Source organism: Ursus arctos, unplaced genomic scaffold (assembly GCF_023065955.2).
Source record: "Ursus arctos isolate Adak ecotype North America unplaced genomic scaffold, UrsArc2.0 scaffold_3, whole genome shotgun sequence".
Taxonomy (NCBI): domain Eukaryota; kingdom Metazoa; phylum Chordata; class Mammalia; order Carnivora; family Ursidae; genus Ursus; species Ursus arctos.
The window spans coordinates 75519580-75795243 of record NW_026622985.1 but is presented as its reverse complement, the minus strand read 5'-3'; the positions used below and the strand labels follow the sequence as shown (position 1 = coordinate 75795243).

Sequence of the window (275664 nt, the reverse complement as noted above, 5' to 3'; positions counted from 1 at the left end):
AAAGACAACTATCATATGATTTCTCTCATCTATGGAACATAAGAACTAGGATGATCGGTAGGGGAAGAAAGGGATAAAGAAAGGGGGGGTAATCAGAAGGGGGAATGAAACATGAGAGACTATGGACTATGAGAAACAAACTGAGGACTTCAGAGGGGAGGGGGGTGGGGGAATGGGATAGACCGGTGATGGGTAGTAAGGAGGGCACGTATTGCATGGTGCACTGGGTGTTATACACAACTAATGAATCATCGAGCCTTACATCGGAAACCGGGGATGTACTGTATGGTGACTAACATAATATAATAAAAAATCATTTAAAAAAAAAAAAAAAAAAAAAAGAATCCTTTTCTCCATGATGATGTGGAAGGACGTATATAATACCCTCTGGGAATCATGAACAGCCTGAAAGAAGGGCTCTCTAGTACTTAACATTAAAGGTGTTGACAAGGGAGTTCAGAGCGAGATTTATTTATTTATTTGTTTGTTTGTTTGTTTGTTTGTTTGTTTGTTTTAACGTGGGACTTGCACTCACAAACCTGAGATCAAGACCTGAGCTGAGATCAAGAGTCAGACGCTTAACCAACTGAGCCACCCGGGAACCCCTTATTTTGATTTTTTAAAATAAGGTAATATAACTTTTGTTTTATCCAAGTCTCATGTGGCAAATTTATATCCCTTGTAATATATATGGTGTGATAAGTACTAAAACAGAGAGTGTACCGTGTGCTCATAGGAGTAAGCAACTACAGTATTTTCTTATTTTATTTTACTTATTTATTTGACACAGAGAGAGAGCATAAACAGGGGGAGCTGCAGAGGGAGAGGGAGAAGCGGGATCTCGGCTGAGCAGAGAGCCTGACATGGGGCTCCCTCCCAGGACCCTAAGATCATGACCTGAACCAAAGGCAGACGCTTAACCAACTGAGCCACCCAGGTGCCCCAACTGCAGTATTTTCTAGATTTTAAAATTTGTTTGATCACTTTAGCATTTTTCTATTGGAACATGTCATAAACTGATGCATATCCTTAATATTCTGTTTGGGTTTTTTTTTTTTTTTTTTTTTTTTTTTTACCAAAAAAAGGCGATATCTTAGAATCAAGAAAATACAAAATTCCCCATAGAGAGCTAAGGGGGAAAGGAGGATATCATATAGGAGTTGATTTTTTTAATTGACTCAAAAGATGAGTAGTGAACAAGGTGGAGTAAAGACAGCATGTGTGTAGATGGAACTCTGTGGAAAAGCATAGTGAGCGCAAGAAAACCTGAGCGTTGTTGGCAGGTGGATGATCTGGCACCCCTTTTAACTAAAATATAAAAAGTACTTGTTGAGCATTTATTTAGAGGGTATGCAAAATTATATTAATAAAAATTTGAGGGGCACCTGGTGGCTCGGTCAGTTAAGTGTCTGCCTTTGGCTTCAGGTTATGACCTCAGGGTCCTGAGATCGGATCCAGCCCCGCCTCGGGCTCCCTGCTCAGTGGGGAGACTGCTTCTCCCTCTCCCTCTGCCTCTCCTCTCTGCTCATGCTCTGTCTCTCACTGTCTCTCAAATGAATAAAATCTTCAAAAATTTTTTGACGTGGAAACAAATTCCTTTACTGATCGACATCTACTGGTCAGAGCATAGTCAATGTTCTGAAAGAATGTGACCACTTAGTTGGATACATACCCATAGATTAAAATTTTAAATAAAAAGTTGATTATGTCCCCATTAAGCAGGATTGTGGCCTGCATTGTGGACCTTGGAATTGTGGTTGTTTGTAACTGCTTGTTAGCAAGAAGTTCAGCATAGGTAGCTAATTCTAGTGGGGGGGGGGGTTGTTTTATATTTTTATTTCTGTTCAAGGGCTTGCCTCTTTGGGCAGAAATGAAACCAAAAATGTACATTTTGCCAAGGGTGACAGGTCAAAGCCTGCATTATCTGGCAACATACTTCCAATGCAATCCAGGGCTGTGCAGCATGTTAGACGTTGGCACCGGGCTGACTCTGTCCTTGCCCACGCCTTAATCTAACTCTGAGTTCAAGGAACTCTGAGAAGTTAAAATGTGTTTATGGGAGGGAGGGGAGTTGAGGCAATATAGCAAATTATTGTTTGAATGAGCTACTTTGGCATACACGATCTCTCTCGATCCCCACTATATTTTAAGTTACCATCACCTCCATTTTAAAGATTATGAGGCTGAGAAAACAAACTGAGGGCCTCAGAGGGGAGGTGGGTGGGGGATTGGGATAGGCTGGTGGTGGGTATTAAGGAGGGCACGTATTGCATGGTGCACTGGGTGTAATACGCAACTAATGAATCATCGAACTTTACACCAAAAACCAGGGATGTACTGTATGGTGACTAACATAATAAAATAAAAAAATATTAAAAGATAAAAATAAAAAAAATAAAAGTTATCATACTGTAAAAAAAATAAATAAAGATTATGAGGCTGATACTGAGGAAATGAACTTATCGTAAACAAGAGTAATCTGGTAATAAATAAGTAGAAAATGGAGTGTAGGTCCCCTGAATCTCAACTGATGTACTGCCCACGACCCCCCACGACAGGCACGTGGCTCTCCAATCCAAGGGAGAGATTCTTTTGTTTGTCCAAAGAAATCAATATATTAAATTTTTAAATAATTGTTTATTCCACAAGTATTAAAGCAAATGAAAGAATGAAAGTAAACTATCCAGCTGGTTTAGGTTAGAAAAACACCATCTTTCCCTTTGTTACACTCAACATACGGGGCCTCTACACAATTCACAGGCTCCTAGTTGCTAATGGTGGACGCTGTGGCTCATGATCTGACTTCTTCTAAGATGTGAACCGTAACAAAAGGGGACAACCACATAGTTGGACCCTGTGACTGCCAGGGCCCCTCCCACATCCTGAAAGTCTCCCGGTTTTCAATGGAGTTGGTAGCTGTTGTGAAAACTGGCAAATTCAAATGCAAGCAGTTGTGGTTTATAAAGCTCTTTATAGAGTTAAGGTAAGCAAATTTATTTGTAGCAAAATACATGCAACGGAAGTCCTTTGGGATAAACATTCCTACACAAAGTTGCTGAAACACTGTGGATTTTTAACCACAAAGTAATTCCCTCGTAATCAGTTTTGAATGCTGACAGGCTTGTTTTCTTCCTGGTTTCTTATTTCTGACCTCTTTAATTCCCTTCTTTGGCAACAGTAAGAATATTCCAAAATAATTCTTTCCAAGGACTCTGTCAGCAGCTGTGAAACCTCTAAACGTCTGTTTTTATTTGGCTAGTCATTAAGTGAGGTCAGTGTAGGGCTTATGTCACACTTTCTAATTGAATTAAGCAGCTTCTCAACTGGTGAAAAATGTAAGATTCTCAATTACCAACATGCCAAGAGTTTCTAGAACCTACTATGATATTGCTATTATGCAGTGCACAGCAAATGTGCTAAATTTCTGGCTAATATGTTGACATCATTCATCTGGCAGCCTTTTAATTTTATTTTTTCATTGTGTGTGTGCTTTCTTTTAGTTTTTCTTTGCTGTTTTAATGAATAGACGGAAATTAAAGAATTTGAAAAAAAACCAAAGTTGGACCTACTTTAAAATACCAGGACAATTATTTATGATACAGAGATGGGAGACTTAACGTAAATAACGTTCAAACCACAGAATTAAACCCTCTTTTACAAATATACTCTGTGGCTGTTACAGGGACACACACACACATACACACAGCAGCCAGGTACCTGGAACAGAAGTTCTTGCTGAAATAACAAGATTAGCTTATGAATGTAGTATTATTTTATTGAAAGAGAGTGGTCAACTGCTGTTGTGCACAGTGGTGATTCAGTGTATTTTATCTCTTTGGTAGAACTTTAACATACCCGTGAAAGTTCCTCTTCAGGATCTTAAAGAACTGGCCCTCTAACACTGAAGTGTGCTCACCCATGTCATAAAGTCATAGTAATGAGAATCATACGTGATTTCCTCAAAATCATTAGCTAGTATTTAAAGAGCCTTCATACTTTATTCCCAAGTATATTTTCAAATTTCTATTTGCCCCCCCTCCCCCCCCCCCCCGGGCACCCTTACCTACAGCCAGCAGTGTGAATCATGGACTTTTCTGGTATTGCTTCTTTGTACAAACAATTCTCTTTGCCTGGAAATACTTCTACCTCTTGTGTCTGTCAGCATTTTAATCTTCTCGGCTCACATTAGCACCTCCTCAATAAAATCCTTTTCAGTGACATTGGGTAGAGTTGAACAGTCACTGTGTTTTAATGACACAGTCACACTGTGTTTTGTGTGAACCAGACTAACACCATCTTGGGCAAATCTGCCAGGATGACTGCTCTATGACCTGAAGCCTTCCTGAGCACAGTGACCCCCCCCCCCACCATTCTTTTCTTTTGTTTAACCACACCCTTAAGTACACACTTAAGGCATAATGTCCTTGATCTACTCTGGAGATATGACGGTGACACACACCTGTTCTCAAGCATTCCCCTCCAGGGTGGTCCCCCCAGCATGTACTCACTAACCTCTAGGGCTATAAAAGCAGGTCTTGGGGGAGGTAGGGTTGTGGAAATCTCGTCGTGTGGTCACACAAGACATGCTTGTGTTCGTTAGCCCCCTTAATAAATCCATTTCTTGTTAGGCTGGACTTCTTGGCCTTTTTATTTGGTCTTACAGCTCCTCTAGCCTTTGGAAATCATTTTGCATATCGCTCCCTTTCAAGGAACACCTGTGTTGTAGCACCTGATGTAAACATCTGTGCTCTACTCTAGATTAACCCCACTAACATTTATAGAACTTTGGAAATGCGGCAAGAACTAACGAGAAATGCAGTTTAAAAAAAAAACAATCAACCAAAAATAGAGAAAAGTCCCTGCATAGAAGAGGCAAATCAATCCATGTATTTATGCGCAATTTGAGGATAATGATCATGTCTGATTCATCTTTGGATTATCAGCATTAGGCCAGCACTTGATGTATAAAAGATATATGATAAATATTTATTGAAGTAAATCAGAATTTCAGAGCTGAAACTCGGATTTTCTGATCATGAGTAAAAGAAAAATATTTGTTTAGGCAGGTATCTCTTCATGTCACCACTATACTCTAGAAAAAGGCAAAGGGTTTCATTATATAAAAATTTTATATTTATGGGTGCCTATATGGCTCAGTCGGTTAAGCATCTGACTCTTGGTTTCGGCTCAGGTCATGATCTCAGGGTCCTGGATCGAGCCCTGCTTTGGGCTGTCGGCTCGGGGGGGAATGTGCTTATCTCCCTCTCTTTCTGCCTCTCCCGCCCCCTCTCTGGAATAAATAAATCTAATTTTTTTTGGTATTTATTTACATATGAAAAATAATTGCAGCTATTAGTCAAAGATCTGACTTTGGAAAATTCTGAATATGATTAAATTAGTTCTAAGTGTGTTCTGTGGGATGTTAATATGTTTTACAGGAAAAGGGGAACTCCACAATGAAGTAAATTTAGCAAACATTGATTTAAACAAAGTAAAACAAAATTTTTATACGACTTCTCAAATGCTAGTATGTGTTATAAATTTCTAAGAGGAGGACAGATTCATTTCCCAAACGTATTTGACCAAGGAATTTTTTCATCAGTGAAGATCTTACACAAAGAGTGACCATGTAATTTATTGCCTAAACTGGGACAATTTTGAGAGCGAAAGAGAGAGACATTAATTATGCCAGGATAATAGTTGTAAACCGGGATTATGCCGGGCAATCTAGAATGTATGGTCACCTAATCTTACAGGATTAGTTTTCTTTTGGAATATACTTTGAAAAAAAGAAAAACTAAACTGGGGTGCTTGGGTGGCTCAGTCAGTTAAGCATCTGACTCTTGGTTTCAGCTCAGGTCATGATCTCAGAGTCTTGAGTTCAAGCCCCACTTTGGGTAGAGAGATTACTAATAGATAAGTAAACTTTAAAGAAAAAAAAAGTAACTTACAGTATTGTTGTAAGGATTCAATGAATAAACTAGTGTAAGGATTTAGCACAAAACCTGTCTCATATTAAGCTCTGTAAATATTGGCTTTGTTAACATATTATTTCTATTATTGTTAATGTTATTTTGAGTATTATAAAGTAGCAGAACCAGGAATCAAACTCAGCTCTGATTTTAGGGTCTACACACTTTTAAAGAGAACAACATAATCGGCATGCAAGCAACATTTAGTTTATTGCAGCCAGTTCCAAAAATACAATACTACTTATTGAAAAATAGTTTTGGATGTGTACTCGACATGTTAGTTTTTACTTTGCAAACTTCCTTAAGATGTTCAAAATGTCATAGGAAGAGATAATGAGTATTCATGTTTAAAAAACCAGCCTAGGCTGATAGGTTTGAATGCTGCCGAAAAAAAGTATTGCATAAATCCATGAAATGATAATTCACGTGCTTTAAATCATTATGACATTTCAGGCAATTAAGCTTGATTCTCTCCCAAATCCTTACCATTAAAAAGCTTATCTAGAGATGAAACCTTTAGAAAAGACTTTTGTTTTGAAAATCTTCAAATCTACTCAAGATAGGATTTTATAATGAACGTGCACGTAGCAGTCGTACAGATTCAACAGTAACAGCACAATTTCATCTGTACCCTCCTCACCACCCCGACCACCACCACCCGCCCCCCCCCCCCACCGCGACCGCCACCAGCACGACCGTAGCCACCGTTATCGTCATCGGTATTATTTTAAAGCCAATTGCAGACATCATATTATGTGACCTCTCAATATTACATTACATACCTTTAAAAAATAAGAATTTTCTGTGGAAAACCTCAGGCCTACACCGAGGATACTGTTGTCCAAAAGATAAACTTACTCCTGGAATTTTAGTTTCAGTTCCCCGTCATTGACACTTTCCTCAGAAATTTCCAAAGTATAACACTGATACCAGCAAGTCATTTGGTCTTAGACAATGGTTCTCAAGCTTTTTGTTATCAAGGCGGCTTCACATGCTCGAATTTAGGAACTCATAGCGCTTTGGCTTCTAGGAATTGAATTTATTGATGTTTACTATGTCAGAAATTCATAGTGAGGAATTAAAAAATATATTAGTTCACTTTAAAATAACAATAAAGGCTAGTTGAAATGTGGAATCATAAACCTGTAACTCATTAACATGAATAACGTATTTGTATGGAAAAAGCTTAATTCTCCAAACCATAAATAATGAGAAGAGTGGCATTACTCTACATTTTCACAAATCTCCCTACTGTCTGCTTGAGGATTCATCTGGATTCTCATATCTTTTTCTGCATTTAATCTGTTGAGATATATTGCTGCAGGGGCACCTGGGTGGCTCAGTCAGTTAAGCGTCTGCTTCAGCTCAGGTCATGATCCCAGGGTCCTGGGATTGAGCCCCGCATTGGGCCCTCTGCTCAGTGGGGAGCCTGCTTTTCCCTCTCCTGCTCCCCCTGCTTGTGCTCTCTCTTTCTCTTTTTGTCTGTCAAATAAATAAAAGCTTTTTAAAAAGAGAGAGAGAGAGATTGCTTTGGTTAAATATGAAGTAGAGTTAGTTCAGGTAAGAATTATCAATATGGGCTAAAAATATGGGTGGATATTTGAAAAGGAATAGGATATTTAGATAGTTAAAGTATCTCCGTCCTAATTATTTATGATTACAAGTGAATTTTAAAATGTGTAATTGTTTTACGATTGCATTTGTAATTTTGCAGTGGAGAAACCTAGTAGACACCACATTTACCAAGGTAATATCGCCAAAATGGGAAACTGACCCGATCTCCTGGTGTGGTGCCTGAGATGAGAAAGTCACAGCACCACTTATGTTGTACTCCTCTCAAAAGATTCATAACCTGCTGCTAAACGCTTGGAAATTCACATCAAAGGATGCAAAGGACGCAGTACAAAACAATTGGCTCAGGCTCTTAAAACTATCATTGTCATGAAATTAAAAAAAAAAAAAAAAGGCCAGGGAATTGTTCCAGATGAAAGGCAACTAAAAAAGACATGGAAATTAAATGCAATGCATGTTCCTGAATCAGATCCTAGATGGGGAGTGGGGGAGGGGGGTGCAGGGAATAACAGAGAAAATTGATGAAATATAAATATTTATTATATAATAGATAATTGCATTGAATTATGTTAAATTTCATAAATTTGATCATTGTGCTATGATTTTTCTAGGAGAATATCCTTGTTCTTAGGAAATACTAACTGAAGCATTTTGGGGGTAAAGAAGTATAATGTCTGCAACCACCTCATATGATTCATGAAAAAATAAAAAGTATGGATAGATAGATGATAGATATAAAGTTATAAAGGAAATGTGGCAAAATATAAATGATGAATCTGATGGAAGAGTATGCCATTCTTATAAGTCTTTTGTAGGAAAATTATTTCCAAATAAATAGTTAAAAATAAAAATCATAATATGGAGTTTTAGAAATTCAGCTAACATTCCTCCCACTTATACTGTATTATCAAAGGCTTATAGAAATAAACACATTAATGAAGAAAAGTGCCCTAATTTCTTTCTTAAAATTCCTGTTTTAGAAATATAAAGCAAGAGATGGAAAAATGAGCTCATGATGGAATTAAAATAATTCTGGTATTCATTAGCACATTTTCTGAACTGAATACTTTTTATAACAATACAAAGTTCTGTTTATAATCAAAATACACTTATCTAGGACACAACCTAAAAGTAGCTCACAGATTTATGGAAATAAACAAATAGTATTTTAAAATCAATTTAAATCAATAAGTAGACAGTAAAAACTATCACATGCTATCAGTACTTTAAGTACCTGGGAAAATGAAAAATAGAAACTTAGAACCTGTCCTCCAGGGCCTTATAATTTTATCAAGCTAAAAATTTTTGCGTGAATGAATTAAAAAGTAAAATAAATGAAAAAGAAAAAAGAGAGGGAGGCAAGCCATAGACTAGTAACTATAGAGAACAAACTAAGGGCGAAGGGAAGAAAGGTAGGGAGTGGAGTAAATGGGTGATGGGCATTAAGGAAGACACTTGTTGTGTTGAGCACTGGGTGCTGTACGGAAGTGATGAATCACTAAATTCTACCCCTGAAACCAATATTACACTATATGTTAACTAACTAGAATTTAAGGAAAAACTTGATACAAACAAAAAAAGTAAAATAAATGGCATATGATTTAGTGTCCAAATGTTCATTATTAGGCAGTCTTAGCCAATGGAAATATAATGTCATTTTGCACTTATGTAATTTTTAATTTTCCTGTAGCTATATTTTAGAGAGTAAGAAGAAACATACTAAGTCTCAGAAATCAGTGTGCGTTTTACAGTTATAGCACATTTCAATTCAGATCAGCCACATATCAAGTACTCAACAGACCGTTATGGCCTGTGGCTACAATTTTGCACAGAGCATGCACAGGTGATGGGAGAATGATGGGAGAATTTCTTCCGTAAAAATAGCACTATGGCAGTGTCTGGATTAGAAACTGCATCCACATGACACTTTTGCAAATTTAATCCAAGTTTTCCCCAGTCTTATCATCCTGGGGAATACAAGGGAGTTTTTATTAATAATAATTAATCAAATTTAATGACCTTGTTATTTCCATTGCACTTCATGGGACAATGGTCTGTTGCAAAATTCTTCACCACAGTGTTTTTTCAAAGTCTCCAGGAGTGTCTTGCCTGTGTTCATACCAATCCCCTTTCCAGCCTTCCTCGAGAAGCCCGTTGAAGGAACATATCGTCACTGTCAAAAGCTGTGTCTCCCAGTGCATCCCAAATCTTCAGTTGAAGGATCAGAAATGGTACCACATTCCAGTAACAACTCATTGTGCCTGTGTGGCATGTGTCCTGCTCCAAAATGTGGAAAATGTTCTTCTTCCAAACCTTGTCTTCTCTCATGAAAATGCTCCTTCAGTTTCCACGCAAAGCACCTCTCCCCAAGAGCCTCCAATTTAATAAGAGGTCAGGAGAGACATGTTGCCCCCTATAACATTGTTTCAAGCTCCCAGGTGCCTAGGCATAAAACTCCCTCAGACTTCCTCTAGTGCGAAACAAAAATCCTCATGACAATCCACCCATAAAAATCAGGCTCTTCTTAGGCCCTGTCCTACAAGCTTTCAAAAGATGCCCCGTTATGCCTAATTTCCAGCAGTGGACCCAGTCCACTGTAAAGCTGAGATTCCTGTCACAGAAGGATTTACACTTAAGTTACGGTAATTCAAATGCAGACACATATAGAAATATACCTTACTTCATGAAGTAGGTATTTCCCTGAAACTTTTATATAAGTTGAAAATTTGTAAGTTAATTCCTACTTAAAATGTATTATAGCATAGTAAGTATTAGGTGATCGAACTCCTCTAATTTTCTAGATGAGTAAAATGGCCTGACCAGTATGCACCTGCAGGAGAGGTAAATGTGGTCCCCTCTATTTTTCTGTATTGCTGTGGGTCTTCCAGTCCTGGTTGAGTAGCTTTCTGTTGTAACAGTTGTCTAGGGAAGTTTGCTGTTTTAAAAATTTGTATGGAGCTTGATTTTATTTTATTTTATTATTTTTTTTAAAGATTTTATTTATTTGCAAGAGAGAGACAGCACTAGAGAGAGCAAGCACGAGCAGGGGGAAGGGCAGAGGGAGGTGGAGAAGCAGGCGCTATATATAAAATAGGACTTAGATTTAGACTTCTTAATTCCAACCTCTGGATTTCATTTTCATTTTTCTCCCCATTAAATGACGCACAAAAAGAATCCCCCTCCCACCTTTTTAAAATCATTCTCCAAAAGCACCTGGGTGGCTCGGTTGGTTAAGTGTCTCCCTTCGGCTCAGGTCACAATCCTGGGGTCCTGATCAAGTAACCTGTCAGGCTCTCTGCTCAGTAGGGGAGACTGCTTCTCCCTCTCCTCCCTGCTCCTGCTCTCTCTGCTATCTCTGTCTCTCTCTCTCAAATAAGTAAATAAAATCTTTTTTAAAAAATAGTATTTTTAAAACTTTTTTGAAGTAAATTTCTATACCCAACGTGGGGCTTGAACTCAAAACCGAGATCAAGAGTCACACATTCCACTGACTGAGCCAGCCAGGTGTCCCTATAAGTATTTTCTTAAAACACTTAAAGTATTTGTTGGGGTGTGCTCTTGTTCAATCATTCATTCATTCAGCAAGTACCTTTTTAGCACCTACAATGTAATAACCACTAAGCTAGTTTCCAACTATATGGAGTGACATAGACATTTCCCTGTCTCTTATAAAGACAAGCAGAGACATAAAAACAAGAAGACAGGGATATAAAGGACAAGAGGAACAGATGAGAAGCAACTTCCATACTGTCTACAGTAAAGGTACACATAGAAGAGATACCTAACTTAGAGAAAGCTACCTGAAAGTAGAGTTACCAAAGCTGAGACATTAAGTATGAGTTGGAATTAGCTAGGAAAAGGGTAGTGAAGGGGGTGGGGAGATAAAGAATGTCCAGGTGAAGAGTCAGAAGGAAAAGCTCATCAGAAGGTGAAATAGCCCATGTTCAGGCTACTGCAGAGTTTTGGGGAGAAAGTACCAAGGGATCAGGCAGGTGAGATATACATGAGCCAGATCAGGAAAAGAATGTTCAAGATTAGGATGTCATTGTAAGGGGATTGGAAGGTATTGAAGGGCTTTTGAGTAGCTTGTGATAAGATCTGACTTGCATTTCAGGAAGATGCTATGACTGCAGAGTTGAATGTGAATCAGAGGAAGAGAGTTTCAGTAATTAGCAGTTGCAGTTATCCCAATGACAAAAGATAGACATCTGATCTAGGGTGATGGTCATGGAGACTGGTCGGAGTAGCAAGGGACAGACTCGGCAGGAAAAAGCGGCAGAATTGACAGGATTTGCTCACTAATTGAAGAGCAAGCCACTGAGTGAGCAAAGTATTGAGGCAAGAATCCGGCTTGTGTGGCCATGTCTCATTCCCCTTGATTCTCCTCTGCCTAGCCAACTACCATGCATGACACAGTGTGAAACAAGTGTTGGATGATGGGATGGATGGATTTAGATTTATGGATTGACTGACTAAATGAATTCATTAATAAAAAGCAGAGAACTTGAAGGGAGAGGTTAAAACAAAGAACGAACATTGCTAAAGAAGAAGAAAGCTCAAGTTGAACAATTAAAAATTTTTATCTAGATTGAGATTTCTATGAGCTCTGAGTCACAAGCTTGAGGGATTTAAGTAAAGCAAACAGTAAAGATCTGACTCAAACGATGAGTTGGTTGATATAAAGAACACATACACACTGGTAAAATTGGGTTGTTGAAAGCTAATACCGTGAGAGAAATGCTTGCTATGTAAAACAATCTATGTGATGAAATTTACCCCAAGAGAGGTAAAGAGAATAACAACTCGGGTCGACTTCAATATAATTTCAAATATGAGTAATGGCTGTAGAAGTATGTGTGAGAACAGCAGCTGACAGATTCCCCTGATATTTAGCAACATTGTTTTCTCTCCTTTCTAGAGCAAAGTAACTATGACTCCATGAGGTAAAGACACAGAAGTACAAGCAATAAATTCAATACATTTCAGCAGTGGCTTTTCAACAAAGCTTAATCTTTGTGTAGATGTAATGAGGATGGAAATGTTGGTCATGGAGTGGTCATAATACCATCAACTGGGCATTTTACCATCAATCACAACATGGATCAAAAATAAGGAGGTTCATCTCTCACTATAAAGGTCCATTTATATTTGTAAATCTAAATCTACTTGTACATATATCCTAGTGGTTCCCCACTAGGGCTATTTTTCCTTCCAGGGGGATATATGGCGATGTCTGGGCATATTTTTGACTGTCGCAATGGAGTATGCTACTGGCGTCTAGTGGGTCGAGGACACAGATGCTGCTAAACATCGTACATAGGATATGCATAGGACAGCCCCCCCCAAAAAGGAATTATCCAGTTCAAAACACCAAGCACTGAGGTACAGCAACCCTGATAGACAGTTACTGAAATCTACGTACAGGCAGCTCTCATTTTGCATGGTGCCGTGTTGACTGAGGTTTGATCTCAGTGAGGAGTGAGGAAACAGTTCTGTTATGAACAAGATTCAGTGAACATGCAGAGCAAAGACTGCCCTTATTTAGTTGTTGGGTGAAGCTGAACAATTGACAATATAATAGCAAGCAAGAAAAAGAATTTTTAGAAATAGACTTTCTCTCCAGCCTACTCTTCCTAAGGCATGTATTTAAATTCTTGATGCCTGCAACTGATCATTTTATCTCTTTTCAAAGTCTGACTCTTGCTCACTCTCTTTTACTATTAATGGAACTACCACTATCTTTCTCTTCCTTCTCATTAAGCTTTTATGTTCAATACATGGCCAAATGTTGTCGATTCTATTCCTATTCTATTTACCACATCCATTTCCTCCTTAATATTCTCGATGCCACATTCCTACTCTGTGTCTTCCTTTTACCTTTCACAGACTACAATAATAGCTCTTTATACCGAGACTCAGAATCTCTACCATATAATCCATTTTAAGCATATTTCATGAACAAAACCTATTTACTAATAAGTTATTTTTCTTAAAACACAAACCTAATCGTGTAAATTCCTAGCTCAAAAACCTCTAATATTTCTCTATTGCTTCCTGTATAATCAAGTCCCAACATACTTTGGTTTCATTGCTCAACACTCTTCTGTATGAGTAATGTCCCTCCTGAGCAGAATTACTTCATTTCATTACACCTACTCTATTCAATCTCCATGTCTTTGCCTACATTCTTCACTTAACCTGAAACCTTTTCCCTGACTCATTCTGCTACCTAGCTTTCAAGAACTGTCCGGATTTACCGTCACCTTTCTTACAAAGTGTTCTCTGGTATCCTACGGGAACTTCCTCAGTAGGTTGTTTGGGTTTTGTTTCTGTTTTCGTTTTCTTTTTAATTGCACGTATGGTAATGATTCCTAAATGCCAGTTCACAGTCACACTATTGGTGACATATTTTTCTCCTGTCCATGGTAAAATAAATAGCAAGGCAGTACATTTTTTGAAGGTAGATTTATTTAATCATAAGTTGTCCTTTATTCTGTCTGGGCATATTTTTGACTGTCACAATGGAGTATGCTACTGGCGTCTAGTGGGTCGAGGACACAGATGCTGCTGTGTCCATCCTAACTTTTGTATCCATCCTAACTTTTAGTTTAAAATAACCTGTTTCTTTAATGACAATGTAAAAAAAATTCTTATTTGGTAAATATAAAAGCTGGTAACCTGATGTTTGACATCGCAGTTTTTAAGGGCAATTTCATTGGTCTATGAAATCCAAAAATCTGCCTATCACATTTTACCTTATATTAGTAAATGTTCACTTTTTTTCCTTCAAATCTCTTTCCCTTATGGTTTAGAAGTAGCTAAAATACTCCATGAGATTTTTTGCAAAAGGACTATACAAACTGTGAGGCAGACAGATGTTTGCATCTTGGAACCTTTTGCATGAGATGGTTAACTGTGGTGGACATTGTGACAAGCCACTCAGCTCCTCCCAGGAGGACCTGTTACCCCAGCTCCTGGAAGGGCTACTGGCAGGCAGCTTTCCGCTGTCAGCCTCTACAAGGATTGCCCCAACCATAGACAGTCACCTCACCCAAGATAATGCCCCTTTTGTGCTGTCTTTCATCCAGTGACCAATTGACATCATCATGGGAATATTCGAAAGGGCCATTTTAGCTCCAAAGGTTTTCCTGGGATGAGCCAACACAAACATTGAGTCCATACCAGCTCTTTTACCACACCCCTCTTTTACTTTAGAAACTATCTACCTTTCTACAAGCGTGTATGGTGTGGGTAGAATGGCCCATCTCCCCTAGGTGCATGATCCAAACTTAACCAGTGAGAAAACTGCACTCTGTATGCCGCCGTGCTAAGTAACTAGCACCTGACTCCAGGGGCAATGAGAGCGAGACTGAACACTTCTGCTCAGATGTGGGAAAAGAGCAGTCTAGCTTTTCTTCAAATTGCTAAGCTGGTCGGTGCCAAGTCCTGAAGCTACAGGAAGCCAGCACATGGACAGAACCTGCCCAGGAATTGTGGATATGTAGATTAAGTTGAAATGTGGAGAATGAAGGGTTGGGACCTACTGACATCAATGAGCCCTTGATCTAGCTAAGCCTTAAGAAGTCTATCTTGGTCTTTTCAGTTATGAGAACAAATAAACCCAATCTTTGTTTTTGTTTTTTCTTTTTTTTTTTTTTTTGCATGAGCTTGTTGCACTTAGAATTCTACTACCTGTAGTTGAGTCCCTTTGAGCAAGTTATCTTGAGGCAACAAAAGATATATACAATAAAGTTATTAAGTGGAAAACCAGAACCAAAATAAGTCAATCCTAAAAGTTAACACGGTTCAGTGTTTTCCAATGGATGATAATTATACCGCAGGTAGTATGTGAGATGATTTTAAGCATGATGTGTATAATAACTTTTTATTTTAATAGCTTAATATTTATTTTAATGTGAATTAAAAATATAGCTAGCACACGAAACCCAAGAATTCTTTTAAAATACATTTGTTATAGGGTGCCTGGGTGGCTCCATTGTTAAGCGTCTGCCTTCTGCTCAGGTCATGATCCCAGGATCCTGCGCGCATTGGGCTTCCTGCTTGGCGGGAAGCCTGCTTCTCCTTCTCACACTCCCCCTGCTTGTGTTCCCTCTCTCTGCTTCTGTTCCCTCTCTCTCTGCTTCTCTGTCAAATAAATAAATAAAATCTTAAAAAGAAAAAATACATTTGTTAAAACAAAAAAAAAGGAGATCTGATTCAAGTGAGAATACAAATTTTATGGGAGGGTAAGGAGATGGCAAACATCGGAAGGTATCATGCAAATGTCAGAAATTTTTAAGACACTAATAATTCACGTGATTGAGCGTCAAACTTTCCTCTGATTATCCTACTAGGCTGAGGTGGGGCAGGTAGGGCGTTTGGGGGTGGAGTAGAAATACATTATTTTACAGCTCTTATCAGAAAAGAGCAATGATGTCAACACTTCCGGAGAGCCTATTCCCTACAACTAAATTCCAAAAGAAATTTCTCAGTAAGCACTTTTATAGAGAGCCTATTAACTCATATTACTAAGAAAAATATCCCAAACAGTAATTTTATACTCAATATAAAAGTGAATTTTTTTCTTATTACAATCTTCTATTGAAGCCAAAAGTTTTTAAACTATAACTTAGTGCATTTGAAAGTTAACTTAGTACATTCTGCTCCCACAAGAGGTTTAAGTTAATGTGGTACACCTATGTAGCCTTCCAGGGATCTAATTTAGTACAAAAATAAAAGTTAGGTTACCTAGGGGTTTCAATGGGGAGCATTTCATTGAAAACTTTTCTAAATCTCACATTTCTTACTGGCTTTGAGGGTAGCTGAATAGCAAAAAATTATGGTTTATGCTGCCTGAGGTGGTTTTGGAGTACTGATGTTCTATATTTCTAATTAAGGACAGACTCATATGCTTTGAAAATGAAGAGAACAGAAGGCAACTATTGTCGATGACAAAAAGAAAAGCCTTCTTGTAATACAAAGAGTTCTGTAGCAACTGCAATTGGAACCTTTTTGTAATAAGAAAGATATGAACATAATGTCCTTCAGAACAGAATATAAGTTATTAGTAATCCAAATTTAGTAGACACCATGAATCAGGAACTATAGGAACAGAAGCTGGAGAGTGGGAAACTTAAGAACCTATTTATCGAAAAAGAGTAAGTAATGTCATGGACAACAGCAACGGGCAAATGAGAGAAATATCAGGAGTTGGCCTTGGAAAGCATATCTTCGGAAGGAAATTAAAACAGCTAAAGGAAGAGTAGAATGATAAAAAATGAGACCTGAACTAACAGGAGAGAGTGAGAACATATCCAGAGAATAAACTCCTTGGGACAGTTTTGTTACACTAAGGAAGCAGGAAGAGCATATTGTTTGCTTCACTTGTAGCCTTGGTTTAAATAAATATGAAGACTGAGATAAAGACCTGCACTATTTTGGTAGTGCGTTCGCTGAAGAAATGCTGACTACAGAAAGAGGGACTGCAAAAGCAGTTGTTCCTTCAAGTCTTAGTTTTTGATCATTTCAATATTGAAAAGTTATGTTTTCTTCTATATACATAAATATTTGTCATCTAATGGATTAATTTTGAAAAGACAAACTATTTCATTAGCAGATACTACTTCTGAGAAATTTATGAAAACTAAGAAGGGAATTAAGGGCAAAATATTAGAAAAAGAGACCATAAGTCCCTTTTTTACCATGTTTCCTATAGAATTAACAGATATCCAATAAGAGCAGGTATTTCTCCAACTAACGATTATGTTTTAAACACTTGACTTGCAAAAATGCCCAACATATTGCATCCCTGACAATTGTATACTGTCAATTTCTCTCTTTACCTATACCGACCTGGTCTCTCTTCCCTACGCCTACCCCAACTTGCTTAGAAAGCAAGAACATTTTTTTTTTTACTGTGAATCCTGCTTTTTACTTATTTTATTTTTTTTTATTATGTTCAGTTTGTCACTGTATAGTACGCCATTAGTTTTTTGACGTAGGGTTCAATGATTCATTAGTTGCATATAACACCCACTGCTCATCACAACACGTGCCCTCCTTAATAGCCATCCCCCTGTTACCCAATCCCCCCACCTCCTCCCCTCTGAAACCCTCAGTTTGTTTCCCAGGGTCCATAGTCTCTCATGGTTCGTCTCCCTCTCTGATTTTCTCCCTCTCAGTTTTCTCTCCCTTCCTCTATGGTCCTCCGTGCTGTTGCTTGTTTTCCACCTATGGGTGAAACCATATGATAATTGTCAGAAAGCAAGAACGTTGTTCTCTACAGGCAACATCACCACTTGGTTATCATCTTTGTTCACCTTCAGAGTGACAACTCATTTTCTTTATTTATCACTTGTAGCTTTGTTAATTCAAAGGAAATAACATGTAAAAATTTCCTTGAGAAATTGACAAGTTTTTTTATTAATATATATCTTTAATGATGAATAAAATGTTCAAAACGATTAGCTTCTAAGTCTTGGATGTTGCATTTTTTTGCAGTAGAAATATATTCAGACAAATTATTTAAATATAATGTATGATTTCTGGTCAATCCAGTACTATTATTGAATGTGTTTTTGTCATTAAGAGTCATTGACACTTTCAAAAGAAAGGTTTGCTTTCTTTGTTTATGAAATTGTTATGCATCAGGAGTGTCCACGGAAAGGAAGTAAGATTGGAGAAGCTGGTATGGCAAAAGATCTTCCAATAGAGAAAGGAAAATTTTGAAGGAACCTACCTGGCTGCAGAGGGTGGCGACAGTATTTACATCCAAATGGGTGAGAACAGAAGTCTTAATCATGACTCAGCTATTTAACACTGGGAGGGCCAAGATTATTTAAAAGAAAAGGAGATAGAGAAGTACAAGGAATCTGGAGTCTTTTCTTTGAACTCTGAAAAGTCCTCCTTTTGTTTATCTCTTCCTTGCTTTCTTTTCTCCCCTTCCCTTTTATGTTTCTTTAATTGTTACTCAACAAATATATTGAGAATCTGTGCCAGGCAGTAGGAGATCATGTGTAAGAAAAATCTACATATGCATGTAAAAATACAGGATCCATCTCTTTAGAATCACATGAGGAAACAAGTAAGTACAGACACGTTTAATTCATTCTAAGCTGTAGGAATTGCATGCAAGTTGCAATGTGGGCACAGAGGAGAAAGGGGCACCTCCCCTAGGAAATTCAGTAAAGACTTCACAAAAGTGGTAAATACTTGACCTGGTTGTTGAAGGAAAGCTTGCCACACAGACAAACAAGAAAACAGGAGAGAGGACATTCCAAGCAGAGGGAATACGGTGTAAGAAATGCGGCCTGTTTAGGCAACTGTAAGTACTGATGGGGCATGAAGTATGAGGGGTGAGGAAGGGGGAGCTAGCAGAGCATGAGGCTGAATCGGTGGGAAGGGAGAGATACTGAAGGGCCTTATACATCCAAGTAAGGAACTTAAATCTTACCCTGTAAGCAATGAGGAACCTCTGAAGAATTTCTAGTGGGGAGGGTAACATGATGAGCTTCTCATCTGCTTGCTGGCAATAAGGTGCGCGATGAATTGGGGGCAGGGCATCAAGAGTAAAAACAGGGAGGCTATTAAGGCAGTCAAGGATGGCCTGATTTGGGGCACAAGCAGAAGAGATGAAAGAGGTGATTGGTAGAGAGCTTGAAAGAGGTAAAATTGACCCGATCTGGTGACTGGAGTTGAGAGGACAGGGACACTGGGAGTGATGGGAGAACCCGATGGTTTTGAAGTTTCTGATTGGGAAAGAGTAGATGGCGGTGCTGTTCACTAGGGTAGGAAGCACCTGAAGAGGAATGATTTGGAACAAAGATTATGAGTGCAGATTTGTGCATGATGACCTGGAGGAGCTTATCACTTGAAGCTACAGATCTGGGGCTCAGGAGAGAAGTCTGGAGAGATATATGGGGATCACAAAGATCACAGTAAAAAGCCATGGACGTTAATAGTGTCACTGTTAAGGGTGTAGGTCATGTGTCAAAATAACCAGCTTTGAATAGATTTTTCTCTCACTGTGCAAGTCGTCTAAATTTGAAAAGAAATATTAAAAATATTTCCCGTAAGCCAAGAAAGAATTAAATGAGAATGTATCTAAAGCACTCAATGAGGTGTCTGGCTCAGTAAATGTTTGCTTATGTTATTCTGACAAACAGGATTAACAAATCAGAATTAATCTATTCACCAGATCTTGTTAGGACTCCTATGATATCAAGGCCAAAGAAAAGAAGCAAAATGATAGAACTCTGGGTGGATCAATATTTTTAAGATGCAGAGCCCGCAGAGAAAATAGAGTGAGTCATCATACTAGTGGGAGCAATAGATAATGTATTGACTGGTGGTGGAGAGCCTGCAAAGAAGAGAAAATGTCAAATTCTACCAATATGTCACATAAGTAATTAATTCTGGGGGGATTTAGTAGTTACTAAGTCATTGGTGAACTTAGTCACTGGAATTTAGGGGTAGAAACAAGCTCACATTGCTTGATGAGTGAAAGAGAAAGGAAAAAATGGGGACAGTGAATGAACATGACTCTTTTTAGAAGTTTGACTGTGAAGAGGAGAGATACAGGATCGTACATAAACAATCAGAGTAGTTTTAATTGTAATTTGAGAGATATTTGAGCATATTTACATATTGATTGGAGAAAGCCAATGAAGAAGAAAATAATTAAAATACAGGAAAGAAGGTGAATCACTGATAGAGCAAGGTTACAGAGAAATGTAGAGTATAGCAGGTGGAAGGCTTTAGGAAGGGCAAAATGCTGTTTCCCTGAGCACAGAGATGCCAGACACAATGTGTACTGAGTTACCTCTGTTGTCATTTGAAGGATAGAATTCGAAATGTCTATATTATAAAAAAGACAAAAAAGTGTAACATCCTAAGTTCAATGATTCTTATAAGAATTTACAATGAAATAGGCAGTGAGTTTCTTTGTTATGAGTAATTTTAATGGTTATCCCTATCTCATTGCAAAGTATTTAAGATACTCTAATCCATAAGTCATTAGTTCAGCAACCCTGGATAAAATTATGAACTTCACTTCTGGCTCTCTCAGTCCTGTAGTCCTATCAGTCCAAGATAGATGTTTTTTCAGGATTATCACAGAATGTCCCAAGTATCAGGCTGTGCTCTCAGGCAGGAATTTATAGACTAGAGCTTGTCATTCTCACTGGTTAATTTATTCAGTGCTATCTCACGGTTATTGAATTCTTTATACCTTTATTATTCGATGGCAAAAAAAATACTTAATTACCTATCAAAGGTTAACAAACTTTCTGTGCTTGGCCAGATAGTAAAATCTGAGGCTTTGTGGGTTATACATGTTTCTGTTGCAGCTGCTCAGTTCTGCTATTGTAGCATGAAAGCAGTCATAGACAATACTTAAAGAATGAGCATGGCTATGTTCCAATAAAGCTTTGTTTATAAAAATAGGCAGCAGGCCAGATTGAGCCCTAGCTATAGTTTGCTGACCCCTGCCCTAGAGCTTCCTGGAATCCCAATAAATTTTAGATTGTAATAACCATAGGCAATAATGTCATGCTGTTTCATTGCTAATTTCCCAACTTAGAATGTGAATGACAGTTTCACTGTCCCTTACCCCTCACAGCCAGATAACTGACCAATTCCAGATAACCCACCTTCGCTGATGATATGTTACCTGCAACCAGCTCTATGGTAGAAATTTTAGAATCACCTAGGGTTTCCAGTTCCAGCAACAGAAACTGACCCTGAATAAGTAAAGCAAAGGGGAATTTATTGGAAGGATACTGTGAGGCTCCCAGATCAGCTCACTTCTCAAGCATAGGTCAGATCTCCTGGACCATGTTCCCATTCCACTTGATATCGTGTTGGTTCACTACATATAACAATATCACACTGAACTGACCTGTAGATCAGAGGTTGCAAGTATCTAGGTGCCTTGGTCACATAAATGAATGTGATGGGGAAATGAATGCCACCAAATGCAGAAGTCTGACACTATAGGGACGTTTCAGGAGGACATGTAAAAATATCTTCTTCAAAATGGAGGGCATGTTGCCCTTCCTAACATGTCTTCCCAGTAGAAAAGGAGGCTTGGTGGACCTCTTTGGGTGGTTATGTCAGTAGATATAATTGAGTGCCTTATTTCAATTTATTTATCCAATGTTTGCAAACTGCTATTTTGGAGTGGAGCCAGGAGTAAGAGAAGGTTCTCCAGTAAGTTCAGCCTGAGGTAAAGTGCCCTGCCAATTGTCTCTTATGGCCCAGTGAATCCAGTCGTGCTTGGAGAGCCTCGGGAAGATTGGGATGTGGTGTGAACCTTCATTAGAACAGGAAACTGTGACAGGGTGACACATTCTCCTTATGTGTGTCAGAACATTATAATGTGTATGCATGTAGATACCATCATTATGTAGGAACTGAATCAACAACACACCAAGTCAGTTTTGATGCTTATTAGAGCTTTCCTCTTTCATCGGTTCGAAGTCCCAGTCTAACTGAATGTAACATAAACATACAATAGCTTCAGCGTGAAGAGTATCCAGATGAAAAAAAAGTTCCAGTATTCCACTGTGTATATCTTCCTATCTTGAAGGGGAAGAAAAGGAAATATGAGAAAGAAAATATGTAACTTAATTTTTCAATTACTTATTTAAATTAGTTAAAATGTTAGCATAGGCAAGGATCTCTTAGTTGCAGGTAAGAGAAACTCTCCCGTCCCTGGAATAAGGCAAAAAAGAGGAATTTATATAGGATAATGGAGTATGTCTCAGTATCCAAGAGCGGGAAGTCATACTGCATCTCAACTAGGAACTGGACCATTAGCAGGCATGCAGGGTACCCTTCCTTGGATCTCCCTCTCTAGGGGGATCACATGAGTGCCCATCTTTGCCTCATTCTGCTTCATTCTGACTTCTCTTTGCAAATTGCTTTCTCTTCTTTCATGCACACAGTAGAAAATGGCCACCACATACTCCTTGCATTTATACGTCCTCAGTTTATGGAATTAGCATGCACTAACATCTAGCACATATGATTTCCAGATCTCAGGAAACAAATTCAATTGGCCCAGCTGAGACTAGGTTTTCAGTCCTGGTCCACTTTTCTATGTTCAGGAGGGTCTTAGACCTTAGATTTGACTTTCTAAGGGCAAGGCCACAAAATATAAGCGTGGCTACCACTACTTGGCATTATGGATGTTAGCTGTTGCAAAAGAACACGTATCTATTATAGAAAATATTGGAAAGTAAAGATAATATGTGGAATCCGATTATCGGTAGATGATTTAAAAACTAGTAATGAGCAGAAACTCTGAGTGAGAAAAGTCCAGTCAAGAGAAAATGAATTTGGAAATATATCCTGCTATCTCTGAAGGAGACACAGGGACTGGGAACTTAGAAGTCTACATATAACCTTCTAAGGTTATTTTAGCAAATAATATCATACCTGTCCTTGAGAATTTGCTATCAAACCAATTTCTCACCCTTCCTCTGCTCTGTTCTTTATTGTAAGGGGGTGACTCCTAGTACAATTCCCAGCTTCCAAATCAGCTGATTTCCAACTGATGAGAAGCCCTTTCAGGACTGGAGGACAGAAGAAAGGGAGAAGTCAAGAAATTTCTCCCGTTTTTTTCCTGAGATGGCCTCTCTGACAGTAGAGAACGTCCACTAAATAGGCCACCTGAGGATCAAGCTACCCTAGGTATCTCTGGTTCCTCCTTCTTCCTTCGTCCTTCTAGCCTCAAAATGCTAGTGACTTTCTCTTTCTGCTAATCTCTGTTTCTACTGTCCCCTATTTGGTTTTCAGCATTCCTAGCACCTGTGAAAACAATATCCTGGGTTAAAATTCATTCTGTCTTAAATACTTCATTTATGATTCCTTAGTTGGGCCATGACTGATATAAGCATCTCTACAAGGTTTTGTTTTTTGTTTTTTTTTAATTTACTTGAGAGTGAGAGAGAGAGCATGAGCAGGGGGTGGGGAGGAGTAGAGGGAGAGGGAGAAGCAGACTCCCCGCTGAGCAGAGAGTGCAACACCGGGGGGGGGGGGGGGGGGGGGGGGGGGGGGGGGGGGCCTCAAACCCAGGACCCAAAGATCATGACCTGAGCCGAAGGCAGACGCTTAACCGACTGAGCCACCCAGGCGCGCCCCTCTGCAGGTTTTTGATTGCCAAAGTTTCTCTGAAGTCTCCTAGTAGCCTAGAGTCAGAGCCAAAGGCAAGAGTCTAAACCCGAACAAAATATAAGCCTCCAGATGCTTTAGAGACTAAGACATGATTTTCACTGATAAGGATTGAAATCAAGATTAAGTGATGACCAAACAGAGAAAAACAATTATTGGGCTTTGAGGAAAGGAAAATTCGTATCCAGCTATTATTTTTTCCTTAAACTTTTGTCAGTATTGCCTTCCTGACCCTGCTGAGCAGTAGGTGCTGAGGCCCTTCACTTGCAGCTTATGCTCCAAGGGCTGTCACTAGTCTACTCAGGGCTTTTGTAGGAATTAGCAAAAAGTGTCTCCTCTGGGTGCCAGGGCCCACGACTTGGCTATAGAGCATGAACTAGATTTCAGTGCGCAGAAATCTAGAAATTATTGTTCAGGATGCTGCGAGTGCAAAGGAAAAATCGGATTCAGAAACCTTCCAGGAAGGAACTATACTGTTGTTGTACTTCCCCTGTCTCCTTCTCCAGTCCAGGCACCCAGCTCCCAGGGTTGAAAGTGCTGCCTGCTAAGGGCTCACAGTTGCTCCCCTTCTCCAGAGACCTGATATTGCTTTTGGCTAGTGGGCATCACCACCCAAGCTGCTCCCTCCTCCCAAAGCCAATGGCTGGGCATGTAATGTGTGACACTCAAAAGGCTGAGCCTCTCGGCCTCAAGGTGACATTTCTGTGCAGTAATTTATGCTTCTGAGCCTCAGCCCCTGGATCAGCCTAAGGCCAGACCTCATCTGAGATGTCATTCTCCTAGCTATTTCTCCTCCCCCTTGCAGCTTCCTTCATTCCATTACTGACTGCTTCCTGAAGAACAGTCCCTCCAGAAATCATGTGTGCCTGAATCCCTATCTCAGGCTCTGCTTCTAGGGAACCCAGTCTAATACAAACACTAATTATTGGGATTTTTTTTAACTTCTAGAGAAGGATATATAGATTCTGGAGAAAGACAGTAATGATTTAAATAATAAGATAAGGGGCGCCTGGGTGGCTCAGTTGGTTAAGCGTCTGCCTTTGGCTCAGGTCATGATCCCAGGGTCCTGGGATTGAGTCCTACAGTGGACTCCCTGCTCAGTGGGGAGTCTGCTTCTCCCTCTACCCCTCCCCCCTGTTTATGATCTCTCTTTCTCTCTCTCTGTCTAATAAATAAAATATTTTTAAAAAAAACAATAAGATATAATTAGTAATCCAATATTAAGATTTAAGGATTCAATCTTAAAACAATGGCAAATTTGTACTTATTGATGAGATGGCAAAATATTTTTCTTGGATGTGAAACCTAAGAATTAAGAAAACAGCAGGGAAATGTTTTAAAACTTGATCTACACGCTATAGGGTTTTCGGGTTACACGTCTTTATATGTATAAAGTACATATAAATATGACTGAGTAGTTTGATTAACATTCTTGAAAATCTTTTTTTGTGGGAGGTGCTTACCCCTTAGTTCTATTTAGTAGTAATAGCTACCATTTACTGAGCAACAATTGAGGGTCAGGTTTGTAGATGTGCTGTTATATACATAATTTCAATTTTACTCCCTACAGCAATCCCACAGGATGGGTATTATCTCCATTTTACAGATGAGAAAAATGAGGTACAGTGAAGTTAATTCGACCACTGCAGAGCTGGTCTTCAATAGAGGTCTAACTGATTGTAATGTCTATCTTATTTTCATTGTATTATGCTGCCTCTCAATGGAATTTTTAGATATATTTAATCAACAGCTGTTGCTATGTAGCAAACCAAATATATCCACATATTCTCTTATACTTTTTTGCTTTTTATCATTTTTAGGCATAGATGAATGAGTAGTTTGAACTATATAATTACTAAGGTCCCTTTCACCTCTAACACAAGGATTTGAGCTGAATGATTTCCAAACGAGGAATAAGGAACTTATTCTAATATAACCATTGACTCTGGCTAAATTCTTGAGTGTTCAATGTTTTTTCTCATCTATTAAAAAAAAAAACACTAATAATATTAACTCCCAGCCATGGAAAATTGAGACACATGACTGATTTAGCAATTATCAGGTTTTGTATAATCTAGTTTTGAATATAAATGATACATATTAGAGTGACATTTCCATGAAACCATAGTCACCAATTACCCATTCCTTTCTGCTGTGGTAATTAGAAGTAGGATTTTTATGCTCAGGGGATTGAAATTCTTATCAGCCCCTCTTGCAATAGAGGTGGGCTTATCATAAAGCTTATACATTCATTTTTATACCACCAAAGGGCATTTGTAATAATGCAAAAAATAGCATTGCTTATATTCTCTTATGCACTGCCTTTTTACCCATCTTTTTAAAATGCTGGATGTCTTTTCAATTAAAAAATATGGGATTGATTATATAATTTTAAGCTGTAAGGGACCTTAGCAATCATTAATTCATTCTTTTCATTTCAGAAATCAGAAATGGAAGCATGCAGAAGTTGAGTGACTTTACATGGCTAGTTGAACCAGAACTCAGATTAGAATAGCTAATACATTTGCCCTAGCAGCTGTTTTGCCAGATGTAAACAAGGAAGATGTTGCGCCTACAAATACTATATTATCTAGGCCTTAAACTGACAAGAATAAACCCCAGTGGTTTTTATTGTTCCCTCCCCAAAAAGGAATGGGATTCAGATACAGTGTATGGAATGCTATATACCTTATATGCTGGGGGAGGGGGAGGAAGGTAGTTGTTGGTAGTAGTAAATTTAACCCCTACATGTCCTCTTGAAGGTCAGTCCATCATAATCACCAGGAGGACTTTTTAAAATATAGACTGATGAGTTCTGTCCCTATTGTTTCTGATTCAGTTTCTAATTCAAGAATGGGAATTTCTAACAAGTTCTCAGGTGATTCTATTACCCCTGATTGGGGGAACCACAATTTGAGAACTGCTCCATCTCACCCACTCCCTAGAGATGGCCGGTCTACTGACTTTTTGTCCTGTTCCTTGCTCTTACTCCAGTTTTTAATATACCTGGGTACTGGACTTGCTTTCAGAGTTGCTTTCCCAGACCAAGTCAGGCCCTGATTTACTTATTCTGGCAACTGATTCATGCTAAAAGCTATTATTCCTAGAAATACCTAACAACAGATCCGACATTTCTTCTGAATTAGGCCACTGGATACTGCTCAGGAAAAAAAAAAAAATCACTTCATGCTCTGGACTTGAATTCATTTGCTGGGCCACCTATAGTGAGAGCCATCCATGTCTATTGTTGTAAGTTACAACCCCTCTCCCCACTCCCAGTAGGTTGTGTGCAGATTTCTGTGTCTTGTATTTTCTTTCCGGGTACACTTTGAATACTACATGATTCGTATTGTGTGGAAAAGTTTGGACAAGTCAGTAAGTTTTCTTATCTTGATTTCAGAGCATGTAGAACTATCTTTGTACCTTATGAGAAATATTCATATATTGTTCCTTGAATCAGAGGTGATCATTTGATCTAGGAATATACATTTCATACTGTATAGGTTCAATATTAAGAATAAGAAAATATCAAGATGAATAAGACAGAACCTTCAGGCTAATAATGGAGGAGACAGACATTTACAAACTAATTATATTTACCAGATAGAAAATTTGTATGTCACTGGCTTTGACAGCATATTATGATATATTAAAATAACAGACAACAATTTTCTTTAATGGACTGGCAAAGCAGCTATTCATAGACAAATGTCATCAAAGTGTATAATCTTAGAGTACCAATCCATTCAGCCATTACTAACTTTCCAAGGACAAACCTAGTTGACATGGGGCGGGGCGGGGAGGGGGGGTAACACTGCTAATCCTTATTAAAAACAAAAAAATAAAATAGGAATGAAAAGGACTGCTTACTTCCTAGAGACAATTTTATAATTGTTTATGTGTGTGATATGCATGTAATATATACAAATGCTATCACCTTCATAAAACTGGCAAGCAAATACTAGTTGTATTTAGTATTTAATATTACTGTTTTGTCCTTAAAAAGATGTCTTCTCTAGACATCCAGGGTCCTAAAGTTTTGACTGTCGATTGCTGCCTTCTCCCCAACTGAATCAACTTGCTGAGTGCCTATAAAGATTCCTCCTACGTTCAGGGAATGTCTGACCTTTTGAATCTGTAGATCCCTAAAGTTGAACCTGAAATCTCAGGCTGTTTTGCCACTATGGCACAGGTGTGTGGCTTTTCTCTAAACAGACAAACCCATGTGCAACTGTGATTTCAAAGCAGAAAGAAGTGGGTGGTGCAAGAATCCACTCTGGCAAAGGTGGCAGAAGAAATATACAGCTTTAAAAAAAGAAAGAAAGAAAAGAAATATTCAGCTTTTAGAAACCTAGAAGAGATTCTAGTTTCTTGTTCCCAATATTAGCAGTGGATTTACAGTGTCTGTGTCTAGACATGATGACAGGTGAGAGTTCACTGGAGCAATTCCAGAGTGAAACTTATGTGTAGTTTTTAGTTGTGTAAAGAATACATCAGGAGGTCTAACATTTGACCAACAGGCATTCTGGAAAGAGAAGAGAAAAACTGAGTGGAGAAAATGAGGAGAAAGTAACATAACAAAAATTTTCAGTACCAAAGACCATGAGTTTTTAGATGGAAAAGGACTTTGGAATATCAGTACAAAGACTGTATATATATAAAAAATGTCACTATGATATATAATCAAATTCCATGAGCAAAGAAAAGATCCTAAGAACTTCTAGAGATAATAAAAAGTCACACAAAGGATCAGAATCAGAATAACATCACCATATTTCGAAAGCAATGTTAAAAATTAGAAATCAATGGAATAACACCTTCGAATTCTGAAGAAAACTGATTTTCAGTCTGAAGTCTATACCCTGTTAAACTATCAACCAAGGGTGAGATTAGAATAAGACTATCTGATATGCCAAGTGTCAATAATTTTACTTTCTACAATTTTTTCTAGGAAAGCCACTAATGGATATACCCTACCAAAATGAGGGAATAAACCAACGTAGATAACATAGGATCCAGAAACGGAGGGCCCAAGACATAAAAGGGTTGAAGGAAAATCCCAGATAACAGCCATGTAGTCAAGAGAGCAATAGACTAGATTAACAAAGGATGGGGGAGGGTTCCGGGAGAGAGGTCTCTGATTAAAAACAAAAACAACAACATGAGTACATCTAATAGATTCCTGATACATGTGATTACCTGGAAAATAGTATGGGGAGGGATTTTATAGTTGTTAAAGAATATGGAAAAAATGAAAAAATTAAAAGAAAATTTGAGGAAATCATTGAGGGGAAAAAACCCCCCCAAGAATGTAAATATAACCGTAGTGTAATACTTAACTTACTAGAGACTAACACACATTGTTCTGTGTGATAATGATTTAAACACAGGTTGTCCTGTAACTATGTGGGGAAAGAAAAGTGGGAGTGGTAGTTTAAGGGATAAATCCTCACCATTTATAATAGAAAGTTAATAAATAATACTTTGATCAATCAGTACATAGCAGCTTAGCATATTATTTATAAATACATATGTAAAAACCAGAAGAAACAAAGTAGATGTCTCTGAGGAGGGTAGATGGGGATAGAAAAGGAAGCATGGAGATTCTGTTTTTTGTTGTTACAAACTTCGTAGTATTGTTTTTTTTTTAATTATGTGCATGTATCACTGTTATAAAACTAAAAATTGATTTTAGAAAGTTATATGCATTTTGGAATATATTCAAATACCAAATCATTACCTTGTATACCTGAAACTAATATAATGTTACATGTCAATTATATCTCAATAAAAAAACAAGAAGCCTAGATTTCAACTCTGAAATGGGAAAAGAACTATGAATTACTAAGCCTTAAGTAGAAAAGCACAATCAAAACACAAAAACTATTGAAATAGAAAATCAAATAAACCTGATCAATGTAACAACAACACATTACATGCTAGAGAAGACTATATCCTTCACCCTGAAACTTTAGTGAGGTGATGGGGGTACATGGCATCTTCAAATCATCACAAGTATCCAAGACGCCTACCAATTCAATCAAGGTAGATTGACATTGAGCACATTATAATAAAGGAGCCAATGTTTTTCCCCTCTTAACTGAAATAATTAAAATGAGAGCCATTGAATATTCATTAACATTAAAGAGCAGCAGTGGAAAAAACCAGTAAGCAGTACCCTGGGAACTATAACATACTTAGCTGTTTAAATAATTTCTTCAATAAAGATATGTATTAGGTGTCTGGAGATTATGCCTTGTAGTGGTAGTGACTATCACTCTAACTCACTAGCGTGAATAAGAATTCAATTTTCTACTAACATCAATAATAAATTAGAACAAATTGTAAATAAGCTATCTATTTCTTAAAAAGTAAGCCCCAGAGAGGCTTATACTCAAAATGAATTTAAGAGGAAGAGAAAAGGGCGTCTGGGTGGCTCAGTCAGTTAGTGTCTGACTTTTGACTTTGGCTCAGGTCATGATCTCATCGAGCCCCGCATCCTGCTGTGTGGAGCCTGCTTAAGATTCTCCCTGCCTCTGCCCCTCCCCCTCTCTCCCTCTCTAAAATAAAAATAAAAATAAAAGGAAGAGGGAAGGGAAAATAGTTTGCTAGCTTTTTAAGATTTTAGTTGATGAAAAACAAAACATTCAACATTTAATGAGAGAAAGTACTAGGACAAACTCTCTTAAACATTGCTGTATGCAACATTTACATAAACATACACAGAGACATTTTACAATGGGAACATTTTAAACCCAAGGCACTTGGAGGTTGCATGGTAGAAGTAACATTCATCCCCCCTGCAGTATCCAGGTTGGCTGTTGTTCTGTCTCTATAACTCAGTTCTGTCAAGTAAAGCAGCTAGTCAGTACTGGTAATTATGGCTACAAAGGCTGCTGAATGCAATTGATCCTGTGTGTGGCTACCTCCACATTCCTCTACAATGATGGGTGTCACCACATTTTAAATTATTAACATTAGCAAGGAGAACAGGGTGTTTCAAAGGACTTGTAATAGTATATAAACAATGATATTTGTGAAGAAGAAAAATGGATTAACAAAGGAGAAATTTGCAAAGTATAATGATAATGGCAGGGAATCCATTGGAAATTATGTCCTCATTTCCATAAATAAGCCAGCCTAATGTTTTCTGTTAAAATGAGGACTTGACTTTAAAGGATCATAGCAAAGAAAGAAGAAAATAAAAGTAGTTAGAATACATTCTGAGTCAAGGAAAGTGAAATGGAAGAAATTAAATTTAAGAATTGCCTTATTCTTATATTTATAGACATTTTATTACAGCATATGCATTTTATACACATATGAAGATCAAATCCTTACAGTCCTCTTAACCTAGCTTATAAACTTCAAGGTACTTAGTGGAAGGGAAATAGAATCCTTCTTATTTCCTGGACCAAATCCAATCTCTCAAACTGGGTAAAAAGAATTTGAGATAAGAAAATAACTTGCCAAAGAAAACAGAGAAAGATGTCTTGTGTTCTGCCAAATAGAGGATAAGCTATCAAGAATGAAAGAAGAGACTTGCTAAAACTTTGAAACAAATCAAGCTGCTACTGCTTGGTCTCAGGATGAACATGGAAAAATAAACTCCTTGTATGCACGGAAGAAGGGAAAACCCCAAATATTGCTTGTTCACATGCTCATAAAAGTAAGGAAGTCATATTTCCAATGTAATGTTCATGGTAACATTTTCCAAATTTTAAGCATAGGGAGCTGGAAGAAGGCCAAAGAAAAGCAAAAATAACAATGAAGGGGTAGAAAATAAGAACTTAGATTGCAATTTTGTGGACACAATAACCATATTTCAAATTTTGAGTCAAAGTTAAATGATTTGGGCTTGAGGAAAAAAAAAGTCTATGGTAGTTATAATTTTCCATCATCATTTCTAAACACAAAAGAACAGGGGCAAATAGTCAGAAATTGCACCTAGAAATAGATAAGACATTTAATATTTCCTGAAAGAAAAAAAAGCAATTAAAACAATACATAGTCTAGGCTCACAAGAGATTGTGAAATCATTGGAACCCAGTAGTTAACTCATAGCTGAGGTCCCTTCAACTAGCTTTCCATGCTGCCTGGTTTTTCCCATAGCCCTCTTCCATGTTTCTCTCTCCCATCTTCAAAATAGTTGGATAGTCTATAAGCTTTTTAAACTTGGCCTTCTAGCATAAAAATTGCTGCCTTTAGTTTTTATTAACAAATAAAATATTAGAAAATATAATCTTATAAAATATGTAATATTATAAACATAATATTAGAAACAAATATGATTCTGTCTTTAGATTTATAGTTTTTTAAATGTTTGTGATTTTGGCATGGTGGGACATATACAGTCCATGTGGCATAATATATAGCCTAAGTAGAAATTCTGCTAACAAAGAAATCATGCACCAAATTCACCACTATATATTTAGAGAAATACATAGTTCTAAATGCAAAAGACAGTTTTTGAAGTATCACGCTTAGATAGCACAAGGGTAAAAATACACATTTCAACTCAGCTTTTGATCCGCTAAGGGAAGCTGACCATAGGCAAAGGGAAGACAAGGAGACCATAGGCAAGGATGGTCAATGATGAACAAGTCATATTTGAGTAACCACTATGTATCAGGTATTTCACACATGCTTTCTTGGTAAATCTTACAACTTTGAAGTAGGCTTAACTATCTGTATACTACATCTTTATTAAATAGAAATTATTTTCATTTTACAGATGAGGAAACAGAATCAGAAAGGCAACTTGTCCAAGGTCCATAAGGTTATATATATCCATGGCAGAACAAGAACTCCATGTAGGGCTATCTAAAGTGTTTATTTATTACTACCCTGGTTCACAGGTTTGACAATATTAGGACTCTGATTTCCATTATTTCTCAAGAATTTGTACTGCTTTCTCCTGTCACTGTCGTTTTAATTTAACGGAACCTCACTTTTGATGTAAGAGACAAACTGATTTAGTTTCTTTTTTGTTAGCTTCCTAATTCAGAGGCAAGTCCAGGTTTACATTTCTACTGCCTTTCTAAACCTAATTATTTTATAAAAAGTCAGCTTGCTTTTCTTGAATCATTTCCCCCCCCAACATTACTAATGAAGTTTAATTTTGACATATCCATATTTTATGACTCCCAGGACTACATGGTCTCATTTTCCTTTCTAGATTTATTCCTACTTAGCTAGTTTCATAAGGGCAGCTTTAATTTTGAATTTTTGTAGTATTTTCAAAGGTCATTGATAATGGCTTATCAATTTCTTTAGTACACAGACTTGTATTGGGAGGTATCAGAGATGTTAAAATCAAATAGTTTTACCAAATTTTATCCGGCGTAACATGGATGTCAAGTTTAATATATGGCAACTTCTGTGTTTATTGAAATTGAATAACTAGCAAACATAATGGTGAAGATTATACAATAAATGATGCTTAAAGTGGAGAAGTCAGATACTTCTTGCTGCAGGGGGTATTCTTTACACTTCGATAAGTGCAAAACTTCGTTTAACAATATTTTAGCATTTAATTTACTGAACAAAGGGCGTTATCCTAAGTAACTTTCAATATTCTGAGGCATACAAATTTAACAAAAATTCCTGAGATTTATTTCTAAGGATTAAGTCAGGCGACGCATTTTCCTGTGTAACATCCCCGAATAGGCGCATTCGTTTTGGATAAAAAGAAAACAGGGCCTTTGGGGTTTGAGAGAAAGAAAAAGATGAGAAGGGGGTAAAAGTTTATTTTCCCAATTCACAAGACGGGGAACAATGTGTTCAGGGCACGTCAGAGAAAAGAGCTTGAATTAAAATGTTCCAAATACATTTATCCCACGCAACACTCCAGGCGAGCGGTAGAATTTTTTTTTAAGTGAGTTTGGTTTTTGTTAACATCCATCAGCACGATCTCTCTTTCACAATTCTGAGAGAGGCCTGTTTGTTCCTCCACTCCCACTGTTGGAAGTTTAGACAAAGTTTGAGAAACCCCAGGCACCTGCGGCTCTGACTGAAGCCGGCGAGGAGCACAAGGGAGCGCGTCACCTCTTTCCAGTTTTCCGTCTCCAGATTCCAGTTCTTTTTGACCTGCAATGTGAACGTCCGGCTTCCGCGCCCCCAGAAATAAGAGCTATTCTGGGGAGGAGGACCTGGGTCTTCACTGACGCTTCGCAAAGGTGTGCGTCCGCGGAACAAGGGCTGGCGGCTGCCGCCGGGCCCCAACACCGCAGAAACGAGGCTCAAGGCCGGGGCCGGCACGCGTGATCACTGCCCCCACGTTCCACCTCGCAGCCCGCGCCCGACCGGAAGGGGGCGGGGCTTCGGGCCGGCGCGGGGAGGCCGGCGCGGCGTGGGGTGGGGGGGGCTCCTCCGGGGCCCAGCCCGCAGCCGCGCGTTTCCGGCGCGCTCCCCCGCGTCCTGCGTCCTGTGGTCTCGTCCGCCCCCGCTGCCATGTTGGATTGTGCGGCCGCCACCGCCGCCGAAGGAGGATTGGAGGAGGAGTTCGGAGTTTAGCGCAGTCGCCGGAGTACGAAGACAACGACCATCCGGCCAGACCCTAGCCGGGCGGGAGCCGGGAGCTTCCCTTTCTCTGCACGGCCGGTTGTTGGCTCCTCCTTCCCGTGGCCTCCTCCTCCCCGCTCCCGAGGAGCTGCGAGATGCTGTGCCTCTGATTCCCCTCCTCCCACCCCTGTCACCGAGAGGGGAAAGAGCGCTCGCCTACTCGCCGGAGACGGCCCTGGACTCGCAACCCCGCCGGCGAAACCATGAGCTCCGGCCAGCAGCAGCCGCCGCCACCGCGGAGGGTCACCAATGTGGGGTCTTTGCTGCTCACCCCGCAGGAGAATGAGTCTCTCTTCACCTTCCTCGGCAAGAAATGTGTGGTCAGTGGCCGAGACCCGCGTCGCCATCCCCGACGTTACCTCACGGGCCCGGGCTTGAGGGCCGGGAAGTGGGAGTGGGGAAGAAGGCGGGAGCGGCGCGGGGAGGGTCCGGCTGCCGGCCAGGCCTCCAGCCAGCCCGGCTCCCTGGGTGCGGGCAGTGCGGGCCGGGGCGACCGGACACCGCCTCCCGAAGCTACCCGTGAGCAGGAAAAGTGTCACCTCCGCAGGCCTGTCCTGGAACCCTGCCTGGCCGGGCCCGGGTCTGCGCTCTTGCTGCTGGTTCAAACTTTGCCCTCAGGCCACAAGGGGATTTTATTCTTGCACGAGCTGCTTGATCTTAAAAACCGGGCCTCTGTACTGGCCCTCGCTTCCCCTCCTGCTGTTTGATCTGGGGATACTTTCTTTCACAATGGCAGAGGTTTCAGGAGTGGGTAGGTCGGGGAATGAAGCCTAGATATGAATGAAGAGGACCAGAATGGGGTTTTTGATCCCCCTTTAGGAGCCCAGGAGGGAATGAAGTCGAGTGCATTGGTTCAGAATGAAGGCAGGAAATGCTACTGCTCCCCATTGCAGAGAAACAGCGTTTATTTCTCGAGCAATCTCGCCCAGGCCTGGTTTCTGCTCTCCTCCCCACTGATTTTTTTCATTGGTGGGAGGAGGTGCTGCTCTCCCCACAACCATGCGCAGGGGAACCGCAATCTCTAGTAGTTCTTGGCCTTTTGGGGCCTGAGAGTGATTCTTAGGTTGGTGCTGTGCGGCCTGTTCCAACCCCAGATGGCCGGTTGGGAGCAAGCAGTTCTGTGGGAAGGGGAATGTGTGTTGTTGACGGAAGCATTCATTACATTGGCTGCTGGCACTTCTGGGGGTGGGGAGGTTCTGCTCTGTGGTGTAGGCCTTGTCAGGCTGCATCTTACTGCGGTGGCTGGGTTGTACTGTGGTTGAGTTTGTTGAAACGCTGTTTGGGTCCCTTTCTCCCCTCTTTGCGTGTTAGCACCTGCACAGTATGTGCCACTGGAACCCAGGAAACCCCTACTGAAATGTCAGCAGAGCGGTACCATTTTACAACTTTTCTTAGTAGTGTTAAATATGTCACACTAGGCTACATCTGCTTGTTTAAGAAGTTAGGATTAGACAATTTCTGGAAAGTTACCCTATGGGTTAATTGTTAACTTATAGGAGTCAACCTTTTGTATCCTCTTGGAGATTGAATCGTTACATTTAATTCAGATGTGTTTAATATTTTACTGATTAGAAGAATGAAATAAGAGGACTGGCTTAAAATCAGTATTTTGGGAAACAACTTTAAAGAAAATGATCCCCCCCCCCCCCCCCCGCTTTTAAACAAATGAGAAAACTGAGCTAGTGAACCCTAAGTCACACAGCAATTTAGTCATGTAACCAGAACTAGAAAACCAGGACTCCTGATGCCTAGTCTGGACTTTCCACTACATCATGTTGTTTTAGAAGGGTTTTTTTCTTACTTGTTATTGATTTATTTCAAAAAGTGGTGCAAAAGGAATAATCACTTCTTTTTTTTACACCAAAACTTGATGTAATTAGAGTGTGAGATTTTAAGGCAGCACTAATTTTTGTGTATTTTCAATTTAGGAAAATCTCTAGCTCTTTAAATGTTACATTATCTGCAAATGAAAAAAAAATTAAAATTTCACTGGTTTATTTTCATTTGCTATGTAATCTCTGTCAGAAAGGAAGTAGTTGTATTACGTTTTACATACCAGACACATTAACCTTAGGCAGGAAGGAATTTACATTTAAACACGAGTACACTGACTAATTGCTCTATGCTTACCTGTAATGTTTACTGGTTTCAAAAAAATGAAAGATGTGAAAGAACACATTGAGAAAGATAGCCTTGCTTTCTGGTTAGCATAAGTGGATTGCTGAATAACCCATCAGTATTCAGTGCTCAACATCTTCATGTCATCTATTATTAATCATCTTTACCTTTTGAATTTGTCATTTAAAACCAGAGTCTTGTGCTATGAAATTATTGTGAAGATTAACTTTAATATTTGAAGTCTCCAGTGACTTGAGAATAAAGTATTTAAAAAAGAATATTTAAAATTTTTTGAACAGTCCTTTTTTTGTTATTTGCTGACTGTGCAGCTTTTTGTAGTTTAAAATAATAGCGAAATACATTATCTCATTAAAAAAAATCAGCAATAACATTTACAAGTCAGACCAAATTTGTTAGGGCAGAAGTGTATTCAGAGCCCTATCTAAGAGTTCAAGGAATGAAGCAGAAGTAGTTACAGTCCCAGTTCTGGAGGAGCTGCATTCCTTCTTTGACTCAACAAATATATATTGAGTAAGTAAATGTCGAGGTCAAAGTCAGGGTTGATGCCTACCTGCAAGGAGCTTTACTATGTCTCACAAGGGAAACAAGTAAACTGATGAGTAAGTCAGTACTTCAGAGTGATGTATAAGATACTGAATGTCACAGTGGAAAATGTCTTGGCTTTGTAGTCAGCACACCAGAGTTCAAACTCATTTGGTCACTTAGGACAAGTTTTGTTCTTGTTTTTTCTTTTTTTTAACTTCCTGTGGTAGAATTGGTTTTCTCTATTCTAAAATAGGGATACCGTCTTATGGGATGATTTTGTGGATTAGAAGGACCATATGTAAATATATAGATGATATTATTTTTTTTGCAAAAGTTTAGGAGATTAAGAGAGGATGAGTTAGGGGCGCCTGAGTGGCGCAGTTGTTAAGCGTCTGCCTTAGGCTCAAGGCGTGATCCCAGCGTTTTGGGATCGAGTCCCACATCTGGCTCCTCCGCTAGGAGCCTGCTTCTTCCTCTCCCACTCCCCCTGCTTGTGTTCCCTCTCTCGCTGGCTGTCTCTCTCTGTCAAATGAATAAATAAAATCTTAAAAAAAAAAAAAAAAGAGAGGATGAGTTAATGTTTTTTTAGGGTGGGTGATACGTGAATATTTAAGATTAGTATACTCCCAGGTTGTGAGAGGAATGAAACAGCTTGGAAAGTTGGGGGCCTACTAGTAGTTTGTTGTGGAGCAAGGAGGGTTTCTGCTTGGGTTCTCAAATTTAGGTATGTATTAGAAACATTGTGGAGATTACAAATACTACTAGCCCGCATTCCTAGATAATATTCAGTGGGTCCAAGATGGAACCTGGGTATTTCTATTTTTAGCAAGCTTAACAGGAGACTTTAACATATATGAAGTTTACTGTTTTCTGATAGGGTAATCCTGAAACACAATTTGAAATGTTTATGTGTTTCCGTTCAATCTTGGGTGTATATTTTGTTTGTTTGTTTTTTTTTTTTTTTTTTTTTGATTTTATTTATTTATTTGACAGAGATAGAGACAGCCAGCGAGAGAGGGAACACAAGCAGGGGGAATGGGAGAGGAAGAAGCAGGCTCTTAGAGGAGGAGCCTGATGTGGGGCTCGATCCCAGAACGCCGGGATCACGCCCTGAGCCGAAGGCAGACGCTTAACCGCTGTGCCACCCAGGCGCCCCTTGGGTGTATATTTTGTGAGTTAAGGTTAAATTAAAACAAAGGGGTTTTGTTTTATATAATATATATTATTCTAGGAGAATAATAATTATATATATATAATTCTGGGAGATTAGGCCTCATGCCTATGTAGTTTTCTATAATTTTTATAACATCTAGTGTACAGATCACCGAATACTTATTGATTAATTATAATTGCTAACTCTTTTATTCCTCAGGAGCTCATTTAGTATTTCTCATTTCTCAATCAGGTTGTTAAAATCTTCGGTTTCTGATGCAGGTTGTATTTGGACTTAGGTCTTCGTTTATTTGAACAAAATGGTTTAAGTCAGATGCTGAATACAGGTAGTAACAGTAGCTGTCCAACAGTTACATTGTTTCTGTTCTAAATTCTTAAATAGGTTTCCCGGGAGAGGTGCTTAGATGGATCATTGTTTTGATGAAGGCCTGAATTAAGGCAGCACTGGTGGGAAGTTAGGGCTGAGAATGTATTTCGCCTTGAGTACGGAAAGAGAAAAAAAGGTTAATATTTATGGGATTTGGAATATACAAAGCAGAGAAGGCAACCTTGTCTAGTATAGCAGAAAAAGGTGAGTATAAGAGTGTGTGTCATATAGGATAAACTAATGTATAGGAGGAGATTTAGAAGAATCTAGCAGATTGTTATTCTTAGCTTTTAGGCAGATTTCTTAGCCAATATGAGCCTTAATGTCTAGATTTGTAAAATGGGCTTACTCAAGGATTTCATAGAATAATGCTATAATGTATGCACAGCACTTGGAATACCTACCACTTCTGAAGTGTTCTGTTTGGAGAAGCATGTGGAAGAAGGTAAAGAAGATTTTTTTAAAATTTTTGTTTAAGTGTTAGATTCAACAGTTTCAGTGAACTGATTTGGTCATTTTAGAGACTGATTCAAAGTTGAGGTATAAAAGAGCAGGTAGAGGTAATTAATTGAAAGTTAATCTCCCTAGGAGTTTATAGAACCCTACATTAGTGTAGAGGTCACTTTCACTGTAAAGATTTTGGAAGCAAAACAAGTTCATACATTCTTGTCCATAGTAGTATATATCATTAACTGTAAATGTAACTCTTATTGGTATATGACTGAGCAATCTAGTACTTTTAAGTGATTATGTATTATTTAGTAATTAGAAGATGTTTAGTGTATTTAACTCTATTCATAAATATACTATAACAGAAATATATCCTGTTTTTATTTATCATATCTACCATATCAGTATTCTTTTTTTTTTTTTTAAGATTTTATTTATTTATTTGACAGAGATAGAGACAGCCAGCGAGAGAGGGAACACAAGCAGGGGGAGTGGGAGAGGAAGAAGCAGGCTCATAGTGGAGGAGCCTGACGTGGGGCTCGATCCCGTAACGCCGGGATCACGCCCTGAGCCGAAGGCAGACACTCAACTGCTGTGCCACCCAGGCGCCCCTATATCAGTATTCTTAGTAGTGGAGGATTAATGACTAGAATATCAATATAGGAGCATGAAATTAATTAGAAAACATTAGTTTCACTTTCAAGTTAATGTGTTATAGAGGAATTGTGACCCTTTTTTAAAGAGATCAAATAATTGGGTTTATTTTTATTTATTTATTTTTAAGATTTTATTTATTTATTTGACAGAGAGAGACAGCCAGTGAGAGAGGGAACACAAGCAAGGGGGTGGGAGAGGAAGAAGCAGGCTCCTAGCAGAGAAGCCTGATGTGGGGCTCTATCCCAGAATGCTGGGATCACGCCCTGAGCCGAAGGCAGACGCTGAATGACTGCGCCACCCAGGCGCCCCAATAATTGGGTTTAGAGTAATATTGAAGAGGCAAATCTAGAAAAGCCCCCTTTAGAAAATGGAATCAAATGAAACACTTACAGTAACTTCATAGTTCAATTGCTATGGCTTTCTGTTAGTTTCCTTGGTTTCTCAGTTTCCTTGGTCCCTTGGTTCCTCTGCCATAGTGATTTTTTAAACTTATTTTTAACGTGATTTGAAAATTACTATACAAATCTGTCTTCGTAAAAAGGGTGTTCATTAAACACCAGATATATTCAAACAAAATGGAAATATGAAAGATATGTAGGAGTATAAAATGCTGTTAAAAACAATGTGAGGAGATCAAAATTATCGTAAGCCAAACATACAGTAAGTAACCTTTGGACAATGAAATGTTTTTCAAGTTTCATTTTAAAGGTAAATTTTATATTAGATTTGGAGAAGCTAAAACTATCTAGTATTTTTAATTATTAAGATAGAGGTGAAGTTGTTTATTTATCATGTCTTTAGTTCCAAAATAAAAATTTTTAAGTGAAATTGTCCCTCCAGTATGATGAATACTTTTGTCGCCATAAAATATTAGAAGTACTTAAATACCTAAGAAATTTTCATTATAGTAAAGGAGCTGGTTGATTTGTATGTAATGCATAAAGCCAGTTAGAAACTCAGATGATTTCCTCTGTTTTTATTAACGAAATGTCATCATGATCAAATACTGAGGACTTACTGACAACATAACATCCTGTCAGTATCTTGGAATACATGAAAGGAGTAAGGAAGATTTAGTCCTTACACCTTAGCTGGGGAAGGCAAAAATCATGCACAGAAAGATATGTTTCACAAGCCAGCACATAATTGATTTAAATAATAAAGAGGAAAGATAGATAGATTACAGTGGAATTTGGTACATCATTGTGGGGCTTGAACATGAGGACCTTAAATGCCCTTAAATGGTCAGGAACAAGGAAGCAGCTCAGTTGAAGTAGAGGGACATGTGTAAGTAAGTTTAGAGTAGAAAATTTGCATAGAGTATTAGGAAATATTAAATAGACTGGCTTGGCTAGAAATGAGAATGGTATTTGCTTGAGAACATAACAAATGATAAGTTTGAAGGGTAAATTGAGGCCAGATTTTGGAAGACCTTGACCGCCAACTTAGAGGTTGAGGTTTAGTCCTTAAGTAGTAGGGGTCAAAAGATTTTTGATTCAAAAACTGTTAGGCTGGAAGAGTCTAAAGATGGGAAAAACTAGAAATTACATTCATAATGGAAATAATTCAGTAATGGTTTAAAGTTTAGTAAACATTTTCATATTCATTATCTCAGCTGACCTGGCCTGGCTAAGGAACCTGAATTGTAGCAGCATCTGGAACAAAAGGGTTATGAGGTATAGTAAATCCATGGTCTTTGTGCACATGGTAGACACCACCTGTCACTCCTAGCATTTTTTCCTATGTTCAGGTGCGGTCTCTGAATACTCAGCATATCCCTACAGGCAGCCACTACCAATCAGTCCAGGTTCACATAGATGAAATCTAGTTGCTATTCCAAGGCTATATAGTAGAAATGTTGTGAAGAAAAAATTAGCAATATTTAGTTGGCTGTGTGAATTCCAGATGACAACAGAAACTCCTGATAGTAATGGCAAGGTAGTAGGAATTTTAAGAGTAGAGCTTTTGGCATCCTTTGCAGAGTGTTGATTATTGAGGCCTTGGGAGTGAATTCAGTCTATGAAGGGGTTGGTGCAGGTCAGGACTACAGAGGGAGGTAGTCTAACCCATATTTGACTTGGCCAGTATTTGAGAAGGGTGGATTTCAGTGAGGAGTTGAAGGGGGAGAAAGATGTTCTCTTTAAGTTATCTGAAAAATGGTATTATACATGCTGTTCTGCAACTTAATTTTTTCACTTATATTAATATATTTTTCATATATTTCCATGTTCATTTATATCTGTTGCATACCTTTATTACTACATCCTCTATTTTGTGAGTTTCTGGTAACTTATTATAAGTATTGATAGGTGCATTAGTTTTCTGGGGCTACCGTAATGAAGTATCACAAATGGGTAGCTTAAAGGCAAATTTATTCTTGCTCACTTTGGAGGCTACCAGTCAGAAATCAAGGTGTTAGCAGGGTTGGTTCCTTCTGGAGGCCCTGAGAGAATTTGTGCCATGCCTCTCTCCTAGCTTCTGGCATTGCTGGCAATCCTTGATGATCCTTGGCTTAGATACTCATGACTGTAATCTCTACCTATGTAATCACATGGTGTTTTCTACCTCTCTGTTTTCTCTTAAAAGGACACCAGTCATTGCATTAATGTCAGCCCTAATGACCTCATTTTAACGTGGTTATGTTTGCAAAGCCACTCTTTCAAACTAAGGTCCATTTGCAGATACAGGTGTTAGAACTTCAGTATATCTTTTAAGAAGACATAATTCAGTCCTGAACAATAGGTATTTTTTACTTTCCAAATTTTTGCCTTTAGAAAAAGTGCTATAGGGACACGTGGGGGGCTCAGTCGGCTACGCGTACCTTCCGCTCAGGTCGTGATCCCAGGGTCCTGAGATCAAGTCCTACATTGGGCTCCTTGTTCAGCGGGGAGCCTGCTTCTCCCTCTGCCTCCTGCTCCCCCTGCTTGAGCACACGCACGCTCTCTCTCTCTCTTTCTCTGACAAATAAATCTTTAAAAAAAAAAGTGCTAGAGTGAACATCCAAATATTTATTTTTATATATCCTTTCTAAACTAATTCTGTAAAATGAATTCTAAGAAATGAAGTCAAAGGGCACAGACATTAAAAATATTGGGGTGCCTGTGTGTCAAGCACGTGCCTTTGGCTCAGGTCATGATCCCAGGGTCCTGGGATCGAGCTCCACATCAGGCTACCTGCTCAGTGGGGTTCTCCCTCTCTGTCTGCCTGCTGCTCCCCTTGCTTGTTGTCTCTCTGTCAGATGAATAAATAAAATCTTAAAAAAAAAATAATAATATATACAGCTGGATTGTCTTCCAAAGCAGCTGTTTCTAAACTCCATGTATTCTCATCAACACTAGGATTTCAGAATCATTTCCATTTTGACAGTTTTACTGGTCAAAAAAAATCTTGTTTGATTTGTAGTTTTTAGTAAAGTTAAATATCTTTTCATGTCTGTTTGTTATTGATATTTCTTCTCTGAATTATTTGTTCTTTAGACCTTTTTTTTCCCCTTGGTTATTTGGAGAACTCCTTAGGGATAGTTACTGTATATTACAGTATTTTTTTGGCAGTTTGTCATGTATCTTTTAACAGAAGTATATTTGGTGTTTCTGGTCATTGCATGGGATTTGAAGTTAGATATAATAGTCTTTAATTATATCAAGTTTTTATTTAATACTGCCCTAGCTTAGAATTGCAAAAATATTTACTAAATTTTCTTAGTACTTTTATGGTTATATTTTGAACATTTTATCTTTGATCTTTCTAGAAATGACTTTGGAAAATGAGTATAGTAGAAATCCAGCTTTATTTTTATAAATGGCTAGTTGTCCCAATACCATATATTGAACAATTTTTTTCTCTCATCTATTTGAAATGCAACCTTTATTATTTACTAAATTTTCAGATATACTTACTTACATGCGTTTCTTCATTCTCTTCTATTTATTTCATTTGTTTATTTCTTTGCCTGTTACAGAATTTTTAATGAATGTAGCTTTATAATGACGGTACAGTTTGGTTATCATTAAGTCCCTCATTACTCTCCTTTTCAACATCTTCTGGCTATTTTTATGTGCTGTGCTTTGTATTTTTTCAAGACTTAACTCCCACCTCTGTCCCTCACCAGAAAATACTTGCTTTGATTTGGAATAGCATTGAATTTGTAGATTAATTTAGGAAGAATTGACATATTGTGGCTTCGCATTGGAAAATAAGTCTCTTTTATTTACTATTTAGGTCTTATTTCATTCTGTAGTTTTATAGTTTTCTTATATCTGTTAACCATTTAAAGATGTTTTAGAGTGCAAAAGTAATATACACTTATTTGTTCAAAACATACACACAGTGTACTATGCAGCGTCAAAAGTTAAAATACCCTTTCACACCTCTAAGCCTCCAATACAATTAGGATTCACATAAAACTCTTCTTAATAGTTTGATGTGACTGTTTCCCTTTTTTTTCTTTACTTTTATGTGTATTCAATGCTATAAATCTCTCTCTAAGCACTGCTTCTGCTGCATGCCACAAATTTTGGTAAGTTATATTTTCATTTTCATTTAATTCCAAATTATTTTATAAATTTCTCAAGACTTGGGGTATCTGGGTGGCTCAGTTGTTTAAGCATCGCCTTTGATTTGGGTCATGGTCCCAGGGTCCTGGGATCAAACCCTGTGTCAGGCTTCCTGCTCAGCAGGGAGTCTGCTTCTCCCTCTCCCTCTGCCCTCTCTCTCTCTCTCTCAAATAAATAAATAAATAAATAAATAAATACAATTTCTCAAGACCTTTTTAACCCCTATGTTATTTAACAGTATGTTTAGCTCCAAATATTTTGAAAATTTCTTTTATTGATTTCTACATTGTTGTCTGAGAACATACTTTGCATGATTTCTGTTCTTTTATTTTTTATTTTTTTTAGAGATTTTATTTACTTATTTGAGAGAAAAAGCCTGGGGGGGGGCAGGGAGAGGAGAGGCAGAGGGAGAGGGAAAAGCAGACTCCCTGCTGAGCAGGGAGCCCTATGTGGGGCTCGATCCCAGGACCTGGGGATCATGGCCTGAGCCAAAGGCAGATGCTTAACTGATTGAGCCACCTAAGCACCCCTCTCTTCTTTTAAATTTAAGTTGTGTTTTATGGCCCAGAATAGTGTCTCTCTTGGTGATTATTCCATGTGGACCTGAGAAGAATGTGTATTTTGCTGTTGTTGAATGAAGTATTCTATCAATGTGAACTAGATCCAGCTTATCAAAGAATTATTGAATCCTCACTGATTTTCTGCCTGCTAGATCTGTCAATTATTGATTGAATAGTGTTGGAGTCTCCAGCTTAAGTAGTGGATTCATCTGTTTCTTCTTGCAGTTCTGTCTGCTTTTGCCTCATGTATTTTGATGCTCTGTTGTTAAATGCAAACATATATTAAGTATTGTTACATCTTCCTGGAGAAATGGTCTTCTTATCATTATGTAATGTCCCTCTTTATTCCCGATCATTTTCTTTGCTCTGAAGAATGCTTTGCCAAAAATTAATATAGCTACTCCCAACTTTCTTTCATTTTATGTTAGCATAGTATATTTTTTCTCTCTTTGCTTTTAATTATCTGTGTCTTTATAATTAAAATGTGTTTTTTGGTAAACAACTTATATTGGCTCTATTTTTTAATCCACTCTGACGGTCACTGTCTTTTAATTAGTACAGACCATTTACATTTAAAGTGATTATGGATATAATTGGATTAATGTCTACTATATTGTTGTTTTCTATTTGTTGCCCTTGTTTCTTTTTTTCTCTTCCAGTCTTTTTCTGCTTTGTTTGTTGTTATTTTTTTTAAGATTTTATTTATTTATTTTAGAGAGAGAGGGAGCATGTGCACATGTGAGCAATGGCGAGGGGTATAGGAAGAGGGAGAGGGAGAGAGAATCTGAAGCAGTCTCTGGGCTCAGCTCGGAGCCCAATGTGGGGCTTGATAGTAGGACTGCAAGATCATGCCCTGAGCTGAAACCAAGAGTCAGGGGCTTAACTGACTGAGCTACCGAGGCACCCCAGTCTTTGTTTGGTTTTAATTGCACATTTTATATGATTCCATTTTCTTTTCCTCTCAGCATATTAATTATATTTCTTAAAACAATTTTTTAGTGACTTCCCTACGTCCTGCAATATACATTTACAGTCAATCTATGTCCAGTTTCAGATAACACTATATTGCCTCATGGGTAGTATAAGTACCTTATAACAGAGTACTCCCAATCCCCCCATGTCTATAAGCCATAATCACTGAGTACATTGTTGCTGTTAACATGTTAGAGCAATTAAAAATAAGAAAAATAAAAGAAATTAAATAAAAGAAAAGAAAAATAAAATTCTTTCTCTAACACTTTTTTCTTTCAAGTATATTCATGTTTCTGACTTACATCATTTGTTTCACTCTAAAGAATTTTTAGTACTTCTTGCAAGTAGCCTTCTTCTCTAGTGGGAACAAGTTCAATTTCTGTTTATCTTAAAAAGTACTTATCCACTTTTGAGGATAATTTTGCTGGATATAGAATTGTAGATTGGTGTGTTTTTCTTTTAGCACTTTAAATATCTTATGCCACTCTCTTGTTTGTGTGGCTTCTGAAGAGACATTTAATGTAATTCTTACTTACCATAGGAGGAGAAAATTCCTCCAATAGGAATTCTTAGGTTTACTTAAACGTGTACTAAATGAATCTTTAATTTTTCAAGCCTGTGTTTGATGCATCTAATGATTATGATCTTTTTCTTATTTTTTGGAGAACTCAAGAGAAGTTTCTGAAGCAGAAGTTATTTTAATTCTTTATTTGATTAAACATACTCTGAATAATCTTAATCTCACATTAAAAGACCTCAAAATAGTGTTCATAGTATGTAGCTAATCAGTTAACATTTACTGAATTTAACCATCAGGAATTCACTATTAGAACATGTGGAAATCAGGGAACTGGCTGTATGCATACACCCACCTATATACTGAAAGACTGTTAGTGCTACATTTTTATTTAATTTTTGTATTGCATCTTTCTTCCATGAGCTCAGACCAACCTGTTCATTTCTAAAAACAGAATTTTCCCACAGAATGCTAGGAAACAGTTTGAATAACTCAAAAAATTATGTAATATTCAGGTGTGAGACTTTGGGAAAAGGTCTTTGATAGCAGTCACGTGACTATTTAAAAAATGACTTTTCCTTTTCATTAAAAATATAGTGCTTATTACAAAGATTAAGACCTTCACTGTCTGATAACATAAGTGGTAGCCATTAGCCAGTGTCTTTTGAGCACTTGAAGTATTATTAGTTCAAATTGAGACGTGCAGTAACTGTGAGATACACATTGGATTTCCAAGACTTAGTACAAAAAAGCATGCAAAATATTTCACTAAGATTTTAATATTGGGGTGCCTGGCTGGCTCAGTCAGAAGAGCATGTGACTCTTAATCTTGGGGTCATGAGTTCGAGCCTCACATTGGGTGTAGAGATCGCTTAAATAAATAGACTTAAAAAAAAGATTTTAATATTGATTATATGCTGAAATGATAGTTTAAGAAATATATTTGGTTAGGGGCGCCTGGGTGGCACAGCGGTTAAGCGTCTGCCTTTGGCTCAGGGCATGATCTTGGCGTTCTAGGATCGAGCCCCACATCAGGCTCTTCTGCTATGGGCCTGCTTCTTCCTCTCCCACTCCCCCTGCTTGTGTTCCCTCTCTCACTGGCTGTCTCTATCTCTGTCGAATAAATAAATAAAATCTTTAAAAAAAGAAAAAAAAAAGAAATATATTTGGTTAAATAAAATTTATTAAAACTAATTTCATCTACTTTTTATTTACATGTTGGCTACCAGAAAATTTGAAATTGCTTATGTAATTCACATTATATTTCTACTGGGCAGTGTAGACTTCAGCAGTTCACAAGGTAATAAAGATAAAAATGGAAAATCATCCATAAACCCCATCATCCAGAAATAACTCTTATTAATGTTTTTGTGTATATCCTTCTAGGTTTTGTTTTTCATGAATTATTGAATGATAAATAAAAACCTGTACTTACTCTCAGAAAACACCCCCAGACAAATATAGATATTAATTTTTTTATTGACATTGTTTCATGTCAGTAAGCATACTGTTTTCAGTAGATGCACACATTAGAGAAGATTGACCAATTTCCTAGAGATAGACAGTTAATTTTCTCTTTTTTTAAATTCTTCCTAACATTCTCCCTAACATTTGTATGTATATACATATATTCCATCTGTCTTCACAGACTTGATCTGTTATTTTACTATGATAATTTCAAAGACATAGAATTGTTTAAAGAGATAAGCACATTTAAAATTTGACTTTATATTGCCAAATTACACTGTCATCGTGCCTTTTATTATGATACTCTAGTGTATTCTTTGTAGTTCTTGAAAGTGCCCAATTGCTATGTAACCCTGCCCATGGGACCATTAATACTAAGTAACATTAAATGAATATAAATAGCAATAATTTTTTGAATTTAATTCCACAAAAATGTTCTGATTTCTTAAATGTGATTTTCCTGAGTCCTGGATATGAATTTTCTTAAGTATTAGAGATTTTTCAATTTTAAAATGAAAGTGAATAAATCAACAATAAAGTATGAAAAGAGTCCAAATGTCCATCAGCTGATGAATGGATAAAGAAGGAATGGTATATAGATATACAGTGGAATATTACTCAGCCATCAAAAGAATGAAATCTTGCCATTTGCAATGACATGGATGAAGCTAGAGTGTATTATGCTAAGCGAAATAAGTCAGAGAAAGACAAATACCATATGATTCCACTCATGTAGAATTTAAGAAACAAAACAGATGAACATAGGGAAGGAAAGGAAAAATAAAATAGGATACAAACAGAGGGAGCAAACCATAAGAGACTTTTAACTCTAGAGAACAAACAGGGTAGAGGGAAGGGGGGGGTGGGGTAAATGGGTGATGGGCATTAAGGAGGGCACTTGTAATGAGCACTGGGTGTTATATGTAGGTGGTGAATCACTCGATTCTACTCCTGAAACTAATACTACACTATATATTAACTAATTTGAATTTAAATAAAATCTTGGGGAAAAAATGAAATGAAAGCGAATGCATGAGAAGATAAATATAACAAAGTTTTATGTATCTCCCTCGTAAAGTAGGATATTGTGGGTTTTTTCTCAAATAAAGCAAGTAAGAAGTTTGTGTTAATATTTATTGTTACTAACAACTTTCCCCTTATTTTATCTAGCCACCTTGCAAACAAGTTTGTGTCAAGCATAGAAGTAATTAATTTGGTAGTTTGTTTTTAAAACTCATCACAGTAAGGTATATTTCACTTTTAAAACAATTGAGGTATAATTTACATACAATAAAACACACATATTTATAAACTTAATTTTTATATATCTAAATACTAAAATTGATGAATTTTGACATGTGATATACTTGTGTAACCAGCACCCCCCCCCAAAAAGATTAAGAATATCTCTAACACCTTATAAAGTTCCCTATGTCTCTATCCAACCAGTTACTTTCTAATTCTTACCTCTCCTTCACCTGCCACTCCATCCCTAGCAATCACTTTTTGATTTCTATCACAATGGGTTAGTTTTTGCCTGTTTGACTTCTTTCACTCAGCATGTTTTTGAGATTCATTTGTGTTATTGCATAGGTATTTGTTTTTATTGCTCAGTGGTGTTGCATTGAGGAATATATCACAGTTTATTTATGCATTCTCCTATTGATGGATGTTTAAGTTGTTTCCGTTTGGGACAGTTATAAATAAGGCTTCTGTTGAATGTTCTTGTATAAGTTTTTTATGTCACACATGTTTTTATTTCTTTGGGGTAAATATCTAGGGGAATAATTACATTGTTGTAGGAAGATGTATATTTATCTTTTATAACAAACTTTCAGATAGTTCTCTAAGTGGCTAGTGCCATTTTACACTTTGACCAACAGTGTATGGGACTTCTAGTTGTTCCATGTCTTCTCCAACATTTGGTATGGTGTCTTGATTTTGACCATTCTAGTAGGTGTGAAATAGTGTTTCAGAATGGTTTTTATTTGCATTTCCCTTACAGTTAATGATGTTGAACAACCTTTCATGTACTTATTGTCCATTTATGTATCTTTGTTTTTTATGTAGCTTTTCAACTGTTACTCACATATTTAGTGAGTTCTTTATTAATGACTTGTGGAGTGCTTTATATATTCTGGACACAAGGCCATTTATGTACCTCAAATATTTTCTCCCAGTCTGTGGTTTGCCTAATTATTTTCTAAGTGATTTCTGTTGACAGATTGGATTTTTTTAGTTTTGATGAGGTCTAATTCACCTTTGTTTCTTTTCCAGAAAATGCTTTTTGTGTTCTAAGAAGTCTTTATCTATGCCAAGGTTACAATGATAGTTAAGTGCTTTTTCTAGAAGTTTTGTGGTTCTAACTTTTTATGTTCAGGTTTCATTTCTAATTTTTTCATCTCTAATTGTATATGGAGTGCAGAAAGGGTCAAATGAGATGATCATTTGATTTTTCTTTTCTTTAGCGGTTCTTTTTTTTTTTTTTTTCCCATACAGTTACTCATTTGATAATTGTAATTCATAAAAAAGAATCATCATGACCTAGTGGGGTCATCAAATACTTTACCTCATTAACAAAATAGAAAAAAAATCGTATAGATCATATAGATTTAACACAATCCCAGTCAAAATCCCAGAAGGAAAAAGTTGAAACACTTTTTTAAAAATTTAGATGGAAATTCAGGGCACCTAGAATAGCCAAAACAATCGTGAAAAAAGAAAAGTGTTGGTCCACCATACCTATTCATACGTACTAAGATTTTGATAAAGCTAAAATAATCAAATCATTGTTATATTGGCATTATGAAAAAGGTTCCAAGTCAATTCAGTGATGAAGCGTAAGACTTGCCTCTCTCTTCTATGAATGGAGGTTGAAATGGAAGCAGGTTCCTGTGGTTTGTGGCTTTAAAATATTAGAAATGGGCATGCATTAACTTGCGGTTTTCACCATTTCGTATTGATGTTTATGACTAATTGAGATGCCAAGAAGAGAACTGTTGTCATTTTTGTAAAAATAATGTAAATACTACAGATAAGCAATTTTTACCTTTCTGAAAAAGTATTTAAAATAATTTTGGTAATGTAGCAATAATTAATATGATTTTAAGAAAGACACACCTTTCAATTGAGTTGAGCTAATGAATGAGTGCAAAATGCATATAAAATACTGTGTGGGGTCAGGTGTACATAATTGTTTTCAGAGGATGAATGGTGTATTGGTGAAGCAGACCCTGTGTAGGGACCTGTCACAAGTCATTCAATGATATGTGCTTCATTGGAGGTGTAAATGAAACACTATGGGAATATGCGGAGGGAGAAGTGTTTGAGGAAATAGGGGAAAAACTACATCAAGAGTGATATTTGAACTAGGTATATGGAATTTGAAAAGTATCAAACATAATGTTACAGCAGAGTAAACAAACATCGTAAGTTAAGATGAAAAGTATGGTATGTATGGGCATCTGCAGATTATTTGGCTGTTGTCTGATATATACTGGGTTAATAGTAGGGGATGAAGGTAAAGTTGTTAATTGCCTCAGGTTAAGAAAGTGCTTGAATCCTTGCCAAACAGTTGGACCTTATTCTTGTCAAATAGGAACATATTATGTTTTTTGAGCATGAATCTATACATTAAAAAGTAATTGATGGGATGCCTGGGTTGTTCAGTCCGTTAAGCCTCTGCCTTCGGCTCAGGTCATGATCTCAGGGTCCTGGGATCAAGCCCCTCATCCAGCTCCCTGCTCAGCGGGGAATCTCTTTCTGCCTCTGTGTGCATGCTTGCTCTCCCCCCCCCCTCTCTCTTGCAAATAAATAAAATCTTAAAAAAAAAAGAAAGAAAAGCATTAAAAAAAGAGATAATTGACTAGAATATATGGAAAATAAAATAAAGGCAGAGTGTCCTCTTAGGCTATTAAAATACTTCAGGCCAAAGGAAGGTATAAATTTCAGATCCCCATGTATACAGTTGTGCATATACATATAGTAGAAAAAGTGTCCTTTCTCGATTTCCATTAAGAACTCAGAGGTATGAGAATGTACTGAATATAAAATTTTATTTTAATAAGTTTATTGTTAGTTAAGGTTCTTTGGTACAAATAACAGAAACTAGTTCTGGCTAGCTTAAGGAAAAGGAATTTATTGACTATCAGAGGATCCCTTGGAATCGGGAACAGAATTGAACAAATTTCAGGAACATCAAGAGGCTGGTGGAACAATAGCAGGAGTTGGTGGAACTTCTCTCAATTCCAGTCATCTCCTCCCTCAACCCTTAGTCCTGTGATTCAGTTTGGAATTCTCAATTTTTGGGGGAGAATCTGTCTTGAGCTTCAGCACAGGTGCTTGTCCCTGGAGAGAGGCAGTGGGTTTCTAACATCCGAAGTATTAGGGGTGAGGGACAGGCAGTCCCTGCTTAAGGTAGTTTTACCATGTGTGTAAAAGTTAGTGAAATTTTTGTTGAGATGTAGTACACGATTATTTATTTAGTGTGTCACTGACCTAAACCTTCTTTAGGTGCCATCCTTGAACTGGGGATGCCTGGGTGGCTCAGTCGGTTGGGTGTCAGACTCTTGATTTTGGCTCAGGTCGTGATTTCAGGGTCCTGGGTTCGGACCCTGTGTTGGGCTCTGCGCTCAGGGTGGAGTCTGTTTGTCCCTCTCCCTCTGCTCCTCCCCCAGCTCTGGGCTCTCTTGCTCTCTCTCTCAAATAAATAAATAAAATCTTAAAAAAATATTTACTGTAACTGAGGTGCTTTTGTAGTTAAATTCTGATCCTAGATTTGCAGGCCATAAAGGTGTAAGGGTGTCTTTCATCTTTTTGCAAGCTTAGGGTTCTTTCTGGTTCTCCTTATTTTAACTGACCAACTTGCTGAAAACAGGAAATGTTAGTCCTCTGATTACTAGTTTCTGTAAGCTAGTAGTAGAGCTTTGAAATGATCTGATTAGAAATGTAGCAACTGATAATCTGATAATAGCAGTGTCATAATAATTAACATTCAGTAAGTACATACAATGAATGACCTCCAATTTTCTAAGTACTTTCTGTGTTATTATTTTATTTAATTTTAATCACCCTATGATGAAGAAATTGTTCTGAGCATCTCACATGTATTAACTAATTTACCTTATAACACAAAATGAAGTTAGTAATATTATCCCCATTTTGCAGATCAGGAAATGGATAGGGAAGTGAAGTGCATAATCACCTAAAATCACTTAGCAAGTAAATGGTGTGATCTATCCCAGAGTGTGTGCTTTAGTCCTCACATTATTCTTCCCTAGATGTCTCTGATTCTCTGCCCTCACCTTGTCCCCAGTGAGAATTCAGGGTTTGCTTCTCAGCCTTCCCAGAGCAGGTTTTTTCTGCTTTCATTTGGGTACATTTCATGTGGTACGTTTTTATTTGGTAGCATACTTTGTTATTTTTTAAAACATATTTCCCTAACTAGGTTATTAACTCATCAAAGACAGAGACCAGCCCTTAATTGTCTTTCTATTCTCAGCATATAATAAATATCTGTTAAATTGAATTTAATACCCTATTCAAACTTTGTCTCCAAGTTAGCCAGACATTTTCATGAATAAGATTTTATTAATTCTTTTTATTATGAATGTTCCTTGTTTAATGATACCAACTCTGTTCTACCCTTGACCTTATAAATTCCATGTCTTAGTCTAAGAAAGTATTTATATAAAACCTCTTCCCTAAGATTTTCCAGAGCAGTACTGTCCAATGAAACTTTTAATGGACATTCTGTCCATTTAATAAGTGGTTACCCTTGGCTTTTGAGCATTTGAAATGTGGCTAGTATGACCAAGGACCTGAATTTTCAACTTTAAATAGCTACTTGTGGCTATTGACCTCTTTATTAGTGTAGCTCCAAAGAGCAGAAAGGTATCTAAAACCAAATAGCATCCTTCCACCTCCTGCCTAGCCACCCAGATAAGGCACTCACCTGGAGAGGACAATAACATTGTGTAACATTTCTTTGGCTCAAAGTTAATTAGTTCCCAAATAATTTAAGCATTAAAAAAAATAAAACATTCAAGTTATTAAATATTTACATGGGATCCAGGCCACCCATTCCATTTAGAGAGAAAATCATTAGCTTGTTGTTTTGCCTTTATAGCAGCACTTAGTATAATATTAGAGAGTAGAATTTTATTATATAAAATCCTAACATTTTCCCCTGCCCCCCAAGTTTGTGGTTTATTAATAGTAAAGATGTTTAAAAAAAAAAAAAACATAACATGATCTTCCTTTTCTTTTAATATAGTCTGCTTCCTACTCCTTTGTGGTAGTTGCACTTAAACATCTAGTTAGGAATGTTCATTCAGTTTCAGTAATGGTAACTGGAGTTAGAAATATTAGTTCATGCATTTTGAGTAAAAAGTGCCTTTTGAAACTAACAATATTGAGCTTTCTGAGGAAGTATGTAAAACCTAGTTTATTAAATAAATGATTTTTCAAATTATTGACTAGATTATTATTAATGTTTTGCATTATGATTTTAAGTCTGAAATTGTTCATAAAATATAAATTTTTTTTTTTTTTTAAAGATTTTATTTATTTATGTGACAGAGAGACAGCCAGCGAGAGAGGGAACACAGCAGGCGAGTGAGAGAGGAAGAAGCAGGCTCCTAGCGGAGGAGCCCGATGTGGGACTCGATCCCGGAACGCTGGGATCACGCCCTGAGCCGAAGGCAGACACTTTTAACGACTGCGCTACCCAGGCGCCCCTATAAAATATAAATTTTTTAATTGAAGAATAATTGAAATATATTAGTTTCAGGGTACAGCATAGTGATTTAATATTTATATACATTGCAAAGGGATCACCATAAGAAGTCTAGTTACCATAAAGTATAATTCTTAAAAACAACTTTAGGAAGGTTTTTGCCTTTCCTTTTTTTTCTTTTCTAAGTCTTATACATAATGTATGAGAGAGTCTCAAATGTTGAATTTAAAGTCCTTAGGTTGTATGTTGAATTTAAACTGTCTTCGGTTTACTCTCAGATTAACCTTCTCTTTGCATGTCTTTTCCCCATCTTGATGGTACATACGAAAGTGAAGCAAATTAAATGTGTGTATGTATATAATATATAATGTGTACAAAAGAAATGTGCATATATATCTATTATGTGTACATACATGTATGTATGTATATAGAATATGTACACATATCCTTGTGACTATAAAAGCTTGGATAATTATGGGTTGCTGCATATAGAATAACAAATAGGGAAGAGAAAGCCAAATGAATTTTATTTAAACTTGCTTGTATTGATTAATCATGTTTAAGAGTTCAGAAGACTCAGAGGGAAGGTTTGTGAAAGAAATCATAGACTTTGGCCTTCATTACAGTCATAGGCTATCTCTTTATAGTAGCCAAAGTTTGCTTTTTTATTACTTTATGCCTTCAGATACTATAGTATGTTATGTTAGTATAGTATGTTATTTTCAGCAGTGTTCACTTTTAATTTTTAAGGGGAAGGCTTTTTAAAAGCTACTAGAAATTCTTCCTGAGTTACAGTTCACAAAGATCTTTTTTCCTCCAGACTTATACCATGATATGACTTGAATAGGTCTTTTTCTTTCTTCTGTGTATTTTCAAATCAATATTTAGTTTTTTGAAAAGCTAAGAGTCACCTGGTTTAAAATCAAAATGTATGAAAGTGAGAAGTTTCTTCTCCATCCTATCTTGCATTTGCCTAGTCCTTTCTTCCCTGACATAACACCTGTACATACACAAAACAGCAACTGTGTCCCTTTCCAGTTTTATGCATACTGAGGCAAAGACTGATTCTTGCTGCTGGTGTTGTGCACAAATGTTAACATACTATACCTTTCATTTTACAGTTTGCTTTTTTCTCACATAACAATGTATCTTGAGAATTTTTATCATTACTTAGGGCCTCTTCATTCTCTTTTTTTTTAAGCAGCTCTATAGTATCTCATTGTATAGTTGAATTTAATGAGTTGAGTGGTTATTTTTCTTGGTGACTTAGAAAATTCCAGTTGCCTGAATGATTTTGGATAATATTAAGGTTCTGAAGATCTGAATTAACAAATATAAGATTTGAAGTATTCCAGTGATTTTGATGGAAGGCTTTCTAAAATGTGTTACTCTTTTAGTGTGGTTTAGTAAAATAGACCAAACACATTACTAAACCTATTTTAACTTCTGTATGATAAACTAGGTCATCTATGTGAACAGTTTGGGTACCATATATTTTACTATGCTATGTTTCCTTGCTCCAAAGGAAATATATCATTATTATAAGATGCAAATTGTCATATCATGCTGCATCATGAATTTATTCATTTTGTCTGTGGTTAAGACTTAACTTTTTTTAGGGTTATTGCCAGTCAGTTATAGCTTTTCTTTCACTCTGTATGTTATATTATCTTTGTTTATGTAATATTTCGCATCCCTGCTAATTATTAGATACTTTTATCTCAGTATTTTGTAGATCTGTTACTGTTTTGCATAAGCAAGATCATTTGAGTAATGCTTCCCTATATTTTCTGAGTATGTGGGCTCTCTTGCAAAGGATTTATGGCAGATCAACTGGGCTTCCTTTCAGAGAATTAGTAGTAGTAGTACCTATGTGTACTAATGGGAAAACTCTTGTACTGTCCACATCAGAGATCATAATTTTTCCTATTCCAAGTAGTTATTTATTTATTTATGTTGAAATATAGTTGACATACAATCTTATTAGTTTTAGGTGTACAGCATACGCTCACCACCAAAAGTGTAGTTGCCATCTGTCACCATACAACATTATTACAGTATTATTGACTATGTTCCCTGTGGTTTTTTTAATGAACTTTTAAGTTTCTCACCATGTTTGCTTCTTACAGACTTTTTAATTCTATATTTCATTTTATTATAATCTTTAGCATTTCCTGTCCACTAAAAAATGTTTAACCTGACCATTGGTGTAGTTTGAGAGGACCTAATTCCTAACCAGTCCACTGACTTTTGAAGAGAATCTTCTTGGTAAGACCCAGTGAAAAGAAAAACTGCTTCCTCCTTCTGAGTTTTGATGACTGAAGCTAACTAAAGTGTCTTGTTAGGCAAGCTAATGTTGCTTATTCTCATAAATAATGGGATGTTAACAGTCGGTTAAGTTGTAACACTTTTTGAGGAAGTCAGGGAAGGGATATGATCGATGACATCTGAACTGAAGTTTGAAAGGTAAGCAGAATTAGCCGGGTAAAAGGAGGGTGAGAGAGGGTGTTTTATTTTTGAGAGCACAGACTTGAAATCGAAGATCAGGAGGTGAAAGCAGATAACGGTTTAGAGGGAGACGGTCCCATGTGTCTTCTGTATACCCTGTGATAGAGGAGAATGAAGCTGCGCATGCATTTCTTTTTGCGATGGGGAGCAAATTATTTCCTCCATCATTTTGCTAATGTTCTGCACTGTTTAGAACACATGTAAATATTATCTATTTCATTTTACCAGACTGATAAGGAATCCATAGATCAGGTCAGATGAAGAATAATCAAAACAAATTCTTGCTGAAAAAGAGATGACCTGAGAAGTTGGGTTGTTGGGGACACATCATGGAAGTGAAAATGTTATTACCATTACACAGATATAAGTATGCTGCAGTTAGTGGGGAACAGTTTACATCTCCAGTTTTGTAGCATCATAGCTACAGTAATTAGCCCTGTGCCTATCACATAACAAGTATTCAACAGTTAGTTAAATGAATGATTAAAAATTAAATACCTATGATTGGGAATTGCCAGGAAAACCGGTTTAGATTCAGTATTAATTTTCTGAGTTGCTCAACAGTAAGAGTTTTTTCCCCTCAAGTTGTGAACTCTCCATTACAGCAAGATTCAAGCACACGTTATTTAATCATCTTAATAGAATGTTATGTGAAGGATTTTTACTTTGGGTAGAAGATCGACTATAAAAGACTTGCAACCCATCCACATCCACACACACATACCCATTGGCCTTTCACACGTTTTTTGAGTGGTTTTTTGAAGTTGCTTGGCCACAGTTTTCTTATGTGGGTAAGGTCATTGTATGTTAAAAAGTTACTACATTAAATTTAGTTAGGCAAAAGGAATATATTGACTTAGATAATTCATTTTTTTTCAGATACAGAGTCCTGTTGCTGCCATTGATGCATCATTTTCTTAACCCAAGTAAGGCTGATCCAGGTTTTGTGGCCTGAAACATAGACAGTTTGGAGGGACTCTCTTCAAAAAAAGAATCCAAAATTAAATATAAAAATGAATGGTTATTTAGTATGAGAAAAGATCACAACAAAAAAAGATACCATAAGCATCACAAAATCCAGAACAATAGCTTATTGCTTATTAGAACTTATTTCTGTTATTAATAACTGACTGATACACCTTCTAGATACTTTTTTCCTATCTACTTTGGCTACATAATCATTGAACACCTCTTCACATGACAACAATCTTGTATTTTTTTCTAGAGAGAACCTTTCCTCTTACATATAGCTTGCAAACTATAGCCTGCATACTAAATCCAGCCTGCTTGTGTTTGTAAATGAAGTTTTATTGGAACATATGCATCTCTAAATTATCTATGGCTGCTTTTGCACACACACAGCGGCAGAGGTAAAAGAGACCAAATAGCCCACAAAGCCTAAATATTAACTCTTGGCACTTTACAGAAAAAGACTCCTGCTCTAGTATGTTTGATCAAAATGTTGATAGTTGTGAAGCTGAAAAAAATTTCCTGAAACCAGTTAATGGTAATAATACATCTAATTTCCTTCAGTTTTTTTAGAGGGTGCTTCTTGCCTGGGGAAAACTCCAGCACTTTGATCTTAGTTGGCTGGCCCACTCCACCATCCCCAGAAATATTCGTGAAGTTTGGGCTTAGTATACCACCCCAGCAGGCAGCTAGACAGTACTCATTCAGACCTTTTCCTTGGGGTTAAAGATTGGGTCTGGATGCATTTTGTGGTCCAAGAGGGGACAGGTTATTTGCTGGGGCTGGGCAGATGTTGAGATAGTATATTCTTGATGGAAGTACCAGGATCACCTTCAAGGATAGCTAGAGAGGAGTCCTTAGCATGAGGCTGGGGTTGCTGCTACCTCATGTGCTCCCCAAAGGAGAACAAGCCAAACCTTGTAAGGGGCTCTTCCAAGTAAAGGACCCTGACACTTAAACTGATTGACTTCATGGTAAATCTACCTATGTCCCTGGGACATATACATATGTACATAAGATATATATATATAACTTACATCTGTTTGAAGTTTTCTTTTCATAAAGATCCTTTCTTCTCATGCAATAGCAATCCTCTGTTTTCTACCACCACTAACCTCCCCCTCTACTCCCCCAAAATAAGGTAAACCAAATGGGATCAGTAGAGGAATAAAATTATATTAAGGATATATAGTTCTTTGAGAATCATTTAAATAGGATAGGGCAAAAATATAACAAATTAGGAACTGAGATGAATCAATGAGTAGTGTATGGTAAATATAAAATGAGCATCTGATTGTGAAATTTGTCCAGAGCTGACCAAGATGACCTTTGGCAAGTAAACTGACCTCTTCTGTAAAATGAGGGAATTGGATTATACTCTGGATAAATTTATGGTGAAATGGTATTGGGTTCAGGAATACTGAAATCCCATTAGTGATCAAAGTACCTACCTTTCCATCTTCTCTTCCCAAACTGTTATTTGCACACAAAAGTGGTAGCAGAATAAAATCTGTATTTTTTATAATAAATAAATGTGTATATTTTATAATAAAAATCTATAATATACTTATGTTTTATACACATAAAATATTCGTACCATTTTATAAATATGTAATATATATTATATGTTTTATGAAACAATATGCTTTATATATTTTATAATTTTATAATATATTTTATACACTCACACATATATTGTTACCAGGGCTTGGGTCTCAGCTGGTAAATGTTAACCTTTGATCAGCTAAGGTGGTAACCCTAGGGAACCTACTTCCCACCTCCATCTTCATTCCCTGAAAATTGAAACCCACACTTTAGGTTTTACCATAGGTTTTACTGACCTTGTGAGAGAGAAGCAGACAAAGGGAAGAGGAGACAGAAAAGAAAGGAAGAAAAACTCCTTTAAGCAGGTCCACTTACCCTGCAGGGATGGGTGAGGCAGAGGAGAGCAAGCCAACACCTGTTTGCTGCCCTTTTAACACAGTGTCCTCATCTATTCGCAAACATAACCCAGTCTGTAATGAGATCAGTATCACTCTCACCTTTATCTATATATGGTTATCCTTCAAGTAGAAAATTAAGAGTACAGTAAACCTTGCCATTTGTGGTTTTAGCATCTATAATTTTGATTGTAGTAATGGTAAAGGTCTTTGCCACATAATTTATAATTTTTTGATGTATGAATTTAAATCACAGGCAACATATGAGATTGATGTGTGGCTACGAGTGGTTTAGTGAGCGAGCCTAGTCTCTTGTTCAGTACATATTTTTTAGTAAGGCTTTTGGATATAAAATATATTTTAAAAATGATTCTAGAAAAGAAAATGCATTGATAGAGTGAGATCTAGAACTTTTATGGTTTGTATATAAAAAATTTTGGTGACTTTACTGGTAATTTTAAACACATATTCAATACAAATGAATGGGAGGAAGGAGCTTGCACCATCTATTATAGGTTATTATTATATTAAAAAATAATCTCCTACGTATTGCTGCAAACAAACCACCTAAAAATGTTGTGACTTAAAGCAGTATTGATTTTTTTTTTTTTTTTTTTAATGATTCTGTGGCTTGGTGGGGTGGCTACTTTGTCACCTCTACTCACTCATGCAATGGCATTCAGCTGGCAGGTCTAATGGGAACTGGGCTTAGCAAAGTCAAGTAATATGATGGGGGCCTTGCTCTCCACATACTTTTCACCCCAAGATTTTAGGGCAGCAGAGGGCAAGCCACATTGTACAAGTATTTTTCAAGCTTCACATTTGCAGAGGTTCTGTTAGTCAAAGTAAGTGATACGAACAAACCCAGGGTCAGTGGGGGAGGAGAGTGTACCAGAACTGGGATACTAAGAGGCATCAAAAGCCATTATAGAACGATAAACCACTGTACCACATCTCCAGACAAGGTTTCTAAACTACACGTGGCTGTTTCTCTCTCTAAACCACAGAGGTGAGCTATTTTTTGATGTTACTTTAATAAGAAGTCTGTAACTTCATTCCATGCCACTGTGCTCTTTCTCAGCTCCCCAAACTCCCTTAGCACTTTCCCATGGTAAGGTGTTTGTTGATATGTCTGCATAGAATGCTGTTTCCTCTCCTCTTCCCTTTACCCCTTTGCTCACCTGACTCATTCAGTTTCATCCTTCAGGTAAATTGTCACTTTTGGGGAAGGCTTCCCATGCTGGGTAGGTTTTACATTTTTCCTGCATACTGAATTTTAGCTTATAGCATTTGTAATAGTTACTAATGTCTGTGTGCCCATTAGAACACATTTCATGAGGACCATGCCTGTGTAATAAATTTTTTACTCGACCTCACTTTCATTCCCACCCACCTCTATCACAGTTCCATGTACGCAGTAGGTACTCAGTAAACACTTGGTAAATGAGTATGCCTAACATGGTTGTTTTCTTAGACAGCTGCTAAGGCCTAAAAGACTGTTTCTGCTTGATCCGTAGGACAGCAGCTGTTCTCACGTGGCTCCACTTTTTTTCATTATTGAGATTCTGTTACCACTTTAGTCTTCTTCCTCTTCTAGTCCTCCAACTTCACTTTTTAAAAAATTACTGTTTCTTGTGGAGTCTTCTGTCTTTGATGTATTTTTTAATCTCTACCTTTTTCTGTTGTTTTTTCTTCTTTTTCTGGTTCACATTGTGGGAATTACCAGGTGATAAAATCTCTCTTTTCCAGAGTAAGTTATTTGTGTTTTCTTTTCCTGGATAATTTTCACTGATACTCACCAGTCAGGACTCTTGCTTCTGTTTTTTAAATTGCTGGTTTCTGTATTGGGATTTTTAGGTGGCCATGTAACTGAGGTGTTTTTATACTTTAATTATTTCAAAAACGGCTCCTTGAGATCACTGCATAAAGTAATTATGAGAATTCAACCAGATTCCTTGTTTAAATAATTTTTAATTTTTAATTGACGTATAGCAAAATTATTTTTCTTTACTTTTGTAATTTCTTTTATGCTTTATATTAAAATTTTATATTCATGATACTAATGGGACATTTCACATGAATATATCATCAGAGTATTTAAAATAGCTTTATGTAGTAAGAAAACCTAGGATGGCTTTTCCTGGATTAGTTTTTAGGACCTTGGGTATACACACACACACACACACACACACACACACACACATAAAAGCTGGAGTGTTTTGACTATTAATCTAGGCCATTGTGACCATAGAAAAGACTTATTTATTCAATCATGTGATATTTTTCCACACTCAATTTATTTTGGATATTAATTGAATGTATGTATCTTTAAAAATTATTTCCTGTAACAACATTGTGTATTTTTTGGATTATTAAAATAATAATAGTTGTAGACAGTTATTCACTATTAAGTCCCCTTAGTACTTGTAGGCAGTTGGTTGTCAAGCAAGAATCTATAAGACCTAGTATCTTCTAGTTTTTTCCCTGTCATTAGCTGATTCTACAATAAAAGAAACATCTATTTTCCTGATCTAAAATTCTTATTCTGACCTGTTAAATAACGTGGTTGTTCTGATAATGTGAAAAGAATTTAAACTATAGAAATGGCGGATATTTGTGATTTAAATCTTCGGATGAAGTTTCTTTTAACAAAGTTGGCGTCAGTATAGAAGGAATTTGAAGAAGTGGTAGTTTTCTTAGTTTTGGGTCAGTGTGGGTGGTGCTTTATATATGGACAGGTAGCAGTGGCTCTGAGAAGAGAACCACCTTCCCAAGACTGTCATGGCTGTGGAAGGAGGCTGAGAGTCTTACACTTTATGAATCATTTGGGCTTTAAAATTTTTTAATTTCAAAATAATTTCATACTTACAGAAAAGTTACAAATATAGTACAAATAATTTTTGCATATCTTTCATGCAGATTTGTCAAGCATTTATAACAGTTTACCAGGGTTTCTTCTATTTATATACACATACATATTATTGTTTTCAGAATCACTTGAGAGTAACTTGCCAATATGATGCCCCTTTATAATACTTTGAGATGCATATCCTTTAAAAAATTTATTTATTTATGTGTGAGAGAGAAAGAGTGTATGTGAGTGAGCAGAGGGGAGGGGCAGAGGGAGGGGGAGAGAGAAACTTTAGTGGACTCCCCATTGAGCATAGCGCCTGATGCCAGGCTCTGCCATGCTCCGTCTCACAATCCTGAGATCAGGACCTAAGCTGAAACCAACTCAACTGGGCCACCCAGACGTCCCCAAGATGTGAATCCTAAAATCAAGGGCATTATCATAGTATTACCAAAATCAGAATATGTAATTTTTAATTTAGCAAATGTATGCTTACTTGGACCAAAGTGTAGGTGAAGTGAAAGTATAGTCTAGAAATTATATTTTCTATACTTATGGTACAGAAACTGTTTAGGTGCTTAAGGGAATTAGAGTCTACTTAATGGGTAATAAATCAATACAGAAAATTATTCTGTTTTAGAATTAAATCTGTGATGTAATAAGATTTACACAAGGTATTCAAAAAGGTACTCTAGAGATACAAAAAAAGCAGAGTCATTGAACATAGGGAATCAGGGAAATCATTCCTGACAGTGCAGAGTAATAAGCCTGAGAGGTAAAAATGCCCTATCGAAGGACAGTGGGAGGGAGTCACATCCCAGAATTCATCCTTTATCTTATTTTCGCCCTTGACAAAGTTCTGATGATGAATATGCTATGGCAGTAATTTAGTACTGAAATACCAGGAATGCGTAAGATAGGACAGGTGCTATTTCTACAGAAGTTGATACAGTACTTTTTCCCTTTAATTAACAAATTTTAATCCTAACATTATTGGGCTAATAGATTTCCTTTCCTAAGCACTTGTCCGTACGTTGTTTTTTAATAATACCTTCTCAGTTATGAAAGACAAGAAGTAATGGAGTTGATTAGCCGTAATTACTTTAAAGGAATGGAAAGAATGTTTTTAAAAACTTAATTAAGCCACTGTCAATCTAGAGCTTAAGGGACAGTCACTGTTTTTTTATATTTCTAGCATTTATATATTAAACTTTAAGCGTATAAGCTATTCTTGCATTCACTATAATTTTTCTGGAGTAATCAGAAAGGGCTTTATATACTTTTCAGACTTAGCAAGTTTAAGATAAAAGGAAGTGAAAGAGGCATTCACAGACTGATAATACGATTGTAGCAAAATTTTGAAAATCCAGTTACTGAAAATAGGTTATGATTAGGTGGTTTCTTCAGTATTAAAATTTTATAAATTGTTTTATAAGGTTTATAGTGCCAGCCATTTTTATGTGGAATGTTATTGAACTGTTTCACGGGTCTTTATTTCTTAAGCAGATGTTTTAAGAATTTGTTTTAAATTTATATAAATGTTTAAATGTAGATTTTAATTTTTTGGTTTTTTTTTAAGTTCACATATACATTCAGTGTTTTACGTTATATTTGGTCATTTGGCAAGAGAATTTCCATAATGGAATTTCACTCTATTTGATAATACATTGTTTTCTTCACAAGCTGTTACTTCTTGTTTTTTGGTTTAAAAAAAAAAAGTAAATGATTTTTTTTTGAAGATTTATTTATTTATTTATTTGAGAGAGAGCGTGTGCTTGCGTTCCTGCCTGAGGTGGGGAAGGGGGAGAGGGATACCAGTGGACTCCCTACAGAGTGGGGAGCAGACGGTGGGCTCTGTCTGATGATCCCTGAGATCATGACCTGAGCTGAAATCAAGAGTTGGACGCCCAACCGACTGAGCCACCCAGATGCCCCTAAAAGGACTTTTTAGAGGGTTTTTTTTCTTGGTATCTACTTTCCTAGTTGTTTTTCTTTTTAGAAATGAATGCATTTTGACAGCATCATACTAAAAGAGCTGTAATTTATATGAATTTGACTTAGAAAATAAATTTATTCATCTGATTTTGAATCCTTCAGCCTGGTCTTTGATACTTTTAGATAATATATGCAAAATCCTTTTTCTTAAAGTTTTTAGTGTTAGGAGTTTGAGGTCAGGGAACCCAAGCAGATGATGATATGTATTATAATTGCAGAAGAGCAAAGTATGTTTTGAGCAGGCCAAAGTCATACTGAACATTCTTCAGTGTCCTTTTTTAAGCCCAATATTCTAGTATATACATTTTTTATGTTTCTAAGCGATTTCATAATTTTTTTTAACGGCTCTTGTGGAAATTTTCCTGCTGCTTTGTGTCCTATTCATGACTCTGAAATTCAAAGATGAGGGGTGCCTGGGTGGCTCAGTCATTAAGCATCTGCCTTCGGCTCAGCATGATCCCAGGGTCCTGGGATCAAGCCCTGCATCAGGCTCCCTGATCTGCTGGAAGCCTGCTTCCTCTCTCCCATTCCCCCTACTTCTGTTCCTTTCTCTCTGGCTGTCTCTATGTCTGTCAAATAAATAAATAAAATCTTTAAAAAAAAAAAAGAAAAAGATGAGTCTGGTCTACAAAAGTTAAAAACATAACATGACGTAGTGTTACTTATGAAAGTCTTTATACAATTTTGGTCCCCAAAAGTACACTGATCTTACATTTTTTACTTTATTATTATAAAAGACCTGTATATATATATATTAGCTCTTTGGAATTCTCTTATAAAAGGAGGGCATTCCCCAGCCATAGTTAAGTAACCTAAAACAGCTTTATCTCTAAATCTTAATGTAGTCTGTTTTTTTTAACAATGCCCAGTATTCATTGAACTGATGTACTGTTCTTACTTAAATCATCCGTCACTTCTGGTTTTTTAAATTCCTTTTATTTAAAAAACCATAACTAATGTATTTATTTATATAGATATTTTGTTTCATATTTATATAACAAAAATAAATTTTTGTTGTATTTTAAATTATTTCCTTGATTTCCGGTTTTGGAGTGAATTACTAGATTTAGACCAGAAAACATGATTATTATTTTCAGAGGATTTGTAAGTGCTGTGTATCACTCTTTCAGAAACTAAAATCGAATAGTTACATCTGAGATTATAATATAAAAAAAAAACTTTTATTTAGAATTAAACTAACGTTTCCATTATTTCATGATGCGGTCATGAGGGAGGTGGCAACATGGTAAAACTTAATGTGCTATGTTCCTTGTGTGTAACTATTAGCTCTTCTCTTACACATCTAAAAGTGTACTAATTATTAGGCATATCCTTGGGAAAATTAGTACAATAATAACTCAAATAATTCTTCATATCTTCAGCATAGCTCTCAAGTATAGCTTTCAAGCATGGCCATGTGCAAGTCACTTAATATCTTTTTTCCCTCAGTTTTGCCATCTTTAAAAAAGGTGATATTAGAGGGGCTCAGTTGGTTAAGTGTCTGCCTTCAGCTCAGGTCATAATCCCGGGGTCCTGGGATCAAGGCCGCACTGGGCTCCCTACTGAGTGGGGTGCCTGCTTCTCCCTCTCCCTCTGCCTGCCGCTCCTCTTGCTTGCCTCTCTCTGTCAAATAAAATCTTTAAAAAATATAAAAAAGGTGATATTAGAATCTATCTTCCAGGATGATGATATGTTCAAAGTGTCCAGCACTATAATTAGTACCTTCAAATCTTGCTTTCAAGTTTGATTTAGTACCATACTAAAGTAGTTACTGGCTATAAGGACAGTCAGCCTTTACTAACACTACTACTTCATTACTTAAACATTCACTGTATTAGAAAATGGTATAGTAGTCCTCCCTTATCCATGATTTTGTTCTCCCCAGTTTCCGTTACCCATGGTCAGTCAACTGCGGTTTGGAAGCAGATGATCCTCCTTCTGACATATTGTCAGAAGGTCAGTAGTATCCTACTGCTACGTCATAATGCCTATGCCATTCACCTCACTTCATCTGCTCGCATAGGCATTTTCTCATCTCACATCGTTACAAGGATGAGTATGGTACACTAAGATATTTTGAGAGAGATCCCACATTCACATAACTTTTATTACAATAGTTATAATAGTTCTATTTTACTTTTCGTTGTTTTTAATCTCTTGCTGTGCCTAATTTATAAATTAAACTTCATCTTAGACATTTAAGAAAAAACATAGCCTATATGGAATTTGTACTATCTGCAGTTTCAGGCATCCATTGGAGGGTCTGGGCATGTATGCCCCATGGATAAAGGGGGACTACTATATATTACAAGGAGTAAGAATATAGGATCTGAAGTCACAAATTGCCTGGATTGGAACTCTGCCGCTTTGCTGTGTGATTTGGGGCAAATTATTTATCCCTTTAACCTTGATTTTTACAAGCATAAAATGAGATTATAATAGTAATAAGGTTAAATGGAGTTGTATTTAAAGTGCTTAACACGATTTTTGACGCATTCTGAGCATCAGTAAATGTTCGCTTTCCATAGTTATTTTTAGTGCGGTTATTGTGTTACTACTACATAAGAAATTCAGAAAATAATGGCTGAAAGTAACAATAGATGTTTATTATTTCCTTGTTTCTGTGGGACAAGAAATCAGGAGCTACATAGCTGGGTGGTTCTGGCTGGATGTCTCTCATGAGTTTGCAGTGAAGATGTCAGCAGGGGCTGTGGTCATCTGAATGTTATTTTGAACCAAATGGCTATAAATTTTATATTTTCCAGACTATGTCTTCAGCAGTGGTACAGTTATATGCAGCAGATCGTAACTGTATGTGGTCAAAGAAGTGCAGCGGTGTCGCTTGTCTTGTTAAGGACAATCCACAGAGATCTTATTTTTTAAGAATATTTGATATTAAGGTGAGTTTTGTTTTGCTTCCACTTTAAACTTTAGGTGAATAGGTTTTTTAACCTCAGTTGTAATTTTCATATATATATTTGTATATATTGTTATATAATTTTTGTTCAGCCTGTATGTATTGTTTAAATTATACTTAATATTAGAAGAGTGAAGCTTGGTTTTAGATAATGAATCATGGGCATTGCAACCAAACAGGAATACGTTGTAAGCCAGAACATGAATAGTTCACTATTTTATCTTTCCACAGCCACCACACATTAAAGGATTTTTTTTGTTTTTGTTTTTAATATCTTTACATCTTGGGCTTTTCCTATAGTCTCTCTTTTTCTAATGATACGCTTTTATTCCATTTTGTCCATTGCAGAGTAGCATATATAGTCCTTTCAGGGAACTATAAAATATATTTTAGTTTAGTATGTACTGTTAGTTACTTCAGTCTATGTTCAAAGCATGATACAATATCTATAATAATGTATTTGCTACCTATATTTCCTTATGTTGTTTCTCAACATAGGTATGTTCAGATTTTCACAGCTTTGTACTTCTCACATTCAAACACAAATCCATGTTGTCCTAGATTGGATGCCCATTCTCAGGTATTCACCCTCTTAGAGTTACCATGGAAGTAATTACCTTTGTGCAGAGATGAAGTCTCCATTTATCTTTTAAAACCTTTTCTGTAGGGGATGCCTGGATGGCTTAGTTGGTTAAGCATCTGCCTTCGGCTCAGGTCACGGGATCAAGTCCCATATCAGGTTCCTTGCTCAGCGGGGAGCCTGCTTCTCCCTCTGCCTGCCTCGCTCTCTCTAACAAATTAGTAAATTTTTTAAAAAACCTTTTCTGTCAGTAGGCTTTTGTAATATTTATATGTGGCAATAAGTATAATGGAATAATTACCCAAAAAACCTGACTTTGAACTCTCCTGGATGATACTTAAGGATAGATAGATTGTAGTCAAACTGTTTTACTTCTCTGGGCCTTGGCTTATTTATTTGTAAAATGGGAGAACCATCTGGGTCTATTGCAAAGTGTTTCCCTGAGATTAAATAAAACTTAAGTTACTGTACTTTGTAACTTTGTGCTTAACATCCACTTCTCCATACTGCCAGACAGCTGAGAGATGTGGCATACTCCTGTTAGCAGGGGCTTACTATGGCAATGATCCTAGAGGATAGGGTACACATGCAGAGTTTGAAAGAAACTAGTTAGGTTTGTTGGGTTTTGTTTTGTTTTGTTTTGTTTTGTTTTTTGGGTTTTTTTTTTTTTGACATATTTCTCATCACAGGTGAGAAGCACTGTTTAGAAATCAAGTGCACATATAACTCCACTGAGAAGAAAGGAATTGCATTATATGTGTATACAGTTTTTCTAAATCATGGTGTAGGTAGAACTTTGCTTTTGAAATAGGACAATAGTTACATTTCTCTAACCACTTATTTCTAATTATAGGTAACCACTGCTGAATACTTGCAGTTAGCCACCTTTTGGTATTAGGTTAATTGTATTTCTTCTACTGCAGCCATAGATGTGACAGTCCAGTCATCCATGGTTCTCTTAACCATACTTTAACCTTGGTGCACTTTAATCATCAGTCTCTTTCTGCACATGATTGACACTAACTCCTTTTTACCAGTATTTAATTAGAGGGCCACTGTGTAAAAGTTAGGAATTCGAAAATTGTTCACGAACAGTACCGAGAAGGTAAATTTGACCCTCCCAGAATCTACAGAATTGAGGAAAAGAGCGTGAAATGTTCCTGTAATATTTGATAGCACACAGTCTATTGCTGTTGGAACTATGCATTGATAATCAGTACAACAGTAGTCTAGTCCTTCTAACACTGATGATCTAGTAATTGTTCTAGTTTTGTATTTGACTGAGTAACTGTGTTTGGGAATACAAGGCTAATGAGATTGTGTCTTATCATACTGAATTAAACTCATTTGATACATAGTTTTTATGAAACAAAAATCCAGAATTTACTCTTTCGTTATTAAGAAATTACTGATTAAATTATATGTTATTTATGTTTTATACACATGTGTTTTCTGTGCATGTAAAGCTATTGTTAATATAAACAATTCCCTGAATATGAGTCATTTATTTTATTTTATTCCTAGAGACTGTCTTTTTGGTAACTCTTAATTTTAACTTTTTTCTAGGATGGGAAACTATTGTGGGAACAAGAGCTATACAATAACTTTGTATATAATAGTCCTAGAGGATATTTTCATACCTTTGCTGGAGATGTAAGTCATATTTTTTTTTATTGCCCCATTTAATGTAATTGTTTTTATATTTGTGGAAAGCATTTATGAGCTTTCCGTGTAAACACTGTATAAAGTAAAAAGAATTATTTTACTTTTAAAAGCTTCTTCATAGATAGTATAGCTAAATAGGAAGAAATGGCTAAGATTTTAAAGGGCCGAAAAAAAAAAAAGATTCCAAAGAGTACTGTAAGTAGAATTTGCTACGTAGGAAAGAAATTTGTTTTTTTCGTCATCTTTGTCTTTGGACAGATAGGTTAATCTTTCTGAGATTTAGTTTTTTTATGTATAAAAATGAAGTCTTTATTGCCCACTAATCCATGGTATCTTTTAAATATTGAATGTTATATTGCCATTCAAATTATTTTGTGAAAGAATAGTTCATGGCCTAGAAGAGTGCTAAAGTACAATAAATGCTTGTAGGGGGAAAATAGAATTCAAAAAATTTATTGCATATACTTGAGGAAGATGTTAGAAGAATTTCCATACCATATGCTTACAGGGTCACCATATGTAACCAGGTTATAGGTGATGTTAATTTTCTTTATTTTCATCTTTTTATTTCCTAAGTTTTCTATAATGAGAAAAAAAGGTCAGATTAGATGATATATCTTTTCAAAAAGTATTTTATTCTCTAGCTGTTATTTTTCATGTTTTTCTTAATAAAATATAAATATATTTACATATATAAAAATGTGTATTAATGCCACAATCCATGTTAGTGTGTTTCCACATTTTTAATAATTTATCTGAATTAAGGTTATGATTTAAATAATACCTACAATTAAGCTGTAAAATAAAAACATAACCTAGTAAAGATAGAGCTGACCTGCATTTGATAAACTTTTTCGGTGTTTGCCTTTTCTAAAATCCAAATTATTTTATAGAGTGCTCTATTGAAAGATCAAATTCAGTTTGCTGTTTTTGTTGTTGTTATTGAAGGTGGAGTATTCCCATTTAATATTTGAATGTCCACTATGAGAGGCAACCTTTCTAATAGTAGTCTTTTACTTTGCCTTCTCTATGCTTTTAGTATTCTTAAGTTATTTAGGTAAATTTAAAACTAAGCTAACTAAGCTCTTGTCTGCTAGTAAACTCAGCTTTCCTTCTTCAGAAGTGTACTTTGTTGGTTATCAACTTTTTCATTAAATAGAGCTAGATTCATATTTTTTGTTGTTTACCATTTTTAATAAAAATATTTCAGACTTGTCAAGTTGCTCTTAATTTTGCCAATGAAGAAGAAGCAAAAAAATTCCGAAAAGCAGTTACAGACTTGTTGGGCCGGCGACAAAGGAAATCTGGTAAACTTTTTTTTTTTTTTTAATTCTTTTAAACAGAAGCTGGCAGACTATGGCTTATAGGACAGATCTGGCCCACACCTGTTTTTATAAATAAAGTTTTAGTGAGATACAGCTATGCTCATCGGTTTACATTTTGTCTGTATAATACATCTGATGGCTGCTTTTTTGTCACAACAGTTGGGTAGTTACAACAAAGACTGTTTGGCACACAAAGCCTAAAATATTTATTCTCTGGACCCTTACAGAAAAAAAAAAAAAAAATATATATATATATATATGTATATACACACACACTAATCCTTACTTACAAGAAGTGTTTTTATTAAGAACTAATTTTTTCAGATTTACTGAAGAACTCTTTCTGATAACCTTTTTTGTTTGTAACATTCCGTATATACTGACTCTTAAACTTGCATTTTTATGGCATTGTTCTTAACTTACATTCTTAGAATATTTAATACTTTGTGAACAAAGACTTTTTAGGCAAGCCTAGAAGCAAATAAGCAAAGTTGCAAACAAAATCTGTAAACATTGTTTTGTCTCTATTTTGTCCCGAATGTTGTCTGTTATAAAACCATAAGGAAGTAAGTTTAATGCATGAGACTATAATACATATAAAATAATTAAAGAATGATGCAGTCTAGTATAGAATTTTAAATTTATTGATACAGAAGTATTTGACAACAGTGTACTAGGCCTTTCTGTTGTCAGGTGGGAGAAGGGTGATTAGGAAAGGTGAACCTCTCTAAAATTACCATCTTAAGGTCAGTTTTAGGAGAAAGAACATATGGGAGTTGAGATCACCAAATAGATCCCCTTAAAACTAGCCATGCCATATACTTCTTGGAAAGTTTTTCTGTACATCTGGGGGTATATGTCACCACAGTTTTGAAGATCACTGTATTCCAGGATGTGCTTTACCACTAGGAAGGACTAAGCCTTGAAAAAATAAGACATTGGATCCAGAAAACAGGAATGTAAAACCATGTATTCCATTTTGTACATCTTTATTGTTATTTTAATGGGTTTCCAAGAGGCAGGTGAGATAAAAATGAAAACGAAATGAACTAAGTTATTGCCTCACAATTGCCTTCTTATTATACCTCAATTACAATGAGTAAATAGAATTATTAGGGACCTATTTTGTGTTTCTTCTTTTTGGGACGAAGAACATGTACTACTTGATTCCATGCTAGGAAAGGATTTAAAGGTATAGAATGATTTATGGTTCAGCGCCCTACTTCAGTGACATAGTCAGGTGCTAGGCCAGGGCTCTCTGGGGCTCCTTGTAGTCAAAATATGTGATATTTCCAAATTAAAACAAGTAAAAAATGTTTCCTGAAATATAGACTAATGGACTTTGAAATAGGAAGGTCACTTAAAGGTGTTTTTCAGCTGGTACAGGAATTTTGTTTTATGTAGTTCCTAAACTTTTAAGCATGGTGTTTCAGAAATAGAAAGATCACATTAGGGATGCAGCTGAGTGATCGTTGGGTAGTGCTTCATGCTAAGTCAGACTCCAGCCTCGCCTGTCTTTAACTTAAGATGTGTAGGGTCTGATTTTTGGAGCAACAAAGAATTAGTCTATTTTCTTTTCCTCCCAGTAGCCATTTAATATTGGAAGCCATCTGTCATGTTCTCATGCCTTTACTTCTTTAGTTTAACTAGTTTCAGTTTCTTACTCCTCACATTATGTAGTTTATGGATGCATCATCCCGTATACCGTGAATATCATAGATTTTTATGTCTTCTTTAGATGGTCCAGATTTGAAGAAGTGATCCAGCTTCACATACAGTGGTCATATTTCAACACAGTACTCCACAAGTATCTTTGCTAGTTCATTCTAAAGTACCTCTTGATTTGATTAAATACTGTTCTGCAAATGTTTCTAGCAAATACCTCACACCAGTAGCTCCCATTCTTCTTTGTTCAACCAAACCCTCCCTTTTTCCATATGAATGGCTCTCAAGCCAGGTTAGTGTCTTACTTGTAAATTACTTTTTAGAACTTATGCTCTGAACTTTATATTTATCTCATTATATTTCCAATTCTGTGTTATCAATTTAAGAAGTATTTCCTCTCTGGTTGCAGAGATAACATCACCTGGGAAATGGGAGATTGACATTCACTGACATAGATAGGACTTGCTTTCGGAAAGTTACTTCATCAGACCACCAGATGAAGTAATAAATTTGTATTTCCCATTGCCAAGATTTTTTAACTTGTCCCCCAGATAAATCCTATTAATTTTAGTTTATGGCTGTTTACAAACTAATTACTTTAGCATATCATTATTTATGATTATTTCTCTTATAATTTTGGGCAGTTTTGTATTAAAAATCTGTGGAAATTACATTTGTTTAAAATTCTTCAACCACTTTTGAATTTCTTAAAACCAAAATGATATCAAACTTGGTATGTAAGAGTCTGAGTGCAAAGGATTGGTAGTTCTCCTGATTTTACTACTTCCTAATCTGTTATAGCTTTTTATTATTATTTTGGTCTGCCTTAGTGATCAGACATTTCTGAGTATTCTCATTACCCTTATGCTTTCATTGAGTTACATAGCTTTGAAAACTGTCCATATGCTGATGCCTCCCAAAGTTTTATCTACATTGTTGACCTCTCCCCCAACCTTCAGACTTGTTTATTTCAACTGGGCCTCAGAATAACCTTCAGACTTAACATGTCTGAGCAGAACAGTTGATCCATGTTCCCTAACCCCAGTTAGACCTGTTGCTACTCCTCCCCACGTCTTCCCCAATTTGGTAAAAGGCTCCACTCTGGCTCACCATGATCTCTCATAAATCCTATTAGTGAGTCTCTTGTCTCTGCCTTCAAAAACATATCCTGGATCTATTCCTCATCACCTCTGTGGCCCCCCCTAATTTAAGCCCCCATCATCTGTCACCTGGACTACTATAACTCCCTCACTAGTCTCCCTGCTGCCACTCAGTGCCCCCTATGATCTCTTTTCCACATAGTAGCCAAAGTTAACTTTTAAAAACATAGATTAGATTATTCACTGGCCCTATTGAAAACCCTACAAGAGCTTCCTATCATATATAGAATACAATCTATATTCCTTACCCTGGGCTGTGGGATCCTATATGATCCAGTCCAGGGTCTCCTTCTGACTTCTCTTTTACTCTTCTGTTGGCTCACTCTAGTCCAAGCTTCATGATGTTCCTTCATGCTGTTCCCTCCTTAGGGCCTTTAAATATGTTGTTCCCTCTCTTATTTTATTCAGATGTTAGTTCCTCAGAGAAACCTTTCTTAGCCACTTATACATTGATTTAGGAATAAGACAGTTTAGGTAAATTAATTTTTTATGTTGATTTTGTATTGCATATATCTAATAATATTATTTTAATTTATTTTCTAACAGAGAAAAGACGAGACTCCCCAAATGGTAAGCTTTTTGATACAAATTATTGATCTAGAAGATTTTAGACTATAGTTTAATCCTTTTAGAAACATGTATCATTAATAATATTTAATATCTGTGATCAAATACTGTAGTTTATTGTGTCATTTTAAGATAACAAAGATGAGTCTTAGAAATGCACTATTCTTTGGCTTTTTTATAGGATGGAGGAGGACTACATAGGGTGAAGATCGTTATTAATATCTTCATTCTATATTGACAATTAAGTTTAGAAACTGTATAATCTTGTCTTAATATCTTCCTTAAAGGTGGTAGAGTTTATGTAGCATACTTGTTCATTTCTTACTTTAAGATTTATGTTTTTTTCTTATTTCAAAATACTATTTCACACTGGTAGTATGAAACTAGCCCCTGTGGGAATGAGCACTGACTTTAATGGTGTGTTTAGAACTAATATAGCTGTATATTACCCTCCTTAATTTGATGATGAGCACTTGAAGTATTGAGAATTCATTTAAAAAAAAAAAAACAAACATGCATACCAGAAAGGTATACATTCCAAAATGAAAAGGAATTCCAAAATAAAAAGGACAAAGTCCCAGATCTTTAGGGCAGAGATTCTCATCCTGGACTCCATAAGCCCTCCCTGAAATAGTGTGCTAAATTTTTAAGTGTATATATTTTCTCTGGGGAGAGAGGATATAGAGCTTTCATCACGTTTAAATTGGGTCCCTGACTTGTGGAGGTAAGGAACCCTGGCTCCAGGAACCTTCATTATAATGGAGAATATGGCTTTTTTTTTTTTTTTAAGCATCTCACATCCTCTCAGAATTTAGATAGCTTATTCCAGGAAACAGTATATGACAACTATCGGTGATTGTTAGGGTTTGTTTCTCTTAAACAGATATATTGCTTTCTGATTTTGTCCTTAAATTTCTTTTCCTGATATAAAAACATGAACCAAATATTGCTTTATTAAATTTTGGATTATTTACCTTATTACAATTAAAAAAAACAACTACCTTCAGTAAGGCATACCTTGTGCCAAGTACTTTGACTTTGTCTTTTAAGTAGAAATTTTGATACTTATTTTATAGGACTGCTGTGGAGATTAAATGAAGTAATCAAAGTACTTAGCATAGTCCTTACTAAATACTAGTTATCATGATGAAGACAATGACAACAATAATTATAGCAGCTGCTATTTAATGATCATTTACTACCAGCCAGGCACTGTCCAGCAGTCTTATGAAGTGGCTGCTATTATCCCCATTTTATAGGAGAGCAAACGGGCACAAGTGGGTAATTTGCTCAGAGTCACAAAACTATGAAGTGGTAGAGCAGGATTCAGTCTCAAGCAGTCTTAACTCCACAGCCTGGCCCCTTAATCACTATGCTGTGTCCATAAGATTTTGAAGGAGAAACTGAGACCTAGAAAGGGTAAATAACCTGCCTTAAGTAACTCGGCTGATACGTGACGGAGGCAAAAGGAAGCAGAAGCCGCTGAGTCAGAAGTCATTCATCTGTGAACTCCTACAGCAGTGTTAGAATTTTTTCCCTTATTGCATGCTTAATGTTTTAGTCCTTTTGAATTTATTATTCTGCATTCTGTAAGCATGTATTGAGTACAGTGAGGAAGGCTTCCTAGAAGTGGCATCTTTGGGAAAAGTAACCTCAGATTTTAGAGGGTAGATGTTGTATAAATAATATAATTAAAGTTAACAGTATAAATATTTTATAGAGTTTTCAAAATTTTACTCTTTTCAATACATATAAAATGTACTTCCGAAGAGGCACCTAATCCATGAATACACAGAATTTGGATATTTTTTTTTTTTTTTTTTTTTTAGATGTTATTTATTTATTCATTTATCTGGGAGAGAGAGAGAGAGCTCCGAGCAGGAGGAGGAGCAGAGGGGAAGGGAGAGGGACAAGTAGACTCTGTGCTGAGATCCTGACCTGAGACCAAACCAAGAGTCTGACACTTAACCGACTGAGCCACCCAGGCATCCCATGAATTTGTATATTCTTTATGTGACAGTGGTGTCTTGCAACTTTATTACTCCTAGTGGGAGAGGTACTCATAATTAAATAGAGTTTCTTTCTCTGTGATTGCTCTTGGTTTTAAATCTTTAGGTCTGTAGTTTTAACCCTTTGGCAAAGTGATCCCAAACTTCTTTTCATTAAATGAGAGTTTAAAAAAATAGTATCATTAAAAGGCAAAATTATATGGCTATGTATTGCCAGCATTTATATATTTCCTTATAAAATAGACATATAATATGGTATTAACATATTACGTACACAATAAAGGATGAAATAATTATTAATAGGAGTTTTAATATTTTTTTCCTGCAGTGCAGTCATTTGTCTTGCTCTCCCCACTATGTGGAAACCACTGTTTGGAGGGCAGCATATTACGTTTCCGCATTTGGTACACGACTACCAGGCGCAGTGGACACCTTACCACCTTGCTGTGTCCATGCAGGTGCTTTGTCTTAAATCCTCATTTGGATTATCAGTTTAGTAGACTTTTTCAAATTTTAACTATTAAAAAGACACTTTATGTAGAAGTAACATATATTCCTGAAATGCAATTCAGTGTCTTCCTCACTAACTCCTAATCCATACATCTTTCTTTTTTCTTTATCGGTCAGTCTCACCTTTTAGCTTAGACGCTTTCCAATGATTTGTTCTCAGCTTCATGACTGCTTGACATCAGAGGCCTCTGGGCCACCTGTTTCTCAACTATTTTGCCTTGGTGAGAGTTCTCTGCTTTTTACGTAATTAAGGGGAAGACTTTAGTTTGTTCTTTTAGTTTTAAAATTAACTAGAAATGCTGTTCAGTGAGAATATTAAAAAGCCTTTTCTGTGACAATTTTCTTTAATCAGAAAATGGTAATTTGTCATTTGACTGTTTTTTTTTTTTTTTAAAGGAGGGAAATCGCCCCCTCCATTATATATTTACTTAGTATATGTTCTTAGGATGAGTATAATTTTGTAAATGGAATAATTAAATTAATTTTTACTTGAAGTGATTTAAGAGTATCTCCATTACCAGGTCTTCCATAAACTTTATTAAAAAAATGACTCTGCCTTACCCAGGTTGTCACTTTTGAAACAAATATTTAATTAGGCTTTAGAACACCATTTTAAACTTACTTCCAAACACCTTCAAACTCTGAAGTAAATGACTATTACCAACAGAAATAACCAAGTACCTAATCTCATGATTATGTAGGAAACCTTTTTTCTAAATTTTGAAAGTTATTAGTAAATATTTATTGAATGAAGAAATGTTGAACTATATAAATTGAGAGAACTAATTGGTAAGGAAATGATATATGATAACATTGGTAAAGTTAGCCTAATCAATCACCTTATGGTTTGACTTTAGTGTAAAAAGTACAGTAGTAGTAAATAGAAAGGGTAGTGGACTAGGAACCAAGGTAGCAGAATTCATCTTCACTTTTGTCACTAATTGTATGACTTTAGACAGGTCATCTGACTCTTTTCATCCTTAGGTTTCATCTATAAGATGAAAAGTGTAGAAAAACACTCTAATTTCCCAGCTAATACTAATTTTCTGTATATATCTATAATTTGAACTTTCTTAGATAGACTTAATTAAATAATGTTTTAACCAGTAATGAAATTCATGTGTAATGACACTAAATAGCTAATTCAAAGGCTTTATAAACTGCTTGGCAGTAACAGTGTATACATAACTCCTTTTGGGATAGAGTGAGGAGGGGAAACACAGTCTGACTACAGTATGAATTAAACGTTGTTATTCATTCCACATACCACTTACATTTTGTTCCTGTCTTCTTTATCCTTAAACTTTCTTCAGAGATGGCTGAATTATTTTCTCTAGTGAGTTATAAATCAGGCTTACAAGAATCTTAACTTTAGGGGCGCCTGGGTGGCACAGCGGTTAAGCGTCTGCCTTCAGCTCAGGGCGTGATCCCGGTGTTCCGGGATCGAGCCCCACATCAGGCTCTTCTGCTATGAGCCTGCTTCTTCCTCTCCCACTCCCCCTGCTTGTGTTCCCTCTCTCGTTGGCTGTCTCTATCTCTGTCAAATAAATAAATAAAATCTTAAAAAAAAAAAAAAGAATCTTAACTTTATTAAATTTCCCAGGAAAGAATTTATTAGCTTGGATAATTTAAACTATTCAACTTCACTTTACCCAATTCTTTTTTTTTTTTTTAAGATTATTTATTTATTTATTCGACAGAGATAGAGACAGCCAGCAAGAGAGGGAACACAGCAGGGGGAGTGAGAGAGGAAGAAGCAGGCTCATAGCGGAGGAGCCCGATGCGGGGCTTGATCCCATAACGCCGAGATCACGCCCTGAGCTGAAGGCAGACACCCAACCGCTGAGCCACCCAGGCGCCCCACACTTTACCCAATTCTATTACCATTTAAAACATCCGTGGTATAATAATAACTTTTATACAACCTAGAGCAGCATTAAAAATACTTTTGTTTTTGCTTTTTTCTAAAAACTGATAATAGTTTTTTTTTTTTTTTTAAGATTTTATTTATTTATTCGACAGAGATAGAGACAGCCAGCGAGAGAGGGAACACAGGCAGGGGGAGTGGGAGAGGAAGAAGCAGGCTCATAGCGGAGGAGCCTGTGTGGGGCTCGATCCCATAACGCCGGGATCACGCCCTGAGCCAAAGGCAGACACTTAACCGCTGTGCCACCCAGGCGCCCCAGTTTTGTTATTTTTTTAATGGTGAATCTGGTTGCTCCTTTATAGTTGCTCTTTGAACACCTATTTCAGGAGGGGTGGTAATATATAAGGAGAGTGCCTCATTCTGATACTCCTAAATCTGTCCTAAGTTAATTCTTAAATTCTAGTAAGTATAAAGATGAGACAGTAAGTAGTGATTCACGGCATCTTACCATGGATGGTGTTGCTGATACTGATTTGTAAAGCTAAATAATAAGAGGGAAGGCAGAAAAGGAGGGATGAGAAGTAAAAACAGATCAGTAGATGAGCCTTTGAGTATGACACCAATCTAACCCTCCAACAAACACTTGAATTCTGGGCATTCTTAGTCCCTTACTTTGTGAAACTACAGTAAACACTGAAATCTGATACCTGAACAAATTTGAAAATCCAAGTCTTTATCTACTGTTTCATAAACCTGTATTGTATAACTAACCTTTAATTTTTGATCCAGTTATTTGTATTATTCCTTGACACTGAATCATTTTATGTTAATGGTCTTATCCATATTATTCACTAGCTTCCATTTTTTTCCAATAACAATTTCTTTACTTCTTGCCAATATGAGCAACTTCCGTGGAATTTTATATGAAAATACAAATAGAACTTTTAGACACATGTAAGTAGACTTTGATTATGGAGGGAAAATAGCTGAATTTTGGTGATATTAAAAATACAAATCTTTCCAAATTGTTTACTTGTCCGATAAAGTGGTAGATGGGTTTCGTAAATTTATTTTAACTCTATTTCATCTTGAATAGTAGAGTTGAAAGAGAGAACATGGGTTTTATATAATTTACCCATTTATTTATTTATTTTTAAAAGATTTTTATTTATTTATTTGACAGAGATAGAGACAGCCAGCGAGAGAGGGAACACAAGCAGGGGGAGTGGGAGAGGAAGAAGCAGGCTCATAGCGGAGGAGCCTGATGTGGGGCTCGATCCCATAACGCCGGGATCACGCCCTGAGCCGAAGGCAGACGCTTAACCGCTGTGCCACCCAGGCACCCCATAATTTACTCATTTAGATAAACATTGTTCTTTCAGGTAACTTTAATAAATAGGCTACATTTGAGGTTTTTAGTGCAGTTGAAGAAATACCGTCAAATTGGCCTTTAATTTTCACCTAATATATGTTAGCCTGTAATTTCTTGGGGTTTCTGTTTTCCATTCAATGATTATATCAGGGGTCCTCAAGACCACCCCACAGTTGATTTGCTAGAAGAACTCAACATGACTAGGCATATAGTGGGGTACTCAGGGCAAAGATTTATGACAGTGAAAGGATATAAAACAAAATCAACAAAGGGAAAGACACATGGGTTTATGTCTGAGGGAAACCACATACAACTTTGCCATAGTCTTCTCCCGTTGGAGTTGCAGGGACTGCACATAATTCCTCCAGTAATAAGCTGTTACAACACATGGTAAATGTTGTCTAAAAGAGAAACTCATTAGGGACTCAGTGCCCAGGGTTTATTCGGGGCTACTCACGTAGTCCTCCCCTTTCCAGCGCATATCAAGGTATAGACTCCCAGAAGGAAAGCAGGTGTTTAGGATTAAGCACATTGTTAGCACAAATAGTTGAGGCACAGTGAGCCCATCTTATCAGGGAATGATAAAAACCCTCTTGGAATCCCAGTTTCCGGATGCCAGCTCAGAGCTAACTTTACAAGCAGCCCTTTCTAAGGATGGCAGTCTCGGGCCTGCTGTGTTAACTGTTTCTCTGCACAATAGTGGTTACATTTTATACAACATTTTGAAAGTCGTCATTAAGGTACTCATCTCAGAGGAATTTAATCTAATAAGAGGTTTTGTCAGATAATCCTATATTAAAATGGACTCTCTAAGGAACATGTGATGCTGTTTACTTAAATTTATAAGGAATTTTTTAATTGAATACATTTCATTTAGACTCTCATGCATTTAAAGCCAAGAATATTTTGTGAATTATAAAACAGGTTTTGTATATTATATTTAGTGTCACTCCTTTTTTTTTTTTTTTTAAAGATTTTATTTATTTGACAGAGAGAGAGACAGCCAGCGAGAGAGGGAACACAAGCAGGGGGGGTGGGAGAGGAAGAAGCAGGCTCATAGCAGAGGAGCCTGATGTGGGGCCTGATCCCATAACGCCAGGATCACCCCCTGACGCTTAACCGCTGTGCCACCCCGGCGCCCCTATATTTAGTGTCACTCCTAAAGGTGCTATTAATAACATCTGAAGATGCGGGAGATATTTTCACTATTGATTCTTGTGGAAGATGAGTGTTTTGAGAATTTTTCCATCTCATTTTTGAGCCCTGTACTTCCGATAGAGAAAATATTATTGGACTTACATATGGTAATTTTGGAAGAAATAGTAGTAATAATTGTATAAGTACTTTTTTCCCTCGTGGACTAATAAAGTTGAAACAAAGAAGTAAGACTAGATTTCTTTGTCAGATTTTTTAAAAAAGTAAATGCTTTTTAAATTTTTATTATCCTTGTTATGTCATATATACCACTTTACCAACAACTAATGGGATGTGTGTGATGCTGTTATAGTCGAAATTCAAGGGATTAGACCAATTAAATTTAAATTCTTATTGAAAATTTTTATTTTCCATGAGATTTAATGTTATAAAAATACAAGTTCTCTTTGCAATAACATCTATGCTAATGTGTTTAAGATTTTATTATAGGCTTTTGAAATTTTGGCAGTACTTTATCCATTATTTATAAAAAATTAACATGCAACTTTAAAATTTAAATAATTTATGTTAGCGAAGTGGTCCTCCTTCAGAGAAAGATATTTAAATTATAAATTATGAATGTAATAATTGTCATCTTAAATTATATCCCTTTCATATTATTTTGCAGGTCCTAATCTACCCATGGCAACAGTTGACATAAAAAATCCAGAAATCACTACCAATAGATTTTATGGTCCACAAGTCAACAACATTTCCCATACCAAAGAAAAGAAAAAAGGAAAAGCTAAAAAGAAGAGATTAACCAAGGCAGATATTGGAACACCAAGCAACTTCCAGTAAGAGAATTCTTTTGATTTTACTCACTTCTGCTCTTGAGTTTTACCTTTTTAGAAAATTTTGTTTTCTTTTTGGAAAGACCCTTACATTTATCATTTTCATACTTTTTTCACTATAGATTTTGTTGGAGTTGTTTTTTGTTTTTTGTGGGTTGTTTTTTTTTTTTTTTAAAGATTTTATTTATTTATTTGACAGAGACAGCCAGCGAGAGAGGGAACACAAGCAGGGGGAGTGGGAGAGGAAGAAGCAGGCTCATAGTGGAGGAGCCTGATGTGGGGCTCGATCCCAGAACGCCGGGATCACGCCCTGAGCCGAAGGCAGACGCTTAACCGCTGTGCCACCCAGGCACCCCTTTTGTGGGTTTTTTAAGGCTATTGTTCAGTAGACTTTCTGTGAGTCTTACAGTTTATTACGTTTCTACTCATCAGAAAAGAAAAATTAGATTAAGTTGTTTCTTTAAGTAATTGTTGGACATAATGATTTCTTACTTTTTCCCTAAAAATGGGATTTGGAAATTGCCTAGAGGCACTGTCTTGGTCCATTTGGGCTGCTGTAACAGAATACCATAGACTGAGTGGCTTATAAACAACAGACATTTGTTTCTACGGTTCTGGAGATTGGGAAGAGGCAGGCAGAATTTACTGCCTGGTAAATAGAAAGCTGTCTTCTAACTGTCTTCCTCACATGTTGGAAGAGGGCAGGAGAACTCTCTGGGGCCTTTGTTTTAAGGGCACTAATCCCATTCTTCAGAGATCCACCCTCAAAACCTAATCACCTCCCCAAATCCTTACCTCCAAATACCATCATATTGGGGATTAGGTCTCAACATAGGAATTTTTAAGGGACACAAACATTAGTCTATAGTAGGCATCATCAAACCTTTGGTATTTATTTGACATATTTTAAGCATTTTCATATACATCATTTCATTAGCTCATTACAAAATTCCTATCCTCTCATATATATAATGCTTGTATTCTGTTAGTTTGACAGTTGAGGAAATAGGTGCTCAGAAAGATTGTGCAAAAATGTTAAAACTCAGTTTAACTGAGAGGCCAGTCCTGGCCTCCTGACTCCTCACACAGTTTTTCCCTGAATATGGGTATGTGTATGAGAACTATTAGGTCAGGCCCAAAATTTATTGGTTGGATCGGATTTCATATATTTTATGTTTTAAATGCTCTTTATGTATTTTCTATTTTTTATTTATATATATTTTTCGTCTACTTCTTTAGGCACATTGGACATGTTGGTTGGGATCCGAATACTGGCTTTGATGTAAGTGTCTTTTCAAGCCATAAATATCATTGCTCTAAATATGTGGTAATGCTGTGGCTTGTCACAGCATTTATCAATAAATTATCACAGCATTTATTTATCAATAAATTTTTATTAATCATTTTTGTGAATTCTAGCGTTTATTTGAATGTGTTTATGTACATATACCACTGAGGTTGGAAACCTTAGTATTGTTCTGTCATTTATGGCTATGTCTATAAAGACAAAGGTTTTATACTCCTTGGATTTATATACTGTAACACAGAGGCACATAGGTGGCTCAGTCAGACTCTTGGTTTCAGCTCAGGTCATGATCTCAAGGTCGTGAGATCAAACCCTGAGGAGGTTCTGCACTCAGCATGGAGTCTGCTTGATATTCTCTCTTTCCCCCTCCCTTTGCTCCTCCCCTGCTTGCACTCTCAAACAAACAAACAAACAAATAAATAATCATATCTACTGTAATATAAAATTCTTGTGTGTTGACAGCCTGCTAACTGATCATTTTAGGGGAACGTATGGCAAATTATTGGAAGGTACTATAATCAAATTCTGAATATCCAGTTGTTATATTATCTAGATCTTTTCATTCTTTTCTTTTTGGCAGTTTTGTCATTATTTAATTTTTAGCACTATGAACAAGGTAGGTGAAACTGCTGGCAAAAATAAGTGTTTTTAACATTTTTATCTATTTTGGTTGCTTAAGTAATATGTATTTCACATTTGACAGATGATCAGTGTTTGGAAAATTTTTTTTGAAGAGAAATATTATTTGTGATTGGGGTGAGAAATCCTTCTGGGTTTTTTGTTTTTAACTACAGTGTTAACTCCACAGCAGTTAGAATGCCTCTTTGTGTTGGGCTCTGTACAGGATGCTGAGGTTATAAGGAGGTCCTTTTTGAAATTTTCAAATTGACTTACTTTTTAAATTTGTGATTATACCTAAATCTTATTTAGTAATAGATGAACATTGGAGATGTCTGAATCATGAATGGATTAGTAAAACTCTAAATGAGATGCCTTCTTTTTTAAGATAGGGAACAAAAAAAGAAAAATTTATTCTCTGTTCTTATCTTTTCTATTTTTTTTTTAAATAAGAAAGGTTAGTTGGTTTATAAATAATCTAACCATGTTAAAAGTGTATAAATTTAAAATAATTTCATAAAGGGCACAGATGAGAACTAAATTTGAATTTGATCATGCTTATTTTAAAAAATTGAGATAGATTTTATAGTTAACAGTTACTTTATCTGTTGTAGCTGAATAATTTGGATCCAGAATTGAAGAATCTTTTTGATATGTGTGGAATCTCAGAGGCACAACTTAAAGACCGAGAAACATCAAAAGTTATATATGACTTCATTGAAAAAACAGGAGGTGTAGAAGCTGTTAAAAATGAACTGCGAAGGCAAGGTAACTTTTTTTTTCTTTTCTATTCAAGCATTCTAATCTTTTTTTTCCTTGTGAATTTTTTGAGGTCATTTTCATGGAAGACAGCTACACACATTCATGTGAACTTTCCTTAAAGTTAAATTCAATTTGAATTTATAGATAAGTAGTTTGGCCTGGCTGCTTTGCATTATTTTGATATAACTAAAAAATTTGATCAGGTTTTTCTTACAAAAACTCTTCTTTGCCACCTTATTCATTTGGGCTTGGTTTTCTTCTTCCTAGTTTTTGTGTACTGGAGCAAAAGCTCCGGTAAAAGCATTCTTCTAAGGAATTTAACTGTCATTTAGATTAGGTATTTGACTTACCTGTATCTTTTTCACTACTGATGTTCATTCAGTCTTTCATTCATTCATATGTTCAGTGGCTTTTTTTTTTTTTTTTGTCAGCACTCACCTCCACTCAGGATATTTAGATGTAAATAAACCATTTCTGTCCTCAGAAATCTTACAGTCTAGAGTGGAAACAAGTATACAGTCCATAGTTGCTATTGTAGAAACGCAGTGTTAGTTTAAATGAAACTAGTGTGATGCTAATTTATCTTATTTTTTGAAGAAATTACATTTCCAGATTCTGTGGATTTTTAATGAAAACATCTTGGGCATAGCACTGTTGTTTTTAAATGCTCCCAGAGTAAGTCACGTTTACAATTAGTGTGTTCCTTGACTCTCTTTTTGTCCACTGTTAACACACACACTTTGGCATTACTCTACCAGATGTCACCCGGCATCTCTCTGAGCTCTCTGAATTTATAAGTTTATAAATCACTCTTGACATTTACTAGTTCATCCATACATCTGCCCTCACACCTGAATTCCTGTGACTAAGAGTTGACTATATTAACTTGATTGGGTTTGTTTTTCAAACTTTATTGTGATTGCTCTAGCTGCTTTCAAAGCATCAAATTAGGCAAAGTCTTTCCTCAGTTGAATTACCTAAAACAAAAAAATATACAGGCATTAAAAAAACATGCTTTGGGAACAAAGTTATATTCTTGTCATACTCAAGAATCTGACTCCCACATTGGAATCTTTTAGACACCAAAGAATGATTTTATAGAAGGTAGATCTTTTCAAAGGAAGAGTAAAAAAACTAATGATTTATTAAGGAAATGTTTTCCAGGGAGAACATGTAATGTGTTCAAAAGTATTAAAAAAATTAGAGGAGAAGTTTATGAAGTTGTCTTAAAAATATATTTTGTAAAAAAAAACATGTATAGTAAAATCTACTGAATCAAATCTCTTGAAATTTGTTTTGTAAAATTATGTAATCAGGTTTTTAAAAGTAGTAGACTTGTGATTTCCAACTTTTTTTTTTTTGTACATCTGTGCAATTGTTTGAAGGCCATTAACTCAATTATCTGTGTAGGTCCACCACAATGGAGTGGTATGTATGCGGGATGTTATTTGACCCAGTGCTCTAAATTATGCATGCTTTGATGTGTTTATTTTCAAAGAAGCTAGAGTTCATTTATCCTGTTTCCAAATCTAACATCTAGTGAGATTATTTGCCCTCTACTCAAACTAATTTATTTCTATATGAGTCCGAGCTTATATTTCATCTATACTTTAGATAATTCTAATGAAATTCTCTAGATATTTTAAAACACCTCTTACCCACAGCACCACTGTTTTTATTGTTGCTTATTATACTTATTCCTAGTGATTGCTTTTCATACTTGGCGTTATTTCAGTAACCTATACAAAATATAGTTAGATTTTTACATTAATTTGGTTCAGGGAGGGGGTACTTAATATAAATACACACACAGTTAGTTCTATAAATGCCTACTCAGGGAGTTGTCAGTATTCCCATAAATTTAAATTTGTGTCGAATAGCATTTTTCTGTTTGCTTTACTTTGATGAGAGTGCATAAGAGCAGTTCTTTAATGTTTCCTGAATTCTATAATACTATATTTCTTTTAAATATTATTTTTATATTGCTTTATAATTTCTGCCTATAATACCTGTAAATGTCAAATATCTAGAGAGCTAGTTATCTATTACTCTTAATGTTGACCTGCAATAATAATTTTTAAGTATATGAGCTTTTTTTGTAGTATAACCTCAAGACAAGTTTTCTTCCTGTGTCAGTCTTTCTTCCTTTTTAACTAAACTTCGATACTAAGAAGTTTTATTTGCTGTAATTTTTGTCTCATACTTTTGACTTTATTTCTTTTTTAGAAATCTAAGAACTATTGTCATTCTGATTCTGGTGTTTGTGGTGACTCAGAGTTTTGCAAGTCTCAAGGCCATCAGATTTTCTCTTGGTGTGTGTGGTATCTGCTTAGCAGGCGTTTTTTATGTGTGGAAACATCTAACTCCCATTGTGCCCTTTCCTCTCCTTTTTTAATTCTTTCACATTTTTATGTTGGGATATGGCATGTTTTTTGCATACTTATTTTTATGTAGAAATAATACGGACTATAAAAAAATAGAAAGTTGGTAATAGAGATTTTCCTCATAAAAACGTAGAGACGTTTCCAGTCACTTTTCAAGATCATAGAAAGGCTGAACTTGTGCTATGCCCAAACTGGATGTAGTTATTAATTTACTCACAATCAATTAAGGCTTCCCTTTTCCCTAGGCAATGATTTAATGTCTATTCCAATTAATAATAGCTAGAACCCAAGTTATACCAATAAAGGTACTTACTACAAGTTCAAAAGAACTTTTATTCTCTCTACTGAAGAAATACATGATTTTACATATAAAAGATTGTGGATTCAGAGTCCTCGATGAGACCATGAGAGATGACTTACTAATACTTTTTATAGTAGGATAGGGTGGGTATCTTGATTAACAAACAAGTAAATCATTAACTATTTGAAATATAAACCTTAGACTGATTAAAATTGCTGGTAGTATGTGATGTACTATCCCTATTCAGAGTATACATAATACATTTATGTCATATCCTCCTGGTTTTGCTCTTCTATTAGAAAATATGTTAGAAAAGGACTTTGCTTTTAGCAAGTTTAATAAGTCTCCTTCCTCACTTTGGATCCAGTCAGAAAATTGGGTAGACCTTTGCTGCAACACTCAGACCTCCAGTGTGCCTTGAATGTAAATCATAGGAACTTCCCTCTGTGATGGCTGACATCTAAGTGGGGTAACTCTCCTGTTTGCAGATATATATTATTTCCACTTTTAAAAGTTTGTATGCAAGGAGACAGTACCCTGTGAGTATTGGTCTTTCTGCATATTTTATCTAATGTTTATATTTGGTAGCATATTTCCCATGATTGTCCCAAATTAAATTGGAAGATACCATTTTATTTCCTTTGAAATGAGGGCTTTTTCCCCCCTCTCGGTATCATTGTATTATTGAACATCTAAATGTGCTTGTTGTCGTTTGTAGTTAGGGTTGGCATTTGTATTTTGTAAGCTTATAGAACTATCCATCAATAACATAGCTTATATCACTAAATACAAATAGTTTTTATGTATTCTAGGATTTCTCTCCTAAAAATAGTTAATTTTTCTCTCTAGTCCTTAAATGAATGGAGAAGTAATGAAGTTCATTATTAATATAAATTTGTGTTGTATACCGTTGGTAAACTCATGTCTCCAGAAATGTAATACATGTGTACTTTGAATTTGTTTCCTTGTTATATCTTACATTTTTACTTAAGTAGAAAAAGAATGTGAATATCATTAATACCAGAGTAGTGTTAATATTTTATTAATAACTTTGGTTTTTCAGTGTGTAGAAATTCTGTTAATTTATTAATAGTTAGTTGTGTCTTCTGACTCAGTAGTTGAATATTTCACCTGAGCAAGCTTCGCTTACTGCCGTCACTAGAATTACTTACCATCTTATAGAAATATGGAATATTATATATATTATTATATATTATAATATATTGTATTAGAGTATATTACTGTATGTTTTTACACCTAGTCTATTTTTAGAGAATAAGACATAAAATATAAATGTAAGGTGGCAAAGGTTTAAATTTTAAAAGAAAAAGTATTCAATTTGGGTTTAGCTCAGATTAACCTGAATAAACTCTGATAGGTTATGCTACATCAGCTGTTTAATTCTGAATGTAAATTAATTTTATAAAATAACTAAATAAACTCAGTTCTTTAAAGAGGGAAAGTATCCATTAATTTTTATGAAAATGTTAAATAATGCTAATTGACCAAAGTGTTTAATTTTGTTGTGATATTTTTGTTGTTATATAAGAAAGTGTTTATTCCCTTACTTCAGAAGTGATGCTGATTCCTAAAAACTACATTCTACAGTTTTAGCTAATATTTTTCAAGAAACAACAACAAGGTGATCTTCAGTTGAGTATTCCCAAATAGAATGATGAGAGATCATCTGTGCTCACATATCCTTGTAAACTACAATACAAAGATGAGGCCTGTTTTTTCTTGTGTCATTTTTTTTATGTATCTCGAAGTAAGTTTTTTTTTCAGTATGATTTTGTGTGGGGAAAAAGCATGCTTTCCTTTTTCTGTTTTTATTTCAGCACCACCTCCTCCACCACCATCTAGGGGAGGGCCGCCTCCTCCTCCCCCTCCTCCACATAGCTCAGGCCCTCCGCCCCCTCCTGCCAGGGGCAGAGGCGCTCCTCCTCCACCACCTTCAAGAGCTCCCACTGCTGCACCTCCACCGCCGCCTCCGTCCAGGCCAGGTGTAGGAGTCCCTCCACCGCCACCAAATAGGATGTACCCTCCTCCACCTCCAGCGCTTCCCTCCTCAGCACCGGCAGGGCCTCCACCACCACCTCCACCTCTGTCGTTGGCGGGGTCAGCGGCACCACCCCCGCCACCTCCACCTCCGCCTCCACCGGGGCCTCCGCCCCCCCCTGGCCTCCCTTCTGATGGTGACCATCAAGTTCCAACTCCTGCAGGAAACAAAGCAGCTCTTTTAGATCAAATTAGAGAGGGTGCTCAGCTAAAAAAAGTGGAACAGAACAGTAGACCGGTATCCTGCTCTGGAAGGGATGCACTTTTAGACCAGATACGACAGGGTATTCAGCTGAAATCTGTAAGTAATCTGTTCTTTTCAGTTTAGACTATCTGTTGTAATGGAATTTTAAAGTAATTTATAAGACAACTTGGGAAGTCTTTATTTCACTTTTTGCTTTCTTTCTCTTGGTATTCGTGTTTTTAACCCTTTGAATTTCTGATACTTTTACATACCTTAAAATACACACTGATACTTTTACATACCTTAAAATACACACATTTATACCTATACCTGTGTAACCATATATATATATATATATATATATATATGTAAAACCATTCTGTAATCGAAATATCACCCCAGAAATTCCCTCATGCCTCTTTCCAGTTAGTCCCCCTCTTAAAAAAAAAATCACTAATCTGGTTTCTGTCACTGTAGATTAGTTTTGCCTATTCTAGAACTTCATGTAAGTGGAATATTCCAACATGTTTGCTGTTCTAGACTTCACTTCTGAATACAATTTACTTTAAAGAAAAATCTTCAAACTTTGGAGAAGTAAGCCCTACTTATAACCAATTATTATCACCTTGGTAAGTTCAAACCATTACCTTTATGAAAACTAAACTGTATTCTAAAGTTCCTGTGTTCTGAAGTTTAGATTAGTAGAGAATCCAGCTCTGCAGAAAATGGAAAGAGTTTGGATAGTGGTGGTAAATAATTTTGAAATCTCTGTACTGGATGAGGCAGAAGTTGGCAAACTGGTTTTTTTTAAAGGACCACATAGTAAATATTTTAGGCTTGCAGGCTAATGTGGTCTGTGTCACAACTACTCAGCTCTGCTGTTGTGCCACAAAAGCAGCAGCATAGACCATGCATAACTGAATGGGCATGACTGTGTTCTATAAAGCTTTTTTTAGGGACACTGAAATTTGAATTTCGTATAATTCTCACATGTCGCAAATATTCTTTTGATGTTATTCCAGCCATATAAAAATGTATAATTCACTTTTTACTTTAAAAAGTTCTACAAAAATAGGATGGATTAGATTTGGCCCATGGGCAATAGTTTGCTGACCCCTTTTCTAGAACCTAAACTGCCTGCATTCACATACTTCCTTCTGAGAGTACGTGTAGTGTGCCAGCTCCAACAGGAACGTTTGCTCTGCGGGGCTTCAGACAGGTAATGGGCAGTAGATTTTTCTATGCGGTAAATAAAGATGAAAGAAGGGGATTTTAATTGAAAATTATTTTGTGACGTAGAGAATTATGGTAACTTTCTAAATCTCCAAAGCTTTGGCTAGGAAGAGAATGATGGATAGGGAACACAGCTAATTGAATGAAAACATTTAAACATGGTCATAGCACAGATTTAAAAAACTCTGATCTTTAAAACGTATCTAGAACTTTTTCTTGCCACGTGATCAACCCGTGAGCACTGGTCTCTGCTCCGTCTCCGCCTTTAGTTTAGACTAAAGGTTTCTCAGGAACAGTTGAAGAATTTTGAGCAGTTGTTAGTGGGAAGAATTAGTGTCGAAATGACCACAGTCATGGTGAATAACAGGTTTTAATGGAGTCATTTTCAAGCTTGTAGCTTAGAATCTATGCCACCTCTGTGTCACTCATTCCCACATTTTCCGCTCTTAACTTACCTTTTTGTTTCTCTTTCCTATTTCTTCTCTCTTCCACAATCAACTTTTGTTTCTGTCTCTCATTTGCTGATACTTATTAGGTGTTATTTTTAATGAATTAGTTGTGTCCTCTTTTCATAATTTAAAAAGTTGCTGAATTAAATTCACTATTTATTTTCCCCATCATCACTTCTTCCCATCCCATCCCTACTCTCTCCCTGCCCAAAAAACCCTGTAAATTGATCTCTGCATTTCTTTTAGAAAAATGTGTTCCATACTAAGTGTGGGCCATCCTTACCCTAAATAATCACTCTTTAAAAAATAACTGCAGAGTAATATCCTAGAGGGCATAAATAAGTGAATTATTAGCATGTTATATATGTGATCTGAGTACATAATTTTATTTCATTTTTAGGAAACCATTCTGTGGCTGAAATTTCTGTGTTTCTTTAAACAGTCCATATAAATCATTTATTCAGTGATGAAAATTACTAACAAGATCACAGATTAAAGAGCTGGCAGGAAGGGTATCAGTATTCACTTATATATATTTTGAATTCCATGTTCACAGTACCTCACACAGCACCATGTCCAAGTCAGTGCTTTAGAAAACGTGTTCACGGCAGTGTCGTGCTCCTGCAGTGTTCCCTGCCTAGTATTACCAGCTTGCTTAAAGGGAGTCTGTTTCCCCTTATTACTAGTACACGTCTTTGAGAGCCCCGTGCTGACATTCAAAGCTCTGAAACTGTTTCTGTTGTCTTTTTCATTTGTAGCATTTCCGTACCAGTAATAGTTAACATCTGGTCTCTAAAAACCTTAAATACTAATGAATGGTCAGTATCTTATGGGGAATTACTTCGAATATTTTTAAAAGAAAAAGATCTATAAGTCCAGAAAGACGAGTAGTATTAGGAGAAGAGTTGTAAAGACCAAACATAAGAAGTTTGCCCTAACAAAGTAATTTTGGGGGGGGGAAGTGATAGAGTTGAAATGAAACAGCTGTGTGATTTCATTTTTAATTATACTTGTATTCTACCTTTACATAGGAAATATAATTCCAGAGAGACAAAATTAACAAAATGAATATTTTGTATAAATGACTGCTCATTTTAGTCAAAGTACACTTAGAGCAGTACTTCCTAAAATTTTTTTTCCCCCTGAATCTCTACAGATTTTCTGTATTTTCTCTTTTTTTAATGAGAGTTTAAATCAGGGAGTATTTTGTATAGAAATTAGATTTTAATGAGACCCCTTGAGGTTGATTTTTTTTCCCCCTTGAATGTAGTTGGTTGCCTTGTGAAGTAGGTAGATTTTGAAAGCTACCTAACTGATCTCCTTGAAGAGATGTTATATGCTATGAGAAAGTAAGTTCATTTTGAGTTAAAATTATGTATATATAAACATAGTATATAACGTTATAGAGCTTGTTAGTAAAGCTGAGTTTTTATAGGCAAGCAGAAGTCTCTTCAGTTGCTTTTAGATATCTTAAGTGTCCTTCTCACCTAAACAACTCCAAGAATCTGGATATTACCTTAGTTTTGTTAAAATGTTCCTTGATAATAGTTTCAAGGTTTCATCAGCTAAGGCTTTGTGTACTAGAAAGAAAATGAACAGAAGTAATCCATATGAAGGGCACGTATTATTTAGGGAAAGGTTTGTTATTTTAAAATTTGGAAATGTGTTGATGGCTTTATACATTAAGGAGTATATGAATAATTATTTTAAGGCAGCAGTTTATTTCTTCTTAACTTAGTTAATCCTGTCCTGGGCTTGTGTGCTCTTCCCCCCCCCCCTCCTTTTTTTAAATAGGAAGTGATTCTAAAAAAGTTAGACTTTCTGGAGACAAAAATTTTTTGCTAAGAATTTATTTCTAAATCTTGCTAACTGTCTTTTCCAAGGTATCTGATGGCCAAGAGTCTACACCACCAACACCTGCACCCACTTCAGGAATTGTGGGTGCATTAATGGAAGTGATGCAGAAAAGGAGCAAAGCCATTCATTCTTCAGGTATATTTACATGTACATAAGTATATATAATTTTAGTATTTGAGTTTTATTTTCTTTTGATTTTATGATAGTCTTTGTTAGCTTTTCCTCTGCTGTTGAGGCCGTTATTAAGCACATGTATACCACCATGTAAGTGGATATTACTTTCAAAAGGGAAAGCAGTGGGTCTTGCTGATACGATGCTTGAGGTTTACTAAAGAGCTTCCCCAGCATGATGTACCAGAATTAGATCTTTGTTCTTATAGAATCTATTATTTACTCCCTATGGACCTCAATTTTCTTATTTGTTGTTGGAGAGAATTCATGAATCATGATTGATATGAAGAATAAATAAAATAATACTTAACCAGATTACCTAGCATATATAGTAAGCGCTCAATAAATGTCATTTTTCTTCTCTTCGTTTCTTTATAAGGATGTGGATATCTAGGATCTATTACCAATATTTATCTTCCTTAAATAGACATATTTATTCTCATACTGTGTGATAGAGAGAGAATAGGCTATTTCATTCTGTAGATATTTATTGTGGGATAATAAAAAAACAACAAAAATCCCTGCCTTCATGGAGCATGAATTCCAGTGAGAGGCAAACAGTAAACAAACTAAGTTAGAAAAATATATAATATGTTAAATGGTGATATGTATACTAAGGACAAAAATTAAGCAGAAAGGGAGATATAGGGACTTACAGGATGTGGGAGGGAAGTTCATTTTGAAATAGGATGAGGCCTAACTGAGGTGACATTTGAAAAAAAGACCAGAAGGAGTTCAGGGAGTAAACCATATAGAAAACTGGGGAAAATGTGTTCATTCAGGTGGAAAGAACAGCCAGTGCAAAGTCCCTGAGGTTGAGGAACATCAGTGAGGCCAGTGTGACTGAGTAGGGAAGGAAGGGAAAGAATAGTAAGGTAATGAAGTATGAGAGATAGTAGGAGGCCAGTAGTAAGGCTTTGGAGGCCATGAATATGATGGGAAGCCACTGGAAGGTCCTTAGCAGAGGAATGGCAATGATCCAAGCAAGAGACAGCAAAGATTTGAATCAGATTGGTAGCACCAGTGAGCTGGGGTTGAATACTAGGTATATTTTGACTGTGGAGTTTGCTGATGAATTGGAAGTGAGGTTTGGAAAAAAGAAAGGACTGAAAGATGACTCCCAAGATTTTTGACTTGAGCATGAAAGGGGTGAAATTTTCATTAATGGAGTGGGATAAGATTTAGGAGGGGCAGGTTTGAGAGGAAAGATCAGGAGTTTGGGTTTTGTAAATATTAAATTTGAGATACTTACTAAAAATTCAAACATAGATGTGGTGTAGGCATTTGGTTGTGAGCCTGGAGTTGAGGGGCAAGGTCTGGACTGTTATAATAAATTTGCATGTCATTAAAATAGCCGTGGTATTTAAAGTTACAGAATGGGATGGGATCATTAAAGAAGTGGATATAAATAGAGAAGAGAAGGTGTAATAAAGTCTGAAGGCTGGAGAGTGCAGTGTCTTAGAAGACACATGAAGTGTTTGAAGGAGGATAGAGTGACAATCTGGGTCAAATGTGCGTGATCGGTCAAGAAAGCGAGAGCAGGAAATTGACCTTTAGCTTTAGCAACAGTAAGTCATTGGTGACCGGGAGAGAGCAATGTCACTAGGTTCAGGAGAAAATAGGAGGGTAGGAAGGGAGGCTGGGTATTTGGATGGCCTGCTCTGTCTCCTTAGTGGCTCAGTGTCGTCAGTGTCAATGAGTTTCCTGCCTATCACTGGAATTATAACTGGAATTGGTAGCTGAACAATCTGTCAGGTGTATTTTTTACAACTTTTCTTTAAAAATACTCATTAAAGGGGCCTCTCTTAGATTTGAAATGTGTGAAAATTCAGAGGCCAACCCAAATGTGGGTTTACATATAAAGAAACACTGGTTGAAATTCACTACACGGATATTAAGGAACTAGAACCCAAGTCTTCTGACTCCTGTTCTGATCTTCAACTGACCATCATACTCTTTAGATGTATTTTATTTGATTCCCATTTTAAATTGTCCTAGTAACCAGATTCCTCCAGAATTGGATGGTTTTGTTTCAAAAGTTAAATAATTGGAGAAATCATTCAAGAATCATGTATTTATTTATTTATACATGTTTTGATTGTTTGCCTTGATTTTCTTCTAGATGAAGATGAGGATGAAGATGATGAAGAAGATTTTGAGGATGATGATGAATGGGAAGACTGATCTATATATTATATATATATATTTTTAAGGTGAAATACTAAACACTACTTTCTGTCTATGGATTCTGTAAAATTATCATGTAAATGTTCTACCAATTTGCTGTATATTTTTGTTGCCTTTTTTGCTTTTTTTTTATTAATCTGTGCAATACCTCATTTAATCTGTAAAGGTTTGTCAAAATCCTCTACAAAGCTACTCCCTGTTATTGTGTGCAAGTTTACACCAGGATGCTCACTTAATTTGTGAATATTTTTTTCATTCCATCAACAAGGGAGTTTAAATATTATATGTGAGACTGACAAAAACCTTAATGTAATTTAGTTATAATGCCAGAAGGAAAACACTATTTTCATACCCTACTTTTTCTGTACCTAAATTTTCTTATTAAAATCTAGTATAGCACTACATTCTTTTTTAAGTGATACAGACCTTAGTTTATTTAGCCTCTTCATTTTGAACACCATGCTACATGAATGTTGAAGCTGACACATTGCACAGTTCTCTAGACATCACTACACTGATGCAGTTTCTCAAGTTGTAGCAATATGCTCTGCATAATGTCACTACGGAGACACTAGTTGGGAAAATCAGTAACACACCTCTTACAACAATATTGCCTGTTCTTGTACAGAAGTGGTATTTGGAGGCTGGAATCATGAGGCGACCTTGCATACCTGTACTTGACTGAGATTATTTTTATGCTATAGCAAATGTGGCAGGCTCTTTTTAGCAAAAATTTAAAAATATTTTTGGTATTACTCTTAAACAGTTGTTTAAGTTTTTGCAGTTTGGGGAATTTTAGGGGTAATATTCTACATGAGCTGAAGGAGGCTCTACTTCAGTATCTGGTTAAATACACTATAAAAATCAGAACATTATAAAAATGATGTGGAATTATTTTTATTGTGTAGTCTGTATGGATTGAGGTATTCAGAAATACCAGCCATACAAATCGAATCTAGCTGGCAAAGGTTAACACTGTAATGCTGAACCTATTACGCTATTTAAAATTTTTTTTTATAATTGCTCAAGGTTTTTGTCAAATGTCAGGTGAAGGGTTACATTTTTCTTAAAAGATTGGTGGTCCCAGTGTCATATTTCTTGAAACATAACTGAGAATGATAGATTCTTTTTTTTTTAAATAAAACTTTACAACCTGCACATTTGTTAGGTATACTAAATGATGCGTTAAAATTAGGGTTTCCTTGCCTCTCTACAATACACTAATCTGCCTAAAGGTGGTTGTTTTCATATTTATAGTGCTAATTATCATACCTACCTACTTTAAATTTTAGGTAGAAAAACGATCTGATTTAAATACAGACACGTATTTTTCTCACATTGAGTCATATGCAGAATGTAGTTCCAAATGTATTTCAGTACTATAATCGCAATATCCAACTAAAAATTAAGCTCTCTAGAATTGTACCGACCAAAATCTAGTATTGGCATGATCTTGACAGGCTGGACCTGCAAGATATGGCTTGAATTTTAACCAGTTATCACATAATCTCTAGTGATCATGCATCTAGTTATCATAAGAAATAATTTAAAAGGTTTTGTTGCTGAAAGCAGTAAGTGGTGCAGTAAGATAGTTAAGTTATTCAAAGAATGTTACCTTTCTTGGAAGAGTAATTTAAACACAGGGGAAAGATTCTAGACTTTTTGTTTCTTGTAAAAACAGTGCCCTCTGCTGCTAGAAACCTTTTTCTGCTTACTCTCATTTTTACCGTGGCTTGAGCTCAGTGACGCTGAGTCTGGTGTGGATGAGGCCGGACAACCACTAACCAATAGAGTTAGGAATTTGTGCAAATGGTAAATAGAACATTATAATTATTTTAAGTATTATTAAGCATCCTCCTTTTTTTAAATTTTGACATTATAAAAAACATTTTAAAGATCCTAGAAATGTCTTTAAGGTAATGCCAATTTAAGATCTCTCTGAAATTTTGGCCGAGGAATTCAGGGTTCTCCAGCTAACTTCGGTGTGATAAATATTTATCAGGAGCTGCTCTGAGTAAAAGGATATCAATTCTTTGAGTTGGAAACGATTTTAAACATGTAAGATGGGTATAAAATTTGCCAAAGGTAATTGAGTTTATTCTTTTTGAAGGAAAAAAAAGGCTTTCTGTTGTTGCACAAAGTCTAAATTTCTATTGGTTGAAACACAGCAGCTGTGGAGTTCAGTCCAGCCATGAAGACTAAATCCGCTGTAGATGTGAAGGTTGCATGTTTCGGTCCTCCACCACCTTGCACTGTGGGCAGCACTATACCTGTGCGTTGTCTGAAAGCCTCCCATGTATACTGCAGCTAAATGATTGTCTGATAGCCTTCGCATTTAACAAACTAGCATGAGGCTTTTTATATGCTACGTGATAGACAATTTCAGCTAGCCACATATTGTATGTGTGAGATTCATAAAAACTTTTCAATCATTCATTTCCATTTATCAACCGAAATTTTGTTTAGTATGTGAATTTTTTTGAAATGTATAGTGATAGGATGTTGCACTGGTGGCAATTCATCATGGAGCATAATAAAATTAATTTGACCCAAATAGGCTAAAATGCTGTGTTTTTCTTTATTGTTAAGAGATCAAAACAATTTTTTTAACTGCAGATTATAGTAAAGGGTACACAGCAGTGAATGATGATGGTTGAAGTTTTCAGCAGACTGCATGCCCTGAGAGAGTGTGCCATTAAATAAACACGGTGAGCAAAAAGAATGTTACACCCTGTTCTGCTGAGAAACGTGCCAGCTGCTCAGCAGCTCCCTGGAAGCCACTGCTGGGGTATACGGAGCATTCACATTGCAAGGTCAAACTGGAGCTCTTTGGCGTACCAAAAATGTTGACGTTCCCTAAAATCAGAATGATACTGCAGTTTACTGGTCATTTCAGTAAAAGCCAAATATAGCAGTTCATGTGGGACCTAAGTAGTTCTTAATAAATGGTATCAAAGGTGGTACTTTAAACAGGAACCTCAGTTTTGATAAATAGAATTTTCTGTGCTGCTGACTTTGGCACAAGTGGGTGTCTGAGATTAAACTGAGTTATGGAATCTAGTGTGTAGGATGCTACAAAATGCCTTCTAAGAGCTTTAGCCACATTTAAACATTTCAATAATACATCCTATTAAAAATTCCTTTCTGTACAAATGTGAACACTTAAGAATGTATTAACCAAACTTTAAAAAAAATTTTTTTTTTGAGAGACAAATGCCTCAGAATTGCCCTTGTCACATTACATTTATCTAATCAAAGGAGAAATTCCTGAAATAACTTACTCTCCTTTAGAAATGGAGTTCTTAAAGGACAAGTATAGAGATACGTCTATTTATATACAATAGAAAATTATGGAAAAGAAAAGAGAAATTTTACTTCGCACGCTTATTTTATTGACATTGTTACATCTTGCCTCCAAAATGCAGCATTCTCTTATAATCTCTTGGTCTTTCATTGATGGATTTGTTTTTTTAACCTTTGCTTTTTAGTGAAGCCACTGGAAAAAGGTATGATAAATTGGCTGTTATGAATATGATGGGGAACATTGCAGCTAATGCTAAGACTGCCTTTACTTCTACATGTGATACATGTGTCCTCCGTTGCATGAAGGAGTCCATTGAAAATTTTGGCTTTATAACAAAACATGTCTACATAAATCAGCCATAGCTTTTTTTTTTTTTTTTTATCTACATCAGTGGTCATCCTAACTCTTGATGCAGTATTTAATTTCACACAAGTCCAGTGTAAATCTAAACTGGTCTGTACACCGTCAGGATTGATGAATCAAGATACAAAGAGCACACAATTATTTTGAGTAAAATTTAACAGAGAGTAGCTTATAGGTGGTTTTTAGGTTAGTCAGGTATTTGTCTATTGGGGAATTTCTAATAAATCTGAAGTCCCTTAATTTTTTTAACAACCACAAACATTTTTTATACTTACTTTAGTAAGGATTTTCTTTAAATTTTCTATTCAAGAGGAAGTTCCATTTTAACAGTATCAAATTACGTTATGGAACTGGAAGTTCCAGGTGTCATATTGACATCACTTTCTGTCTTGGACTGATTGGCATGTCTTGACCTAAATTCAGTTTTGTCTTGGTTATGTCTAGATGTGTGAGGATTTTGATCCAAGTCTAGGAATTTTTAAGCATCAATATCACCATATTTAAACAATTCTTTATTAGGACTAAATAGGTGATGAACATTAAAATATAATTGCGGTAAGGTAGATCCCCTCCCTCCTTACCTCTAAAATACTTATTTCACAGCTGAAAGACAGCTGCGGACCATCGAGTTCCCTCAAGCCAACTCTCCTCAGAGTGTTACAGGGGCTCGTCTGAGTTCTGTTAGAAGGAGCTAATCCTAGAATTCAGACCTGACTACTAGTTCAGTTGTTTTTTTCTATACACCATAATACTGTTTTATCCTTGTTTTCTGTATTTTTCTTAAATTACAAATAAATTGCAGATTTACTTTGCTTCTGAAAGATTCATGGCTATAAATTTCACTCTTTCTCACTTGTCATCTGGGTGTTGATAGAAGCCACCGGCATCCTGTTCTCGTCTCTGCCCAGGAAAGCTGGCTTGCTTTGAGGAACCGGCCTCTGACTCTGAAGCATGTGATCGCATTTTGGCTCAGGGATGGCGGACACCTTACATTGTCCAAGCGTTCGGTCATCACAGGACACTCTTGTCGTTTAGTGCTGGGTTAAAATAAAATTGAGCTTTATATTCTACACCCAAATTATTTTTGTTAGTTTCCTGTGGATGTAAAGAGCATTGCCTTTATTTAGACGTAAGTATTTTGTAAACCCTAACGCTCAACTTGCCTGACAGAAAATCAGTTTGAGAATGTATTAATCTTTCTGTATAATTTTCAGTCAACAGCTGCACTGTCAATTTAAAGCCCGGGAGTTCTTCCAAGAGGACAAGGACAAACCGAACACTTTAAATCCAGCTTCCTGGTTTTCTTATCAGTGAGAGAGGGGCGTTCCTAATTTAGTGGCATGTCTTTCACCCTTACTAGAAAAGATGCAGGAAAATAAAGCTGTATTCCAGTGTTTGTGGTGTTGAAACAAATGAAGCGAAAGGAAAAGGTATCATGAGTTTCAGTTAACTATAGGGAAATAGAAAGCTGTTCAGAATGTCTCAATTCTGTAGTGATCTGTTCAGAGAGCTCTAGCTCCTTAAGTCAGTTTCTGAGCCCTAAGAGACAACTTTTATTTATTTGTTTATTTATTTATTTATTAAGTTAGGGTGGGAGTCTAAGGAGGCAGAGAACAGAAAGGAGAAATTGGGCTTGCAAGCAGATTTTTGTCTTAAGATTGGGATTGGGAAAACATTCAGCAAGTAAAATTAAGTGTGTTAAAAATCTCCATTTTGAAGGGTGATAACTAGTTAAGAAGAAGCTAATGAAATCTGGTATTTGGTTTTTGTTTGTTTATTAAGCAAGGATATAGGGTACCTGGGTGGCTCAGTTAAGCATGGACTCTTGATTTTCGCTCAGGTCATGATCTCGGTCATGGGATCGAGTCCTGCCTCAGGCTCTCAGCACCAAGTCTGCTTGAGATTCTCTCTCTCCCTTTGCCCCTCCCACTCACATGTCCTCCCTCCCTGCCCCCTTCCCAAAATAAATAAAATCTTTTAAAAATTTTTAAAAATTCTAAAAAAAAAAAAGTAAGGCTATGAATGTAGAGAGGCCACCTTTTCCTTAATCGTATATTAGGCTAAAACTCAACACCATTCCTTTCAAATGGAAAGTTCAACTGTTTTTCCTTTTTTAAAAGATTTTTCTGAACTTTGCTGAAACTTTGACAACGGTTGTGATGTAGTTAACATGAACAGTTAAGTAATTATGAGAGAGTCTGATTTAATAAGCATAGTCCTGTAATTGCAACCATTTTTTCCCAAGCCACTGGTAAATGGAGCATTGTTATGGTTCTATTTAAGTGACCTTGCTTTCTCCCTGGTTGAATGCTTGGATGCTATAGAACATGTTTGTAAGGACCTACTGCCTAAAAATGTTTAAAAAGTTTGCATTGATTCTGAGCCAGATGATTGCTTTAGGTCTGCACCACTGGAGCCCAGATGTTTACAGCCAGCACGTCCGGTCAGTCCGATGTGGTTTATGCCATGAGACTGCATGTGGAGAGCTCCGTGCCACCGAGCCCTCACAACATCCTCGTGTTACTTTCCACTTGCGTTACTTGGTTTCCAGAACAACAGAAAACGTGGTTTGATGGGAAGTTACTGTATTTTTCACAGATGTTTCTTCCTTTCCCAACTCTCTAATATTAAGCCAGGCATCATGCCACTGAGGAGAAGGGCAGGGAGAAACAAGTGCATTGTGCTTGACTCTGAAGCTGAACTCAGGTGGGGTTTGGCGGGGTCATTGGAAAAGATGGGATAACTTGTAGGGGGGAAATGTGGGGATATTCTTGCCACAGCATGGCTGGTTAGCACTTAGATGTAGCATTTTCTTCTTACCTGGGTCTTGGTGTGTGATGCATAGTAGGTTAGAATTGCAGTGATGACTCCTCACGCAAACTGCTTGATATAAAGCAAGTAACTTCCAACACTTGGAAACCATTGCTGTGTCTTCACGTTAACGAGATAGGCCACAAAATTGAGGATAGGGATGGGCAGTGTAAAAACTATGAAGGAAGTTTTTGAGAGTTTTTCCCAAAAAAGCTTTCAAATACACAAGTTTTTTTTTAAATATTAATAGGAACTGGTGGCTAAAGCAAGAAGGAGCAGGAACATAAGGAAATGTTCTCCTCTATCAAGTTCCCGAGTCTTCAAAAATTCCAACATCTTATTCTCGGAGCTACTTGGTGAGTGCACTTAAATGCAAGTGTTATTATCCGAATGTCCTATACTTAGCCAAACTACTTAAAATGAATTATTGTTACTGTTGAGTTGGAAGTAGGCCCCAGAACAAAACAAATTTGTTGTTCTGTACAAATATATCTCTAGATCAGGAAAACAGAAGTTCTTGTGGCCACATAATGCTCAGACCCACTGAGAAATCAGGCTCCCCCCTCCCCCGCCAGCTTTGTAACAGGTAGTTTGTTAAATCACCTCCACACGGTTTAAGAATAGAAGGTGTGTTCATGACCGATCATGAAAGAATGGCCGAAAGGCATTCATTGGCGAAACAGGAAAGGAAGGAAAGGAGGCTGGAAAACCCTTGACACTGAATGCTGGAGATACTCTTGTGTGGCTGCCAGTGCATGTGAGCCGCTTCCAAACCTGTCACAAAATACACGGTCTGCCCTAGCAGGTCACTGGAGGTGCAGCCTTAGAGCCACTTGATGTTATTTAAGAAGCTTATTGTGTTAGCGGGCATGAGCAGGAACGTTGATGTATATTGATGTGTACAAAACGTATTCGTGGAACCACCCTGACCTGCGGAAATTAGAAACAACTTGCCCAGGTACGAGGAGGAGGAATTAGCCCCCAAGTACTTGACTGTCTCCATTTAGATTGAGAAATAGCATTTGAGCCGTGGGTCATGATTCTTAGACAGTTTACCTGAGTGCCCTCAGCATCTAATGAGAAAATCTAGGGGGAAACAAAAAGATAAGGCAAAGATTTATATTTGTAATTATTACCCACAAGACTGGCCGAGAGTCAAATGGTGAAAACTTAGGCTAGTTTCAAGATTTGCCAACTACTGGCTGCTGAAAACAGGATTGTTAATACCAGTCTACTGTATAATTTATAAATATGGCAAGAGTTTAAATAAGTCACTGATGTAACAATATGGGAAGTATACGTGTATCCTTTAAGAGTTGTCAGTGCTAAGTCAGGATTTCTCCATAGGTGTGGCATTTTGGGCAAGCAGGCTCTCGATACCCAACATACTGTTCAGCGAAATGTAGGTGCTGGCAACATGTAGACTGTAATCTATTTCTTCTAAAATAACTGGCCTGAATTAATGTGACCTTGACAATGGTATTAATTGACTTACCAGAGCTGTTCTGGCAAGTCTTTTGGAGGAACAAAAATGATGCTGTGTGAAGTTCAAAATACAGAAAAATTGTTCCCAAGTTGTTTGGTTTCCAGACTTAAATTCCCATTGGCAATTTTTCACAGCATCTCCCCCAAAGATAGAAACTACTGCACCCTGTTGAATAGGAAACCAGAAGAAACAACAGGTTTCAGAAAATCACGGGGATTGCTTTCCTGTCTGAGTTACTATTTCTCTTGAAAGCATTGTCCCCTTAAATCACTCTCCAGCATTACTATTTCTCTTAATATGGTAGCAATAACCTCCCTTGTGCTTACCCCTCCTAGAAATTAACTAATACAATTTTTTGTTGTATGGTTCCTGTCATTCCCTTCTACTTCCTTCCCCTGTCACAGAAATGAACAGTAATTGTCGGGTAATTAAGAGGGCTGGGAATATAGAATGCACAGAAGAGGATCGGGTTTGCGTGTGTGTGTTCTTGAAACTTGTGAGTTGATATGGGAAGTAGCACAGTGAAGATCCCACGGACTTCATGTAAGTAATAGGAAGAAATATTGGCAATACATTTACCAACCCGTACAAGTGTTTTTCAGGGTTTTTTGCTTTCCCTTTTTTAAAAATTAAGTTGTAATTTTAATTCCAGTATAGCTACAAGTGTTTTTCTAATAAACACTTTTCCCAGAGGGCACAGTCAACACCTGCCCACTTAGTTTGCAATTCCCAGTGTCCACTGCTCTCTGACTTCCTCGGGGAGACACCCCCAACCCTGTCTCCCTTCTGCAGGGGGAGCTGTAATGTGGACACTCGCCAAGTTTCAGACAGGGCTACTTTTTGATGACAATGATGAAGCCATCTAAGGGGTCTTCCAAAGCCCCAGGGCTGTGCTTACTCCATGCCCATTTATTTTTCCTTCGAGATGTTTTTCCTTTGAGGAAAGTCATATTTAAAAGTATCCATTTTAATACTAACCAGTATTTATTAAAGCACTTATTAAAGTGCAGTTGGACACTGCATGAAATATTTTACATGAGGAACTTGTCACAGTTTTTCAGCCAAGGCAAATAGAAGAGTTTAAACAATTTGCACGAAGTTAAATAGCTGGTACCTGGCAGAGCTGAGCCTCAGATTTAAGTCTGTCTTAATACAGAGGATGTGCCTTTAACCACCACAGTTCCTTGCCTCCCAGGTGCATTAAGTCATCAGTGATAGTCTGGGAAAAAAAAAAAATATATTACTCTAACAGCTTTACTTCAAATGTAGACGGCTAGGGATTGTTCTGCTTCTGCACGTGCAAAGGCCCAAAGGGAAATGCTGTCATTCTCTGTTTTCCAGAAAAAAAAAAAAATTTTAACAGGAAAATATGTTATAATCATGCAGCTAAACCCGCAGCCACTGAAGCAAGCCAAGGCCCAAGGCAAGTTGTGAGATTAGTACAGGCTCATATATTGGGAGTATTCAGTGAATAGAATAGAGTATTTTTATAATTTGTCTTTGGTTTGCTCATCCCCAGCCCTTGTTCCCCTTTCCATCAGCATTGAAATATTTTTTTTTTCCATTTGAAATATTAGTTAGGTAACTAACATGTTTGAGTAATCCCAAATGCTTAATAAATGATGACACAAGAATTTATTTGGAATTACCTCAGAGTCCTCTCTCTGAACTCAAAGTAATCTCTGCCAATGTGTCTCCTTTCCTTAAGCGTTTTCCATTTATTTCATATTTTTATCACTCCAGTGGTGACTTTTAATTTATGAATATCATGTGTGGAGACAAAATTGGATTTGTTTTGCCTCTTTTTTTTTTTTGGTTATTTAAAAAAATTCACATTTCTTTAAAAACAGCATTCACCACTAATAGCTTCTGAGGTAAAAGCAAAATTATCCATCCTAACAAATCAAGATTCCTGTTAAACTTCCTATGAGTGTCTCTGAAAAGAGTCACAAAAAATCCTTGGCAGCATTTAGTGAAAAATAAATGAGGGTGTTGGTATTACCTTGCTCCTCCTGACTGATATTTTCAGCTTTCTTTTTTTTTTTTTTAAAGATTTTATTTATTTATTTGACAGAGATAGAGACAGCCAGCGAGAGAGGGAACACAAGCAGGGGGAGTGGGAGAGGAAGAAGCAGGCTCATAGCGGAGGAGCCTGATGTGGGGCTCGATCCCATAACGCCGGGATTACGCCCTGAGCCGAAGGCAGACGCTTAACCGCTGTGCCACCCAGGCGCCCCTATTTTCAGCTTTCTGCTGGTCTCCTGGGTAGGCCCCACAACTTCCAACTGGTACCATGTGGATAAAAAATAAAGCTGCAGAAGACTAAAGTATAACTTCTAAAAAGACAATCATAAATATATATAAATACATGTGTTTTTCCCTCTGCCTCTTCCTTCCAGTGTCCAAAAACTGTCCTTTAATTTCCCTACTTTTGCTGAAGAGTTTGTGAAGAGTTCCTCTGAGCAGCCATTTGTTGGGTTATGTTCACATGGATGTACTGGTTTTTAATCTGGGGTGCTACCACCACTCGGCCACTGGCTTGAAAAGGAATTAAATTCAGGGATAAATTCAGGATAAATTGAGGGAGGGCAACTTGCAAATTGTAACCTGAGACTGACTTTTGATCATCTGTTTTTGCGTTTATGTGACAGTGATCGCTCAGATGGATTATCTGAGGTTTCATTCAGGAAGAGAGAAAATGGAGCAGTTTGTGCTAGTGTCAACACTATTTTGACCACAGATTAGTATGCTTTTCAATTATGTGTCTAATTTTTAAAAATTCAAAATATGTAACTCCACAAAAGTTGTGTTACTAAGAAACCGTTTAGCTTATAATAAAGGTTATATAGCTAATTGCACAACGTTTCAATCTGGAACAAGTGATTAGTTGTCTGAAAATTAGTGAAGCATAGCCAATATAACAAATAGATCATATCCAAGTAAAAACTTCCACTTTAGAGTGCAAATTTGTCATTAGAGTTTTAAAGATCAGACTAATTTTACCTCAAGACCATTCATCTAGAGAATAGGACTTTCATTTTGCAGTTGTCAGTCCCTGGCTTGCTCAGATGCTCTCCTGGCGGTAGCTTGCATAGCCACTCCTGATGATAGCCCGACCACTGCTCCCCGATAACACATAGAAAAGGGGTGGAGGCTTTGAGGGAGGTGGGGCAGTGAGAGTGGATGGTAATATTCTTAGAACTCTGGCCCTACAATGTGCACAAAGGAAATGGTACCATTGGGTGCTCATTGGAGCCCCTTAGCCTCCAGTCTTGCCCCTAGAACTGCATTTCTCAACCATGTTCCTTTTTGATCCCAGACCACTGTTGGCCATTCCAGTAGGAATGATGAGAAGATACTGTCATGTTATCTCTTCATTGTCGTTGAGTAGCTAATATATCCGTCTATTCAAATGCATGTATTGAGCGCTTGGTATTTATTAGGCATAAAGATAAGATACAGTCCCTGATCTCCAGGATATATAGTCCAGTAAAGATAGTGGGGAGACTAAGACATGTATACAAGTAGTATATAATGCAAGGCAAAATGTATTGTGAGACTGTGGAAAATTGATTATAACAGGAACAGCTCCTTGAAGGAGGAAGATGAGTTCAGTTTTCAATACATCGTGTCTGAATATGAATGTGTGTGTTCACAATCACGAGGCATTTATTTGTGCTGGATTTGGGGTCATGTGGATGAGATCATCTGAAAGAATGTGGAGAAGAGCACAGGCTGTTTTGAAGGTTGTCCTTGTCCACATCAGCTTGGGTCAATAAGCTACTTGTCTTTCAAGGCCTCTTTGGAAGGAGGAATTAGGGGCTAACCCAGATTTAAAGAGTGGGAGGGGAACTCCAGCAGGTAAGCCGGTGTGTGAAAGGTGCTGTGCCAAGAGGGGGCACCTCTTGTCCGGTGAGCTGCAGGTCACTCAGTCTGGCTTAGGCAGAGGGTACATGAGCACAAGTGGTGGAAACTGAGGCAGAAAGATAATCAGGGCCATGTTTGCCGTGCTGAGGGATTTGAGCTCTACTCTGGAGAATATAGGCACCCCTGAAGAATTTCGAGCAGGTGACTGCTATGATCAGAATTGCATTTTGGAAAAAATATCCCGCTAGCATGTTAGAGACAAGTTGAGGGGAGTGAGAATGGAAGCAAGGAAGCCAGTTTAGAAGAAACCAGCTCAGAAGCAACAGTCCAGATAACAGATTGTAAGTGACTTTGTGAGGGTTTTTTTGGTGTTCAAGGAGAGCACATACCATCTTCCACAGGGGAGAAATTCTATTCAGAGCTGCAGGTCTAGGGGTGGCTCCTGTTAGATAAAAGGCTTCTGGCATCTGCACCACACTAATGAGTTTGGAGGTGCAAAAGTGGACAGGAACCACACCTTGGGAGGGGACCCGAGACAGCTGAATTTGCCGTGCCTGACAGTGGAACAGATCCGGAATTCCCAAGGGTAACATAGGAGGACAGTGTGATGCAGAAGCATGCGGGGAGCGGAAGGAAATGATACACTAGCAAGAAGACAGATGAGTAAGTGGGATGAAGCAGCCAGTGGAGAAAAAAACCTCTGACCGTCAGTGAGGCAGAGGACTTCTCACAACAGTAATATCTCGCCTTTGATTTGATGTCATTTGTGTTGCTGTAATGTCAGCCCTTCCTTCGTTTCCCAATTTTCATGCAGTGTTGAGGCTGTGGAAATGGAGAAGGAGGGCTAAGTGGCACAGGTCAATATAATTTGGAACAGGCCCATTAAATCGTAGGTTTGCAAGGTGCGGGCTCGGAGCAGGGACCCAGAGACAGCTGTGAGCACGGATTCTCCTCCATCCCAGGAATTCTCAGAAATCTTGCAGACGACCTTGGTCTGTCACAGAGATGGAATGAGAGTTCCAGTTGACTTTATCTAGAACAAATACACAGCTTTCCCCCACTGTCCTAAAGTAGTGTTCCTATAAAAACTTCCATATGCAGAAATGGCCTAAAGCAGAGAAGCAATAACTTAATTTATATGGAAAACTTTCGAGTATTCCCAGACCCCAAAGATAACCTCTGTTAGGCTTTTCTGATACACATCTTCCTAAGAGATGCACAAAATAGAGAGAAAGCACGGATGCTCACAGACAGGGTCCAAAGCCACGGAGGCTTGATGCTGAGATGCCAAGGGCAGGTCCTGGGGAGGGGACTTGGGGGGCCCGCTCGCTGCTTGAGGTGCGCACTACCTCCATAACGGCTCGCTGCCAAACACACACTGAATGTTATTCTCGCTTTTTTGTAAAGGTGAAAATCTTCTTTGGATTCCTTTTGGTCAGTGAAAACAAGTACTAATATATGTCTTCCATAAAAGCAAAGTGGCATTATGCAAACTTTCAAAAATCAGGAGATACAGATATGCACACACACGTCATTTTTCCTTGACATAAAAATATATATAAAATTATATATAAGTATATAAATAATATAATTTTTTCTCATGTCAAGGAAAAATGACTGTGTGTGTATAAAATGTAACTCTCATTTCTCATGTCAAGTAAATGACATACCAGGAGGCTGTGCCTTCTTTATTCTGAGAGTTGGGGACGCTCTGGTCTCCCACCAGCAGCATACCTTCTCATGAAGCATTGCACCACACTCTTCATCTCAGTGAGTGCCCCACCCTAGCCCTACAATTGTATTTCCATCGCTACTGCTCCCCTAGACTGGCTCTCCCCAGACCACCAGTTCAAGTGAACGCCATCAAGCTCCAGAACTTGCTGAGACATTTTATGGCTCTGATGGCTTCTTCCTCAGTGCAACTCTCTGCTTTGCCATACGGTTCTCCTTTTCTTCTCTCTGTTATACTCAGCCTCTGCGTTCTCCACACTCCCTGAGTGACCTTACCCAGACCCGCATCATTAAATGCCACTCATGCCACGTGACCCGCAAACCCCTATTTGCAGCAGGAATCCCACCCCCATCATTCTAGACCAGCCGCGTGTTCGAATGGACTGGCACCTCAGACAATGTATTTAAAACTGAAGTCATCTTCTTCCTCCAACACCTGCTGCTGTCCCACTTTTGGCACCACTGTCCACCCAAATGGCCCAGCCAGGAGCACAGGTGTCAGCATAGACTCCTCTTTCATTGCCTCCTGCCTTCTACACCTAGCCAGTTACTAAATTCTGTGGAGTAGGTGCTTTCTTAGTCTCTGCTCGATCTATTTATACTTAGGCAGCGTCTGCTGTTCAAATTTGTATCACTTCATTCTTAAATGATTGTAATGCTCTCCCGACTGGTCTTCCTGCCACCAGCCTGAACCTCAAGGAATCCATCCTTCTCTTGGTTACACAGGTCGTATTTTTAAAACCTATATAAACATCATGTCACTCCTCCTCTTGAAATTCTTTGATGCTCCCAGGACTTTCATAATTAAGTCCACATTCCTTAACTTGCACTGAGTTGTTCAGGTTGGGCTTCTGTAACTCAATTCATCCCAGCCTTTTTTATTCAGAAGCAGAAAGCTGTATGAACTTGTTGAAAGCATCTTACTAATGCATGCCTCTGCGGTTCAGATAGGCATATAATTTGGCTGTGAGAAAGTTGGTAAACATGACAATTTGGTTGAAACCTAATTTCCAGTTTTGGTGTACCACAATGATGGCTCACAGCTCTTGTCTATCTGGGAAATGGCTTTTTAGCTGTCAATCATTCATCAATCAGTTCTTCTAAGGGCTTTCTGGAAGAGATTCAAGTCAGAATAACTCAAAGGGATGGGTTGACACAAACTATATATCCAACATCAGAGGACTAATCAAAATAACCTAAAGAGCCAACAGTTGTTGAACTTTCTTACATAAAATATGGTGGGTTGTACAATGGTATGTATACTATCTTCCCCTTTTTGTAGAAAACATAGTAATATGTATATTTAAATATACATCAAGGAGAATCTAAAAGGATACACACTGAAGGCTCATCAGTGGTTGCTCTGTGTGGGTGGGAATATGGGGATTCATTAGGTACTTTTGCTTCTTGTATATTCTGATTTTTTTTAATGATCACATACTATTTTTGTAAAAAAGAAGTCCGTAGAGAATATAAACAATAATTCTCATTTTAATTTACCAAAATTATCAATACTAGAAAAAAAGACTGAAATATTAACTCTTTACCAAATCCTTGTTTTTACAGAATTATTAAACCCTATGATTTTCAACTATTTTCTATATTGCCCTGTTTTCTCAAACTTAAATATCCTTCCTTATTCTCTAGCCCCATCATTTGACTCTTTTTTTAGCCTAGCTAAAAAATCATGTGTTACTGACCCTGAAAAGCCTTTCTTTTCTTACTTTTGTTTTTCAAGAGAGGGGGAGAGAGAGAGAAAAAAAGAGGGAGGGAGAGAGAGAGGTGGGGGAGGGTCAGAAAGAGAATCCCAAGCAGGCTCCACATCCAGCATGGAGCCCGACGTGGGGCTCAATCTCACAACCCTGAGATCATGACAAGCCAAAATCAAGTCAGATGCTCAACCCACTGAGCCACCCAGGTACCCCCCTGGGAAGCTTTTCTTAATCCCTTATCTGCTTTTGGTCAAGGGTCTATGGCAAACTGTGGCTCACAAGTCAAATACATCCAACAGTCTGTGAACTAATAAGAGAATTTACAGTTTTAAGTGGTTGAAAAAGTCAAAAGAGGAAAGTTAACAACTCAGGAATATTATATAAAATTTAAATTTGAATGTCTATAAATAAAGTTTATTAGAACACACGCATGCTTCTCGCATTTACGTATTGCCTATGCCTGTTTTTGCCCCATAGGGGCGAAGTTGAATAGTTTTGGCAGAGACCAAATGGCCCACAAAGTCTCAAACATTTACTCCTTAATTCTTTCCAGAAAAAGTTGGCTAACACTAAGTTTAGATGATCAGCCTTCCTCAGTGCCCACATAGGGCCCTAAACCTGTCTCTAAGTCAGTTCTTACCACATATTCGGGAGGGGATGGTTTTCTCAGGATTCCCTGCTTTGAGGAGTGGGAGTGAGGAGGACGTTTTCTAATTTAACTTGGTTTCCCCAGCACTGAGCAGAGGGTCTTATACCCAGGAGGCACCTGGTAAGTAAATGTATGATGCTTGAAGGAACAGTGGAATTCTCTCGATGAGACTGTCAGTCACACAAGGACAGGGATTTTATCTCTTTCGTTTACTGCGTATCCTCAGCATCCAGAAAAGTGCCCGGGTCATGGTAGACATTTAGGAGATCTTTGTGTATGTTGTCAAGGGCATTAACGTTGTACCGTATTTCTGAGTTCTGTAATTCTTAGGTCAATTCTTAGTCTTGTAGGCCATGCTATTTGATGATTAATGAATATAAGACTCCACCTTTCAAGCCTCAGAGCAATAAAGAAAAGATAATGTTAACTCTGTCATGAAAGGAAGTAGTTAGGAGGTCTTTTCCAGAACCTATGATGTGCCCTACTCCTCAGTGCACGTCAGTATAGGCCTTACAGCCTGTTAGTACCTCTTCTTTTCCCTCACTTGGAGCAACTACGTCAGGGCAGGTATTAAATCAACATCCTGCTGACACTGAGTTATAAATGCCTGGGGGAGCCGGGCTCCTGACCCGCAGTGAGACTCAGCATCCTGGGCCCGTTTCAAACCCGGATGATGTGTACTTCAAGAGATTAATGTGCAAGTATAAATCACAGCCTAAACACTTCATCTGCTCTTGGACACTCTTCTCCCAGTGAGCTGAAAGCTCTTTATGGAGGATGAACTAATTAGTTTCCCTACAAACTCTATGAGTTTGCAGACAGGATGAGCTCATCCCTGTCCTGTGCTGAATAGAGTCATAGCACCTCAAATGTTTACAGCACATATTCTTAACCTTCTAGCGGTGTCTTTCCTGAATGATAAATGTACCCGCTTGGTATCTGATCACATCATACCTGTCTTATGATGGGCTTTATAATGTTTTGTTTTGCCCCTTTTGAAGTTTTTTTTTGGGGGGGGGGAAGGATCCCTGAGACAATTCAGGTAGTTCAGAAAGTGTCAGTCACTCCCCCATGGAGCCAGGGCATTGACTTAGCTCAAGGGCCTCTGGCCGCCTCCTTCAGAGATTGTAGAGGTGGTGCTTACTGAGTAAGAGAACAATAGAAACAGACTAAAAGAAACAGACCCAAGAACTATTGGACAAATTTCCTAGTGAAACATAATCCTCTTGATTGGAGATAATCCAAAGCTTTGTACATAGAGCAAACAATCATCGAATGGGTGGCCCGGAGAGCTTGCCAGGACCACTGTTAGACTCTGCAGGATACAGAGGAAACATTGCTAATCATAGTTAATACAAAGGACTTTAGAAGAGATTTTATAGCTTTCATAAATTGGAGTGGAGCACTGGAGTGGGATGAGGGTAATCTCTGACATGTCTTTCTCTTATTTGAATTCAGACCTTCCTTGAGTGAGAGGGAGGTGGGATCGAATGATGTTTGGGGGTTAGAAATACATGTGCCTTTGTCCTGGGATGTGTGTCGAGGACGTCCATGTCACCATTTGTGTAGGACACAAAAAGGCTGAGACCCACCAGACTAAGGCTCATCTAAGGAGAATTCAAAGGGAGAGTTGAGTCCTGAATCTTTAGTGTCAGCCACAAGATAGCTCTGAATTCAGGGCTTATTTTCTAGGAATTGCTCCAACACTATTTCCTCTACCAAGACGCTTTCCTTCATTTTTTTTTCTTCCAGAAATAGTTGTAAATATTGAGTTGACTCCTCGGTACCTATCAGCCTTCTGGAAATGTAGGAGTGTCAGATGACATCCTGGGTCTAAGGTCAATGCACACACTATGATAACGGCCACTTTGGGGTCTTCTCTAGAGCTTTTATCTCACTACCAAGAAGACTTTTAAGAAAATGTTTGATTTCAGGGCACCTGGTGGCTCAGTTGGTTGAGCGGCTGCCTTTGGCTCAGGTCATGATCCCAGGGTCCTGGGATGGAGTCCCGCATTGGACTCCTTGCTCAGCAGAGGGTCTGCTTCTCCTTCTGCCTCTGCCCCTCCCCACTGCTCTACTCTCTCTCTCTCAAATAAATAAAATCTTTTTTAAAATTTAGAAAAAAATTTTTTTGATTTCAGACTTTTTAGAAAGAGCTCTGATCAAATTTTCTTGGACATGAGAAAACAGAGAAAGGAAAGTGCTAAAGACCCAAACCCTTTTTGGGTGAGAATGTCATATTTTTAATATTTGGCAATGTTACATACATACCTGACAGATATATCAACTCACACACACACACAAATTGGTTTTTATTAAAAAAAAAACCAAAAAACTTCAATCCAAATTTATTGAGATTACAAAAATAACAGCACATTTCATTAACTCATTACAGCTCAGAGTTATCAACACATTCATATAAGAGCATCTTTAAATAACCTGCTTCTTGCCCATACAAAGCTCATAACATAAAAAAAAAAAGTAGTTTATTTTCATATTTACAGAAGAAACATGCCGATTGTTTCTTAAAATTTTTTTTTGGAATTAATGGGTGAGGCTATTTTTAAAGTCAGGAAACATTTCGAATTGAAGAAGTTACTGTAGAAACATCTCACAATGCGCCTTACTTAATACCACTGAGTGGTTCTGCATCCGCTTCTAAAGATCATGTTTCTATCGAAGGGCTTCTGGAACTTCCACCTACAAAAATAGGGAATTTTCTTTCAATAAAACAACACAAATGATAAAGTGAAAAATATCTGTAGGGTACGTCTCTAGCCGTAGTCTCTGAGACAAACTCAGATATAGATTGATCATTGCTGTGTGCTATTCAGTATTCAAATTTTGTGGATAAATGAGGTGGTAAACCACTAGCAATTCTGTGACAAAAATGTTGACAAGTGATGAATCTTTTTTGGAATGTAAATTATATTCCCCGGTTTTCTTATTATTAAGGGAATCAGAATTTTTAAATGTTGGAGTGTCTTAAAATAGTCCTGGTCCTTCCAGAACTGAGATGCTAAGAAGGTGGTCCAGGCACACTTCTCAAATGGAAATGTGCTCCCTGGTGACCTGCTCCTGGTGTTCCAAATTTGGAGGCTTGCTCTTGCATACTAAAATATCTTAAACATTAATAAACATTTTTAGAGGTGACTTCGGCACCATCGTGCAATGGAGGCTCAGTCACTCGCTACATCCATGCCCCAAATCTGCTCTTGGGTTACTTACCCGCCTTAGCTGTTTTATGCTGCTTCCGCGAATAGCTTCCATGAGATTATCATGAGCTGATCTCAGTGGGGTAGAAGGCCGGGAACTGTCTTCCATTTTCTTTTCTTGCACTGACCTCAGGGAATTTTTAATTTCCTTTAGGATATTGTTTGGTTGTTTCTTAACCTTTTTCCCTTTTTTCTTTTTCTGTCCATTTTGTAATGCCCGCTGGGCACTCTCCTGTTGTTTGATGACTTCTGCGATGTTTCGGGTGATTAGTTTTTTCTCTGGGAGGGGAGGAGGCGGTGGCGGAGGAGGAGGTGGCAGCCTTTGCGGGGGAAGCGGCGGGGGTGGTGGTGGAGGAGGAGGAGGGGGTGGAGCCACAGGAGATGGAGGGCGGCTCCTCACAGTTTGGACTTTCTTGGGGAGTTTGGGGGATGACCAGGGAGAGTGCCTGGGAGATGCGTAAGGTGAGGAGCCAGGTGTTCCTCTTTGCCAGACTTTGGTCCTAAGATTGGCTCCTCCGTCATAGCCCTCTTGTTGTTTTTGCTCCTGCATCCGCTTCTGCCTCTGTTTATCCATATTTCTTGTCAAGAGGCTTGTCATGCTCATTCTTGGTCCTGGGAGCTCAAAATGGTAGCCCAACCTCAGCAGCGTGGTGTTCTCGCGGAGCAGCTTAACGATCTCCATCTCCACCTGGCTGCCCATGATGTGCCTCTGGTTGTGGAAGCGCAGCTCGGTGAGCACCGTGTTGTGCTGCAGAGCTCTCATGATGGCCAGGATGCCCTTGCCCGTGATAAAGTTGGACTCCACGTTGATGCTGGTGATGTGCTCGTTGACTTTGAGCATTTCCGCAATGGCCATGGCCGCACTGTCGTCCGCGCGCGTGTTGGCCAGACTGAAGGTCTTCACCACCGTGTTGCCCTTGAGGGCCTCAGCGAAGCGGGCGAGGGTCTGCGACGTGATGTTCTCGATGTTGTTCAAGTTGACCTCTGTGGTGTCGGGGTCGTTGTTCCTAATCTTTTCCAAGGCATCCTCGATCACCGTAGGGTTTCCGCAAGGGTGAATGGCAGCCGGTGACTCCGTGTTCCTTCCACTGTGGCCATTGGTCAAATTTATGTTTTCTATTTGACTTTTAAATGTCTTTGGCTTTGAGTTATCAGAATCGATGCTATTATAATTTACAGTTCCATTAATACCTTTCTCCTTTTCAGTTGTTCCTTCCTCTTCCTCCTCTTCCTCCTCCTCCTCTTCGTCGTCGTCGTCCTCCTCCTCTTCTGTATACACCTCCTCAGAAACCTCACTGTTAGTTTCAGTGAAGATAAGCTCTTCCTCACTCTCTTCTTTGTCTTCTTCAGCGACCTGAAGAGCACGAGATGATCATTAAGTTGGTATTTTTTTTTTTAAAGATTTTATTTATTTATTAGACAGAGATAGAGAGCCAGTGAGAGAGGGAACACAAGCAGGGGGAGTGGGAGAGGAAGAAGCAGGCTCATAGCGGAGGAGCCTGATGTGGGGCTCGATCCCATAACGCCGGGATCACGCCCTGAGCCGAAGGCAGACGCTTAACCGCTGTGCCACCCAGGCGCCCCTAAGTTGGTATTTTTAAGCACATTTTGTTTTTAATTTACAAAAGTCACACATGGTTTTTGCAATGTATGAAATCATTATGTTGTATATCTAAAACCAAAACAATGTTATGTGTCAATTATATCTCAGTAAATAAAAAAGGGAAGTAACACATGGCAAACAATACAAAAGCATGTAAGGAAAAAGTTCATCTCTTGCTTTTGACCTCTCTAGTTGGGATAACCAGGGTTAACATTTCATTGCATCACTTTCAACAGTTTTTTTTAAACAAACATTTATTTATTTATTTATTTATTTATTTATTTATTTGACAGAGATAGAGACAGCCAGCGAGAGAGGGAACACAAGCAGGGGGAGTGGGAGAGGAAGAAGCAGGCTCATAGCGGAGGAGCCCGATGTGGGGCTCGATCCCAGAACGCCGGGATCACGCCCTGAGCCGAAGGCAGACGCTTAACCGCTGTGCCACCCAGGCGCCCCTAAACAAACATTTCTTTTGTTTTCTGCAGAATAAATATCCAGAATTCTATTTATTAAATTTACTATCATTTTGCCAATTTGAACAAATAAGTTGGAACTTCAGCTTTGGAAAACCCCTGGTACATTTTTCATTCTCTTAACTACTTGTTCTGAACTACTTGACTCCTTGTCTACTTAGAATCTAGCAAATTGAATTCTCCCTTCTGGAGTCACTCCGCTCGCTATCCTTTCTTATTTTGCCATCTCAAATTTAAAAATGACAACAAAAACATACAATGTGTTAATGGATTCCCATTTTTAACGTTCAGAATTCTTCCTCAAATTGGCCTCCGCTAGCAGCTGCGACAGCTGCCAGGTGCTCTGTGCCCCTGCTCGTGTACGTGTAGGCAGAGGCAGGGTGGCCTTCGAGTCTCCAGCATTCATCTACTCTGGCGTAGAGCCCGGCAGAGGGTCTCCGAGACCCCACACCACCTGAGACCGGCTGACGACCCTGCCTGCTGTGAGGAAGAGAAGCCGAAGCGGCAGAGCTGCTCTCAGGGCAGCAGCAGGTCAAAACCTAGCTCCGCAGAAAAACATTCAGGTCACCCTTTGCTGCACATCAACTTGAAATCTCACGCTAGTGCGGGGTTAAATGAGACGGACTGCAGAAGACACGGGGTGAGAAAGCTAATCGCCCCTGGCACTAACTAGATTCTAGCCATAATGTGAAACAGCAGACGACAGTAGAAAATCTTGAAGCAAGCCATTGCCCCCGCCTGATGGTCTTAAGTTATTTACCATGTATCAGTTATGAAAGACTTTCAGGCAAACACAACCTCAAGTCTATCTTTGTCTTTCCTGTTTACGAGACTTCATACTAAGAAGCTGAGTGACCCCATCTTTCTTTCTTCTTACAATCTTTTCTAATAAAAAATAAATTCTGGGAATTGCTGACAGAGTCCAGGTTCCCCGAGTGCAATCTTTTTAGTCCTTTCTTTTGTCTCCTGTAAAGCCCCAATCCCTCCCTCATCCCCAAAGCCTTGGTTATCCCCTCTACGTTGGCAACCTTTTTTTTTTTTTACCCCCCAGGGCTCCTGCTGCCTGAGGCATGTGGAATGAGCTTTGGAAAGCACTGCCTGTCTCCAGGTTTGTTTGCCCAGTTGCTACCACAAAATAGCCTCCAGTTATCCACTTGTTTGGAGTGGCAGGCACCAAGTGATGGCCTGGGGAACGGGTCAGCCACTCCTGGGATGGTTGTCTGGTCTTTATTTACTCCCTTCTTTAGGCGCGGGAGGAAGGGGGATGCTGAGTGTGCGTTGGCGGTGCGTGTACGTGCATGCGTGTTTGTGTGAAGTTTTAGCTGTTTCAGTAGTTGGAGGAAAGGGATCTGTCTTAAAATCTAAGGTATATTGCCTTTCATGCCACCATTATATTTTATCCCCTTTGGTTTTTAAAAGACTTTTAGGCTCTATCTTCAAGAGATGTTTTCCCCTCAAAACGTGTCTGAGGACAATACTTGAAACTGTTATTCAGCAATGAGTCGTCCTGTGACATCTACGTGACACTTCTTCCAGGAAGCCCTCTTTAACACCTCCTCATATTATTCCCTCATATTATCCTTGCCATATATGGCAGCATAGTGCCCCCAGTAAAGTACCTATTTTAATTACTTGTTTGTCATTTTTCCCAAAACACTGTCAGCTGGGTGAGGACAGGGATCACATCTGGTTTGTTCACCTAGCACAGTGCTTAACATGTAGTAGGGGCTCAATAAAGATTTGTTGCCTGAATGGATCTAAACCCACTGGCTACCAGCCACTGAGGATCAGGACCGGGCCCGGCCTAGGTGGGTGACTCTCCCAGCTCACCTGGGGCTGAGGGGTTTCCCAGGACGCAGGATTTCCAGTTCTTAAGCCTAGATAGTCCCAGACGATCTGAGAGGGTTAGCTGCCCTAGGTGGGGGACATCTAGGAGAAGGACACCAGAAGGGAGAAAAGGGTCTGGAGAGCGAGGTAAGAGGATGCGACAAAACAATGGTTGCCTCCTTCCTGTATTCTCTGGCATTTGGACTGACTCTGCAGTTCCAGGTCTGCTCTCTGCCACCACTCTGGAGTTAACCTTGATCCTTGTGCAAATGGGGGTGGGAAGGTGGGGATGGGGTGAGGCCTGAGGGGTGAGTCTAGAGAAGGCAAATGTTGGCACTCTTGGGGAATAAATAAGGCAACAAGAAGGACCAACCATGTCTCCCGATCACCTCCCTGGCATCATTACACAAACAAGGAGGCAAGACACTTGGTTTTTGGTTCTGGTTTTGGGTCTACCCCTAAAAAGCTAGATGACTTTAGTCAAGTCAGTAAAGCTCTGAGACGTCTCAGAGAAACTACGGCGTTCAACTGTAGTGTGTGTCATGATCACCTGGGGGCTTGTGAGCCCGCAGAATGCTGGGCCCCACTCTCAGGAGGTCTGGGGGAGCCCTAGAATGAGCTTCTGAGAAATTCCCAGGTGATGCTGAGGGGTTGGGCACCCACATTTTGAGAATGGTGGTCTTGGCACCAACAGACCTTGGTTTGAATGTCTGGCTCTCCTTATAAGCTATTCACTTCAACTGAATTTCTTAACCTCTCCTGGTCTCGGTTCTCATGTGCAGAAGGTGAGAAGTCCATGACATAATGTGAGTGAACTTACTGGCACCTAGCCTGACACCCAGCAGATACTTAAGTTAGGGGAGCTGTAGACCCTCTGGTCTCCAAGGCTCCTTGGAGCTTAAGGCAGCAGAATATGTGTGGACCCAAGTGGGCAGAGGCTGTCATTCAACAGGCACTGAACATGAGTTTCATAAGCCTTTAGAGAGCCGATAGCTGATAAGCCAGCCCCCCAATTCCTCCTCCTGGTCCATTCTGTACCGCCCTTCCCTTACACGGCCACTCCCACCTCCACCCACCCGCCCACCGCCTAGAGCTTTGTCCTGGGCTGGGAATGGGTTTACACCCTCTACCCTTAGGCTTCTGCTCAGCACTCCTTGTGACTACAGAGACAGCCCGCCAGCTGGGGGAAGTGTAGTGGGAGAAAAGCTGACTACCGGGAAAGGAATCAAAGTTCACCAACACGCAGCCTCTCTAACTGAGCTGATAAGCCACTGGCAGGGATCAGCAAAACCTTTGGCAGGCTCAGGATGGGTTCCATCGTAGCTGACAACAGGCTTTGCCCTTGGTTTCCTACTGATCTCAGGACACTGACATGAAAATGCCTTTGTTGGGTTACTGCTCTGATGGCTGTCTGTCCTGGATATTCTGTGGCAATTTTCATCTTTTTATCAAGGAAATTCTTTAAGGGCAATAATAAAAATGTTATATTTTATATATTTTATCAGATTTTTGACACACATTCTCACATCAGAGGAAAAAAAAAGAAAAAAAGCCCCCTAAAAATCATGGTTTCATGGTTGTGGAGGAATTGACCAGCCCAACTCTGGCCTCACCTCCTCCTTCCGCCCCTCCTTGCAGGCAGCCACCGTGGCCTTGGCAGACCCTGGCCTGATCCCAGTGGCCCTTCCCGCGATGATTGACATGAGCAAGGCTCACACGTATCTTGCTATAAATGTGGCCCACACACCCTCTCATCAAGATCATCTAACAGCGCCTAGATTAGTACTGTGGAAGTCTTGCCATTGGCTTCAGGCCATTTTGATTTTAGATGATACTAGTGGAGCCCAGAGGTTTTAAACTGTTGCTCCTGACCTGTGTTCTCCCACAAATTCAGGACTTTATTATACTGCATTAACATTGTTATTGCCATTACTATTTTCCCAGGGCATGGTCTTTTGAACTTTCTTCTGTTAATGACTTACTATGCAAATTCAAAGTAACTTAAAGTAACTTAAAATTCAAAGTAACTGGTTACTGGGCAGAAAACAAAAGCTTAACAACACATGAGCTCTAATAGAAGAACATTTCCAGGTCTCAGGATCACCATTATAAAGTAGGAAGGAATCTTAGGGGTCATCTACACAGGCATGCTTAACCTGGGTCCTCAGGTGGGTTTCAGGATGTGTGATATTATTTTGAAATTCCACGTAAAGTTTGCGTATGTATGCACCAGCACACGTGCGTTAGCTTAAGGAGAAGGTCTGTAACTTAACAAAATCTCAAAGTGGTTCCTGATTTACAGAAGAAACCCTGGATTCAACTTCCTCAATAGCCAGATGGAAAAGAGAGCCCTGCCGAGATGACTATCTGTTCAAGGTCTAAAACTTAGGGACAGCACAGGAACTCGAAATATGGCCCCCTGGCTCTCAGTCCCACGGACTTTCCACCTCTGCTCACTTCTTGGTGTTGGAAAAAAAGAATTACTTTTACTGTAGCCACCATCACAGTCAAAGCAACCAGAGTACCCACTTCTGTCCTTACAGAAGGAAATACATTGACTTAACTGCTATATATATGTGTATATACATATAGTCACATATTATGCCACATTAGCAACTCACAGCTCAAATTAGACTTACGTTTTGCAATATATCTAAACCCATGCCTTGCTTCTGGATTATTTTCCTCTAGAAAATCCCATCTTGATTGACTGAAGTCAATCAAGGGATCCCAGCTAAGAATTTTACATCTTATGCTCAACTGGGTGGCCTGAGGAATTGTTCAGTAGCAGGTGCAAATGGGTTATGAGAAAAGACAAGTGAAGCGGACTGAAAAGTTAGGGAAAACAGGTTTCCCGTGTTGGGGGTGGGGGGCCGAGGGTGGGAGTAGCTAAGGAAAAACCCGAGAGCCTACCTTTCCACTCTCCCCCAGCCTCTCCTTCTCCAAGAGTTTTTGGGACTCCTTTTCCCAATAGGCCATCAGTGCCTCTCTGCTGAATGTCCCCGTGGGGGTTTTCTCGGTCAGACTCTTTTGCCTGAGCCCCACGGGAAGGCTGTGATCAGGTTCAATGTCTTCCAACTCCCTCTCTAGCTCCTTCAGCTCCTCAGCTGACAGGGAAGCGAGAAGTTCATCCTCATCGATGGATTCATATTTGCTAAGTCCTCTCCTGTAGCCAAAGGTAGACATGGTCCCTGCTTTGTCAGACCCACAAGGAGCTTGAAGAACCGGGCATTCAAGGCGGCCAGAAGCAGGCAGGGAGGCAAGTGGGCAGGCTGGTCAGCAGCTGGAGCTAGGAGGGGCCTTTTAAGAGTGTGAGGCAGCGCCGTGACAATGCAGAGAGGGGGTGAAAGCATGGGCTGTTTTAAGCAGCAGACGTCAGCTAGACATTTGAACACAAAGAATGTCACATCGGTGGTGGATGGAGGTCTCAGAACCAGTGGGGATTATTAACATGCTGGCCAGGGACATATTTAGCTGAGCCTGATAGCTCACGAGGGCAGGCGGGGAGTGTTTCAGATAGGGAGTAGCACAGTTCTCACTTCGGATTCAAGCAACAGGACGTAACATTGATGTGGAGAACGACTCGCTACACCACCACGGCCGTGAAAAGGTGCTTTGATTATAATCTCAGAGGTTGAGAAATGAGTACACATCACTCTCTGAGTGGTTATTCAGGTTCTTCTAAAAACACACCGTGGGCGGCATTGAGGGCAACAGAAGGCTATCCCAATACAGCACCTTGAACCTTTATTGTCGTTTGCAGTTTACAAGGCTCTAATCCTAACAAGTCCTGAGAGATGATTATCCTCCTCTCCAGATTTTGGCAACGGAGGCTCTGAGAGTTTACGTGAAAACTTTGAAGTCAGACAGCTAGAAGGACAGAAGTGGCTTTCTCCACCGCACGACATGGCTTCCTTCTCCTCAACCCAGAGGACGAGGAAACAACTAGACTTGCAAATAAAGCTCCAAAAAGACGAATAATAATACTGGGTATGGCTTCTTAGTGCCAAGCCGTTTATATATTTTATCTCATTTAATCCCACAGTCCTGTCAGGTATATATTATCCTCCAGATCTTACAGCCACAGAGAGGTTAAGTAACTAGCCCACGGCCACAGAGCTAAAAAGGGAACTAGAATTTGAACCCAGATTTGTGTCTGGGCTGAAAACTGAAGAGATGCTAACATGAAATTATATATATATATATGTCCATATTCTTATGAGTGTGAAAAATACATAGTTTACAGGACTTCATCGATAGGTCATTTTAGCATACAGATAGATAAAGAGCTGTTAAAATGCGTATGCATAGAAATACACACTTCTTAATACATATATAATAGACCATATTTCGTTTATTACATTCAGCAGTTGGTGACTATTTGGGTTGTTTCCAGATTTGGGTTGTTATAGATAATACTGTGAACATTTACACGCAAGTCTTTGTGTAGCCATATGTTTTCATTTCTCTTGGGTAGATACATAACAGGAATTGCTGGGTTATATGGTACATTTACATTTAACTTTTCAAGAAATTGCCAAACTATTTTCCAAAATGGCTGCACCCACTTACGTTCCCATCAGCAACGATGTGAGTTCCAGTCTCTCCACATCCTAATTTGTTCCTGCTTGTCTTTCTGGTTATAGCCATTTTAGTGGGTGTGAAATAGATCTCCCTGCAGTTTTAATTTTCATTCCTCTCATAACCAGTGATGTTGACCATCATTTCATGTGTTTATTTCTACTCATAAAATGTTTTTTGGAAGGAATCTTACATTCATTTTAAATGGAGTCATCTTCTTATTATTGGCCTGTAAGAGTTCTAGAATATATTCTGGACTTTAGCAAGTATGTGATTTGCAGGTATTTTCTTCCATTCTGTGAATTGCCTATTGGTGTCTTTTGAAGAGTGAATGCTTTTAATTTTGATGAAGTCCAATTTCTCAATTTTTTTTTTCATTTACTGCTTGAGCTCTTGTGTTACGGCTAAGAAATCTTTTCCTTACCCAAGAGCAGAGATTATCATTCCTATGTTTTCCTTCTGAGAGTTCTACAGTTTTAGGTGTTCATATTTAAGCTACCCATTTCAACTTATATTTGTGTATGTGTAACGTAAGAGTCTAAATTCATCTTTTTGCATACAGATATCCGATTGGCTTAGCATCTCTTTGGGAAAAGACTATACTTTCCCCTATTGAATTGTGTTGGTGTCTTTGTGAAAAGTTAATTGGCCATAAATGTAAGGGCTTGGTTCAGGAGAGTCACTTCTGTTCTATAGATTTAGATGTCTATTTTTTATGCCAGTACTGCATTGTCTTAATTGCTATAACCCTGTAGTGCATGTTGAAATCAGGAGGTTTAAGTCCTCCAACTCTTTTTTTTTTTTTTTTTTTTGCAAGAATGTTTTGGCTATTATGATCTTAACTCATGATGATATTCTGCTCCAAAAATAACTATGACTCTTTTCAATGATACTGATGAGAGAGATGATTATGAAATTAGAAATGATGAGTTTGTTGGTTTTCGCTGGGCTGTGGCATATGCCTTTTGTGTAACTACTGGTCACACATCTTTTTTTATGTGAAAATCGGTTTGATTTTTGGAAATGACACCAAATCACTACAACCAATTTGGTGAATGAGATGAGATTTATTCAACTGTATAAAACATTTAGGTAAAAAGATGAATGAGGATTACAACTATATAAAAACCTCTTTGAAAGCAGAGCGATAAGAAGAAAATACTAGAAGTATATAATTAAGTATCAAAAAGTAGTGGAATTGTGTTTTTTTCTCCCTTCCTTCCTCTTCCTCTCTCTCTCATGTTTGTAATTTTTCTGTAACATTTTAATACTATTTTTATTGGATAATCGATTAAACACACACTTTATGCCAGATTCCAACTTAGGTGCTGGGGTTAGAGCAGGGAAGATAGCCAACAGAATCCCTTCCTTCGTGGGGCTTACATTCTTTTCTCTTTCTTCTTTTTTTTTTTTTTTTAATATTTTATTTATTTGTTAGAGAGAGAGAGAGAGCACAAGCAGGGGGAGCAACAGGCAGAGGGAGAAGCAGGCTCCCCGTGGAGCAGGGAGCCTGATGTGGGACTCGATCCCAGGACCCTGGGATCCTGACCTGAGCTGAAGGCAGATGCTTAACCCACTGACCTACCCAGGCATCCCTACATTGTTTGGTCGGGGGAAACAATATATAAATAAACAAATAAAAACAAAACATATCGGACAGAAGCTCTATGGAGAGAAATAGAGCAGGGTAAGAGGGAAGAAAGAAGCCTGTGGGGGTAGTACTTCACGTAGGTAAGATCCCTGTAATACGGTGACATTCGAGCACACAGCTGGCCAGAGTGTAATATATATTTAGTGTGACTATAAAGTAATTACTCAGATATTCCTGGAATCACAGATTCTCAGCATTCAGAGGGACTTGGAAATACATTAATCTTCTATCACCTCTATAAGTGGTCATCTAGGGTTTCCTTGAACACTTCTAGTGAAAATTCTATGTTAGCAAAATTCCATTTCATTATTTGGATGGCTCAAATAATTTAAAAAAAAAAATTTTTTTTCTATAGTGTTGAAACTGATCTCTTGAAAAATCACCCCATATAGTTTAGTTTTCTCATTGGAACAACCCAGAATAAATGTAGTCTAATGTGGCTTTCTTTTCTCAAATCTTGGATGGCTGACGAATGACTTTGGAAATGAATCTGGAAGAGTTTTGCTCTGTGACAGCATCACTGGAAAAAAAATGTATGGCCTCTCAAGGACAGTACCTTCAGAGCGATGGCCTTAGATATCCTAGTATATATGTTACGAATCACTCTGATTACCATAATAATTATAATTTGTGGCTGAGCTTAGTTCACTGGACCCCCCTGTAAGCAGTCTCCACAAAATTTAAATCCATTGGTTGAAATTCTGCTGAGCAATTAAACATGACTACCTGAGCCTGGCCAGACTTAAGTATGGTGAATAATTTAGATTTCTTTGCAACTTTGCCTACTTTGAGGAAAAAACCCCTTTTTCCTTGAGGAAAAAAATCCAATCAAATGTCTTCCAGGCATCAGCATTTTCTATTTCAGGTTTTTTTTGTTTTTGTTTTTGTTTTACTTGATTACATTGTGTTTTGGGGTTGAATTGCTTTTAGAGTCAATAATATAGAAGGCTTTTGACAATTAGCATCTTTTGTTCAAAACATACCTATCTTGGGGAGAATTGTTTTCATGGTTCTTGATTCACAATCAGATACACATGATTTCACATTATATCAGCGATTTCCTTTTTAGTGAAAATAGAGTTTGCTCTTTCACTCATTTTTCTCTTTCGGTATCCTCTTGAAAATGCTGTCCTCTGTTTGTTTATTCGACAACCATTTACCAAGCACTGGCTGTGTGGACAGGTACTGTGCTGGAAGCTAGGATTACGAACAGAAAAATAGAAATTGATCTGGTCCCTGCCCTCAGGAGCTCACACTCCTGGGAGAGAGGCAGACAGCTGACGGTAACACAGTGCAGTGACAGCTCGGCCCAGGTGCCGGCAGAAGGAGAGACGGGGAGTACAGATGGAAAGCAATGCAGCCCACGTGGGGGGGAGCTGGAGAAGCGCAGAAGCTGATAAAGAGCTTTCCAGGCAGAGACAGCAGCCTCTGAGCAAACGCATAGGAGTATGAAAGCAAAAATGAAAACAAACCCCCAAACCCCGGGGCGTTCTTCCGCATAGGGGTGGGGAGGAGGTGGAGATGGGCAGAAACTGACCCTGGCTCATGGACTATTTCCAACAGAATGCCTTGGTATCTTGCCCCCAACCTTACTTCTTCTTTTTTCTTGTTTAGAGCGATTTTATTTATTTATTTATTTGTCAGAGACAGAGAGAGCGCACAAGGAGGGGGAGCAGCAGGCAGAGGGAAAAGCAAGCTCCTTGCTGAGCAAGGAGCACCCCCACGCCCCAATGTGGGACTCTATCCCAGAACCCTGGGATCATGACCTGAGCCAAAGGCAGACGCTTAACCAAATGAGCCTCCCAGGCGCCCTTTCTTTTTATTATTTTTTTTAACAGCCATCAGCGTCATGGTAGATGCATATAGATGTTGAATGTTTTTTACTTGAAAGGCCATGTCAAGGAGTTTGGGACTTCATTATCATTTACTGTTACATGGAAGTCTTCGACCATATCCCCTAGCCCACAGGCCACTGTTAATCCCAGCAAGTGTCTTAATATTAAAGGAAACTCAAAAGGAGCAAAACTCACCAACACCTTTAAAACTCAGCCACACGCGCCCCGCCAGCAGATCTGGTATTTGTGTAGATAGGGTTTGTAGGCGGCCGTCGGGAGACCTGCCTCCTCTTGGAAGTCATGACGAGTCAGCCTAACACTCTGCCTGGCGGAGACGCGCTGCCTGAAGATGGATCACTTCGCTTGTGGGTGATGTACTTACAGCTCTCCGTGTCTGGAAGTGTTGTGAGGCCCTACTGATTGTCTCTGTGTTTTCTTTAGTAACCTCCAGATTTCAGGAAGAATTTGGTCATTTCAGGAATTGTTTGTATTTCAAAATATGTAGGCATTTCTATTTATAACCACGTAACAGAATGAAATGAATGCATTATATGAATCTCGTTAATAGAAATCGCATTTCCCCGGGTCCCCTGTTTTATTCTGCAATCGGACCAGATTTCATGACTCGTTTCAGTGATGTGAAAGGACGCCAAAGGTCCAGATTTACAATGACGTGTTGTTTTACTGAGCTAAGATTTATCTGCATCTGGGTGTCTCCCCGGCACCTAAAACTCAACCTGCCCAAACCAGTACCTTGATTTCCCTCTTTCTGCTTCCCCTACTCCCCACACAGACTTCCACACTTCTTAAAGTGGCATCTCCCCCCCTTTGCCCCCATAGTTGCTGGAGCCGTGTGTTACCTTTGGCCCCCTCTCTCGCCAACCCGGGCTTAGTCAATCACAAGGTCTGGACTCCTGGAGTTTAAACCACCCTTAAATTCCTGCTTCATTTCTGACCATTCCCCTTGGTCTGAACTTGAGTCTAAGCTGCTGTCCTCATTTTCTTGGAAGACTGACATTTCCCCCTTTCCACAGTATAGACAGAGTAACTTTTTAATTGCAGTATAGTTCACATACAGTGTTATGTTAGTTTCAGTCACTTTATTAGTACAAGATAGTGATTCAGTAATTCTGTACCTTACTCAGTGCTCATCAAGGTAAGTGTACTCTTAACAGAGTAACTTTTTAAAAACACAAATCCCCTTGGGTCATTCTCTGCTTAAAATCCTTGAATGGCTCCCACTGTGCTCGGGACAGAGTCTTTACCTCACCCTCTGGCCCCTCCAGGACCAGGCCTTGCTGACGTCGCAATCCTCAGCTGGGGTCACTTCCCGCAGCTCTCACACTGGGTTTCTGAACTCACCACATCTACTCCATCATCCCCGGGCCATTGTCCGAGCTCCACCCTGCGCCCGGACCGCCTTCGCCTCTTCTGCCAGGCTCGACGTCTCCCAAGGAGAGGCTTCTCCTGATGCCAGAGGCCAGTTTAGTTTTCCCGGCTCCCACAGACTGCATCCCACGCAGCATCCCACTTAGGATGGCTTGTTTCAAGTCGGTCTTTGCCCTAAAGGCATTTTCTCCAAGGAAGGCGCCACGCCTGCCCCTTTCACTGTCCCCAAGGCCTAGCATAGTTATTAGGTGTTCAAGAAGTAGTTTAGAAACAACAAACCGGATGAATGACTGTATAGGCAGGAGTGGATCCAAGTCTTACAGAGCCTGAAGATCACCCAGTGGTAAGGCCCTCCTTAAGAATAATAATACACAATTATAAATACAAAATTAGTTATGAAAGTCAAGCTGTATTTAAAACAATAATAGAATCACGACAAACTACTAGGTACCTCTTAGGTGATTTGAGCTGCTTTCTTCTGAGGTCTCTTGAAGCAGTTCACCAAAAAGGCTTCTAGAGAAGGGCTGCCTAATTGTAACCCGGCTTCTTGGCTCCCTGCCTCCCACAATGCCCTACTCCTCCTGTGAACCCCAATACTCACAGGGGCGCAGAAGCTCCTGCTTTAGGGTCAGTCTGCCTCTGAGTGTGGCCTCCAACTAGTGAAGGAGCCCAGCTGGCCACAGAAGTGTTCATATCTCGTGATGGCACTCCTGCTCATTTCATGGAGACCTTTCTTACTTGAATTGTCAATTTGCCGGTGAGGAAACATGGAAATCATATTTGACAGTGTCATTTGCAAAATTGGGAAACTGGAAATTCTCTTATTCTCAACAAATGTCAAGTGTCTACCTACTTACGGCTAACGAGTTGTTCCTCACTTTTACCCTCCTCTATCCCTGCCCCCTCCACACACCCTCTTTTTAAGGCTTATCTAATCCCTTTCAATGTACAGGGGCAAGATTGCTTTCTGAACTCGATCTAACGTATTTTACACTTACACAGAAGGGTTTGGGTTTTCAGCATTTCCTACGGAGGGTGCGTCCCAAGGCTGCTGGGCTAGTGAAATGACCCCTAAGGAAGTAGAGCTTCCGACTTCCTTGTCTGTCTGCCGGGAGCGGCTCGGAGAGCTCCCCGGGGGGATGTCAGGCAAAGGTCAGGCCCAGCTCACACAACAACCAAACAGGCCACGGGGTTCAGATGACAACTGGCAATACCCTCCTGAAGTCTCGGCTCTCAGGCCTGGCGGCCAAGCAAATCTCCAAGCGATGCCAGCTTACGGTAGTGAGCATGAGTCAAATTTAAAATTGTTAGAGCTATTTATAACATAACATCTTGCCATTGTATCACATCGGCAGTTCACAACATGCTTTGACATACAAGGTGCCAGGCGGTCGTGCGCACTAATGCGATCTCCGTGGGATCCCTGTGGGTCGCTGCCGCTTGCCGCGTGGAAGGCAGCCCTTGGGGAGACAGATACCATTACTTCTACTTTACAAAGGGCGGAAATGGGTTCTGAGGCTCTGCGAGGTTCCAAAAACCTCTTTGAGTGTACCTGGCTAGTAAGAGAGTATTGTGGTTGTGCGTCAGAAGTCCAAGCTCCTTCTCATATTGAGATTTACTCGTGTGTCATTTCAAAATGTTCTGAAATGAAAGACAGGTGGGATGAAAGAAATTTTTAATAGAGCATCGGATGCCTTGCCTTATGTAGCGTAGGCCCAATTTTCGTTTGTTGAACTAATTCGAACCTGGAAAAATGAGTCCCATGCAAGCAGATGGACAGATACGCTGATAATGGGAAAACCGTCGAAGGCAAAAAACCGATTTCCAGAAAAAAAATCCAAAGTGAGGAATGAGTAGCTAACCTTCATCAGTCAGGTCTTTCAGTTTAAGCTGCAGATCATGAGTATGGAATTGCACTTGCAAAGCAAGAGCACATCAGATATATATTATATGAAGTTCTAATAAAGGAAATTTTCCTTGGGGCGTCCCGGAAGGTCTGAAGCAACCGCTCATTTCAGCAGCTAGTTATCTGTTACCTCTGTAATATCTGTTGATATTACACTGTGGTGTCAGGAAGAAGGATGTGGATGGCAGGCCAGCTCCCAAGACATGGATCTTTCCCTTGGGATGGCTCCCCTCGCGGGTTCATGACCAGTCCTGCAGGGAAGTGGTATCTTAAAGGGCAGAAAAGGTGACATCCTGCTATGAAGGTTGGCTCGAAAGGTAAATTCAGAGAGAAAGGACAGGAATATGGGGACTTGGCGTACCCAACAATGGGACAGTTCTATGCTTGAGAGCCGCTCTCTGGCTCCTGAGCTTTTTCATTTGCAATTTTATCAAGAAAATCAAAGGCACTGTCTTTTCACAGACTCACAGTTCCTCACTGACTTTTACCTCCACAGTTCTCCTGTGTTCTTGAGATTCATGGCCTTTTGAATGATTGCCTTGTCTCATTTTCCCCTGGCCCTCATTTCCAAATGCCACACCCCCTTCTCCTTGTTCCCCTTTCTTCGATGCCCCCAGGGAATCAGAGATAGTTTTCAGGGGTGTTACAAAAGCCCAACCCACTGGTAACACGATTCCTTGCCACTTCATGCCCTCAATAGAACAGGAAACCTTCATTCTTAGCTCTCCAGTTTGTATGTTTCTCTGTGTTTTGTGATAGCCATAACAACAGCAACCATAATAATAAAAGATGGGAAAGTCGTATTACAATCAGCATGACATGTCAGAGGTTGGCAGAAAGGCTGCCTTGCCTGGGTTGAGGGCCAGTAAGGCCGGTGAAGGTGGCAAGCATGGCGCTGCCCATGAATGCTGTGTCATCTGCTTGTATGGTCTTATCAGCAGAGCAAAACGAATAAATCATGTGCTGCTAGCACAAGAACCAAGTGCTCCCGTCTGAGCCAGATGATTCCATTGTTTAGCTGGGCTACCTCAGTGAGATTGTAAACTTGGCATCCCCTGCCAGTGAGAGACAAGTGCCTCCTGTTTTTTAAAAGCCATTTATTCAGATTAATTTATATTCCATAAAATTCACTCAAAGTCTAAAGTTTAATGATTATTTTCAGTAACTTTATCAAGTTGTAAATTCAGAACATTTCCAGAACCCCACAAAGATCCCCTCTGCAGTCAACTTTTGTTCTCACCCCCAACCCCAGGCAACCACCAGTCTGTTTACTGTCTCAATATATTTGTTTTGTCTGGACATTTTATATACATGGAATCATACAATAGTGTTCTTTTGTGTCTGACTTCTTTCACCTAACCTAATGTTTTTCAGATTCATCCAAGTTGGTAGCATGTTGCGAGATAGTGTTCCATTGTATAGACAGACCATGTTGTATTTATTCACTCATCAGTTTGTGGACATTAAGATTGTTTGCACTTTTTGGCTATTCTGAACAATGCTCTCCTAATCTGAACTAAAAATGATGGGGTGGTAAGAGCTTGGGGTTTGGAGTCAGGAGTTTCAGGTTGAGTTCTAGCTCTGGTACTTACTACCTTAGTTAACTGTAAGATTGTTTCCTCAGTGCAGATTAATTCACGCCTTCCCTGCCCTGCTCCTCCGATTGTAAGAATCAAGTAAGAGTAGGTCTGTGGGATGCTGTGTGAGCTGTAAAACACCGGACAAACGACTTGTTGAAGTCGTCTTTCTAGAATGCATTAAAATAAATTAGCTGTTTCTCAAGATTCTTTCCACATTCATAGAACAAATGATTAAGCTTTCGATCTATAGGAAATATTTACCTGTTTCCTTCTATAGACTTGGGGTTCTCACTATCTTTTTCTCACTAAAGCCTGTTACTTAGAAAGGTTTTTACTATCATTCCACTTCTCTTAAATTTACTTTCCTTCTAAATGTTACCTTTGATTGTCTAACAAAAGGTTGTGTTTCCTATTGAAGAGAGGGTTTTCGGATATCCTAGAATCCCTGTAGGAAATCGGACTCAGTAAAGCAGAAGGTGAGATTTGATCAGGGAATGCTCCAATGCACAATTCAATATAGTCTCTTGGGTATTTCCGGTGACTGTGCAGAGCAGAGCCCTGATGAAAGATCTGGGGGCAGAGCTGAGACAGGTTCAGGGCCTTCCCATGAGTCAAACCTAAGCAAATGTTACCATCCTCCAGTCGAAGGGGATTAAAATTGTCATTTCGGTGAAACAATATTAAACCAATTGGGGTAACTAGATCTTCAGGGGTATTCAGACATTCGGGAACGTGCATTGTTGACCACTGAATGTCCTGTCTAGTTACTTGACTTCTACAAAGCATAAAAAAAGAAAAAAGAAAAAAAAAAATGTTCCTTGAGAAGCCAGTGCCGACTTCACTTCAAACAGAAAGAACCGGCTACTGGTTTCTCACACCCACTCAATCCCAAGGTAAGTACCACATTTAGCGCCCTCCACACCTTCTACCTTATTCAACACTACGGGCTGCTTCCAAGGAGTTTTATCTTAAATCTCATTGGGAGATCTGGGATGGAAGCCTTCCAAGGCCAGAGAAACGGCTGTCCCCAGTTTACTGGAATCTCAAGCACAGAATGTGAGGACCCGTCAAGTGCCTCTGGTGGCATCACGAGCCAATCTGATATTAGAACTCAGGCGCTCCAGTGCCCAGATTCAAATTACTGGACTGTCCCTTTCCAAAAACAGCAAATCCCCAGACATCTCTAGCACTCCCTGAGGTTGCAAAACACTGGCCACTGAGGTCACATAAGTATTCCTTCTACACATCTTCTCCCCAGAGAAGCCTTCCTTTCTTTTTCAACGATGGATGATCAGGGATTTCCTAGCAAAAGCAGAGGTGGGTATCATGTGCTTGGGACAACTCTCTGCAGTTTTCATTCTGTGAATTTTCTCAAAATATTTACAGATGAGAGTGAGATGCTATATACATCTCTAACATTATTTTTCATATTTTCACACGTAAGCATGACAATCTGCAGACATATCCTAAGACCAAGTTTCTTGGCTTTTACAAGTCTGGCCCTGGCCCCGCCGCTCTGTAGTAATAATGGTGAGAACTCGAGTTTCACGCACACTCTAGGTTAGATCTGGTGTTTCTATACTTACCTCATGTCTTGTTCAAAATCAAGCAGCTCACAATTGGTGGAGCCTGGTTCAAACTCAGGTCTGTTTGACTACCAGGTACATATTTTCACCTCCTGCATTATACGGCACTAGAATACCGCCCTACAATGCACTTATGTATGTAGAATGTATGTGTATATGTCACATAGTTAGACTGGGTGTGTATGAAAGTATGGACATAGGCATAGTGTTTCATTGTTGACCCATAAAAAACTTGAAGCAGCTGAGAGTTCTTGTATGTCCTACATAACTTCTGACTCGGAAGATGACTGTATACATGAGAATAATGTGACTTGAAACCAAAATTTGGATAGGAATGCGTGGCCGAAGGTCAATGACAAGGCTTAAGTGTGTTCTCTGGGTCATAAAAGACACCATCTTTTTTGTGGTTTCCATGCTGTCTGACCCGTATGTACGGATTTTTCAAAAGCCTGTATCAAAGGGAGTGTGACCTATGAATGTTTGCTGTACGACGTTGCTTAACCCACTCCTTCTCCCATCTTTTGCACTGTCATCCTATTGCCTAGAAGCATATCCTGTGACCAGCTGAAATGACCGAACCACATTTTTCAAGAGGCACTTGGTTTCAGCGTGCTTATAAAATTAAGTCAGAAATGGGAATGCTCTTTTGAGATCGCCTCCTGAAAAACTGAACAAAACATACTCAAATGAGAGGTCAGAGCTGCTGCTTTGCATTCGGGCTGTCTGTCTGATACAAAACAATTCACAGTGACCAAAGCAACCACGCACATCTCGGCAGCGGGGGGCGGCGTCATCAACACTCCAGCACGTCGATCCCACAGTGGTTCAACGGGCACCACACTGTACCGCGTTCGGCTTCTCTATGGCTTGGTGAGGAGAAGCAGCTGTTGCCTCTCCCGGATAAAGTGCCATATTCCAGGAGAAACAGTCCTAATGAGATAGAAATGAGCTCCCCTCACCACCCAGCCCACTCACAAAGCACGGTTAGGAAACAGGAAAATATAAGAAAAAAGATCAAATCCATTGCAGACGCAGCGATTGTGTCAGGTTCATAGAACACATGTGTCTCCTGCTTCACAAGTCTCAGAAGACCCACCTGCAAAATCGATAGCATGTGCCATGAGCTTGTAGTTTTACATTCAAATGTTTCATGAATATATTTACATAAAATGCATTAAAGAAAATGTCACAGCTTTAGTGTACTAGACTTAATTTAATATCTGAAGCAGCTTGAATGTACTTACACAAAAATACATTAAAGAAAGTGCCAGTGCTTTGGCTTATTTAATATCTGAAATATCCGATAGCAGACTTACATCCCCAGTATTAGTTTTTATTTACTTAGAGCAATACTTACAGGTAACAATGCCTTTTAGCCACAACGAGGAAACAATAGAGGAATCATGCAGTATTATACACAAAGCATTATAGTTTGAATTAAATACATTACAGCTCAATTTATATAAAAATATATCCTCTAGGGAATACAGGAGGTTAACACTAGCTCTAATTGCACAGTTTTTTTTTAATGCTTATTTATCTTTTAAAGATAACTGAAGCTAAATACGATTTGAAAACTTCACAAACCAATCAGGTATCACCATTGGAAAAATACAGTAACTCTAAAGATAAAAATAAATATAAGAAAAATACATTATTAAAATCAGGAAAAACAAATCTAGATAATTACATGATTAAGATTACATAGCCAATTCACAGATTCAACACTATCAATTTACCATGATAATGATGAGGTCACTGATTATTTTTGTCTGGGTCTTATACAGAATGTACTCATTCAATATATTCAACAAATAATTATTGAACTTTGTGCTCTAGGGAATGTGTTTGGCTTGAAGAAAACACTGGAAAACAAAACAGACATAAAGCCTGCCCTCCTAGAGCTTCTAGTCTAGTGGGGCAAACAGATGAGAGCCCGGGTGCCTATAATAAGCCTGAGAAGTGCTGTGCTGGGTCCTCCCCTCCCACGGGAGGGATCCTCTAAACTGAGACCTGGAGGAGAAGGAGTGAGAGGGGAAGAAGGAGATGGAAAGAGGATTCCGGGCACAGAGAGAAAACAATGCAAAAGACCCCGGGGTATAAGAGAGCATGGTCTATTTCTTTTTTTTTTTTTTTTAATATTTTATTTATTTATTCGACAGAGATAGAGACAGCCAGCGAGAGAGGGAACACAAGCAGGGGGAGTGGGAGAGGAAGAAGCAGGCTCATATCAGAGGAGCCTGATGTGGGGCTCGATCCCATAACGCCGGGATCACGCCCCGAGCCGAAGGCAGACGCCCAACCGCTGTGCCACCCAGGCGCCCCGCATGGTCTATTTCTACAACAGTGGTTCCCAAACAAAGGACCTCAGATATTTGTTGGGCCAGAATGAAATTTTCACCCATCAATGAGGAAATGAAGACAGTGTGGTAAGTCTTTTCAAAGCTCAAGTCATTCAATTTCAGTAACTGGGTTTAAGACTGACCGGCTTTCTGGCATTAAGATGGCCCCTGTTTCATAAAACGACCGTGATAGTAGGTGATCGATTTTTAAAAAATAGATGACCCTGTTTTTGAAATTAGCAAAACAAAAACTACAGGTGTATAAAATCTGAAAACCTGGGAATCACTGTTCAAAGAATAGACTTCTAACAGGTGTTTAATATGGTTAAAGGAGGGAGGTAAGGGAGAAGTCAAGAGATAAAGCTGAGGAGGAAGGCAGGGATTTAGATTGGGTGAGGGCCAGGAAGAACTTTGAACTTTATCCTAAGAGCAGTGGGATTGATTCTGAGCAGGGGAGCGAAATTCTGCTTAGATTTGTAACAGATCACTCTGGATGTGGGTAGAATGCGAGCTGGATGGAACAAGACAGCAGGAAGGAAGGCCAGCGGGCAGCACTACAGTACCCCGGGAAGAAGAGAATAGCTAGAATTAGGGCCAAATCAGTAGGACTGAGTAGGAAAAGATGTCTGCAAGGGACAAACTTAACCAGGATTTGGTGATCTGCTATATTGGGTAAGAAAAACAGAATGGTCGGAACTGGCGTCCAGGTTTTTCCTTAGGAAGCTGAATTGACGATAATTGGGCTTAACGAGAGAGCTAATGTAGGAAAGGAGCCTCTTTTTGTGCAGGAAGGTAGTGAGTTCATTTGGGGACATGTTGAGTTTGAGGTGCCTTTGTGTTTAAAAGTCCATTAGAGGGGCGCCTGGGTGGCTCAGTCAGTTAAGCGTCTCTCTTCAGCTCAGGTCGTGACCTTTGGGTCCTGGGATCAAGCCCTATGTCGGGCTCCCTGCTCAGTGGGGAGTCTGCTTCACCCTCTCCCTCTGACTCTCTGTCCTGCTTGTGCTTGCTTGCTCTGTTTCAAGTAAATAAATAAAATCTTTAGGAAAAAAACAAAAGTCCATTAGAACCCCTGTTTACATAGGATGAGAGGAAGAGTTGAACTTCAGATATAAACTGTCTAGCCAACAGCTTACAGTTAGTTATTGAAACCATAGACGTGAATGACATTTCTCCCGGAGAACATAGCATTGAAGAAAACAGGGCTTAGGACATATACTAACGATCTGGCAGGAGATGAGTAACAGAAAGAAGCCAGAGACAAGAGCAGGCGGTCAGGGAAGCGAGAGGAGAGCGAAGAGAGCAAGGTGTCCTGGAAACAAAGGGAAAACCATTTCAAGGAGGGAGCAGACAGCAGTGCCAGATGCTGCAGGAATCAGCTGGAAGGATTAAGAATGCTCATCGAAATTAGCAACAAGGCAGTTATTAAAGACCTTGAGAAAGGCAGTGGAGGGAGGGAGGGAGGGAGCCCAGCGAGAGGACAGTGGGTGCATCTGCAGGCTGGAGGGAGCTCTTGTACACGGTGTGGGTATAAAAGAAAGGAAAGAGCTAGCAACCGGCTGGAGACCGGAGGGGGGGTGAGGGTGGGGAGGGGTGAGAAACCGGTTCTTGTTTTATAAACGCAAGAGAATGGATACTGTAGGAGACACTTGATAGGGAGAATATGAAGACTTGTTGGAAGTGAAGATAATTAATAGAAATTCGCATAAAAATATTGACCAGCTTAAAAAAAATCACAACGTAAAGGTCTTTAAAGATGTGAAATATGGTGTCCCCATAAGAACACACGATCATTATAAAATTGTTAATGGATTTAAATACACTTAAGGATGTAAAATGATTCCAAGAAATTCTGAATGAACCGCATTTTAAAATACCTTTAAAATCACATTTAAAATATCTTTTAAATCACGGCAATTTTAGCTCTTGCCCATAGAGATCATACTCTTTAAATAATATATATCTTTGGATGGCTGGTGGCAGAGAGAGCTTCTCCATGGAGGCTTGCTGGCACAGGTGCTGTAGTCCCATCAGCCTTCGAATTTTTAACCGACACAAGTGCTTTAATGAGCAAGGATTCTCTAAAATGTTGGGGAAAAATAAGCAAAAAATAAAAACAATATTAGTAGATTGACCTGTAAGATACAGCCTGTTTTAGAATAACGTTAATGGTGTCATTCTGAAAAACAGGCACGTACCCATTAGCAGCCGGCGATTTGAAAAGAAATTCTAAGTGTAATGGAGCATCGCAGAGCCCTCCCCCAGAACGCGGTCTCCATGAAGACACGCATTTAGCTTCTTCCAGTGTCAGGAAGAGCCTGGCGCATAGTGCGGTTTGGCCAGGACATGTTAAATGAATGAATGGAATTGACTTGAGAAGCAAATGCTCGCATCTCCTATTTATGTTTTAGAATTGAGTACTATAGAGTTTTATTTATTTGCTTCCTCTCTCGTCTCCTGATCTTTCTAATGCATAATTATCCAGGAAACGTGATAGAAATGATTCAGTCTTAGCTTTGTTTCAGTGTCTGACACCTAAACATTTTATATTTTTTAAAAAAAATCTAACGTTGGGGCGCCTGGGTGGCACAGTGGTTAAGCATCTGCCTTCGGCTCAGGGCGTGATCCCGGCGTTCTGGGATTGAGCCCCACATCAGGCTCCTCTGCTAGGAGCCTGCTTCTTCCTCTCCCACTCCCCCTGCTTGTGTTCCCTCTCTCACTGGCTATCTCTGTCGAATAAATAAATAAAATCTTTAAAAAAAAAATCTAACGTTACTTAAATATTTGATATTAGTCTCTATTCTCAACTCCTCCTTTATCTATGTTACAACACTGATATATTCTCCCAGCAGCATGAGGGCCGCGGAGCACATGGTCTTAGCTGTGGGCTTTGGACTGTTGGCATGGGTTGAAATCCTGACTCTGCCACTTGGGATCTGTGTGACCTTGAACTTAACCTCTGTGATGTCAGTACTCTCACCTGTGAAATGTGGCTAACAATGGGACCTACCTTGTAGAGTTCTTTGAATATCAAAAAAATTAATTTACGTGAAGTATTAGAAAACTGCTTGGCACTTTGTAACCACTCAATAATGTGAACTATCACTCAATTCAGTAATAAAAGACATCACATTTCCATTGCCTTTGTGATTATAAACAAATTCTCTTCTTAAAAAATTAAAGCAATGTTTTTCAAAAACTATGGAGGCAAAATTATTGTACTCAAGCAGGCAAAATAAGCCCATCTTTTAAAAAAAATTACATTTTATTTTCTTCTTTAACAAATAGATCGCCTTACATATGTCTGGAGGAATCCTGACATCCAGTGGTTAACCCCACTCACAGCACTCAACCGCCTTGCACGCCAGTTGCATTAATGGATGACTGAAACAATATTACACCTCCCTGGTCTTCTTCTTCCTTAGATGGCCTTTCTACAGTCATCAGAACTGGTTATTCTTTTGTAATAAAAACACATGGACAATTAATTACCAGTTAGAAGCAAACTCTGTTCTGCCTCTGACAGGAAGCACAGGGCTGTTGGAGAGAGTGGTTTGAAGTAAGACAGGCAAGGCTTCAAATCTTTACTTTGTTGTTTTCTAGGTCTGTAACTTTGGGTAATTCACATATTTAAGACTTTGGGGTTTTTTTTTTCCCTCTTACAATCTCCAAAATGTTTTAACCTTTTTATTGCAAAATAAAATATAAAGTAACTACACACACGTATAGCTTCATGAGTTATTAGTGATTATGAGATGAACATCTTATCACCTCCCAAGCCATGTATAGAAGAATTTCCCCAGTCGTCCCAGAATTCCCTTCATAATCCATTGCAATCTTCATTCCTTCCTCCCCTATAAGTTACCACGATTCCGACTTTGATGCTCATCTCTTTATTTTTTTATTTTTTAAGATTTTGGTTTTTTAAAGTAATCTCTACACCCAGCATGGGTGGGGCTCGAATTTGCAACCCCAGATTGCGGGTCGCACGCTCTACCGACTGAGCCAGGCCAACGTCCCGGGTAATCAATTCCATTAGAGCTTCGTCATCTAAGCGTGCTATCCCTACACGGTTGTATTGACAATATTTTTAAAAAATTTGTTAGGACCTTTAAGTCTCTTAATCCACAGGTTCTTTTCTCCATCCCCTTCTCTTTCTTTCAATTCATTTTTGAAGAACCAAAAAGCCCTGCAGTTTCCCACAGCCTAAATTTTGCTGATTGCCTCTTCATGGTGTGTAGCTCCATGTTTCGCCACCATTTCTATTTCTCGCAATTGGTAGCTGGATCCAGAGACTTGATCAGACTCAGATTTGATCTTTTGGCAAAACTGTAGCTGGTGCTGTGTTCTTTCATCAAGGGCCACATAATGAGATATTAGGAGCAGTTGATGCTCGATGATTACGTCCATTAGCTGACTGGGGGCTGCAAAGTGGTGACATCTAGTTACATCATCTCTTTTTCATTTGTTATTTGGAATACTTTTATGAAGAGACGCCTTTGCTCATCTACTCTCTGGTTACTAGTGGCATAAATCATATAGGTAAGGCAGAATAAATGCTCAAATTTTTTCCTTTATCAATTTTCAAGATAACAAATTGGTTTTCTTATTCTCTGGAGTTGACTGATTTTTAAAATATCATGTTTAAGCATATTTAATTGGTTTCAATTCACTGAAATAATTACCCTTTGGAAGCTGAATTGTCGCATCTTTGGCCAGTAGGAAGCTCTTCAAGTTGGCTCCTAAATTCTTTTGGCATGCTCTGGTAGTCTTTGAGAGTTTCTTTGCAACGTAGAATGACAGCTACTCCAGGCTTATCTTGCACATTCCTTCCTGAGACCTGAAATCATCCTTTCTTTTTTCCTGGGAAATGGTAATTCAAGACCACAAGTCTAGGGATGTTCATCGCTACACAGTTTGCCATTATTTCTAAGCCTTTGCTGTAGGCAGACAGACAGACACACATACTCCAGGTAAAATAGCTTGAGTTCATATTGATAATTCCAATTCAAGTTCAGGACTACAAGAGTTTTCTTTAACTTATTACATTTCTATTTCCTTTCTTCCACACTGACAATCCTCTGTATTCTCAAGGATACAAAGAATAACAGAGTTAGAATATCCCACAATCACCCACTTACTGAATGCATCTGTCATTCTCGTATAGCAATGTTAATATGACACCACCACCATATAATTTGGTATCTTTAAAAAATGTTATTATTGTGTGTGTTCTCCCCATTTAAAATAGTTGTGTCATATCCACATCATCTGAACATGCAATCCTACATTTTGTATCTCCTCCCTTTTATCTCACACTTGGTCTTGGTATTCTGTCTAATCTCAGTACTAGTCCTCATGTCATTACTTCTCCAGTTATTTTGGTTTGTCTGAAGCTCATTTCCTAGTGGATTCTTCGAAAGGCGATCAGAGGAACAATATTGCCTGAGAGCACCAGATTTTTTCCCCTCAGAAGTCAGTTGTTCTTTTTGCCTACGTGACCAAAGGACATAGTAATTTGTAATTTGTACTTTTGTCTTTTCTTTTTTTACAGATTTTTTTTTGTAATGTAAGTTTTTGTATTTGTTCTGTTCCCTCAATTTGGTTTTCCTTTTCAAGGAATACTGTTGTCCATTTCTTCACTCTTTATTGCCTGTCTTCAATATCTGTCACTCTTTCGAATCCTTTAATCTGTTCCTTCATTTCTATTTTATTTAAACTTTTTTTTCCATTTCAGCTTCTGTTTCTCTGAGGGTATTACCTATCGCATTATTAACCTGCTTTCATTCTAGTTCAGTCTTTATATTTGAAGTTAATTTTTTCTTTTTATTTCTAATTCTTCCCTCAGTTCTCTTACCTCATTTCTGAATTTTTGTAATTCTGAACTTGTGTTTTTTCATATCTTGTATCATCTTCCGTATGCCATTTAGCTTGTTCTGAAATGAAGTTTTTAGTTTTCTCCTGTCCTGAGGGTGTGCCTTTCTGGTGTGCTTTCTGGTCAGTAGGGATATCATTCTATTCCTCTTTCTATATTTTCTTATAATAAATTTATATGAGACTTGGCCGTGATGACTTTCTGTTGCTCATTTTGGTGCGATGTGAGCTGTCCTAAAGTTTTAGAGGGATGCTTGGTCCAAGACAGCTCTTCGGACTTTACAGAACTCCCTATTCCGTTGTCTTCTTGTAATGATCCAAAGTCGTGGCTTGCCGCCTGAGATTTCCTTGTTCTGTTTGCTACCCCTCCTTTTATGTGGACTTTCTCATGCTCATGTCCTATGGTTTCGGTTTTATTTCCATTACGGGCCGTCATTCAGAATGAGAGCCTTGACAGGTCAGTTTCAAGATTTTATAGGGTCCGGGGCACCTGGCTGGCTCAGTCAGTAGAGCATGTGACTCTTGACCTTGGGATCGTAAGTTCAAGCACCACGTTGGACATAGAGCTTACTTAATAAAAAAAAAAAAAAATAGGGGCGCCTGGGTGGCACAGCGGTTGAGCGTCTGCATTCGGCTCAGGGCGTGATCCTGGCGTTACGGGATCGAGCCCCACATCAGGCTCCTCCGCTATGAGCCTGCTTCTTCCTCTCCCACTTCCCCTGCTTGTGTTCCCTCTCTCGCTGGCTGTCTCTATCTCTGTTAAATAAATAAACAAAATCTTAAAAAAAAAAAAAGATTGGTTCCCAAACATTAGTGAGCTTCAGAATCACTTAACTTCTTAAAAAAAAAAAGGAGAGAGAATTTATAGGACCCAGACTGTTTTGTAATTGCCCTTAGCCTTAGTTTTGTATTTATGATTCGCTTGTATGATTATAACTAAACTTTAAACTAGAGAATACAAAATGGCCTAACCATAAGACAAACTTGTGATAGGAATTTGTCAATAAACACCTGAGAGAGAGCATATCAAAAAGGATAACTCTAATTCATTCCATTCACTCATTTACTCAGTATTTATTATTTACTACTCACTAGGTATCATGCAAAGCCTTGAGAATACAAAAATAAACAAAATAGATGCCTGTTCACATGGAGATTATAGTCTCCATATCTTACGGTATTATAGGAGTTACCTTTTCAAAAATGAATTCCAGTCGAAATGTTAATATAGTTATAGTAGTACTCGTTATACAATTAAGGAGTTGGAAAGTACCAAGAAAAGCAAAAAATCAGCATCTTATATCAGGGGAAGTGTTAAGGATGATTTAAAAACCCAGATAATTCTGAAAATGACGTAGCACCGGAAAAGCATCACTGATGACATTAAGAGACTTCACTTACATACATTCTTCAGGAAAAAAAATTCATAGGCAAAACATTTTTTTTTTTTTTACCTAGTATTTGACGGATTTCTGGCCATTCTCTCTGTACTTCTAGTGCAGACTTCAGCTTAGTGCACAGAGGAATATAATCCATGTAATCGATTAACACACGAATAACGCTGCCTACCAAGTGTTTCATCCAAGGAACTGTAATAAACTCACAGAACTGAGAGAATTGATAGAATTTAATTTAGTAATACATTTAATATACTATATACATAAACACTCAGTTTTGTTATGAAAAATTACTGTCTCTGTCTTTTTACAGAAAATAAAGTACCCTCCTTGTAATGAACAAAAAAGAAAAATAAATTACTTATATCTGTGAAACTATGAGCCCTGAAGCTATGTGCAGGACCCTGCTGTGATTGCAGTCAACAAACATGGGCGAATCATGTTTCTTCCCATGATTCTTCTTTCCATGTTTCCATCCCCAATATTCCACCAAATAAGCATCAATTATTAATTGCGTACATTTTCACATGCTTCCACATTCAGTTTGCAATGCACGAAAAAGAAATAATCTTGTTTGCCTCGTTTTATGCTTATATTCCCATATTACTGCCAACCAAAATTCAAGAATAAGAAAAACGTAAGAGTTGATTTTTCTTTTCTTGTCACATCCCTAAAGGAGCAAACATTAGGATGCTGACCCAACAGGAAGAAGAAAAGGATGTAACTCACCGGGTTATCTTTTATTACACAAGATGTCCACCCCGGTAGTACCTCTTCTTCTATCTCTGACCACACAAACGAATTTCCAAAGATGTTCCCATGCATGCACTCAAAGCACATCTCCACTTGATAGCCGTTATTCAGCAACAGGCGCAGCATCACCTCGTCATTCAGGGCGTACTGAATGGCACTGGGGAAACGCGTGTCATTCACGCGCATAAAGTAACAATTGACGTTAGCTCCATGGGCGAGAAGCAGCCGGACAATTTCATGGTTATTGGCCCTCACTGCCACAAGTAGACAGTTGAGGGGATCTAGGTTTGGGTCCGCACCTGCAGCCAGAAGGACTTCTGTGCACAGGATGTCGTTGTTAGAAACGGCAAAATACAGCGCCGTCTTCCGCTCGTCGTCATAGCTCCCGGAAATGTGGTCCGCGAGCAGGGTATTGACGTCAAAGCCATTTTCAATAAGCAGCTCCAGGCACTGCGCATTTTGTCCATCTGCTGCTGAGTGAATTGGTGTTAGCCCACTTTTCTGGATTGCATTTTTGGATGTTACTGGGATAAGATACTTCAGCGCACTAAAAAAAAGAAAAAAAAAGTCAAACATCCACATGGCATGAAGAAAATGAATTTAAATCAGCTTCCTCACTAGACAAGTGAATGCAGTTTGTTTTCTTTCTTTTATTTTCTCTAGACAACCTCATGCAAAAACATGTAACATTTGACCTTTGTCCATTGGCTGTCTACTTCATTTAGTCTAATTTAGTTTTGTTTTTAGTTTCCCATTCTAAATATTCCTGGGGAACATGCTGGAGGTTCTGTGTTTGGTCCTAGAATTGTGGTTCCTCAGGAGCCCTCCCCGTCTTCCAATTCTTTTCGGAACAACATAATACTTAGAAACAACCAAAGCTATTTAATGGAAAAAAATATAAAAGAAGATTGGCGCATTTGCTGCCACAGAAGAATGCTTCATGATCTTGACCATGAGAATCATGAAGTCATAGGGAGTGACGTTGGAACAGAAGAGCAACAGGAAGTCTGCGGAGGTGAAATGACTTGTCCAAGGTCACACAGTTGGATGTGGAGCAAGGACGAGAGTTTAGGCCTTTCGAGTTCTCATTCCTTACTTCTCTTTCACTGCTTCCTGAGTGGTCCGTGCTTAGTAGTGGCCGTGCACGCCCTGCCTGCTCCCATATAGCTTGCCATCGAATTATCAGTCACAAAAGAGAGTCCGTATTATTCCATCAATCTATATCAGTCCAATGGGGATAACTAACCACAGCTTATGTTTCTAAGAACCTGTGATAAATAGTCGTGAATTTCACACTTGACTGAACCACTAGACATGCATGAGAGCCACAGGCAAGGAGAACTTGATCTCTTGTGCCTAATTCAGAGCTACCATGTGTGAATTTATGAACGCTGGGAGTAAATCCAGGTAAACTTTAACAACATGTCACTTAGCGTCGATTATGTGTCATTGGCTACTTAACTTAGCCAATGTGGCCACTGAAAGCGATAAAGCCTGATGATTTCAAAGTTTTTGAACTTACAAAATATATTTAATTGCCTAAAACCGTCCTCTTACGGTGGGTAGTTTAATACAGTGATTATAGACTTCCACTGATGTGTTGATTGTGGCACCTGTTGTGATTTAAAAATTTATCCAAACATTTTTTTGAATAAAGAAATCGCAACTTATAATGAAACTTTTCTATTCAAGGATAAATTTGACATTGTATCATAATATCTGTAGGTATTAGTAAAAATTAGAGTAATACTGGTAAAATTTCACAAAATCCTTTGCAAAAGGCAGAAGTTTTAGGAACCCTGTAGCCTTTTGTTAAACACATTGAAAACAAAACAGAACAAAACAGAAAGGCATATTTGGGTGGCTTGTGCAGAATGTTCAGTTATAACTTGCTTCCTTCTAAAAGAAATTTTTTTTATTATAAAAGTAGTGTAAGTTCAGTGTGGAAATTTCATGAAGTACGTGAAAATAAAAAGAAAGGGAAAAAGCCAAATATTTATATTTGTCTTTTTCTTTTCAGATTTTGGGAAGTATCATATGGATAGACTTGAGACTCCACTGTATATACAATTTTGTAGTTTTCAACTGAAAATGATCATCTTACGACGTAATACTCACAGATAGTGTCCCTCGTAGGCAGCTCGGTGTATTGGGAGATGGCCTGCTCTGTTGGGTACATTTCCACTTCCTCCGTATTCCAGCACGAGGGAAATGCAGTCGGGATTGCCCCCTCCTGCTGCCTCAAACAACACTGATGCCCCATCATCCGCCAAAGCAAACACATCACCGCCTGGCAATATAAAACATATGGCATAGTGGTAACTGGAGTTATCATGAAATTGTCAAGATAGTCTCCTTAAAAACAACCTGTTGTTTGCCTTTCTGGCTAGGACTTAAACATATAGGATTAAGAACATCTGTGTTGGGACACCTGGGTGGCTCTGTCAGTTAAGCTTCTGCCTTTTGGTGCAGGTCATGATCCTGGGGTCCTGGGATCGAGTCCCATGTTGGGCTCCCTGCTCAGCGGGGAGTCTTCTTCTCCCTCTGTCCCTCCCCTCTGCTCGTGATCTCTCTCTCTCCCATGCTCTCTCTCTCAAATAAATAAAATCTTAAAAAAAAAAAAAAAAGAGCATCTGTGTTCTCGGTATTTTCAATAAACAACTGTGTGTGCATGTTTTGTTTTCTTAGAGAATCTTTGCATCACAACAATGTCTGAAAAATCAACAAGTCAAGTTTATGCATTGTAGACAAAGGCTCCCAGGGAAAGGGAGAGTTAGCTTTCCAAATTATAAAACGATGTTAACTCTCTATCTCATTTCAACAACTGCCCTCTAGGTGCTGTGTGTGACCCAGCAGAAGATCCTAAAATAAATCTGACTACCCGAAGCGGCTCAGAGGGGAAATACAACAAAATATCATCCAACAACACAAGCGTGTGGCATTCAAGTGACCTCAGGGCAGTCCTGATGTAGAAGGAGGTCTGTGTTTGAATTCTGGCTCCGCTGCCGCCTGGGAGAGTCTGGGCAGGCTACTTCTATGAATCGCCATCTCCTCGTCTGTAAACTAGAGGAATGCGGCGTATTTGGTAGGGCTCAGAGGATAATTAAATGAGATTGACTGGTGGGGGGCTGTGAAAGTGTTCGTTTTTTTCTCCATAGAGGATCCTTGTGGAAGCATGTGATCCTAGCCTTTATTTACACATGGGAAAACCGAGCACCAGAAGTTTTAGCAAGGCTAGTGTCGGACCGCAAGGAGGTGGTGGAAGCCAATTTAAAAATTTGGTCTCTTAAATCTCGGTTCGGCCCTTGGAGGCTCAAAGGAGGGCAACGTCACGACCTTTTGGGAGAATCAAGAAAGGCTTTAGGGGGGAGGTGTCTCGAGAGTGAGTTATGTTGGAGAATATTCCAGATGAGAGGAAGGGCCGGGCGCGAGCCCAGACAGAGGGAATGCGGGTACATTCCGGAATCCTGCTGGTCTTGTACAGCCGGGGTACAGGACATGCTGAGAGCAGTGAGGGACAGACCTGGAAAGACAATTGTGGCTGATGCAGTGGGGCCGCGTGCGTGACTCAGAGGCTGCGGGGAGCTGCTGGGAGTTTTCTGAATACACCGCTGTAGCTGTCCTTCGGGGAGAACAGCGGAGTTGCAGCACGTCGTATGGATTCTCTGACAGGGAGCCCGGAAAAGGGCGGCATGGTTAGGAAACAACTGCTCTGGTCCAGGGAAGATGTGAGGATCCTGCCTGGTATGCAAACCAACGGGGCTGGCACGGTGCGAACAGGTGGGAGAGACACCGCGCGACTCGGCAATGGGCTGGATTTGGAAAGGAAGGTGATGGAGGGCGTGGAAGTAAATCCAGGCGTTCCGTCTTGGTTGAGAACGATTATTAGGTCAAAAGTGTGAAGGAGGAATTCCGTTTTGGAGAAGCTAATGGTGAGGCCCTGGTGAGCCGTCTCTGTGAGGCTGGGCCGCCCCTAGAGAGAGCAGCCAGGCCTGACCGTGCGGATTTGCAGGTCGCGATGTAGCGGGTGTGACTGAGCGCGCAAGAGCGGGTTTCCAGCGGCTCCGGAGGGGCTGGGTGCAGAAGCCCGAGGCCCGCTACACGCAGGACAGGAAGGCGAGCCAAGGAGGGATGGAGAAAAGGAAATCAGAGACTGGAGAATCATCAAGAATGTGCAAATGGGTTAGGTTCGTGATGGGTGGTAAGGAGGGCACGTATTGCATGGTGCACTGGGTGTGATACGCAACTAATGAATCATCGAACTTTACATAAAAAACCAGGGATGTACTGTATGGTGACTAACATAAACAAAAAAAAAAAAAAAAAAAAAAAAGAATGTGCCATTCCGTTTCAAGTACCTCTGTGGATGAGGTGTTCCAGCACGTCGCAGTGACCATACTCAGCAGCGACACCTAACGGTGTGACGCCAAACCCGTCTCTCAGGTGGACGTTGCCTCCGTGGTTCAGCAGCAGAGCCACGATATCCTTGCGGCCTTGTTTGGCTGCTTCGTGCATTGCCGACCATCGCTTGGCACAGGGCTGGTCAAGGCTGGTGTTGTGTTTAAGCAGAGTGAACACCATGTCATAGGAGCCCTTTTTCACAGCTGGAGGGTGATTTTTAAAAAGAATATCAACAGTAGGCATATGAACACGCATCCTTCAGATGGTGTGACACGAATTATGAAATTTAATATGAAAATAGATATTCACTATTCCCTTTCCTTCTACGAGAGGATATTGTAGTTTTCATTCCCTTCTATTTCTCACACCCAGGATGACGTTGCCTTCTCTTTAAGAGCCTGGCCTGAGGGGGGGTAAGAGTTTCATGGAATATAGTGCACTTCCCTAAAATAGGATGTTGTATATACTCTTTCTAAACTTTAGAAAATGAAAATGAATGAAATAAAAATAGCCTCCACTATAGGGTTGAATAAATTAAATAATGTATGGAAATGCTTAGTGTACACTAAGAGCTCAATAAATTATAACTGTTATTATTAATCTAATTTCATCACTTCTAGGATCCTGGGCCACATGTGTAAATTATGTTTATTAAGCCCCCTCCCCAACCCCCAGAAAGATTGTTTTCCTCCACCAAACAAAGCATCGAGTATTAAATGAACTTCCCTCTCCCGTGATCTTAATGGGAGGTTAGCAATGAGAATGTTTTTAGGTTTTTTGGAGAGAGAGAGCGAGAGTGCACATAAGCAGGGGGAGACTCCTAAGCAGGCCCCATGCCCAGCATGGAACCCCACTTGGGGCTTAATCTCATGACCCCGAGATCATGACCTGAGCCGAAATCAAGAATCTGGTGGCTTAACCGACTGAGCTCCCTCGGCGCCCCAGCAATGAGAATGTTAAGAATCCCAGTAGGTCTGGTGTTGTAAACAGGTGAAGTATATGACTGCTAATGCACTCCAATGTAAGCGATCCGCTAGAGAGATGTCTCTCCCCCCTGCTGCTTCTAATAGATAAAATCACAGTTAAAACCACCCGCCTCCGCTCACTTGGAGTTAAGAGATTGTCCCAGTTTAGATATAAATAATTCTGGAAGATGTAATATCTTTTTCTCTTATCAGTAAGTAAAATCTTTTTTTTTTTAAGATTTATTTGTTTATTTGAAAGTAAGAGCACAAGCGCATGCACGTGCTCGAGTGAGGGGTGAGGGGAGGGTCAGAGGGAGAGAATCTTCAAGCAGACTCCCAGCTGATGCAGGGCTCCATCTCAAGAGCCTAAGATAAGGCATGACTGGAGCCGAAACCAAGAGTCAGAAGCTCAACCGACTGAGCCACGCAGGCGTCCCAGTAAGAAACAGAGAGGGATGAGTGCTACTCCCTGCTAACGGAGGTAAGTACAGTTTCATTCATTCATTCATTCATTCACTCATTCAGTTCACACACTCTGGCTGTATGAAAGGCACCGTGTCTTACACTGTGGACAACAGAAAAAAGATGGACTTGGTTCTCACTCGTGGAATTTATAGTCTAGGGAAGAAGCCTATGATGTCTTCTATTTGAAGAGAGACTCAGAGTCCAGGCCTTGCTGGGAAAGGCAGGAGGAGATGAGGGGCCACATAGAACGTCCTGGGGAGCGGGGGCAGAATACAGAAAGCATCAAAGGCCAAGGCGAGGGAAAGGGCTCCTACCAGAGGACGAGGACAAACTGCCTACTTCATTTGGAGGCAGGCAGGCCATCACTGTGGTGAGATTTCAGCTTTTCTCCCGCTCACTAAGTAGAGTGTTGACAAATGCCTTTCTCTGAATTGCCCACCTGCCACTGGCAGCTCTAATTATAGTGAATGACCTCATCCTAGCTGGTGTCATTGCAGAGAAAAACATCAATACGTGAAATGAGCTCGGAGATATGTGTCCTCATTTATTTTCTTGCGCCTATTGCATTTTTTCTAGAAAAAATGTGTTAAAATAATGAATCTCTTCTATCATGATCTATTTTCCTTTTGTCTGACTCAGAAAACATGTTGATTAGAGATATTAGTCTTCATGAAAATAATATCACATATAGGCCACAACTTAAAACAATTTTAAGAATAAAACCTCACATGCAATTTAACTGTTTTGGAACTAAGAATATATTTACTTCCCATAGAAGTAATAATGCAAATTATGGGGAATCCCTTCCAAGCTAACCTGTGAAGACATTCTTAATCAATAAATGGCTGAAATAATGAAAACTAATAGGCACAGACATGGTATTTGTGTAACATAACTAAGTAAAATAAAACTTAAGTAATATATATATATGTATATATACATGTATATACATATATACATATATATGTATATACACATACATGTATATATATATATACATGTATATATATATATATATATATCTTCAACAATAATGCTTAAAGAAACCAAAGAGTTAGGGAATTAGAGACTTTTGCATAGGTTATAGGTACTTTTGAACACTTCATAGTTTGCTGGCACTTTTCCTTTTTATTTTAAATTTCTGTCATTTTCTTTCTTTTTCTGGACATATGTGTTTTGCTCATGTAATTGTCTTATTATTAGCACTGATTTATCTTGTGACTCATAAGACAAATAGAGAAGAGACATTTTTCTGAGGTCTCTTGACAAGGATTGGCAGATCGAAAGAGGAGACAGAGGGCAGAGGATGTATACTGATTTGTGAGAAAGAAAATGTCTGACTCAAAATCCCCTGCGCTGTAAATGGCGTAAGGTTGTGGGACAATGGAGGGCAGTGGAACTGAGATGTGCTCCCTGGTTCCCAGGGTTTCCTCCATCCCCCAGGCCCCAGTGGCCAGGATAATCCTGAACTGGAGAAAGGTGACACCAACTTTGGAGGGTGGGCAGAGAGGGAGTCTGAGTGCAAAATACCCTTAATAAGTGTCAGATGATGACAAATTAGATAGTTAGCACTCAACAAGTAACTGTGTGATAACTGATACATCAAAGTACCACAAAGAAGGGCGAGACGGCTGATGGGGAAGAAGACCCCCGAGGGACCCAACGCGATATTTATTTGGCCATCTAAGGATATTCCATAATGAAGACAAAGATGATGGCATTGGGCTAAGAAAAATAAAAATGACTTCACGCAGAAAAATCCAAAGAATGGTAAATTTTCCTCTTATCTCTCCTTTTATAAGTTAATGGACTGTAAATAGCAAATTTCAAAGTAGACTAGAGAGTCCAGGAGAAAACTGGGAAAGTGCCATGGAAGATCCATTTTCCTATAGAATTTAAAAATACTTGGCAAGGGCTCCACAAAGAAGGTCCTGGAGAAGGTGACCCAAGAAAAACCCCATTCTCCAGATACGTGGGTGATGGAGACATAAGCGAACACCTTCAGAAAATTTCCTTCGTGAGACTTTTGTCTTCTCCTGATATTATCATTTAGCTTTTAGAAAATATTATTTCCAGATGTTAACTCTATTTTGGCTCTGATAACTCAGTGACCAACTTCCTTTCCCACACTTCAGATATTGCTAGCGTAGAGAAACTAACATATGCAACTTTGAAGTGCATATAAATGCTTAACACTCTGTTGTAAGCATTAAAGAAAAACAGAAGCAAATAAAGCAAAAAGAAATCAAATGAGTGGTAATCGTGACTTAGTTGTCCCTTAAATAAGTGAATTGAGAATAGCAACTAGAGAATAATTCTACATTCGCAAAGCGAGACAGTATACAACCTGGGAAAGTGTGTGTGTGTGTGTGTGTGTGTGTGTGTGTGTGTGTTTGCTTTTGGCAGAAATCAAATATCTATAGATATCTAAAGAACTATCTATAGAAACAACAGCACATATGTGGATGTCACTGCAAATACCTCCTGGTATGTGCCTTTAAAAATAATGCAGATCACATTAATAGTGGCGATGCAACCACAGGGGAATATTCCATTTTGTGTGTATAAAACCTGCTCAGGGTAAGAGTTCTGGTTTACTTATAAGAAGCACAAGGTTATTGTGACAAATTCCACTACTCTACATCCCTATGTGACAGGAAATGTTATCTCTGGTCATTTGTAGTTAATCTCATCTCATTTTGCAAGCAGACTTGCCAATTTTTATTGGTCAACAAAAATAGCAGGATACACAGACTGAGAAGAAAATGACAAATGATACCTTTAGGTTTATCATCATTCCTTGTGTCATAGTTGTGAACCCCTTTGTAGGTGCCCAGGGCTGCATTGATGTGATGAGAATCTGCTGGCGCCTCATTGCTCTGATGTGAACTTGGTGTCTCTCTTTCGAGCCCCCTTTCTGCCTCTTTCTTCTGGCTGCATATTACACATGAAACCCTATTCACAACTGGACGCTACCTAGAGAATACTCCTTTAGAACCTAGGCACTTCTGGCCTCACAAAGTTCTGAAGTTGGATCCCTCCTACTTAGTTGGTGCTGAAGGATCTTTCACATTTGACCTCTTTGTGGGATTAAAACACCAAAATCATAGAGCAGATGAGATGGGTGTTAGGGGAGGAGCTCAGGGACTAGAAAGAGATGAGGTCACATAACTTCAATACATAGTGGTTTCCAATACATACTTATTAAATATTTCTTTGTCTCAAACTATAAAAGTTCTAGGAAAAAAGGTCATTTACCAATCAGAAGGGGTGTCTCTCCTTTGTCATTTTTGGTGTTTGGCCACACTCCCTTTTCTAGTAAAGTTCTTACATTTTCCACCAGACCAGCTTTGACTGCCAAAGTCAAGGGTGTTTCTCCATCAGAGGTCTTGAACTCCCAGAGTGTCTGGTAGGATGCTGAGATGTGAAAATATTGTATAAAGTTAAAAATCTTTACTCAAAAGATATCACAGAGATCAGAATAATCCAACATTATGCACTTTAGATTGGACAAAGTCAACTGATGAAAAGGAAAGATTTAAAGACATGATTAAAGTTTATCAAATGATGGTGAGTATAAGTAAATGAGCATGGACTTGACAGCTAGAAAACCAAAATCTATGTTTCGAGGGTTTTTTATTTTAATGGATTGCAAATTCTCATTTTTTGATAAATTATAACATAACTCCTCAATCCTTCGTATTGTTATTTAAATTGCACCTGAAATTGGTTTTTGTCAAATGAAATCTGTGAATGTGGGAATAAGAATGTATTTGAATACTGTCAGAATATGTTAGAAAATACCGTGCTTAACATCACCTTCTATATCTAGTTGTCTGATTATCTGCTTAGCTATTTTTTTCTGGCTGGCTGGCTGGATAGTTAATTATCAAGTAGCTATGATTGTCTCCTAGTGCATAGAATGAGGGAGCAACATTGAAGGTTATTGAAAGGGCACTCGCAAGACGTTTTTAAAAGTTGCCAAGATGTGACAAATATTGTGCTAGAACATCAGAATTATCAAAATTATTATTAATACTTAATTTTACTTAATACTTAATATCGATTTACCATGATATTTACTAATGTTTACATTATGAAAAAAGTAATGTAATATAAGCACAAAATATTGTAAATATACTTGTTGTACAGTAACGATCTTTTGGAAACTGTTAACTCAAGAGACAGTCAGGATGCAAAATTAAAAAGCTGACTCCCTAAAGCAAAAAGCTTTATATTCAAATCAATTAATTCATGATATATATAAACTTGTATTACTTTTAGGTTATAGCCACATCTTCAAGGCAACTTCTGTCACATTCTTAGATAGATGCAAAGGGTGAACCCTGGACCTCACAAAATGTGCTAATTCTCTTTTTTTAGAGAGAGTGTGGGTGCGGGAGTGGGGGAGGGACAGAAGGAGAGGGAGAGAGGGAATCTTAAGCAGGCTCCATGCCCAGTGCAGAGCCCGACATGGGGCTCAATCTCACAACCCCGAGATCATGACTTGAGCCAAAATCAGGAGTCCAATGCTTCACTGACCTAGCCACCCAAGCACCCCATAAAATGTGCTAATTTTTATACTCTGAGTATAAAACATGGATATTCTCTTTTCCCTATTCCAAATTATCTTTTATTCTGCTTTTTCTTTTTGCTTGTGTTTGTTGGGAACACTCAAAACTTCTACATTTTGCTTTGGTTTGGTCAAAGGGATTTTATGTTCTCTTACCATCCAGAACAACTTCAAGTATTTGTTGAATGGGTTGAACAACAGCTTCGTGCAATGGAAACCATCCTTTTTCATCAGCTTCATCCAATGCATATTTGTATTTCACACATTCCTGGAGCTCCAGAATGTGACCTAAATTAAACACAAGTGCTGGTAACACATCTCTGTCTCAGCAAAGTGAAATCTCCAACCTGTCCCATTGTAGGCAATACACCCATTTACCTTGTTTTATGGCTTCCACAAGTTTTCTGTTTTGATCACTTAGTGGTGCAAATCTACCAGAGAAAGAAAAATAAGCCATATTTATCCTAGTGGTGTACTTCTAAAAACCCAAACACTTAACTTGTATTGAGTTTTTGTACAATCAAGGTCTACAGGAAATGCACACAACGAATTTTATTTACTTTAAAAATGTTAATGTCTAAGAATCAGACCCAGTATATTTGTGGTACACTAGACCTAAGCACATTAGTACAGAGGACAGGATTCAAGATTATAACACTATCTCTAAAATTAGTGCTAAGCAATGAAAATGGAGTAAACAATTGTAGTCAGAGTCGGAAGAGCTGATTTCAGTTTTCATGATTTTATGATCCTGGGGAGGCCAGTTAGCCTCTCTGGGTAGTGGTTTCTTCATCTCTAAAATGGTGGGACTAAATAGAAAGATGTCTAAGGCTTCTTCCAATTTTAAAAACTCTATGCTCAATAAAGTTTATTGTTTTGAACTTAATAATTGCTGAATTGGGGGCTTATGATCCACACTGCATGTTAGAATCTTTAATCAACTGATCTACAAGTGAAAACAGGCGAGCGTTTACTAAACAAACTCCTAGTCATTGGCCCAACAGGTCGTGATTTCAACCCTCCTGGCAATTCTCTCGTGTGTGTGTTTATTCAAAGGAAACAAGGTATTTCATAACAAATTGATTCAACTCTTATTAAGCAAAAACATCTCCTGGCATTCTAGAGTTGTGAAAGCCTTCTTAGGAACTCTGTTGGAGATAAGGGAAAAATTAAAGAGACCCAGTTTAAAGGTACTGTGTCCATTTTTAAGAAACTCAAAAGCAATAATTTTATAGCATGGAATCTATTCAAAAGCACTACTAAATTCCAAAATACAGGATTCTAAGATATGACAATAGAATGCAAACTAACGTTTATTTTTGTTAGAAGTATAATGTGTGTTGTTCAAGACAGAAATCTACTTTATCAGTTTTAGACTGTATAACTTCTGCTAACATAAAGCATCAATTTTGTGTCTAATTTGTTAACTTCTGTCATTTGGATAGCAGATAATTAAATAGGCTGTGGTTTACGTAGTACTTATTTTTATTAAAAGCCCTCAACTCTTTCCCATTCTTTGGGGCTAGACTTAGGGGCTAGTCCACACCATTTTTCATAGTTTGAAGATCCAAAATGAAATACATCACTTATAAAGGTTGTCTGAGTCAGTAGCAAAAGGGGTTTTAAATATTTAGAACAGACCCCTGTACACCTATCTATATTTTCGTTGTATAAACCATACTCACACATTTGTTCAAATTACTTATTGTCCTTTTTGATTCTATGTTAATTTAAAAAAATAGGCAATCCTAGCGGCGCCTGGGTGGCTCAGTCGTTAAGCGTCTGCCTTCAACCCAGGGCGTGATCCCAGATCCCTGGGATCGAGCCCTGCATGGGGCTCCCTGCTCCCCTGGGAGCCTGCTTCTTCCTCTCCCACTCCCCCTGCTTGTGTTCCCTCTCTCGCTGGCTGTCTCTCGCTATGTCAAATAAATAAATAAAATCTTAAAAAAAAAATAGGCAATCCTATACAATCAAATCCAACTAAGAATTTCCCATTTAAGGTTATTTCCATCTCCCACAGGAGGTGGGGGTTTGTGGAAGATCATATGGCTGAAACCTATGCACAGTGGCCCTGGTAAAGCCATTGGATTCCCTGCCAGAAAAGAAGAGTAAGCATTTTCCTAGCAGAAGGGCCAGGAAGTGTCTTTCATTTTATCTGACAACAAAATGAATGCCATAAAGAAATTTTGTTGACGGTCAACTTAAACGTTACCTTTCAGAATAAAATACAGACTTGCTGGCTTCAATGGATTCTTGAATACTGAGCTGAATATCATAATTTGTAAGATGGTCTTCATCGGGGTCATCATTAGTATCCATGACTGGATAGAATTTTGGAAGAGGCAGTTTCTTATCAGCAGACAACACAGAAAAGTACATACAGTTAATGTGAAAGATGCAGGATGAAAAACTAAAATGCATTCATCTTTCCCCATTGAGCAAACATCAATGTAGTTCACATTTTAATCCATATTATATATGAAGTCCATCCTAACTTTTGAAACCTTTAACTACCTGCCCTTTAGGTGTCTGCATTTTCTAATTTTGGCCTTTTTTTTTCATTAATGACTGTAGTTAGGCTTATAAGAACTCATTTTCCCATGCTTCTGACTTACACGAATTTCAGCCTACCAGTTTTCTGAAGACACTGCTCTACACAGCACATTAGAAGTTTAAAACTCAAAGCAAGAAGTAAGGCAGAGACAGGAATAGAGAACAGCGAGCCTTTTACATTCTTAACTTTTAATTCTGTGTCTGCTGTGTTTGCTCATTTGCTAATTTATTCCTTTCCTCACGTCAGTAATGTTTGAGTTGGCTGCTTTGAACGTGGTAATTCTGTATTTGTGTTCACCTTCTAAGACTCTATGCTCTTTGAGGGAAGGGCTCTCCCTCACTCATCTTTGCACCCCTTATGACTCTGGAAGGTGCTTGGCCCAGAGAAGCTTCCCAATGACATTTGTTGAAAGAAAATAAAACAGAAAGTCACAAATGTAGGGGCCTAGCCTTGTCCTCAAGAAATTTAACAGAACAAACAGAGAAAACATGAAGGAAACTTTAAACAGAAGGAACTGAGAACTGGGGTGCTTGGGTGGCTCAGTCAGTTAAGTGTCTAAGTGTTCTATGACTAGGTTTAATGATCCATATGAAATTATTTTTGATTAGTGGTCTTTATGAGCCAAAATGTATGATCTATTTGAAATTTTACATAGTGATGTGTCTTTCCAAGGAGAAAACAACGGAAACAGTTTTCTTTTTTTCTTTCTTTTTTTTTTTTTAAAGATTTTATTTATTTATTCGACAGAGATAGAGACAGCCAGCGAGAGAGGGAACACAAGCAGGGGGAGTGGGAGAGGAAGAAGCAGGCTCATAGCAGAGGAGCCTGATGTGGGGCTCGATCCTATAATGCCAGGATCACGCCCTGAGCCGAAGGCAGACGCTTAACCGCTGTGCCACCCAGGCGCCCCTGCCGGAAACAGTTTTCTGTGGGCACTTTTCAAAACACAGTTGATACTTGCTTTACCACCTCTCATTGCTCATGTTTAGCTGATCGTGACTGTGCCTGACCTGTGGACACCCTGCACATGAACTCGATGGCATTGTTTTGATTGTACTTGCATTGTCTGCACCAGTGCCCTTCTACCATCTTGGAACATAAAAGAGAGAATCGTAGTAATGCTGGGAGACTGCCCATGAGAGAGTAACAGCATCCACCGAGTGCATTTCCTCACACCGTGATATCTCAGTCTACTCAAAAAGCCAACATACGCCCTAAGGGTCTTATTCACCAATTAGATTCAAGTAGTAGTTTATTTTTTATTAGTTGTTCATTGGTTCATTTTCTATCACCCCATTCCCCCATAGAATGTAAGCCAATAAGAGGAGGGAATTAGTCTGTATCTTCAGTACCTAAAGAAGCACCATCTCAAAGTCTGTGGTCTCTAAAAGTGTGTTGAATGAATGAACGTGTGAATGAATGAATGAGTTAATTAAAAACCCACTAACATAAGCTTGGCTCTGCTTTATTCTTACAACTGACCGTGGTACTCAGGTATGGAGTCTTTCTTCCAACGAAAAAAGTGTGATGGCGCACTCTGTGCTTGGCTTCCTTTTTCTCACTTCTGTGCTCTCACATCTTATTCCCCTTCAATCATAAGCCCCTCCAGCTCTTCCACACTCAGGGCCCACACTGCCTCAGGCCTGGCTCAAGATGGTCCTCCCTCGGAAGCCTTGCTGAAATGTTCCAGTTTCCCTCTGGCCTTCCTTATCTGTGAACATCTCCTCTTCTATGATATTTTCCCAATATCCGGATTTACACTCCTTTTGTATTTGCCCGGCAAGTTCTCCACATATTTGTGTTTTGTGTTCTCACGTGGATTATTAGTTTCCTGAGGGAAGTATGTTACTTTCTTTTTCTTTTCTATCTTTTCTACTTCCACTCCTAGTCAACCGGGAGCAAATGGTTGTTCCCAGTAGAAAGAAGTTGTTGACTCCCTACTAGCAGACAAGCCCCGAGTCCTCCAGACAGCACAATTAGATCATGCCCTTCAGCCTGTGGCATTGCCGGCTGCCTTTCTCACTGGTATCACTGTGGTGATAGGGGGATGGCATGGCTCTGGGATCAGTATGGGATCCACAGCCTTTTTACCTATTTGAATCGTCAGCTCAGCTCTAACTCTGCTTGAAATTTGGACTTCCAGTACATAGACTCCTTAGAGAGCTGAGTTGATCTGTGGAAAGTTTTGTTTTTTGGTTTTTTAGAAGCCAGTTTAACTACTATCCAGAAGAAAGTTATCTAAGACTCTTAACTATTTTGTATCCCTAACAACAGCTGGATAGAAATAGTGAGGAAACTCTTAGCACGTGGAACAACCCCCTACCTAACACAAGCTTTCTTCAACCTTTTACTGAAAGCTTGGGGTGAAATGAAGAGAAACCGATAGGGCAGGTGCACTAAAGCGTCAGACAGACAATCAAAGAGCATCACTGGAATGAACCCAGAGACATTGAGATGCAATGAGAAGAGCAAGAGGAGAGTTGTTTATCGGCATCTCAAATTTAAAATGGCAAGGACTCAATCCCAACTGAAGGCTGGCAGCAATCTATTGTCAGTCTTTATGTAAAATTGTTTAAATAAAGCACCAACCAGGAATATTTTGAGCTCCTTTAAGACCTATTCACAGGGGCTCCGCTTCTCAGTCTAGAGAAGTTAACTGACTCTTTCTAAATAATGGTTTGCCAATCTTATTCTGGAGAAACCCACTAGTGAGATTTATTTATTTATTACCAATAATTAGCTGCTGACAAAATAACTAGAACAATTATATTGGACAATAAAGCTTTTCATTTCTAGCATGGGTTAGCCTTTGATAGATGAATGGGTAAAGAAGAATAGATAGATGAAGAGATATGTGTCATGGAATATTACACAGCCATCAAAAGGATGAGATCTTGCCATTTGCCACAACATAGCTGGAACTAGAGGGTATTATGCTAAGTGAAATCAGACTGAGAAAGACAAATACCATGATTTCATTCATATGTGGAATCTAAAAAAAAAACAAATGAATAAGCACATAAAAAGCCGGCTCAGGCCTATAAAAACAAACTGATGGTGGCCAGAGGGGGATGAGAAAAGGGGGGAAGTGGAGGGGGAGATACAGGCTTCCAGTTATGAATGAATAAGTCATGGGAATAAAAGGCACAGCATAGGGAATACAGTCAATGATACTGTAATGGTGTTGTGTGGTGACAGATGGGAGCTACACTCGCGGGGAGCACAGCGCAACATATGGAGTCGTTGAATCACTGTGCCGTGCACCTGGAACCGATGTGACACCATGTGCCAGCTATACTCAAATAAACAAAATTCAAACAAAATAAAATAAAGTGCTGGTTAACCTTCCTTAAGGTCAAGAACACATTTGATGAAAGCAGTGGATTCTCTCTCCAGAGGGATGCATACCCACTCAAAATTCTGCATAAAATTTTGGGGAATTCATGGCTCCTTGGAAGCCCTGTCACATACTCTGGTAAAAACCCACCAAATTAAGGATTTCCAAATGCTAAATGTATTATTCAGATAGCAGTAATTATTAGTTTACTTTACAGGTGGGTTGAGTAAAATCCTAGGTTTAGATATGGGAAAAGGGTAAGTTTGGTGGTCATGTAAGTTTTAGAATATCTTTGGTAATTAAAAAAAACTGGCGATTATGATCTCACTTTGCATACACTCCCTTGCTTTAAACCCCCCAACTCTACTTTGTCGGTATTATAGATTCATTGTGCATAAGGGGAAACTGAGGTGTCAGGAGGTCAGGAGACCCACCCAATGTCACAGAGCTACTAAGCAGAGTCTGGAGAGAGCACAGGTAGCTTCATGTTTAAGGTCTTTCCCAAGTGGCAGGAAAACCACCCACAGTCTGTTGCCCTTTAAAGAAAACACTTTTGATCTTGCTCTTAACAGCCAGCTCGAAATGACAATAACTTCCAAAAATAAAAAACAGCTTCCAGGACCACATAAATCTTTCTCTTTGGCGCCCTGCAACAAGGCTTTGTGTTGCTTAGGGTGGTCCACGGTATCCTAAACTTGCCTTCAGTCTGTACTTTTTGCCTTGGAGTCCAAACAGTACTGTCTTTAAAAAAAGGATCAGCATACCAGTGGTGCCTGACTGGAGCAGTCAGGAGGTTGGGGTGATGTTGCAAGGGATGAGGCAGGGGTGAGTGTGGGTACATGACACCTCTCTGCAACGGATTCTCTGACTACCTCCCGTCCATGTTGCATGCCAACACTGCACTGCTGATGCGTGTGTGGGTCCTAAACGGGGCTGGTCGTAACAGTTTCCAGAGTGCCCAACCACTTCCATGCAAGGAAGGCCTTTGTGTCCCGAAATATCTCACTGCCCCCGGCACCTGTCACCCCAGTGTCATTCAGTTGCTTCAGTGAGAGATTCTGTTCTTTACGGCTTATTGTTCCATCTTCCAGTGTCCCTTTGAAAATGCCAGCAGCACTATACACGGTCCCAGTGCAGAACTAGGATCTCTGGGAATAGCTACTGAAGATGGCATGGGGTGAAGATGTCGGAGGGTCTAAGACTGAGTCGAGTGGGAGGTGATAAGGCAGAATAAGAAAAGGGACATACGGTAAAATTTAGATTTCTTCACCGTTTTATACACAGCCCAAATCCAAACCCGGAGGTTCTGCTGTGTGGAATGGGGGCCCTCATACCCTGAGGCAATTGTCTCTTACCTTGAAACTGCTACGGTTTCAGGGTGATGTGGTCATCTACTGGAGGTCCCACAGAGAATCATCAGGATTTCTCCTATCAGAGGGATAGCAATGGTGAAAGAGGATTTTTATGTTTTGGTTTTGCTAAGAAAATACAGTTATTATATTCAAAGCAATGTTCCTTCTCTCCTGCATTTTGACCATTTATATGTGCAATTTTAAAGATATATTGAAATCAATATGAATAAAACTTTGTTATAACTTTGGTATTTACTTGGTGGTGACACACTTCTGCTCTTTCAGAATCCTGTGGCACAAAGTGGCAAATCAGATCAATGGCTTCATTGGACTGATTTCAGTGAATCAACTAGTCAACCAAGAGATTTCAGAGAGAGCTAAAATTCTGTCAGAATCGGGGTCCAGCCCGCAGACACAGGTAACTTTTATTTATAAGTAATGTTACAGCAACTCCCTCCACATGGTGTAATCCTATAATGACAGGGAGAACTAGACCATTCTCCTTCCTCAGTAGCACAACTTGTTCTGCTGATAAATTGAACACAGACGCACGCGTGCGTGAACACGCACATACACATTCAAAAAAAAATGAATGCTACTTTTATGTTGCCTCAAAGAGATACAATTCGACATTTTAGAAAAGATACGAAGAGGCAAAATACACTATTGGCTGAATAAATGAGTGATTGGATAGTCAAATATATACTACTCTTCAAACTAGCAAATTAATAGATTCACCTTGTATTTTTTATGTCCTATGTTTTTGCAAGTTCACTTCCGGTTTTGGAGCTGCATTAACTGAGGCTTAGTTTCTAGGTAAATACACTAGTGATAAGACCTGTCATATTAGATTTGCTTATCTCTAGTTTCATATTACAACATTAGATATTTTTACTCTCTACTGTCGATTCCTATGTCAAATTTGATTACAAGAGAGATATAGGAAGATGTGTGCTAGTTTGTGAAAATGATACACAGAACAGGAAGGAAATCTAGATTCACAAATAGGTGGATTTCTAGAGGAATATAGAATAGAAAAGAACAGAGCAAGCATGGCCCATGAAAAGGCAACTTAATAATAGATGTGCCCTTATCACAAGCTTGAATGGTAATATGATTTTTTAAAAACCCAACACTTTGTTTTTAATTCTAAATCTAGGAATCTATCTTATAGAAATAATCAGAGATTTGGACCAAAAAACTGTATGTGAAGAGGTTCATCTCAGCTATATTTAACTGCCAAGACATAGAAACAATCAAATGTCCAACAAGAGGAAATTTGTATAAGACATTATAGTATACCTAAGTTGCTCACAGGCTGAACCTTACAGTGAAATAGGTCACTTCCTGACAGGTCACGGACCTTGGTGACTTTGATAAGAGAGAAATTTGCACAAATTTATAGTAAAGCAGGTGAGATCTGGTGGAGAGAGTTTCTTGGCTTGGGGAAGAACAGAAATCTGAAAGACTGATCCATTTACCTGAACCGTCCAAGTAGAGGCTTTGTTACCTAAGTCATTCTCTCTGCAAGAGACCAACAGTTCATTTTCCACTAATTAGTGAGTGGCAGCTTCTGAAGAAGGTGAGGCCAGTTACAGACAAAAAAAAAAAAAAATAGCTACATTTGGTTTAGACAACCCAGTTGAGGGTAAGTACAAATGTTTTGACTACATTAATTAGCTACCATAACAATAAAAATGAAATGCCTCTAGACCTTAACGAAAGCATTGTTTATGTACTATGTAGGTATACGAACACACATTTACTATACTAAATGTCTATGCTATATATACGGTCTATGGATATACTACTATATGCATGTGTTCATTTGACATGACAGAAGTTCCTGCCTGGGCCTCAAGTCAAATCTTTACCCATTCGAAATTCAAACAATAATGAGCCATTGGATTTCTTCATATTTTATTTTGAAACCACGCACAGGCCATTGATTTCTTTCTGGGGGAGATACCTGGGTGTAGCAGTTGAAACTTGGTTCGAATCCTGCCATCTGGATTAGCTGCCTCATTAACTGTGTTGGATGTGAGTGTCAGCAAACATTTCCTGTTATTTTTCTGTAGTTGAGCTCCTCTGGAATGAGGAACTAGAATTCTAGAGGTTGTTTGGCAGTTTCAGCTCTATTCCTCACCCTTGAACAAGTACTCTGACATACTCATTATTTCCGTCTCCTTCCTTTTCTCCAGAATCACCAGACTTCAGAGTTGACCACTAGGTAGCCCCACCTGTAAATTCCATTTACAACATGCCCAACGAGTAATTGTCCATCCTCAGCCCTCACCACCAAAGTGACAGGAAGCTTATATCCCCACAGAGCCCTTCGTTTTTGGCCAGCTTTAGCAATTAGGAAAAACAGTGAAGTTGCATCCATCTCCTCAAATCATTATTCTGTGATCCTAGTTCTATTCCTCAGAGTCACACTGATAAAATGTTGTTCCTCTGCTACATGAGAGCCCTTTAATCATTCCCCAGGAAGGCTGTTCAGTCTCCAGTGAGCCTTCTCCTCCCAAGGCAACACAACTTTTCTTCCTGTGCCGTGGGTTCACCTCCCTTCACCATCTTGATTGCTTTCCTGTAAACACACTCGTTTTTCCATTTTTTTCTAAAAGTGGCTCTGGACACAACAGCTGTAGTCAGACCTACACAACATTAAGCAGGCGTGACCCCTCCCTTTTCCTAGATACTATAGATCTGTTAATTTAGCCTAAGCTCAGATGAATTCGGGGGCTATCATGTTACACACTTGATTTGGACCCCTACTGGCCCAAATTCTACATATCATATTTTTTCTCACATTATTGCTATGCATTTCTGTGCAGGACTCTTTATTTAACCCTATTACATTTTTCCTCTTCCTCTTCTTCTTCCTTCTTCCTTCTTTCTTCTTCTTCTTTCTTTCTTCTTTTTTTAAGATTTGACCTTTATTCCAGTCTGCTAAAATCTAATGCATTTCCTATCCCTTCAAGTATTGTTCTATTTGCAGATCTATTTGCATGTCTTCTATATGTCCATCTGTTCGATTAATAATGATAAATGTTGAACAGAGATTGGCACAGGACAGAGATGCTTTCAGGTTGACATTGATCTATTATTTAGCACCCTTCAAGAAAAGCTGTTTATCCAGTTACAAATCCTCCCAAACACATCACCATCTAGTATTATCTCCTTTTTGATAACAAGACCATCATCAAGAAATGCTGTCAACTACTTTGTTGAAATACAGATGCATAGTGTCTACTACATTTCTCTTCTCTACTAAATCAAAAAGATAAAGGAGGAATATTGACCCCCCCAGTTCTTGGTAATTATTATTTTTTTCCTTAGGGATTTTCAAACCATCGTATTCATTCATTCAAAAACATGTGTTCAGTGTCTGCTCTGTTCCAGGCAGTGCTAGACGCAAGACAATAGGATACATGCCCTCAGGGAGTTTGCTGCCTTTAAAAACGCATTCTAGACTTTTCCCCAGAATCAGCACCCATTACTGCCCTCCTTCCCAAGGTTTGGCAGAAAGTCAAGTACATAGCACGTCCTCAATAAATATTTGTTTTATTGAATTTAATAACTATTATAAGTAACATTTACTGAGTACTTACTGTGACGTGCATTACGCTAAGTACCTTAGTCAATGATGACATTTAATTTCTATAACATACTTTCCCCTATTTTACAGATAAGGAAACCGAGGCACAGAGTTGTGAGGTAATTTGCCCAAGCTTGCCCATCTAGTGAGTGGTGGAGATGTGGATAGAAACGCAGTTGTTTGGCATTAGAGGCCACACAGGCTTAACCACTATCCTGTAACTGATGATCCGTCTATTACTGTAATGGAATTAATGAAAAGGTGGTCCCATTTTGTAACACAAACATTCATAAGTTTTCTAAAAGAGTTTAAGCAAACAATCAGCAAACCCATTGAACAACTCTAGGGGAAATATACATATTTTAGATAAATTTTCATCTGAAAACAAGCTATTCCCACAGATACAACAGAAGTGTAAAATTATGATACTTTATGATGATAATATAATGTTCTCAGCACAAAGCAGAGTTAGGAGTTCCTCGTCCACATCACTGCTATTTCACAGAAATCATTTCATTTTAGTTGTAGAAGGTTCTTTAGATGTCATGTGTTCATTTATGAACCAGATGGGTGATGGGCTCTGGTAAATTCTAAGGTCTTTCCAACCTCAAGATTCTATGAATTATTTTGCAGAAACAAATTTCCAATTTTACTGAGTTCCTCTTTTTCACCTGATTTAAAAGAACTGAAAGAAATTTTTGATCCAAACATAAAACATCCATCTTTTGCTATAAGTGATTAAAAAAACCTTGATAGAAATTTATTTTCATTAGTCACAAAAATCATTTATTTTTTTTCTCAGAAACGAGGACCAGCAAAGACCCTTCTGAGATCCCATAGTGTGTATATTGACACTTCCTCTAAGCATATTCATTCTTGATCTGTTTTTCTCATGATACTATTATGCTTCATAACTATGCCATGGAGTTAATATTCTTTGAACAAACAAAAATAATCCTGCCTTTATTCTGTGATTAAAAAGGCCCCAGAAAAGCAAACCCACGGGTGATCAATTAGAAAGAAAGTAATGAGAAGCTACCACAATATGTATTTCCATTTGTTTAAAATATTCCCAATACTAAACTACCTAATAAGCGAGTTGGTGAGGTACAGATCAAATATTTCATAATCTCACCTTTTGGAATGATCGTCTTGTCATTCTTATCCAGGGCCTTGCCTTCCTAAACCAGAGGAAGTGCCTTGGAGCCAATGTGTTCCTCTGTGTATCTAAAATTAAGTACCCAGTTGGTGGTTAAATTAAGATCTGACCTTGTACAACTGAAACCTAAGCAGTTCCTGGCACACAATAAAGTATTACCCATGACTTCTCTAGACTCTCATCAAAAGAAACATAAGCCCACAGAGGTATAATAAGATTATCTGTGTCCTGATTGGTTCAAAGAGCGCTCATGAAAACAAATGATCTGCCAACCCAGCTGCAGTGAGGGTTCCTGCTGGGGAACCAAGCAAAACCACGTCAATAGAATTTTTACATATTTTAAAATTAGTTGTTCAAGAGACAAAACTGTGAGTCTGTGTGTCTGCAGATCCAAATCCACTTGTAATCAATTTTAACACCCACTATTTCTCGTTCTTCATCTTTTAGACTCACCTCAAATCCCATTAAATACAATCTTCTTGGTATATGAATTTATTGCCTTTCATTTTATTTTCGTTGAGTACCTGCCAGTCTGATACACTGATGGGGATACAACATTCAGTGACATCTAATCTAATCAAGAATTTTTAGGTCAAGTTATAAAACATATACAGTCTAAAAAAAGTGAGCAGCCGATGTAAAGCAAGCAGAAAAATCAGAATTTTAATTGGGGAGGGTTGTTTGTTTCCTATTAAAAAAAAACAATAAAGTTGAGTGTCTTACTGATTTTCTAATGAAAATAATCTGCCTTAAGTTTGTTTTGACATGGCTCTCCTTGGATTAGCTCAGGCCACTGTCAGCATTCACAAAGCCATCTGGCTTCTGTCCCCAGCACTCCACTAAAACAACTCTTCTGAAGGGCGTCAATGCCCTCCTAGTGTCTGAAGACACTGTGTGTTTTTACTTTTCAGACCCTCTGTTAGATTTCTACCATTGGTCCCTCCCTTTCTCCTGAATGATCTACTCCCAGGCTTCGGGGAGCACTATATGCTTTTGTTTTTCTTCTATCTCTCTGACCCATTTTTTGAACGTGGTGTCAATGAATAAGCACATGGACTGTAGTGAAAACTGTAGTTTTACTTCCAAACTTGGAATGCCATAAACATGAAATCAGAGGTCCTAGTTCTTCTTTGTGATAGAAGAGGCTGTACTTCAGTCATTCTCGGAGCAGACTCTGAGAAATATTATGTATTTATACCACTATTAACTGTATCTTGAAATGGTCAAGTTTGAGAGTTAGAACATGGGGCATGTTTTATAACTATTAATTTTTCAGTAAAAATTCTTACAAAAAACAAACAGCATTGTGAGACCCTTTAATTTTTATACAATACTTTTTTAAACTAACAATATTAAAAATTCATATGAAGGCTTAGAGTACAATGCAATTTATGGATAAAATCTATACCCAATATTTAAAAATGTGGTTTGGTACATTTCAGAGACATTTCTGCTCTTATACCAATCAATTTATGGCTGTTTTATCCATTTATATAATAGTTATTATAGATCTCCTTAGATCACACAATATTTAAAATAATGCTTAAAATAACAGAAAGGACAAAAAAGAGAGACTGGGTGCCAAATAAATGAAAATATGTTCCTTATGTGGTAGGCCCATGAACAAGTCTTGCTTTACCACTTATTCTCTGTCACCTTAGGTTTGCTATTTAAATTTTTTGAGACTCAATTTATTCATCTGAAATGAGGATTTAGATAATAATAATACCATAATAATGAAAATAATAATATAATCACCATGACACCCACCATTTTTAAGAGGTCTATTCCTCAAACAGTTAATCTTCTCTACACACACAATAAAGCATGTTTTGAGTAATTCAAATATTTAAAAGAATGATCTGTTCATATGCTTATAATCATTTCCATATTTGCCTGTTTTGGAAGTTGGCTTTTCCTGTTGATCTTCTCAAAATGGAAACAAAGTGAATCAGATTTTTGAACAGTGGACTTCGGGTTTGCCTGGAAAGGGTGTTTCAGGCAAAGGGTGTGATAAAGCAGTAAACTGTTGACTACAACTGCTGTTGTGAGGAAGGCACATATAATGATACCGACATCGAAATACACGTCCTTGTATCTTTATATGGCAAGAAATCCATGTCCTGTTCCACAATGATAATTATAGCAACTAAAATGAGGAGTCTTAGGTTGAAATGGTTGAAGCACAGTGTTAGAAGGACTGTCCCTGGAAGCACCTGTCTTATTTGGGGAACAAAAGATTTGGGCTGCCTTGTACATTAACTTCCAGAAAGCATGTAACATCCTGGTCTTCATGTTCCAGGCACCTGCTGCTACTACACTCCTTACTTGCTCACAGGTACTCCGTGTTCCTGAAAACATGGGGCTTGCAGGCCTTCGACGGTGAGTTAAAAATACGGATCTTGCTAAGATTAGCCAAACAATCACATCTACCCCCACCTGACAAAGCCATTAATCAGATTCCTTTCTGATCGGGCCCATTCTTTATTAAAGCCTTATCAGACTACAGTTTTATCTTTGCCTTCTGAGCCAAATGGCACGTCTGAATCCCTTGGAGAATCTTGCTTTGTTTTGTCCCATTATTTTGCAGGTTAGTAAGCAACGTCTATGTACATGTCACTTGGTTTCATTTTTACTTTGAAATACAGTATTTCCAATTTTCTCCTCCTTCTTCCATTCTTGCACGTGTTCATTATTTTGGTCATGGGGGGTTGTGATTAAAAAATGCACATTTTATTTCATTTGTATGTAAAACAGAGCAGAAAAATGTGAGAAAGGAAAGAAATCCTGTATTGCTGGTGTTCATCCAAGGACTTTGATAATTGGTTGTTTGCTTTTGCTGTGCTTTCTACTGTTTTGTTTTGTTTCTCAGACTTAAACATCGAAACTGTGAGTCAAATGGATCAGCACCACACTCCACTGGGGTGCTGATGTTCCAGGCCTCTGAGGAAGCCGCACCCTTGGCATCGCTCCTGCCATCTTGTTTCCATACAGCAGCACAAAGGCAAGTGACAAGAAAGCAGTTTTGAGTAAGGCACCACTGTAGATGGCACGCTAAGCCAGTGGTGGGCAAAAAAGGGGGAAGAGTTCTGTCCTGGTGCTTAGTTATATGCACTTTATCCCCGGTGTCGGCTAAAGTGCCCGCCATGTTGGAAGCACACACGAAATATATGCTAAATGCGTTTTGAACACTGTGACTTGTTCATCTGGATTAGCAGTTATTTCTTTTCTTTTCCTTTTTAAAAAGATTTTATTTATTTATTTATTTATTTGAGAGAAAGAGAGAGCACGAGAGAGCGGGGAGGAGGGACAGAAGCAGAGGGAGAGAGAGTCTCAAGCAGACTCCGTACTGAGTGTAGAGCCTGACACAGGGCTTGATCTCATGACCCTGAGATCGAAATCTGAGCCAAAACCAAGAGTCAGAAGCTCAACTGACTGTGGCATCCAGGCGCCCCAGCAATTATTTCTTATTTAGTTTAACTAAAGGTTAATTCAATTAAAACTGAATCATAGTAAATTTCAAGAAAACAGGTTGATGTGATTCATTTTCACTACTATGAAAGATATTTCAGGAACATCAAAGAGAAAGAACCCTGGATTAAAAGAAAGCAGGGAATTTGGATTTTAGTTTCAGATGTGTCCATGTTTTTGTGAATTAAGGCAAATCACTTAAATGTCTATGCCCTGGTTTCCACCTATATAATTCTTTCCTGTTATTTCACATCATTGATACGAGAGTAAAATGAGAGCATAATTGTGGCAGTTCTTTGAAAAAGTAGTAATCACTTCACAGATGGAGCACTTACTATCATATTGTTCAGTTGACCCTTGAAGGTTTGAACTGCATGGATCACTTAAACATGGATGTTTTTAATACAGTACCATAAATGTATTTTCTCTTATAATTTTCTAAATAATATTTTCTTTTCTCCAGCTTACTTTATTGTAAGAATACAATAGAAAACACATATACATAATGTGTGTTCACTGTTTCTGCTGTCGGTAAGGCTTCTGGTCAACAGTAGGCTGTTAGTAGTTAAGTTTTGAGGGAGTCAAAAGTCATACAAGGATTTTTGGCTGCATGGGGGCTGGTGTCCCTAATCCCCGAGTTGTTCAAGTATCAGCTGTGTTATATTTCGAAGACCTAAAACGGACATTAAAGAAACTATCCCATTTGGCTGCGTATTCTACACATGGACACACACATGTTAATATATGCAGAACGGTGCCGTGGTGCCAGGCCACTTCAGGACATGCACGGTGAGAGAGGTGAGACATGCGGTTTTTGTCTTTAAGAAGTTTTCCATTGTGGGGTGGCTCAGTCAGTTAAGCTTCGACTCTTGATTTCAACTCAGGTCATGGTCTCAGGGTCATGAGATCAAGCCCCACGTCAAGCTCTGCAGGGAGCATGGAGTCTGCTTGAGATTCTCTCTCTCCCTCTCTCAGCCCCTCCTCCCCCACACACTCACCCTCTCGCTCTCAAAAAATTAAAAAATAAAAATAAAAGTTTACCATTGTATAGAGAACAAATAAGTAGAAAAGAAGCCAGATTTGGGTAAGAGAGAGAAGGCATAAGCAGCCCTGGAGGAGAAGGTCAGAGAACAAAGATATACACATGTTTGAGTTTTAAAAAAGAGAAAATGGCTTTACATTAGTAGACCATCAAAGTACTTTGAGAGTGTTTCTTTTTCTCCTTGTCTTTTATAATATTGATCTCTTACCTATCCCAAATTGATAGTGTGCTAAGGCAAGGAAACTTTCACTATTCTTAGTATCTTATTTAACATAAACTAAACATAATCATCATCAAGACTATATAATGGAACTTTATATTGGTAATCAAAGTAAAATTGGAATTACTAAAAATTCAGTATTGTATATTGTTCTTTCTGAAAAGATTGATGTTTTTCATGTGCACCTGTTATGTTTCAATGTTTTCGAAGCTACTAATGCATGAAATCCCATCAACTAACATTTGGTTATGAACAAGAACATTTTAATATTAATTGTTATATAAAAGTCATATGAAGTTGGTAAAGAAAACTTACCATGTTAAAACTCAACAATCTCACTGTAAATCTATCCTTTCTATAATTAAAAGACCCTCCTCTTGTAGCTCTTGCATTCAGATCTTTATTTTTTGTATTTCAACTTTGACCCACTGTTTTGTGTATGTTCAAATGATTTTAGTATAAAAGGTAAGCTTAGTGATTCTTTGAGGAAAGTAAAAAAATGAGATTATTTCTGCTAGGCTTAGATTTATCTCTAGTAAAACAGTGTAAGTAATGAGACAGAATACCCTGGATTTTCCAAAATGGTATTTCTACTAAATATTTGGCTCAGTCTCAACTTGATTTGAGGATCTACTACGCAATTATCATACAAATAAGGCAATTCGCATTTTCTTCACGGGACCTATAATATCAAAAATATTAAAACAAAGTTGAGTTTTGAGGTTTTTTTTTTTAAAAGATGTATTTATTTATTTGAGAGAGAGAGCAGAGTGAGTGAGAGGGAACACAAGTGGGGAAGGAGGGGCAGAAGGAGAGGGAGAAGCAGCCTCCCCACTGAGCAGAGAGCCCAAGATGGGGCTCTATCCCAAGACCCTGGGATCATGACCTGAGCTGAAGGCAGACGCTTAACTGACTGAGCCATCCCAGGCACCCCAAGTTTTGAGGTTTGTTAAGGTGTTTTTATGCAGCTTGGAATGTTTAGATAATTTCCCAGTCTTCAAGATCTGAACCATTCAGTCTCAGTGTAAGCAAATACTTTCAAGGGGACCTTGGGTGGGATAGAACAGTGAACTGATTCATGGGCTATGGAGCATCTTACAAAGTCAAGAAAGGTAGGACCCAGAGAAGTAGATGAATGCGGGATTCTCACCTGTGCTATAGTTGGCAAATATTTGTTGAGCGTGTACTATGCCGTACTGCCCTATGCCATCAATGACCTCCCAGGTCCCTATTCTTGAAGAATTTACTTTTATGTTGGTGAAGTAAATATTAAACAAGAAAATAAATCGTAGTAAACTTTATGAAGAAAATAAGCATGACAATCGTTGGTAACAAATAGGTCACGTAGGAATCCCCACAAGTAATGGATCAGTTTGGGGACTTAATTCTAGTGCTTTCTAAATTGGGATTTAGGGAATAAGGAGGCGTTTCCTGTTTCAAAAAAATTGTTTGTTTCTTTACCCACTTAACAAGGTTAAACAGTTATTTTTCAGAAAATTTAACCAGAAAAAATGAATCTCTAAGTGGGGGAATTGGCACCCAATTCAAGTACAAGATTATTTGAATTCTTCATTGAGATAATTATATCCCACAACTGAAAAACACAAGGAAATGCTAGCACATTCCTATAGCCATCTGTTCCTTCATAGGACCACACTATTTAGATTATTACAGCTATATAGAATGGTGTGATATTTGAGAGGGCAAGGCATCCCTCATTATTTTTCTTTTAAAAATACTTATGTTATTTCACACATTAGTATCTGTTAGGTGACTTTTAAAATCATCTAGTCAAGATGGAATTGTGACTGGGCATACACTAAAATTAGATTCCTCTGGGAAAAGTTGACGTGTCTAAAATATTTAATCTCTCCATGCAGGAAAACAGTTGTTTCAATTGATTCAAAACTTTTCTTTTAAACTTATATAAGGTGCAATCGTTTTTTTCCCCCTTAAGTCTTGATTGTTTCTTAAGTATTCCTTAGTATCTTGTAATTTTTCTTTCTTTGTGAAAAGAATTGTTTTTCCTCAGTATATTTGAATGGGTTATTTCTGGCACACAGAAAGCTAACCCTCTTTGTGTTTTTATTTTGGTTTAGCTGCCTTTCAGAACTCTTATTCTAATAATTTTAGGTTAATTTTCTTGCATTTTCTTCTTTTTGTACACAGTGCCAGCATGCTGAGTGATTAGAAACCTCATGAAAAATAATAGACTAGCTTGTAAGGGGAGAAAAAGAGGGATTCCAGTATGAAATATTTAGAAAAAGTAATTAGTATGTAAACCCTAACTTTACGTATGATGCCTGTGGAGCAATGGTTCTCAGGCTTGGCTCCCATCGGAACCACCTGAAGAGCTCTAGAAAACACTGCTGGCTGGATCCCTCCCCCAGAGTCTCTGCTGTAATTCCTGAGCACCAGGATAGAAAAACTCTGCAGGTGATTCTAACATATTGCCAAGCTCAGGAACTCTATTTATAGGTGACCTAAAATAACAGATTCTTTGTCATAGAAAAATCTATTTCTTTCCTTCCCGATTGTTAACTTTGTGCTTTGACATATCTAACTCTTGATTTTAAAGAAAAATCTTTTTTTTTAAACATGTACTCATTCTTACGTAGTCTCAAAATCATACATTCCCTTATTCAATAAGTCTTTTTGGAGCAGTGCTAAGTTCCAGACATACTGTTCAGGATATAGGGATGAATAAAACATATTACCCTCTAACATGCAGGGATTTTTATCTGTTGGGAGTATTGGCTTGACTTGGACGTTGGGTTGTGAGAGAGGAGACCAGGGAGGAGCCTAAGCAGCTGGAAGGATAGAGTTACCAATAACTAAAAAGGAAAAGGTTCCAGAAGGAGCAGGTTTAAAGAGGAGGAATAGGAGCTCAGTTTGGATCACGTAAAGCTTGAAATACCTATTAAAGTCCAAGAGGAAAAGTTCAATAGGCAGGTGAATGTGTGTCCATGTTTAGGGGGGCGGGGGAAGTCTGAGCTGCAGAAATAAATTAGTGATATTTAAAGCCGTGAGGCTAGATGAGCTCACCAAATGAATAACCGTAGATGTAAAAATAAATACATTCAAGGAATGAGGCCTGGGGTTAAGCGAAGCTTCAAGACAGAATGCAAGCCAAGGGAAGAAAAATATTTGCAGCATGAGGGAGTGACCAACTGTATCAAATTCTGCTGCTAGGTCAAGTAAGATGAGGACTGAGAACTGACCACTGGACTCAGCAAACTTTAGGTTTGTTTTCTAGTCCAAAATCATCTCAGTAACCACCCAGGCTTCCTTTCGTGATTTCCCATCTCTCTCCCCCTCTGCCCTGCTTCTCGGTATGGGGAAGAGACCGTGTTTTTATGTTTGGGGGATTGTAGAACCCATATGTAGTTCCCTCAATCGGGGAATGTTGCTTCCTTTTCTTATACCTTTTCTCCCTGAAAAACCTCCCTGAGCTCATTTTGTTAGCCTTATGTGATGAATAAGGGACACGGATGTGTAAAACTCAGTTCTTTTAAATTTTATACTAGCAGCTGCTTTAGAATGAAACAGTGTCATATGATAGATGACATTTAAGCAGAATTTACAATTCTACTAATTCTTTAGAACATCACCCAACGCAGGATGAGCAAGTGGGTGAGGTAGAGGGCAGGACTGGCGCGATAAGCACCACAGGTGAGGGCTTTGGAACTGTTTGGAGTTTTGCAGCACTTCATGGCCCTTACTTCCAGCTTCTTCTCAGAACTCATTCCCCACAATAGCTCCTCCCATGACCTGAGATCAGAAATAGCTGGGACATTTGGAAATGGGTCCATCACCGGGCTACCCCATCCCCCAAATCCCCCTCCCCTTTGTAACCCTCAGTTTGTTTCCCAGAGTCCATAGTTTCTCATGGTTCGTCTCCCTCTCTGATTTCTCCCCCTTCAGTTTTCCCTCCCTTGCCCTGTGGTCCTCTGTACTATTCCTTATGTTCCACATATAAGTGAAACCATATGATAATTTTCTTTCTCTGGTTGACTTATTTCACTTAGCATAATCTCCTCCAGTTCCAACCATGTTGATGCAAATGGTGGGTATTCATCCTTTCCAATGGCTGTTTCCCTTTCAATTTTAAGACTCTATAATGCTTTCTATTTCCCAGAGTCCACAGCCTCTCATGGTTCAAACTGAGGGCTTCAGAGGGGAGAGGGGTGGGGGACTGGGATAGGCCGGTGATGGGTATTAAGAAGGGCACATACTGCATGGTGCACTGGGTGTTATATGCAAATCATGGAACATTGCATCAAAAACTGGGGATGTACGGGATGGTGACTAATATAACAAAATAAACATTATTTATATATATATATATATATATATATATATATATATATATATATATATATATAATTTTAAAAAGACTCTAAAATGCTTTGTACATTTTATGTTCTATAACTTGAACAGTCCTTACTCCTTACTTTTAAGGTTTCAGATTTTGCTAAAATACTTCTGTGTGAGATGCTGGCTATTACTTTGCATTCTGTTTGACTTAGATTTTAAAACAGGCTATTTGGGGGCGCCTGGATGGCTCAGTTGGTTAAGTGTCCGACTCCTGGTTTAGGCTCAGGTCATGATCTCAGGGTCATGATCTCAGGGTTGTGCGATCAGCTCTGAGTCTGCTTAAGACTCTCCTTCTCCCTCTGCCTCTCCCCCCTTCTCTCTCTCAAATAAATACATAAATCTTTTTTAAAAAATAAGCTAACAGGTTAGCCCTTAAATGAGATTTACATCCTACATTACCATTTCTGAGCAACCTAAATGCAATGTGTTTCCCCTTGAATAGTACTGCATTCATTTATTCACTAGGCATGGGTTTATCAGCTATGTGCCAGGTATAACGGTAATCTCCAAGACAGTTCTTCCTCTCAGTTGGACAAGATAGAGAGATGGCCAAAAGAAGGTGATATTTAGTTTCTAGGAGGGGACAAAGGATGTATCGCAGAGAAGATAAGGGCTTGAGCTGAGAGGGATGAGAAGGATATATATATATATATATAATCTAAAAAAGGACAGGCATCCCAGGCAAAAAAAAAAAATGCACATAAGTGAAGGAAAATGGCATATGTGGGAGGAAGGTCACAGATTGCACTGAGGAGCCTGTAGTAAATGAGCTGGAGTTTTTGGCAGGAGTCAGAATATGGAGAACATTATATACTGAACTAAGGAAGTTATGGTTTTATTTTCGTTCTTCCTCTAGGGCAGTGGAATTGACAACGGACTTACTCCCTGGCATTAACTGGGGTATGTGGTATTGTTCACCAGAATCTCAAAGGCTGTGTGTATATTCTGAACTGAATATGCATTCCCTTTGGGTATTCCAATATAATCCCAACTCCCACATCACACACCCTCCCTTCCAAAAAGCCATAACCTTCAAATGTTGTGGAATGAGTTTGTCCAAGTGTTTCGGAGTCTGAGAACCACTGCAGGAGGTAAGAAGCAGCCATGGGAGCATTTTAGGTAGGAAAAGTCATGATCTGATTTGCTTGTTTCTCCTCCCGCTTCTAGTTTGCAGATATTTTACCATTAAAATTGAGATGTAGATTCTGTTCCGAATTTAACAGGACGTGTTCTGTTCACAAACGGATGTGGAGCAATAGCACAACGTCTGGCCCAGTGTTGCCCAGAGCACATGACTGGAGCAGTCCAAAGGCTCTTTTCAGTTTGTTGACCAATCTGTTTGCTTTACCTAAAAAAGTTCATTTATATTGTTTTTAAATGGTTTGCAGAAATCTTTTGAAGAATACCCTCAAAGTCTCATATTTTTTCCTGAAAATCTATCGGACTTAGAAGTGACAAAAAAGGGAAAAACTATGCAAACATATATGGTAAATTCCCAACTGCACTTCAACAATAATAAAAGAAAACTTTCATTTTACAAAATAATTTATTAAATAATTTATGAAGTAGCAAGTTATCCTCATGATATGATATATATGAGTTCTACTAAAGGACTTCTCGGAAACCTATCTTTTGGGCAGTGAAGCTCACAAATTCCTTAGAATGAGATACATTAAAAAAGAGGAAGACAGAAATAATGAAAATACAGTCTTAGGACTCAAGTTGGACAGGACCTTCCTCCCCCAGCTTGGAGCCTAGGTGTCTGGAGAAGAGCTTTCTCTAACCACACAGTTGAATGATCTTGTCCTGCCTCCCCTCTTACCATAACAATGCCAAAGGTGGTTAAACGCTAAAGTGAGTCTGTTATGTGGTCAATTAATTATTGATGATATTCTGGTTTTGAATTCAAAGAGGCAGGAAGTTAATGCGCTTTCTTCAATGGTGGCTCACAGCCCTCCTGTAGCTTTCTACTGTCTAGTGAGAGTCATTTCCTTGGAGCGGTACTCAAGTATATTGTGGAACACGGATGTGCTGAGAGAGAGAAGGAACACCTCCTCCCCCGCGAAGAGCTGAAGGCAGCCTGTGGGACACAGATACCACCTGGCTATCGACTGAGTTATTGGTAAATGAAGGCCATTTCTCCACGGAAATCAGTTGGCACCAAAGCGAGCTGAAGCGGTGCCTACGTTGAAGGACAGCACCATCTAGCGGTCAGAGAGCCACACAGGCGTGGACGCCCACTGGTATGCTTTCCGCTTCTGTGTTTTGAACACTTTTCTAAGACTGAGGGGTCCATTGTGAATATAGTGGTCTCCTTTCATCACAGGCTTACCCAGATAGTCTCCGGCTGAGTCTCAACACTGCGTTTTGCAATGATTTGCCACCTAATAATTATAATGATGGCCAATGTTTATCGAGGTCTTGTTGTGACGAAGTATTAGGCCAAGTCCTTTCCCCAGGGTTTCTGTGTACAGTCGTGCAGTTTGCGCCCTGCACAAGGATGCCTTGGGTGAAGGCACCAAGGGAATGAAATCGTCATCATCTCCACTCATTGATGTGAGTGCTCTGGAGAAGGTGCCTGCCTGGAGAGAGGGTCGAAGTTTTCTAAATTGCACAAAGGTTCCATATAATGCAGTCCGTATATGCATTTAATGCTCACAACACTCGTGCAAAGTAGGTGTTACATTATCACGGTCCTTTCTTACGGAGGAAGTAAGTCTTAGGAAGGGTTAAGTAAATTGCCCAAGTTCGTGTAACTAGTGAGGGGCAGGGCTAGGATTTTAACCCGGACGACTTGACCATATGCTAAGAGACCTCCCAGAAGTGTGAGCGTGAGCGTGTGTGTGTGTGCACGCACACACACGGGTGCTTGCATGTCAGATCACTGTCTCCATCCCCATGCTGGAGCGAGAGATGTAGTGCAGTGTCTTCTCACTACTGAGGAACTTCTCCTACTCAAGTGGCCCAAAGCAGAGGCCAGCTCAGAGCTGCCCCTGTGCCTGGCAAGTTTGACTGAATGGCCGCTCTGCTCAATGACTCAAGCAACTCAACAAGTAGCTAAATCGAAAACATATCAAGCATTGCATTGGAGAACCCGGGGTTGCCATGCACCTCGAGATTTCCCCTAAGCTACTTCAGCTTAACGTGTATGCTTCCTGAACAGCCTATGCACGTTCTTCCCCCTGTGGCTTCCTCACACTGTCACCCATCTCCAATGTCCTTTGTTGCCACTCCCCATCTCTGCGTACAGAAGTCCTGCTCCTTGAAGACAAGCTTCACTCTTCCTTCTCCACTTCTATGAAGTTTTCCAATCCTGTCAGAGTCCATCTTCTCTTCTTCTTTATTTGCTGATTATATATTTTTTGTTTGCCATATACTGTAATTATCTATGTGCATTTCTTATATTGGGTTTTTATCTGTAACCTCTGAGGACACAGGATGTAACCTGTAGGATCTGTGCAAAGCAGGCGTGCAGTAAATGGGAATTAAATTAAAGGCCTGGGGACTTAAACAAAAGCAAGAGAAACCTGCAGCTTTACCATATGTTTCATGTTCTCACTTAAACTAAATGTCTAAATAGGCATTTCATAACACAGGGAATGACAAGCTGGGAGTCTGAGGGCAACTCCACAATGCATTCTATAACATAATAGATTTGTTTTTAATAAAGACCTAGTGAATAATTTAATTAGTGTGATTTGCCATAATTAGCTCAGCTCCCAGGAGCTGAACAAGTTATAACTTTGCAAATCTCTTGGTAGCAGGCAGGTTGCAAACTAGTTCAGAGTTAATTCTTAACTTTCACTTTGGCTGATTGTCTATTAGACCCTCAGGCTAAAGTTAAGCAAAAATTAAGTAGAAGAAAGAAATAGAAAAGCCATTCTGAATATTTCTGAGAATATTTATAAAGAATTTATTTTGCATAGAGGTGAATTGATAATAAAAAAAGACTTCAGAGAACAAACGTTACTAACTATTACAACCTCTGCAGCGAGTGTATAGCAATGTAGAAATTTAACATTACTCGTTTAAAAAATAAATTTAAGATTCTTCTTCTTTAATTCTAACTAACAAGATATTTTTATGTAAGATTCTTTCCCAATTAAGCTTTGCAATTATCTTTCCCGATTAAGCTTTGCAATTAAGGAAAACACATTACAATGGAATCAATGTATTCAAATATAATTGGTAAAATAAACATGACCCCCATTTTTATATATTGGATAACACTATTAATACTGTTTCTTCTCTCTTACCTTTGCATATAAAATATCTTGGATACAAATTGTGTTATCATAGATTTGTATTAGGAAAAACCAGGTATGTCAGATAGGAAATACGAAAAATAAGACTTCATAAAGTTTACTGATGGCAATGATACAGTTGCCTGAATATCTATAAGAGGGAGGGTGGACTATAGGACAGAAAATTCTAACCATGCACACACAGGTTTCGCTGAGAAAGGAAAGGGGGAGGCATTGAATGAAATTTCTGTAGTTCGTTGTAATCTCTCTCATGAGCTCTAATATTAAAAGGGCATATACCAAAGACAGCCAATGTCCCTATAATGCGATACATATAAAGATAATGTTAGGAAAACTAAGGCCTCAAATTAACTGAGCTCACGTGCATGCACGCATGCATGAATGAATGAATAAGTGCTAAAACTACGGAGATGACTGTTCAAAGAACAATTCTTTACAGACAAGGAGAAGTAGAAGCAGGAAAGAGAGGTATGTTCACAGTTTAGGAGAACAGAAAATATTAAAATAACAGGTATGTAGGTCAAGACAAGTTATTTCCTAGAGACTGAAAAACACCCAGTTCTGATCACAGAAATACTGCCGGTAAAGTTGGAACAAGACAGAGCATGAAAAAGGCATCAGGAGACTTTGGATGGCTAAAGGCTGTGATGACTTTTTTTTTTTTTAGCTGATGTAAAATATAAGCCTGGAGTCTATGAGCAGTTAGGACAGAAATAGATTATCCAGTATGGCTTGTGAATAACTTTTATCATTTGAGCCTTATTTTACCATTCATGTATCCTTTTATTTGTCCAATATTATAAAAATAATTTCTTTGTGTAAGGTACTATGCTTGGCATTTTTTCCCACAAGGAACACTAGCTAGTAAATAGAGGTCATAATTTCCACAAGTCCTTCAACAGAAACTCACCGAGGAACCCTAGGGATGAGATGAAGAAACATGGATGAAGAAAAGGTTAGTGGGTTCAAGACTGAATAACCACCCCCAAAGAAAATCTCAATAAAAGGCTGCTGTCTATTTGACAGTATTGTTCAAGAAGTTTCACATCTTTATTAACATTTTAAGTTATATTGCTATGAGCAGCAAATTTGGGGGTATTCAAAACCTGGGAAGGAGAGAATCATTGCAGAAAGAATTAGAGTTGACTTAGGAGGATAAATAGAATAGGACAAAACTGCATCAATTAAAATGGAGCTGAATAAAAAAGTGGAGCTAAAATAAAAGTGCATATCATTATGACAGGTTCGCCTGTCTTAAATGAACCAAAAATTGGGTCTTAAGTTTTCTAAAAGCTGTTAAGGGAAACCAGGTCATTTATAGAACTATTTAATGTAAAACATAGTGCTTAGTTCTAGAAGGGTGACAGTGCTAAGGATGTAATAGTGAATAATAGTGAAATAGTGAAATACATTAGTGAAATACATAGTGAAAATAATAGTGAAACACATCCCTGAAAATAATAGAACACAAGTGCTCATGTTCTTATCAAAATACCAAATTATCTCAATATGCTAGGAAGATGGGGAAAATCAAACAATGGACTTTATCAAGGACATATTAAAGCCATACATCAAAGCTCAAAATATTAGTCATATAGGTCTGTGAAGTAAAAACCCAGCTTAATAGCCAATAACATGAAAACAAAAAAACAAACCCAGAGACTTCATTTGGTGAATTAAGTATGAGTTAGTTATGCAATAGCTATTTTTTACAGCTACAATTGTAATCTTACAGGATATTAATAAAAGGTAGTTTTCCAATCAAAATAGATAAAAATAAGTTTTCTGGTTTGAACATGGGAAATAAGTTTGTTATCCTTTTCTTTTTTTCTGGAAAATTATGCAAAAGTAATAAGGAGAATGACCACAAAACAAATGTAAACATCATTCTCAGCAAAACCAGACTAAAATAATCAGTAGACTTCACAAAAAAGTAAAAGTTGCTAAAAGCATAAAGATTAGAAATAAATCTTTGCAGGAGCTTGTAAAAAGAAGTACAGAACAGCGAGAAGGCTCGTGGCAGCAGATCTTAGAAACACCAGCACATATACATTTTCTAAAGGTGAAGCACTCACATTTAGAATGAGTTCTGTCGTGAAAGCTACTACCTTTGACTGTAGAAATCTGTGCGCCTCTAAAGACAGGAAGGTGGTGGCACAAACTCTCTTGGATCTGGTTTGGTTCAGAGAACCAGGAGGGAGCTACACCGAGAACCACATAGATGAGTGACAGCTGCGGGAAGCAGTCTCTCTGTTCTTTCCCAAACACAGTCAGCCCAGGAAAATCCAACTTATTTCAAAATGATTAATAAATACTGGAGTCTTATAGGATAGATGTAAATGAAAGATAAGGATGAGAGTAGCAGAACTTTCCAACAGATAAATTACACTCATACAGGTGTTGCCATTGAGTAGATAAAAATTATGGTCATCTATTTTATCATTAAGTGAAATGACAATGACGCAATTTCATCAATGAAAAGACTACAAAGTAGAAATGTGAGAACTAAGTAAACAAATGGAAATAGAAAAGCAGAAAGTAAAAAAAAAAAAAAGCTGGCCAAATTCGGAAAGGGAAAAAAACCCAACAAGCTTTTTTGATCAAATTTGGAAGACTTTTCCTGGGGGGAGGGGGGGTAGACCCTGAAGAGGACACAGTGTGAAATATAGGGGATAAAAATGAGAAAAGAAAACAAAATAGAATGACAAATTTAAAAGCATTAAAAAGGATAGTATATATCTATATATCTTTAAAACAGGGTCCAACAAACGCACAGAGACTCTAAAGAAAGAAGTTAAAAATAGAGAGAGAGAAACAAACAAGAATTGAAAGACATAAATAAAAACTTCCTGAAATAAAAGATTTAAATCTAAGTAGCTAGAGGATATACTGTGTGTCAGGGGAAAATGACCTAAAAAGTTAATACAGAGGCATAATCTAATGCTACTGGATTTTAAAGATAAAGAAAGCTGTGTTGCTAGGGTAAAAAAAAAATTTATAAAGGGAATAGCAATCTGACATAATATTTCTCCAAAGCAGCACCTAAAGACCCTCCAGGGAAGAAACCATGAGCCAATAATGTTATATCTGGTCACGCTGTCCTTCAAGGATCCATTTGTAAGATTCAAAAAATACTGTATATTGTTCCTATGAGACCTTCTTCAAGAAAGTGCTAGAGGATTAATTCAGCCAAACACTAAATGATGGGGTAACTATGACATATGGATCAGCAGAGAATATTGAAAAAAATATTTACTGTAGAACTAGTAATAAAAGCAATGTAGGAATTAGAGTTACAGAACAGAATGTTGATGTTACATGCCCTGACAACATAGAAATGATAGAGCCAACATAAATTTGGGTCAGAAAGGCAAAGAAGGTTAGTGCAGTATTGACTGCCTCAGTTGGTGTGGCTGGGAATAAAATGATAAAAAGTAAAGTTGACATACCATATCATGGACGTGTAAAAATATTTAACATATGAAGGCGAACACAGAGAACAGTAATATTTTTTTACTAAAATTGAGTGGTAGAGAAAACACAGGGAGGCAGGGGGTGGTGGGGTGGAAGAAGGATCACGACTATCTCATCAATTTTTTCCTAGTAGGGAACTTACAGCAACTTGTTAAAAAATTGGAAACCAAGAGAATTATGTAATATTCTAAATATAAAGTCAACCACTAAATAAAAAATACATGTTTTTCTAAATATGTGAAGAATTACATAAAAAATAAAAGCTGACCGTGTAGAAAAAGGTATTTTTTTTAAAAAATCAGAGCATATACATCTGTTATATCATTAAACGTAAATGAGCCTAACTTGATGCTTAAGGAAGAGGATCAATTTCACACATTCGTGGTGAATTCTTACCTTTCTCTCCATATTTTTCTGCCATTTGTGTCATAAATAGAGCCCAAAGGAGCTGAAAGTTAACGGAGTAGGATGTGAATCCAGTAAAGTATCCGAAACTGAAATAGAAAAATAAAGAGTACCGTGAAGGAAAATGAGACCAGAAGTACTTAACCATGACATAAACTGCCTATTACTGGATAAGACATGACTCCGTTCTTCAAAAAAAAAAAAAACATTATTTGATACAAGTTCTTTTGAACAAAGTACAGTGGGTTAAGGAATTAACTGCCTCACTGTATGAATGAATGGCTAGAATAAATAGAAATTACTAAAAAAACAAATAAACATTAAACAATACAGCCTCAGGCCATTTGGGTTTAAGAGGAAAATATGCATGTGAAGAAGAGAGAACAGCTATTGCAGGATCTTCTGAACACGTCTTCAGAGCCTTCTTCAGTGTTTTCCTTCCATGATTTTTAAGTCTAAAATACAATAAAACTGGAATGTTGGTGGTAAAAAAGAAAGAGAATGTTTTGTGGTTCTCAAATCCAAGTTGTTCCATCACTTCTAATTTCTGATGACTCCCTCAGTGCTTTAACAGTCTGTCAGTTGACTCAAGTCTATTTGTCAGGTTTCCCTACTTTATGACTAGCTCTGTACAGAGCACTGTGGGAAAGTACAAGAAGTAAAAATCAGTTTTTTGCTCTCAAAATTAACAAAGAGGAAGCAGAAACTATTTCTAAATTTAGTGGTGTGCTGGTGATGTTTCAGTTTGCTCACTTTTCTGAGGTATAATGGACAACATTGTATATATTTAAAGGGTATGATGCAATGATCTGATATACGTACATATTGTGAAATGATTACCACAATCGAGGTAATTCATACATCACCCATACCTCACGTAGTTACCTTTATTTATTTATTTATTTTTGGTGAGAAGACCCTATATAAAGGGCAAATAAACACCTGAAGAGATGTTCCCCATCAACAAGCCATTAGGAAATGGAAATTACAACCACTATGAGACATCACTCTACACCAGTCAGATTGATTAAAATTAAATAGTGACAACACTAAATGCTGGCAAGGATGTGGAAAACTGGATTATTTGTGCATTTCTGGTAGGAATGTAAAATGATACAGCCATTCTGGAAAACAGTTTAATAGCTTCTTAAACACTTATGCATGAAATTATAATAGACCCAGCAATGGCATTCCTGTGTAGTTATACCAGAGAAATGAAAATGTATGTTCACTCAAAAATCTGACCATGAGTGTTCACAGTAGCAGTTGTCCCTTGACAGGTGAGTGGTTAAACTGTAATACATCCATACCATGGAACACTACTCAGCAATAAAAAGGAACAAACTATTGATACATCTAACTATCTGGATGAATCTCCAGAGACTATTCTGAGTGAAAATAGAGAATCCCAAACGTGGGATTGTGAATACACTGTGTGATTTCATTTATAGAACGTTCTTGAGATGGAGAACAGGCTGACGGTTGCCAGGGGTAAAGGGGGAGTGAATGAGAGGGAAATGGAGTAGCAATAAAAGGGTAACATGAGAGGGACACCTGGGTGACTCCGTTGGTCAAGTATCTGACTCTTGATCTCAGTTTAGGTCTTAATCTCAGGGTCCGGGGTCATGAGTTCAAGACCCGTGTTAAAAAAAAAAGAGGGCAATGTGAGAGATCCTTATGGTAAAGGAAGTGTTCTGTACCTTGACTATATAGATGTCAATATCCTGACCAAAATTAGAGGCAATTTAATTCTAAATAACAGTCAAACTGTCAAGGTTTTCTATGTGCAAGTGCGATGAATTGCTCCCAATCTCATCTGACCTCCACTAAGCACAGCACATATTCACCTGCTGTGCACTTGGAGGCTTTCAGATAGTCTTAATAGGAAAATTTTAAAGATGTTTCTTATTACTTAAAAATAGGAATCAAAACAAATGCCATTACAATGTATATTGACCTGAATGCCCTGGAATGCAGTCTTGAACAGCTAGATGTTCTTGCAGGAAACGATGACCTCATCCAACCATTGTGAGTTTCACAGATGGACCAGTGAAGCTGTAGGATCTGGCCAAGCCATAAAGCTGGTAAAGTGCACAGCTATATTCCTGCTTAGAATCCTTTTCAGTTCACAATGATTTGGAAGAAAAGACCAGAGGGGAGGGGTATACATATGAGAAAAAAGCATATATATAAATGCTAGTGGGGATGGGAAATGGGCAGGGCTGGAAAAGTAAAGCTATATAAGCCCACTTGACTCATCCAAATTAAGAATAAGGTTGGAGAAATTGCTTGATATCTCCCTTGCTGTGTGTCGCTTGAAGAACTAATACCCACTCAGACCATAATCTGTCAAGGTGGGTGAGATCAAGCCTAGGACTAGAGGTGAGCGGTTTTGCCAGCCGGAGTTAAGTGAGGACATAGGAAGTCAATTTCTTACTATATTCAGCTTTCCTTGCTCATGCCTAGACTATCTAGTCAAGAAGGCATCACTTGACTGCTGACTAGAGCAGTGTCCGGGCAGCGTTCTTGGAAGGGACACTTGGAGACTTGTGGGCATGGTGAGGTAGTTTGAAGAAAAGTGCTACCACCCGTAACAATGGCGGTAGTTATAAGCTTTCCATATCGTTGACAAAGATTTAATCATATCATAATGCAGTTTTTCTTAGACAAAGACATAATAACAGCAATTATTATTTGCTTCTAATTTCTACTTGTCTAAGTTATCCCTAGTAAGACATTTACATCACACTCCTATTCTCTTCTGCCTCCTCTTTCTTGTAATTAAGCCGAGAAATCAATTATATGTAATGTGCTTGCCTCTCTGTTTCTTCGAGAGGCTCCCCACCTTGTCCTCTCCAACAAGCACAGCTTTGCTGTGCTTTTAGGATATTATGTGAATTCCATTTAGCTTCCCTTTTCCACCGTGTTTACTGGCCCTGAGTTACTGTGGGGTACGGGTTCTACTTCTTGTTCAGCTGTAATTTTATTAACAGTATCCACCTTTTTTCAGCCTGTTCCTTTTCCCTGCTACCCTCCCTCCCACAGGCACTGACAGCGACATTTCGACTATCCCCCTTCCATCCTTCCTTCCTTTCACTGCCCTTAAGTCAGACTCATACATTCTCCAACTATTAACAATGCATCCAATAGTGTTCTAGTGTCAAATAAGGGCATATAATCAAGCCCTCCTTATCCTGCTATTTATTGTTTTTAGTAATGACTTCTTAAGTGGCAGATTGGCTCTTTTTTGGGTCCTAGCCATTCCTGGACTAGATTTGTTTCTTGCTGTCTATATGTACTGAGATATTTTAGACCAAACTCCTTTATGTTGTACTGCTTATTATGTTTTTTGCCAAGTGAAATTGCCAGAAAATCTAAAAAAAAAAAATGTTCTTCATCCCCTTAATGGTATTAGGTTGCCAAGACTGCCATTTACTTCTGTCTCTTTATCAACACCTCCTGGAGACTGACTGCATGGCTTATGAAGTCATAACGGCTTTCTAAGGAAAACAAAGAGGCAGTTTGTGATATTATCTAATACCTCTATATTACAGGATTACTTTGTAATGGAGAGAGGCAAGTTGGCTGAATGTATTAAGAAGGTCCCTTAGACTATTTTTTACTACATTTTATATTACATATTATAAATTGCATAGTATTATATATTGCAAATAATGGAACTCTTGGGAATTAAAGCTAGGTTGACCATGAAATTTTTATTTATTTATTTGAGGGAGACAGGTGGGGGGGGAGAGCGCCTGTGCAGGGGGTGTGGGGGGGTGCAGAGAGAAAAGCAGACTCCCCACTGAGCAGGGAGCTTGACAGCTCAATCCCAGGACCCTGAGGTCATGTCGTGAGCCGAAGGCAGACGCTTAACTGACTGAGCCACTCAGGCATCCCAGACCATGACATTTAGATTAAACGTTTCCACAATTAAAGTATTTACTCAGGTTTTCAAATAAGATAAAATTAAGCATAATAAAAAGAAGAAACTGGCAAAAAGATATCATTAATGTAGAAACTATTTTTAACTAGTCTCATTGATATAAAATGACAAATCTTATTATCTTATTTCTAAATTCTGTTAAGGTGTTCATTTTAATTTTAATTTTTTTATTTTTATTTTTTTAAAAGATTTTATTTATTTATTTAACAGAGAGAGATAGCCAGCGAGAGAGGGAACACAAGCAGGGGGAGTGGGAGAGGAAGAAGCAGGCTCTTAGCAGAGGACCCTGATGTGGGGCTCGATCCCAGAACGCTGGGATCACGCCCTGAGCCGAAGGCAGAAGCTTAACGACTGCGCCACCCAGGCGCCCCAAGGTGTTCATTTTTAAAATAATTATTGTTTTATTACCATTTTATTAGTATATGATTATTTATGTTAATAAATGTTTACTATTTTAATCTCATAAGATAGTTTCCACCTGCTTAAAAAATTCCTGACATTCCGCACTTTTTTTCTTGCTTGCTTTCAAGTGGAGAGCAGCAGCTTTCAGTGCACAGAAGTGGTGCTGGACATGCCCCCCACTAGCAGGGGTGAAGTAGATAGACATCTTTTTTTTTTAAGTTTTTATTTATTTATTCATGAGAGACAGAGAGAGAGAGAGGGAGGGAGGCAGAGGCAGGGGAGAAGCAGGCTCCCTGTGGAGATCCCTGGACTCTGGGATCATGACCTGAGCCGAAGGCAGACGCTTAACTGACTGAACCACCCAGGTGCCCCTAGAAATCTCTATTACTCAATCCTTCCATAGGTTCTGTTCTTCAATAGAGATACCTATGTTTAACCTCAATGTTAAACTTATCCCAATTCTGGGTGGCTGTGTCAGATATCCCCATTTTCACACATCAGGTAACTCAAATACTGGAAGCTGACAACCACTAAGATAAAACATGGTAATGGCTTTTATCTGAATTATAGCCCAATTTAGAGTAAGGTTCTAAAAACCATCATATAGAAAACATATCAAAACTTATCTAGTTATAGACACTTTTTACAAATATCCATAGTGTAGATAGCAAAGACTGGAAAAAATCCAAAATGTTTTGACTGATATGAATGGAGGCACAAAAGGTGGGTAATATCCAAACAATTCAAACGTTAATATTTCGGTCTGTTCTAAGAGCTAACTTGAAAAAAATGATTTTCTTTCTTGCCAAGTCTGGGAGAGGAAAGAATACTCCCTGAGGGGACATTATTTTTACCCCTGCTCCCTGACCATAAAAACTAAGAGTAAACTGGCCAAGGTAGTACTTATCTCCTCTAGATTATCAGGAATAAGCCCCTCATTGAGATGCTTTCTTCTTTTCCAGCCGTCTGGTTTCATTCCTCCTTCAAGTAACTGGCTGGGGAGCATAGCTCCAGAGCCCTAGATTCTAGAGAGACACTTTTACTACCTAACTTTGGTAAGATCCAGCCTTCACAGAAGAGACTCTGTCATTAAGCAGCAGTGTAGGAAGTCCTAACTCTTCCAGTTACTTAATTTTGGGGAAACAGGACCTCCCTTATTGAATAAGCGAGGGGTCCTCCACAGCATATTATATAAAACATGAGATCCAGATTTTAGCTCTAAGTCACCTGGCCTGCTCTAATTTTGTTTACAGAACTTCCTAACATCTGTCTCCTTCCTTAGGAGGATTCTAACACTTACCTTCTGGGAGAACTCTCTCCCAACTGAGAGAATCATGCATTTGATGTCCTTGCAACTCATATTAAGATACTCCCAAATCCCTTTCTGATATCACAGGTGCCAAGGTTGATTTCTTTGTAGCCAATTCTACTGTCACCATCCACAGGACACCACTATCAAGCCCCTGCCATACATAGCCTCGCACCTCTGCAAAGGGATTGCTTCAGAAAACCTACACATTTTCCCACCACTTAGAAATGGTTAGCTATGCTGTACCTTAGCCAGGATCAGCTAGGTCTGTCTAGCCGTGGTGTCTGTAGCAAATACGGTACGGCAGAAGCCTGAACTCTCAAAGCTACAACAAATGAAAACACATGCATCTTTTATAATCACATGATTCTACATTCTAGAACACATCCACAGTGATGAAAAATTCTTAGAATCTGAAGCGACAGGGAATAAATTTTGTGACTTCATAAACTTCCATTCATCTAAGTTCCGGTGATTATTTCAGCATTATCTGACTTGAACAATAAGGACGTTTCCTCTCAATCCTAATATCGTTTCCCGAATCTAATCTAGTGTATCCAAACACAAATGTCACCATTGCAGGAGCAAATTGATGCATCAGATGGTTTGCTCCAGCTCAGTAGTTTGTATTTTTGTATGTCGATACATCCATACACATGCCTGCTTATCTTTAAAATGCCATTAATACATGCACTTGTGTTAATACATATTTCCTCTGTCCTGAATTGTCATTGGGAAGGATTTAAATACTAGAAGCGAGAGATTATGATGGAAGTTGTGGTGAAGCCTAATTCTTGAGTAATCTGAGCTGGAAAGATTATGACGCCCATAATGGAAATAGGAAGCTGAAAAAAACATGACCCCCATGGGCTCATATTTCTAGGGACAGCTATCCTAAAAGAAGAGAGGAACATATGATCAAATCAATCTATTACTCAGCGTTAGTTTATAGGATTGCTGTAACAAAATACCACACACTCAGGGATTTAGACATCATTAGAAGTATTAGCTCTGTCTGGAGGCTAGAAGTCTGAGATCAAGTCAGAGTTGGTTTCCTCTAAGGGCTAAGAGAATTTGTTCCCTGCCTCTCCCCTAACTTCTAGTGATCTTCTAGCACTCTTCATTGTTGGCTCATAGAAGCATCATCCCTATCTCTGCCTTCATCTTTGCATTACGTTTGCCATTCTCCCTGTGTACATTTCTCTGTGTCCAAATATTTCCTTTTAATAAGGACATGTGTCCTATTAGACAAGGGCCCACTCTAATGACCTCATCTTAGCTGATTATATTTGCAATGACCCTATTTTTATATAAGGTCACATTTTGAGGTAGTGGGGATTATTACTTCAACATATGAATTTGGAGAGGTCATAGTTCAGCCTATAACACTCAGTTGTAGGTTTTGCATATCTTCAACTAACTATTGTGAAATTATTCCCTAAAGTGATTACACCAATTCACTCCCACCAGCAGTATATGAGTGTTCCTGTTGCTCCACATCCTTGCTATCACTTGGTATTGTCAGTCTTTAATTTTTGTCCATTAGATGGCAGTTAAATTATAGTTGATTTGCATTTTCTTGATTATTAGGGAGGCTGAATCCTTTTCATGTTTATTGACTGTTCCTGTTTCCATTTTTGTCAATTGCCTATTCATTTCCTTTGCCTATTTTTCTATTGTATTCATTAAAAATATATTTATTGAGTGCTTATTATGTACCGGGTACTATTTTAGGCATTTCAGATATGGTAGGAAAAAATTTCCACTGCATATGATTTGTATATTCTAGAAAGGGTGATGCACAGTAAAAACATAAGTAAGATAATTAGATAGCATATTAGAAGGGGATAAATGCTATGAAGAAAACAAAACAGAGAAGAGCACAAAGAGTGCGTGGTAATTTGCAATTTTAAATCTCATGGCCTGGGCGGCCATAATGAGAAGGTAATATTTGAGCAAGGACCTGGAGGAGGAGAAAGATGGAGATGTGTGCCCATCTGGTGGAAGGGTTTTCCAAGAAAAGGGTTAGAAGAACAGCTATCTAAGCAGGGAGACGGGAATAGGAGGTCAGGTCTGAGAAGTGAGAGGCTGTGGGGCTATCTGGTGCAGGACCTTATATGCAGATGAAAGGACTTTGACTTTTACACCTTGAGTGAAAAACCATGGGAGAATTTTGAGCACAGGACATTCTAAAAGGATTATTGTAGTTACTGGTTTGAGAATAATAACCATGAAATAAAAAATTAATAACAACCACGTGGGTCATATTGTGTTCCATGCACTGAGCCAGGCACCTTACATATGTTAACTCATTTAATGTATTTCAGAGTGGGAGGCAAGAATGGAAGAAGGGAGACCTGTTCTGGTTATTAGTTATCTTCTTACTGATTTATGGAAGTTTCCTATGTATTCCAGGTGCCACTTATCTTTTGGTGATTTTATGTGGTTGGAAATATCTTCTTCCATTCTACGGGTTGTTTTACTGTTTGTTACATTTTTTGCTACTCGGAATATATATATTTCTTTGTACACGTGTGTCACTCAATTTGTTGTACTTTTCTCCCATTGACTTTTTAGCAAATGCCTTCTTTAACTCCACTCATCTACCGTTTTTGGTTGGTTACTTCCTCTTCCCCGCTACCACTGCACTTGACACAAACTTCCTTTAGAACACTTACCAGGTGCGCCTGGGTGGCTCAGTCGTTAAGGGTTTGCGTTCGGCCCAGGGCGTGATCCCGGGGTGCTGGGATCATCCCCCCATTGGGCTCCCTGCTCCGCTCGGAGACTGCTTCTTCCTCTCCCACTCCCCCTGCTTGTGCTCCCTCTCTCGCTGGCTGTCTCTTTCCCTGTCAAATAAATACATAAAATCTTCAAAAAACCCACAACTTACCAAATATTAATGCATGTTTTCATCATTGTTCAGTAAATTCCAGGACGTGGGATCCATAATACAAATTATGTCCCTGTAACTAACGCCTAATGCGTACTCGATAAATGTTTGCAGAGGTAAGTGGGGAGAAGTGGTATGGTCTGTTATCACTTTACCTGAGAAAGTGGATGATGTACTTTCGAAAGTGAAGTGGAAAAGGGTTGAGATAGGAAAAGGCCTCATACTGCAAACTGCCTTGGCGCACTAGACTGACAATACTGATATGCTTGCGCTATGAATTAACCTTTGCTGCTATGAGATCACTTAGATGATAGCTCCAGAGAACTCTCATTTTACTCCACACTACACTGTGGAAGGGAGGTTGAGGAATTCGCCAAACGTTAAGCCGAGTGCAGGTTCTGTCCGAGCTTTTTGGAAATTTGGAGTGTTTCCCTCAGCCTTTGGGCAAGCCGTCAACGGTAGTAAGAGCAAGTACCCAACCTAAGACAGCTAACCCCGGCAGCTTCTTCGAGCGCCTGCTTTGGACTCTTGTGTACTCATTGCGCATGCGTCAATTTTCCCCTCAGAAATGGGCGGGGCACAGCCTTTGCCCCGGTGGAAATCCAGAGAGGGGCTGAACGAAGCTGTTTCCAAGGTGACGGTGTGGCGGCCTCGGTGGTGGATTGAGCGGGTCTGAGCGAGGTTCCCAGAGGGCTGCGCGTCGCGGTTCTGTCGGCGCCGTCATGGCGGGTTTGCTGAAGAAGGTAAGGTGAACGGAGGTCACTGTTGGAATTTAGACCGTAGGGGTAGAGTCAGCCCGAAAGCCCCTCATCCCGCGGGTGGTGGCCAGAACTGGCACGGGCTTGCCCATGTTTTGGGGGGGACTTATTCTGCTGTGCCCTCAGGGATGACAGATTTGGTAGCTCCGCTAGGAGAGGCAGAAAAAACGCTCCAAATTAGTGGCTTTGAGAGACCGATAGCTGGTTTTAGGCCAGTTTTAGCCCCGGAACTGGTGGTTTTGCCTTTCCTTAGCGTGGTGGACGGGCGGAATTGTAAACAGCGTGAATCGTGTTTTGTTTTTGAACAGACCACCGGCCTTGTGGGATTGGCTGTCTGTGAGACCCCACACGAGGTACGTGCTGCTTCGTTCTTGACTTCCCAAGGACGGCTAGACCCCTGTGACCTTGTTTGAAAGGCTAAGGGAATGCGGATATTTCAAGCCTCCAATAACAACTCAGCCTGAGAGCTGTCTTGAGACAAGAACAGTGTCTACTTCGTTGATTGGTGCCGTGTGTTTGTATTTGTGTGCGTGTGTGCATGTGCCGTGACCTCGTTCTTAAGCCACTTTTCTTGTTCGGTTTTTCCGTAGCCTTCTCGTGGCTTCCCTTGTGCTTTTGTGTGTGCCCTCCCATACCTATATTTCCATTTTCCATCTCTTCCCGGGCTCACATTTTCTGCCTTAGGTGCCTTAGATTCCAGTACACTTTGGTTTACCGAATATATCGCTCTAGCTATTAACCCCCTATGTCATCAGTTTTCTCTTCTAGTGGGAATGCGTCCATTTAAAAAAAAAAACTTTAAAAACCTCCTCCCTCGATCCCTATCCTCCCTTCAATAATCACACCATTTCTCTCCTCCCTTTATAGATGACTCGAAAGACTTAGGTGTACTTTACTGTCTCCATTTTCTCTCACTCCCCTTTGAACTCAACTCCCCTCAGACTTGATTAGAACTGCTCTTTTCAAGGTCGCCATGATTTCTGTGCTGCTAAATCCAATGGTCAGCTCACGTTTCTCATCTTAATTGACCCAGTAACAGCACTTGCCACATTTGGCACTGTCTCCATCAAGCACTTTGTGCTTGGGGACACCTCAGTCTCCTGGGTTTTTGTTTGTGTTTGTGTGTGTGTGTGTTTTTTAATCCTCTTTACTCTTTTTGCCTTCTCCTATTCTGGTTATTTCTCATATCCCCACTTACAAATTTTGGAGTGCTAAGACTTACTTCTTGAAACTTTTATCTATTTATATTTATCTCCTTGTCTGGACCCAGTCGAGTGGTTTTAAATACCATCTATACACTGATAACTGTTAGATTTCTGTACCAGGCACTGACCTCTTTTTATGAGAGTCTTCTGTATTTAATTGCTTAGTGGATATCTCCACTTGAATGTCAGACAGGTAACCCAAACTTAATGTCCAAAATTGGGTTGCTGTTCTGCCTAAAACCTGCTCTTCTCTCAGGCTTGCTCACCTCAATGGATGGCAGTTCCATTCTTGTGTTCACTCAGGTCAGAAACCTTGAAATCATGCTTAATTTCTCTCTTTTGCTAGCACCCCATATTTAGTACTTAATTAAATCCTCTGGGTTTCTACTTTTAGCATATATCCAGATTTTGAGTACTTCTCACCATCTCCTCTGCTACTACCATGTTCTCAGCTACCATCATCAAGCTGTAGATAATTGCATTTGCTTCCTAACTACCTCTCCTTCTTTGTCACTGCTTCAGTTTGGTCTTTTTTCAGTCAGGCTAGAGTCAGTCTGACAAATGTGAGTCTGGTCATGTCACTCCGCAAAACCCTCCACTGGCTTTTGATTTCACTCTCTATAGAAGAGTCCTAACAAAGGCTCTCCAGATCACCATTCAGCACACTGTATTCTACTAATTTATCTTGCTCATTGACTCTCTCTATTAGAAGGTAGGTTTTCATGAAGGCAGGGATTTTTTTTTATTTTGTTCACTGCTAGAACTATGACTAGCACGTGGTATGTGCTCAGTAAATATAAGGTTTGTTGAATGAATGTTGTGTACTTCTTATAAGTTCATAATGACTTATTGTTGTCTAAAAACTGGTGAAACCTTCATTGACATGATACCAACTCAGTCATCATAAGCTGAAGTATTACGACTACATTTCGTTAAATTTGATCACCCTGATAATCATTGTATGTTTTACTTATACAGAAATTCAAATAAGAAAAATTGAAAAAAAAAAAATCCGAATTTGTAGTGCTTAGGATCTCAATTTGAGAAATAATGATTTAGTAAATGAGTTGATTTTCAAATAGATCATTAGCAATAAGTTAGATTGCAGTTTTATTTTTACTTGTTATCATGCCTTTGGCTTCTGTACAACTTTTGTTGTTCATGCAACATGAAAAGTATCCATATTTATAACTTGACCCTTGAATAGCACAGGTTTGAACTGCATGGGTCCACGTATATGCAGATTTTTTCAACAAATACAATACAGTGCTGTAAGTGTATTTTCTTTAGGATTTTCTTAATAACATTTTCTTTTCCGTTGCTTTATTGTAAGAATATAATATGTGATACATATAACATAAAAATATGTGTTAACCAACTGTTTATGTTATTGGTCAGATTTCTGGTCAACAGTACGCTATTAAGTTTTGGGAGAGTCATAAGTTATACGTGGATTTTCAGCCATGCTAGGGATCCGCCCCCTAATGCTAGCGTTGTTTAAGGGTCAACTGTACTCATATTTTTCCTCAGTTATAAAGGTGATAGATAGGGCATAGACATGAAGAAATGAACAAGGAATGCTTTTTAAAAAACAAATGTGAGGGTTTTTTTTTTTTTTCTAATTTGTGAGACTTTTTGAAGTGTTCTGTTGAATCTGAGGATTTTAAACTGGAAATGTGTATGATTTGTCTTTTCAGAGGCTAAGAATATTGTACACAAAGATTCTTGATGTTCTTGAGCAAATTCCTAAAAATGCAGCATATAGAAAGTATACAGAACAGATTACAAATGAGAAGCTGAGTATGGTTAAAGCGGTAAGTAGCTGACTTGATTTTGTTTTCTTGGATTTATAGTTTCAATGCAATATTAACAAAGTTCAGTTGCTTTTTTTTGCATATTCTACATACTTTCCTCTCTTCTGTTCTTTATTCTGTGCTTTCCATCCATCCTTTCTTCCGTTCATTCAGCAAACTCCTGTTTACTAAGTGCTTTCCATGTGCAAGCCACTGTTAAATACCAGAGTGAAAGAATAACATCAAGTCTCTTCTCTATGTTCACATTGTTCTTTTACCTCTCTTCCCTATCCCAAGTCCTTTGTTGATTATTGACTTATCTATAGATACATCAATCCTTACCTCTTTTCTCTAGTTTCAGAGTAGAGAAGAATGAAAGCAAAACAAAACATGTCTGTTGTGTTTAAAAAAAAAAGTTCTCAGAAATAACCATTTTATTTATTTATAAAGATTTTATTTATTTATTTGACAGAGAGAGACAGCCAGCGAGAGAGGGAACACAAGCAGGGGGAGTGGGAGAGGAAGAAGCAGGCTCCTAGTGGAGGAGCCTGGTGCGGGGCTTGATCCCAGAACACCAGGATCACGCCCTGAGCCGAAGGCAGACGCTTAACGACTGAGCCATCCAGGTGCCCCAGAAATAACCATTTTAAAAAGTGCTTTGTTGCAAAGAGGACCAAGTCAGTATCTTAATTACCAAAAGTTGTATCAAACATTGTTAAGGACTGACTGTGTTCCCCCCCCTTCCCCCAGATTCATATGTTGAAACCCTAACTGTTACCTCTAGTGTAGGTGGAACATCTACAGAAGTAATTAAGGTTAATGAGGTCATAAGATTGGCGCCCTGATTCAGTAGGATTAGTGTCCTTATAAGAAGAGACAGCCATGTGAGGAGGACACAATGAGAAGGTAACTATCTGTAAGCCAGAAAGAAAGCTCTTGTCAGAAACTGACCTTATTGGACTTTGATCTTGGACTAACAGTCTCCGGAGCTATGAGAAGATAGATTTCTGTTGTTGAAGCCACACAGTCTATGGTATTTTGTTGGTAGCCCTAGCAGACTAATACAAGCATTTTACAGGTTTTTAATCAAAGGCCCTAGCCAGACACACCATAGACTGCTGCTAATTCTTTTATACCAAACTGTATTGCACTATTGTGCAATTAAATTTTTAAATTATTAAATTTCACACTAGCAATTATTTCACAGACTTTTGTAATTATCCAAAAGTGTTCATAAACTCTAAAAGTAATTTACATATATGTAATAAGTGGCCCTAATATATTTTTCTTATTATTATGTTACCAAACTTTATAGTCCAAAGAGTAATTCTTTTTCCCTAGGTATGCAGCAAAGCAATGCAATTTGATTTAGAATTTTTATTCTTAGTTTGGCAATTGTGAAAGTGACTTACAGATTAAAGTCTCTAAGGGGAAGTTCAGCATTTCTTTTGATTTCATGTTTTCCTTAATATAAACAGGCTTATGCATTTTTTCCCATCACAGAGTTAAGACATTTCCCTTTTTCTTTTCACGAGGTAAAGCTCTTCAACTCTTTGAGTCTTTCTCTGCTTTCCTTCTCTATAACCTTATTCCACTTTAATCATTTTTCTCTATTTCTCTTTTTAGCCTCCGATTTTATTATCTTTCAGATAGCCTCAAAATGTGTTTAGCTTAGCCTATCTTAAAAAGAAAACTGTTATCTTTATATCTTCCTTTAGTTTTGCCGTATTTTTCTTTTCTCTTTTAGCCAGTGTCAACTAAAGAGTAGTTTACTGTCATTACTTTCACTTATTAGTTCTAAAATAGTTTTCTCTGACTTGAGTTCTTTTAATTGCCTCATAACTTACTGGTCTGTGTGTAGTTTCATCATACTTCATTATATGCCCCACATTGCCAATAGGGTGATCTTTTTCAATATGTAAGTCTGATCCAGGTTCTTCCTGCTTTAAAAACCTTCTTGTGAAAAAAAAAAAAAAAAAAAAAAGGGGCGCCTGGGTGGCACAGCGGTTGAGTGTCTGCCTTCGGCTCAGGGCGTGATCCCGGCGTTCTGGGATCGAGCCCCACATCAGGCTCCTCTGCTATGAGCCTGCTTCTTCCTCTCCCACTCCCCCTGCTTGTGTTCCCTCTCTCGCTGGCTGTCTCTATCTCTGTCAAATAAATAAATAAAATCTTTAAAAAAAAAAAAGAAAATAAAAACCTTCTTGTGGTTTCTTGGTTAGTGTTTCTCAGAGGCCGAGTTTAAGAATTTTTGCTGAGTTAGTTGTATGAAACTTACCTAACTACTTTTATCTGCAAGTCTTCTATGTACAGCCAGGTTTGGGAACCACTGACTTACAGGATAATAAAGTCCTTAGCATGGTATGGAAGGTGCCCCCAAGATCTGACTCTGGGTTTCTTCTTACCTTGTCATTTCTAATATCCTACCCTATACCTCAGCAATACCAAACAGCTGATAGTTATGTGAATTACGTGCAATTTTATTTTCGTGTTTCTTTGTATTTTCTCTTCCCTCTTCCTGGAATGCCCTTACCTTGTCTTTCTGGCAGTTCTTACTCGGGCCTCAAGATCTGTTACTTCCTCTGTGAAGCCTCTTCTTACCTAAGTAGAGATTAACAGCTTCCTTGCTTTTCTTCCATTGCATCTGTCACACTGTATTTTTTTTTCTATTTTTTTAAGATTTTATTTATTTATTTGACAGAGAGAGACAGCGAGAGAGGGAACACAAGCAAGGGGAGCATGAGAGGGAGAAGCAGGCTTCCTGCCAAGCAGGGAGCCCGATGAGCGGCTCGATCCCAAGACCCTGGGATCATGACCTGAGCCAAAGGCAGACGCTTAATGGCTTAGCCACCCAGGCGCCCCATGTCACACTGTATTTTATTTATGTCTTCTCTGCTAGTCCATAGCTACTTATGAGTGATGTTTGCATTCATCTTTATATCCCAGGAATCTAGCATAGTACCTGGTGCTATATTTATATAAGATCCTATAGAAATGTTTGTTTATCCAAAAGGCTACATACAAATAGTTTTAACAATGCCAAGCACTCCATAATAGTTGTATCACCAATTCCTGTTTTTGGTAAAATTATTACAGATTTTTAACCCTCAATAGAGTTGTACACAAAGTCTTCAGTAATATTGTTATGATTAAAAAGTATCTACTTACTAAGCCTAAAATGGAAATAAAAGTAAATAGTTTTTCAGATTATACTGGGAAGATAGAATATGGGTGACAGTACTGGTTTGTGGCCTGTCCAAAACATTCATCTTAGTGCTAATACGTAATTGCTGAGTGACTATTGGCATATTGCCCATTTCTTTGTCTCAGTTTCCTCATCTAAAATTGGGTATAATAATACCTACCTGAATACTTATTGTTAGGACTGAATGTAATATATGTACAGTGCTTAACACAGTTGCAAGCACATGGCAGTACTTGGTAGCTTATTAAGCTTAATGATGTTCTGCCACTGGTAAATAGAAGTCATATTATTAACTTACCTTCAATAAGACAAATTTTGAATTGTTTTCCTAGTACAGGATTCTCTTGAGTTGAAAATATTGAACCTTCCTTGCTTTCTTTTCTTCACTCTCCTGGGTCTCTTAACAGTAACCACTTCCCTGTTTTGCTTTTGAAGTTTGGCTTTTAAGATCAGTTAATTCTGAGTTAAACAATCTTTCTCAAACATCTTCATCTGCTTTCCTCCCCCTTCTTTTACAACTGTTTTCATTTATTCAAGAAACACTGAATGCCTGTTATATGCCATGTATGGTTGTAGACATGGAAGCCAGTGCCTATATGACAATGAACAAAACAGATAAAAATCCCTGCCTTCTTGGAGATTACAGATTAATGGTGGGAGGCAAAGAAGTAAGTTAATAAATAAGTACATTATATAGCATGTTAGAAAATAGTTAAATGCAGTGAAGGAAAATGAAAAGAGAATGATGTGTATCTGGGTGTTGAGGAATGTTACAATATATATTTGTTTCCTCTGCCTGTTCTAATAAACTTCGTGGCTTAAAACAATAGAAATTTATTCTTTTACATTTCTGGAAGCCAAAATTCTAAAATTAGTACCAATGGCCCAAATCAAGGTGTTGACAAAGACTGCATTCCTTTTAGAGGTTCTAGGGTAGAACCTGGTCCTTGACTCTTCCAGCTCTGGTGGCTTTCAACATTTTTTGGTTTATTATTCTAATCTCTGCCTCTGTGGTCACATTACTTTCTCTTCTTCTGTACATAATTTCCCTCTGCCTCTGTCTTATAAGGGTACCTGTAATTGTATTTAGGGCCTACTTGGATAATTTAGGATAATCTGTGTCAAGATTCTTAATTACATCTGCAAAGTATTTGCCACACAAGGTAACATTCATAGGTTTTAGAGATTAGGTCATATACATTTTGTGGGACATTATTTAGTCTACCACAATATAAGTTATTATCAGAGTGGTCCTCACTAAGAAGGTCATATGTGAGCAAAAACTTGATGGAAGTGAAGGAATAAGCCATGCAGATATCCCTGGTCAGCCAGCAGATACCCTGAAGCAGGAACGTGCCAATTCCTGTAGAAAATAACTTTGTTTTTTTCTCCCTCTTTTCATTCCCTTTGTGAGCCAAAAACCATCCTATTTACACCTCACTTACATATGTGTAAGTATGTGTAGAACATGGTTTCTGGATCTCACAAAACTCAGTTTACTAGCAATAAATACATGTTATTGTATTTTCTAGGTACCATATTAGCCTTTTTTTAAAAAAGGTTTTATTGAAGAATAATGTACATAAAGAAACGTGCAGCAATCATAAGTGTAGAGCTTGATGAATTTTCACAAAGTAATCATACCCATGTTAACACCAAATCAAAAAGAGGACCTTTCCAGAATGCCCAAACCCTCCCTTTTTCCCCTCCAAGTTACTACCCTCCTAAAGATAACTACTCCTCTGACCTCTAACACCACAGATTCATTTCACCTGGTTTTTAACTTTTTATAAATGGAATTGTCAGTCTGTGCTCTTTTGTGTGTGGTTTCTTTCATTTAACATCATGTTTGAGGGAATCATCCATGTTCTTACGTATAGCTGAGTTCGTATATTCTCATTGCTATGTAGTAGTCTGTTCTATCCAAATACTGTAATTTATTCATTAATTCTCTGTGTGATTATTTGAATTATTTCTAGTTTGGGGTTATAATTCATGTTGCTGTGAACATTCTTGAACATGCCATTTGGTTATTGTATTATACATTTCTGTTTGGTATATACGTAGGAGTGGAATTCTGGGTCATAGGGTAGAATTTATTTCGAATACTAATGCTCTTAGAGGAAATAGAAGAAATACTAAGAAAATAAAGTGGTATTTTAAAATCTGTATTTTAGAAAGACTTGAGTTGGACATCATATTTCTTACTCTTGATTAGCAAGTTAATATTAAGACAGAAAAGCAGTAAAATAGTAGAGAGATAAAATGGGTTTCCACCAGATATTTGGCAAACATTAGTAAGGGTTTAATGAAAGAAAAATTAATTGTTTGCTATAATAAGTGCTATTTTACATTTGGGTCTTTTTAATTAGGATATTGAAACATTAAGATATTGTGCTCCTTTGTTTAAATCTTTTTTTCTTTTTTCCCTTAAATTATAGGAACCAGATGTTAAGAAATTAGAAGATCAACTTCAGGGTGGCCAACTAGAAGAGGTGATTCTTCAGGTAAAGAAAAAGTTGAATATTTTGATGTTTGGCTTTAAATGGTCAGAGGCACAATACTTAGAGACACAAAACTGACATTCTAGAAAAAAAGGAAAACTAAATTTCTTTATATCAACTCTCAAATGTAAGAATAATCACATATAGGAAATACTTATATCATGTATATATCAATTAAATATTTATCAGTAATTATAACTTGAATTTACGAGGCTTCAAATTTGGCCTTGGATACACCTTGAATTTAATCAGTATGTTCTTGTTAGCCTTTAATTCAAGCTAGTAACACAATATTACTATTATTTGAATAATTTTATCTTTTTAGATACATATTTTATGTTTTAAAGGCTTAATATATTTTTAATATGAAGCAATATAGATTTTTTGAATCATAAAATCGTAAAATTAAAATGTATTTTTGGGGGTGCCTGTGTGGCTCAGTCGTTAGGTGTCTGCCTTCAGCTCGGGGCATGGTCCCGGCGTTCTGGGATCAAGCCCCACATCGGGCTCCTCTGATGGGAGCCTGCTTCTTCCTCTCCCACTCCCCCTGCTTGTGTTCCCTCTCTCGCTGGCTGTCTCTCTCTCTGTCAAATAAATAAATAAAATCTTAGGAAAAAAAATAAATAAAATAAAATGTATTTTTGACTTTGATTAACACATCTATGCTTTTTTTTAAGTTGTGCATTTTTCCCCAATTACTAGTAAACTTAAAATATGTTCTTGTATTTTGTGTTTTATAAGTTATATCATTAATGTTTTTACTCTATCATTTGTTTTTAGTGTTTTTCTTCTATATTTCTTTGAGTGTTTTTTAAAATAAAAGAGATACTAACCTTAAACTTTTGCTATATAACCTGCATATTTTTTAAGTCTCTTCTTTCCCTTTTGACTTCAACTGAATATTTTCTCTCATAGTAGAGATTTTTAAAATTTTTTTTTTTTTTTTTTTTTAAAGATTTTATTTATTTATTCGACAGAGATAGAGACAGCCAGCGAGAGAGGGAACACAAGCAGGGGGAGTGGGAGAGGAAGAAGCAGGCTCACAGCGGAAGAGCCTGATGTGGGGCTCGATCCCATAACGCCAGGATCACGCCCTGAGCCGAAGGCAGACGCTTAACCGCTGTGCCACCCAGGCGCCCCGAGATTTTTAAAATTTTTATTTGGTCAAATCACCCTCCTCCTTTGCCCCACCACTTCAGCAACCCCCCGCCCCAATATTATAGGTTTAGATCTCTACCCTTAGAAGCCGTGTGATACTCAATTCTGTTTTGTTTAATTTATACATTTTTTTTCATTTAAAAAATGAACCATTTCTTCTTGAGTCTTATTAAAGGACAAATAAAAGGAAATGTTGGGTACTATTGGTGATTAGGGAGGTATATCACCAACAGACATGATAGACAAATTGAAAAGAATTCTTTTTTTTTTTTTTTAAGATTTTATTTATTTATTTGACAGAGAGACAGCAAGAGAGAGAGGGAACACAAGCAGGGGAGTGGGAGAGGAAGAAGCAGGCTCCTAGTGGAGGAGCCTGATCAGAGGGCTTGATCCCATAACGCCAGGATCACGCCCTGAGCCGAAGGCAGAAGGTTAACGACTGAGCCACCCAGGCGCCACAATTCAAAAGAATTCTTAGATGGCCCTGTTAAAAGAGGAATAGGGCATTCAGACAGCTTTTTATGAATGTAGACAATTTCAGTCATTCAGAGGCCTATTTTCCTGGCCTGTTCATTTACCAGCTGTTGTACCATATGGGAACTTGCTGCTAACTTATTGTCCTTTTCCTGTTCCTCTTTCTTTTCTGTCGGATGTCACTTTGATTATGACTTTAGTTTAACTTATGCATTAATTTATCATGCAGTTACAGTTACAGATATTTTTAAGTCAGCTGTTCCATCCTCCACATTTTCATGAGCATTAAGGTTAAATTTTAATAAATGTTTTTACTTAATCTAACATATTTAAAATATTATTGAAACATATAACCAATATAAAAATATTGATATATTTTATATTCTTTTTTCATACCAAGTCTTCAGAATCTTTTGTGTATTTTATACTTGTAGCATATCCCTGAATTTGAACTAGCTGCATTTCAAATGCCTATTCAGTAGTCACATGTAGGTAGTAGCTACCATTTTTGACAGCCCATTTCTAGAGGGATGGTATGAGGGGAATAAGGAAAAGGTACTATGTTTGAAGTCGAGGAGTGGGCAATAGGGGTCTCATGCAGCTGGGTCCAGCTACCTGAAATGGGGTTGATCTCAAATGATGTTCAGGGTTAGGCACCCTCCCACACTACACGATGCCTTGGGGGCTTAAAGAAAGTATGAATGGTCGAGACCCAGGCCAAAGGGCTGTCAGGGAAACAGCTATCTTTAGGGATATTTTTAGTTAGTATTTATGCTATTTTCTTATTTCATCATTAGTAAATCCCTCTACCCTCAGATTTCTATTCATCTACTTTTTAACTCATTGTTTGTATACAGTTTAGACTTGCTGCTAAACATATATTGGCTGTTTTGCCCCACTGGCATAAATGAAGCATTGCCTTTACTATAGAATTACAGCCTGTGATAGAATCTGGCACTTATTCTGTATTTGAATTCCTTCTCTGACATCCTGACAAGTGTTTAACAGTGTTCTTTTAAGTTGGCCAGAGTTGGTCGTAGGTCTTCTTGTTGTAAAAAAAAAATGTGAAATAAAAAGATACCTAAAATATTTGTTAAATATGTTACAAATTTGTTTGAAGGGAAAAAGGAGATGTAACATAATCTGACTAAGGAAATTAATTCAGTCAATAAATAATTTCTGTGCACGTATGATATTCTACACTCCATAGTTCACTGTTTTTCAAACTATGGGTCTCAAGTGATTATGGGTCAAGAAATCAGTTAGATTGGGTTGTGACTAGCATTTTAAAAAAATAATAGAAAATAATGTATCATAGCTAGTAAAGGTAATGATATTTTTAGTTTCATTTTACTTTTATGTGCATATTTTGGATACTTTGGTAGAATTTGTTTGTTGTGTTTTACTGTGAGCCATTATAAAATAAAGCTTAAAAGCCATGACATAGGTGAAGAGACATACTTCTCATTCTCAAAGAATTTGTAATCTGATGGTGAAACAATTAAGATTGAAAATCCACCAAGTAAATTTTGAACACTCTAATAGCAAGTTTTAATCAATAGAAAAAATCAAAAGCCATCCTTTCTTACTCATGATTATGTAGCTATGAGAATTAAGATAACTTTATTAATAATGTTTAACATTGATGGTGGAATAGCTTACTAGGTATTAATATGAAAATGGTTCTTCTAATTATATTTCAATCATTAGCTATGATAAATATCTACTGAACAGTGTAATCAAATGGTCTTTTAAAAATTTTTATTAACAGGCTGAAAATGAACTAAGTCTGGCAAGAAAAATGATACAGTGGAAACCATGGGAGCCTTTAGTGGAAGAGCCTCCTGCCAACCAGTGGAAATGGCCAATATAATCATCATCAAATGACTAGTGTGTTGATGGGAAATGGATGTAATTAAATGTTCTGTTATATTAAAAATGTTTCTATATTATTGACATCTTATAATTAAGGAAACTAATACAGAACATATTTAGGACACTTCTTAAAATTGATGACTATGGTTATAGGAACTTGTGAATCCATTTCTGATATGTAAAGCATTCATTTAAATTATCTCAAAGTTTTTTTTTTTTTTTTTTTTTACAGAGAGCTTGTGGAAAGATTTGAAAGTTAGTTGGAAAAATTTCTGTAGATTTTCAATGCGGAAGCCATAACCAAAATGTGAAATATTTATAGTGATGTCTTCAACACATCATTTAATGATTTTTATCCTGAAAAAAAAAAAAAAAACAGGAAAGGTACCTAATTATTATTACTGTTTAGACAAATTTATAGATCACTAAAGTGAAGTAGTAAGATTAAAAGCCATCAAATTATAGTTGTACAGTTGAGGAAATTGATTTGGTATTTGAAAGAAAAATTTCTTTCTTGAAAGAAAAAAATTTCTTATAGTGATAGTTGGAAAAACTTTTCCGTTTGTCTTATTTAAAGAAGTTAGCTTTCTGTTCTTTAGCTTTTAGTTTTCTTGATCAACCAAAGCACATCAGGATAGAGATAGAATATATGTAAAAGGAGAGACATCAAGAGTTCCTAAAGTTTATCTGACCTACAGATAGGCTTATATTCAGAACATCTTAGTCGTACATGGGTTGTAACTTCAAAGTGGAATCACTAGGTAGGTTTCACTAAGTTTGAGTGCAGTTGAGTATCAAACCCAAGATAAATGCTAATTCAAGGAAAGAAACATTTGGCATAAATTACTTTTCAGGTGTCCTCACTCTTTCACCCTAGACCCTATCTTTTCTTAATACTTAAATTTGGTATTTTTTATCTTCAAAGATAGTACTTTTTTTTTTTTAAAGATTTTATTTATTTATTCGACAGAGATAGAGACAAGCGAGAGAGGCAACACAAGCAGGGGGAGTGGGAGAGGAAGAAGCAGGCTCATAGCGGAGGAGCCTGATGTGGGGCTCGATCCCATAACGCCGGGATCACGCCCTGAGCCGAAGGCAGACGCTTAACCACTGTGCCACCCAGGTGCCCCCAAAGATAGTACTTTTGTGTGTGTTTGTACACGTGTTTTTGTGTCTTTTGGTATCCCTGTGGCAAAGCAGAATCATTCGGAATTTTCAGAATGAGAAAACTGTATTTTTTTCTGATACATTTATCCCCTTAACAGAGCTGTAATTTGAATGGTAAATAAATATTAAATGAAGTGGATTGAGTTACTTTTCAGTAGTCAGAATGCAAGAGAAAGCTTCTGTGGGGGAAGTGGGAAAATCTTTAGAGGGAGTCGGAAGTCCAGGGGTCTCATCCCATGGTTCAAGTGCCATCAAGAACTCAAGTGGAGGCAAGGTGTCAGCCTCTCAGATTGACCTATTTCCTTCTTTGTAAAAAAAGTAGAACTTACAATTTATAACTTCCTTTTCAGTTCTAAATATTTGCTTTAAATATATATATAAAATCTTTAATATATATATATATATATGTATGTTTAGAGATGTAAAAAAAAATACATGATCCTAAGGCATATTTGAATAGATAACTTCAAGCAAATTTCCTAACCAACCATTTTTTTCAGGTCCTTTGAGCACATGAAAACAGAAAGATGGCTTGATGTGTCTATCAGAGTTTTTAGCTTCACCTCCTCCGATTCTTGGGTGTCATATATTTCACCAACAGGACTCTTGTAACTTAATAAAAAGGGGACCATATTGATGTTTACATTAGAAATGCTAGTGGTAGAATAGTAGTAGTATAGTAATAATATAATAATAGCTAATATTTGTTAATGTTTGCCTGATACTATTCTAACTACTTGACTAATTTCACTCTTAAATCTGCACTACAACTCTTAAAAGTCTGATCGTGCAAATGATCTCCATTTCTCCAGATAAGGAAACCGGAATTCAGTGTGAGTAGTGCTCTCCTGCAGTTGTAGATTACTGTAGGCAACATGGGCACCTTGGAAAAACAGGCAAAGAGCTGGTGTAATAATAACCAAGTTTGCATAGCTAGTAAGATGTGGAGCTAAATTTTGAACCTGGACAGTCTTGCTCCAGAACTCATGTTCCTAGCCATTATATTATTTTTTATGAATACTCTTGGGTTGGTGTCACTCCTGCCTGTACCATGTGGACTGTACCAAAAGAACCTATTTCCTGCTTTCTTGATTTGTTATGTCAAAATGACTGTAAAGAACAAATAGGAACAGAGGTAGTAAACTGGATTTCATTTTGTGTAAAAATCTTCGTATGGATTATAGGTAGATAATGTAAATGGGGTGGGTATTTAAAAGGCATTGCTGTGTATTTAAAAGGCATCCATGTTTTTACATTTTTTAACTGCCATTCCAACTGCCCATACAACCTTACACCTGATGGTTTTTACTCCTTCAGATGTTTTCTGGTTACTTCCTATAACTTCCAGATTAGGCTTTCCTGATCACTTTACAAATGATTCTTCCATTTAAAGATCTTCAATGTTGCTGAGTGGCTTCTAGACTAATTTGAGTAATTTTCACAATGGCCCATTTCAATTCCTCCTAGGCTTCTCATGTTTCATTCAGATTAATCATACACCAGACACTTCAAAAGAGAAAGAAGCTAATCAGTTTGAGCTTTGCAAACAAGAACATGGCAGCAACGTCGATGCTCCCTTTCTTCTATCTGTGAACTGAGTGCAGAATGTTCAAAATTTATCCCATTCTTTCCTTTGGGATGGAAGTGATTTGTATCTAGGTTGATCATATAATTTTTATTTCAACCTGTATTGATTTTGAGAGGAAAAGGAAGTATTAATTTCATAAGGATAACAGCTATAAACTATGACTGTCATGGGCAAACAGGGTATGTGGCACCCACTGGAGTAAGGCTCAGCGTTGAGGGCTGCCATTGTTTCTACACCAGAAGTTAGAGAAGTAGTCTTATCTAAGTAGAAGGGATATGATGTCGGCAGTGGCAGCCATTGTGAGCCACCAAGCCTCGGGTTTCATTGTGTCCCTTCATTCTCCATTACTCTACTCTCTGCCCCTCCTTCCCTCCCCTCCCCCAGATTCTCCTCAGAATTGGGGAATGGAAGAAAAGGAGCTTATCTTTGTCATTTCCTTTTCTAATCTTAAAGTGCAGTTAGAGAAGTGAAGCTAATTGAGCTTTTTCCTGCTATTGTTATAATGAAGACTATTCTTAAAGATTTTATTTATTTATTTACTTGACAGATCACAAGTAGCAGAGGGAGAGGCAGAGGGAGAAACAGGCTTACCATTGAGCAGAGAGCTCTATGCGGGGCTCCATCCCAGGACCCAGGGATCATGACTGGAGCCAAAGGCAGACGCCCAACGGACTGAGCCACCCAGGTGTCCCTGCAAAGCAGATTTATTTTTAAGCACAACAGTGAGAATCAGGATACTAGATAAAAGTGAGAGCAGTCTTTCATAGCTGACTGGGACCTACTACAATGGGGAGGCTTGCTGTGTTGCCTTCAGAAGTTAAGTCTTCACCTGATGCTTTAGCAGGCTTTTCAAACAGATTCCCTTTGGGCCACTTGTTACAATTCCTTCTGACTGCCAAGATGGTATTCCAGATAGTCTGTGTTCTTCTGCTCATCCAGGAACTCTCCCAGGAAGTCTAAGAGATCAGTTTCACTGTTCTCAGAAGCCAAAATCTTCAGGTCTTGCAGGACCTTTCTTCACATGTGCTCCAACTACAGAGCAGACTTTAGAGTTTGTATGCCACTTCCCTGTTATCTACATCAGGCCTCAATTACTGGAAGACAGATTCTACACCCTCATGTATTCTGTCAAAGGGAGGAAATCAATGTTCTAAGACAACTCCCTTATCTTGGATAATACCAGCTTTTTCTTTTTCCTCCCAGGCTCCATGGTTGTATAAACAAATAGAAGTTAAACCAATGCAAGTGTGTAGGATAAAGTAGCAAATCGAGGAACATACTATGAATATTTTCCATCTGAGGGTAGAATTTCCTTTAAAACTCAGTACTTAATGGGATTGCAGCCTATGCTACAGTAATAGTAATACCAAGGTTTTGAGGAAAAAAGTAAATGACAAGATAGAAGTTTGGCTTACAGGGGGATGAAGAGGTTTATTTTTAATAGAATTCATAAGAAATCAAAATGGGAATGTGATATGTGATTTGAATTATTGATGGGGACTGGAGAAATTTATTTAAAAGTATTTAGAGGGAAAAAGCTAAAACTCTAGTTAGTGAAGGAAAGTAGTGAGAAAAATAGTGAATTAGAATAATTCACTAAATCCTGGGGCGCCTGGGTGGCATAATCGTTGAGCGTCTGCCTTTGACTCAGGGCGTGATCCCGGCGTTATGGGATCGAGCCCTGCATTGGGCTCCTCCGCTATGAGCCTGCTTCTTCCTCTCCCACTCCCCCTGCTGTGTGCCCTCTCTCGCTGGCAGTCTCTCTGTCACATAAATAAATAAAAAAATAAAATCTTAAAAAAAAAATAATTCACTAAATCCTAATGTCTTAACACAACAGAAGTTTGTTTCTTATTCATAGTACATGTCTAATGAGGGTTGACGGTTCTCAAAAGAGTCACAAAAGGGATCTGGGTTGAGGATGATGCCATTTCAACACATGCTTCCAGAACCATAGGGCAGGGGAAAGGGAACAATACCAATCACACAGAGAAACAAAAAAAAAATATTTTTGAATATGCTATAAAACCATAAATTTAGCTTGCCATTCATTGCTGATAATGAGTTTTCAAAGTGATTTTTAAATTAGTAGCTAATTTTTTGTAGTGTGTGTAAATGGAATTTATGGTGGATTAGCTTCTTTCTGTATGTGACTAAATGAAAAGCATTGCGGAGGTTCTTTTTTGGGATTTCTCATAATTTTCTAATATTATGTGGGGTTTTTTTCAGGTGAACAATTTAGGCATTTCTAAAGATAAACATTACTGTTTTATGACAGAGTATTTCATTTTACTCTCTTTTTCTATAACCAGGCAAAACCCAAGTTGTTTGATAACTCATTTGGAAGCAAAATCTGACCTGAATTGACATAAAGCTGTTTGTGGTCTTTATCTCACTTTAATATGAATATGAATATATTTTTGCCACAGAATTCTTAAGGTATTTGATTCTGGACTACTTCCCCAGACCTACTCACAGTGTTACAGAATATACAGTATATGCCCATATTACCTTTCAAAAATCTGAAAAATCTAAATTAATTCAAACACATCTGTTTAAGCTTTCAGCTTAAATCTGTTTAATCCAAAAGCATAAAATCCTTGTCAGGATTAAATTATAAATACATATGAAGTGCTTAGTAACAAACAATACTTAATATTGGCTATTATTATGAAGCCACATGATAGTTATCACTACATTTGCAATAGGAACATAATTGATCTTTTCCCCCAATAACACGTGCTTCTTTAAAAACCTTCTTAAATCATTTGGCATGATCCAAATTTAATCCAAAAGCATAATTTTCAGGTTTTCTAAATTTCTTTAATATTTTCTCTAATTCATTTATATCAAAATACATTTTAACTTGGAGTAACATTGGGAAATATTTTGAGATGCTATATTTCATAAAGCCACTAGGTGGCATCCTTGTAGAAATAAAAGCACATTAAAAGAAATATTTATTGTATAAATACTGAGATTAAATAAAGGTAGATGTTTCATGAGAAATAAAGATAAGTCATTTTGGGGAATAAATCCTGAGAAAATGCATGAGTTTATTGTGAAAAATAAAATATAAAATGAAATTTAAAAATTATGTTTACACTTTCAGAATTGAGAGTCTTTTTCCTGTTGGTTATTTTCAGTTTGCATTCACATTTATTTTGTATAACCAAACAATTATATATTTGTGGTATATATATGTGTGTGCGTTTATATATATGTGTGTGTGATTTTGATATGTAGTAACCATTTCCACCTGCAGACACTACTTCAGAAGCCTACCAATTAAGTTAGGCTCATATTGTAAGATTGAGTTGTGTAAGATCATCTCCACAGCCAACTACAAATAAAATATGATCATATAGTGACTATCAAGTCACATTTCACACTGTAAAGTACTTAAAGTTCTCTACCACCAGGTTTTCTTCCCTCCATCTCCTGCCTCTGTGCTTAAACCCAGTGTTTTCATAATGTCCCTAACATTGAGGACAGCAAATGATACATCCAAAGAGGAGACCCAGAAAGGTGAATGTTTAAAAGCAATGGAATTCTCATTACTAATAAAATTTAAGATACATTATGATTTACCTGGTTTCATTTACCCATGAAGGACTAACCCTCGTAGTAACATGAATGCTTCCCCCTCTTTTCTCTGTTCTTTATGCATGGTGGATTCATAAATGATTTAAACTCATCTGCTTTTATTTAAAACTATTATTAAAGCCTGTTATATTTGAGAATGTAATGCATATTTTATATTGTTCTGGTGAGAAATAAAATGGGATAAAGACATTGGGAAAAATTGAATTGGACATTAGAAAGTTATTGGAGAGATGAGAATGCAGTTTCAGCAGAATGCTATAAAGGAATGAAGGCACTGAACATTAAGGAAGAATGGACTTGTACTATAGACAACAAAAATTTTAATTTAATCACTTAATCTTACATGCTTTCTAAATATCAAAGGGTGTTAAAAACAAAAGCATAAAATTGTGGTTTAAATTCGAGGCTCTGGGGGCGCCTGGGTGGCACAGCGCTTGGGCGTCTGCCTTCAGCTCAGGGCGTGATGCCGGCGTTATGGGATCAAGCCCCACATCAGGCTCCTCCGCTATGAGCCTGCTTCTTCCTCTCCCACTCCCCCTGCTTGTGTTGCTTCTCTCGCTTGTCTCTATCTCTGTCGAATAAATAAACAAAATCTTTAAAAAATAAAAATAAAAAAATAATAAAAATAAAATTGAGGCTCTGGAATTAGGCTGCTTGGATTTAATCCTGGCTCTCCCACTAAACCTCTCTGAACCTTAGTTTCCTCATTGGTAAAATGAGGCTAATCACAGTACGTCAATAAAATCCTTGTCAGGATTAAATTAGAAATACATGTGAAGTGCTTAGTAACAATACTTAATATTGGCTATTATTATGAAGCCACATGATAGTTATCACTACATTTGCAATAGGAACATAATTGATCTTTTTCCCCAATAACACGTGCTTCTTTAAAAACCTTCTTAAATAATTTAGTGATAGAAAAACTCCATTATAATTCCGTGATGAACAAAAGTATTGCTTCTCCTGACTTAAAAGAGGGAATAGCTCCTGTCTCCCTTTTTTCTTTGGAAGCTAAGAGCCAAATTCTAATTTTAGTAAATGTAAGTAGACACCCACTGTGTACAACTGTGTCCTGTCAAGGTCTTCACTCTCACTTTTTATTTACATTTTCGCCAATCCCATTTTTTTATATCTATAAACCAAATTGCTGTCAGCGTTTGGTTCGAAGAGCTCTGTCCTTTGACAAGTGTAAGAGGGAGTTTGGAAAGTAGCGTCCCACTCTGGGATCTAGGTAACCTGAACGAAACAGCCCTCCCCTCCACCTTCCTCCTCCAGCTCCTCGCGTTGCCTCACTGCTCCTCCCGCCGCAAGCCCCTTGGCCCCGCCCCTCCCCTTCCCGGCGTTTCTTCCCAGAGCGAGCCCCGCCTCTTCTCGCGGGACCGGAGCCCGGCGGGAGGAGGTGGTGGCAGGGCCGTTGCTAGGATATGGCGGGCAACAGAGAATACGGCGGGCACGGGCGCTGCTTCCTCGGAGCGCTTCTTGAGAAACCTCTGCGACCCGAGTAGCTGCGTAGCTGCGTTTCTCAGTCAGGTAGGAGGACAGGTTTGGGCTGCCCTCTCCTGGCCCCACCCTCACACCGGCTTTGAACCGGTGACTAGGCGCTGGACTCCCAGAACTTTGTGCGGGGCACTGGCCCCGCCTGGGCTCTGGAGACTGCGTGGCCGCTGGAGAATGTTCCACCCCTACTTCAAAAATCGTGCAAAGCATCCCATTTTTCTTGGTTCCTTTTCAGGCTCTGTATCTCACGTTTGGGGTTCGGAAGCAGAAGCATCAAGGTGGGAGGTGTACCTCATCTCACACCCGGAGTGCTTATCACAGTGATAGTAAAACAAGACGTGTGTGTAATCCAGATCTGGCATTAGAGGACGTGCAGGCATCCATGGTGACATTTCTAGTCTCCTCCTTGGCACTCTCCTCTCCTCCCATGGGCTTTGCCGTGCCTCCTAAAAAACTTAAAAATTCCACAGGTTTATTTGGTAGAAGGCAAAACTGGATCCCTGCCTTACTAGTTACACTAACATTCTAGATACATCAGTGAAATCATGCATTGTCGGTGAAAGAGGGACATTTTCGTATGCAGTCATAATAGGGACTGCTTTTTGCTTTTTGAACAATTTTTTAAGATTAAAACATTTACAGTTGAATAGTTAAACGTAAAAATGATAGAAAGTCCAAACAGTAAAAAGAATGAACAGTGAAAATCTATTTTACACCCATGTCCTCCCCTCCACCCTTTATCTTCCACAGTTATTCTATCCCCATACAAATATGTAGTTGTGCCTGTAACATGGTAGGTACTGGCATGTCTTTTTGTTGGAGGCAGTCATGGAGGAGATGTGACTTCTGGTTGACCAGTGAACTGAACTGGGGCAATCACAGGCTCCTCCCCTGTCCTTGGAATGGACCTCCCACCCAAGGTCCCCCCTCCTAGGGGCTGCTTCAAGGACCCAGTCTTGAGAGAGTACTGTGTTATTGAGACCATCTGGACTGGATTCTTGGCTGAACCCAGTAAAGGCCTCTCTATATAAACTCTTAAAGATTCTGGCTGGTGGGTCCAGAGATCTACTGTCTTGCAGCTGCCAAAGGTAAGCCTTGTGTGTAAGTCCGCTCGCTTATTAAACTTGCCAACTATCAATCTGGAGTGCTGCCTCTTTGATTTCTCCTTGTAGTCTGTGTTTGGGGCTCAGTATTGGATCCCCCCTCCCCCAGAACTCTAGAGGTTGTGAACTATCAGCTTTGCTTTTTCACTTAATTCAATCATAAAGTATGCAGCTTTTAGAATTGGCCTAGCATAATTCATTTGAGATTCACCCATGTTGTATCACTAGTTTATTCCTTTTTATTGTTGAGTAGTAGTCCATTTTGTGAATGTCTCATACTATGTGGATCCATGCCTCAACTGAGGAACATTTGTGTTGTGTTCGGTGATTAAGAATAAAGGCTTTATAAACTTTTGTGTGCAAATTTGGTATGAATGTAGTTTTTCATTCTATCTGGGTAGAGAACACAGATTGCTGGGTCATATGATATGTGTATATTTAATTTTATAAGAAAACTGACAATTATTTCAAATGCTGTACCAATTTTCATTTCCACCATCAAGCTATGAGTTCCACTTGTTTTCATACTCACCAGCGCTTGATATTGTTGGGCTAAAAATATATATATTTGAAGTTGCATTTCTTTCATAACTAATGATACTGAGAATCTTTTCATGTGCTTGTTCTCAGGGCCAGGGCTAGACTGAGGCAATTGAGGCAATCAGGCCCCAAGTTTGAGGAGGCATTTATCTTCAGGTGCACCTGCAAGTGTGGTGCAGTGCAGGTGCAACATCACACTTGTGTCACTCTGGTCCTGGCCCCGCTTCTTTGCCTTCTATATATACTCCTTGTTGCCTTGCCTGTTTAACTATTTTACTCATTTTTAAACTGTTACTCTTTTCTTACTGAGTTTTGAGAGTTCTCTGTATATTCTGGTTACAAGTCCTTGATCAGATATAAGCTTTGCAAAAAAGTGTCTCCCAGGGTATGGTTTATCTTTTTATTCTTCTAGTTGTTTTCTGAAGAGCAGACATTCTTGATTTTGTTGCTGTTTTAGATGATATCTTGCCCATTTTGCAGGGAGGATAACCCCCCAGATAGAAATAAAAGCATCACCTCGGCCTCTCCAAAGGGATGGAATGAGTATGTTGCTAGGAGTCAGGGCTTCTTTATGATACTTTCTCTAATCAGGCCATTAAGCCCTGTTACAGGAGAAAATAACCTAAATGAAAATTATTTATGGGTGAGAGCCTAAGGAGGTTTCTTGAACTTTTTAAAAATCGAGTTTTTATTCAGTTTTTTTCTCATTTCACTTTTTTCTTTATTATTTTGGAAGTGTAAAACTTTATTTCAGTTTTTTTATTGGTTGTACTTGAAATTCAGCTATACCTATTTACTTTAACAAAGTCTAGGGTTAAGAATATCATATCCCTCAATTTTGTAAAGAGTGTAAGAATTTGAGAACAGTTCCCTTTCATCTTTTCCTTCCCAATTACATATTCTTATTGTCTATTATTTCAATTTTCTACTATTATTTTGTGTTGACAGTATTTGTTTGTGTTTATCCATATGTTTATAATTTATATATTCACCTTTCCTTTTGCACTTCGGACTTCTGTTGAGCCCATTTTCCTCTTCCTTCAAGTGTATCCTCTAGAACTTTCTTTAGAGCATGTATCTTGGTGATAACTTATTTGTAAATATTTCTATTTTCTTTCTTGAAAGAATTTTGCTAGGTGCACAATTCTAGGTTTATAGTTATCTTCTTTTAATTAGTCCATTGTTACCTTGGCTTCTGTATTCCTGTTAAGAAATCTGCCGTGATTTTACTTTTCTTTCCTTTGTATTAATGTTAGCAAATTAATGTCATTCAAAGCGGATGATATGTCCTCTATCACTATGTGCTTTCCAGACCTCTTTGTTATTCTGTAATGTAATTACAGTGTATATGGCTTTGAATTATTTTTACTTATCCCATTGGGCGTATATTTATGTTACGCCTCTTGGATCTTTGGATCCATATTTTTCATCAGTTTTGTAAAATTCTCAGCCATCACCTTTAAAAATATTTTCTCTCTTCTATCTTTTTGTTTTCTCTGGGATTTCAGTTTGGCATATATTAGATCAGGGGCTGACAGACTTTTTCTGGAAAGAGCTTCTCAGGGCACATATAGTCTCTGTTGCATATTCTTTGTTATTTTTTATTTTAAAGGTACAAAACCATTCTCAGCTCACAGTGAGATATACTTAGCAGTAAAATATGCTAGACTTTTTCTCTTCTGCATGGCCCTTAGTCTGTCATACTTTTCATATCCTTATCTCTCTGTAGCATTCTATATAATTTTATTTATCTTCTAGTTTACTAACTCTTCAACTCTAATGCTATATTCATTGAATTCAACAAATATATATTTTTATTCCAGATATTCCATATTTTTGGAAATTTGTCATCTAGTAGCTAGAGAACTTCACTAAGGTTATTATTTTTTTTCCTCTATAAGGATTTGTGCTTAATTCATTAGCCCCAAATACAGCTTTCCCACCTCACTACTGTTCTAAATTTTAATCTGCCCCTGCTGTTGACACAGAAATATGCCTCAAGCCCACTTCTATCCTCCCATCCTGGCTACCAGCTTCTATAGGTAGACTCCATGCTATACCAGCTCCTGAGTGCTATGATCCAGCTCCTGCCCCAGAAGCCTTGCTGTTGGCTGCCCTAGCCCACTCTGGCCCATAATTCTGGATGCTGTCATACTGTCTCCCAAGCCAAAGCTCTTGGTTGCTGTACCTCAGGCCCTAGTCAGCTCCAGCATCAACCCACATATGTTTGTTGATGTGTTTATTTTGGGGAACAAAGGTCATTGGAGACTTGCTACAGTTTGTGAGAACAAAATTACTATAGGGAGTGATACTATCCAGGGTATGGTTGCTCTGGCACTGGCAGATTCCTTGGAGCTTCTAGTCAGTTATAATCTCAGAAGCATAAATCCTGTGTTAGTTTGTATTCAGAAAAAAAAAGCTATTCAAATAAGCCCTTTCACAAGGCATTGTTGATTGAGTAAGGAAGAGGTGACAATATATTTTAAAATATTTTTCAGTATATTCTTGACAGTATATTTTTCTCAAGTTGATTGTGTTTTGAGGTTCTCTTTTGGTATGATTTTTACTTGCTGTGGTGTTTTTATTAAAAATTCACCAATGCTTTTACCTGATGCCATTACTAAAATAATCAGTATTTAAAAAAAATAATGAGCAACATTGCAGTATGTTATGAACATTGCTGTATACCACCAATGAATTTGATATTTGATGTAGAAAGTTTTATGTGTAGTAAATGTAGTTATTTTTCTTGGTTCAGGAAAATGTCTGACCAGGAAGAAGAATTTGATACTCAGAATGTTGTTAAAGCATCAGAAGAAAATGAAGATGCTTTTGAGATTATCAGTATTCCAGTTCCCTCAGAAGAGTTTTCAGAGCCAGATCAAACAGAAGATAATGAATCTGAAGTTGAACCATCCAGTGAGGACTATACCACACATGTTAAGGAAAGTTACCAGAGCTTACCAAACGTGGAACCAGAAGATGAAGAACATCTCATGGAAGAAGCTTTGTTGCCCAAACAAGCTTCATATTCTCCAAGAAACTCTACAGAGCACGATCTAACTAAATATGAGAATGCAGTGCAGCCTGCCGAACGGTATTCCAATGCTGGATCACTGGCATTTCTGGATAAGATAAAGGCTATAAAGGAATCTCTGAAAGCATCAGTGAAAGATCCTTTAGCAACAGGTACTACCTAAGGAAGATAGGGATTTCCTTTTCTCATTTTGAAGAATGGTTGCTTTTTCAAATTTGTTTTGCTTGAAGTTCAAATTTGTTTTGCTTGAAGTTCAATTAGCCAACATATAGTACATCATTAATTTTTGATGTAGTGTTCCACAATTCATTAGTTGTGTATAACACTTCAGTACTCATCATGTCACATGCCCTTCTTAATACCCATCACCCCGTTACCCAATCCCTCCACCCCTTTCCCTTCTGCAACCCTTAGTTTGTTTCCTAGAGTCCAGAGTCTCTCATGGTTTGTCTCCCTCTCTGATTTCTTCCTATTTGGTTTTCCCTCTCTTCCCCTGTGGTCCTCTGCATTCCGTATATACCACATATGAGTGAAACCATATGATAATTTTCTCTGCTTGACTTATTTCACTTAGCATAATATCCTCCAGTTCCATCCATGTCGATGCAGATGGTAGGTATTCATCCTTTCTGATGGCCAAGTAATATTCCATTGTATATATGAACCACATCTTCTTTATCCATTCATCTGTTGAAGGATATCTTGGCTTCTTCCACAGTTTGGCTATTGTGGACATTGCTGCTATGAACATTGGGGTGCAGGTGCCCCTTCTTTTCACTACATCCATGTCTTTGGAGTAAATATCCAGTAGTGCAATTGCTGGGTCATAGGATGGCTCTATTTTTAACATCTTGAGGAACCTCCATACGGTTTTCCAGAGTGGCTGTACCAGCTTGCATTCCCACCAACAGTGTAAGAGGGTTCCCCTTGGTATCCAAGATCTATAAAGAACTTATCAAACTCAACACCCAAAAACCAAATAATCCAGTCAAGAAGACATGTTGTTTGTTTGTTTTTTAAAGTAATCTCTACGCCCAATGTGGGGCCCGAACTTGCAACCCTGAGAGCAAGAGTCGCATGTTCTACTGACTGAACCAGCCAGGCACCCCCTGGGCTCCATTTTTTTATATTTCTGTGATTGTCTGATATTGTAGTTTATAACAAGTACATGATGATTAGAATAAAGTTGTCTTGGTCCTGTACTTTCTGGGGCCCACAGATTCCTTCGCACACCTCTCCTTCCCAAAGCCTAGGAAGTCACTGCTATGAAAATGTTAAAATATATTAACCATGGAATTTTGAATCTATAATGCAACTAAAATAGCTTTCTGATAATTTAACATCTATGAGAGTGTTTGTTGACAGCTGTGAAAATAAGTTTTAACAATCTCAAAGAATCTCAGCATTAACAATGCCCAGTTAAATTTTATTCTGGGATTATTGGTAAATGTCTCATTTAGCGTTATGAAAATTGTCATGTGTCAGGAATCTAGAAATATACAAAACTTCTTTGGCCTATGATGTACACTCTGCCCTCCATCTTACTTTTTACTCACTTTGTACATCTTCTCCATTAAAATTTAAAATCTGTAGATGTAAAAGAAGAAAGTTTATGCCACTATAATGAGCTTTTAAAAAGTTTTTCTTTATTATCAACATGTAAGTATCTTGTTTTCCTATTTTATAGAATGGGTAGTGAGCCACATAATGTCTATTTTTGTGAAAAGTAGATTTATATATAGTTTTTCTAGATATTTGTAATGAACAGTGATTTTTCTGTTTTACATTTTGACAACTATAAACATAAATCAATTATGAGAAGAAGAATGGATTTAGATATATTTTTCTTTGAAAATTTCTCTATTGGATTTTCTTGAGAGCTTGTTTGGAGGTTCTAGCAGGGGAGCGCAGCTACTAGTATACCCTTGACCGAAGAACGGTCCTCCTCTATCGGGGAAGGTCGTTCTCTTCGACCGAGCGCGCAGCTTCGGGAGGGACGCACATGGAGCGGTGAGGGAGGAAGGGGACACCCGCCTAGCCAGCCAGATCAGCCGAATCAACCCTGGCGATCAATGGGGTGACAGATGTCGCAGCCAGATCGCCCTCACATCCTCTATTGGATTTTCTTAACTTCGTGACTATGCGCTGATTTACTGAGGCATGCTATCAGTATGGGATCAAAGCATGCACATGCACATCATAGTTTGAGGGACACCCTCTGGGCTCAAGGTCTCCCATTCCAATATGTACACAAAATGCTTGATTTTCTGAAATGTTCCTGTATTTATATCTGAGTAATATAATACCAGATACCAATACCAGATTAGTACCAATTAATACCAATGTAATACCAAATACTGGGACTCTTTAAAAGCAGTTTTGTTTTATTTCCTATTTCTTGTGGTATTCTGAGCAAAGAGGTAATCCTGAAGGTGCCCTGCTCCTCATAGCAGAGAATGGAAAAAAAGATCAGAACTTGAAGCTGGGATTGGGGGAACAGGTACTGACCACTGATGCTAATTCTTGAGATTCTGGATAATCTGCAAAACAAAATCTGAATGTCACTTCTCATAGAAATTAAAAAGTAACTCTTACCATGGAAGTGCAGTGGGGGAACATGGCAGAGGCAGTCTGCATTCTATGTGACTAAAAATTGCTACATCATTCTCTATCTGCTTATGAACTGTAGGCTGCTGACCCTTGCTTTTGACTATGATTCTTTCTTTTCTCTTTTTATCTACAGTAAAAGTTGTACTTTTTCCTGTGGGCCAGGAAATTATAATGCCTTTTAAAATAGACACCATTGTAAAATACCTCAAGGATCATTTTTCATACCTACTAAAGATCCCATCTAATATATTGCAGATAAGATATTCAGGTAAGCTTGGAAGCTAGTAAAACTTACCAAGATTCTTTAGTTTTATCATGTAAATAATCAAGATCTTTGATTTATTGAATGAAATATATTGATATCTATTGTTTGCACATTATATTGTGATTATGCATTCATTCAACACATTTTTATTGAGGACATACTTGTTCTAAATACTTACCTAAGAACTGAAGATGTAAAGAAACATGAAACAAAATCTTTATTCTCAAATTGTTTACAGACTAGTCAGAAAGAAAATGTATGCAATAGTTACCACATAATGTGTAAATGTTTTAGTGGAGATATGCACAAAAAGCTGTGAGGACAGAGAGGAAGGAAACTGGGAGAGTCTAGAAAGCTTCATTTAATAAAAGTGATAATATTTGTGCTAAGTCCCAAATCTGGGACTCTGGGGGAAGTTGTAAGAAGTTTAGAGTGGCTAGAAGTAGATTCTGTGTGGGGAGTGGGAGATAATGAGGTTGAGAGAAGTTGATGAGGAGTGAGTGTGTATAGAATAAAAAGAGGACTAAACATGGTTTATACACTAAGGTCAATTCACATTCCCGTGGTGTTCAAGTTAATTTATATTTTGTGGACAGTATTGAACAGCCCACTTTATAGAAGCATCACGTCATGAGAGGACATAGTCTTTGTAATTGTAATAGAGTGAGTGAGAGCAGCATAGCTAAATAAATGTTTTGTGGAATATGTCTGCACAGATGCTAATATTTCAGTTTTGAAGTTTTGGTATTAACTTATAAAGATGCCACAGAAAAGAAGTTTCCAGGGAAATATAATCATTTTTTTTGTGTGGGAAAATCCTAACACTAAAAAGGAGTAAGCCATACCTATTAAGTGCCTCCTCCTCCAAATCAGAGAGAACAATCAGTTCAATTTCAAAATTATTTTTAGAAAACTGTCATAATGAATGTGCTGTAATACAAAGATGCTGATGTATTCAAACAACTGGTTATTAAAGCTTGAGTAGGGAAACTGCTAAAATTTAAATAGTTATTAGTAATAACAATCATGACAATTAATTTATTGAGATGTACTGTGTGCTAGTCCATCTACAAAATGTTTTGCCTACATTATTATCATTCAGTCCACACAACAACCCTTTGAGGTAGTATTATTATTAACTTTTTTTGAAGGAAGGAAACTAAAGCTTGGGAAACTCATACAAATTCATACAGCTAATGAGTGGTAGAATCTGAACTTAAAATATAGGTATGACTCCAAAAGGGAATTTGAAACTGCTTGCTTGGCATTAACTATAAGATGAAGTTCAAAATTGGAGAAGAGAGCACTTTGAGACTGGAGTAGCTAGCCAGTGGTACCTGAGACTCTTGTACTTCATGACCTTTCTTTATGTGTAGGTACCAGTCATCACCACTGGGTAACAGGCTTATGTTAGCCATGATAATGAAAGAACTTGATTCTATGTGAACTGCTCTCTAACATAGGTGCTTTTTTCTAGTACTAGAATTGGAGCTCAAATTTGGTGGAACGAAGCCTCCTATACAAACTAGAGGAATGAAGAGAGCTCTGGGAATCTATTTTAGTTTCCTATGGCTGTTGTAACAATTAACCATAAGCTTAGTAACTTAACACGATTTCTCTTACAGTCCTGGATGCCGGAAATTGTAGATCAGTTTCACTCAGATGAAACCAACATGTGGGCAGGGCTGTTCTCCCTCTGGAGGTTCTGGGGAGAATCTGCTCCCTTTTCTAGCTTCTGGAGTTGTACACCGTGCATTCATTGGCTGATGGCCCCTTCGTCCATCTTTAAAGCAAGCGTTAGAGCATCTTCAAATCTCTCTCTGCTTCTGTTTTATCATCTCCTCTGTAGTCAAATCTCCCTTCCGACCTCTCGAAGGGCATTGTGATTACATTTAGGACCCACCTAGATAATCCAGGATAATCTTTCCATCTCAAAATTTTTAACTTAATAAAATTTTCCGTCCTCTTTGCTATATAAGTTAACTTTCATAGGTTCTGGGGATTAGGACATGGATATATTCTGGGGCCATTATTCAACCTATCACATGGTCCATATGGTATTCATGTTAATTTTTTAAGTTGGGTGTGCAATTGAAACTCATGGATCTTTATGCTTTCTTAAACATAGCTAAAATAGACTGGTGGTATCTGATATATTTCTAAGAACGAGTGTAACAAAATCTTTGCTATGTTCAAATTCGTAATTGTAATTTAGGAAGATCATGCATTGGAAGAGTGATATAGATTCTATCAAAACAACAGCCAATATCATTATACATAGTTTTGTATTTCTTAAAATAGAGAAGTAAAATTTGAGTCAATTTATAGAATAAACCAATGAAAGGAGATAGAAACTTAAAAAAGATATAAAATAACATAAAAATCAAGTGATGTGCACTTTTTCCAGCACAATCTGGAGGCTTAACTCCACTTTTTCATGAATTTATTTACATGAGTTTCTGATTATAGAAACAGAAAGGGAAGGTTGGAACTCTGAGTATATACTTTTCTGCACTGGAGGGAGGAATGGGTATGAAAATAATCAAATTTTCCCTGATATAAATATGTCCTGTGTTTACGTATAGCACATTGTGATTTTTTAGAGAGTCAATGTTTAGAATATGATTTTGCTCATAAAATATGTTTTTTATTTTTAAATAGTTATAGAGCTGCATGTGTATGTATTTGTATTTCTGATGAGAAATCCTGTGAAAGTTGTAGCTTTACTTATAATGCTGAATTCTTACATCTTAACTTTTCCTGTTGTGGAGTTTTCTGTACTAACATTACAGCAAGGGGTGGACATCATCGATATTCTATTCAGTAATTGAACTGTATATGTTCATATAATCATCTTTGACATTTTCCATCGCCTTAAAATGAGTATGTATAATTATTTCTTTGTCACAACACTTCTTCTCCTTTCATGTCATTTTTAGGAATGATTCTTAAAAATAATGAGACTCTACTGCAACATGGAGTTAAGCCACAGGATATTATACAAGTGGAAATATTTTCTACAGATCCAGATCTATTTCCGATCAAAAGAATACATGGATTAAATGATGCCTCTCAAATTATAACTGTCAGAGTACAAACTGGTTAGTTATTTGATGTCTTTTAGATAAAGTATTTTAGAGTCCCTTTGTAGGTGACCTTTCATTCAATCTTGGTTTTACCTCCTTAGGCATTACTGAGTACCAGGAGGTAGCTGTTGAGATTATAAAATCTGACTTTCACAAACCATTTCTTGGTGGATTCAGACATAAAATAACAGGAATAGAATATCACAATGCTGGAACACAAACTATGCCTAAGAAGATTCCCGAAAAAGACAATGTATTTTGTAGGGATACCCAGGTAATATTTTTATTTTTCTCTGTAGGTTTTTGAAACTGCAGAATCGACAAATGTTCTGGATCCCTCTCTAAAATTAAAAATTTCCCCATTTGCCATGATTTGGATGGAGCTAGAGAGTATTATGCTAAGCGAAATAAGTCAGTCAGAGAAAGACAAATACCATATGATTTCATTCATATGTGGAATTTAAGAAACAAACAAGCAAAGGGGAAGAAAGAGAGGGAGACAAACCAAAAAATGGTCTCTTAACTATGGAGAACAAATTGATGGTTACCAGAAGGGAGGAGCTGGGGGGATTAGTAAATAGGTGATGGGGGTTAAGGAGTGCACTTGTTGTGGTGTATGAAGTGTTCAATCACTATATTGTACATCTGAAGCTAATATTACACTGTATGATAACTAACTGGAATTTAAATAAAAACTTTAAAAAATTGAGTTAAAATCTTCCAAGGAATTATGTGGTAATTCAAATAATAACAGAAAATTAACTGAACACAGAAAAATATGCTCTTTACTCACTTATGTGTATATGGTGGATATTTAAATTTTTATGTTTTTATTTTAGACAGTTTTTGAGAGAAAAAAGCTACAACAGACTACAAATACAACATCCACACAGATGACTAAAATTGGTGTGTATGTATCAAATATGACTGATAAATTGGTAACACCAGGAAAATATTTTTCGGCGGCAGAATACCATGCTCGAAGATTACAGGCGGTAAGATAAGTTTTATTATGAGTGAATACTAAAAATGAAATAAATGAGCCAGTTGTTCTGTGTTCATCTACGTGTTTCCTTAAGGCACACTAGCTTATGAAACAACCCACATGAGTGTTTTTAAAGAAAATATTATTCATAACACATTATTAAAGATGGTAAGGCAGACTTTATTTAAGAGGGGCTACTACAGTGGAGTTTTGTGATGGGGAAGAGAGACTGGGCTCAACTCTAAATACAAGGAAAAGTGGAAATTTATAGCCAAGGAGTAGGGTAGGCGTCAATGGATGGAAAATTACTAAGAAAACATCAAGGGTAAGGGGAGATTCTGGCTAAACCATTCTAACAGGATTTTTTTATTGAAGGCAGGCCAGAGTGATTAGGCATTATCTGGGGGATATGTTGTAAGATAAGGAAACTCATTAAATATTGAGGATGGGATTCTGGTTAAACTGACTTAGCAGGCTTTTGCTAAAATTGAACAATACAGAGATGATCACAGAAATCCAAAAGTTGAGGCCTAATTGAAAAACTACTCAGAGGAGCCTGATTAGGGTTTGGTCAAGGAGAGAACCTTTATCGGTGTGAGTTATGCTTCATTGGTATTAAAAGCAGTTTTTTGTTTTTTTTTTAAAGATTTTATTTATTTATTTGACAGAGACAGACAGCCAGCGAGAGAGAGAACACAAGCAGGGGGAGTGAGAGGAAGAAGCAGGCTCCCAGTGGAGGAGCCTGTTGTGGGGCTCGTTCCCAGATCACTGGGATCACGCCCTGAGCCGAAGGCAGACACCCAATGACTGTGCCACCCAGGCGCCCCTAAAAGCAGTTTTTATCTCCAGTGTCCCCCCAGTAAAAGGAACCATAATCCTAAATGCTCCTAATCCTTCCCTTTCCCCTAGGGATTCCCAAGGATTTGTGTGTTACCTTTGGCCATTATTAGCTTTGTCTTCTCTATACCTTGGCCTTAATCCTTGGGGCAGTAGAATCACCTAGGGAGCTTTCCAGAGTAATTGAAACCAAAAGGACTCTAAAGTCTGTTTTCTCTGATATTAATATAGCCACTCCAACTCTTTTTTTTTTTTAAAGATTTTATTTATTTATGTGACAGAGAGATAGCCAGCGAGAGAGGGAACACAGCAGGGGAGTGGGAGAGGAAGAAGCAAGCTCCCAGCAGAGGAGCCCGATGTGGGACTCGATCCTGGAACGCCAGGATCACGCTTAACGACTGCACTACCCAGGCGCCCCTCTGACTCTTTTATTTCTTACTTGTATGGTCTATCTTTTTCTGTCCTTTTACTTTCAACCTATTTGAGTCTTAATCTAGAATATATCTCTCATAGACAGCATATCATTGGATCTTGTCTTTTTATCCAGTCTGATAATCTCTACCTTGTGATTGGAGTGTTTAATACATTTATATTTAATGTAATTATTGATAAGGTTGGATTATATCAGCCATTTGCTATTTGTTTTCTGTGTGTCAGATGTCTCTGTTGTCCTCTCTTCTTCCTTTACTATCTTTTATGTTTAAGTATTTTCTAATGTACCATTTTAATTCTTTTGTTTTTTTCCTATTTAAAACCTTTATTTTCAAAATAATATATACTTTCTAAAAAGTATACAATTCAATGATTTTTGCATTTTAAACAGAGGTATACAACATTTTAGAACATAGAAAAAAGTCCTGGACCCAATAACAATCAGTCCCTATTTCCCTCCAATGTTTTCTGCCTTAGGAAACCGCTAATCTACTTTCTGCCTCTATTGGTGTGCCTATTCTGGATATTTCATATACATGGAATCATATGATATATAGTCTTTTGTGATTGGCTTTTTTAAAACATAGCATAATGTTTTCAGGGCTCATCCATGTTGTGACAAGTATCAATACTTTATTCTTTTATATTGCAGAATAATATTCCATTGTATATACTCAACTGGATATACCTATTATATCCATGCCAACATATACACTGTATTTTGTCTATTTATCAGTTGATGGACATTTGAGCTGTTTCCACTTATTGGCTGTTAGGAATAATGCTGCCGTAAACATTTGTGTATAAATTTTTATATGGACATATGTTTTCATTTCTCTTGGATATATGTCCAGGAGTGTAATTGTTGGATCATATGGTAAGTATATGTTTAACCTTTTTGAGGAACTGCCAGACTGTTTTCCAAAGCAGCTACACCATTTTATGGCCCACTAGCAGTGTACGAGGATTCCAATATCTTCACATCCTTGTCGATATTTGTTACCGTCTGTATTTTTCATTATAGCCAACCTAGTAAGTGTGAAGGGATATCTCATTGTGGTTTTGATTTGCATACCCTGATGGCTAATGATATTGAATATCTTTTCATGTGCTTATTAGCAACATTTTGCATGTCGGAGACATTTTTGATTATGATGACATCGGGGAGGTGCTACTGTACTTTAATGGGTAGAGGGTAAGGATGCTGCCAAACATCCTATAAACATAGGAACCCCAGCCCCACTGCAACAGATAATTACCTGGTCCAAAGTATCAACAGTGCCATTGCTGAAACCTGCTTCAACGTCTGTCTCTATTGCAGTAGGTACCATTGATGTCTCTGCTCATTTTTTTTTTTTTTTTTTTGATTGTTGTTGTTTTTCTATTTGTAAGTCTGGCTTTCTGAAGGTTGCTCCTGGCTTACGATAGCCTAATGGTTAGGTAATGATTGATCAGAGGTTGTGCTCAAATTCCTTGATCTAGTAAAGCTTCCACTTTTGCTAATGGACCCATGTGTGGATTGGAGGATGCATTCAAATTTCAGACAAGTTCAGTTTCTGTTTATCCTGGCTTTTATTTTAACCTGGGTTTTCTTCTTGGATTTCTTCTGCACAAGGCCTCACAGCCTGGGATATGGAAATAGGGAGGGCCTTTCTACTCTCTCCTGAGTATGTGTTTATTCTTGTACATGTGTTCAGCCTTCAGGCAACTAGGGATATTTGGGAGGTTATCATGGCTGTCTCATTTTCCTGATCTCCCTGATTAATTTCTGGCTAGTCTGTCTGTCTATTACTTGCTCTAGAATACAGTCTCAGCTGAGCGGCTGGCTGGTTTGTTTTTGTTTTTGTTTTGTGTTTTTTTTTTTTCACTGAGATTACTGTTGTTTGTGACATTGCTTAGGGGGTATGGAGTTTTTCCTCACCTCACTTTAAATCAGTTGAGCCCCCTGAATGTGGATGCAGATGAAACCAGGGTGAGGGGAAGGGGGATATGAGAGCAGCCCTAAGTTGAAATGCCACAGACTATCAGTGTTCCTACTTGAGGTTTAGTAATTTTTCTTTGGTGTATGCCTTTGGTCATTTTCCAGAATCCTGAAATGATTACTATTTTTTAAAAACAATTTGTCCAGTTTTATCATTCCTTTTTGGACAGAGTATTTGCTGAGACTTTTACTTTTCCAATCTGGTAGTCCTGCTCCCAGGTCCAAATAGAATTTTCAGTGACTTATTTTGACATGACAGAATTTTCACAATTGAAATAAAATGTATTTTAATACATATAAAATATATTTTAAAATATGAATCTCTTGGATCTTTATCAGAAATGTGCATGTGTGCACACACGTGTTCCTAAAATTGTAATCTGTAATCATTTATATGTATGGTCCAGTCAATGTTATCTTCTTGTGTATTTTCCTAACGGAGCTTGGCACTTGTCTGAACTTATATAGAATTGAGCCTGTAGGCAACCCGTAGGCAAGATGGTTGCTCTTAATTTGAGGAGGTATGCCCTGTCCATATCTTGTATTGTCTTTGTAAAGTTGGCCAGACACTGTAGCTGGTACAGGCTTTTAGGGTCTGGTGAAGGTAGGCTGGATTGGTTGCTCCACAGCAATGTAGTTTGGAGAACAAGGAGGCCTAAGAACATGCAGGCATCCTTCCATGCCCCAGCTCATTTGTTACCACATCACTCATATAACAACTACCATACTCTTCGCCACCTGCAAGATCACTCTCAACAGCCCTTTGTTTGACCTGAATGTGTCCTGTGGAACCTACCTCCGTGAGGAAGCAAAGAAATTACAACCCATGCAATAGGACTCATTAACTTGGAGGAGGGAGACCAACCAGGATAATTTGCCTGGCTTTTATTGCCTGAAGTTGAAATAGAAATTGGATAAAAAATAATGCTCTCTCATATTATTGTATTGGCTAGCCACTTTCCTTTCAGTAATTTTCCACATTTTTACAACACAATTGTGAGGATACTCTGTCAAATTACGTGTCTTGAATTCTTTACTGAATAGATTCTGGATTGGGTTAAGTTTAAAGAACACCTATTTAATTTCTTCCTACCGCAAATTGCTCAACTAATTGCATAATTTTAACACTAGGCATTTGAAAGTGGGAAAGAAGTCTACTTAATAGTGAAGAAAGTAGTACTGACTAGCAATCCTCCTTCTTCCTTGCTGGTATTTCCGGCAGATTCAGACTCAGTGTTAATGGTTCTTTTGGATTATGAATCAGCTTTGCTGGGTCTCTAGCTCAGGGCATCATTTGAACAGAAGCAGTCCTTGATGATGACAAAGACTCAAGCCTGTTAGGCTAGTGCAACACACGTACAAGTATGTGAAAAGTTAAAGAATTTGTGCCAGAATGTGTCAATGCAGTGCTTGTTTCATTGAAAAAATCTTGCTGTGAGAAAAAAGTCAACTAAATTAAATAGTGTGTTTGATTTACATCGTGGTGCAGGGTTCTTGAAGACAGTCGTAGCCTGGTAACAAGGTAAGAAGCAGTCTGTGGGCCAGCAAAAGAATCATAGGCCACATTTTGAGGACCACTGTGAGAATTTTAAACAGGCTTCTCCCCACCGAATGTCCATCTTAGTGCTGAAAGCTGTTAAATCAGAAGATGATCTTTGCTCTTTCTTTTTGAGACTCCAAAGAAAGCATCTAATTATTAGGGCCAAAGATTGACTAATATTCAAAACACTAAAATTCTTTGAATTGCAGTCTTACTGACCAACTTAAAATTGTCCAGTACACCATGTATTTTATGTTATTTGTTTTTTCAAAATTAAAAATTTTACTGAGGTATAATTGATACATAATATTATATCTTTTTCAGGTGTACAACACAACTTGATATTTGTAATACATGTGAAATGATCATCACAGTAAATCCAGTTACCATCTGTCACCATATGAAGTTAACTTTTAGGATTTACTTTCTTGACAACTTTCAAGTGTGCTTCACAGTATTATTGACTGTAGTCACCTTGCTGTACACTACATACCCATGACTTATTTATTTTATAACTGGAAGTTTTTATCCCTTGACCCCCTCACTCACTTCACCCGTGCCCTAATCTTCCTCTCCTCTGGCAACCACCATTCTGTTCTCGGCATCTATGATTTTTGTTTTATTTGTTCAGTTGTTTTGTTTTTCCCACATGTTAAATGAAATCATATGGTATTTGTCTTTGACTTATTTCACTTAGTATAATTCCCTTTAAGGTCCACCCATATTGTTATAAATGGCAAGATTTCATTCTTTATTATGGCTGAGTAGTATTCCATTGTGTATGTGTCTCTCACATCTTTTTTATCCATTCATTGGTCAATAGACACTTAGGTTGTTTCTGTATCTTGGCTATTATAAATAAGGTTGTAATGAATATAGGGTTCATGTATCTTTTCAAATTAGTGTTTCTTTTTCTTTGGGTAAATACCCGGAAGTGGAATTGCTGGGTCAAATGGTAGTTTTACTTTTAATTTTTTGAGAACCTCTATACTGTTTTCCCAGTGACTATATCAATTTATATTCTCACCAACAGGGCACAAGGGTTCCCTTTCTTCCACTTCCTTGCCAACACTTGTTACTTCTTATCTTTTTTGATAAGAAGTATCTGACAGGTGTGGGGTGATATCTCATTGTGGTTTTGATTTGCATTTTCCAGATAATGGAATGATGTTCAGCATCTTTTCATGTGTCTGCCAGCCATCTGTATGTCTTTGGGAAAATGTCTATTCAGATCCTCTGCCCATTTTTAAATTGGATTGTTTGTTATTTTGTTTTTGAGTTTTTGGAGTTCTTTATATATTTTAGATATTAACTGCTCCTCAGATAGATGATTCACAAATATTTCCTCCCATTCAGTATGTTGTCTTTTCATTGTTGATAGTTTCCTTTGCTGTGCAGAAGCTCGCTATTTATTTGTTTGTTTGTTTTTAAAAGATTTTATTTATTTATTTGAGAGAGTCAGTGAGAGAACACACCAGCAGGGGCAAAGGGAGAGGGAGAAGCAGGCTCCCTTGCTGAGCGGGGATTCCAATGCGGGGCTAGATCCCAGGACCCTGGGATCATAACCTGAGCCAAAGGCAGATGCTTAACCGACTGAGCCACTCAGGTGCCCCTGTGCAGAAGCTTTTTAGTCTGATGTAGTCCCACTTGTTTATTTTTGTTTTTGTTACCTTTGCTTTTAGAGTCTGATTTAAAAAATCATTGCCAAGACTGATGTCAGGTAACTTACCACCTATGTTTCCTTCTAGGAGTTTTATGGTTTCAGGTCTTACAGTCAAGTCTTTAATCCATTTTGAGTTAATTTTTGTGTATGGTGTGAGATAATGGTCTAGCTTCATTCTTTTGCATGTGACTGTCCAGTTTTCTGCAGCCCCATTTGTTGAAGAGACTGTCCTTTCCTCCATTGTATATTCTTGTCTCCTCTGTCGTAAATTAATTGACTATATACACGTGGGTTTATTTCTGGGTTCTCTATTCTGTCCATTGATCTATATGTTTGTTTTTATGCCAATACCATACTGTTTTGATTACTATAGACTTGTAATGTAGTTTGAAATTAGGGAGCATGGTATCTCCAGCTTTCTTCCTTTGGTAACAAAGTTAAGAGAGATGAGGAGTGTTTCTTCTTTGAAGTTCAGCATGCTGGTTGTAAATCAAGGCTGCTTTTCTCTGTCAAAACGATGTAGATCCTCTGGGCAAGAATGGGATATTTCATTCTTAGTTATCTAATTTCAAATAGCAAAGTTTCTGATAAGTTATGATTTTAGAGAACTAAGTTTCTCAGTGAGTAAGAAAATAGTAGTCTACCCAAGGAGGGAATTGTTAGGACATTTTATAGCTGCAGAATGTCCTTGGAAGAAATATTGTTTCCTGTTAACTTCATAGCTGACTGTATTAGTGCCCGTTATTCCAGCCTGATAGATTTTTATGTTCTAATTTTTACTTTCTTACTGTACAGGGCTTGGATGGTAGCTCTGTAATGTCATTAGGAACCTAAACTCCTTTTACCTTTCCATTCCATTAAATTTATCATGAGCTTGTTACTATATGATAATGAAATGGTTAGTCAACCTTCAGTATAATGTCTGCATTCTATGCAGGAAGAAGGGAGAAGTCAAGGAGCATGTACCCTGTATGCTGTCTTCAAGAGTTTTTCCTGAAAGCCCCACCCAGTGACTTCCATTTACATCTTATTGGCCTGAACTGTGTCAGGAGATATCCCTGCGAGTCTGATAAATACATTTTTAAAGTTTCATATTGTTGCTCCTCAATAATTTTCTTAGTAAGGAAGTTAGGGAGAATGGATATTAGGTGAGGAGATGGAAATTTCTACAACACTTTCCGAACTCCAGCAAAATGATTTTAGAGGAATAAAAAAATATAAAGAATACATGAGAAGAGAGAAGAGTAAATGTGTCAATTATTTTAAAGTTGTAAAGCAGATGGAGAAATGTTAGCTTGACTTACTTAAACCAAGGAAGTGAAAATCTTTAGCATGCTTTTCTGTTTTTCATTTCCTTGTCCTCCTCCCTCATTCCTCTTATCCAGTGAGATTTGATCTGGAATTATAATCATACATATAATTTACTGTATAGTTATAATTTCCTACATAATTTTTACTGCTTATTGTTGTTTTATATATTTACATTGATATATATGATTCCTCCCCCCCCCCCCAGATAGAATGTATTTAGCTTGATAACTCTTTTGGAAGTTTTTGCTCAATTTTTAAATTTTTCCCTTTTATTTTTCTTGCTGGAATACATTCTCTAGTAATTCTTTCAGAGATTATGCATGGGAGATAAACCATCTTAGTCCTATTGAATCAACCTCATTCTTAAAGTTTGATTTGAATGTGTGTAGAAAGTTAGATTTAAACTTATTTTAAAAATTATTTTTCTTTATAATTTTGAAACAATATTTGATTAAAAGTCTGACGTCAATTTCTCATTTCTTTGTTTCCTCTTTCTGGAAGATTTTAGGGTTTTTACTTTATGCTTAGTAATCTTACTGTGATATGCTTGAGATTTGGTCATGAACCCTTTCTATCTGAGTGCTCCTGTCTTTCTTTAGTTTGGGGACATGTACTTTTATTATATTTTGAGTAATTTCTCTAATCAACTTTATTCATTCTGTCTGGAACTTATATCAGACATATTTTGAAATGTCTGCATTTATTTTTCATGTCTCTTAATTTTCCTTCATTCTTTCTAATTTTTAGGACCTTTTACTCTACATTTTAAAAGATTTTCTCACCTAAGTTTCTTACTTACTAATTTCCTCTTGGGTTCTGCACATTCTGCAGATCAGCTTACAGTCAACTACTTGTTCTCAGCCAATGTCCATTCTTCCCATTGTGGTAAAGCTTTAGCTGGGCACATGGCTGCCCCACTGCAGACTACATTTCATTACCTCTTTTGTATATTGGTGAGGCCAAGTAACTAAGGCCTGGAAAATGAAGTGTGAGGGGAAACGATGTGTGCCACTTTTGGATATTGCTCTTAAAGTGACTGGGTTGCAATTCTTTTGTCTTTTCTCCCTTTCTACTGGTTGGAAGAAGATGAGAAATGGACTAGCCACCTAGGGCATAAAAGTAGGAAGCCATTTGCTGAGTATAATAGAGCTTTCTACCAGCCCCTAAACTGCTTGCTAATCCCTGCATTATGATGTAAGAAGGGAAAAACTTATATATTGTTTGAACAACTGTGTTTTAGTGTCATTATTTAATAAGTGTAACAGCACCCAAGTTAAGTGCATTCTATTGATTTTTTTTTAAATTTAAGAAATAAAAATTCTGTAAAATCTTTTTGTTGGTTTTTTAATATTGATGCAGTAGCCCCTTTTTTCCCCCTCTGAAAATGTTAACTCTGTCTAGTCTGGTCTTGGTTTTCGTTTTGTTTTGTTTTACTCTAGTACAGTCGTTCTAAAACTTTAGCAGGCATCAGAAACACCAGAACTTGTAAGATACAGAATCTGTGCCCTACCCAGAATTTCTGATTCAGTAGCTCTGGGGTGGGGCCTGAGAATTTGCATTTTTAGCAGTTTTCTGGATGATACTGCTGGTCTGATCATAACTCTTTGAGAACTACTGTTCTACTAATTCTGTTTCACACAAAAGTAAACCTCTTTGTTGAATGAGGAGCCTTATATTTTGTGGGCTCGTCCCAAATGTTTGGTTATTCTTGGGTATGTAGGCAGGGTATTTGAGGTCCCTAATGTCCAATGTGCTAGGCATATTTGTTTACTACAGCCTTACCACAGTGGTTTTAGGGGTTGGCCAAGTCTTGATTCTGGAAGAGAGAGAGTTTTCTGAAGAGGGAGCTTCTGTTCATCCCGGGTATCACCAGCCCTCTGCGACACTAACTGTTCTTGTCTTTCTAGTTGCTGTTGCTGTTTACCTAAATTGTTTTAGAGAAGCCTGTCCCTTTTGCATTTCTCAAGCAGTCACCTTGTCAGTTGCCCCAACACCCCTTCTGCCCATAGGATCCACTGGTTTAGGGCTTGAAGCCATCTTACAGACTCTCTATTTTCTAGCTTGCCTTTCCCCCTTTCCTGTTCATGATTAGGCATAGATTCTTTCATCAATTTATTCTACCTGTGTCCTTTCTTGAGGGGATTCTTCTTAGTTTCTGTGCCTTTGGAGGACTGCTTTCGTATGATCCAGTGTCCTAATGGGTGTGTGCTTATATGATTTTCTTTAATTACCAAGGATTAGGATATGGTAAAGGGGTGAGTCAGCGTATTCTCCGTCCTCAATTTTGATCTAGCCTCTCCACATTTTATTTTCATTTATGAGTTTAGTAAATACAAATATAAAACTCTCTCAGCTGCATTGCAAATTTCTCGAGGATCTAGTACTATACTATAACCTCAGACGTATTTATATTTCTCACAATTTAATAAATACTTGTTGCTTAAGTCTCTCCTTTACCTAACCTGCCTTCGGTGGCTTCTACACATAACCTGCCTGCCTTGTGCTTAGTTAATGAAATGTTGTTTTAAATATGAGCCTAAGCTAATGATAGTTAAGATAAACTAGAGGTGATTAATAGTCATAACAATAATGGTATTTATTGAGGACTTGTGATATATCAGGGTTAAGTTAAAGACTCTATATGCAAAATAAACCAAAATTAAAAAAAAAAAAAAAAACCTAGTGAGTAGCGGAGGGAAGATTTAGAATAAATTTTACTCCAGAGCCTCTGCTCTTAAGCGTTGTACTAACTGCCTCCTAGGAAGGCGTATTTGCCTGATTTCAAAGCCAAATTGCTGACGAGCATTATTATCCACGGCTTCTATGTTCTAATGTGTGTGAGAATATCTGGCAGAGAGCTAAACCTAGACTCTTGGTACTTTTTAGTAATTACTACATTGGAATAGAAGTAACACCCTTGCCTTTTGTTATTGTCTGATGTAGTTGATAGTAAACACTTTTTATTTCCTTTTAATTTAACTCTAGGTAATAGTGCTACAGACTTACTATAGACAATGGCATGCTAAAGTGGTGGTAGAGAATTTAAAAAAACAGAAAATGTTAAGATTGAAGTGGGAAGCAGAGGAAGAACTAAGGAAGATACGAGAAAAAGAAGAATGGATCAAATTGGACTATTACCGGAGGCATAATCCTCAAACAAAAGAAGATTTTGAACTTCTTTATAATGCACTGGAACGTAAGTTTGAAATAGTCTTTGCATAAAAGATTAATTTTATAATTTTTCACCAGTAGGAAAAACAGGTTTACTAAAGACAGAAAGAAGACCTTATTATTTCAGGATGATGTCATGGGAATCTTGGACTAGAGAGTTTAAAGAGATAAATAATGTTTTACATTTGGGACAAGAATTAAGGCAGGAATAAAACTGAGAATGCTTTTATATTAACAGTGGGTAAATAAAATGTGCATACTGCTCTGTAAATTATGTGGTTTTAGTATATTTCTCTTTTGATAATCCCTGTGAGGTAAAAAGAGAAAGTTTGTCCAATTTGGTTCTCTGATGGTCTTGGGAATTTGTGAACTCAGAGTTGAGCCATTTGGAATCCCTCAGTTCAACATCCTGTCTCTGCTTCTGCTCTTTAGAGGAGGGTTGGGCAATACCTTTTAATTCCCATCCATTAATGATCAGTATAAATGCATATTCTCTACACAAGTGACTTTTAGCCCTTATTTCTTCCACAAGATGTGTGCTAGTCGTTGACAAAATTAAAAGCTTGTTACTTGACCGGCTAAACACTGCCTACTCAGGGCAGTAGACACACCGTTCATTCTTTCTTTCTTTCTTTCTTTCTTTCTTTCTTTCTTTCTTTCTTTCTTTCTTTCTTTTTTTTTTTAAGATTTTATTTATTTATTTGACAGAGAGTGAGACAGCGAGAGAGGGAACACCAGCAGGGGGAGTGGGAGAGGGAGAAGCAGGCTTCCAGCCGAGCAGGGAGCTGATGCAGGGCTCATGCCAGGACCCTGGGATCATGACCTGAGCTGAAGGCAGATGCTTAATCACTGAGCCACCCAGGCGCCCCTAGACACACTGTTCTTAAAGCCTTTTCTTATCTCCTCCTTCCAATCTCAGCTGAAATTTTGTCGCCTACTCAGAGGCTTCTGTGACTGACAGTAGAACTTGGATATCCTGTTGTCATCACGTTCCCATGGTACCCCAAACTTTTCATTTATGTCATCACCACAATTTGTAATAACACATTTTTGTTTGTTTGTTTAACATTAATTTTCACTACTGGATTGTAAGCTCCATGAGAGAATAACTTAGTTGTTGTTGTTGTTGTTGTTGTTGTTTGATGACCTCTTTATCTGTGCTTAGTTCATATGCCCATCAAATATTGATAGAATGAATGAGTGGATCGATGAAGGGGAGACTCAAAGATGGTGTAATGCAGCCATCTCTAGCTTGAGTCACAGAACATATAATTGAATACAATTTTAGGTGTCAGATAAGCGGTCTGTTTAAATAGTTATATGGTTAACATGCTATTTACCAAAAGATGAAACAATTAAACACTAGGTCTAACAAGCAACACTAATACATTTTTCTCTTTGGTAACATGCAAAATCGAGTGGCTTTAGGAATGTGGCAACGTTTGAGGTAACAGCCTTCTCCCTGGACTTTACGTCTGAATCCCCTTTCTCCTAATCGTTGACGTCTGCAAATACTTTCTGTTTTACTTTAAACTTCACTTCTATTTTCATTTTCTCTCAGATGAAAACAAAGTTTGTTTCTAAGTGTTAAGAGTTAAAAGACAGCAGTGTTGGCAAGGTGTCTGTGAAAGGTCTTGTTAACAAGTGTAAAACTAAAGTTCTATTCATAGTAGAATTCTATTCAAATAATTTGGATATTATTGTTATTTTGTTCGGTTGACAGGCAGTTGTGCAAAACAGCAGAAAATATGCCGAATGAGGTTCTACTTTTTCTACTTATTAATGGCTATTAACTTGGACAAATCGCTCACTTCTCCAAAGCCTCAGGTTATTCATCTTTAAAAGGATTTAATGATCTCTGGCATATTTACTTCACTGGGCTTTATAAAGTGAAAATAAATATTTCGTTTATGAAAGTACTTTCAAAGTGCAAAGACTTATGTCTATATAAGTTATTGTTATATGGTAAATAATTTTATACAGATTTTCTATATTAAAGTAGAACACACATACTTTGTATGTCTACACATGATTTGTGTGGGAGAAAATGAAATTTCTTATGTAAAAGAAGCATTTCTTAGTTTTCTTCCAGCCCTAAAATTCTAAATTAAAACTCTCAGAGGGGCGCCTGGGTGGCACAGCGGTTGGGCGTCTGCCTTCAGCTCAGGGCGTGATCCTGGCGTTGTAGGATCGAGCCCCACATCAGGCTCCTCTGCTATGAGCCTGCTTCTTCCTCTCCCACTCCCCCTGCTTGTGTTCCCTCTCTCGCTGGCTGTCTCTATCTCTGTCGAATAAATAAATAAAAAATCTTAAAAAAAAAAAAACCTCTCAGAATAATAATTTTTAAGTTGTTTTGTTTTTGTCTTTGAAACTGCTGCCCTCTTGTGGCTCCTAGTGATAATTGCATAGTTTGAATTACAACTTCTACTAGGTTTACTTTTCCTTTGGGTAGTATGTCCCTCAGTAATAAAAGCAAAATATATCATTTTAAGAAAATAAATTTAACTATGTAAGATAATATAATGTATCAAAGTCAAGGCCATTTGCAGGCAACACGGTTTTATTTTTATGTTTTTCTTCTTTTTCTTAACAGCAGTATGTTGAAGGTGACTCCTTTCATTGGTCTGAATTGTCACTCTTACTTCAGATTCAGCATAGGGGTCATCATCTTTAGGAAACTTCTCTTGACAGCACAAATTAGGCTCAGAGCCTCTTTTCCTTGTCCATGATTCTCTGTAAATACCACTTTCTTAACTGTCTACATTTGTACCGAGGGCACCTGATAAGACCCTTGCTCATTATATCTAGTAAATATTTGTTGAATTGAATCTCCTAACCCTTTGCCTCGTTTTGACTTGTGCTGACAGCATTTTCTGACTCTTCTCTAATTATTACTTCTTGATCTCAAGGTACCTTGACTTCTAGCTTCTGGAGTCCATTGACATAATCTGGCTCTGGGCGTTCAGTCTGAATCTTTCTTAGTTCTCTCCACTCAGGCTTTCAGTCTGTGAATGAGAATTTTAAAAAGCAGATGCATGGAAACTGCTAGTAGTGGACAAAATCTTGTATATTCTGCTCTTTCTTATTTGGAAATTGCAAGTTTAGATCTCAGAAATTTTAGAATGTGTATAGACTTTAGGACTAGTCCTATCCTTTCATTTTATAGTTGAATTTCAGACCCTGGAAATTGGATGATTTGTCCAAGAAGATAAGTTAAGGAGATAAAATAAATATATTCTTTCAAATGAACTAGTTCCTTTAATATCTTTTTATTTAAAAATATTGGTGTATATTGACATCCGTTATGGACTGAATTGCATTCCTCCAAAATTCATATGTTGAAGTCCTAATCCCCAGTACCTCAAAAAATGACTGAATTTGGGGAGAGGACCTTTGAAAAGGTAATTCAGAAAAGAATAAGGTCATATGGACAAGCCCTAACTAGTATGACTGATGTCCTTATCAGGAGAGGAGATTAGGACACAAACGCGCGTGCACATCCCTCCCCCCAAACACACACATAGAAGATCATGTAAAGACTTTGGAGGATGGTGGCCCTTTAGAAGCCCAGGAGAGAGGCCCTCAGAAGAAACTAACCGTGCCATCACCTTGATCTTGAACTTCTATCTTCCAGAACTGTGAGGACATAAATAAATTTCTGTTGTTTAAGCCACCCAGTCTATGGTACTTTGTTATGGCCGTCCTAGAAAATTAATTCAGTATTCCAGTTTTGTTTTTGTTTTTGTTTTTATTATCATCATCCCTATGGAACATATATTTTATGAAAGGGGGCAGAATCTCTCTTGTTTTCTTCAGTGTTTTTTCTGTATAGGTCTGGAAACTGTTAATTCAGATAGGAAATAAGTTTTGTCCATCTATTCCTGATCCCTGTGTGTTTATATTCCTTATTGGTAATTGGGACATGGTATTTCTCTGATGTCATGTTCCATTCCTTACTATAGATTTACAGGGTGGTTGTTCATCTAATGGAGAATTTTATTGGAATTAAAGCCCATTCTTTTCATTTCTAATTAGCTTCACTGGATTGTTCCCTTTTAAAAAATTATACTGATAATTTAAGCAAAATGTAAAGTCTGAATATATATGACTATAAGTGAATTTGAGTGCATATATACTGTATATCTCCAGATTCACCCAGGACGTAAGTATTAATCTAGGAGAGCAGTATATTGCTATTTGAGGCTGGCAGGATAGCTTAAGTAATATCCTAGTGGCCTAAATTTATTACTGGTCCCAAAGGTTTCTAATGTAAAACTAGAAGTAAAATAGGCTTACTTATATCATTCAATTTTTATTTGCTTTCTGGGAACATCTATATAATCCCATGAGATAAATTATCTCAGTTATTATTTCCACAAGCAAGCAATTTTTCTCTTCATTCATATTCTGCCTTTGGATATGTGAATTTTGTCTAATTTTTAAAAGTTCTTTTGGTTGGTAGAACTACTCTTAAAGGATAAACTCATCAATCATAGATTTCCTGGACTTTCATAACATAATTTAGCCCTTAAATTTACAACCCTTTTGCTGAAGACAATTTAGCTTTTAAATTTAAAAATCTTTTTGAATAGACCAAGCTGTACAGTGTCTGAATAATGTATTCCCAGTAAGGGACAGAGTGGATTCTTATAAAGATTACCACTGGCATGTCCTTGGCCTGATCAGGATGATTTCAAGTTGAAAGTTGAGAGGAAGAAGAAATAGTTTGATAAAACTTTAAAATTAGATATTCTCAAAGGCAGTGGTTGTAACAGAAGAAGGCCAGAAACAACAATTTATTTCAGAGAGAGAGAGAGCGTGAGAGAGGGAAGGGGCAGAGGGAGAGAGAGAATCTCAAGCAGACTCATGGCTGAGCACGGAGCCCCTCGTGGGGCTTGATCCCAGGACCCTGAGATCATGACCCGAGCCAAAATGAGTCAGCTGCTCAACCAACTGAGCCACCCAGGTGCCCCTAAAATGAGTAAATAAATCTTTAAAATAAATAATAGTCATTATTTTTAAAACTAAGAAATTTGAGTCATCTGACAGAGGAATTTAGCTGGAAAGGTAAAAAAACAATTCAATGATAGGTCTTTTCACATATATCAAAATAGTAAAAACATTTATATATATATGGGAAATATATGTATCAAAATATTAACCACATTTATATATTTATATACATACATATGGGAAGGAAATAACATGTTACCCTCTGTGTATCTTCTTCTGAGGGGGTTATCTTCCTGAGGGAAGTTAATCTTTTTTTAATCATTTTGTTTTATTTTTTTCATCACAAGTGTACTCCTTTTTCTTTTTCTTTTTCTTTTCCTTTTTTTTTTTTTTTTTTTTTTTGAGTAAGCTCTATACCCAAGGTTGGGCTCAAACTTACAACCCCCAGATCAAGCCAGCAAGGCACCCCAGTAGGTGTATGCTTTAATCCCCATCACCTCTTTCCCCCTCCTCCCACCACCTTCTCTCTGGTAACCATCAGTTTGTTCTCTAGAGTTACGAGTCTGTTTCTTGGTTTGCCCCCCTCTCTCTTTTTTTTCACTTTGTTCATTTGTTTTGTTTCTTAAATTCCACATATGAGTGAGATCACATGGTATTTGTCTTTATCTGACTTCCTTATTTCGCTTAAGTAGCAAAAGCGGGTATTCTCTTGAAAGGGAGTCTGAGTAGTACATGTTCATGGCTGCTACAAACCCAAACCATATATTTTTCAATACTGGGGAGAGCATGTGCTTACTGGGAGGCATAATTTGACATTATCTGGGCTGATTTCCTTTGGCTTCTCTTTGTTTGATTCTAATTTTATTGCTTTAAGTTTCTTAGCTTCCATTTTATCCTATTTTTTCATGTCAGGTGAACAATATGAATGCTTATATTCATGTATAATTTTATTCAAATTGACATAAAAATAAAATACTGTTTGTCAGGATATCATGGTAAAAAATTTTCTGAAAAGATGTGGGATTTTAAAAACTCAAGAGTCATTCATGTTATTCCTCTAGTCTGGCAGCAAGAAGAATTTGCACGTATTAACCAGTCTTCCACTGGAGCTGAAAGGAAAGCTGCTTTGTGTGAACTTCTGGAAAAAGAGACCCAGATAATTGCTTCCATTGGGAGGCATAGATACATTGCATATATGGCAAACCGGGAAGAATTGACACAAGCTTTTTTGGATAAGGTTAGTAAAGTAACAGTTATTTAAATAAGAATGTATCCTGAGTTTAAAAATGTAGAATAATGAACTAAAGAAGAGACTTACATTGTATGAATTTGCATGTTTAAATCTTCTGTGTGTGTTTTTCTTTTTTCTGGTACAGCTTTAGACTTTTAACTGTGGCCTAGACTAACAGTTGACAATTAACATGAAATTAGTATGTTCTTAACTAAAAGGTTTTGGCCATGAAGGAAAAAATAAAGATACCTTCCTTGTGACTGTTCATTTAGCTTTAGGCTGGCTAAGGAAGTTAGATGAATTGCACACCCTGATGAAATGGAGAGTTATTGAAGTCACAAAATGTCTGGGTTTGGGATGCCTCATAGTAAGCAACCTGGGGGAAAGAGCTATAGATTAATGTTTTTGCTCTTGCTCACCAGGTCATTAACTGACTAGAACTTTCTGATCAAAAGCATATATGATTATTGAAAACCATGAAAACATACAATTAAGGGAAAAACTAATTATCTTTTCATGTTGAAACTGCCTGTTTGATATTGATTGCATAGCCTGTTTCCATAGTGACCAGTCTCCTTTTGTAAACCTGATCTTTCCAAACAATTAAAAGCCAATCCAGACACAAGAAGAAAAGGGATAGAGTTCTTCAAGATCTTTGCCTATAGTGACTCTAGTTGAATGGTTCTTGTCATTTGAGAACATTCATTCTTAAAAACCATGTTTTTTTGATACTATAAATGCCCTCCTCTCATTTTACTAATACACTCTCCTGTTTGATCTCAGTTTTTCTTGTGGACTTAACTACTACCTACAGCCTGGAACTCCCTGCAGGTCCAGACCAGATCTCTCTTAGGAGCTTCCAAATCATGTATCCAGTTGCCTATTGTTACTGCTCTTTGGGTGTCTCAAGGTTTAAGGTACTTAAGGTACACCTTAAGTTGACATGTCAATGCTGAAATTAAATCATCTCCTCAGTCCCTGGCCCCTCATTTCCGAACTGATCCTGTTTTGTGGCGCTCACATAATTTATCTTCATGAATGTTTCATCATCTATTCATTTGCTTCAGGCAGACACCTGGGCATTACTCTTGACACCCCGTCCAGCCACCAACCAGTTTGTTCTATTACTTTAATAATCTTCTCAATCCTTTATTTTTTCCTTTTCAAAGTCACTGCTATGGTGTATAGGGAAATGGCTCTGCCATGGCACCCTGATGACCTTGCATGTACCCAAACAGGCCAGGTGGGCAAGACTTGAGCCACAGCTAATCTGAATCTTGGTGCAATGCCTTGTGATCCTGCTGCAAGATGAAAGGATGGGAGGCTTCTGAAGAGATGCTGTGGAGCAGTTCCTTTCTTTTGCTTCGCTGTGTCCCCTCGGAGGCTGTCATGAGACAGGTCTTGTCTTGTACGTGTGAGCTTGACAGTGATTCAGTTGAATGTGGATTTCCTTCTCGTTTGGATTACTTTCTGTATCCAAATTAGGCTCTCAGTCTCCAGCCTTAGTTCACAGTACCCTCCTGTCATCCATACCACTGCCATAGTGACCTCACTAAACACAGCTCTGCTCCTGCTTCTCCACTGTCCTCAGGAAGTAAGGATTTTCATAATTGATCCTCAGCACACCTCACCTGTCCTGCTGTTGTCCCACGGTCATCTCTGCTTGCACACTATAGCCACACTACGCCCGCTATGCTCAGTTACTTGCACGTCCTCAGAAAGACCACGTGCCTTCCATGCTTTTGCATCCAGTGTCGCCTCTACATGGAACATCCTTTCCCTCCTTCCTTAGTAGCTAGCTACGCACCCTTTAAAACAAGTTCAGATGCCCCTTCTCCCAGAAGGGATCTGCTGATCGTCCTACTCTAGCCTGTACTGTACACTTTCATGAGACCCTGTTTCACTTCTGTTTTAGTATATAGTGGTCAGTTTTTTTATATCAATTTACATGTCTGACTCATGCCTAGATACTGAGTTTCTTCAGCAAGAGCTGTCTATTATCTCTGTATCCTCATATCCTAGCACAGTGCTTATCATTGAGTTTTACTAAATGCTTGTGGAGGAAGGCAGGGAGGAAAACTAAGGGACAGAAATAATGGTTGTATAATTTCATATTTCAGGTAATATCAAGAAATTATGCTATGTAGATACTGTCATTTCAAATTCTTGAACATCTTCATTCTAGGAAAGATTAAAGCATAATATTCATACTTCTCCAGAGTCATATTTCAAACTAAGCTTATTTCTTTAGCAAGTTTCTTTATCTTGAATCCGGCTTCACTACTGGGAACTCTGTTCCTTGTGTGTCTTATTATTAACCTTACCAACGAGGACAGCATGGACTTCAGGCAACAGGGACCCAGAATGTTTGAAGGAGCCGGGGGCCTCTGAGGTGCAGTGGACAGGGAAGACGAGTGGCACTTACTCTTCCTTATTCCAGGCTAGACCTTCTACAGGAATTCCTACTTAAGCTTTCTCTGATGCTTTGTTTCCTATAAACTATTTTAAATTCTTCTTTTAATACTTACAGAGTGTCTATTCTACTTATGCCTTTATACCCCCCCGCTGCCCCACCACCCCAGACCTCATGTCTAGCTTTGAACCTAAACCTTTGTTGAATTATAAAGAGTTCAAAGTGGATAAAGTCCCGGCATGTAATATTGACTCTGGAGCCAGTTGATGACCATTGCCCTTTCTCATGAAGTGTCACACTCTACAAAGGTCTTGAAATCTCACCAAAAAAAAGATGAGATGGAGAAATTTTGTTCACAAAAATTTTCATGAGGAAGAAAGATCTGGTCTTTTTGTTTTTTTTGTAAAAACTGTTAAGTTGTTGGGGTAGAAACTGAGACCCTGAAGAATCCTTGAATGTAGGAAGAATTACCAGGAAGATGGAAGTTTTTTAAGTGTTGCTAGAGAGAAGAAGAGAAAGTAGAGTGAGGAGACGGTTGGAAGGCAATGGGGCACAATGTGGCCCTTGTAACTTTTTAGTTATATTACTAAATAAATTAAAAATTAAGGGCAAGATAATTTTTTTGGTAAGAGGAGAGGGAACGAGAGAAATGATTGGGCCATATACTGATTCAGGACAGTGCCCAAGGATGCAAGACCAGAAGACTGAAGGAAGGAGAGAAAAATTAGCCACAAGAACTTGCAGAAATCAGGGGAAAGGCTTTTAGTGAGTCATAGGTTTTAGAATTAGATTTTAAATTCACGGTCACCTCAGCTGATAAGCCAGTTAATCTCACTGGTCCTCGGGCTAAGATTTAGAGGAAATGGGCATTTTAGCTGATACAAGGGGATTTTATCGCAGTTTTGACCAAAATCTTGTTTAGGGCAAGGAAAACACATCCATAGGTTGGAACTGCTTCACTTGAAGCTGATCCTAATCCATTACATAGCTTAATTAGTTTAGTCCTTAAAAATACTGACTAACAGTGACTTTGGCCTACTTTTAACCTGTTATGGTAAATTATAAAATCTTTGTTATTCTACTTAAATTCATTTAAATCACCTTTTTGTATAGGATGCCATACTAAACATCATAGAAAACAATAGAGATATATTTTATAGTCTTTCCTTGGAAATACTTCTACAATATCTATTCCTCTTTAGGCCTGTCTACCTCTCCTCTCCCCCACATCTACCATTGTCTCCAATATTCAAGAGGAGACAGCACTGATTTCATAAAACTTGAAGTAACTTATTATCCTACAGTTTGTGGGGTTTTTTTGGGTTTTTTGTTTTGTTTTTGATTACTAAGAAAAAGTAGCTTATAACTAATCCCTGAAGCTAGACAAGGTCAGAGTTTTTTCAAATGTCGAAACTAACAATCAGAGCCATAATGCAGACTTTAAGATCCACATTTAGCACCATAACATATAGATATATAAAGAAAATATTTACTTTCCTATAATTTGGGAATAACTTTGGAGAATAAAATTTTATGTTTGGTTTTAACTTCATTGTATCTAAATATTATGTGGTTTACTGAACTTATATTTTTAATCTTCTTATCCTGAACATAGAATTTCTCTGAGTAATGAATGATATTATTTCCAATTAGTCCAATCAAGGCATTAAACTAATCAGGGTATTATGGATTCATACTATGCCTTCACTCTCCATAAAAGGCTTAATCTAAAGATTTTTTTGAAGTATTAGTTAAATAATTTGTAATTTTAACACATCAAACATTGACCTCGGCGGCAGGTTATCAAATGTTATAACTCACAAGCTGCCGGAGATGAAAAAAAGCAGGCCAAGAAATTCGAATAAAAAACCATCAGCCAGTTTCTAATGTATCTTGGGTTTTCTTCACCCAAACTGTGTTAAAGAGACAGTTTGAATTTCTGCAGGATATTTTCCCTAGAGTCAAGGCCATTTATTTCTTTGATTCACATACCACTTCTCACAGTCACGGGCTAAAAAACTGCAGTCCTTGTGAGCTCTGTTCATTTAAATGTTTTTTTTCTCCCCCGTACTCTGGTGGCCAACAGCTAATGGGATAGAAAAATGCAACCGGTTTTTGCTTCTTTCTGAGCACCATAGTTCACAGGGGTGTCCTCTGTGTGTGAACAAAACCCCTTTGCTGTGTAAAAGAAAAGTTGATCACAACGCAGTAGCTTTTGGGGGGTTAGGGTTATTCTTAATTTGTGCCCTTGGGGACCTAAGTATTAATTTAGGAGGAAGAAAGCCCCCTCTCACAGTGCAGTCATTTCTTCTCTTGTGTGGAAGCCTGCTGCTCTCAAGGTTTTTGTTATCTCTCCACCTTCCCTTCCTTGAAATGTGTCTTCCTGCTGTTCTTCTGTTTCTCTCCTCCGGAGTCTGCCCTGTCTGAATTGTTGGCAGCTTAATGGAATTTATTACGCTCCTTTTTCCGAAGCAATTTAAGAACATGATTGTTGTACATCTCTTATTACAGGCAAAGCATTCAAAGAAAAAAGGAAATAGGGAAGAGAAATAAGCAAAGTTGACGCATTTTCCTGTGTCAGAGTAAAAAAAATATATATATACCTTAAAGCCTGAAATCAAAGAAGCTTAGACTTGAATGAAGACCAACTTATCAGTGTTGGCAGCAATACATCCAAGTATAAAAACAGCTTTGTCAAACAGAATTTTTTTTATATCTTTTAGTGCTAACTAGGGAAACTCAAACTTCAAATCTAGGATTCTTTGATTATATCACTGTGGCTAATTCCTGGTTATTCTTCAGGTTTCATCTTAGACATGATTTTCTATTCACCAAGTAATTGCTTCATAGCAACCTGTGGTTAGTTACCTACTTACTTGCAATCATCAAGCATAATCACCCTTTATTTTAATTACTTATGTTCTTATCTTTACATATTGTTAGATTTGAGGGTTCTTAAAATCAGTATAGTATTTTATTTACACTGCCTAGTACACTGACTAATAATATATAGTAAACACAACAAATATTTGTTGGATGAATGAATGAGTATGGTAGGTCCAATCAGATATACAGAACTGTGAGAAATTTATTACTCAGACAGTCTTTCAGGAGAAATAAAATTAACAAACAAGATAACTATAGAACAATTTGGATTTAAATTTCATTGCCCTGAGTGATTGAAACAGAGACATTTCATACGTGTGTGTGTGTGTGTGTGTGTGTCTTTACAAGTACAATAACGCTTCAGATACTAGCAATTTCATTAGTTCAAAACATAGTAGTTAAGAATTTTTATGGAAAAGGTAGGGTTTGAGTTAAAAATTGGAGGGTGGGAAAGATTTGGATGTTGAATATATTTGAAAAAAAATCCAAGATATTACCATATCATACTATATTAGATGGGGCTAAAAACTTGGAGGGGAGGTGGAGTTAAATCAGTCTATCAGCTAAAATACAATTTAGTAGATGAACTAGGCATATCATTAGAAGGTAATTATACTTGGATTTTTACAAATGAAGTAAGTTACCACCTGCAGAGCAAAAGGTATTGTCCACATTACTGGAAGAAAGGAAATTGCATTTAATAGAACCACCCTAAAGAAAATTGCATGGAAAGATTAAGATACTAGTTAGACTTTAAAATATCACAGTATGAAACTTAGCCCAAGATTGCTTATTCCTTAAAACTTTTAAAAGAATCTTTGAAACAAACATTAAACTTTAGTAAAACTCTGAGGCCTACCCCAAACAAGGCTGTATCTATTTAAAAAAAAACATATATATATATATATATATATATATATATATTTCTAAGTGACAATAATTAAATGACAAAATATTTTCTTTTAAGATTTTATTTATTTAGTTAGAAAGCCACAAAGAGAGAGAGCTCACACACGAGCAGGTGGAGGGGCAGAGGAAGAGAGAGAAGCAGACTCCCTGCTGACGAGGGTCTCCAGAGGCTTGATCCAAGAACCCCAGGATCACGACCTGGGCTGAAGGCAGATACTTAACTGACTGAGCCACCCAGGCACCCCTACAAGATATTTTCTTATTGAGCTATTTCCCTTTTATAATCCTTAATAAATTTTAGTTAATTCTATCAGTCTGCTAAGTAGCAGTACATTATTTAATATTAGATTTATGCCTCAAGAATATAAATTAATTATAGGGTTGCAACCTCTCATTTGCTGAATTAAAACTAGAACTGAGAATCTAAAGTTTCTGATGAAAATTCCTAGCTCTGAACAGCACTTATTTTGGCTTTGATCAGAAAATGCTGCCATTACTTTGAAAACATATCAAATATAGTTGTTTTTAGATGGTACTTTTCAGTTTTCAATGTAATTTAGCTAATATGAAATGTAAAAAAATTTAAAAGTAATTTAAGCTGCAACTAAAAATTCCTCATGATCCTGTCATTCTCAATATAGCCTTATATTATTTTTCTATTTGGCTAGTCTGCATTCCTGATGATTTGTTCCCATAAATGGGCTTCTCTTTAAACTTTAAATTATATCAAATCTAAGATTTAAATGGCTGCAAGTATGGCATAAATTGGACTGCAGGTCTCCAAAGCAATTACCATTCAGCCTATAAAAAATCCAGCATTTGGACAGTTAATAAGTCGTGATCAAAATAGCCTTGTTTCTGATAAATTAAAATCAGGAAAGAAATTGAGCAGCTGTATACCATAAAGAAGAAGAGAAAATAGTGAGTTTTCACTGTGACATTTCTAGGTGAATGCATCTTTTCTTAAATTCCCGGTGAGAGGGAACAGGAGCAGTGTCAAACAGAGACTTAATCTTCATAAACATCCTAGTGGTGTCTCTGGTGTCTCACTCCACACTCCATCTCCTGAATTCTTAGTCCAGGAGTCTGCAGATGAGCTTCAGGGGAAGTGAATGCCTTTTCTAACTCTCAGTTCATGGGGTGGCCTAGGTTAGGAGGCACCAAGCCAGATTTGGAAATAGGGAGTGAGAATCGTAGCCGTCATCAGGAGGCAGGGGCCACAGCCCTGCTAAGATAGCTAAATATAACCGTTTGACTATGGACATCTGCTTTGTGAGGAACTGTGAACTTGTTAGAGTTATGTTTATCGGAAACAAAACTGTAACTTACAGAGTCCCATTTTGTAGTATCTGTAGGTCTAATGCATTGAGAATTGTGACCATTGCTCCACAGAAGTTGTTTTCAATTGGCAAAGCATGATCAATATACAGTTCTATAAATCAATATAATTGAACCAAGCAGATCATTTTTTTAAACATTCCAAATAGCATGCCTTTTCCCAAAGGGTGATGAGTTACTCCATATACCCATTAAGCCATTCAACATACTAATTAATTAGTACAAACTAGTAGCAAATTCTGAATTCTGTAGAAATATTTGCACTTCCACAGACTAAATAGCTCTTTTATTTTTTTTTTTTCCTAAAATGTTTTACTTTCCCATGGTCTACAAATTCTTCAATTAATTTCCTCAAGTTTTAGTGGTACTTTTATTCATAAAGTACATGATACTAAGTTAGCTTTTAGTAGAAGTAACAAAATTATTTTTAACCTTTAATTAACTGATAATTATAAACATAATGTTATTTTCAAGTGTTCAGCTCCAAAGGTATGGAGAACATTTAGTGGCAAAATAATTGAGATGGATACACCGTTCACCATCAGAGCCAGAGAGCTGCAGAGCATCTATAAATGCATTATGCTGAAAAACATCTCTCAAGATGAAAGGCTGGATGTACTCCTAACACTTAAACATACTGTGAAGGTACATTAACTTTCTCTTAGTTTTCAAGTATCACTATCAATTAAAAAAATGAATACTAAAATAAACTGTTTTGTATTAATTATAAAGATGATTAATCAATGTTTATACATATGAATTTATTTTGTCAACAAGCTATATTGTTTTGGTATAATTTGGGGAGGATGTGGTTTATGTATTCATATTTATCTAAAAATTCTCAAACTATATGTTATGATACATAATAAATGTAAATATAGCACAATAAATACTCTAAGCATAACTATACCCATCTCTGTGCAATGGATGCAAATATATGGCATGGGATTAATACTCAGTTCAATAAAGCAGCGACTGTCTATATATTTTGGCACTTTTCAGTGAAAATTTTATTTTTAGCAGTTAAAACAGCATTAGAGTATTTTAATTTTTTTCTCTTTACTTATTGATTTAAGACACTTTAAATAGTTGAATAAATGGTTCTTGTTGGGAGGTAAGTCTCCATAGATCGCTTGTGTTTCTCCCCATCTTTTTTTTCTTTTTAAAAGATTTTATTAATTTATTTGAGAGAGAGAGAGAGAGCAGGAGTGGAGGGAAGCAGCAGAGGGAGAGGGAGAAGCAGACTCCCCAATGCAGGACCCCATCCCAGGATGCTGGGATCATGACCTGAGTTGAAGACAGACACTTAACCTACTGAGCCACCCAGGCGCCCCCATTTCTCCTCATCTTGAGAACAGAAGCATTGACTCAATTAGGCATTGACTGCCTTTGTCCTGGATTACCTTTTTAAACATGTTTGTGTAGTGACTAACATTGGAAGATAGAGATAGTTAGGAAAAAAGGGAGAAGCAGTAGGTCCAGAAGTCAGAAATGAGCATGATATCTATGGTGGGCAGTAAAAAAGTCAGACTAGGAAAAAGAGAGTACAGGTAGGGAATACAGTAGAAATCCTCCTAACTGACATATTTAGGAACGTAAGCTGGTTAATAACAATAACAATAATAATAATAATAATAAAAAGAAAACCAAACCAAAGGATAGGCTTACAAAAATAGTGTTTATCTTAAACAATATGTTTAACTTAATATATCTATGTGTACATTTATTTAACAATATTTTAATGGAGGATTAAGGCCTTTTTAAGCATGACTCAAATTCTGTATCTATTCATTATGGCTGTATAATCTTAGATAAGTTATTTAATATTTCTGAAAATCAGTTTCATCATTTGTAAAATTAGCTGCTTGGAGGATATAAATATATGTGTGTATATATATGTATGTATATATCTATTTATAAAATATAAATAAATATAATCTATATATCTCAGTGTTTACATATAGGGAGCCCTCAATGAATAATACATATTACTTTGATGACAATTACTAACAGAGACCAGGGAATCTTAAACCTGAGTACACATTAGAATCATCTGGAGAGCTGGAAAGAGAGAGCAAGATTTACAGAGACAGAGAAAGAGATTGAAAGAGAGAGAATATGAAAATAAATGAATAAGGGATGATATCTAAGCCCCATTTCAGAGAAGTTAAATTAGTTCCTCAAGTGTGAGGGCAATGTTAAAACCTTTAAAAGTCTCCCCCAGGTCATTCTAATATGCCTTCAGAGTCAAGGACCCCTCATATAGACTCTTGAGTTAGCTTTATCAAGTATGTATTAAAAAGTACAGGGGGTGCCTGGGTGGCTCAGTTGTTAAGCGTCTGCCTTCAGCTTAGGGTGTGATCCCAGAGTCCTGGGATCGAGCCCCACATCAGGTTCATCCGCTGGAAGCCTGCTTCTTCCACTCCCACTCCCCCTGCTTGTGTTCCCTCTCTCGCTGGCTGTCTCTCTCTGTCAAATAAATAAATAAAATCTTTTAAAAAATAAAAATAAAAAAAAATAAAAAGTACAGGAGAACATATTTTACAGTTACACTTGACTTCACGTTCTGACTCCTTCATTCAAACTATGTTTCTTTTAATCCTCTCTTGAGCAGTTGGAGCAACTTATTTCTATTTTACTACCTATAAATCCTACCTTAATCACTTAACTCTTACTTGGGACTTTTTATTCAACCACACTCATTTCTGTCACTTTATTAAAAAATTATTGTGAATTATACAAATTTGCAGAAAAAATGTGTAAAATATACACATATGTATACAGTTTAACAAATATGAAGTTACCAACCATGTAACCTGTCTCGACCCTGGAGCAGGACGTTGCCAACATTGCGAGTACCCCTTTCTCTTTGTAATCCCAGTTCACCCACTCATCCCCTAGAATGTTGGCTTTCTTTTTTTTTTTTAATAATAATTTGTTATTATGTTATGTTAGTTACCATACAGTACATCCCTAGTTTTTGATGTAAAGTTCCATGATTCATTACTTGCGTATAACACCCAATGCACCGTGCAGTACGTGCCCTCCTTAATACCCAAGGGGAGGAGGGTGTAGGATTAGAATGTTGACTTTCACAGTAGTCATTTCCTTGATTTTTTTTAATAGTTTTACCACCTATATATGTATGTATATATATACAAATATATATACATATATATCTTTAAATAATATAGTTTAGTGTTGCTTATTTTTGGATTTTATTTAAATGGAATGATACTATATTATCTTGTGCCTTGCTGCTTTTGCTCAACAACATTAATTTGTAAGATTTAAGGTTGTTATTGTATATAGCTGTAGTTTATTCATTTCCATACATTTGATATTCCATCAGTATATGTCTTTTATGAGTAGGCCATCCCTTATTTATGTCATCAATTTATTTGTGAATATTTGGTTGTTTCTAATTTTAAACTATTGTGAACAATGATTCTATATGCACATTTCTCTAAAGCACTCTAAAGAGTGGAATTGGTGGATTGTAGATTAAGCATATCTGAAACTCTACTAGACAATGTCAAGTTTTTTTTCCCAAATTAGTTGCACCAGTTTATACTCCTGCCAGTTTCTTTTGAAATTTCTTTCTTTTGGAATATAGTTTTCAGCTTGGTGGTAATTTCAAAAACTAACTTAGTGACTTTAAAATTCTATACTGGGGTCGCCTGGGTGGCTCAGTTGTTAAGCGTCTGCCTTCGGCTCAGGGCCTGATCCCAGGGTCCTGGGATTGAGCCCTGCATTGGGCTCCCTGCTCCGCTGGGAGCCTGCTTCTTCCTCTCCCCCTGCTTGTGTTTCCTCTCTCGCTGGCTGGCTGTCTCTCTGCCAAATAAATAAATAAAATCTTTTTTAAAAAATAAAAATAACAGTAAATAAAAATTCTATAGTGAATATGTTTGTGTTTTGTATAGGAACATGAATGTAAACTGACTCAGGAAATTCTAGAATTGATTGACAGAGAGGTGGACCTTATGATGAGAGGAGTCAAACATCATAATCTTGAAGGACTCAGAAAAAGAATTGCAACACTCTTTTTTCATTACATCAAAACACCTCTGTTTAATCCAGAAGTTGCAAGACATCTTAAGGTACTCTACTTTTTTTCCTGTATTTTTTTCTCAGAATTCTGAGATATGCCATAGTAAATTGAAGTACATTCAAATTTTGTTTTAATGCTTTACTCGGGGTCCATGTGGAAGACCATCTTGTTGGTGAAATCTCTTTTAAATGATTGTTTTTTATGTCAATAAATTAAACTTAGTCCTTTAACTTCTTCTGTGTCTATATTTTTAAGTTTGAATTCCTCCCTACTCTCTGAACCAAACTGAATATTGTACTGGGCAATCCTGATCTCTCACACTATCATGCTTTTGAACATACTATTACTTCCACCTGGAATGCTGTCCCCTATTTCATTCAGCCAACTCTTGTTCATTTTCTGACACTTAATTCACAGGTCCCCTCCTTCATGAGGCCTCAGAGAGAGTTAAACTTACTTTCTTTCTCTTTCTTTCTTTCTTTCTTTCTTTCTTTCTTTCTTTCTTTCTTTCTTTCTTTCTCTGTCTTTTCTTTTCTTTCTTTCTTTCTTTCTTTCTTTCTGTTTTTTTTTAAAGATTTTATTTATTTATTTGACAGAGAGAGAGGCAACGAGAGAGGGAACACAAGCAGGGGGAGTGGGTGAGGGAGAAGCAGGCTTCCCGCCGAGCAGGGAGCCCAATGCGGGGCTCGATCCCAGAACGCTGGGATCATGACCTGAGCCGAAGGCAGACACTTAATGACTGAGCCACCCAGGTGCCCTAAACTTTTCATGTCTGAGATTCTACATGTGCCTTGTTTGTGTTCCCTTATAATATTGCTTAGTCATAGTTATTACTAAACAGATCTGTGTAGATATCCTGAACGAACTTCAAATGTAACATGTATTTGAATTAAACTACCTTTTCCAATTCCAACATGCTTAGGCTTCTATGAGGATTTTGCTGTCTAGAGCAAAGAAAAATACCTTATTACCTTCTCACTGTCCAAAACTATTTAAAGCAGTTTTAGTAAAGTTTAGAAAGGAGTGGTTTACTAAAGAATTCTAGTGTTTATTCTAATGATTATATTTAGGGTTATAATTTATTACAAAACTGGTTAAACATCTATTTTGCTTTTTTGATATAAAATCTCCATATTTAGTCAAAACTTTTAGAAAAATAAAATTAATTTTTATATTTTCTTTTTTAATGGATTTTTATTTTTTATTTTATTTTTATTATTCCTTAAAGATTTATTTATTTATTTTTAGAGAGAGAGAGAGAGAGACAACATGTGCAAGCAGGGAGAGAAGTAGAGGGAGACGGAGAGAGAGAATCCCAAGCAGACTCCCCACTGAGCCCAGAGCTTGATTTGGGGCTCCATCTTTCGACCCTGAGATCAGGACCTGAGCAGAAACCAAGAGTCAGATGCTCAACTGACTGAGCCACCCAGGTGCCCCTTTAATGGATTTTTAAAACTTAATTGTATTGCAAATAAGAATATAACAAAAAGTCAGGGTGCCCAGCTGGCTCAGTCTGTAGAACATGCAACTTTTGATCTCAGGTTTGTAAGTTTGAGCTCCACGTTGGGTGTAGAGATTACTTAAAAATAAAGTCTTAAAATATATATATATAACAAAACTCCAAGAGAAAAGTTGCCTATTTTATTATTTCATATTCAAATTAGTGTTTTATTTGCCCAAGCTGCGTTCTAGTCCTCTACATACTTAACTCAGCTTTTATGTTTGCAGTAATAGAATTTAATATTCTACACATTCACATAACATACCATCTTATTCTGTTTTTAAATTTACCTTTGGTAAAATTGACTGTCTGGGGGTCTGTTTTGACAAATGCAGTCACATAATCAATAGCACACTCAAGATAAAAAATAGTTTTGCCTCCTTCCCCCAAGTTCCCTCATGCTGCCACTTTGTAATCAGCACTTGCCCGGCTCCCTGACCCTTGACGAACACGGGTCTGCATTTTATATCTACGATTACACCTAATCCAGTGTGTCATATAAAAGGAATCCTACTATATGTAGCTTTATGAGAACTGGCTTCCTTCATTTAGCATATTGCATTTGATATTTACCCGTTTTTGAGTATATTGTTAATTTGTTGTTATAACTGAGTAATATTTTTGTTGTCTGCATGTGTTGTCTGCATATACCAGAGCTTGCTTAGCCGTTCACAGTTATAGACATTGGATTGTTTGTTAGTTTTGGGCTTTTGTGAGTAAAATCACTACAAACACTTGATTGTGAGTTTTTGTGTAAAATGATTGTTTTGGGCTAAATACCTAGGAAGTGGGATTTTTGAGTCATCTGATAAATGCATATTTACCTTTATAAGAGATGGCCAAACTTTCTTTCCACACTGGCTGTACCATGTTTCGTCCCCATCTGTAATGTGTGAGAGTTCTAGTTGTTCTGCATCCTTGTCAGCAGCTGGTATTGCCAGTCTCTCTTTTAATTTTGGAATTCTAATAAGTGTGTAGTAGTATCCTGTTATGTTTCAATCTGTGATTTCCTAATGAATATAGTATTAGATATCTTTTCATGCATCTTTTTTTGCCATCCATATAACTTTTTGGTGAAGTATCTGCACATATCTTTTGCCACCACCCCCTTTCTTAAAATTGAGTTATTTTCTCATTACCAAGTTTTGAAAATTCCTTATGTATTTTATATGTAAGTTCTTTGTAAGATATATGATTTGTAAATATTTTCCCTCAGTCTGTAGCTTGTCTTCTCATTCTCTTAATAGTATCTTTAACATGGCAGATGTTTTTTTTTATTTCAATGAAGTTGAATTTATTCATTTTTAAAATGGATCATACTTTTGGTGTTTATTTTGTACTTAAGAAATCCTTTTGGAAGAATTAATATTGTTAAAATGTTCATACTACCCAAAGTGATCTATAGATTCCATGCAATCCCTGTCAAAATTCCAATGATATTTTTCACAGAGATGGAAATAAAATCCTAAAATGTGTATGGAACCACAAAAGTGGTAAACCTCTTGTGTAGCCAAAGCAATCTCGAGAAAGAAGAACAAAGCTGGAGGCGTCATGCTTCCTGATTTCAAACTATATTCCAAAGCTGTGTAGTTCACACAGTATGGTACTAGCACAAAACAGACACTTAGATCAATGCCACAAAACAGAAAGCCCAGAAACAAACCCACAAAAGGATTTCTAAGGATCATTTGTTTACTAAATGATATTGAAAAAACTGGATAGCCTCATGCAAAAAAATCAACCTTTATCTTACACCACATACAAAAGCAACTCAAAATAGGTTAAAGATTTAAATAGAAGACCTGAAACTATAATGCTATTAAAAGGAAATATAAGGAAAATCTTGTTGACATTGACCTTAGCAATAATTTTTTGGTCATGATTTCTAAAGCAAAGGTGACAGAAGCAAAAATAGACAAATGGGATTGTATCAAACGGAAAACCTGCACAGAGAGGAAACAATCAACAAAATGAAAGGCAGTCTACAGAATGGGAAAAAATATTTGCAAACCATATATCTGATGAGTTAATATCCAAAAAAAGGAACTTATACAACTCAATAGCAAAATAATTTTAACCCAATTAAAAATGGGCAAAGACCTCAATAGACATTTTCTCAAAGAAGACATACAAATGGCCAACATGTACACGAAAAAGTGCTCCACATCACTAATCATGGGGGGAATGCAAATCAGAATGGCAATGAGATATCCTCTTATACCTGTCAGAATGGCTAGTATCAAAAAGACAAGAAATAACAAGTGTTGGCAAGGACAGGGAGGAAAAGGAACCCTCGTGTTCTGTTCTCTGAAATTTAAATTGGTACAGCCATTACAGAAAACAGTATGGAATTTCCTCAAAAAATTAAAAATAGAACCACTACATGATGCAGAGTTTCAGGTTTTGAATATCGATCATTGCGCCACCCCAAATTTAGTGTTAAGATTAATGAAAAGAGAAAAACACTTTGTTTAGTGAGCTTTTATTTACACATGAATCTAGCCTGTAAGATGAATGTAGTGTGACACCAAAAATCTAAATTCTTTTTAAAAATAATAGAGATTTCTTAACACTTTGGCAGGATAAATGAATATTACTTGAAATTTAAATTTTGTGTAGAATAGGAAGTTAAGAGAAAATAGGACTTTAAAAATTAACTAACTTTTTATCTCATTCTAAGATAAGTTAGCCCACAGTGCTTCTGTTGGTTAGTATTTGGCCTGACTTTTATAACTTCCTTCCTTTCTTTTTGTTTTTGTTTTTTACTATTTAGGTCCCTCAAGACCCATTGAAGTTTTATAAGAAGATTTACTTTTGCCACGGTTGCCAGCTCTATTTGCCTTCCACAGAGTTTGCCATCTCATCCACCTCACACCGCATATACCGGTGTCGTCACTGTATTAACCTTGACAATGAGACTCGACAACGAGAATCATTTTTGAAGTACAAATGTTTACTTCAACGGCTCTACTATTCAGAAGCTGATTATGAAGATGATTCCAAAATTGCTTTCCTGATGCAGGTATGATCAGGAAGGGTTGCCAATCGTGGATGAAATTTGTTCACTGATTTACAGAAAAGATTCCTGCCTTCCCGTAAAAACATTTTAAAATAATGGTTCTTTTGTGTATGCTTATACTTTGTGAAGCTTGCCCCTCTGGCAATTCTAAGTCTATGCAGACCTCGTGATAAAAAAACCATTTCAAGAGTTTTAGCTACTATGGTTTAGATTTTAAAAAAGTTTTTAAACAGTTACTTCATTTCCCCCATTTTCCTTCTTTTTTCATTAAAACAGCGAAGTCTTTTTAATAACACTAAGCAAATTGCTTAATCTTTATGAAATGTCAATTTCTTCATTTGTAAAGTGGAAATAAAATGACTTACAATAACTGTGAGGACAAGGGTTAGGTAAGGATAAGGATAGTGGCAAATATATTTCGAAAAGCACTGAATACCATATATGTGTAAGGTAAAATTAACATACTGGAAGAAATATATGCAGCTTTCTCTGGGTTAAAGATACAGTCATGACTGTGAAACTGATAATGTAGCTTGGGCAGAGTGAGCAGAGATTTGGTGAAAAATAAGGAGCTATAAGAAGCACTGAAAACGTCATGAATAATGTTTCTCTTTTAAAAATACACTCAATATGATTATTTCCTCAAGTAATAGAATAATCTTGAAGAAATGTTATGTTTAGAAGAAAACATTATTTTTCACACTTGTTTTGACATGCAGCTCCAAGATATTCAGTACCTGGTAGAGAACATCTGGGCATCCCAGTCAGTGCTCAGTGCCTGGAAGGATCTCAATGATCTGGTCATGGTCAGGTGGGATAAGTCCTTGGAATGGTCCCCCTGGAACTGCATTCTTCTGACCAAAGATGAAGGCGTTGCTCATCTCAAGCTAACAAGTATTGAAGAGGTAAGAAAGTGGAACTTTATCTGAGGAATTAATTTAATCATTGAAAATATTAGAGGATAACTTGACTGCCTTTTACTACATTTGTCATGCATAATTTACATACTTCCATTGGATTAAGAAACAGACGATGAACAACAGTAACAAAATGTGTGGATGGTATGTATGGCTGAGATTAAAATTAAAAGGAAGCTAAGGCACAGAAAAGAACAAGATAAGAGCTCTGGACATCTTACAAGTATCTAAACTTGATACCCCTCTCTGCTAATAATAGCAAGTTCAAGTATGTCATTTCACGGTAAATTACATGAGAGCGGGGATTTTATTTAGCTTATTCATGTCTATAGCTCTAATAAGCTACACCAGTGCCTGTCACAGACTAGGGGTTTAGTAAATATTTGTTGAATGAATAAGTGAAATACCAGATGGATATTATATAACCGAGAATCTGCCCTTCTTTGATTAGCCATCATGAGTCTGCCTAAAAAGCACACTAAACTCTCACATTTTGTTCATAATCTTGTGCTCTAATTGGCAGTCATACTGATGGAGTATGGTTCTGAGGCTCCATTTTTCCTTTTCTCCCAACTGACCAGGAGTGGGGAAAGCACTGTAAAAATTCAATACCATTTAATTTTAGTAACTTACAAGATGCAATCTGTAAAACATTTTGATGAGCAGAATTGAGTTCATCAGAGAGCTTCAGTTACACTATGCACACCTCGGATCCCAACCGCTGATACTGATTCTCTGTCTTCTATTGATTAAATTTCTATACTATTAATTTCATGCAAAATGTCAGTTAAGAGAAAATAAAGAAATGACCAGATTTAATAGTTATTTTGAATGGTGCTGTGCCCTGCTTGTGTTGTTACTGGGGAGAGAGAAAGTATGAAGGGGAGAAGCTAGTTAAATTTTCAGCTTTTTTTTTTAATAGTTTTCCAGCAGAAGCCAGGTTAAGAAAAATTTCACTCTAGAGATTGAAAGAAAGAGCAGCATGAAACTAAAACTGTGTTAAATATTATATTTAGAACTAAACTGCTTCATAAATATTTAATCACTGGAAGCATAGCCAACACTATAATATTATTTCATCTAGGACCCATAGTGGGATTGAAGTTCATTCCCAAAGCTGATATTCTACTGCTTCAATTAATCCACACACTCCCTTTGTGTATTTAATCAAATTACTGCAGTACCAAATTAAATGTTGTATTCACACGCATTTCTAATTTCAGGATGCCGATCTTACTGAATTTCTATAGGTTCATATAGGCTAAGGTTCTCAACCAGACAAACAAAAAAATTGCCTTTTTATGGTTCTGGCCTATTGTAATCTGTTAAGTATTAATAGTCAGCCTTGTTAAAGAATAGTTTATGTCTTGCCACAAGTTAAAACATTTCTAAAATTTCCTTAATGCACAGAGATATTTGCTTTCTCAGTAAGTAAAAAAATGCTCAAAATTTAAAATAATTTTGGCTCCCTGAAATCATGACACAAGTTATAGGAAAAGCCTGGAGAAAGACTTCTGTTCTCTGAACTGTAAATGAGGCAGAACAGTTTCCCGTGGTGTGCACGTTGGTCAAAGTAGGAACAATAGAGAATTTAAAGTCAGGAGACCTGACCCAGCATTTCCCCATTTCTGTAACTAATAATCTATAGGACATAGAGACCTGCCTTCTCTGTCATAAATTTTTAAGAAGGTTAGCTAAAAGCATGCCATCAGTGGAGAGGATCAGAGCAGCCCTGGTTGAATTCTGGCTCTATCACTTAGGAGCTGGGAGAAGTTGAGCAAATTGCTGATGTTTCAGTGCCCTAGTTTTCTCATCTGTAAAAAGGGGATAAGAAGAGGATGATATATATTCGACATCTTTAGAAGTTGCTTATTGTTCCTTTGCTTGTACATACCATAATATGCTTTTCTTACTTGTAATACTCACTTTTTTGTTCTATAAAGTTGCTTTGAAAACCTATAAAGTTCTTTTTTTTTTTTTATAATTTTTTATTATATTATGTTAGCCACCATACAGTACATCCCCGGTTGAAAACCTATAAAGTTCTATACATATGTAATTTAATGTTGCATAACAGGAATGTATTGGTTTTCTTAATGAAGTAGGGACTAAGAAGTGGTAGAACACAGATTAGTGCAAAGGATGAGTACTTTGCCCTGGTATATGTGTCTGTAGAGAGGAGACTTAAAAATACGCCCAGTAGACTCCTACCAGGTACTCTCTGCTGGAGTACTGTATGCTCTGGCTCCTCTTCTCCAGGCTTTCTTTACCTTTGTTTTGACACGATGGAAGGATCTTTAGTGAAGGATGTCTTACTTTTAGAAAACAAATTTTAGGAGGAGGTACAAGTTGTATTTGTGATTTGGTTGAAAAGAAGGGTCGATTAAGATTAATAAAGGAAATAGATGGTACTTATTAATTCAACCAGAATTTTCTTTTGAATGTGCCACATACTGTGCTATGTGCTTGGAGAAAAACAAGGATGTGTAAAGGACGCAGTTCTTCATTGTTTCAGTTGTATTCAAGTTTGGTTGCAAATAACAGACTAAGCAATTGATAATCACTTAATCAAATGTGAAGTTAGTTTCCATCAAGCAAGAAGTCCAGAGGTTGGCAGTCTGGGGTCTGGATGGTGGCTCCACAATGTTCACAGAAACCCAGGCCCTCTAACTTTTTCTTCAGCTGTATTTAACATTTGACTTTCATTCTCATGCTTGTGGACTCTTAGGGATAAAATAGCTACATCATCTCCTGCATTCTCTTAAAAAGCTCTCTTGTATGCTTTGTCCAATGGCTTCTGTTATATATATCCATGTATGTTTATATATGTGTGTGTGTGTGTGTGTGTGTGTGTATGTATATATATATATATATATATGTATGTATGTATGTATGTATAATGGCCTGAAACTTCTCACATGCCCACCCCTAGCTAGAATAAAGGCTGGAAAGCTGAGGATATCACAAAATACAAAATCAGGCCTCTAAATACCAGTGGAAGAGAGAGTGAGACTGCCACTCTCATTAGAAAACAGATAGTCTTACACAGTGGCAGTGCTACATAACAGAAAAAGTTCAAAGTACTATTCTAGCTGTGGAGAGAGAAGAAGCCTAAACGTTAATTAAGAATAAAAGTAGAAAGGTACAGAGGCTTGATAAAGGCAGAAAGGTTTTTTTTCTATTTAGAAGATAGAAAATGGACTCATGAGGTGGGAATCTAAGGTGGTAAAAAGGGGAGCAAAGAGAGGTTTATACTGTCAGAATACCATTGCGATCTTTGTTTTGGACACTGGAGACGAGAGATAAGTGCCAATTTTAGAAAAAAATAACTCAGTCAAAAGTCAGTAATTGTATCAGTGTTGAAGTAGATTTAAAGAGAGAACCAAGGTGACAAGATCATTCATTCAAAAATACTGATTTTTGGTGGTGTTGAGAGACCCTTACATGAAAAAAACCTAGTTTGAACCTTCAAGGAGTATTCCTTATACTGGAGAGATCCTCAAGCAGATAGTGAAATTGAAGGAAGAATGAACTAAATAATACAACTAAAATACATAATAGTACTTGCAAGTAAGGAAGAAGGAGGGATTAGTTTGGGCTCAGAGGTCAGGGGGAGAGTCAGGAGAGGCCTCAAGTTTAGAGCGTCATCAGAGGTGAGCTCTGAAAGATGATAGGCAAAGTAGGAAGCAATGTTCTCTGGGCCGAGAGAACAGATAAGCAAAGGCACTGAGATATGAAAGTGTTTTTATTTTTTTGCTTGGCAAAATGTATCTGTGACATTTAACAGAATTTGATTTTCTTTTCTTTTCAGGGATATGAACCCTTGTTTATTCACAAGATCAAACACAAACATATCCTGGCTAAGAACTATTTTTCTCAAATTCCAGTGCTGGCTTCATTTATACTTGATGATGGTGAAATAGATGAGATCAGAAAGAAATATCATTCAGAAACAGCTCCTAAGATTATAGTGTCCCAGAGGCCCAGTCCCTAGAAGATCCAGGAGTATTTGATGATCAGCATTTCTGTCCACTGCTAATAGAGGAATACAGAGGCTACCCAATACGGAAATAGAATTTTATCTTTTTATTGATTTTAATTGTTTTTGTTTCTCATAGTATCATAAGTTGTATGAAGACAAAACATCCCTAGAAATGCTTTATTATTAGATGTTTAGTGAAAATCGAAATACAGTTTTGTTCCTGAAATTAATATTTTAAGATAAATAGAACATTTTTATTTTTCATATTTTCACATTAAAATTTTTAAAAATTTCAAGTGCACTTATAAAACCAACAAACAAATGCTAGGGTTAACTTTCAACTCAAGTAATTTATTTTAGGTTAAATGTAGTTGTAGAATAGTCAATATATCTTAAAAATCTTTACAGGTAGGATAAAAGATGCTATGTTTTAATACAGCAATTTGAATCTTCACTTTTTATTTTCTACTTTTACCTTCGATCCATCCTAAAAGCCCAGTAAAACAACTGGAATTATTTATAAACAAACAAACAAATGCATTCCATTCTTGAAAACAAGGTAAACAGTAGAACTATCTTTTTTCCCATGGGAGGAAAACTCCCTGTGGGGCAATGATGACATTCTGGAGTAAGGATAAACTTTGTTAAGTAAACTGTAACAGCTCCATCCCCAATAAGCCAAAGGAATAACCTTGACCACATGCATGTCAGAGACCTACAGTGATGAACAGGGTGTGTGTATCAGTCTTAATAGGAAATTGATGGCACACTCAAAATAGGAAAGTTCAAGGAGGGTATATTTACAAAGGGACTTATCAAGTGTGGGCAGTATTTAGGAAAACTAAAGGAATAGTGCAGGAACTCAGGGCCAATATGAGATAAGCTGTCTTGACCCCTAGTCTTAAATGAACGTGCAGAGGGAGAGGTCTGAGAATGCTCAGTGTAAAGATGATAACTGAGAGGATCAGAAACCAATTGTTATGGATAGTCAACCCTAGGTGGTCTCATAAACTGGAGAAATAAGTACTCTGATTTCACGCTTCTCCCTTCCTCCAGTCTTCTGCTTGTGTTTCCCATTTGTAGAACCCAGAAGGAAACCAGGAGAAATAGAATTCTGTTGGCATAATTCATGCAGTTTCAGGGCAAAGAGTGGAGTAGGTAATGGGGATAGTGGATCTGGATGGCTACATAGAAGATATCTTGCTAGAAAAAGAATTTAAAGTGAAGCTCTATAACTCAAATAGCAGTATTTCACACACACACACACACACACACACACACACACACACACACAACATAATTTGAGAGAGAGAGAGAAAGAGAATGGGGTGAGGGGAGAATTTTTCTCCTAATTCCAATCAGTAGTTAATGAGCTGTTCTCTTCAGTTTAGTGCTCAGGGAATTCAATCTAAATATTATTATTTGTTCTACATAAATATTTGCCAATATTTCAGCAACATATTTTCTAGGACATCTAAAAAAAATTTTTTTTTTTATTTAGCAAAAGCATGGCGCATGGTGATTGTTTTTAAGGAAATAAACATCAAGGAGGGAAGTGCTATAAATGATGTTATTTTCAGGTTTCTGTGGACAATTCAGACATTCCGGGAAATTTCTAAATGGTAAAAATTACAGATGGGATTAGATTGGGAACCATTCTGATTGATAATAAACAGGTAATAATTTAACTCAGACAACAGTAGGTTTACAGTGGTGTAAATGACCAGATTTTCACAAGACAGTGTATGAGAATGTCCCATCTTAGAGAAGGAAGGGCTGGGGAGGCAAGCATCAAGGGAGAAATATTCAGATAGAGGCAAATAAGGGTCTTTGGGAATTCCACTATTTACCCTAGGGATGAAGCTACTGACTAGATAGCATTTGCTCCTAGTATGAAGATCTGTGGAATACAGCCGAGAGGGAGAGATCAGCTAGAGCGAGTGAATTCATATAGGGAAAGGGGCAGTACCTACAGGGCTGGCAGAATACCCACTAAGGGGGAAAAACAGCTCAACAGCACAGACTTTCCCCAATATTCTGCTAAACGCTTTTCAATTCTTCTGGAACTATAGTTTTCAATTTAGACAGCTACCTGAAAATCCAAAGCAGAAGAGACTAGAAGAGGTATCTGGTTAGAGAGCCATCATTGGGGGAAAAGTCAGGTTGCCACCCACTAAAATCCTAACTTTAGCATACTGGAAAGCAACAGCTCATTTAGCAGTTGGTTCTCCTGCCTTCATAGTATCTGCATTCCTCTAGTTTATGACCTGATGACGATACTTCCCTTGGCCCACTAACAAATGAAACTATAGAAGGCGTTTCCTTCTTTCTCCTTAATGAGGACTGTATTAGATAGATGGCTAAATAATAAAATAGGACAAAATTTTATATCTGCAAATAAATAAAAACAAGCTGATGAAGAATAGTCGCTAGATAGATAGAGATTCAAAAATCAGAAAGGGACCCTTCTGAGGAATGAGAATAAATATTCATTTATCAAATCTCTTGATTCATGTTAAGGATATTTGATAGCACTTTGCATCCTTTGGGCAAAATAATGATACTGGGAAAAATCACTATTACACAGGATAAACAATTGCTAAATTACCAAAAACAACACATAGATGGCAATGAACAGCAGATTTGATACTTTAAAGATGAATCTAAAATAGAGATTTGATGGATTAGCTCAAGATAGTTCTCTAGAATTTAGAGGGAAAGGACAAAGTAATTAAGTAGATGAGCAAAAATAATAAGTTTAATAATCTTGCTGTATCTACACTAGAGATAACATGAGCCTAGAATGGAATAGAAAAGGAGAAACAATTAGCAAAGAGAGATTTAAAGCCGATTTTCCTAAGCTAAAAAGACATATAACTTTAGCTGTGTAAAGAATCTGCCAAGTACTGGGAAAATTAATATAGAGACACAGAGACAGAAGCTCATGGTATTTCTGAATTTCAGGAATATTGGACAAATTCTATAAGCATTCAAGTTAGAGGGGAAAAGTTAGCCACAAGAAAATAAAATCAATAGCAACATCATAGATTTCTCGTCTCCAACACTAAATGCCAGCAGGGAGGAACATTTCTATTGAAGGATTTTGAATTTTGAGGGTAAAAAAAAGTAACCTAAGAATTTTGCTTTGGGGCAAATATTTGTGAAGACGGTAGAAAGACACTGTTAAGCAGAAAGCATATCACAAATCTCTGTGTACCCATTCTGTACTCCAGCCAACCTTAAAACTGGGAGTAAGGGATGGGCATGGTATCATAAATGAGAAATGGCAGTGAGCACTACAACATCAAGATCCTTTCTAAATGATCATTTGCATGATTATGAAACAATGTAATGAACAAAAGTGATTCCTCAAATGAAAATCTATACTGCAAAAAAAAAAAAAAATCAATCTACAAAAATAATACCCTGACTATTCCAATAAAATGTCTCCTACAGGAGTGTTCAGAGGTATGAAAGTGTTCCAGGTCTTTTTAATGGGAGAAGGGTCAATAGATAGCTAGGAAAGTAGATATTCAAATATTTAGTTTAAAATTTAAAAGGCAACTGCTAGCAGGATGAGGGTGGAATTATAAACATTTCTAGAGAGAAAAAGGGAACATCAGCATACTTAAGAACTATTGTGAAATAAGGGGTTTTGGTTTTGGTTTTCTAAGGTTAGCTGGAAGACGTACATATAAGAAAAACCGGGTTAAAAATATCACAGTGCATAAGTTCAGATAGATTAAAGTTCTCTAGTATAGTTGTTATCATATTGTATTAAAAGAGTAAACTAAATGCTGTGTACCGGATATATACCCCTAGTGAAATGACATCATAAAGGTTAAAAGTAATGATGTTTAGTAAAATTGTAATAGTTGTATGTAAGCAGACAACAAAAAATGTTGGCAATATTAATTTCAAGGGTGAAACAGAAGAAAAATAGAGCAAAGGGAGTTGCTTTATTTGATAAATTATTATTCACAATGTAAATGATCAATCTCTGTTAGATACAAAAGTACATTTTAAAAAAGTCACTTGAAAAACCATTCTCCATAGGATTCTTGCACTTCTGCATGTTTATTGAGCAGAGATAGTAACTTTTCTTCAGACTTATTTTGAAGGATGTTTGTATAGCAAGCAGTCTTGGAAGATAGGGATAGTGTTTACTGTTCACTATAAAAGATTCAGAATTTCTAAGCCCAGGATTTCTACCCTGCACAGGAACTCACTGTGTGTGCATGTGTCATCCGGACTTTGTATCTCCCTGGGGGAATTAGGGCAAAATGCTGATATTCTGGCTACTGCTATTTCTGTGAACAATAAATTGTGCTTCATCTCTGACCCTGGAGTCTCATGTCTTCCCCTGTCATCTATGAAATTCTGGCAGGCAAATTTGTTAGCTTGTAATTGGGTAGCGTCTCAGACCCTCTGCAGTTCTTGACCCAGATAACCTTAAAAATGAAAAAAAGAGAAGTGAGTCAAGAGGTAGAAAATGTTGTTTCTTTTCTCTTTCCAGGAGCACTGGGTGACTGATTGCAATTCTCCACCCTCTTGAAATGAGGTGGGATTATGTAACATGCTTTGCCCAAAGTGTAATGCAAGTAAAATTGTCTTGTGTCACAACTGAGCATTGAAAGAACAAAGAATTCTAATTCTATAGATATTCTTCTTCTAAGGAATAGAAAAAGAGTGAATACTCCGCAACTCATGAGGCCAACACATCCTTGATATCAAAATTTGACAAGGCTAGTACAAGAGAGAAAGTGATAGGCCAATTTCACAATGAATATAGATGCAAAAATCCTAAGCAAAATATTAGCAAATAAAGTTTAAAAACACATTAAAAGATAAAATAACATGGCTTTTGCTGGATATTCTTCATTTGCTTCTTCAGATGTCCCTTCCGCCCTTCTCCTTTCTGCTTTGTGCCCTGAGAGGCTGCTCTTTCTGCACTGCATCAGTGAGTATGTGATGTCCTCCAGTTGAATTTGGTCAATGGGAAACATCAACAGGACATTTGAGGTCTGAAAGACAGACAGAGTTTGGGTATTTATTCCCCTGGCTTCTATCTTTTTGATCTGTTATTGTCAGTGACTCCATTTATGTGCCTAAGACCATATCTCTGGTTTTATGGTCAGCCCTTCTACTCTTTAGCTCTCTCTGAATTCTGAGATTCATTCCTTCCTTTTATTCCTTCAGATTATGGGTGAGTTGCTTTCTTTTGTAGCTAGCTCTAAGGTGCTTTAGTTTTTCATTTTGATTTCCTTAAACAGTGCCCTCTCCTTTATAAACAACCCTTTTCTAAGTACTTCTCAAATTAACCAGTTTGACTGTGCCTGCTGGACCCTGTCAAAAACAGTAATTGGTACTAGGAATGATCCCAGCAAACAGACTTTAAAATGGAATCTAGGCTTGGGCTGCTCACATATTTGAAGAACATATGGATAACCTCCTTGCCAGGGGGAAATAGGACACTGGTGATATGCAGCATGTGGTAGCATCATGATTACTCAAAATATCACAAGCGGTGGCATAGAATGGGGTGCATGTGGAGGATAAGCATAGCGAGATCAAATGGCTGAGCCAATTAGTCACTTTGATGACAAAGATTGTGCCATAGGATGGTATTTCTTACACCAGAAAGGGTTCATAAGGAAAAGGTTAAATTGAAAGCCTTGAAGGTCCAACACAAGGCCCAGAGAGAAATTTAGAAAGCCTTTATGACAACTCTACAGAAAATTACTTATCTCCTGTGTTTACATGGCAGATGTGGCTGAGGATTAAGTCTAGAGCCCAGTATAAGGCTTATAGAGTTGTACTGTGTATTAAGTGTGCACCCCAGCTAGATCTCATGCTAAGGTAAGGATAGTGGTGAGGAAGGACAAACAAGGTATGGTTTGGCACGAGTTAGCCTATATACTGGAAGAGTTGTAGGATTATGTCAGTTTTTATCAAGAGTCAGGGAAGCATGTATAAGAGTTTATTCTAAGACTATTAGACCAAAAAGGACAAAACAAAAGATTGTATCAAGCCAAATTCATGTGCTTGCCTAGAATTCAGGATTTAATGTGTTGGTTTGAGGCCCTGTGAATTGCTGGATGTGTAAACTAAAGCCTGGACTCAAAAGTGGCATATATGAATGAGCTCAAAATGCAAGAACTGCCCTGGAAAACATTACTCAGGAAAAGGGTTGTTAAGGTGGATCTATGTGTGACTTTCTCAGATACCTCTTAGAGGTGTCAGTATTCCACAAGAGGATCTTCACCAAGGCATTAAGAAATACTATCATGAGTGGATTACCAGAATCTTTGAAAAGCTCTGTGGTAGCTGTTCTCTATAGGCTGGAGATGACAGTGGACATACTAAACTGATTTGATGGGAACAATGTGATTCCCAATGCTAAAAGCCAACTAGTGAAGTTTAATCATCAGAGAAAAAGAGAGTTATAATAAAAAGCCCTAGGAGCTGAGTGATTTGACCTTGCAGTGATTTATAACAATGATTAAATGATAATCAGATCCATGGGAATGAAATGGACAGCTATATTCATTTCCTAGAGCTCCTATAATAAATTACAGCAAATTAGGTGGCTTAAAACAACAAGGATTTATTTTCTCACAGTTCTGGAGGCAGAAGTCTGAAATCAAGGTGTTGGCAGTGCCCCACTCCCTCTGGATGCTATGTGAGAGAATCTTTTCTTGCCTCTTCCAGCTTCTGGTGGCCCCAGGAATTTCTTGGCTTCTTTGACTGTATTATTCCAATCTCTTCCCTTATGGTCACACGTGGCGTCCTTCTTTTTATGTGTCTTGTCTTCTATTCTTTCTCTTATGAGGAACTTATCACTAGATGATTCACTAAGTGACTATATTACTTAAAAATGAGCATAATAAACTGTGTGTTATCAGATTCACCCAGTCATAAAGTCAAATGTACACAGCATCATTCCATTGTAAAGTGGAAATTGTGTATCCAAGAATGCCGTTGCAGGTTTGGAAGTTACAAGTAAAGCACATGAAGGAGATACTTCAGACTCCCATAGCATATGCTCCTACTGCTTTCCCACCTACCCGTCAACAAACAACTATGACTCATGGAGAGTCCCCTGTGGTCACTTAAATAAAAGAAAAGAACTGGTTTACAGAGGATCTGTACACCATAGTGTCAAAGATGGTCTGGTTTAGGGAAAGGTCTGCACATATTCTTCCACTGTATTACAGCTCCACTTTGGAAGGCCATGGAAGACATGGACAAACAGTTCTCCACAAGGGAAGAATTTCAAGTGGTGCCATCTTGTTATCCACTTTTTGTGCAGTGGGACATAGCTGGTGGTATAGATCCACAGAGATCCATGGGCAGTGCCTAAAAGGTTAATCAACCGGAAAGAGACTTAGAATAATATTTAAACATTGGTGATAAGGAGTTTGGGGGAGATGTGTGTGGGTAAGTCTGTCCTATGTAAGAGCCCTCCAGATGGCATCCACTGCAAAGCATGCTGTCAATAATCAAGTGTTCAAGGTTATCCTCCTGTGTATCTCAATAAGCTTCTTTTACTAGATTTCTGGTGTTTGCTCAATGGGTTCATTTACAAACCAACCTTGACGGTATGGATGGAACTCATATATGGGTTTAGCAACAGGGATTTTGCTTCACCAAGGCTCATTTAGCTACTGTCACAGCTGGGTGTCTAATTTACCAACAGCAGAGGACAATAATAAGCTACAAGCTGATATAGTCCCCAGGGAAAGCAGGTGATGATCTGATGGATAGTTGAATATATTGGATTATTATTTTTTTTTATCAGGGAGAGGGCATTCTCACGAATATGGATGTTTAGTATGCATATGGATTTGTCTTCCTTGCTTACAGTATTTCTGTCATGGACCTAGAGGAAGCATTACTTATCCCTATGATGTCATGTCTTACATTACCTTCAACCAAGGACTCATTTCACAGAGTAGGAAGTGAGACAATGGGTTCATGTTCACAGAGTTCACTGGTCTTACCATGTCTTTACTACCTAGAAATATCTGGCTTGATAAAATTCTAGAGTGGCCTACTGAAAGGTCAGTTATGGCATCATCTGAGTGATAGTACCCTGGAGTATTGGAGTGCTATCTTACAGGATGCAGTATATGGCTTAAATCATTGGTCAGTATGTGCTGTCTCCTTCACGGCCAGAATGCACGGGCTAGGGAAAAATGGGCACAGTTGACTAGTGGGTGTTGCTGTCTCTCCTATCCTAAAAGTACACAGACCTGGGAACAAAAGGAAGAAGCTAAGTGTGGCCCATTTCACTATTATGCCACATAATCTATATAAAATTATCACTTTCCATCCCTTCAGCCTTGCACTCAATGCATTTGTAGTCTTAATGCACAAGGAAGAAACTCTCCCAGGGAACACAGTGATATTCCCACTGAACTGGAATTTGAGACGCACTACACAATTCTTTAGAGAGCACAAATGGTCAAATAAGTGTGTCTAAGTGAACAGGTCATAATTTCTATCTTTTACAGGTTGAGAGTTACTAATACCTGGTTCAGAAAGAACATTTTCATATTTGTTTTTGGTTTTAAGATTATTTTATCCTTATCAGATCTCACAAAAGTCCCTGGCAACACCAAATGATATTCCAGATAGTGCGCTATTAGAGGTAATACACCATGTTGCTTTATGGCAATAATGTATCATTCCATAATGGGCATTATAAAACATCATTTTGCACTCTCAAAACTATCACACATAAAATTTTGTAGAACAGTAATATATATTTAGAGGTAAGACTTTCAGAGGGAGAACTGAAAAAGTTTAGTCAAAAGAATAATATACTGGATGCTCTTTGCTTGAGAAGAATGTATATTCTATTGGATGATGTAGTCTACAGATGTCCATTATATGCAACTAATTGGTGGTAGTGTTGAGTTCAACTATGTCCTTACTGATTTTCTGGCTGCTGGATTTGTACATTTCTGACAGAAGGATATTGAAGTCCCCGGCTATAACAGCATAATCCTAATCCTCCCTTCCATCCCTTGTATCATTGCTGTCATTCATTTCACTTATATATATAAGCATATAGATGAGATATACAAACACACAATCAAATGCTTTGTTGCTATTATTTTGAATAAAATGTTTTCTGATCAATTAGGAATACTGTTTCAGTAGGTTGTGATTCTCTATTTGCCTGTCATTCTCACCAATATTGGGGGCAGGGGTTTGTCCTGTGACCTTACTTCTGTTATGGATCTAAGAAGAGTTGTTGACTTTTCAGTTAGCTCAGCTTTTTGTTAGGACAGAGTGGGGACTTCTAAGCTTTTTACATGCTGTACCAGAAGCCCCCTGGATGCTCGTGGCTTGGAAAGAATCCTAATAATCCTTTTACAAACTTAAATTTAATGCACTGCAGATTTTTAAAAACATTTCTTATATTACACATCTAATACACATAAAATAGATAAAAGTCAATTTAAAAAACATATACCTATACTCAATTTTCAGTCCCCATAAATATTATGCATTTATGTAATCAGGAAAGGAAAATACATACTAAACTGAACCTCTCAACTATGAACAGTTAGTGACAGTGACAGTGTCTACTTTTCATACATTTTATGGACAGCTCTTGCAAGATGTTTGTGAAATCTAGACTGAATTTGAACTTCTTTCCCACCTACAATGTAGAATTAAATTACAATCTCAACAAATACATGTTAAAAGTGATCTCAGATTCTAGAGAGCTGATATATTTGTATCATGTCAAAACTGAAATTCAGAGCTTACCAAAAACTGAACTGAGTAATGTTTAATCATTGTGGATTCAAGTGACCTGTGTGAAGAAGAATATAGGGGATGCAAAAGCAAATTGATACTGAAAAGAGTATAAAAGTTTTGCACAAGTCAGAAGTCTATATCTTTCTGACTCCAATAAGCTAATAAAGTAGAATTTAGTATTTCATGCTAGTATTGGATCTGTGAATTGAATTAGGTGCAAGAACAGGTAATGAAAGAAAGAGTCTGGATATTTTTTCTGAATAGCTCTCCAAATTTTTATCTACACAATATGCATTTTCACATGCTGGATATTTACCTTGGTTGGTTTTTTTCCTACCTTCTCTCCCATGTCTCTACTTATTCTAATCTTATTTTATTTTTTAAGGCCAGCCCAACTACTTCATTCACTCATTTACTCATATATTCAGCACGTATTTCTCAAGTTTAATATGGACTAGTTATTATGCGTTGGGGCCGCAGTGTTAAGTAAAATACTATCCATGCCCTAGAGAAACCCAGGTAAATAGACAAAAATTGCAATCTTTCTGTGCTTCCTCATTTATAAAGTCAAGCTGGCAATACTTCAGCTGCAGGATTGTTAAAAATTAGACTGTATATGTAAAATATAGGGGGCCAGGAAATATTAAATGTTTGTTAAATGAAGGATTAGAGTTTGCTTCCTTTAAGTGTTTTTAAGACAGCATAATTTCTTTCTTTTATGATTTCATATGCAATATGTTGTTGGGGGACACTCAAAATTAGGTATACCCTCTAATGACTGGTCATTTTTTTTTTGTGGCCTACATGCTTGTTAACTATAAAATAGTGACATGGCCCTGTGGGGGTTTGCCCAACAGCCGTGGATGCTAATTTGACCCACGAGTCATATCTTATCTTTACTGTTTCCTTTTATTCAAAAGAGACAGAACTCTGCTTTCTAGAGGTGAATATTCCAGGTGTATAAAGTGTGAACAACTACTGTGATACTTTGTACCTATGAGCTTCACAAGTGTTCAAGAGGTTATGAACTTCCGGTGGCACTTCCTCAGAAAAACCCATCTTCACTACAGCTTTATCTGCAAATTGTTTGCCTGGTTCTCTCCTCCACTCAGCTTGGCTCCTGATTAATTCTTGTGTTTGGCAGCTTCCAGTGGTCTTCCTAACCTGCATTTATCTTCCCCGAATTAGAAGCAGCTAGGCAATTTTAAGAAGACAACAAGTCATTAATTCTCTCCTTTCTAATTTTTGTAAAACCAGTAATTCTCTCAAACTTTACGAGACTGCTTTGCCTTTGAAACAAAGAAGTGTATATGGTCTTTAACTTTTTAGGCATTATAATTTACAAATATCCTCTTAATGTAAAAGTTTTAAAAATACCAGTCATTAGAATAAAAAATATGACTTACTGTGATAGCTCTATTTTCCTTACCTGTTTTTATGTTGATATGAATAAAACCAACTGGAGTTGGTCTTGCACTGTAAGAAAGTATTTAATTTGTATTATGCACGGCAAGTAGCCAGAAAAGTCTCTTGATTTTGAAAAAAATTTTTAAGTTGCTTTTGAATAAAGAATAAAGAATTCTTATCTGCTAAACAAAAACCCCAGCTGTTTTATAGTAACAGTATATTTTTGTAATTGTTTTCTTTGGAGAAAATTCCAGAGATATCAACTATTTTTAGAACGAATTCAATGTCTGCTGTTTTTTTCCAGCCTTTAAATTACATTATTATTTGACTGAACTCATCTTGATCTGCCTTTAAAATAACTTTTAAATAACTGTTAGGGAAAAACTTACTATGTAAGCTAAAATGTCACAATATTGGTCAGGCTTCCTCCAGGTATGCAAGTGTGGAAAAAGAAAGCAGCCTTGGATATTTGATAAATCATAATAGTACTTTGTTTTAAAAGCATCAATATGCTAATAAAAATGCTATGATAAGAAATAGCAAAAGTAATTATGTTATTCTTTTAATAAAAGCCATATTACGCAAGACATAAATTTGACAACCTATGACTCATCAAAACGATCCTAAGTCCCTGGATATACCTACAGTTGCAGCTCTTATTTACAATGGGTGAAGTGCACATAAGGGATTTATTTTTATTGCATCGTTTGACTGTTGAGGTAAAATTTTAAACAGTGAAATACATAGATCCTTTATGTATAATTTAGCGGATTTTGAAAAAATGTGAATACCTGTGTAACTAATATGTTATAGAACATTTATAGTACCTCAGAAAGTAGTTCTGTGGTCCCATACGGTCAATTCTTACCCACCGTAGACAATTACCATTTTGACTTCGGTCATCAAAGATTAGCATTGCTAGTTCTTGAGTTTTATAAGGAATTCTTTTGTGCCTGGCTTCTTTTGTGCCCTATAATATTTTCGAGATTCACTGATGTTGAATGCATGAGCAATTTGTTCATATTTATTGTTGAATGATATTTTATTTGGATTATTGCCAGGTTTTGGGGGCTAGTATAAATAAGCCGCTAAGAACTTTCTTTTACCTCACCTTTTTCTGGACATATACTTTCATTTCTATCGAGCAAATATCTACAATTGAACTTGTTGGGTTGAAGTGATAAACAGTTTTTTCTATAATTGGTTTTGTTATTTTGCATTCCCACCAACAATGTATAAGAGCTGTATTTGCTCTGACTCCTCACTAGCGTTTAGTTGTATAGGTCTTTTCCGCATCTTATTGGATGTGAATTGGCATCTTATCATAGTTTTAATTTACATTTTTCTGTTGACTAATGAAGAACAACTTTTCATGTTCTTATTGTATCATTCTTATACATTCTGTTTGAATGTGTTTCTTCAAGTGTTTCACCCATTTTTTGATTGGGTAATTTTTCTTACTATTTAGTTGTGTTCTTTATACACTCTAGATACAAGTCCTTTGTCAGATACATGTGTGGTGGATATTTTCTTCCAGTCTGTGGCTCTCGTTTAATTGTGTTAGTTATGTCCTTTCATGAATAACAGTTTTTACTATGAAATTATGAAAGTCCAATTAGTTATTTCTTTGGTGGTCAATGCTTTTGTGTCCTAAGAAAAGTTTGCCTTTCCTAACGTTTAGCGGGTATTGTTTCTTTCTACTTGCTTTGTAGTTTTAGCTTTACATTTAGGTCCTTGATTTATTTGAAGTTCTATATATTAAGTGAGATTGGGATTGATTAAAGTTTTTTTTAATATGAATATCTAGTTGTAATATGAATATCACCATTTGTTGAAAGGAATTTCCCATCTCCATTCTTTTATTGGTACTATAATTGATTTTCTGTATTCCTTGCTGTCTACTTCATTGAGAGCTGCTCTTTTATTAATTTATTGTTTCTATTTATTTTGGGTTAATATTT

General features: G+C 37.8%; 5 protein-coding genes and 2 long non-coding RNA genes across 16 annotated transcripts; 4 read left to right on the top strand and 3 right to left on the bottom strand.

Moving 5' to 3' along the window:
* The first annotated feature begins 34089 nt into the window (after window positions 1-34089).
* WASL (WASP like actin nucleation promoting factor) lies at window positions 34090-98348 on the top strand. 3 transcript variants are annotated; one of them, XM_044387999.3, is made up of 12 exons: window positions 34554-34600; window positions 57784-57830; window positions 67425-67559; window positions 69723-69809; window positions 71032-71128; window positions 74518-74541; window positions 82119-82287; window positions 83524-83566; window positions 84823-84976; window positions 89494-90014; window positions 93463-93571; window positions 95730-98348. In XM_044387999.3, the coding sequence occupies exons 3-12, from the start codon at window positions 67428-67430 to the stop codon at window positions 95789-95791; spliced, it is 1398 nt and encodes a 465-aa protein (XP_044243934.2). In that variant the 5' UTR covers window positions 34554-34600; window positions 57784-57830; window positions 67425-67427; the 3' UTR covers window positions 95792-98348. The 3 variants fall into 3 exon arrangements, with proteins under 3 accessions (XP_026366090.2, XP_044243934.2, XP_044243937.2); XM_044388002.3 differs by lacking the exon at window positions 34554-34600 and adding an exon at window positions 56117-56664; XM_026510305.4 differs by lacking the exon at window positions 57784-57830 and having other exon boundaries at window positions 34090-34600.
* Window positions 98349-114049: 15701 nt separating this feature from the next.
* LMOD2 (leiomodin 2) lies at window positions 114050-127220 on the bottom strand. 2 transcript variants are annotated; one of them, XM_057304467.1, is made up of 3 exons: window positions 121749-127220; window positions 114946-116286; window positions 114050-114417 (listed from the first exon to the last, which is right to left on the bottom strand). In XM_057304467.1, exons 1-3 carry the CDS (start codon window positions 122019-122021, stop codon window positions 114391-114393), a joined length of 1641 nt encoding a protein of 546 aa, XP_057160450.1. In that variant the 5' UTR covers window positions 122022-127220; the 3' UTR covers window positions 114050-114390. The 2 variants fall into 2 exon arrangements, with proteins under 2 accessions (XP_057160450.1, XP_057160449.1); XM_057304466.1 differs by having other exon boundaries at window positions 114050-116286.
* Window positions 127221-127987: 767 nt separating this feature from the next.
* LOC130542104 (uncharacterized) lies at window positions 127988-129465 on the bottom strand. The gene is made up of 3 exons (XR_008956413.1): window positions 129290-129465; window positions 128743-129028; window positions 127988-128645 (listed from the first exon to the last, which is right to left on the bottom strand). It is a non-coding gene; the product is annotated as an uncharacterized LOC130542104 (long non-coding RNA).
* Window positions 129466-134556: 5091 nt separating this feature from the next.
* ASB15 (ankyrin repeat and SOCS box containing 15) lies at window positions 134557-166210 on the bottom strand. Of its 5 annotated transcripts, none has more exons than XM_026510277.4 (11): window positions 166107-166210; window positions 161377-161449; window positions 156343-156479; window positions 154509-154561; window positions 154287-154418; window positions 152816-152974; window positions 148085-148330; window positions 145845-146016; window positions 143703-144273; window positions 143031-143184; window positions 134557-137783 (listed from the first exon to the last, which is right to left on the bottom strand). In XM_026510277.4, the coding sequence occupies exons 3-11, from the start codon at window positions 156447-156449 to the stop codon at window positions 137611-137613; spliced, it is 1767 nt and encodes a 588-aa protein (XP_026366062.2). In that variant the 5' UTR covers window positions 156450-156479; window positions 161377-161449; window positions 166107-166210; the 3' UTR covers window positions 134557-137610. The 5 variants fall into 5 exon arrangements, with proteins under 5 accessions (XP_026366062.2, XP_048070567.2, XP_044243907.2 ...); XM_048214610.2 differs by having other exon boundaries at window positions 156343-156451; XM_044387972.3 differs by lacking the exon at window positions 148085-148330 and having other exon boundaries at window positions 166107-166209.
* Window positions 161098-169177, top strand: LOC123001608 (uncharacterized). The gene is made up of 4 exons (XR_006410681.3): window positions 161098-161270; window positions 161659-161791; window positions 168433-168512; window positions 169003-169177. It is a non-coding gene; the product is annotated as an uncharacterized LOC123001608 (long non-coding RNA).
* A 6924-nt stretch (window positions 169178-176101) lies between these two features.
* On the top strand, window positions 176102-206206 carry NDUFA5 (NADH:ubiquinone oxidoreductase subunit A5). The gene is made up of 7 exons (XM_057304465.1): window positions 176102-176140; window positions 177193-177483; window positions 192498-192674; window positions 192998-193042; window positions 195592-195708; window positions 201331-201396; window positions 204797-206206. The coding sequence occupies exons 3-7, from the start codon at window positions 192654-192656 to the stop codon at window positions 204896-204898; spliced, it is 351 nt and encodes a 116-aa protein (XP_057160448.1). The 5' UTR covers window positions 176102-176140; window positions 177193-177483; window positions 192498-192653; the 3' UTR covers window positions 204899-206206.
* A 6433-nt stretch (window positions 206207-212639) lies between these two features.
* IQUB (IQ motif and ubiquitin domain containing) lies at window positions 212640-262718 on the top strand. Of its 3 annotated transcripts, none has more exons than XM_026510264.4 (13): window positions 212640-212794; window positions 217163-217593; window positions 220185-220319; window positions 223256-223417; window positions 223504-223676; window positions 224242-224397; window positions 235137-235347; window positions 241337-241512; window positions 249527-249697; window positions 252976-253152; window positions 257378-257626; window positions 258343-258528; window positions 262352-262718. In XM_026510264.4, exons 2-13 carry the CDS (start codon window positions 217167-217169, stop codon window positions 262532-262534), a joined length of 2406 nt encoding a protein of 801 aa, XP_026366049.2. In that variant the 5' UTR covers window positions 212640-212794; window positions 217163-217166; the 3' UTR covers window positions 262535-262718. The 3 variants fall into 3 exon arrangements, with proteins under 3 accessions (XP_026366049.2, XP_057160445.1, XP_057160446.1); XM_057304462.1 differs by having other exon boundaries at window positions 212651-213849; XM_057304463.1 differs by lacking the exons at window positions 220185-220319; window positions 262352-262718 and having other exon boundaries at window positions 212651-212794; window positions 258343-260480.
* The last annotated feature ends 12946 nt before the right edge of the window (window positions 262719-275664 follow it).

Coding starts and splice junctions, on each gene's coding strand:
- ASB15 (XM_026510277.4), bottom strand. CDS start 156,449: ATGGATACTAATGATGACCCCGATGAAGACCATCTTACAAATTATGAT. Junction 144,274..145,844: donor GCCTACGAGGGACACTATCT/GTGAGTATTACG, acceptor TCTTTTTTTTAG/TGCGCTGAAGTATCTTATCC. Junction 143,185..143,702: donor GTGTAATAAAAGATAACCCG/GTGAGTTACATC, acceptor CAATTCTCTCAG/TTCTGTGAGTTTATTACAGT.
- LMOD2 (XM_057304466.1), bottom strand. CDS start 122,021: ATGTCTACCTTTGGCTACAGGAGAGGACTTAGCAAATATGAATCCATC. Junction 116,287..121,748: donor GGCTGGGGGAGAGTGGAAAG/GTAGGCTCTCGG, acceptor CGTGCTCTTCAG/GTCGCTGAAGAAGACAAAGA.
- NDUFA5 (XM_057304465.1), top strand. CDS start 192,654: ATGGCGGGTTTGCTGAAGAAG. Junction 193,043..195,591: donor TCTGTGAGACCCCACACGAG/GTACGTGCTGCT, acceptor TTGTCTTTTCAG/AGGCTAAGAATATTGTACAC. Junction 195,709..201,330: donor AGCTGAGTATGGTTAAAGCG/GTAAGTAGCTGA, acceptor CTTAAATTATAG/GAACCAGATGTTAAGAAATT.
- WASL (XM_026510305.4), top strand. CDS start 34,484: ATGAGCTCCGGCCAGCAGCAGCCGCCGCCACCGCGGAGGGTCACCAAT. Junction 71,129..74,517: donor CCGGCGACAAAGGAAATCTG/GTAAACTTTTTT, acceptor ATTTTCTAACAG/AGAAAAGACGAGACTCCCCA. Junction 90,015..93,462: donor AGGGTATTCAGCTGAAATCT/GTAAGTAATCTG, acceptor GTCTTTTCCAAG/GTATCTGATGGCCAAGAGTC.
- IQUB (XM_026510264.4), top strand. CDS start 217,167: ATGTCTGACCAGGAAGAAGAATTTGATACTCAGAATGTTGTTAAAGCA. Junction 217,594..220,184: donor GAAAGATCCTTTAGCAACAG/GTACTACCTAAG, acceptor TTTTATCTACAG/TAAAAGTTGTACTTTTTCCT. Junction 253,153..257,377: donor AAGTTGCAAGACATCTTAAG/GTACTCTACTTT, acceptor TTTACTATTTAG/GTCCCTCAAGACCCATTGAA.